The sequence below is a fragment of the Typopeltis vanoorti genome, chromosome 7, assembly GCF_054136105.1.
Source record: "Typopeltis vanoorti isolate ZY-2024b chromosome 7, IOZ_Tvanoo_1.0, whole genome shotgun sequence".
NCBI classification, from domain to species: domain Eukaryota; kingdom Metazoa; phylum Arthropoda; class Arachnida; order Uropygi; family Thelyphonidae; genus Typopeltis; species Typopeltis vanoorti.
In genome coordinates this window covers 90,872,417-91,118,407 of record NC_143555.1, presented here as the reverse complement: position 1 = coordinate 91,118,407, position 245,991 = coordinate 90,872,417, and the positions used below count along the sequence as shown (strand labels likewise).

The following is a 245,991-nucleotide window of genomic DNA, read 5'->3' as shown; positions in this document are numbered from 1 at the left end:
AAGTGCTGAGACATTTCCCATATCAATACTGTACACTCCTTTAATAACATAAATGCTCCTATCATACCTCCCGTTTTTTGCCTATCAACCAACTTTTGCACTCCACAAAGCTTTAATCTATCTTCATAGGGAGCACTCCATACACCACTCACCATCTTGGTCACTCATCTCTGGATCCTCTCCACTATTTCTTCTTCACCAAGAAACCCAGGTGACTAGACCTAAGCATAGTAATCCAGATATAGCCAATCAAGGCTTTATGAAGAGTTATGATAACGCCCACATCTCTGCTTGTTTGTGTACTGTTCTTCAATAACCCAGCAATTCTCTGGGCTACACTGGCTAGTTTAGCAATATTCCCATACACTTTAGCTCTCTTCCAACTACTCCAAAATTCCTGTCTTAATCATTATACTGGAGTACAGTTCCCTGAATATTTTACACAAATTGTAATCCGTATCAATCCCAAAATGCATAACTTTACACTTTCCAACATTAAATTGACATCTGTTATTAATATACTAATCAACTTGTTACTATTTAATACTAGTATACTAGTCATTATTAAGTATCTTTCTAATATAATAATAAAAAAAATCTGCCAATCGAAATTGGCCGACTATGGCTTAAGAACACCAAAGTCATACCAATTGGATGGAGTACTTGATGCAAGTACAAGAATTATACGGAGCGGGCATTGGTCGTAGGCGGCGCGAGCGAGTGTTCATACCGTAAGGAATAAAAATAATGGCGTTCTGCATTTTGTGAAATATCAAGGGAAGACTTTGTTTAGATGCAATTTAATTGCTATTGCTTTCTTTAGCCTGCGCTTGATATTGCTGGCAGTCCTTTGCGGCTACGGGATATACTACAAAAATTTGTGCTGGCGGTTCTTTAGACCTGCGGGATTTTTATTAACGCTCATACGCAGTTAAAACGATATGAGCGTACCTGACCTAGACGTATTCACTGATTTGCTCGATAAAGAGCCGGCTCTTGTACTTATTGATAAACTCCTAAAGAAGTTCAAGCTGACTCGGCCTACTTGCATGATCGACCCCGACATCATTATCGAGTCACTCGATAAAAGGCTAGCACTCACTTTTATTAAAAAGCTTTTCAAAACGTTTGAACGGGATTAGCCCGGCTACTTAAACTTAAATTCCTCACCTGAAGTCGACGTTGAGGAAAATTAAGACTCTCCTCAAATGGAGGAAAAACTCAATCTAGTTATCTCTACCTCTACCTCTAATCCTTCTGATCAAGGAGAAATCCACGCTCGTAGGAAGAGAAAAACTCTCGCTGCTGAGCCAACAAATGATGCTGGTATCAACGAAGATGTTCCCATTTCAGATCCCTCTGCTTCCCCCCAATGAAAAGGTGCCGCCGATTATCCTAAGGGAAAAGCAGAGATGGACAACACTAAGAACCATCATGGCTAACTTAAAAATAAGTTATAGATCTGCTAAAAATGTAGACGAAGGTATAAAATTCAGCCCACCAAGGTGGCTTATTATCGAAATCTTACAAAGGAATTGGGCGCAAGAGGAACCCAATATCACACATTTTCACTTGCCTCGGAAAAAAATCTGAAAGCAGTCCTGCGAGGAGTCTCCGAGGATATTGACACGGATGAAATAGTTACTGACCTTAACTTACAGGATCTACCTCCCATTAAGGTCACTAGAATGTTTAGATCAAATAAGACACCTATGCCTTTAGTCTTAGTAGAAATTCATAACATTTACAAAGACATCTATAATCTAAAATCAATCTGTGGACTCAAAATCACCCCAGAACCAGTGAGAAAGAAAGCATCTTCTGGGCAGTGCCACCGATGTCAAAAATTTGGCCATGCGCAGAAGCTATGCAATGCTCGGTTCATATGCCTAAAATGTGGCGAGGATCACCCCACAAACACCTACGCCAAACCAAAATCCACCCTGGCTAAGTGAGCTAATTGTGGGGGCCTCACCCTGCTAATTATAGAGGGTGTATACATCACCCCAAAAACAGATGGAATGATCCAAATCATCAATCTGCCTCGTCATCTAGTGCGAGAGTTCCTGAAGCTCAGGCTCCTCAGTTCTCCAAGATTGAGATTATGACAACAGGTGCTCGCCCATCATTAACTGAGCCCCTTAAGAAAACGAATCTTCAACATCAAGCGAGAACATATGCTGATGTGGCCCGCTCCAAATAGATAGTACAAACTCAGAACCTGAATAATCCACATTCAAATCTATCAGCTATTATCACCTCTTCTCTTGCAAACATGCTGCAAGATTTCAGCAACTAAAATCCATCCCTAAGTGTTACAAAAAGATTCTTACAGCAAACCCAATCCATATTATCTGCACTCTCTGATGCATAGGAAAAAAATCGCCCCAAATTCTCTTAGGATTATTGCTTGGAATGCCAACGGTATCAAAAATAAACTGTTAGAAATCCAGGAATTTAATAAGAGATACAACTCAGATATATTGCTAATCAATGAAACTCTCCTGAGGCCTGCTGACACCCTAAAAATGACACCCTGGAATTTCGTGTGGTGGCCAAATTTTTTTCTTTTTTTATTTAGTTAGCGACGTCCACGCGATAACGCGTGATCGGCCGCCTGGTGAGAACTCGCATAACGCGATATCGCGTGATTGGCAATGAACGTGTCAAAAACATTATTGACCTCAGATCTGGATGCCATCTTCGGAGTAAAAGGATCGGTCGTCATCGCTGGAGACTTCAATGCAAATCATCCTGTTTGGAACAGTAAATCTACCAATAAAATGATCGCATCCTTTATAGCTACACAAAATCAAACTATGCTGTTGTGGCTGGACCTACCGAACCAACTCATCTCAGTACGTCTGGCACCGCTGACATCCTGGATATAGGTATCCTGCAAGACATGAAACTACAGTATAGCCTTATATCACTAAACGATCTGTCGTCGGATCGCAACCCAATTCTACTGCAAAGAGGAGAACAAGAATGCCTGTCTCCTCCCTTTCATTCAGGCATATCGTGGGAGAGATTGTCTAAAGCACTTAGGGATCAAATCGGACCTGTCCCTCACATATGCACACCAGAAGATGAAGAATTTGCAGTGACTAGCTTCACCCAACAGATTAAGTCCGTTATAACGGTTGCAACCTTCCAGAAACATGTTCCCAAGCCTGATCGTTTGCCTCGGGACATTATAGACCTGATCAGAGAAAAGAACAGAGCTAAGAAGAGATTTCGTAACACTCGCTCTTCTCAGGACAACACAGTGCTTAACAGATTGAATGGAGCAGTAAGAGATGCACTTTAAACTCATAGAAACCAAGTTTGGTTTCTATGAGTTTTACTCATAGAAATTAAAAAAAAGATAGTTTCTATGAGTTTTACTAATAGAAACTAAATAATTTTTACTCATAGAAACCAAAAAAAAAAGATCGTTTCTATGAGTTTTACTCATAGAAACTATCTCACCTATTGATCACTCTATCTAGGGGCTACTGAGAAACATCAAAAATAAAAACAGATCCCCCCCCATAATCTCTAACCAGGGCCTAGTCCACACAGATGCAGATAAGGCAGAAGCCATACTAAAAAATCTTGAAGATCAGTGCAAACCTTTTTATAACAACTTAAATTTCAATCATTTGTACAAAATCCACAGACGGGTCAGGCATGCATTAAACCTCCCAGATACCAGTGCTGACCATATTGCATCCGCATCACCTGTTGAATTATACGATATTATTAAAAAACTTAAGAACAATAAAGTTCCTGGACCAGACAGCATCTCAAACAGGGTGATCAAGCTGCTGCCTCGAAAAGCTGTAGTGCACCTGACCAATATAATAAATGCAATCTTAAGACTTCACTATTTTCCTTCCACCTAGAAACTGCTGATGTAATTCCTATACATAAGCCAGGCAAAGACCCACACTTACCGCAGTTATCGTCCAATCAGTCTCATCTCCAATCTGGGTAAGGTTGCAAAGAAGGTCATCCTCTCACAACTCCAAACCTCACTAAATGAACTAAACATCCTCCCTAAAGAACAGTTTGGTTTTCGGCAACACCATAGTACTACCCAGCAAATCCACAGAATTGTCGAATACATCACCACCAGTTACAACTGGCGCCAGTGCACAGGAGCTGTTTTCCTAGACCTATCTAAAGCATTTGACAAAATCTGGCATTTTGGACTCCTGCACAAACTTATCTCAGCCGGTACCTCACTAAAAATGGTTCATCTAATCCATTCATATCTTCAGAATAGATCAATGCAAGTTAAAATCAACGGTTCTACATCGTCACAGCGCCATATCTTTACTGGAGTGCCGCAGGGATCTCTACTGGCTCTATTGCTGTTTTCTGTATATATGTCAGACATCCCACACAATCCGATGACTTCCATTTTGGCCCTGTATGTGGACGATATGGCAATATTAACCAGATCTCTCAGACCCCATTTCATTACCAGAAAAGCTTCAAGAAAACCTTCTAAAGCTGGAGGGTTGGTTCTCCAAGTGGAGACTGGAAGTCAACCCCCTGAAAAGCTCAGCCGTTCTTTTCTCAAAAAGGCCAATGTCTCCTGCAGAAGATGTGTTATTATTCAATACTAAAATTCCCTGGCAGACAGAAACAAATCACCTGGGTGTGATTCTCGACAAAAAGCTATCTTTCAACCAACACATCAAGTCTGTGCGCAAAAGCATCTAAAGCCATAGCTCTGATCTATCCGCTAATTAATAGAAATAGCAAGCTCAGCAACAGAATCAAATTGCAACTATACCAGATGACGATTCGTCCTATAATCACCTATACCTCTCCGGCCTAGAGCCACACCTCTAATACTAACATTATCAAAATACAGGGAGTGCAGAACAAGTGCTTGAGAATGATTCTGAACGCCCCGTGGTATGTTAGAAACAATCAACTCCACAGAGACACGAATATTCCCTATATTCTCTCTTTTCTACAATTCTTAGCATCCAAGTTTTTCCTAAAGATGTCCACACATAACGATTTGGTTCAACAATCTGCAGCATAGGCAACGGACATATTCAAATATAGAACACCAAATATATTAGCCTCCTATAACGATGCATAATCTCCATGCCCATTCAGGGCGAGCAAACTGCTTGTAAATTTTACCCTCACTGTAACCACAACAGATAGCGGGAAATATGAAAAGCATTTTGCTTCGCCCCTAAAGACATAAATGTCAATTGTCAATGATTATACATCAAAGAATTAATTACAGATGATCTAAAAAAAAATTGTATCACTTGGAACAGTCCATATTTTACGACGCTACTTGACAGACTATTCTTGGATACAATCTGAATTGCGCTGTATTACCAGTTAAATCGTTGTTTGAGGATATCTTGATTTGGCCGTGTTTTCAGTTGTGTAAAAAAAGTCAATAATAATAGCATAAGGGTAATAAATCACTATAAAATATAATTGTTGCTTTCTTTCTTTAATGTTTTAGCTTTAATAATATTTCCTGTGAAAATGTATGAAATTTTTAAAGCAAACATGCTACATCTATTTTTATACTTCGCCAGTTTTTGTGTGGTGCATGGTTTTTTGTGATGCACACGTTTCGAAATATGTTCGTTAGTTATTCACAAAACTAGTAGAAAGTTATTTCATGTCATCAGAGCTTTTAAAACTGCGGCATATGGCATAATTTGAAACCGTTTTCGTAATTTTTTTGTGTATCGATAACGTTTTAAGTTAACATTTTGCTTATTCCCCCCCCCCCCCCCCATGATTGCTGTTCGAAGCAGTTTCTTTTGGAATAGAAGATATGTTGTGAATGAAGGAAGGTAGCGGAGCTCGAGAGAACGATTGTTTTCTTCTTCGTTTTTTTTTTTTTTTTTTGAATTGAGGTTCATAGAGAAAAAAGATTGGTAATACGTGTGACAGGTTGGAGCAATAAATATTAAAGTGACGACAAATTAGAAGAATACTTAATTTTGCAGACAGAACGATGCTTAAAGCTGTGTTGCTTATAATAGCATAAGATTTTTATAATTGGCATGTAAAGAATCTGCAACCAAATTTGAGAGAATACTAGACTAATACGTCTTGCTTTCGTACTACCGTAAGTTTCTGTGAATGAACAGTTTATGTAACATATAAACTCATAATGACTAAGATTAACAATCATACCGTAGTATTGCCAGGAAAATCTTGTCACATAACTTATTTGATTAGGTTAAATGTTTGAAGTATTAAAAGTGTTATGTAACATATATACACATAGATATCGAAATTACGCCTTTTGTCGACATGTTTATGCATTTTTGCCATGGGTTTCGAGCAAAGTAAACCATTCTTAATATGACGTACTTAGTTGAAAAGATTATACAACTTCATATATCAATTTCTTATATTATTACATTAACGCGGTTGCAGTCAAAGACTCGTGGATGGAGAGAGATAAGTTTTCATATAGCATACTATATGTAAGAATTATACAAGTATTACAAAACTTCACAAAATTATCATGGAAAGTCCCACATTCCTTGAACATATATACTGTATTTTGAACCTCCAAACTCATTCACAACACATTCAGGCACAAACATTCCACTCATTCACCACTCTCCGTGTAAAAAAAAAAAAAAAAAAAAAAAAAAAAAAAAAAAAAAAAAAAACCTTGCCCACTTATTCACCATTCCCTATTCAAAAGATGCCATTTTGTTCTTTCTATTTATTTCTCCATCTGTAAAATATCCTCCTTCATATTCATCTGGTTAACACCTCTCAACTACTTAAATATGTATGCATTTTTAAATATATATTTTTTGGAAACTTGCAATATTTACATTTTCACTGAATATTTGTGCTGACATTTAAATCACCAGCTGTTTTATTTGAAAAACACATTTAACTTGGTCATAAATAAGTGGACTAACGTGATATATGCGTTGCTGTCCGTTGTTTTATAGTATTTATACACACAAGTGGCTAATCAGATGTTATCATAATCTACAGATAATCTTTCATTGCTAATTTCCAATTTCTAAATTGGTCTATTATTTGTTAGATCTTTGATTTGATTAGCTCAAGAACTCCTAAGTGCCGGCCTGGTTGGCGCCCGAGTGGTTAGCTTATCCGCTCTCCACCCAAAAGACTGCGGGTTCGAATCCCGCCAGGGACATTGATGTTTGTTTATGAAAATACTAGTGGTAGTCGGCAGTAGATGGCATTGGTGTAGATGAAGGTAGTTAAAGCTGGTGGAGTGGTGGAAACGGAGAGTTGTAGAGTAGGTAGCTCCCCTCGATGAGTTTTTGGACTCCCTGGAGGTGTTATGTAATAATAATAATTTCTTTTAGATATTTTTCTTGTCATTTTTTCTTAGATGTGGTATGCAAATTAGCTTTGCTTGCTTGAATGCTAATATGAAGTTCTTTTTCAATACTTTCAGTATTATAATCAGTATGTTTGTTATGGCTCTGCTGATGATGCCATCTGACTCTTTAAATTTTCTCAGAATTCTCATATATACATGTGGTCTCTAGTTTTTATTTTTTAAAATTTACTTAAACACTCTTTATAATGCTAACATCATCTTTTTATTTTTTATCTTTTTTTTTTTTTCATTGAAATTTATTTGATTTAGCTTTCTCCCATACCAGCATTATCTGCTCTTATTTATTTCCATATTTAATTTGCCATCTTCATTAAAACTTGTTTCACTTAATTAAATAAAATAGATACCTGCTGTACTGAACACAATTCATGATTTGTTTTAGAAAAATTTATCAGTGGGTTAAGTACATTATACTTACCAAGAAGTCATATTCTTGTTTTAATCCTTTACTCAAGTGTAAGCAGAAAATAGTTTTCATGTGAGATATCTTCAAAACTCGACTGCTTGTATATAGAGGCTGTGATTGCTTTTGACTTCATATCTCTTACCTCAGTATTCCCTGATGCAAAAAAAATTACAGCACAACCATCCAATTTTGACTTTCATTGAGGTTTCTTCAGTGGCAGCCAGACCCAGGAAGATATCCAGGTTAAATCAATGCAGAAATCATATATTTTCTGTAGTAGAATTATGTACTGTTTGACCACAGATGAGAGACCTCTTGACATTTCTATGCATGGCAGAAGGCAAATCCATTCTGATAATAGGTTATTAATCAGTCTGTTTCATATGAGTTTCTGTATTATTACACGTCAGAAAATTAGTTTTTCTTTTACGAACATTCTAGTTTTTAAAGTGGTAACTATTTTACTTGTATAACAACTAGCAAATTTTATGTATAAATCACGTGATTTCAATTGTTGGTGATGAATTAGTACATTCCTTATTCCTTTCTCCCCTTCAACATGAATTGACTCTTCATGTTGGAGGTTTAATGGAATATTTACAGCACTAGGAAAGGATTAAAAATTAATTTTATTGCTTCCAATATTTCATCTCAGTCACTAAGACATCTTCAGGGATTACAAATAACTCTTGTAACACACAAAGACAACACAATACTAAATGAAACACGCAGGTGACTCTAAAATCCTGTCTAGGTGGTGTGCCCTCTGTGGGCATTTGTAAGTGGCCTTAGGATGTAAAGTGGGACCTCTGACAATTGTTTCCCAAATTTTTTGAAGTTTTATGAAAATTTAACTTTAAATAATATGGATATATTAGTAAACTTTGACATCATTATACCGTTTACCAATATTCTCTTAAATGACACCTTAACAATCTTAAAAAACGTTTTTTCATTAATATATCTTAGATCTTGTTTCCTTTTCCACAAATTCTGGTTATTTTTCTTGAAAGAATAAAATTTACAATGGGAACTGCTATTGATTCTCACCCCCCATGCCAGTTTTTTCATGGAAAATTTAAAAAAAAAAAACATGCTATAGACTCAGCCCCCTCTCAAACCTTTTATCTGGCTAAGATGTGTTCTCTGTTTGGCCTCATGGCCCAGACACATTGGACTCCTTCCTCAGTCACCTCAATAGTCTACATTAAAGAATCCAGTTTACCGTGAAAAGGAAAATAACAATAGTTTACCCTTCCTTAGACACCTTAGTAAGATTCCTACCTAATGTTCACCTTTCCTTCACTATATAGAAAACCCACTCACACAGGCATATACATTCACAAACTTTCCCACCACCATCCCTCTCAACAATATGGTGGTGCATGGCAGAAGTATTATTAAAACTCAGACCAATAGAGCCTAAAATCTTTGTTCCAGTGGAACCTCTCTTTCAACCAAACTCAACCACATACACCTTCCTTTCCAATGGCTATAGTGATTACAAAAGTTAAAAAAAAAAAAAAAAAAAAAAAAATCCATTCCTTCCCCACTCTTCAGCCATCGCTTCGGAAGGATTTCAGAAATGTATCATCCCCTACGTTCCTGGTACTCAGAAAAAATAGCCAGATCTTTAAAAAAAAATACAACCTCTACACAGCTTTTAAGCCCCACTGGAAACTTGCTGCTCTTATCCATTCAACCAAAGATCAACTCTCCTCTCTCATTGCTTGGAATATATACAATATCCTGTTCCTGCCAGTTGGCTTACTTCGGACAGACAGGTAAATCAGCGACCATCTGTTTAGAAGAACACGAATTGTACATCTGCAATCATGATTATGGTCAATCTGGCCTTGCAGACAATGTATTGGATACAACTCACAGGATCTCCTAGAAGATAACCACCATGCCCCAACATAGTAAATTTAAAAAGGAAAGACTTTTTTTAGAATCTGCAGTGGCACTCAGAAAGCAAAAAACTTCCCAAAATTTGGGAAATAATAATTATCAGAGGTCCCACTTTACATCCTAGGCCACCTACAAATGCCCATAGAGGGTGCACTACCTAGATAGGACTTTAGAGTCACTCACATGTTCCATTTAGTATTGTCTTTGCATGTGTGTTACAAGAGTTATTTGTAATCCGTGAAGATGTCTCAGTGACTGAAACGAAATACTGGAAACATTAAAATTAGTTTTTAATCCTTACCTAGGGCTGTAAATATTTTGTTAAACCTACACCAAGATGTCCTCCCAACACTTAAGCCTGAATACATGGAATTGACTCTTCTTGGCACTCTGCCAGTTATGGTTCTCTCAATTGATTGTGGGCAGACAAGTATCACCATATTACTAAATATTCTGAATAACTGTCTTAGTTTTACTACTGAGTTACAAAGTAGTGTATATCATACATGATAAGAAATTATCATACATGATAAGAAACTATAACAACGTACAGTAATTATAGAGCAAAGAAAACTATAACAATGCACAATATAATTATTGTGCGTTGCTCTTACTGAGGGGAGCATAAAAGTTGAAACCAGCCTGATTAGTGTCCTTTCCATAATGTTTTTGCATTATGGGATACTGAGATGATTGATGTGAAGTAAGCAGCCTCGATATAATTTTTTTTTATTTTTTTTAACCCACACAGACACACACATGCTGCTTAGAAAGAAGTCAATAGACATACCTACTGACAAAGTGCATTGTGCTATATAATGAGTCGTGTTTGTAGCTGGTATAAATTGGAGGAATATGATGCTCTCAAGTCAGGACAACTGTCTCCAGGTGAAATGGCTATGAGAAGGGAACTGATGTAGTTTGAAAATAATGTTGTGATAGGATGCTATGTTGCAGGCCTTTATGTTCAGCAAATCGTTGACAAATTGGGCTAACCCAGGTCAACAATCAGTGCTACCAGATGGAGATAGAAGTCCCAGGAGTCAACTGTGAGTGTGGACAACCCACCACACTCACTGAATGTGACCATAGAGTACTATGCAAGCTATTGGCATAAATATTGGCATCACCAGTACTACCCATTATAGCATTCCTCCATAGCAGGTTTTCTTGCAACTTTTTACTCTTCCTTTGGTCTGCTTGTAGGTTTTCCTGCCAAATAACATACCTGGAGTGCGTGTAAAGTGAATAGGGTTATGATATATCATGGGGAAAGAGGAGCCTTGAATGAGTTCTATTAGTTGGCTGATTTATGGTTTGTTGATGCAAGGACAGCAAAGGTCATACTGCAAATCAGTCCCAAATCAAAGATTACATTAGTATTCAAGATAACAATAAATAGCATTAAAGAGATACATTCTAAAAGCAAATTTTAAATAAATTAATAATTCATTATCTACACATAAATAAAACTTATAATCAAATGTGTTGTATCGGTTGTTTGTAAAAAAAAAAGTTCAGTTTTATTCAGCTTGGTTGAGTGATAAGATCTGCCTGAGTGTATATGGCTCGGCCAGATGAGTAGAAATTTTATTCTTCTCTCATGTGAAGTGCTGGCACACTATCAGGATATGACAAATGGTGAGACATAGTGTTGCATTTTTCATACATGGATTGGTCATCAACCATCAGTAAATAAGAATGCATAAGATAACTGTAACCTATGTGGAGCCTAGCAAGAAAAATATCCTCTCTTTTGCTACTATTGAATAGACTGTCAGTGCTTAATCTTGAGTTTGTTTGTTTGTGCTTTCTACCATTGATAATTAACTTTGATTTTATAAACTGTCTGTATCTGGGACTATCCAACAGTATGTGAAAAAAGTATGGGCTGGTCTAGCAGCTGCAGTCTCATTTCCCTTGATTCCAATGTGGCTGGGAATCCAGCACAACTGAATATCAAAATTAAGAGTCTTCATTTGGTAAAACAGTTGTAAAACCTGCACTGGATGTGGATATTTACAAAGAGAGGAGGCAGCCTAAAAGAAACTCAGTGTATCTGTGTGTGTATGTATATATATATATATATATATATATATCATACATTTTTGTTGGCAGTTTTCTTTGCTCTATAATTACTGTAATCAAGTGGGATCTGAATTGAGATAAGGTCAAGAAAAACAGTATCACAGAGTATAGATTGGCAAGAATTCAGAGAGGGCAGCTTTGTGGATATTAAACAATTGCAGGTGGACAGATGGAGTAAGACTTGCATAGTTGACAGAGTGAGAAGTGGCAGGATGGAGTGCAAACCCATGGAGGAGTGCTATAATGTGTGGTGTTAGTGATGTCAACATTTATGCCAATAACTTACATAATATCTTCTACATACACAAGGGGCATATAGCAGTCTGATATGTGTAATATTGAGCTTCCCAACACAGAGAAAATACTAGTTCATGTAGGATGTTTTGGAAGAGACTTTATTTTTAGGGCATAGGCAAAGAGGTAACTTTTTCCGTCAGAGCAACAGAGCAGGTTCATTTTGCTTCAACACGAAGACTTGAAATGACGATGTGCAAAAAGTATCAATAGCTATTCGTATACCTGATGATGGATAGGATCTAACCATCGAAGTGTGCTCTCTCCCTTGCAGAACTGTAAACTTGAGACCTGTAATCAAGCTTTGACAGTACAAGTTCATGATAAAGGTGAATAAGAGCCTCAGTAGGTATAGACAAACCACTTTGGTCAGAAAGACCTTGGTTCGATTCCCATCTGTGACATTAGGAACCTTTATCTGGTCTCTTTTGACTAAAGGTGAGTTAGCCAGGTTCGCACGGTGGTAGAGAGTTTTATTTCACCCAGAAGTTCGAGTTTATTCGTCCTTCAGAACAGGCAAACTGACCCTGTGAACACACAGATTTACAGTCATAAAATATATATAACTAATCCCTCATTAGGAGGTCTAGTCTGCTCCCCTCCCAAAGGGATGGGGGAGAAAGGGAGGGGGGTAACGCCATATGAATAAATAAATACAGGTGGATCAAGGAATATAAGATTTCTATAAAACATGAGTCCTGAAAACTTTGCTTCTCATGCTACTGGAATAATACTTTGTGCCATTCTTAAATCAGAATCTGGGTGAAGAATACATTTTCGGAAAAAGTGTACATAGAAATGTTTTTCTGCTGAAAACCTGGGAGATTTATTTTACTTCACAATTTACTGTCACTCATATTACAAAAGTGACAGTAAATTTGTGGAGTCATCAACATAAAGAGCATTTCTTCTGTGGAAAGAAGCCGTTCAATGATTCAATTAACTTATCAAAGAGTGTTACACATAGACAGAGCCATGAGGAACACCCTCTTCTTGATAACATGGCCAAGATAATTTGCTTCCCATTTAGATTTGGAAGACTTTGCTGGATAGAAAGTTTTTAATAAAAACAGGAAGATGTCCCCTTATACCATGGTTAAAGAGGTCTTTTAATACCCACATCTCCATGCTGTGTCATAAGCTTTTTCCATATCAGAAAAGACTCAAACCAGATGTTCTGATTTCAGGAAAGCATCTCTTATACATGTTTTTAAATGGATCAAATGGTCCAATATTGAATGGTGTTTGCAAAAGCCACATTGTGTGTTAGAGAAAAGTTTGTTGCTTTCTAGGTACCAGAGTAGCATGGCATTTACCAGAGTTATAGGTCAATAATTGTTTGCTTGTGTTGGATCCTTTCCTGGTTTTGGGTTGACAGTCACAACTGTCTTATGTCAAGAATCTGAACATTTTCTCTAAGTATTCTACTGTATAGTAAGAGAAGTAGCTGGAAGATGTTTTATCATCTTGTAATAGATGTCATCAGCACTGAGATGAAAGAGTATTTTTTTATTTATTTATTTTTTTGGAAAATAAAAAGATTATCAAAACAAATTGTACACCTCCACTCCATTTGTAGAAAAGTTTAGCCATTGTTTCTCACGTTCTTTCAATATTAGAAATTGAGGAGGATATGAAGCCATTGCTAAGATTTTAGCAAATTTTTTTCCCAAAATGTCAGCCTTGGATTCAGCAACAACACATCCATTATGATTCAAGGTAGACAATGATGGATAGACAACACAGTCTGTTACATACCTGACTGCTTCATTGATAGTTGTTTGACTAAATGCTTTATATACATTATATTTTGCAAATTATTATAAATGCATTATATTTTGCAAGTTGGGGGGGGGGAATCCTTACTTCTACATGTCTGTATTTTCCACATCATTCCCATAATCCACTGTATGGTCCTCGCAGTGTTAGCAAAATGTCTATGAAATTTCATGTTCATATCCACCATTACCCCCAGATATTTCATCTCTTCCACATCCTCTAAAATATCCCCACTAATCCTATACTCTGCATCCCATCTTTGCTTCCCAAATTTTAAAACCTTACACTTTGCAACAATAGACTGACATCCCTGCCCACTCACCCATTCAGACAGTCTATTTAGGTCCTCTTTCAAAGACATGCTCTACTTCTTGTAACTCTTCCCAACTTGGCATCATCTGTAAACAGTTGTATATCACCATTTAAGCTGTTTCCATTGTTATTTACATATAAGAGACTCATTACAGGAAGTCTCACTCTCATATGCATTCACTGTACCTGCACTCACCACACTCTCAGGCAGTGCATTCCAGTGGCTCCAAAACTTCTGGGTCACACCACTAGTGACTTTCCTCTTCTAGGATATTACTCTCTCATACACAACCTGCTGATACTATCATACAGCCCATTTCCAATCCAATGCACTAATTACTATCCAACTCCATCTGTTCAAATTGAACTACTACTTTCTCATGTAACAGTCTATCGAAAGCCTTTGCAAAATCTTAATATACTCCTGTACATGCAATCCCCCCCACCCCTTGTCCAATGTATTTGTTATAATAAATAAATAGATTGCTGAAACATGATCTTTCTTTAGCAAACTCCACTCAGTTTTGAATTCTTTTCCTTACTTGCTTCTCCAACACCTTGACAACAACTGCAGACAAGCTGATTGGCCTATAATTTGAAGCCTTAGTCTTATTATCCCTTTGTTAAGTGGAACAATTTTGCCATCTTTTCACTCCTTGTGGAACTTAGGCTAATCTAAGACTCTTGTTAAAAATGTAAGCTAAAGCTGCTGTTAACTCACTGGAAAATTCCCTCAAGACTTTCAGTGATATTACCATCAAGCCCATGGTCTTGTTGACATCAAGTTTACTCAATTCCTCATATATGAGCTGCTCACTCACCTTCATCGGTTCTCTTCCCCCCCTCCTTTCCCAATGCTCTCAAGTTCTGCATTATGTTACAGTCACAAGGATGGAATAATTTAATGAACTGCTCATTAAATACCTCTACTATATCCTTCTCAGTGTTTATCATTCTCCCATTATTTAGACAAATTGGCCTTCAGAATACATGCAATTTACAGACAAAAATAACAGTGGTAGTAGTGGGCAGTAGATGATGATGGTAGTTGTGGGCATAGTCAGCGGATTAAGTGGTGGAAATGGAGAGTTGTTGAGAAGGTGTCCTCCCCTCGATGAGTCTTTGGACTCCTTGGAAGTGTCACAAAATAATAATCATCACTGACCAACATCCTAATCCTGTAGCCTCCTCTCTCTCTCTCTTTGAGAGGAGTGCAATTGATTACTAGGGAGATATGATGCAAGGTGGTTTCCCATTGCCTTCCCTGCCATAAGTATTTATGGCAGGGATTTGTAGCTGTGTGTGTATGTGTGTTCACGGGATCAGTTTGCTTGTTTTGATGGATGAAAAACCCTTTATCTAGTCAAAAGAGATGAGATAAAGGTTCCTCACATCATAGATGGGAACCGAACTCAGGTCTTTCTGATCAAAGGACTTTGTCTATACTGACTGAGCTCTGGAGGCTCTGGCCAACATCATCCTCTCATAATCATTCTTCCTTCTACTGGCTACATATTGAAAACTCCCTAGGATTTTTTTACGCCTCATTTGCTCAATGCTGCTCATACTGCTGCACTTTTGCTACTCTTACCAAGTGAGTTACTTTCCTTGCTTGCCCTTTGTACTACTCATATTACTGATTATCTCCACTCATCTTGTGCCTCCTCCACAATGCCTTTTTCTTCCAGATTGCATGATTCTCCTTTTCAATTATCCATTTTACCTACCTTATTTAATTTCCTGAGCTTTGGAGTACACTCAGTCATTGCCTCTGCCAGAACTTACTGAGCAGAGACCAAACAATGTTTCTTGGCCCCATGCAATTCTTCATTCCGTGATATAGCTGCAAGCAGTCTCCTGAGCTTACCATAATCACCTGTCCTATAGTTCCATATACAATCCTTTCTCGCAAAAGTCTCGCATATCAGGACCCAATTGATCACTTCATTGTCACCTTCACCAACTGAAGGAAGAGAAGATGTGACACTTCATGTACAACATCTTCTGATGAGCCAATCAAATCCATGACCCTTGAACTGTGTGTAGCCTCTATTATGTATTGCTTAAGGTAGTTGTCCCTGAAAAACTCAAGAAACTCATTCCCTTTGGTTCCTGATGCTGTCTCTTCATTCCATCTATGCTACTTAATAACTAATATTTAAGGAATTGACAGCGTATACTGGAAATATAGATTAAATAAACTTTAATATACACTTTCCGATATTTCGGCGAACGTTACGTTTCCATCTTCTTGGGAACTTACTAAAAGGACACGTGCACACAAGTACTAATACAACAAATGAGACTGAGGCTAGGACGCTAGCGTTTTCCTAAAGTCCACATCAGGACTTTAGGAAAACGCTAGCGTCCTAGCCTCAGTCTCATTTGTTGTATTAGTACTTGTGTGCACGTGTCCTTTTAGTAAGTTCCCAAGAAGATGGCAACGTAACGTTCGCCGAAATATCGGAAAGTGTATATTAAAGTTTATTTAATCTATATTTCCAGTATACGCTGTCAATTCCTTAAATATTAGTTATTATGTCTAACCAGCGTATAAGCCTCTCAACATCTATGCTACTGTAATTGAAATCACCCATAATGATCACTATACACACCATAATGAATTAGTCAGACCAATTTGCCTAAACATTTCCTTCTCACTGCCTTCCACATTACCAGGTCGATAACAATACCCTGCTAATTATTTTGTTCTGTCCACCTCCACTTCACACGATACTGCTTCAAAACCACTGTCAGTATTTGCTCCTTGCATCTCCACCTAGATGAACCCCAACTCCTGCCATCATCAATAACACTCCTCCTCCCATTCTGCTTTGTCTGTCTTCATGAAAAACTACATATCTCTCTCTCTATCCCTAGAATATCATCCTTTTAACCATCTCATTTATACCAACAATTTTTGAGCAAATGAAAACTCTATCAATGCAACAATTATTATGGGAGAACCACTTCAAAAAACAATTGAATAATTGATCAATGAACTTCACTGCAATTGCTTTGCTAGGATCCAAAGCAACTGCAGTGAAGTTCATTGATAAATTATGTGTAAGAATATTCCATTATGTGTAACAATTTTACAATGAAAGAATTTACTACACTTAAAAACCTAAAAGAATGGAAAATAAATATATCTGAAAAATACCTATATCTAAATCTAAACAACCCAAAATTACAGAGGAATCACATTACTTCCTACCATTGAAAATCTATAACAGGATGCTTCTAAACCAAATTGAACCACATTTCTTGAAAAATAGCACTGTTGAACACATCCACTGCTTTAGAAGTTTGATTGATAGAGAGAAAGAGATAAAAATTCCCTTAAACTTAATAAAGTTCTCAGAAGCCTTCAGTTCAATCAATAAACAAAGAATATTCAATTATTATGGTATACCCTTGAAAATTATCAAACCAGTGGCAGAACTGTACCAGAATTATCATCCAAGAACAATGGTTAATGGAGAAATGACCAAGAGAGTTCCTCAGTAAGATTCTTTGGCACCATATCTTTTTATTATTACCCTTGATTATGTATTCAGACTTGCAAGAAATAGGTATACAGAATACCAACATCCACCTTGGAGAACACCAGAAATACATCTGCCACCACAACAAAAAAAAAACAAGTCAGTTAGTCAGGTCTAGTTATCCATTTCATGGATACCCTGCACAGATCAAATGGCAAAAACTATTATGCTTCATAGCAGTAAATACAAACTTGATAAAGCTTTTTTTTAAATCGGCATTGGATTAAAAAAAAAAACTAAACCTAATCTGCATAAATATGGCTGTGTTAAGCTTCCCAATATTTGGGAAACATTAATGCTCAGTCCATAATACGCACAGATGGTGCCTCCTCATCGGACTTTAGACTTCTTGTCCAACTTCTTGCACTAACTGTTTTGTGTTTTTACAATTTAAATATCGCATCTGTGATGATGTGTCCATGACAGATGAAATATAGGAAGTTAAATCTGTGTTTAATTTATTTCTCTGTCTTCATTCCATTAAGCCTAATTATGAGAATAAGAACCCACCTTCTGTTTGGTACACTGTCTTTAACATAAAAGTTGTGCTTGTGTTGTGTGCATTTATACAGATATTTTCATGATCACATGATCAGTAATTTCCTGCTCATCTCTAAATTTGTTAAAACAGCTAGTCTTCAACCTTTTCTCACTTCAACTTGAAACTCACGAAACCAATTTTTTCCTAGGTTTATTCCCTCTGTTGTTTTGGGAACAACTACTTGTCTTATCCACTTCTTAAAGAGTACAATCTGCAGGTCTTGAAATCAAATGTTAAGAAGTTGTTTCTCCTTAACTTGCATATGTTCATGATACTAGTGTACTATAGTGTACCATTAAAAACACTCATCCATGATACCTCTGCGGTTAACATGGAAAAACCACAAGATCATTCATTTAAGGATGCTATGGTCATATGAATTAGAACTGCAGGCTATTACTAAGTACAAAACTACCTTCAAAATTCTCGCAGCGATGGAAAGAGGAGCACTCAAAAAAAGAGAATTGTTATCAGATACAAATTATCAGAATTAAGAATGATGAATGACCTCATAAGACATGGTTACATGGGCAAAGATTTTAAAAAATAAACTTAATTCTCCCCCCCCCCCTCCTCCAATCCTTACCTCTATGATGAGCCACAAAATGCACAAAGTAGGGTATCCTCTTGTTGATGGAATGAGCTTTCCTACTTAGCTCTCTAAATATTTAGTAAAATGAACACTAAAAGAAAAGAATTATTCAATAAAATGAACACTAAAAGAAAAGAATTATTCAATAAAATGAACACTAAAAGAAAAGAAATATTCAGCAAAGTCGCTAATGCCATCTATGAAAATGATAATGTAACATAAAAAATTCTGCTGTCCTAGTCAATTGGCTAAATCTTAGTCATCTGGTACTTCTTTAGTAATGTGTGCTATTCAAAATTATTAAAAAACATTTCTGCCATCGTAATGCCCTTCCAACATTGTCCTGCACTGATTTCAAGTAAAACAAAATTTATCAGCAAAATTATGGATATGATTGTTTCTTCCCCCCCCCCTCCAAATAATTTTCAAGTTGCAAAACTATATATATATATATATATATATATATACAATGATGTGAAGTCTGTTTTGGATGATGCCACCCAAAACATCAGCTACGTGTGGCATGTTGCTGAATGTATTCAAGGCAAGATGTGATAGGTACTGTGGTAGAGAGCTTAGTCTTCTTGCAGGTGAATCTTGTGACTCCATGGAGGTTTGGAAATAATACTGATATTCCATCCCAGTACATTGATTACAGCATAAGATGGCTGGAAAAATATGTTCAAGCTTTGAATCCATGATATCCAACAATAAAGTTTATCATAGAGTGTTTGAAAGAGAAGGTGCTCTGCTTATCTAGGTGTCCTAATTAAAAAAATAATAATAATAAACTTCTCTCTCTCTGTCTAGAAATATACAGAAAACCACAATGTGTGGACAGTATTTGTGTGCAACTTAGTCATGCAAAACAAAAAAAAAATGTAGATGTGATGAAAACATTATATCACATAAGGGTTATTTAAAGGTTATCTTCTGCTTTATACATAACTTAACTTTTACATAACTCTTCACCCATTCATCACATCCTGTTGCTTAAATTTTTTACTGTAAGTGTGCATATACAGTAGTGTATCAGCTTGTTTTAAAGATTATCCTGTGAATGAAACTATTCACAGGATCCACAAATTAGATTTCAGTGTGTAATTATTAATGTAAAGTGATATAACAAAGTATAAATAGCATGAAAAAATAGGGAAAAAATGTGTGGATTATTTCTTCTCTTCATAAAGCTCCTCAATAGCAAGCTAAAAGTGCTATATATTTTACTTTTAAGACCATGGTGCACTAGGATCCATCTTCCACTTGCTTTGTCTACCTTTATATTGATGTTAATATCTTTACCAGTGTTAACCAGAAATTTTAATAATGAAAACTGTTACATTACATAATCTTTGTTATGGAGGCATCACATTCAAGAGTGTTGAGTAATACCTGGCAATAGGAACTTGTGATAAAGACATTTTTAAAGCCTGCAGTGACACAAAAATAAACTTTGAAACCTTATAAATATGCAGCAGAACATGTTATGCACCTGGTACAGAATTTTTTAAAAGATACTTAATAGATAAGTACTATGAAATTACAGATGATTATATTTGACATGCCATTATTTTAACACCAAATGAACGAAACAAAAGTTTTGGTATAGGAATACTTTAGCTTGCACTACTAAAAAGATGTGGACTCTCCCCTGGAGCCCAAATAGCTGCTTTTTATTATTGCACTGATTAGGTTTCACTGGCATGACAGCTGTTTCGAGCTATTGGTTCTCATTAGATACCTGGTAGAAACCTAAGAGGGCAAAAACTCGCATATCAGTACCAGAACAGTCCCATCAGAAAGTAATATTCTTCATAAATGAACTCTTGGTGGGTGTATAAATTTAATACAAAAGAGCTTGAAAAACTTCAATTTGGTAATGGATTTAAATATAAATGAAATGATGTTTTGACATGATATTTTGAATGACAGATGTCAAATATCTTTGTTTATATTTAATATCTTACCAAATTGAAATCTTCCACAGTCTGTAATTTTTTATTAAACTATAATTTTTTTTTCTTTATAATTTTCATCTCTAAATCAGTTTTGGTGCATTTACACGAGTTCATTTTTTCCACTTCTTCCTTTTCCAGTCATGATTCTATTCCAGCACACAAACTAAATATTATGCAAGTGTATGAATATACACAGCACATCCATGGACAACTACTGTCAATGGCATGCAAGTAATGTATGTGCATTAAGTAAAATTTTTCTAACTTTTCAGGATAATTTATGTTGAGTATTGATTGTATTCTTTGTTGTAAGATGAATAAAAGCAAAAAGCTAAACTGAATCTTCCAATAGCACTTAAATCCAAATGGCTGCTATACCATGAACGGATGATCATAAAGGAAAAGACATCAATAGTGTTTGAAAGAGTTAAGAAATATAAAACAGTGATATATTTAATACAATTGTAGCGCCTCCGTAGCGCAATTGGATGAACGATGGTACATTGCGCCCTTCGATTGGAATAGGCCTAAGTTCGATTCTCGTCGCGACGGGAGGAATCTTTATCTGGTCGATTTCAATCGATGGTGAGTTAGCCGATCTCATATGGAGGTAGCAGGGTTTTTTCTCCCGGAAACTCGGGTTTTTCATCCCGCATACATACAAATCGGCCCTTCAGAACACACGCAATTTACAGACAAAAATTACTAGTTGTGGTGGTGTTGGAGGTGGGCGGTAGATGGCGTTGATTCGTAGTAGAGGTAAGGTGTAGAGACAGTTGAAGATGTCCTCCCGCGATGAGTCTTCGGACTCCTTGGAGGTATCAGGAATAATAATAATAATAATAATATTTTATACCTGAGGCATGACAGATAAATAGGTTTGGTGTAAAATGGATTGCTCCAAGATCAAATGGGAACTGCTAATCAAGAAGATTATAATAGAGGCATAAATGAGGTGTTAAAGAGCAGTTGCATGAAAAGAATAACATTCACACTCAGAATAAGTACCGTATTTGCCAGCATATAAGACGCACCCCCCTTTTTTTGTACACATTTTTTAGGAAAAAAACTTTATCACTGAATATTATAATGAATTTACAGTATTTCAAATATAAAGTAATAAGTAGGTCTACTTTCAACAAATATCTAATCTAACTAGGAAACAGTACCCACCTTTTAATCTTCTTCGTCAAAAACCCAGAAATTCATCTCCAGAGCTAAATGAAGAGACACTTGAAACCTCTTCTAAATCAGAATCTGAGCCCTCATACAACAAATTGTCCTCTATACCATCCAGTGCATTATAATGCCACACTTCTTAAATGATTTAACCACTGTCTCAATTTTCACAGCATCCCATGAAGCTTTGACCCACTCACAAACTTGCGAAATGCCAGGCTTCTTCCTGGTGGCGTAACCTCAAAATCTGAAGACTGCATCCGGCTGTTTCACTTGTCCTTCATAAATCCCTTAAATTTATTAATACAGACATCTAAAGGTTGAGGCTAACTAGTTAGACCTCCTGGAATTACAGCTAACTGAGTTTTCAATTCCTTGAGTTGATTTTTAACATCTTCTGTTCTGTGAGTATCTAAGTATCAGCGTATAAGACGCACTCTGTTTTTCAGACCTATTTCCAAAGGAAAAAAGTGCGTCATATATGCCAGCAAATATGGTAATTGGAATTTGCAAGGAGACTAGCACTGCATACTGAGAAAAATTCCAAGTAGTTCTTTGGTTACGTTGCTAGTAGGAGGAGGAGAATGATTATGGAAGAATTATCTTTGAATGGAGAAGATAATCAGGATGTACCTGATTAATCAGGTACAAATAGAACTTTTTAACTATTACTTTGAGATATTTCATTGTAGTGGACTGGTTTATTCCTAGGCAAAAGGAACAGGTTATAAGTGAAGGAAATGTAGGTGAATGAGCAGTTGAGTAAACTTGATGTGAATAAGGATTTATAGGGCTTGATGATATATCACCACATGTTTTGAGGAAATATTCCAAAGAGATAGCACAGTGTATGTGTAGTTTTCTAACACAAATCTCAGATTGGGCCAAGTTCCAAAAGAGTGGAAAAAAGTCAGAATTGTTCCACTTCGTAAGGGAGGTGATAACACTAAGATTTTGAAATATAGGCCAATTTGCATGTAAAGTATTTATTAATTAATCAGGACAAAGATTCAGAATAGGATCAATGACAGCAATATTCTCTATGATGCACTGCATGGGTTTGCTAAAGGAAGATTGTGTTTAAGCAACTTACTTTTTATAACAAGGTGAAAATATTTGTCAAGAGAAATGCATAATCAGTGGTATATTTAAATTTTGTAAGGGCCTTTGATAGATTGCCGTAAGACAAGCTGGTAATGAAACTCAATTGCTTGAAGGTTGTCTGATGGTATCACATAGTTGTAAGTTGTATATATGGAGGAGTGATATCTCATAAGAGGAAAGTCACCAGTGGTATGCTCCAGTGGTCTGTTTTGTGGTTGTTGCTGTTTAACTCATATGGTGATCAGGGAAGGCCTTGAATGGTGATATTTCAGTTGTTTTCTGATGATGCAAAATTGGAAAGAACTCTAAGTAGTTGTACTTTTGGAAGAGAACTTGAATAGACTTGCTAAATGGGCAAGTAAGTGTTGCTGCTAGTTCTGTTTGCAAAATTAAGCTTTTAAAATTTGATAAGCATAGATGGAATATTTTAGAGGAGATAGAGAAGATGAGGTATCAAGAGGTGATGGTGGACAAGGACCTAAAATTTTAAGGACACATTGTTAAAATTGTGAAGACACCACAGAGGATTATGGCAACAATGCAGAGAACACCGACCTATGAAATTAAGGAAGTTATTGTTCTACTGTACAAGGCCAGTGGTTCCAGTATCAGGTTACATAGTGGATTATTGCACACCAATTTGGTCACCTGGTTTTCAGAAGGATGAAAAGATATTAGAAAGGATCCAGAGATGATTAAGGTGTTTTTTGGAGTGGCAAGTACAAAAAATTGAGGAAATGCAGTTTGCAGAATCTATCAGGCAGGAGGGAGGGATATGTTTGAAACATAAGTTTGGTAAGAGTTATTACCAGGTAATGTGAATTCATTAATGAGAGGACAAAAGGCCATCCCTTAAAGCTGCATAGGATGGTGCAAGTAAGTGGATGAGGAGTAGGTTTTTATTTTTGTGGAGGGTGGTGCTGGATGATTGGAATATATTGCCTGAGTTGGGTTAAAGTTGCTAAAAAAACATATTCTTGTTTTTAATATTTTATCCAAGTGTAAGCTAAGCAAACAAAGTTTTCGTGTGAAATATCTTCATGACTAGGTTACTTGTATATATGTTACTGCTAAAGCTCGAAAGCCGTTAATGTGCACATTACCTAGCTAATCTGCAGATTAACTGATTTGCTCCGTTAACGTGCGGAATCGAATTTTCTGCATTTTACCTAGGTAATGTGCACATTAACAGCTTCCGTATCGTTAAAGTTCAAAAGTTTGTTTCTCTCATTTCCTTTCCCTACTCCTTCCCCCCTCTCCCTCCACTTTTAGTTTGGTTTTTTAATAAGTAAACATAATTTTATCATATATTTTGCAAATTCGTTTCCTTAATTGTAGTAATATTTTAAACCGTTTGATTCTTTGTATTATAGTTTTTTAATTGATTGATGATTGATTCTATCAACTAATTTGTTGATTGTTTGATTGTATTAACTTGATTCTTTAGATATCGAAAAATAAATAAATAACATTATGTTAATTTAAGCGTACAGAAACGTTGCTGTTGTTCCAGCAAAGATCTTATTTTCACTTTAACGAGTGCCTAGTAGGTAATGTGCAGATCATCTAGGTAATTTGAGAAATTAAACAATTTTCCGGACGTTAACGGATCACCCTAGTTAATCTGCACAATACCTAGATAATCTGCAGAATAACTGATTTCTGCACTTTAGCGGTAACATATAGACTGATGACTTCATATCAGTTATCTTAGTATCCTGCAATGCAAAGCATACTTCATTCCAGAAGTGCATACATATTGCTATTCATTATGGAAAGGATCACTACCCAGACTGGTTTCAACTTTTATTACTGCAGTACTGTTAAGCTGTAGGGAATACCCCCCCCCCCCACACACAAAAATTCTGAGTGATCTATAAGCTCACTCTAAATCTCACTGAGTGACTCAAAGGGATCACTACTGAATTACTCCATTGTAGGAAGCTCAGTGGTGGCTTCATTCATTGACAGGCCAAAACTCACAGAGCAGATACACTGAACTTTCCAGGAAGCCAGACCTAGAAGATAACACCATGATTGAATTAATGCAGAAGTCATATACTTCCCATATACAAGTAGTATAAAGATGTATCACCTTATTATTAAAATACTCTGGATCAGAGGTAGAAAGTTTTTCTACTTGATTATAAAATTAAAGCTTCCATGAAATTATATTCTTGTTTAATTGTTTAATCCTTTATCCAATTAAGTATCTTCACACTTGGATAAAAGATTAAATAAGAATATACAGTATCCCCCCCCCCCTTTATCCACGGGGAAACGTTTCAAGACACCCTGCGGATAGTCCCGAACCCTATATACACTATGCTTCTTTCTACACATACATACCTATGATAAAGTTTAATTTATAAATTAGGCACAACTTCATTTCGGTGATGTAAAATTACATAGGCAAAGTGGATATTAGATCCAACATTATTTCAAAGCTGAATATTTGTAGAAACTATAAAAATTTCGTAAGTTGACCTTGAGAGAGCTTACGAGAATACAATCCTCGGCATCCCCGAGTTGCCTTAACTTGCAATACTTGACTTAGTAGCTAAGGCGACTTGGGAATGCCGAGGATTGTATTCTTGTAAGCTCTCAGGTCAACTTACAAAGTGTTTATAGTTTCTAGAAACATTTGGCTTTGAAATAATGTGGGATCTGATATCCACCTTTTATTATTATTATTCCTGATACCTCCAAGGAGTCCGAAGACCTCATTGCAGGAGGACACCTACAACTGTCTCAACCACTACATCGAACCTCTACTACAAATCAACGCCATCTACCGCCCACTTCCACCACCACCACAACAACTAGTATTTTTTGTCTGTAAATTGCGTGTGTTCTGAAGGGCCGATTTGTCTGTATGCGGGATAAAAAACCCTGCTACCTCTGTATGAGATCGGCTAACTCACCTTCGAATGCCGAGATTTGTATTCTCGTAAGCCCTCAGGTCAACTTACAAAGTGTTTATAGTTTCTAGAAACATTTGGCTTCGAAATAATGTGGGATCTAATATCCCACCTTGCTGATGTAATTATAAATTGTTTATTTATTACTGTTTTTCCATTTAATATTTTCAGACCTGGGTGACTGCAGATAACTGAAATCACAGATGGGGGGGGGGAGGGTATGGTAACTTTAATTTCTAAACAAGTGTGAAAACTTGCTATAACTACCTCTGATCCAGAGTATTGTGTGTTTCTGTGGTGAGCATTGAGATGGTGAATGCATTTAAGGCATGGTATGATGTGCTGTATATCTGTGACAGTGGAACCTCTCATGGACTTTGGACTTCATGGAGGTCTGATAATGATAATAGTAATTTGAAACTTCATTATTGAAATCATCATCCTGTCCAGTAGTAGGCTTAGACCTGTTAGTCTCAAGCTATCTCTTGGCCTCTTCCTGGCAGTCTTCTTCCTCTTGAGATATATCAAAGAACCTGTCAAGGTATCCTGATCCTGTTTATTTTGTTGACATGCTGTAACAATTTTTCTGTGTTGCTGGATAATATTGTATTGTAGGTGTCATTTAGTTTTTTTATTTGTTTTTCATCTGGTCTAGTAGCATATATTCTTCATCATCATGAAATTCCTGAAATGTATCCTCAAGGGGTGTACAGGATACGATAGTATTACATGAAAGACTTCATCACTACTGACTTCCTATCTACAATTTTCCTCCAAATCAATCTGTTACCTGTAAAGATTCCAACATTATCAGATCTAATATTTCTGTCTTCTAAGGCACTTTTTACTGTATCAATCCACCTATATCTTGGTCTTCCTCTGGGTCTTTTTTCTGCCAACCTGGCAGAGAACACTTGTTTTGCTAATCATTCCTCTCTCCCATTCTGATTAAATGACTATACTACCTGAGATTACCTCTGCTAACACATTCCTGGATGCTAACAGTGTCAAGTTATTTCCTAATATCCTCATTTTTAATATGATATTGCCATTTATGCCATCTGTTCATGCCTGTATTTCTCAGGACTGTCATATCTGGGCATTCATGGAAGTTAAATTTATTTGCAGTCACAAAAGGGGTAAGAGCTAGGTTTTTCTCCCAGAGAACAGTGAGTGAGTGGAATAGTTTGCCTTTAGGGGGTGGTGAGTGCATGTAATGTGAATGAATTTGAGGGAAGGTATGACAGATGGTTTGGGTGATTTTTAGCCTCCCTTGATGAGTTTTTGACTCCCTGGAGGTCTCAAATAATAATAATGATAGACAGGATGGGAGATAAGAGGGAATTCTGCTAATAATACCAAATGTCTTGAATCCAGTTAGAGTTGAGACCTGTGACTGCAATACAAGTAACAGTTTATGTCGTAGTGAGTTTGAAGCGATCTGGTGTGAGGTGGAGTTTAACAAGATTAAATATGCAGTAGAGTGTTGTTAAAGACCTGGTGGATCAGTTGCTAGTGATGAAGAAATGCATCAACAAATAAATATGATGGTGGGAAAAGAGTAATCATAATGGGGGATTTTAATTATCCGAATATAGATTGGGTAGCTATGAAATTGCATGAGAAGAATGAAACTGAATTTATTCAGCTCTTGTGAGACAACTTCCTAGAGAAGCATGTAACAGAAGGAACTCGAAGTCAGAGCGTTAGATCTGATCATAGTTTCAGTTAAAGATGTAACTATTCTGCCTCCAGTTGGTGACAGTGATCATGTGGTACTCACTTGGGAAGTTGCTAAGTTTATGAACATGCCATTCAGAAAAGATTGCATGCTGAACTACAAAGCAGGAAATTATAACCACCTGAGGAGGGGGGGGGGTGGTATGCTGGGTTCTGTGCTGTGGTATCAGTTGTTGGATGAGAAGGATATCGATACTGTGTGGGAAGTGGTAAAAAAATACTTAAATGATGCGATATCAGAATGTGTCCCTAAATTTTGAAGAATAGAGTTGCAGTGAAATGGATATGAAATCTAATTAAGCAAGAGATTTGTAAGAAAAAGATGATGCGGAAGAAATATTGTGTGCATAAGTATGATGTCAGTTACGATAATTATAAGCAGAAGAGTCAAGAGTGTTGTATGGAAATCTAAATCATAGTATGAAAAGAAACTGGTTGTGCAAGTTAAAGACAACCTAAAAGAATTCTGTCGCAAGTAAAAGAAAAAATGAATTTGAAAGAATAACTACTGAATGCAGATGGTATGCAGGTGACTGATGTAGAAGTGATTGTTCAACTAATGAGCAGCCATATTGCTAAAAACTATCAACCTGGTATATGCAACATTGAGCTCACTGCTACCTCTTCACCATATGAGGAAACTCATGTGGATGAGGAGGAAGTACTAGAGTTGTTGCACAAATTGAATAAGAATTCTGCAATAGGGACTGATGGGATATCAGCACGTATGCTAAAAGAGTGTTCAGCTGAGCTGACTATTCCCTGAACCAGGTTATATAATTTGAGTCTCAGAACAGGGAAGATTCTACAGGAGCGGAAAGAATGTATGGTAATCCCATTGCACAAGGGTGGTGCAAAGACCGATGTATCCAACTGTTGACCAATCACTATCTCAGTAGTGGTGGAGAAATTTTTGGAAAAATTGGTTAGGGCTCGCATTCAGAAATGGGTTGACAGAGAATGTCTACTTTGCAATGAACAGCATGGGTTGACTAAGAGAATGTCATGTTTTAGCAACTTACTCACATTCTATAATAATGTTACCACTGACTTAGACAAGGGGAATGGATACACCATGCTACTTTTGGATTTTGCTAAGGCTTTTGACAGAATACAGCATGGAATACTGTTACATAAATCGGAAAATATGGAATTGGATTATAAACTATTGGCATGGATAAGAGGATGGCTTAGTGACAGATATCAAAAAGTGGTATATGGGGAGGGGATGAATCTTCAAGATAACCAGTGGTTGTGTCTCAAGGATCAGACCTTGGTACATTGTTATTCAATCTGTTCATTAATGACATTGGGAAGGATTTGATATGTGACATATAGCTATTTGCTGATGATGCACAGATAGGTAGAGTAATCAGGAGTGTTGCTGATATGCAGTACTTGCAGAATGATTTGAATAGGCTGGAATTGTGGGCATGTGAATTAGATATCCAATGTTGTATTATATTGGTGGGATTATGCTTGAGGAAACTGATGAGGTTAGGGATTTTGGAGTTCTAGTAGTCAGGAAGTTGAAGTTCAGGGGACCATGTAGCAACATTTACAAATATAACTTAAAAGATAATTGGAATTCTGAAATAAATTTTCACATGTAAAGATAAGGATGTCATTTTGCCTCTTTACAAGATCTTGATAAGAGACTTATTCCACTTGGATGATTGCATGCAGGTCTTGTCTCCTGGTTTCTGTGGTGATTCTGATATAGTGGAGAGAGTTCAAAGGAGTGTGTCAAAAATGATATCAGGATTGTAGAATACAGATTATGAAGACAGATTGAGAATTCGTAAGCTGCAGACATTAGCAAACAGGAGAAAGAGGAATGATGTGATTTAGACTTACAATCTTCTGAAAAGGTTATACAGAATTTTTCATTTTATGGAGAGTGGGGAAAGGACATGAGTGCATCCATGGAAGTTGAGAATGAATGCTATCAAGTGGGGGTGGGAGCGAGGACTAGATTTTTCTCTCGTAGAGTAGTGTGTGACTGGAATGAATTGTTGTGTGTGTGCGTGCGCTCGCTAGTAGGGTGAATGAATTTAAGAACAAAAAAAAAAAAAAGCTACTCCTGTTGCTGATGACAGCTGCAGAGCAAATTTGGCATTCTAATTCATCTGTAATATGTTTGATGGGATTGAGGTCTGGACTCTGAGCCAGCCAGTCCAACTTCAACATTGTTTTGTAGAAACCAGTCACAGACATGCAGTATGGCATGGATCATTGTCATAGATGTCCAGGTAGCCATCAAACCTCATGATTTTGGTCACGTTCACCAATGGACCAAGCCCTATCCAACTGAAACATCTCCATACCATTACCTAGCCTCCATCAAACTTGACAGTTGAAATGATGCAATCCTGCCAGACCTGTTCCTCAGGTAATCTCCAGATCCAAACATGACCATCAGAGTGAAATATTTGGAAACATGATTAGTCATCCACAGAACACTTTTCCAATCATATATATATGGTCCAGAGACAGTGTGAAATGCACAAGTTCATATATTGTTTGGTGTAGGTGTTGAGGTGGGGGGGGGTACGTGGGTGACTTGTTTGCAGGCAACTCTGTCATGGTAACCTAAGGCATGCAACTCTCTGTGGACAATTCTAGTGCTGACAGATGTCTGTGCAGCATTTTTCAGGTTGACTGCAAGGTCTGCTGTTGATGATATGCAGGATGCTCGAACATTCAGAGACAGAGCTCGTTGATCTCGGTCAGTGAGTGTTGGTGACCTCCTAGGGCATTTTCCTGGTGGCATCATCAACTTTCCATCTAGATTGACATAAGCAATGGTGGATTTCGATATCCTGAGACATATAGCAATGTCATGAACAGAAAGACCACTGATGTGAAAACCAATTACTATCCCATGTTGGAAGTCTTTGAGCTTAGATGAATGGGACATCTTGACATCAAGTACTATGCAAAACATGCAGTTCATCCCACTTTTTATCACCAGACTATGCAGACATTCCCTGAATATTGGCATGTGGTAGTATCCAAAATTTACATGGCATGTAAGCTGTTCAAATACTTTTGTCAACATAGTGTATATTAAAGAGTAATAGTGATGATTGTTTCCTCATGGGCTTACTTTAGTGAGTTCAGGCATGGGAAACCCAAGGTACCTGATGCTGGACCATGCCTTACTTCATGTAATATACATCTGTTATATTATCTGTAGATGTCCCTCCTCTTCTTTCTTCTCTTCTTGCTCCTTACCCCCAATGCTATTAGAGTATTTGAGGGCTAGGGGGTGAATCTTTCCTATCTTGCTATATCATTTTGCCTTATGCAGCCACCGAAGTGGGCAAGCTAGCCCCAATAGGTGCCTGTTCCAAGCCCGGATAAATGGTGAGAGTTGATGTCAGGAAGGACATCCGGTCGTAAAACTTCACTGCCAGCTCTGGCTATGATCAAATGAGTCAAAAAGAAAGTGATACAAGGACTAGGCGTATCCCTTAAGCGATGCGTAGCCACATCGCCCTACAGCTGCGAGAAGTGGACGAGGGCTACCGCATCAATGGCGGGTGCAGTTAAAGAAGCGAGCCCAGCAAATGGAGAGAATGTTGCGAGCAGGAACATTGAATATTGGAAGCATGACTGGAAGAGGAAGAGAAGTGGCAGACAGGAAGAGGAAGTTGGACATTTTATGCGTATAGGAGACAAGGGGGAAAAGGTGAAGGAACTAGGAGACTGGTATAAATCGTTCTACTCTGGCTCAAATAAAGACAAAAGAAATGGTGTCGGAATTGTGGTGTGTGGCAGAATGAAGGGGGAAGTACTGGAAGTGGGTATGAGGAACGACAGGATCATGCGAATGAAACTGGGTCTTGGAGAAGAGCAACTGGTCGTCTATGTGTATACGCCTCACAGGTTGGCCGTACAGCAGAAGAGAAAGATGAATTCTGGAACATGCTAGATGAAGAAATGAGGGAACTGGAAGAAAATGAGATGGTGATTGTCAGAGGAGACTTGAATGGACACATAGAGAAACAGAATAGGGACTGTGAAAGGGTACACGGCGGCCATGGAGTGGGAATGATGAACCAGGAAGGAGAGAGGATTTTGGACTTGCAGCAGCTTTTGATCTGACAATTGTGAACTCCTTTTACTTTAAGAGGGAAGAGCATTTGATAACATTTAGAAGTGGCAACAACAGTTCACTGATTCACTACATTTTGACTAGAAGAAAACATCTTAAGGCAGTAACAAATTGTAAGGAAATCCCAACAGATCAAGTGGCGCATCAACACCAGCTGCTGTGCACAGACTTTAAAATGAGGTCGAAGATAAGAACCTTTGGAAGCCATGGGAGGAAGACAATTAAGTGGTTTTACTTAAAAGAAAGTGTGAGGAACCGTTTTAGGGAGAAGGTGTTAGGGATGGACTAGAAAAGTGTACAAGATTGGTGGAGACATAATTCAAAAGCAATTCAAGCTGTGCAATTGAGGTTCTTGGTGAAACATCCGGAAAGATTAGAGAGCAGAAGGAGGGTTGGTGGTGGAATAATAATGTACAAGAAGCAGTGACAGCTAAGAGGAAGGCAAAGTAGAAGTGGGACGAGTTGAGAGTGGAAGAGAACAGAGAGGAAAAAGTGAGAAGCCAAGAGAGTTGTTGCACAGGTGAAGGCCATGGCATATCAAGACCTTTATGATCAGTTAGAAACAAAGGAAGGACAGAGAAAGATTTATCAATTGGCAAAATGTAGAAATAAGGCATCAAAGGACATCGTACATGTGAGGCAGATCAAAGACTCTCTGGAGGAAGGGTATTAAGGAGGGATATGGATATAAGAAACAGATGGAGAATATAATTTGAAGGGTTTTTGAATGAAGAAAATGCAAGAACTCACAGAGAAGATGGGGAGCCTTATGAAGGGATGGTGCAGAACATTAGTAGAGTAGAAGTGAAGGAGGTCATAAAGAGGATGAAGAATGGAAAATCGGTGGGCCCTGACAGGATTCCAGGAGGCATGGAAAGCACTGGGGGAAGAGGGGAATCGATCTGCTGTGGAACCTGTTAATAAAAGTTTGTCAACAGGAAAATATACCCAAGGAATGGAGGGAAAGTACTCTTGTCCCCTACAAGAGTAAAGGGGATGCACAAGACTAAGAATTACAGAGAAATAAAGTTGAAGTCCCACACAATGAAAATCCTAGAGAGGGTTCTTGATGATTGACTGAGGAAGAAGGTAGAGATAATAAAATAACCCTCTTTGGGTTATTACGGCAGATGATGGAAACGTTTCGAGAGAAGCAACGGGAGCTACATCTGGTATTTATTGATCTGGAGAAAGCGTATGATAGAGAGCCAAGGCAAGAAGCCTGGAGGTGTCTGAGGGAGAAGAAGGTACCGGAGAAATATGTCAGACTGGTGCAAGAGATGTACAGAAAAGTGAAGACGAGTTTGGACCTACCTGGGAGAGACAAAAAGTATTCCATTGACAGTTGGCTTGCATCAAGGGTCAGCATTAAGTCCGTTCCTGTTTAATATTGTGATGGAGGTGGTGACGGAGGAGGTGGGAGAAGATGCGCATTGGACTATGTTATATGCAGATGACATCGTGAGGTGTGCAGAATCAAGAGAAGAAGTGGCAGCTAAACTGGAAAGTTGGAGGAAAGTACTGGAAGAGAGAGAGAGGTATGAGACTGAGCAGTAGTAAGAGTATATGTGTTGCAAAGTGGATGGCAGCCAGGAGACGGATCTAGAGCTGGAAAGAAATGTAATCAGGAAGGTGAGAGACTTTAGATACTTAGGTTCAACAATGAAAGAGGATGGTAAGGCTGAGTAGGAAGTGGGATGCAGGATACATGCAGGCTGGAGGAATTGGAGAGAGAGAGAGAGATGGCTGAAGTCCTATGCGATAAGATGGTGCCAATCAATCTAAAAGGCAAAATCTACAGGACAGTAGTGAGACCAGCTATGACATATGCTATGGAAACTGTGACCCTGAGGAAAAATAACATCAGCACGATAGAGGTAGTGGAGATGAGAATGCTTAGGTGGATGTGCGGTGTGACTAGAAAGGATCGTCTGAGAAATGACTATGTAAGGGGAATGGTGAAAGTTTCGAACTTAGGAGCAAAGATACAGGAGACAAGGTTGAGATGGTTTGGTCATGTGATGAGGAGGGAGGAAGAGTATGTGGGAAGACAGGTCATGCAGATGGACATTGAAGGGAAGGAGGAAGTGCGGGTAGCCAAAGAGCAGATGGAGGTGGAGGACTTGAGGATGAAGAACTTGGATGTGGCTACAGCACAGCAGCAATATTGAAGCAATTGTTCCTAAAAATTTGCCAAATAGTTTAAGTAGTTGAACTGTTTTGTGTTTGTTCAGATACATCAGTATGTAAAAAAAAAAATTAAGCATAAATGGTATAAATCGGATGGATTACATTTGAATGGGTTTGGTACTGGGCATTTAGAAAGGCTATTGTTTTCTGAGAATGCACAGAATCAAGAAGTTAATTCTGCAACACATCTGTTATTTGCTTTATTGTTCTGCCAGGAAAGCATGTTTTATTCACTTCGCTAGTAATCACACCTCTAATGATCTTCTCCCGTCATCTCTTCTTCTTCTTCCTTCGCTATGCCTTATCCCATGTTAAACGAGGTCGGTGCACCGATCTTTAACCTTCCTCTTCCAAGTTCTCCGGTCCAGGGCGTCCTCCGGACTCCATCCTTTCTCTCTAAGATCCTCTGTCACCTTATACCTCCACCTGAGCTTGGGCCTGCCTCTTTTCCTCCTTCCTTCCAACTCTATATACTCCACTCGTTTACCAACATACTCCTCACCCTTCCTCTCTACATGTCCAAACCACCTCAGCCTACTTTCTTGTATCTTCTTGCCAATTGGTCCCACCTTAACTGTCCCTCTGATGTAGTCATTCCTTATCCTGTCCTTCTTTGTCACACCATTCGTCCATCTCAACATCCGCATCTCCGCTACCTCCATCTTCCTCTCCTGTGCCTTTGTTATAGGCCACGTGTCCACACTATGAAGCATCGCCAGCCTCACCACCATCTTATACAGCTTTCCTTTCCTCTTGCAACTCTCTCTTGTTGCACAGGACCCTGCTCATCTTCCTCCAGTTCATCCAGCCGCATGTTATTCGATGCTGTATTTCCTCATCCAGGTCACCATTCCTCTCGATGACCGACCCAAGGTACTTGAATTTCTTCCCTGAAATTAGCCTTTCACCCTGAAGTTGTCGTCACTCCCCGTTGACATATATTCAGTCTTCTCCCAGTTAATTTTCATGCCTCTCTCTTCCAATACCTTTCTCCACTCTTCCAGGGTATTTTCAAGCTTCTCTCAGGATGATTCGCATAGAACAATGTCGTCGGCAAACAGCATGCTCCATGGTGCCCCATTCTTGACATCCTCCACTAGTACATCCATGACCAGGTCAAAGAGGTAGGGGCTCAGAACTGACCCTTGGTGTAGCCCTACGACAATGGGGAGCCCTTCTGTCATGCCGACACTAGACCTGACCTGAGTTTCTGTTCCCTCATACATCTCCTTCACCAACCTCACGTACTTCTCCGACACCCCCTTCTTCCTCATACACCTCCATACCTCCTGCCTGGCCACTCTGTCGTATGCCTTTTCCAGGTCTATAAACACTATGTGCAGCTCCACTTGCATCTCTCTATATTTCTCCATCAATTGCCTTAGTGCAAATATCGCATCCGTTATCCCTCTTCCTGGCATAAATCCAAACTGCTCCTCACCAATTTTCATTTCCTGCCGTATCCTCCCTTCAATTACTCTTTCCCATATCTTCAATGTGTGTGACATCAGCTTGATCCTTCTATAGTTGCCACAGTCTTGAACATCTCCTCTTCCTTTGTAGATTGGGACGAGAATACTTTTTCTCCATTCCTCTGGTATCTTTTCCTGTTGAGCTATTTTCCTCATCAGATCCCATAACATATCCACACCCTCACTGCCCAAACTTTTCCACACTTCCCTAGGTATCTGGTCTGCCCCCACAGCCTTTCCATTCTTCATTTTTCTCAGTACTCAATCCACTTCCTCTCTACTTATGTCTTGCACCAGTCTCTTGTTTGCCTCTCCATCCTCACACACCTCTCTCCTCTCTCGGATTCTCCTCATTTAGTAGTTTACGGAAATATTCTTTCCATCTTCCTCTTGTAATACTACTCCCGAGGCATCCTTTATCTGCTTGACTGATGTTGTCTTTTGAGGCTTTATCTCTGGCTTTTGCTATTCTCAACAACTGAGCTTCACCACCATTTCTCTCCAGTTCTTCATAAACCTCATCAACTGCCCTCACTTTCGCCCTTGCCACAGCTCTCTTTGCATTTTTCTTCGCTAATCTATATGCCTCCTTGTTGGCTCTAGTTCCAGTCATGTCCCATTTTTTTCTTTGCCTCTTTCTTTTCCTTGATCTCCAACTGCACCTCCTCATTCCACCACCATGCCTCCTTATCTTCAGGCGGTCCCTTTCCTGATGTTATACCAAGCACCTCTTCTCCAATTTTTCTAATATTCTGACTATTAATGTCCCACCATTCTTCCACATCCTCTGATAACTTCATTTTCAATCATTTCTTCATTCATCTGTAATATTTCTAAATTAATTTTTTGGCAGTCCATGGGACTCTAAGGATTCTTCTGAGGATCCAAATTTCAAAGGGTTTCAGTTTATTTTTACAGTATTTTGATATTGTCCAGGTTTCTGCTCCATATAGCAGTGTTGACTGTGCATAGCATTTGGACAGCCTAATTGTCGTGTTTGTGTGAATTTCCCTTGAGGTCAGAATGTTATTCATGCTAATGAAGGTTGATCTAGGCAATTTGTATCCTTCTTAATATCGCCTTATTAAGAAGTTGAAATTAAGTCCGTATTTTCACTTAGTTTCAGCATTTCTTTTAGTAGGTTTTGAAGATCTTTTTTATTTTCAGCCGGCATTACTGTATCATCTGCATATCTTACGTTGTTTATATTTCTACCTCCTATGCTGACTCTTTTAAATTCTGTTAATTGCTGGAAGATATTTTCAGTATAGAAGTTAAACAATTTAGGAGAAAGAACACAGCCATTTCTGACACCCTTCTTTACTGAGAATTCCTCTGAGGTTTTATACTATTAGTATGTTATTGTGCATTCTTTCTTATTGGTGTCATTATAATTAGTACTGCAGTATGCTACCTGGGAATTTTTCTGAAAAGGCATTTCACATACTTTTTTTTTTTCTCCCCTGTCTCAGGTGAAATACTGATCATTCAGATGACAAAAAAGTGAAAACTTCATGTTGTTGAAGAATAATGGAAGATTACAAATTCCTCTTCAAAATTGTCCTGATTGGCAATGCAGGCGTTGGAAAGACTTGCTTAGTGAGGAGATTTACACAGGTAAAGAATACTGGTATATGAATGTATGCATTTTATAGTTGATAAAGAAAAACTGTTTGTCATTTTCGAAATTATGGATTCTACAACCGTGTTATAACTAACTCTTTATTATCCTGGCGTTTCGATCTTCATATCCAGATCATCACCCAGAGCATACATAAATATACATGACAAGCTGTGTTACATTATAAACCGTAAGCTGGAGAAACAATGATTTGATCACATGTTATTCTACTGGCATGACCACTAGTGAAAAAAAATAAATAAATAAAAATAATTATTTATAAATTACATCAAGCTAGATTTAATTTAAGATAACATGAATAAATATTTTTTCTTATAGTTTTCTATAATATATAGTTTTTTCTTATAGTATATAGTTTTCTTATATACTATAAGAAAAAATGTTTATTCATGTTATCTTAAATTAAATCGAGCTTGATGTAATTTATAAATTTTTTATTTATTTTTTTCAATCGAGGTCATGCCAGTAGAATAACGTGTGATCAAATCATTGTTTCTCTAGCTTACGGTTGGTAATGTAACTCAGCTTATCATGCATATTTGTGTATGCTCCAGATGATGATCTTGATATGAAGATCGAAATGTCGGGATAATAAAAAGTTAGTTATAACACGGTTGTAGAATCCATAATTTCGAAAATGAATGCTGATCACCATGTAACACTAAAAGAAAGGAAAAACTCTTTTTATATATAAAATCCAATATATCAATGAGCTTCTATATCTGTTGTTATCAGCCAACATTTCATGCATGATATTCCATCCATATTATACAAATTCTGTTTTAACAGCCAAACCTCTTAGTGCCATCTTCTTATGGTATAAATAATTAATGAATCAATAATTAACAGATTAGAACTGGATAATCAATTATTATATAGTTCTAGAATGAACAAAGTGGTATAAGTCCAAAGACCCAGCTCATAAATACCAGTTTAAAATACACTTGAGCCACAACAACAACAGTGTACTCAGTATGCAGGATTGTGCACATAACTACAGTTGATCCTTGTACAAAATGGGAAGTTAGGCCTCCTACCCCTGCAGTCGAAATTCCACGTATAACTTTTGATTCCCGAAAAACTTAACTAAATAGCCTACAGTGGAATTTCGACTGCAGGGGTAGGAGTTTTACTGTATTCTTACAATAAAGTAAGCTAGATAAAAGAAAATGTTATTAAGAAAATCATAAGGAAGAGAAAATACATTTACAGTACTGTACTGTACAGTATTTATTGATACTGTAAATTTACGTTGTCTGTACAAGATGAAGTCTCTCTGTCAGCACCTACATCAATATTGTCTTATATGATACAAAACACTGTACATGTTATGTATTACTAACACTAAACATCAAAAATGAAAAGATAATGTGAAAAAGAAATTCATATTTATTTACAAGTATAATGATTTATGCATTGGTAACGAAGCATCAATATAATTGCTTTGCCTAGCTATAAAGTTTTTATTTTATGCTAATTAATCAATAACAGTTAATTTTATGCAGTTATGATATAATACTGCATCTTTATGTTTGCCGCCACCATGTGCAGTATGTAAGTGTTTGTGCGTAAGTTTTGATAAATTTTAACTTTTTATAATAGATTTGTGTGTATTTTATGGTTGTTGTTTTCTTGTCCTTTGAAGAGTCTTAGATGTTTCCATGCACTCCTTGAACTGCTTTGGCTATGTCAATGATTTTGTTTGTATAGAGCTGTTTTCAGGATTAGGATCTATTTCTTGTAAGGCTGCTGTAATTACTGGACAGGTAAAGATGTGAGTTGTGTCATTTCAGTATTGGAGCAGTTGTTGCAGTTTCCATATGTTCTTGTATCTACTGTTCGTAGTCTTGCTATCGTGGTGGAGGTCTTTCTGTCAGCATTGATTTTGGGAATTTGATGTTGTATCACTGATTTCAGTGGAATTAGTTTAGCTTTTGCTAGTGCATTAGCATCGGCAAGAGTTATCATGTGAGTTTCTTGGTTGAGTTCTCTGGCTTCTTTTGCTAATTTATCAGCTGCTTCATTGTAATCAATGCCTACTTGAGCAGGAATCCATTGTGAAATGCAACTTTTTCCTAAACACTTTAGTTGATTTAAGAGTTTATGGGTGTCTTGTGTGAGCTTTTATTTTATGGTAGTAAATGATAAAATAGACTAGTATCCACATATATTTTATGCATGCATGACATATCCAACTTTTTCTTAATTTTTTTTTTTTATATTTCTAAGCTATGGAATTATGCAGTTAGTCTGTGAGTTTTTTTTTTTCAAATTGCTGGAAATCTCCAAAAAAATTTTCTAGTATATATATTGAAAAAAATCCATATATAATTGGAACCCTGCAGTTCAAACCCTTGTTGTTCAAGGGTCTACCACAGAGAATACTGCTATTATCAGTCCATTTCTGTATCCTACTTTTCACTAATCTCTCTAGTACCTTTATCACAACTCCAGATACAGCAGTTCATCCCCCCCCCTATCTGCAAGTTCGCTTTCCACAGTTTCAGTTACCCGCAGTCAACCCCATCCAAAAATATTAAATGGAAAATTCCAGAATTAAATAATTCATAAGTTTTAAATTGGATTTTAAAATTAAGTTTTAGAGTAGTGTGATGTAATCTCATGCCTTCTGCCCATGATGTGAATCATCCATTTGTCCAGCTTATCTACACTGTACTGTATTATTAGACACCTCCAGGGAGTTCAAAGATTCATCGAGAGAGGGTACCTGCTCTACAGCTGTCTCCGCCACTCAGTCCACCAACTGACCACAACTACACCAACGCCATCTACTGCCAATCACCACCACCACTAGTATTTCCAAAGACAATCACAAACATCCATGGCAGGATTCGAACCTGCAGCCTTTTGGCTGGAGAGCAGATACACTAACCACTCGTCCAATAAAAAGTAACCAATGGGCAGGTATATGCTACCTGCCCATTAATTACTTTGTGGACATCTCAGTTATCAGATGAACTGTTGTAGTGCAGTGCTTGTATTCAAGTAACCCTTATTTTACTTAATGTTGGCCCAAAGTGCAAGGGTCGAGTTGGAAGTGTCAACCTCCACCTCGCACCTTAGTGACTGAAAACCATTGCCATTATTTACATCTTGCATTTCCACTTTGTGCAGACATAATTCAGTTGTATTATGTCTGCACAAAGTATGGGCACCTCCATGAAGTCTTTGGACTCCATGGAGGTGCCCATACAACAGCAATAATAATTATTCACCTGCTATCATCAACATTAACTCCCCTTCCTCCCCTCTTGTCTTTTCTATCTTCACAGAAAACATCATACTTTCCATTTCTATTCCTGCCTGGATATCATCCTTATCCAATCATGTTTCACTTAGTCCAACAATTTTTGTACAAATAAGCTCAATCAAGGAAACCATTTCATTTCTCTTATTTCTGATGCCCCTGGCATTTGTAAATAAACATAGCAGTTCACTTTTAGGTTTATAACCATCCTGCCGTTCTGTCCCACACTTTGCCTTTATCATCACTTATCCTATCTATCTCTTCAGACTCAACCACACTCTCTACATCCCAGGCCATCCCATTCTCATACTGACCATTATCATACACACATTCACTACTACTTCTAACATCCAGTCTCCATATACTGTCTCCCTGCACCCTGATTGCCTCCCTGTCCATCTTGAATTCTTGTTCTATCATTATTGCTCACAATTCTACTATTCTTAGTCACTTCACTCTCACCAGTTCCTTTCCTGATCTTTTGCTTCACCTCTTACTTCCTCTGCTCTCTTGCTCACATCACTTGTTGTTTCTCTTTGCAGCAATAGTCTGCGAAACAGCGAAAGGATCCACTCTCTTCTCCTCACACATCTCTGCCATCATACATACCATCTTGCTCTCCATCTCAATTCACCATTATCATACCTAGGTAACACACCAATCATCCTTCCGCCACATTGTTATCTTTCACTCTTTTCAACAACCTCCTGATATCCATTCTTACGTACTCTTTATGTCCAACTAATTCAGTTGTTCTGACAATCGCTGCCACCTTACTTACTGGTCTGCTTCTCTTATCTGATGTATCAGTTAGATAAGAATCCTAATTCTCCCTCCAACACACCTAATGGAATTCTCATTTACCACACCTCTAATAATGAAATTTACATACATTGCTATTCTCAAATCATTTGTTACCTCTTTTTCCCTGCTTTCCTTCATCCTAATCGTTTGTACTCATCCATTCTTATCTACCAAACTTTTCCTCTCACTGTGCATATTTTTCATTTCTCATTTTGATCAATTCATTTTTCAGGTCTTACATCCTGGCAATTACACTATCTGTCAGTCTATCATTCGTTTCTTTCATTTCTTTATTCTGACTTTCCTTCATGTCTACAGTGTCACTCGCTTTTGTTTCTTCAGCTGTGATTTCTTTTACTTCCCTAGCCCCACTCACTTCTATTCTGTGATTTATACAATTGTTTGCTCCTGCAACTGCTTCCTTTCTGTGATTCATAAGGTCATTTGCTCCCACAATTACGCAGTCTTTGATTTTATCCCCAGTTTTGTATTTACCGATAATTTATAGTTTAAAAAAAATCACACCTTTAACATATCTATATCTTCTTTTGTCTCCTGTTTAGTTTCTCCACAAACACACTCTCCACATTCTGCCACATATACACATTGCATTCACGACAATTCATCATGCTTGAAAAATTTTAATTCTGCTTGTTCTTGGAGCAAATCCTCTAAAGCCCTGTTTTTTAGTGTGTTAATGACATCTAATTTTTGTGTTGGGTGGCGGTAAGAATTTGTGTATATATTGGCCACTGTGTAGACTTATGGTAAACATTGAAGGAAAGACTTCCTGAAGGAAGATGCTTGACAAGTATATCTAGAAATGGAAGTGTGTTCTGACTTTCAATTTCAGTTGTGAGTTGTATGCATTTGTGTTGTTTGTTAGTTTAGATGGCTGAGAAAGGTGTCTAGGTATCCTTTCCTTTAGTGTTACACAGTGATCAGCATTCATTTTACACAAATTGTGGACTCTACAACCTGTTATAAATATTTTAATTTCCCGATGTTTCGACCTTCATATTAAGGTTATCATCTGGAGTATACACATATGTATATACAGAGACAAGCTCAATTACATTTCACATAGTATGGTGAAGAGACAATGATTTGATCAGTGGTTATTCTATTAACTTAAAGATGAATTAAAAGTTATCAGCAATACCTTCCTAAAAAATTCCTTCCTAAACCTGATCTGAAAAAAAGCAACATAACACCTTAAATTTATTAACAATAGTAAATCTATCCTTTCTGATCTTGCCTGAATATGCCATATAGAATTGGCTGGAAAGGCACCTATTCATTACATTATTACACTAAAATGTGGTATGAGTGCAAATTTAAAGAGGCCTGTGAAATTCTAATCAACTGCGCTAATCTTAACAATAATGGTCTAAAAATCCCAAGAATATGAATGGCTCATATTCTACTGACCCACATAACCTTTTGTTCTAAGAGTTCATTATAAATTATAATTAGGACTGTAGTAATCCAGGATCTTAGACTTAACACTTGTTAAATTATTGATTAGGCCACGACTATTGCTGTATTAAAAGTATTAATATGAATTTGTTCTCTGACCATGTTATGAATAGGATATAGCTTTGATCTAGAGTTCCTCCCCCCCCCCCACTAGAGTTCAGGGCAGCAGAATTACAGTTGATCAAATTATTATCGCTTTGGTATACTGTTTGAAATGTAACATTGTATGTGTGTACACTCCAGATGATGACGACTTTAATATGAAGGTCGAAATGTCGGGAAATTAAAGTAATTATTCTTAACATGGTTGTAATCTCCATAATTTCTCAATATGAGTGCTGATCACCATGTAAAAGGATGCTCCATTTTAATATCTTATTTATGCCAGATTGAAGCCTTTCAGCACTATTTCAGTAATTGATTATTTATCTACCAACAGTTTGCTTAAAATGAATATTACTTTCTGACATATGATTGCTAAGATAATGATCAGAGTTTTTGCTCTTTTTTTGTTTCTGCCTGGTCTCTGAAAAGAAAGCCAAGCCCGTGTGCTGTGGAGTTTTGTCTGCTGCTTTGCCAAGCGAAGGGCTGACATGGTGGCAGTGCTTGCCTCTGGTTTGGTTGTGCCAGGCTGAAGTTGAGATTGGTTGTTGGATGGAGTGCAGAGAGATTCATAAGAGGTTTTGGAGCTACTTGGCAAAGAGTGGCTTTTTAGTTCACTCACAAGTTTTCGGAAGTTAGCAATTTGAACAAAGTGAATTGCCTGGTCTCTGATGAGAACCAGCAGTTCAAAACAGCTGTTTTGTTTCAAACGTTTGGTTCTTACTAGTGAAACCTGATTTAAACACTAATAAAAAGGCAAATATACAGGCTCCTTAGCTATAAAATACAGATGGATCCATAACATGCTCCATTTTACTATCTTATTTATGCCAGATTGAAGCCTTTCAGCACCATATTTCAGTATTGATTATGCAGCTACTAAGAGTTCTCTTAACACGAATGTAACTTTCTGACATAGGATTGCTATGAACGGAGAGTTTTGCTCTCTTTGGGCTTCTGCTTGGTCTCTGTTTGCTGCCTTACCAAGTGAAGGCCTGGCTCAGTGGTAGGATTTGCTTCTGGTTATACTGAGCTGAAGTTTGCATCATTGACTGGGCAGTCCAAAAAATATTCACAAGATCAAGTTTTGGAGCTACTTGAGATGTGATCCTTTAGGTTGCTGATGAGTTTTTGGAATTAGCAATTTCAACAAATTGAATTGTCTGATTAGAACAAACAGTTCGAAACCTTTCAGGCCAGTGAAATTTGATTTAAGCATTAATAAAAGGCAAGCAGGGGTGCTTAAGGGTCAAAGCTGTATAACTGAGAGAAGTCCTCCACATAGCCTTTAAAGGAATGCAGAGAACCAACCAGGGCTTTTGACCTTATGTCCAATCCTCACCTTCTCGTGGTGCACCCTGTTGGGTATCTACCTGGATACTGAACGAACAAGGATGGGTTGGTAATTTGGGATTTAGCCAACCAAATTGTATTATTGGTTTAAACCAAAATACAAAATTGATGGTACATGACAAAATTTCATACCAGCTGGGGCGTCATGAAATTTTGTCACGTACCATCTTATTTGTGCTTATGGTCCCACAGAAGGTTCTACTGAGGTTGAAGTGGAGGAATTTTTTGAGGCTTTAGAGAAAGCAGCTGACACAGTGAAAAAGGAAAAGTTGGTCCTTGTTGGGGATCTCAATAGCAAAATAAGAAATGATTGTCAGACACACAGAAATATTTTGAGAAAATTTGGAGAAAAGAGCAAAGCTAATAATAATGGCAAATACCTGTTGGATTTCTGTTCAGGCATGGACTGGTTATTACTAACACAATGTTCCAACATAAAAGTTTTCACAAATTCACATAGAAAGAGGCAAGGAATAAGAAAAGTCATCATTGACTATGTTATTGTTGATAGTGATGTTTTCCCACTGATGCAGGACACCAGAGTGTACATAGGATTTGAAATTGGAAGTGATCACTATTTAGTCTTGAGCAGGATAAAATTGAATTTCATATTGAAAGGAATGACATGTAAGAAAGTTTTAAAGCGAATAAAAGTTGAGCAGCTCTCAGATATGAACTGTAGACTAAAATACACAAAGATTATTGAAGAAAAAATGAAAGAGTTTGAGAATAGGAACCAAACCTTGGAGATTCGGTGGCAAGCCTTGAAGAAAACCCTGATTGATTCAGCCAGAGAGGCATGTAGTGAGGTTGTCTGCAAGGATAGAAAAATCAGAACTCCATGGAGGACACAGGAAGTTAAAGAGGCAGTGAAGAAAAAGAAGAAAGCATATCAAAAGTTCCTGGCAAATAAGTCAGGTTGTGCTCTTAGAGAATACAGAGACAAATGTAAGAAAGCTAAACACTGTGTGAAACTAGCTAAACAAAAGTCATGGAAGGACTTTGGCAAGAACATAGAAAATAAATATCAAGAAAGTGGCAAAATATTCTGGAGGTTGTTGAAGAAGCTTAGAAATGGAGGAAAGATGCTATAAAAGGACTTAGAGATGATAAAGGTGGCATAAAAACGGGAGAAAAAGATATCCTTGAAGTATGGAGTAATTAGAAATGAAATGAAATTGCTAAATGAAACAAGCAGTGATAGCACTGGTAAAAAACACTCAACAGGCATACAGTCAGGAATACATATCCATACTTGAAGTAGAAAAAGCTATCAACAGCTTGATATGTGGAAATGCAGCAGTAGGTGATGATATTCAACCAGAAATGCTAAAGTATGGTGGTATAAAAGTCTTACAGTGGCTGCACTGCATAGTTCAGAAGGCCTGAACAGAGGGACGAATTCCCGATGATTGGAGTCGAGTTCTCATAGTACCCATATATAAAAAAGGGAAATAAAACTGAATGTGAGAATTACAGAGGTATTTCCCTACTGAGTGTTCCTGGTAAGATTTATTCAAGTACACTTGAGAAACGGTTTTGAAGAATTGTGGAAGGAAATCTTGGTGAAGAATAAGCTGGATTCAGGCCAAATAAAGGCTGTCAGGGTCAGATCTTCACTTTACGACAAATAGTTGAGAAATTATGGGAATATAACAAAGATCTCTATTTTAGTTTTGTCGATCTGGACAAGGCATATGACAAGGTGACAAGAGAAGCTATTCAATAAGCTACAGTTATATGGTGTCAATGGGGCATTATATCAAGTAATACTTAGTCTTTATTTGAGTTGTAAGTCAGCAGTTAGAATCTGAAGGAAGTACAGGGAGATGGTTCAATGTTAAATCTGGTGTGAGACAAGGATGTACATTATCCCCTCTGTTATTCATTATCTATATGGATCACATTATGAAGGAAAGTGGTATTAAACATGATATCAAAATTGGAGATGTTAATGTCAGCTCTTTGCTTTATGTGGACGATGTTATACTTCTAAATAAATCCGCTACAAGTCTGCAAGATTCTCTGACTAAATTGAATAACTTTGTAATAGATATGGTATGAAGGTCAGCAATAAAAAGACAAAGACAATGTAAATAGGCAGAAACGTTGAAAATGTCAACTGCGTTGTGAACGGAGAACCTGTGGAACAAGTAAAACATTTCAGCTACTTAGGCACAATTTTTAGTGAAGATGGTAAATTAAATATGAAAATAGACAACAGAATCAACAAGGCTGGTATGGTAAGAAGTCAATTGAATAAATTCATATGGAATAAGAGAAATTAGTTGGAACACTAAATTAGCTGTATACATGACTGTGTTCAAACCAGTCTTAACTTATTGATCTGAATGCTGGGTCAGAAGTAAAACACTTGACCAAAGACTAGTGACTGCAGATATGAGAGTCCTGAGAAAGATTAGAGACGTGAACAGATGGCATCAATGGCAATATCATATTAAAAACGAGGATATTAGGAAAGAACTGGGCATTGTCAGCATCCAGGAATGCATTAGCAGAGCTAATCTCAGGTGGTATGGTCACTTAAACAGAATGGGCAAGGAAAGATTAGCAAAACAAGTGTTCTCTGCCAGGGTGGCAGGAAAACGACCCAGAGGAAGACCAAGATATAGGTGGATTGATACGGTACAAAGTGCCTTAGACGATAGAAATATAAGATCTGATAATGTTGGAGTCTTGACAAGTAACAGACTGAGTTGGAGGAAAATTGTAGATAGGAAGTTAGTAATGATGTAAATTTTTCATGTAGTACTATCATATCCTGTACACCTCTTGAGGGTACATGGCAGGAATTTGATGATGATAAAAGGCAAACCTATAGGCTCTTTGGCAGTGCTTGTTTTTTTTTTAAGCAGTGAATATCAAAACAACTCTAATACCAAAATTATATTCTCATAAGACTTATGGTAGATTTTGAAAACTTAAGTTTTGTTCTATATTTCACTGTTTAAAATATGGATCCATAATATATTCCATTTTAATACACATTCTTTGTGCTTATTTTGTTGGTGTCTGTTTCCGGTTCTAGTTTGCAAACTTCCATTTAAATTTTCTAACAGAAACTTACACGTTAGCTTCTTCATTTACTGCTCATCTCAATTTTTTCCATTTGTATTCTTTTTGACTTAGTCTCAAAAAGGGCATTAATGGATATGTTTGTTTGCTCTTCTGACTCAGAGAATGTCCATTGCTTCGTTCTCTCAGTTATTTATTGTTCTCCATCACTCTTAATAGTATTTTTTTTAAATTACTCTTTTTAAATCTTCATTGTCTCTATTCCTACTTTCCTAAAATTAAAGTCACTTTTCTCTTCCAATTACGCTGATCAAGCAAAAAGAGATGATGAAGCATTTGCCATAACCAGCAATCCCACTATAGTTTATCTGCATACCAACAGAATACTACACAGTCTTAATTTCTTTTCCTTCTGGTTTTTGCTTTGATCTAGATAAATGTTCTCATATAATTTTTGGCTTAAAACATTCAATGCCCTCTTTAGATTTTTTGTAGAAAGAATTGTGTCCATCAAAAGAGTTTCTTAGTTCTGAAAATTTGTGCTCCAGAGTTGGTTTTTGTTTTTTGACACTCTGCTATTCCTCTGTTGTTTATTTTGCATCTTAGCAATTAATTCTCCTATCCAACTAGCTGTTGGATATAGCATATATGCTGTTTATCTTGTAGCTTAGCAATTATCCCATGCTTTAAATAAAGAAAAAAGTGAATTGCTTACCATCAAATTTCTTTTGTTCACATTTTCATTAATTCTAAAGTAATTACAAAATGAATTAGCAAAAAGATAAAGAGAGAGAGAGAGATTGTGATTACATAGAAGTGGTGCTGCTTGATTAGTGAAGCTTTTTATCTTTGAGGATGTCATTGAATCCTAGTATCTGGATTGCTTCTCAGGTTTTTCTGGATAGTAAAACATGTTAAACATTTAAGTGTGGTATAAATTCCACATCTTCACTAGTGATGACAATCACCTATGTATTAATAACATCCCTATAGAATAGGTCGACTCCTACAATTACTTAGGACAAACAATAAAACTGAATAAAGATTTATCTCAAGAACTAGCAAAAAGAAAGCAAGCTGCATGGCTATCATTCAACAGACTAAAAGAAACACTTACTGATCCAAATCTTGACATCTCTGCAAATGTAAAACTATTTAATAGTGGCATTCTTCCATCACTCACATATGGATTAGAAACATGGAACACGACAAGAAAGAAGAGACTCTCAGAATAACTCAGCATGCAATAGAACAATAGGATTTATAACATCAGCAAAATGGAACATTTTGGAAACATGGAACTAAGAAAGAGACCAGGCATAAAAGATGTGGTAACTGCATTATATGAAAGCAAGATGAGATGGGCAGGTCACATAGCCAGACTCAGGGATAACAGATGAACATATAGAATACTCAACTGGCAACCAAGAATAAAAAGAAAACCAGAAAGACCACCTACAAAATGGGAAGATCCATTAGTGAAATCCATGGGTATAACATGGACGAGAGAGGATCGAGATCATTGGAGGCATCTTTGTGACCTGCACTCATGGAGAAATCCTGAGTGAAACACAGGTCCATCAAGGTAATAAATTCCACATGGACACTGTTTTGTTGACCAATTATTTTATTGGGTGTAAACTTTTGCTAGTTTTGCATACATTATAGTACACTTCATCAGGAGAATGAAATTAAAAGAAAAAAAAATACAGTGACTGAGTTAAATAAGAAACAAAATAATGGAAACATTTGAAAAAAAGACTAATGATGGTGAGGATATGTGATGATTTGTGTTGTATTATGATGGGTAGAAACATCATAAGAAGAAAAGCATTCAAGATTTGCTTGCATCAAGCTTTTGATTAAAGATGATCAAACCTGATCTAGAAATATACCTTGGTTATTGTTATATTTATGGATTTTTTTAACATTTCTAATGAACTCTTTGAATGCGTTTGATAAAGAAATTGTAGTCAGTGTAGTCCATTTTTGTATTCTGCCATAATACTTGATGTTTCATTTCTGTTGTATGTGCCGATGTTCCTGATTTATGTTTCTTTTTTTTTCCTTCACATCCTTTATGTGGTATGACATTTATCTTTCCCTGACAAGCCTATCTATCCTACATAGCAAATTCCATATGAACAAGTGGTCTTATATGCACCTGGATTTTTAAGTGGTCATTAGAAAAGTTTTGAATGAATGTCAAAGGAGAATTGAGATTTTGCTTATAGAGGAGAAAACTTTTATTTCTTGTTGATACAATATCCTTGCTATCTTGTGCATGACAGACCATATATAAGGGAAGGATTTTCTGTCCATCTATTTGTCTAGGAGGCTCCTTTGGAATATTCTCAATTTTTTTAAATTTAAAAAATTTTTTTTTATATTGTAATGATTTTTTGAAAGCGTGAGACAGGTATTAGAGTTCTTGGCATCTCATTTCCATAATGCTGGAAATTTTACATACCCTATCTTGAAGAGTTTTCATAGTATCAGTTTTTTGTACCTGAGTGGCGGGACTTTGCATGGAGATATGAGGTGTGATCAAAAAGTTCGGTGAATATTAGAATTCAAGAAAGTTTATTAACCTAAAGGCAAATATAAATTAATCTCCTTTCAAGTAGTCTTCTTGGCTTGCCACATACTTTCTCCCAATGTTCCAGCCCTGTTTTGAAACAGTTCTGGAAGTTATCTTTCTTTAGTTTTTTTAGACACCTTCAGTATCTTGTGCTGATGTAAAACATTTTCCCTTCATCATTGTTTTCAACTTTGGAAAGAGCCAGAAGTCACAGGGTGCTGAATTGTGCAAATATAGTGGATGTGAATACACATTAATTATTTTTTAAAATAAAAGCTGTTGAATAGCAAGATATGGAGCATTATTGTGATGCAACATGAAACCATTTGCCCACTTCTGCAGCCTTTTTTGACATATCATTCTGTAAATGTTCCAGTACCCCTTTATAATATTTAGAGTTGACCATAGTGCCTCTAGGTATGAACTCTGCCAGCACGTTCATTCCCCTCAAGATCAAAAAAGACAATCAACAGGACTTGGACATTCGATTTCATTTGGCATGCCTTCTTTGGCAGAGGCTTGAACTCTGAATCTTAATCATCTCAGTATCATAACTGTACACCCAAGTTTCATCTCCTGTTGTGATGTTTTGGTAAAAGTTTGGATCTGAAGTCATGCATTCATGCACTTCTAGCAAAATTGCCATTGTTCACGATCACTGCTTTAATTTTTGCGACAATGATGCAAAACACAGGTACACAAAAACTGTATTTACAACTTAATGAGCAAGCTGAACTGATCCAATTGTCAGTCATCATGTGACTGACAAGTAGATATGAGATATCTGATTCCTAACAGTTTTGCTCTCCCTCCTATAGATCGAGCACTGTGGCTACACTCACTTTTTTTGATCATACCTTGTATCTCGTGTGTGTGTGTGTGTGTGTGTGTGTGTGTGTGTGTGTGTGTGTGTGTGTGTGTGTGTGTGTTATAATTTATGAATTATGACTTAAACTTTGCCCTATGATATGTGGATGATGTGTTCATCATATGGCTTGGCTCTGAAAAACAGCTACAAGACTTTTAAACACTCTTGGATGTCTCAAGAATAAATTTAGCTATTGAATCTACAGAAAACAAACACATGAACAAGGAGATATTTCCATGCAAAGCCTCCACCACCATCTATCACAAAAAAAAACCTTCACGATAGTGCATATAAGATTTTAAGCAATACTGGGAAGAGAAGCTAAGAACTCAAATACCTCAGTCTCATCGTTCAAAAAAAAGAGAAAAAAAAATGGTTGAGAATATTCTAAAGGAACCTCCCAAACAAAAAGATGGATAGAAAAAAGAAGAATCTAGAGTGGGCACTATCCCTCCTTCACAGTATGGGCTATCATAGACAAGATAAGATATCAAGGATATTGTAGCGACAAGCAAAAAAAAATTGCTTTTTCCCTAGTAAACAAGATCTCAAGCATCTTTCATCCTCAATAACCTCTCCATTCATCACCAAAAAAAGCAGACAGGTATATAAGATCACTTATTCATGTCAGTTTGCTATGTGAGACAGATGGCCAATCAGGAGAGATAGGCATGTCAAAGCACATCAAGAATGTGAAGTTAAAAGAAGAAAATAAAAATCAGGACTAGTAACACATACAACATAGATAAAACATCCGGTGCTATGGTAGCATACAAAAATGCTTTGCATTGACCACAATGTTTTTGTCAGAGCATTCATAATCATCAGAAATGTTTAAAAAAATTCACATCAGTGTAACAAGAAATAGGATCATACCTATGATCCTATATCAGATTTCATCAACCCCCCCCCCAACACACACACACACACACACACACACACACACACACACACATAGATTTCAGGCTCTTTTCTCATAATGTTGCTACCTATCATAATACATGAATTGCATATACACCATTGTTAGTGTTTTTTCAAATATTCTGTATTACTCTTCCCATTAATTGGCTTGTTGTTTAACTCATTGGGTCTTTTTTTTATTTCCCTCTCATATTGAAATGCAGTATATTGTATTCAAAAGTAGTAGAGGTTTAAGCTCAATAAAATAATAGGGTCAACAGTTGCCATATGAAATTTATACTGGACTTAAATGTTTGACCTGGCATCTTGTAGTCTGTACATTATTGCTGTAAAATATTTCAAGCATTATAAAGCGTCAGTAATTCAATTTAGTGTGTGTATGTAAAAAAATAGTTGAATAGGTTTTCAAAATGAAGAGAGTTAGCTGGTCATTAGCGCTGCTGTTGGCAGCAACTTGAATATATTGGTTTGGATGGTTTGAAGAGATTCACTATCAGCAAACTAGAACATCACTCTTAGATTTATGAGAATTCTATAGATTAATTTGCACATGATACCATGCCATGGGTAAGATGATAGTTAAATAGTTTTGGTATCCTACTCTAGACAGCAGAGTTGCACATGCCATAGGCAAGATGATAGTTAACCCCTTAACATACCAATTAAAAATCAGAAAGTGGTCATTTTTCTGTCAATTTTTTGGGCGAGGGTGATTTGCTGGATCAAATTCATCATTATTTGAAAAATAATGATGAATTTGTGCAAATGCAAGCGAAATAGCCAATACACGCTGTTGGCAACTTTTCTCAGCTGAAAGGAAATAGGCACAAGATTGTCTAGCATCTATATTTGGTTGTATTTATATGTGAAACCAAAATTCAAAATCAATTTTGGTGCAATAAACAAAAGACATGTCACAGACGTCTTTGTATGTTAAGGGGTTAAATAGTTTGGGTATCCTACTCTAGACAGCAACATTTCCAGAATATCTAACTAGACAGTGGGTGTCTAACCTTTTGGCTTGCCTGGGCCATATTGAGTGAAAAGGAATAGTCTTGGGAAGCATATGAATTATATAATATAGTTAATGTAGATAAGTAGCAAAGCTTCCTTTTATATTTTTAAATTTTTTATTATATATTTTAATATATAACATTAAAAAAAAGAGGGCAGCATAGACACAAAACTAGTGAGATGTTTGGCCTTATTTACGTGAAACCAATGCATCAGTGTCTGGTTCGATGAAGTGGTTGCAATTCGTGGTGAGCTCTCAAGGTTCTCATCAGAAATTTTTGATCTGACTTTACTCTTCGTATGTTTCATTCCTGAAAATAGTTGTTGACAAATCTCCGTACTACCAAAAAGCGATACATGAATGAAGCGTGATTGTGAAGTGAAGGATATTTTACTCTGGGAAGATAGGTCTTATAAAAATCTAACAAAGAGACATGATCATATTTTTCTTTGAGTTAAATATCTGATTGCAACTCTGTACATTCCATTTGAAAATTCGAAGGTAATGTATTTATGTCGACTGAAAATGGAGTCACAAATATACAAAAAATTGATATTTTTTTCTGAAATCTTGAAACTTATTCTCAAATTCCTGTATCAAAACGGAAAGAAAGATAGCATATTTTTCATCACATAATGTTAAAAGTTTAAGATCTTATGGGGCTGCATTACTAACAACAGTCCAGGGCAGCATACCCTTGAACTAGACCATACTTGGTACCTTTTGCAACCCACCTCAGGCTTCCAGCAAGAATCTCATACCATGTGATGAAAATCAGTATCCATTACACATCTGGATTCACACCTATGGCACGTAGGCTTGAAAGTGGGAATGCTTGATTAGTATATTCTTATCCTATGGTAAATGTCCTTGATGTTTGCAGATTGAGTTCTGCTCTTTTGTGTAATTTAAACTATGACTACATTGCTTGTTGTAGTTATATTTTTATGTTGAACATATATTGCCCATTGACACTCCTGTATCAGTCAAATCACTATGAATAGTTATTGTGTAAGTTACCAATTTCTAAAACTTGTTATCTTTAGATGATTACTGATTATAAGTAAAATAGTGATTTGAATTGTTTATCCATCATGTTTCTAATGGTCCCATACTGACTTGATAAGACACTAGCAATGGTAATTGACAAAGAAAAAGAAACATCTCTTTCCAGCTCATCTCCAAATTAGTAGACAATAGGAGGAAAGAAATTTAAGCAGATTTAAGCTTTAGTGCCATAAATTTGAAAATTTGGTTGTACATTGTCATGCTCTAATTCTTTTGAGATATATTATCTGTTTAATATCTGTGTTATCAGTATTTCTGTATACAGTTTCTGGCATTTACAAAATTTACTCATCTCTAGGGCCTGTTTCCTCCAGGACAAGGAGCTACGATTGGAGTTGACTTCATGATCAAAAGTGTTGAAGTGGATGGTGAAAAAGTTAAAGTTAGTTTTTTTTTAATTGATATTTATATAAGGCATACTTCATTGATTATATATTCATTTATTTAATAAAATAATTCTTTCATATAAACAAAATTAACTTCAACTGCATTTGTATATTCATTTTAACACTGTAATTTTAAAAATAAAACTTATTTTAAAATCATCCCAAACCAAAAAATTCAAATTTGCTATGATGTGCTGATTATAGAACAATTAGCTTAACCACTATACTGGCCTTGACATGTATATATATGTCCATAATTATATGGATGCAAAGTGTCCATTTAAGTCAATATAACCTTTAGATAATATAGAAAAAATGATATGGATACATAGCATATATTTTTGATATATTTGATCTGTGTGATCAGTTGTTGGTTAATGAGCAGTACCTTGAAATTATTTCTTAGACTAATATTAAACAGATATTAGTTTAATATCTGTTTAATAAGTAAAATATTAACTGAAGAATAGTATGGATTCGGAAAAAGCACATTCAGTGCAGTGCTAAACCTAGAGTGATATTTGAAAGTTTTTTCATTCAAGAAATCAAAGAAATTTCATTCAAGAAATTAAAACATGCAGGCATTTCATTTTGGAAGAAACATAAATATCCTATAGATGCAGGTGACATATGAGGGTGTGCTGAAAAGTTCTCGAATTTCTTCAAAACCTCTGACATGTCTTCTTATATATCCTAAAAGAAAAAGAACAAATTATTACAATTTGATGAAACATAGAGATTAAAGGGTTTTAAGATATGTTCTTTCTTGTAGTTATATCATTCATTGTAATATCATTTTTATTCTAAGTATTTATCAGAACTTTTCAGCCTACCCCCTCATATCACTAATTGCTATGAATGAAGAGGATTTCAAAATATAATTAATGAACTAATAGAGAGAGAGAGAGTCATGATAAATTTAGATAAAAATAAACAGAAAACAAAAATGATGATTGCAGGAAAAGCAGCAGATTAAAAACTTAAAAGGCCACCCCATAGATTTATGTATCTGGAAGTCTGATCAATGGAAATTGTGAACAAGAAATCAAAAGAAGAATACTTACAAATACTTAATAATAGAAAAATTAATAAGTATTATTTGTTAACTTATCTATTTTCTCCATTATTGTACACCTCAGAAACATGGACTCTTGAAAAAGAAATGGGAAAAAGATAGGCTCTGGATATGTAGATTAGCTGAATTAAAAAAATATTACAAACAGATAAGTACTTGATAAGGCAAACCAAAAGAGAAGATTCTCAGGAGATTAGAAAAGGAAAATGAAATTCTTAGGAGGACATGCACTAAGAGAAGGACTGACAGATATGATCATCACAGGAAACTACAGGAAAAAAAAACAGAAGAAGCTGACCAAGACATCATTGAATGAAAGACATTGGATATACAAAAGACCATACTTCGTTAAATTCCTAATAGGTACATTCAGAGGGTGTACAGGATTACTATTATAATAGTACTACATAAAATATACCTCATTACTAACTTCCTATTGACAGTTTTCCTACAAATGAATGTTTCTCACTACAATATTATTAGATCTTATTTCTATCTTCTAAGGCACTTTTCATATAAATTTATTCACTTGAATTCTTACCATATCACTTTGTTAATTCTGTTGTATATTTCCATCTTCTTCTTCTTTCACTGCATTATTCCCACTTCCTATGCAGGGTCCGTGTGTTACTTAGATGCGACTTCTTGTTAGTACCACTCCCAACCGACCTGTCACCTAGCCTGCTGCTGGGGGGGGGGGGGGGGGGCAGGATATATTTTGACTGTAGTAGCGTATGTTCACAGGGCCAGTTTGCCTGCTTGCGGGATGAAAAACGCCAGATAAACTGGCAGAAAAAAACCTACTGCCCGCGCCCAAGACAGGCTAACTTGGCTATGGCTGAGGAAGATCCTCAAATTCCTCACGTCTTTGACAGGAATTGAACCTGGGACACTCCTTCCCCAGTCATATGGTTGCAAAGCCACTAGGCTAACCATGCGGGCGTTGTATATTTCCATATTCACTAAAATTATGCCTAAGTAGTCAAATGTTTTACTTGAAGACAAATAGTTGAGAAATCATAGGAATATGACAAGGATCTGTACTTAAGTTTTGCAGACCTGGAAAAGGCATACAACAAGGTGCTTAGAGAAAAGCTTTTCAAAACACTACAATTATATGGGGTGAATATAACATTCTACAATTACAGTCTATATTTAAGTTGTCAGTCATCATTTAGAATTGAAGGAAATATAGGAAGATGGTTTGATGTTAAAATCGGGGGTTCGACAAAGATGCACATTATCTCCACTCTTATTCATCATCATCTATATGGATCACATTATGAAAGAAAGGGGCATCAAGCCTGACATTAGAATTGGAGATGTCAAACTTAACTCTTTGCTTTATGCAGATGATGTTGTACTCCTAAACACATCTAGTGCAAGTCTCTGGGATTCAATAACAAATTTGGCATGAAAATCAGCAATAAAAATAACAAAATTATGAAAATAATTTTGAATTTAACAGCAGGCAATATCAAGTAGAGTGGTTTGGGCAAATATCAGAATGGGGAACTAGACAATGAGACTTATTTTGTGCCATGTTCCTACAGAAGGTTCTACTAAAGTAGAAGTGTTTTGAGGCTTTAGAAAAAGCAGCTGACACAGTGAAAAAGGAAAGCTGGTCCTATGGGGATCTAAATAGAAGAGTAGGAAATGATTGTCAGACATAGAGAAATATTTTGGGAAAATTTGGAGAAAAGAGCAAAGCTAATAATAATGGCAAATACTTCTTATTTCTGCTCAGGACAAGGTTATTACTAACAATGTTCCAATATAAGAATATGCATAAATTCACATGGAGAGAAGAGGCAAGGAATAAGAAAAGCCTCATTGACTATGTTATTGTTGATGTGATATTTTCTCACTGATGCAGGACACTAGAGTGTACAGAGGTTTTGAAATTGGAAGTGATCACCATTTAGTCTTGAACATGTTAAAATTGAATTTCATGTTGAAAAGAGGAACATGTAAGAAAGTTTTAAAGCAAATAGAAGTTTAGCATCTCTCAGATGTGAACTGTAGACTAAAATACACAAACATTATTCAAGAAAAAATGAGAGTTTGAGAACAGGAACCAAACCTTGGAGATTCAGTGGCAAGCACTGAAGAAAACAATGATTGATTCAGCCAGAGATGCATGTGATGAGGTTGTCTGCAAGGATAGAAAAATCAGAATTCCATGGTGGGCACAGGAAGTTAAAGAGGCAGTGAAGGAAAAGAAGAAAACATATTGAAAGTTCCTGGCAAATAAGTCAGCTTGTGCTCACAGAGTCAAATGTAAGAAGGCTAAATACTGTGTAAAATTAGCTAAACAAAAGTCGTGGGATGACTTTGACAAGAATATAGAAAATAAATATCAGGAAGGTGGCAAAATATTCTGGAGGCTGTTGAAAAGCTCAGAAATGGAGGAAAGAGTGCTATAAAAGGAATTAGAGATGATAAAGGTGACATGAAAACTGGAGAAAAAGATATCCTTGATGTATGAAGTAATTACTTCATAAACCACTCAATAGGTATGCAATCAGGAATACATATCCATACTTGAAGTAAGAAAAGCAATCCGAAGCCTAAAATGTGGAAAGGCAGCAGGAATAGATGATATTCGACCAGAAATGCTGAAGTATGGAGTATAGAAGTCTTGCATCCCTCGACAGAGAGATGAATTCCAGATGATTGGAGTAGAGCTCTCGTAGTACTAATATACAAAAAAAGGGAAATAAAACTGAATGTGAGAATTACAGAATTATTTCCTTACTGAGTGTTCCTGGTAAGATTTATGCAAGTGTACTTGAGAAATGGTTGAGAAGGATTGTGGAAGGGAAGCTTGGTGAAGAACAAGCTGGATTCATGCCAAATAGAGGCTGTCAGGATCAGATTTTCACTTTACGACAAATAGTTGAGAAATCATGAGAATATAACAAAGATCTGTATTTAAGTTTTGTAGACCTGCAAAAGGCATATGACAAGGTGCCAAGAGAAAAGCTATTCAAAATGCTACAGTTATATAATATTAATGCGGCATTATATCAAGCAATGCTTAGTCTTTGAGTTGTAAATCAGCAGTTAGAATTGAAGGATGCATATGAAGATCGTTTGATATTAAATCTGGTGTCTGACAAAGATGTACATTATCTATATGGATCACATTATGAAGAAAGCGATATTAAACCTGATATCAAATTGGAGATGTTAATCTCAGCTGTTTACTTTATGCAGGTGATGTTATACTTTTAAATAAATCAAGTACAAGTCCTGTAAGATTCCCTGACTAAATTGAATAATTGTTGTTACATTTGATATGAAAATCAGCAATAACAAGACGGAGACAATGAAAATAGGTAGAAACATTGAAATATCAACTGCATTATGAATGGAGAACCTTTAGAACAAGTAAAACATTTCAGCTATTTAGGAACAATTTTAGCGAAGACGGTGAATTAAATATGGGAATAGACAATAGAATCAACAAAGCTGGTATCGTAGGAAGTCAACTGAATAAATTTATATGGAATAAGAGAGAAATTAGTCAGAATGCTAAATTAGTTATATACAAGACAGTGTTCAAGCCAATTTTATCTTATGGATCTGAGAGCTGCATTAAAAATAGCACTTTGTAAAATATTGCGAGAAATAAGTTTTGTTTAACGAATTTTTGCTAATTATTTTACAATTAAATTTTTGGCTATTATAATAAAATATATTAGAATGTACTAAGTAGTTGCAATAATAAAAGAATTGCAAAGATGTATATGCTGCTAAAAGTGCACCTGCACTAAAGAAATGTTACTAAGAGCTTAAAAAGACAAGTCGGATTAGCGCCGAGCTCCAAAAAGATCGTAAGGTCAAACAGCCTGCGATGACATAGGTTCATTCAATGCTCGTGGCTAATCATGGAATGTTCCGAATTGAGGACAAAGAACTGTGATTTGAATAAAAGGGCAATACAGCACGTGGTTTGGGGCTTTTTTTGACCTGTGGCTGACCTTTCCTGTACTTTAGAGCAGCACCTACGAGGGCTCCATCTGGAGTAGAAGGATGGTTGTTTTTCCCGCCGCCGATGCCTAATGTACTTTTGCTGTCCACTCGATCTCAGCTGTGGATAGCCATGGCAGAACTCCAGTGCATAATTCGAAAGGAAGACTATCGAGGATTTGACCTGATAGATATGTCCATGTGTATCATTAAGGAATCGAACTTTCCTCTCGGGAAATTGTAAACAAGTAAGCCCTCGTTTTGTTTTGCAGTATGCAATACGGTTGTGTCTAGAAATTGTAAATAGAAAGAAAGAGGCTAATTGTTAACTGGCGGCTGTATGTGAACTGAATGTCTTGTTTTTTTTTTTTGAAGAACTTGTTTTGTTAATGTTATCTGATTATCGGGATGCTTGATACAATATCTGAATTAGCCTTAGTTAAGAAGTAAATGTAATGGAAGAGAATTAACTGTGTTAATGTTCTTATAACAGTTGTATTCTTATGAGCTATATGTCCCATAGAGGATATTCTGTGATAAATAAGATTGAGTAATTTTGCTAGTAAAAGTGTTATAATCTATGATGTTCAGATGGTGAGTTAATGTGTGATATATGGTACATTTTTGTTTAAGTTACTATTTACTATTTAACAGTTAAAGTTACTATTTATTCTTTCTATGCTTTGTATCATGTCTTTGAAGTCAAAATAAATATGTTTTGTTTTTACAATTGCCTGATTCTAATTCCTAAGCCAGTGCACTATCCCGAAAATAATTAACGAACCTGCAGGAGTAAAATATAATAGCGAACCACAACTTGCATTTTAGGATATTTGTGTGGAAGTGTAAGATTACATTTTGTCTTCTTCTCGCCCTGACTGTTAACATAAATTAGATCAATTAAGTGGCGCAGTCGGAAATTAAATAAATTTCTTAATTGATTTTTGTACGATTGCTCAGGGATTGCCATGCCGGATAGATCTTAAATCAAGGTCTATCTAGCAGCAGAAAGGGGGAGGGCAAGAAGTAATACTAAGTAAGGAAGTAGATAGAATAGAAGACATGTGAATATATTACAACTTGACCAGAGATATGGGAGTCCTGAGAAAGATTAAGGGGCATGAACAGATGGCATTAATGGCAATACCATATTAAAAAATGAGGATATTAGGAAAGAACTTGACACAGTTGCATCCAGTAATGTGTTAGCAGAACTAATCTAAGGTGGTATGGTCACTTAAACAGAATGGGAGAGGAAATATTAGCAAAACAAGTGTTCTTTGGCAAGAAAAAGACCCAGAAGAAGACCAAGATATAGGTGGAATGATGCAGTAAAATAAGCATTAAAATACACAGTAAAATGCAGTAAAATACACAGAAATATAAGATCTGATAATGTTGAAGTCTTGACAGATAACAGATTGATTTGGAAGAAAATTGTTGATAAGAAGTTAGTAATGATGTAAGTTCTTCATGTAACACTATCATAATATCCTGAACATCTCTTGAGGATACATGTTAGTAATTTGATGAAGAAATTATGAAAATAGGCAGGAGCATAGAAAACTTTAGATGTATTCTAAATGGAGATTCTATAGAACAAGAAAAATGTTTCAGCTATTTAGACACAATTTTTAGTGAAGATGGCAGGTTAAATAGACAACAGAATAAGCATAGCTGTTATGGTGGGCAGCCAGCTTAATAAATTTATGTGGAATAAGAAAGAAATTAGCTAAAACACCAAACTAGCAGTATACAAGACAGTGTTTAAACAAGTTTCAAGTTTATGAATGTGTCACCAGAGCTAATCTAAGGTGGTATGGCCACTTAAATAAAATGAATGAAGAAAGGTTAGCAAAACAGTTGTTTGAGGCCAATGGGAGATCTCTTTCTTGCCATCTTGGCAAGAAAGAGATCCAGAGGAAGACCAAGGTCTAGGTGGATTGATTTGGTCAGAAGTGTCTTAGAAGCATGGAATGCTAGATATGACAATATTTTAATACTCACAATAATAGATCGATTTGGAGGAAAATTGTTGATAGAAGTTTAATAGTGATGTAAATTTAATCATGTAGTGCTATCATAGTAACCTGAACACCCCTTGGGGGTACGTATCAGGAAATTAATGATAATGATGTTTTCTTTCTGTACCTGCTCCATTCAGGATGCAGTTGATGTTTTCAATATTTCTGCCTATTTTCATTGTCTTTTTATTGCTGATTTTCATACCAAAAATCTATTACAACAGTTATCTGTTACAACAGTTAATCATTAAATCTTGCAGATTTGTACTGAATTTATTTAGAAGTATAAACATCATCTGCATAAATTAATGAGCTGAGATTAACATCTCCGGTTTTGATATCAGGTTTAATACCACTTTCTTTCATAATTTGATCCGTATACGTGATGAATAACGGTCACACAAAGGAAGATGTTTAACACCAAAACATCTTCCTTTTACTTTCTTCAATTCTGACTGCTGACTTACAGCTCAAATATAGACTGAGTATTGCTTGATTCCCATTTATGCCATATAACTGTAGCATTTTGAACATCTTTTCTCTTGGTACCTTGTCATATGCCTTTTCCATATCTACAAAATTTAAATACTGATCATTCTTATGTTCCCATGATTTCTCTGTTATTTGTCTTAAAGTGAAAATCTGATCCTGACAATCTCTCTTTGGCCTGAATCGAGCTTATTCTTCTCTAGGATTCCCTTCCACAATTCTTTTAGTCATTTTTCAAGTATACTTGCATAAATCTTACCAGGAATCAGTAGGAACTATCACTGTAATTTTAATATTCAGTTTTATTTCCCTTTTTTTTATAGATGGGTACTATGAGAGCTCTACTCCAGGCTTTCTGAATAATCTGGTGCCAGCCACTGTAAAACTTTTATACCTCCATACTTGAGCATTTCTAGTTGAATATCATCTACTCCAACTGCTTTTCCACATTTCATGTTTTTGATGACTTTTTCTACTTTGAGTATTAATATGCATTCCTGACTGCATTCTTTTTGGTTATTTTCTACCACCATGGTGTTACTGCTTGTTTCATTTAACATTCTTTCAAAGTAATTATTCCAGATATCTAGAATATCTTTATCTTCAGTTTTCATACCTTTATCATCTCTGATTCTTTTTATACTACTCTTTTCTCCATTTCATAAGCTTTTTTTAATAGACTCCAGAATATTTTGTCACCATCCTGATATATATTTTCTATGTTCTTACAAAAGTCTTCCCCATGACTTTTGTTTAGCTAGTTTTATATAGTGCCTCACTTGCATACATTTTCCTCTGTATTCTCTAAGAGCACAAGCTGACTTAATTACCTGGAACTTTCGATATGCTTTCTTTATTTCCTTGAATACCTCTGTAAGAGTCTACCATTGAGTTCAGACAACCTCTCCACATGCCTGTCTAGCTGAATCAATATTTTCTTCAGGGTTTGCCATTGAATCTCCAATGTTTGGTTCTTGTTCTCAAACTCATTTTTTCTTGAATAATGTTTGTGTATTTTAGTTTACAGTTCACATCTGAGAGATGCTAAACTTCAATTCCTTTTAAAACTTTCTTGCACACATTTTCAATATGATATTCCGTTTTATCCTTCTGAAACTAAATGATCACCTCCTATTTGAAATCCTTGATATACTCTTGTGTCCTAAATCAGTACAAAGATATTGCTATTTACAGACTCAGTCAATAAGGTTTTTCTTGAAAGTTTATTTTTCACGTGGTTAGAGTATAATAAATTTAGTTTAATCCTTTATCCAAGTGTGAGCAAACAAAGTTTGCGCCTGAAAGTATCTTCAGGACTGGGGTAAGGTGGTACAACACCAGGGCACTCCTTGCAAAGGTGGAGCAAGCTACCAATACTCCTATCTTAGTATCTCCCCTAATGCAAAACACATCTCCTTGTGGATATGTCTAATGTTATGCGTTAAGGGTAAGGCCACAACCCAGACTAGTTTCGACCTTTATTGAGGTCTCTTCAGTGCGAGCCAGGCCCAAGTGGAGATACCAGGCAGAAGCATTAGCAGGTCATCTCTACCTATAGTAGTTGCCAAATGGTGTGCCACCCTTTTTTAATAAATTACTCTGGATTTAGAGAAAGAGTGTAGGTAGCTTGCTCCACCTTTGCAAGGAGTGTCCTGGTGTTGTACCACCTTACCCCAGTCCTGAAGATACTTTCAGGAGCAAACTTTGTTTGCTCACACTTGGATAAAGGATTAAACTAAATTTATTATAAGGTTTTTCTTATTTCTTGTGTCTTCTCTCCATGTGAATTTATGCATATTTTTATGTTGGAACATGGTATTAGTAATAACTAGTCCATGTTCTGAACAGAAATCCAGCAGGTATTTACCATGATTATAAGCTTTGCTCTTTTCTCCAAATTTTCCAAAATCATTTTGTATATGTCTGGTAATCATTTCATAATGTTATATCCAACTTTCCCTTTTTTTGTTGTCAGTTGCCTTCTCTAATGCCTTGAAAAATTCTTCCACTTCTTCCTTAGTAGAACCTTCTGTGGGACTATAGACAATGAATTAGACTCATTGTCCAGTTCCCAGTTTGATATTTGCTCATGTCATTCAGCTTGTTATTGCCTGCTATTCAAGAAAATTATCTTCGTATTTAGTATTAAATATAATAGCTACCCCTACTTTTTCCTGATCATTATTGCTTGCATATAACATCTGGTATTTGTTGCTTAGAAGAATCTCACCTGCTTTTGTCTTTGATTCAGTAACACATGTCAATCTAGTGTTACTGAATTCTTCTGCTAGTTTGATATCTTTTCTATTGACGCATCAACATAATTAACATCATCCATCAGTATAGCACTTTCATACTGACACCATTTTTAAACTTTGGAGCAGCATTCTTAGTACTATGAATGAAATAATAAAAAAAATTCCTTCTTTCTCTTTAATCACTTGCCTCACACTCACATGCATTTTGTCATAGTTTTTTTTTTTTCCTCTCATGTATGACATTGATAAAATTACTTCAAATATCTGGAATATTCTCACATCCCCTTTATTATCTTTGATTTCTTCTATTGTACTCTTTCCTCCATTTCAAAGTTTTTCTTAATGACTACCAAAATATTTTGTCTCCTTTGTGAGATTTGGTAAAGAATGTAAAGAAAATGACTTATTTAACTGCTTTTACACCTGTTTTAGCTCTTCTAAACTTTTCTCTATATTCTATAAGAACACAATCAGCGTTTCTTCTTTTCATAGAAGCTTCTGTATCTTTTTTTTTATATAAGTACACCACTAATTTTCTAGCATCATTGGTTCCTGAGTATCACTAGCCAGATAGTCGTGGATGGTGACTGTGGTGGCCCAGGTAGTCGTGGGAATTTCAAGCACACACACACACGCTCGTAATTTTTTTTCAAACTAAAAGAAGTGTTAGACCATTCAATGCCAGAAAATCAGTGGTATACCTGTGTGAAATGTGGCTTTCTTAGTTCTCTTTCTATGCAGACAATTTTACCATACTCTTTCCTGGCTGATTTGACCAGTATGTTTCAATTTTGCAATTCTCTCTCTAAGATTTAGTTCTCATATACAGACTCTTGTCACAATAATATTTATATATTTATCTTTAGTTCACATTTGATAGGGTTAAACTTTAATTCTTTTTAAAGGTATTACTTATTTTTATCCTGTAAGTACTATGTGATGGTTACTTCCTATTTCAGTTGCTTTTTTAGATCCTGTATGTTCCTGAATCATAGATCAGTTCAAAGACATTATGATCAACAACAAAATAACTCATAATATTTCTTTTTTGTTTCTTATTGGAACATGGTGTTAGTAATGACTAGTACATGTCTCAAGAATCCAACTGGTACTTTAGATTTCTAAGTTATTGTCAGGCCTATCTCATTTCTCCAGATTTTCCTATAACATTTGTGTATAACTCTGATTCACTTCCTATTGTGCTGTTTAGATCACCAACAAGAACCAGCTTTTCCTTTTTTTTTTTTTTTATTAACGTCGCTACCCTCTTTATTCAGATTTCTGTATTGCTTTCTACTAGAACTTTTTGTGAGATCACAGGCACAAATAAGTCTGTCGAGTTTCTAATTTTGAAATTTGCTTACATCTCTTACTTCTTGAAATTGGTTCCATTCCAGAAAGTTAGTTTCATGTTTAGTGTTGAATACTGTATCTATTTTTTCCTTTCTTTGATCACTGTTGCCTGAATCTTGTCTTCATCACCTTAAGTAACACCAGATATGTCATTGTATTTCTAAATCCTGTATTAGCTCCATTTTTTAACCCCCTTGATCTAGACTTGAAAAATGTGCTTGCCTGCTCCTCTGTGATGACTGAAAATTTTTAGTTGAGTAAAAAAATCAAGAGTTTGTTGAATCCACAGTTTTATTTATATAATGCCAATTCTGTTTTATGTTGTAAATAGTTTATTATTATTATTTATTTTATTTTTTTTTTTTACCTTACATCTCTTGGGGAATGCCAGTCATTACAAATGCCTTTTTGATTTTTTTCACTTTCGGTTATTTTCTATTATCACTGATTTTGTTGTAATGGAATATGACCAATGAGAGGATAAGATGTGCCTGCATCATTTTATGTTTAGAGTGCTCAGTTGTACTGTGAGGTAACTAATTAATTCCAACTCTGCAACCATTGTTGTCAGGCAGACTGCATAATTAGTTTATTTCTTACCTGTGATGGAATATGCAGAATTTGACTGTTACTAGAGGTTATATAAACTTGAAAAGTTGAGAAAGACCTATTTATTTTCTCAAAATATTTCTTTATATTGATTCTAACCTAAATGTTTTTCGACTGTTTTTTCTGAGTTGTCACTTCATCATATATGTGTCATATATCTATTCCTTCCTTTCCCTGATTACTGTTGCCTGAATTCTGTCTTCATCACTAAGGTGATGAAGACAGAATTCAGGCAACAGTGATCAGGGAAAGGAAGGAATAGATATATACTTTGCAGCCAATCAGAATTCAGAAACTCACTAATACAGTTATATGTAGACCTAAGGTTTTTTTTTTTTTTTTTTATCCAGAGTTTTAGTATTATAATTACTTCCATTCCTCCTTGGAGTCTAAAGACTCATCATGGGAGAACAAACATTCACACACCACAATAATTATCATACAAGAACTTAGATGCAACAACATTGAAACTTTAAAAGACTGGAAAATTGGGCAACTCTCCTTTTCTTCTAAAGCCATAGCACAGTAATCTATCATTTATCCAACCCTTCAGTTATCAGAATGGCAAGTTCTGATAAGTGAAGTAAAATTGTATGGTGCTCTACCAGAAGTCAGTTGACATGTAAGGGTCATTATTTTGGTCATATAAACAGTAAGATTACTGTACTTAAAATAATAATGCTTAGTTGCAACTAATAAATATTACAGATGTTACAGGAACTGAAGAAAAACAGTTATATAGTAAATCTGTGATGTGATGTGCAATTTTTTTACTCTATCAGATACCAGAAAGTTAAAGTTTTCAATTATCAAAGAAGCATCAAGGCTTAAGGTGTCTAGGTTTAAAGCTTAAAGTTTAAAATTTTGCTGTTTAAACAAATACAGCCTCAAAAATTAATAAAATGTTGCAGAATAATCATGCATGTGCAGACCTTCTCTGGTACTACATTTTCATCTCTCATTATTTGGAGTAATGTTCTTGTTCTTTTGTTCTTGAATACTACAGCATTCTGTGCTTAATTTTAAGACTACAACGGCGTTCTAGCACTGACATTATTTATAACCTCCTCTTCTATGAACTTCCCCAGTTGGGTACTGGCAACAACACTTTGTTTCATAACTTATTGAAGTTCCGAGTATACCCTAACATAAGGGATCTTGGTTGGAAGATTGCATATGTTCTTTCCGAGTAAACAGCTACAGATCGGAAATAGTAGAACATATGCATGTTCTACTATTACTGCCTGCTTGCCCTGTATATTTGGAGCAGATTATATAATGTGTTGAGCATTTCAGTATTTACAACAGAACAGTTTTTGTAATATTCCCCCCCCCCACACACACTCACACCTGTCAGAGGTGGGAAGAAATTGATTTTTGTAATTAATGAGTTGAATTATCATTTATGGAAGTTTGGGGAAAAACATGCCATTTCTTTACAATATTGTATTATGGATATTTTATTGTTCAGTCTGATTTTTATATTTAGAAAGAAGCAGTCTAGGAGATATACCAAATTTTGGGCTAAGTTGTGCAAGACCACCCATATTATTATTATTACCACGGGCTACTCCAGGAGTCCTTAGACTCATCGAGGGAGGCCCTAAACATCATGTTCACACAGCTGTTCAACATTCTCACAGTATCTATCATACCTTGCCTTGAACTCGCTCACTGTCATAGCACCCACAACAGACTCTGGCAGCTTATTCCACTCATTTACCACTCTAAAAGTAAAGAACCCAGCTCTAACACCCCTGCTAACCACGCTCTTGCCCAGCTTCCATGGGTGTCCCCTAGTTCTCCCACCACCAGTCCTGATCTCAAAAATATCATCTGAATTAATCCTATAGAATCCTTTTAGCAATTTGAATGTCTCAATCATATCTCCCCTTTTTCGCCTATCAACTAGTTTCTGCAACCCACAAATCTTCAACCTGTTCTCATATGGTGCATTCCATAGACCTGCTATCATCTTAGTCACTCGCCTCTGGATCCTCTCAACCTCCTCCCCATCAAGAAGGAACCGAGGTGACCAAATCTGGGCACAGTAGTCGAGATGAGGTCTTATCAGGGCTCGGTACAGAGGTACAATAACTTGTTTTTCTCTGCTCGTCAAGGTATTTTTCAACAACCAAGTGAGTTGATGAGCTGATTTAGCTACTTTCGCAATGTGCCCCCTAAACTTCATCTCCCTATCCACCAACACTCCCAAGTCCCTGGCCTTATCAATCTCTTGGAGTACAGTTCCACCAATGTGGTATACTGCTGCTAATGTTTTCACTCCGAAATGCATAACCTTACATTTTGTCACATTAAATTGACATCCATTCTCCTTAGTTCAGAACTCCAATCTATCTAAGTCATCTTGCAAGACTTTGACATCTTCTGCATTCACTATTGCCCTACCCAACTTTGCATCATCAGCGAACAAATGAACTGTCCCACTTAGACCATTCCCTATATCGTTAATGAACAGATTAAACAGCAGTGGTCCAAGAACAGAACCCTGTGGCACACCACTAGTCACAGGCCGTTTTTTGGACTCTACTCCTGAATAAACTACTCTTTGATATCTCTCCATCAACCACCCAGCTATCCATCTCACCAACCCTATATCCATTCCCATATGTTGTAGTTTACGGATTAGAATTCCATGTGGTATCCTGTCAAACGCCTTTGCCAGGTCCAGCAGTATCACTGTAAACCCATTTCCCTTATCCAGTTCAGCCATCCATGTTGCCACCTATTGGTGAGAGTGATCATAAGGTCTTGACCTGGGAGGTGGCTAAAGGTGTGAAATTTGTGATTAAGACAGGGCATATGTGGAATTACCGTGCTGGCAAGTATGACAAGCTTAGGAGATTGCTTGGATCAGTGCCATGGCATGTACAACTGCAAGGGCTGGACGTCGATAGAGCATGGGAAGTGATCAAAGAGCATTTACAAGAGGTTATGGCTGATTGTATACCTAAGGTCCGAATAGTGAAACAAGGAGGGGTTAAATGGATGAATAACACCATTAAGCTTGAGCTGCAAAAAAAAAAACAACTATGGAGGGAATTTAAAGAAAGGGGTGACCTGCAGGCACACGAACGGTATAAAGTACAGGCTAGAAGGGTAACGAGTGTGGTAAAAACAGCAAAAGCCGATTATGAAAGGAAACTAGCTATGCAAGCAAAAGAGAATCCCAAACAGTTCTTTCAATATGCTGCAAGCAAGAGAAAAACTGTACATGGCAAAATGATTTTAAGGAATGACGATTATACAGTAGGGAAGATAAAATTCTGTCTATTTTTATGATGAGAGGTTTTTCATATAGTTCCATCCTTTTAGTTCAACTGCAGGGATAACTGGAGAGCAATCCCAGGCAGGGAAGGCCAGCTCAGAGCAGTTAACTTAGGTAAGGCTAACCACCTGGGTACCAGTCATTTCTGAAATTTCATTTCAATTGCTTTTTTGTTCAGCTGCATGAGACTGGTGAAAGAAAGAAGATAGTTTTTTCTTTCTTCTAATATTATTAGGGAGTTCTTTCGATATTTAGGGAGTTCTTTCGATATGTAGCCAGCAAAAGAAAGAATGATTATGGAAGGATGACATTGATTGGAGGAAATGGTATAAAGACAGCTGTTGCAGAATGTGTGGTGGAGATACTTAATGAGCAGTTCATAAAGATCTTTCAATCTTGTGAATGTGACTTCATGGAGAGATTAAGAGCAGTTGATGATGGGGAGGAGAGACTGACTGTAAGTGAGCAAGAGGTGTTTGGGGAGTTGAGTAAACTAGATGTAAATAAGGCTGTGGGACTTGATAATATATCACCGCGTATTCTGAAGGAATGTGCCAGAGAGTTGACACCTGCCTTGACATATTTTTTTAATACGAGTCTTGCACCTGGTCAAGTCCCTAAAGAGTGGAAGGAGGGCAAGATTGTGCCACTTCATAAAGGAGGTGATCGAACTCGAGCATCAAACTATAGGCCTATCTGTGTATCAGGTGTTGTGGTTAAGTTGTTGGAGAAGCTTGTGAGAACTAGGATCCAGAGTTGGGTTGACAACAATGGTATAATCTTTGATGGACAGCATGGATTTGCTAAAGGGAGGTCGTGTTTTAGTAATCTACTTACTTATTACAATAAAGTGACTGCTTCCTTGGACAGAGGAGAAGGATACACAGTAATATACTTGGATTTCGCAAAAGCTTTTGATAGAGTACCTCATGATAAGTTGACAGTCAAACTAGAGCAGATGGGGTTGGATATTAGATTAGTGCATTGGATTGGAGACTGGCTATCTGATAGGTATCAACAAGTTGTGTATGGAGGTGCAATATCCAGGAAAAGGAAAGTCACTAGTGGAGTGCCTCAGGGATCTGTTTTAGGGCCATTACTATTTAACTTGTATATTAATGATATTGACGAAGATTTGGATGGAGATATTCAGTTGTTTGCAGATGATGCAAAGTTGGGACGAACCATAAAGAGTAGTGAAGATGTTGTGGCCTTGCAAGAAGACTTGAATAAATTGAGTGATTGGGCAAGCAAATGGGGATGTGAGTTCAATGTTGCAAAATGTAAGGTTTTAAAATTTGGAAAACAAAGATGGGATGCAGAATTTATACTTGGTGAGAATATATTGTTGGAAGTAGAGGAAATAAGAGATCTGGGAGTGATAGTGGATAAGGATCTAAAATTTAGGGGACACATCGCCAAAATTGTGAAGACAACACAAAGACTTCTGGGAATGATGAGGAGGACACTGACGTGTAGAAGTAGGGAGATTCTTGTTCCATTGTATAAGGCTTTGATTAGGCCACACATGGACTATTGTGCCCAGATTTGGTCACCTGGTTTTCAGAAGTATGAAGAGATGTTGGAAAGGGTCCAAAGGCGACTGACTAAGGTAGTTTCTGACCTCTGGAATGTCGAGTATGAGGAAAGATTGAAAAGATGTAATTTGCAGAGTCTAGTGGAGAGAAGGAAGAGGGGAGATATGATAGAGACCTACAAGTTGGTAAGGGGTTGTTATAGGATCAATGGTGGAGAAGTTCTACAGCGAATAGTGGGAGATCAGGGGAGAACCAGAGGTCATCCCTGGAAACTGTATTAAAGAGATGTGTGAGTAGGGGAGTGAGAGGCAGGTTTTTTTCGTGCAGAGTTGTGAATGATTGGAATGCCTTGCCTGAGAGTGTGGTGTCTGCAAGGAGTTTGAATGTGTTTAAGACCCGATATGATGAGATGTGAGATAAAAGGACCTCCTAGATGAGTCTTTGACTCCATGAGGTCTTGTTTAATAATAATAATAATAATAATAATAATTATGCAACCTTTTACCTAGGACTATGATGATCATCCATGTACTTTTTCATCCCAGCAAAGGTCAAAACCAGTCTGGATAGTGACCCTTCATATGTATAGAACTAGCGGGTGAACGGTCGTGCTATCGGAGAGCTCCTGAGAGATTTGTGTTTTTTGTTGATTTATTGGTGTTTTGGATTCAATTTAATGGACTTAAGTGTTTAATTTTGGTATATTATTAGAGCTTTATTAACGTGGTTAGTGTACTAAAGTGTTTTATAACATAATCTATGTCGGAAGTCGCCGCTAGATGAATTCGTAATGAGTAGTGTTCGTGCAAGCTCCAGATAAGATAAGTATCATTTTCAGTTATCGATACAAATTACTTAATATTGTGTAGTTTTGTTTTGTTTGCCTTGCGTATTTTAGTGCGTCTATTTTTGGTGTGTTATAACGTTTAATTTGACAAAAGACGTTACAGATAAATATGGCACATGTGCGTAGGAAAATGGCGGCCAGTAATGAAGGTTCGCCATCGTTATCAAAGAACGGTAGCATAAAAGAAATGAGTCAGTGTACTAGCTGTGAAATGTACGCTTTGCGGAGTGCGGTCGGAGTGTGGTTAGATGACGATAAAGGATAGAATGTGTGTAGAAAATGTAGGGAGAATGCGGAATTGAAGTGTATTTCGGATCGTGAGTGTGATATTTTTGTCAACCTTCAAAATGAAGGAAATAGGGATATGACAAGAAACGGCAAAGTTGTACATGAAAATTGTGAGAGTGTGAATGTAGAAAGTGTGAATGATAGTATAAATGGTTTCTCAGAGAACAAAAAAGATGAGATAGATGCATTGAGTGAGATCGCGTTGTTGAATAGTGCGATAGAAAGAGCAAAACAGCAGCTAGAGTGCATGAACAAAAGTAGACTGAATGAAGCAACCAATAATAAAAGGTATGACAGGAAAAATAGACGTATGAATGTGAACATGAACAAAATGAAGGATAGAGTGCTGTATGGAGACTCTTTAGTACAAGGTGTGTTAGTAGAGGATTTGACAAAATCGTACCAACCTGGTGCGACCATAAAGGACGTAACTGCGTCTATTAGAGAGCAAAAGGAAAGGGTGAAAGAAATGATTGTTGTGGCAGGTACGAATGATTTAAAAGGAGATAAAATGGAAATGATAGAAGACCTGAATGAATTGTTTGAGGTAGCAAAAGAAAAGAGTGAGAGAGTTAGAATGATTAGTCTTTTGCCACGGTATGACAGTGAAATGTTTAAAAGGAGGGCTATAATTGCAAATGACTTTATGCGTGGGTTATGTATGACGAGTGGTGTGGAATTTGTGGATGTGTGGAGTGAGTTTGATGGGCGAAAGGATCTATATAAGATGGATGGCTTGCATTTGAATGGTTACGGTGTAAGAAGACTTGAGAAAGTGTTGCTGAATGTAGTGGATGTGCAAATTCAGGGAAACTAGATTTGTTAGGGGGGGGGGAGAGATACAGTCCTTATGGAGGCAGTTGAATGTAAGAATGAATATAATATGCCAGAGCAAATAAGGACAACAAATCAGAGTGGGATAGTTAATATAAGGCATCAAGGTAGGGTTGGGGCTAATGGGGGTCTTAAATTCATGTACACTAATACTAGGAGTATTAGGAACAAGTAGGAAGAGTTTTTGGCCATGGTTGGCACTTCCAGACCACAGGTTATAGGTATTAGTGATGTATAACTAGTGGGATATAACTAGTGGGATTGAATGTGATGGGTATAGTGTGTTCAGGAATGACAGAGAGAATAAAATGGGGGGAGGAGTATTGTTGATGATAGCTGATGAGCTCCAGCCAAGGAGAATAGAAGTTGAATTGCAGGATAGAGAAAAGAGCACATTTGAGGCCATTTGGTGTGAGATTGTGGCTAGCAGAACTAAATATACAATTGGGTGCTGCTATAGACCAGGTGATGGAAAAGATGGTGGTGACAGTATGCACAAGCAAATAGAAGAAATGGGTGGAAGGAGGGTGATTATTATGGGAGATTTCAACTATGGTCGCATTGATTGGAGTGAGGAGAGGACACACAGGAGGAAGGAACTGGATTTTATGCGGTTATTAAGGGATAACTATCTGCGACAGCATGTAATGGAAAATACTAGGGGTCAGAGAGTGCTTGACCTAGTAATTACATCTGAGGATTTGGCTGTAACAAATATGACCACATTGCCACCAATCGGTGAGAGTGATCATAGGGTCTTAACTTGGGAGGTGGCTAAAGGTGTAGAATTTTCAATTAAGACAGGGTACATGTGGAATTATCGGGCGGGAAAGTATGACAAGCTTAGGAGTTTGATTGGTTCAGTGCCATGGCATGTACAACTGCAAGGACTAGAAGTTGATAGTGCATGGGAGGTAGTTAAGAAGTGCTTGCATGAAGCAATGGCTGACTGTATACCTAGAGTCCGAATAATAAATCAAGTAGGGGTTAAATGGATGAATAACACCATTAAGCTTGAGTTGCAAAAAAAGAAACAACTATGGAGGGAATTTAAGGAGAAGGGTGACCGGCAGGCACATGAACGGTATAAAGCGCAGGCCAGAAGGGTGACGAGTGTGGTAAGAAAAGCAAAAAAGGATTACGAAAGAACATTGGCCAAGGAGGCTAAAGAGAATCCTAAACAGTTTTTTAGATATGTAGCAAGTAAAAGGAAAAATGTACATGGCAGATTGATTTTAAAGAATGCCAATGGTAGGGAGGTAACTGAATCAGTTGAGATAGTTGAGTTACTGAGTGAGCACTTTGCAAAAGTATATCATCCAGGTGGTGACATTGCAGAAACGAATAAACCAGTAGATTATACGGAAATTGTGGTTAATGAAGTGGAGGTGAGTAGTCTATTGCATAACCTCAATGTCAATACATCTGTGGGATTGGATGGTATACCAGCTCGTGTTGTACGAGAAGCAGCTAAAGAATTGTCAGTACCCTTGACCATTTTGTTTAATTTGAGTCTCGGGTCTGGGTTAGTCCCGAGCGGGTGGAAAGAGGGGAAAATAGTTCCACTGCATAAAGGTGGTTCCAAGACTGCTGTTGTAAATTACCGACCGATTAGCATATTAGGAATCATTGTCAACATCTTAGAGAAAATAGTCAAGAGGAAAATACAAGATTGGATTGAAGAAAATGGGATACTGTATCGGGGACAGCATGGTTTTGTGAAGGGTAGGTCATGCCTCAGTAACTTGCTCACGTATTATAACACAGTGACGGCTGAACTGAATAAGGGTAATGGGTTTACGGTGATTCTACTGGATCTTGCCAAGGCCTTTGACAGGATTCCACATGGAATTCTAATCAGTAAATTGCAGCATATGGGAATGGACATAGGGTTGGTGAGATGGATAGGAGGGTGGTTGACGGAGAGATATCAGAGAGTGGTTTACTCGGGAGTAGAGTCCACAAGACGGCCTGTGACTAGTGGTGTGCCACAAGGATCTGTTCTTGGACCACTGCTGTTTAATTTGTTCATAAATGATATAGGAAATGATCTGAGAGGAACAGTTCATTTGTTTGCGGATGATGCGAAGTTGGGTAGGGCAATAGTGAATGCAGATGACTTCAAAATTTTGCAGGATGATTTGGATAGATTGGAGGTCTGGGCTAAGGAGAATGGATGTCAGTTTAATGTGACAAAATGTAAGGTTATGCATTTTGGGGTGAAAAGATTGGCGGCAGTTTACTGCATTGGTGGAACCCTGCTCCAGGAAATTGATGAGGCGCGAGATTTAGGAGTGTTGGTGGATAAGGAATTGAAATTTAGGGGACACATTGCAAAAGTGACCAAAACAGCTCATCAAATCACTTGGTTGCTGAAGAATACGTTGACAAGCAGGTTATTGTTCCTCTCTATCGAGCCTTGATAAGACCCCATCTAGACTACTGTGCTCAGATTTGGTCACCTAGGTTTCTTCTTGATGGGGAGGATGTGGAGAGGATCAAGAGGCGAGTGACCAAGATGATAGCAGGTCTGTGGAATGAACCGTATGAGAACAGGTTGAGGATTTGTGGGTTGCAAAAATTGGTTGATAGGCGGAGGAGGGGAGATATGATTGAGACATTCAAATTACTGAAGGGTTTCTATAAAATTAATTCAGAAGATATTTTTGAGAACAGGGCTGGTTGTGGGAGGACTAGGGGACATCCATGGAAACTGGGCAAAAGTGTGGTTAGTAAAGGTGTTAGAGCTGGGTTCTTTACTTTTAGAGTAGTGAATGAGTGGAATGCGCTCCCTGAGTCTGTAGTGGATGCTGTGACACTGAATGAATTTAAGGCGAGGTATGATAGATACTGTATGAATGTCAGATAGTTGTGATGAATATGATTTGGGGCCTCCCTCGATGAGTCTAATGACTCCCTGGAGTTGCCCGTAATAATAGTAATAATAATAATAACCACCTGGGTGCCAGTCATCTGTGGATTTTAGTTTCATTTGGTCTTTTAGTTGTTCAGCTGCATAAAACTGGTGAAAAAGGAAAATAAGATAGCCTTTGGCTACATGATATAAAGGAGCTAAGGCCTCTCTCCTTTCTACTATCCATGTCTTTTATTTTTCTTAATACTATCAGGCTCTCTTGCATCTCTAGGCCTATGATGAATCTCCCCCCCCCCCCCCCCCTCCTCCTTTTTTTTTTTCATCTCAATAAAGGTCAAAACTGGTCATATGTTTGATAAGCTTTTCTTTTTCTGGACTATCTGTTTAACTTTTTGAGTCCACTATGTAGTGCAGATTTTTCTCTTCTTGCAGATATCTTTTCTACATGCCACCTTTGATAAACCAATCATTGTTTCTTTCAGAGTCTACTGAGTCTTCCAGGTTAAGTTATTTTTATACTCTCATTTTTCTCCAAGAAGTTTTGTATAATTTTGAGTGTGGAGTCTTTTGAAATCCATTTGACTTTGATTTTTTTTTTTTTTAAGTTGAAATTGCATGTCATTCAGGGTTATCATGTTTATTCCTGATCACTGTTGTCTGAATATAACTTTCTATAGTTATTATTTAACAGAATCTTACCTATTTAGTCTTTTTCATTTTGTTAACACCAGTTATGTTGATGCAATACTTGTCTAATTCTTCTGCCAGTTCCACTTCTTTTCTGTTGATTATGCCTATCATAAATTCTGCTGATGTTGCATTTCAGTTTGTTCCAGTAGCTGACCTTTCAGCATTTTCCCTGGTTCTCTGATGAAAACAGTGGAGGGCAGCCTTGTTTAACTGGGTGACACCCCCAGCCAGCAGGGCATTTCATGATCATATACAGGGTGTTCGGGATAAATTTGACATATTTATAATTAATTATATTTTTCCGTAAGTTACATGTATTAACACACACTTCTCTTCATTTAAAAGTTTGGACCCTTCTTCATTCATATACAAGATGTCAGAAAGGATGGATAGCTGGAACCCACCTGAATCATGGAAGAGAATAACTTGTATCATGATGATTCGTGCCCGCCATCAAAATAAGGATATTACGACTGCTGCCCAATGCTCCCTGAATACAGTAAAAACAATCAGGCATGAACTAGAGACTTGCAATGGTGACTACGAGGATGTAGCAAGAAGAAAGATCCCTAGCAGACGATCTGATTGCGTTCGTACAGCAGAATTCCTCGCAAATCTGCAGGAACAGGTGTTGAAGAACCCTGGCATTGGAATTCGGGCTTTGTTCGTGGAGTTGCTAACTGTAGTCAAGCCCTGGATAACAAGGGTAGCCAATGGTAGGCCGTATGTATGGCAGCAGGATTCGGCCCCTTGCCACACCTCTGGGAAAAGTCAAAAATGGTTGTCTGAAAATTTCTACGACTTCACCAGTCCAAATGTTTGGCCTCCAAACTCCCCAGACCTTATGGATTATTTTGTATGGGGCGCAGTTGAAAAAGACACCAATCGCACTTCCAGTAATACAAAAGCCCAGTTAATGGATAAAATTAAAACAGTTTTTGCGGCCCTTCCCAGGGAGACTGTAGCATCAGCTTGTTCGAGGTTCCGAAGCAGAATTGAAGCTGTGATCGATGCTAATGGTGGTTATTTTGAGTAAATCTTGTTGATAGTATTGTAATTAACTCTGCCTGTAATGTTTTTTTGTCAATTCATTAAATTTAATAGATACAAAGAAGATTTTCTTTTTCCTTACGAAACTGTCAAATTTATCCCGAACACCCTGTATATATATATATATATATATAGTTTTATGAAGAATTAAATGACTAGAACCGAGATTTAAATAAAAAGGTTTTAATATAAACACACTACTAGTTTCGGCCTGTAACAGCCTTCTTCAGGTGACATTATAAAAGAAAAAACACTAAACATTGAGGGTTAAAAGACTATGAACAACACAGACAGTCTTTATACATAATTAGCATGAAAACGTTGTAATTGTATTTGAAGCTGTTCTTTCGTTTGTTGCATTGTTGGAAGAGTGCGTGTTTGCTGCATCACATGAACACCAGTACATGATTACAGCTGAATGACTATCTGGGAGGTTGTAGCTTAAGTTGTTATTTAGATGAACAGGATTGAAGATGATTTCTCCAGATTCCACAATTTTTCTCTCTATTTTATCACTGCAACAGAAGATGTTAGTAGATTTTTCCCAGCAGAATTTGTGACTTTGGTTATCATCATTAGGATTAGCCGAGAAAAGGATATGACTTGATAATGCACTCGCTCGCTGTCTCTTGTAAGTAATGTCTCTCATGTGTTCTTACATACGCATTTCGACAGATTTGTCTGTCTGCCCGAAATAAGGAATATCGCAGTCACATAATATTTTATATACACCAGGGTATTTGACTTGATGATGACAAGGTTTTGGGTGGCTAATTAAGGAACGGTATTTTTGGAAGTGGAGTGAACAAGGTTCTGATAATGTATTTTCTTAGAACTTTTGCTAATTTGTGTGAAACAGTACTTATGTAAGGAATAGATATATTGCCTTTGAATCTATTTGTTTCTTTTGAGTGATGTCTAGGAGGATTAATAAGGAATTTGTCAATGATTTTCTTGGAATATCCATTAACTCTGAAAGAAGTTTTCAGATGGTTTATTTCTGTAAGCAGTTCATTTGGGTCATCAAGAAGAGAACGGGCTCTATGTCCCAAGATGGAAATTATTCCAAGCTTATGAGGAGGGAAATGATGAGACTGACTGTGCAGATATCTGTTGGTATGTGTGGGCTTTCTATATATCGATATTTTTAGTTTACCAGAAGAGCGAGTCAGTTTGACATCAAAAGGCAAGGAATTATCCGTTTCAAGCTCAGCAGTAAACTTAATACTTTGATGTCAGCTATTGAGATGTTTGATGAAAACCATAAGGTTTTCCTTTATCCCATGTACTCGCAAATATTTACTTAGATGATTTTGAAACCAAGGCTATCTCTTCCTTTATTTTAACACCTAAAGTTTGGAAACGTTATGTGGATGATGTCTTCATTGTTTGGAGCCATGGACATGAATCCCTTATGGTTTTCCTCGAACATCTCAATAACCGACATCAAAGTATTAAGTTTACTGCTGAGCTTGAAACGGATAATTCCTTGCCTTTTCTTGATGTCAAACTGACTACTCGCTCTTCTGGTAAACTAAAAATATCGATATATAGAAAGCCCACACATACCAACAGATATCTGCACAGTCAGTCTCATCATTTCCCTCCTCATAAGCTTGGAATAATTTCCACCTTGGGACATAGAGTCCGTTCTCTTCTTGATGACCCAAATGAACTGCTTACAGAAATAAACCATCTGAAAACTTCTTTCAAAGTTAATGGATATTCCAAGTTCATTGACAAATTCCTTCTTAATCCTCCTAGACATCACTCAGAAGAAATAAATAGATTCAAAGGCAATATATCTATTCCTTACATAAGTACTGTTTCACACAAATTAGCAAAAGTTCTAAGAAAATACAATATCAGAACCTTGTTCACTCCACTTCCAAAAATCCGTTCCTTAATTAGCCACCCAAAACCTTGTCATCATCAACTCAAATACCCTGGTGTATTATAAAATATTATGTGACTGCGATATTCCTTATTTCGGGCAGACAGACAAATCTGTCGAAATGCGTATGTAAGAACACATGAGAGACATTACTTACAAGAGACAGCGAGCGAGTGCATTATCAAGTCATATCCTTTTCTCGGCTAATCCTAATGATGATAACCAAAGTCACAAATTCTGCTGGGAAAAATCTACTAACATCTTCCGTTGCAGTGACAAAATAGAGAGAAAAATTGTGGAATCTAGAGAAATCATCTTCAATCCTGTTCATCTAAATAACAACTTAAGCTACAACCTCCCAGATAGTCATTCAGCTGTAATCATGTACTGGCGTTCACGTAATGCAGCAAACATGCACTCTCCCAACAATGCAACAAATGAAAGAACAGCTTCAAATACAACTACAACGTTTTCATGCTAATTATGTATAAAGACTGTCTGTGTTGTTCACAGTCTTTTAACCCTCAATGTTTAGTGTTTTTTCTTTTATAATGTCACCTGAAGAAGGCTGTTACAGGCCGAAACTAGTAGTGTGTTTATATTAAAACCTTTTTACTTAAATCTCGGTTCTAGTCATTTAATTCTTCATAAAACTATGTATATTAACCGAGTCAATGATCATTCTGTCATATATATATATATATATATATTTTATGTTGAGCCCATACACAGGAGGTTGATTGGTCAACCTCTAGTACATTAGTACCGTGTATGGGTGGTGGGTTGGGAAAGGAGGAATTTGTTTACATTTGATTTGAATGACTTTAAATTGTATTCGTTGGGAGACTGTTCCACAGTGCAGCAGTTGCAGGGATGAAGGAATAGGAAAAGAAATTTGTTCTGTTTGTTTCTAGGTGTACTGTGAAGGGATGTTGTGTAGCAGCTGCACATGTTCCAGTGAGCTTAGTACTGAGCAGGAGAATTACTGATGTTATTTCGGATGAGCATTTCCCATGGAAATATTTGTAGAATAAACTTACTGCAGAGACCAAATATCTATGTGAAAGTGGGGGGAGAGAGGGTAAGGGATGGATCATTGATAAGTCTAATTGCCCTCCTCTGTATTGAGTCGAGCATTTTGAGAGAGCTTTTAGGGGCCCCACCCCATATGTAGGAGTAGTATTCAATAGTTGGGCGGATTTGTGACTTGTATAATGTTAGTAGCTGTTCAGGGGTGAAGTAACGTCTTGAGAGGAAGAGAAATCCTAGTTTTTTTGAGGCTGAGGATGCAATGTTTGAGATTTGTTTGTGCCAGGAGAGGTTTGATGTGAGGGTTATTCTGAGGAGCGAGATCTCAGGCTGTCTGGAAATTTGGGTATCGTCGAAAAGGATACTGGGAAAAAGTTGTTCTTTTTTATGGGAAATAGTACAGAACTGGTGTTTGTTGAAATTTATGATGTTATCCGAACCCCATTGTAGGATGGCTTAGAGATCAGAGTTGAGGTTGGTGGTGGTGGTTGATGTTCTGTAGGATGAGATGAGTTGTAGGGTAAGGCTTATCAAATGCAAGCAAGGAGTGTAGTGTGCTGTCATCTGCAAAACTGTGTATTGGGTTGGAGGTCAATTGCAGTAGGTCGTTGATGTACAGCAGGAACAGGGTTGGTGAGAGGACAGAACCCTGTGGGACCCCAGCATTAATTGAGTGTTGCGAGGATAGGAAGCCATCCATCATCACATACACAGTGTGCATCCAGACAGAAAACTGGCAACCCACCTACAGAAGTCCTGGGTCAGACCGAATGATGGTAGTTTGCCTAGTAGGCCTTTGTGCCAGACCCGGTCAAAGGCTTTGGAGATATCTAGTGCAACCACTTGTGATTTGCCAAACCTCTCCTATGGATTCTGCCACTGCCGATCAACAGGCGATCTACTTACATATGTCACCCATCTCTGGACAAATAGGAGGTGGGAATTGATGATTTTTTCCATTACCTTTAACAGGACTGAGGTAAGCGAGACAGCCCATTCTCAAGAAGGGTGACTTGTCACCCTTCTTGGTAATGGGCTGAATATAGGCCAATTTCCAGTTTGTGGTGATTCCAGTGGAGTAGGAGAGTATATATAGGTGACATAGGATAGGGGTCAGTTCTGGAGCACAATTTTTCAGAACAATTAGGGGAATGCCATCCGGGCCAGGAGACTTTTGTGTCTAATTGGGACAGTATTTTTCTGATTTCATCCTGGCAATAGAATATAGGGGGGCATTGTGTGTTGGGTGTCTGGAATGGTTGGGGGACATTACCATCGTCAGACCATTTTCTTTTGGTTTATGCCAGTATAGAATACACTTTAATCAGCTAAATTCCAAATTGGCAGCCTATCCTCATTCATTCGGTATCTAGGGTGGATACCTACTGAAGGGATACCATTAAAAAGCAAGATTGGAATTAGGTCACAGGTTCCTTTTCATTTTCTGCATTCCTTACAAGGACAACATGAAGTTCTCCTATGAGTTTGTTATTTATTTTCATGATATTGATGAAAGACAGAATGATAAGAAAATAATATTTATTAACTTATTTGCTGATATTATATCCACCACAAAAACAGTTTGTCACAGTATGCAAAACAACAGCAGTTTGGTATTCATTACTTATTTTTCATGGTATTAACAACGCCACAAACACTTTTAACAGCAAAGATGTTTTATTAACGATAATATTTCGCTGATTTTCAACTCAGCATCATCAGAGCACAACACACATGTAAATGCAACAGTGAGTGAGTGAAACAATATAATTGCAAAAGACAAAAAGATCTAAAGTCCTATTTTTGGCGCCCTCTAACGAAGGGAAAAAAAAAAAAAACACAGCGGCTATCCAGAAGTTTTTCTTAGGATAACCGTCTCCCAAATTTTTGGCAAATTAATGCAACCATGTTTGTTAAGGTTGGGAGAATTCTTCAAAGCTATTGCTGACTCAAAAAATAATCTTTCAGATCTATAACGACTCCTAAATAGCACATTCGTTTTTTCCTCCATCTAATCCTGTGTGAAGGAGTGCCCAAAGCATGGTCTGCCAGTCCCGACTTGCCATAGTAATAGTAGCAGATGTATCTTTCATGTTCTTCCAGGCGGATGTTCACTGATCTTCCTGTTTGCCCATAATAGGCCAAATCACAGTCACATGGAACTTCATACACTCCTGGGTGTGCTAAAGGGTGAAGTTTATCCTTAGGCCAGCAGATCAGAGTTGCCAGCTTGACATGAGGTTTGAAAGTGGTGCGAAGGCCATGTTTCAACGATACTTTGGCTATCTTTTCCGATGTACCTCTGATATAGGGAATAGAAATGGTCATGTTTTATTCTTGTGTATTAGGGGAGGGCAGAGTAATGGGCCTATGTAGTATTTTATCTATTTTGTAGGGATTGTAGCCGTTGGCTAAGAACGTATGGCGCAGGTATTGGAGTTCAGTGGTCAGAGCTGTATCGTTAGAACAAATGGCTCTGGCTCTGTGTGTAAGTGTTTTTAAAATGCCGTACTGTTGGACTGGATGATGATGTGATTGTTTATGTTGGTATCTTCCTGTGTGTGTAGGCTTTCTGTAAATAGAAAAGGATAGTGCACCATCTGAAAGGCAGGTGACTAATGTGTCAAGAAATGGTAAACAGTTATTTGATTCTTTTTCTACTGTGAAGTGAATTTTGGGGTGTTGGCTGTTTAGGTAGGTGACAAAAGCATCCAAAGTGTCTTGTCCATGGGGCCAGATGGCAAACACATCATCTACATAGCGTAACCACACTTGTGGCTTGTATGTAGCTGTGGTAAGTACTTTGTTTTCAAAGTGTTCCATGTAAAAATTTGCTAACAGGGGAGAGAGGTGGGGAACCCATAGCAGTACCATTAATCTATTTGTAGAATCCCCCCCCCCCCCCCATGTAAAGTAACCTGCATTCATGGTAAATTGAAATAATTCAAAAATATCTGGGGGAAATTTAGATTTGATTAAATCAAGAGTGTCTATAAGTGGTACATGCCCCCTACGCCCCATAGTTGATAGCATAGATAGTCCCACATATAAACTAGCCCGGCATTTAGCCAAGTTGCTTGCCCCCCTTACTGGCAACTCCTCTACTTTTGTAAAAAATTCAATCCATTTCAAAACACTGGTTAAAAATCTAATCCTAAAAGATTCAGACATAATGGTTAGTTTTGATGTCACCTCCTGATTTACCAATGTACCACTTATAGCACACCCAAGAGTGTATGAAGTTCCGTGTGACTGTGATTTGGCCTGTTATGGGCAAACAGGAAGATCAGTGAACATCCACCTGGAAGAACATGAAAGATACATCTGCTACTATTACTATGGCAAGTCGGGACTGGCAGACCACGCTTTGGACACTCCTTCACACAGGATTAGATGGAGGAAAATGAACGTGCTATTTAGGAGTCGTTATAGATCTGAAAGATTATTTTTTGAGTCAGCAATAGCTTTGAAGAATTCTCTCAACCTTAACAAATATGGTTGCATTAATTTGCCAAAAATTTGGGAGACAGTTATCCTAAGAAAAACTCCTGGATAACTGCTGTTTTTTATATTTTTTTAGAGGGCGCCAAAAATAGGACTTTAGATCTTTTGTCTTTTGCAATTATATTGTTTCACTCACTCACTGTTGCGTTTACATGTGTGTTGTGTTCTGATGATGCTGAGTTGAAAATCAGCGAAATATTAGCGTTAATAAAACATCTTTGTTGTTAAAAGTGTTTGTGGTGTAGTTAATACCGTGAAAAATAAGTCATGAATAACCATCAACCCCTAAGCTTATGTGTTAGATTATCTGTTAGCAGTTTGGTATAACAATGGGACTAGTTTAAAAAATTGTAATGGATGACGTAAAGAACTAAAGCCCTAATTAGGCACCATATATGTTGGAAAAAGAGAAAACAAATATTAATTAGATCTTAAAATGACTAGCTCTCAGATTTTTGGTAAATTTATGCAGCCATACTTGTTGAAATAATGAAAAGGATAAATTTATATAGATAACCAAAAGGTTAAATTTATCAATTAGTTTTTCTTTGCATAAATAGCCCAAATCAAAAGAAACTATGCTTCAATTTTAAACCATATTACACACACAACCTCTCTCTCTCTCTCTAACAGATTGCCGTTGGCCAAAAAAAAATAAAAAAAAAAATTTAAAAAAATCCATAAATGAATCTTGACAAACCATTGTTCAGTGTATAGGTCATCATCATCAAATTCCTGATATATACCCTCAAGGGGTGTTCAGTATATGATAGTACTACATGAAAAATGACATCATTACTAACTTCCTATTTGCAATTTTCCTCCAAATCAGTCTGTTACCTGCCAAGACTTCAACATTATCAGATCTTAATAATAAATTTAGTTTAATCCTTTACCCAAGCGTGAGCAAACAAAGTTTGCGCCTGAGCGTGTCTTCAGGACTGGGCTAAGCTGGTACAACACCAGGCAACTCATTGCAAAGGTGGAGCAAGCTAACATCACTCCTATCTCTGTATCTCCCATAATGCAAAACACATCTCCTTGCGGATATGTATAATGTTATGCATTAAGGGAAGGGCACTACCCAGACTAGTTTCGACCTCTATTGAGGTCTCTTCAGTGGCAGCCAGGCCCAAGTGGAGATACCAGGCAGAAGCATTAGCAAGGTCATCTCTCTACCTATAGGAGTTGCCAAACGGTGTGCCACCTTTTTATTAAATTACTCTGGATTTAGAAAAAGATGTTGAAAGTTTATTTTTCACTTGGTTAGATTATAATAAATTTAGTTTAATCCTTTATCCAATCGTGAGGAAACAAAGTTTGTGTCTGAGAGTATCTTCAGGACTGGGCTAAGGTTGTACAACGCTGGGCAACTTGTTGCCCGGTGTTGTACCACCTTAGCACTTTATCCAAGCGTGAGCAAACAAACTTTGTTTGCTCATGCTTGGATAAAGGATTAAACTCAATTTATTATAGTCTAACCAAGTGAAAAATAAACTTTCGTTATTATCAGATCTTATATTTCTGTCTTCTAAGGCACTTTTTACCCTATCAATCCACCGAAATGACAGAGAACACTTGTTTTGCTAATCTTTCTTCTCTCCCATTCTGTTTAAGTGACCATACCACCTGAGATTAGCTCTGATAACGCATTCCTGAATGCATTATCAGATAATGTCATCAATGATAATGTCAAGTTATCAGTGATAATGTCAAGTTCTTTCCTAGTTTCCTCACTTTTAATATGATATTGCCATTGATGTCACTGTTCATGCCCCTAATCTTTCTCAGGACATGCATATCTGCGGTTTCTAGTCTTTGATCAAGTATTTTACTTCTGACCCAGCTCTCAGATCCATAAGTTAAAATTGGCTTGAATACCATCTTGAACAGATGCATGAACAGGGGCATGAACAGATGGCATCAATGGCAATATCATATTAAAAGCAAGGAAACTACGAAAGAACTTAACATTATCAGTATTCAGGAATGCGTTATCAGAGCTAATCTCAGGTGGTATGGTCACTTAATAAAGCTAAATTAGTGTTTTGGCTAATTTCTCTCTTATTCCATATAAATTTATTCAGTTTACTTCCTACCATACCAGCTTTGCTGATTCTGTTGTCTATTTCCATATTTAATTTACCATGTTCACTAAAAATTGTGCCTAAGTAGCTGAAATGTTTTACTTGTTCTATAAGTTCTCTATTCACAATGCAGTTGATATTTTCAATGTTTCTGCCTATTTTCATTGTTTTTGTCTTTTTTTTAATGCTGACCTTCATGCCATATCTACTATAACAGTTATTCGATTTAGTCAGGGAATCTTGCAGACTTGTAGCGGATTTATTTTGAAGTACAACATCATCCGCATAAAGCAAAGAGCTGAGATTAACACCTACAATTTTGATATCAGGTTTAATACCACTTCATAATAACATGATCCATACAGATAATGAATAAGAGCAGGGATAATGTATATCCCTGTCTGACACCAGATTTAACATTAAACCATCTTTCTGTATTTCCTTCAATTCTAACTGCTGCTAACTTACAACTCAAATAAAGACTAAATATTGCTTAATATAATGCCCCATTAACAACATATAACTGTAGCATTTCGAACAGCTTCTCTCTTGGCACTTCGTCATATGCCTTTTCCAGATCTACAACATTTAAATACAAATCTTTGTTATATTCCCATGATTTCTCAACTATCTGTCATAAAGTTGAAATCTGATCCTGGCAGCCTCTATTTGGCCTTGTTCTTCACCAAGCTTCTCTTACACAATCATTCTCAACCATTTCTCAAGTATAAAAAAAAATCAACTAACACCTTTTTATTCCCATTTATAGGGAGTATGCTAGGCTGTTTTAGCCCTATCTAACTTTTGGAGACTGAGTGGGCAGATCAATCTCTACTTGGTACCTAATCAGAGATAGCTGGCCCAAGGCTATCACTAATTAAGTGGTACTCAGTGAAGAGAGATGGCTCAACAAGTGCCGCCATCTCATGGTCCCTAACATAATATATTTCATGTCTGAAATAGTGTGGATTCTACAGTTGATTTTCTTGGGTTTACAGGACAAAAAGCCCGAGTTTCCGGGAGAAAAAACCAGGTTACCCGTGTCAGAGATCGACTAAATCGGGAACCAGTCGAAAAAAGGCTTAGAAAAATTTCTTCTACTCACTGACTAGATTTGAAACCAAGAAGTCTTCCTTCGTGCTTGACCGTGGTGTGCAAATGCCACATCAACTGAACTACACAGGCTCTGTTTCTCAAATATATATACTTGCATATATTTTAACAGGAACAATCAGTAGAGAAATACCTCTGTAATTCTCACATTTAGTTTTATTTCCCTGTTTATACATGGGTACTATGAGAGCTCTACTCCAATCATCTGGAATCTGTCTCTCTGTCCAGGCATTCTGAACCATGCAGTGCAGCCACTCTAAGACTTTTATACCTCCATACTTCAGCATTTCTGATCGAATATCATCTACTCCTGATGCCTTTCAACATTTCAGGCTTTTGATGGCTTTTTCTACTTCAAGTATGGATATGTATTCCTGACTGCATGTCTGTCAGTGTTTTTTACCACTGTGCTATCATCATTGCTTGTTTCATTTAGCAAATTTTTTGAAGTAATACTCCATACTTCAAGATATCTTTTTTTCCTGTTTTCATGTCACTTTTATCATCTCTAATTCTTTTTACAGCATTCTTTCTTCCATTCCTGAGCTTCCTCAACAACCTTCAGAATATCTTACAACATTCTTGTTTAACCTTTATATCAATGACATTGCCAGTGGATTGCAAGGGGATATTCAGTTGTTTGCAGATGATGCAAAGCTGGGAAGGATTATTAGTAACAGTGCAGATGTGGTAGCTGTGCAAGAGGATTTGAATAAGCTAGATAGATGGGCAAATGAATGGGGGTGTCAGTTTAATGCAGCAAAATGTAAGGTCTTGAGGTTGGGGAAACATCGATGGGATGCTGCATACTCTATGGGAGGAGTTATACTGGAGGAAGTAGGGGAGACGAGATCTGAGGTTGATGATTGATAGAAACCTGAAGTTTAGGAGACATATTGCAAAGGTGGTGAGGGTAACACAGAGGATTGCTGCAATTATGAGAAGGACACTGACCTGCAGAGATAAGAAGGTTATCATTCCATTGTATAAGTCTCTGATCAGACCACACTTGGACTATTGTTCTTAGATTTGGTCCCCAGGATTTGAATGGGGTAAAATTAACTGTGGAAAGGATACAAAGACAGATGACAAAGATGGTTTCAGGACTGTACAAGGATAGTTATGAGGATCGGCTGAGAGAATGTGGACTGCAGAGTTTGGTGGATAGAAGAAGGAGAGGTGATATGATTGAGACTTTTAAGCTGTTGAGAGGTGGTTACAGGGTTAACACTGGGGAGTTCTTTCGCTTGGTTGAACAGCGGGAAGGAGTGATGACAAGAGACTATCCCTGGAAGTTACGAAAGGAAACTGTGAGCAAGAGGGTGAGGAGTGGTTTCTTCGTGTGGAGGGTGGTTGAACCGTGGAATGCATTGCCTGATGGAGTGGTGGGGACAAGAACCGTCATTGAGTTTAAGGAGTGGTATGATAGACTTTGTGTTTCTTAGGGGGGGACCTCCCCCTCGATGAGTCTTTACAGACTTTATATTCTTAGGAAGGACCTCCCACGATGAGTCTTTTGACTCCATGGAGGCCTGAATAATAATATAATAATTCTTGATATTTATTTTCTATGTTCTTACCAAAGTCCTCCCATGACTTTTGTTTAGCTAGTTTTACATAGTGTTTAGCTTTCCTACATTTGTCTCTGTATTCTCTAAGAGCACAAGCTGACTTATTTGCCAGGAACTTTTGATATGCTTTCTTCTTTTCCTTCACTGCCTCTTTAACTTCCTGTGTCCACCAGGGAGTTCTGATTTTTTTATCTTTGCACACAACCTCACCACATGCCTCTCTGGCAGAATCAATCAATGTTTCCTTCAGAGTTTGCCACTGGATCTCCAAGGTTTGATTCCTGTTCTCAAACTCTTTCATTTTCTTTTCAATAATATTTCTGTATTTTAGTCTACAGTTTACATCTGAGAGCTGCTCAACTTTTATTCGCTTTAAAACTTTCTTACATGTTATTCTTTTCAATATGAAATTCAATTTTATCCTGCTCAAGACTAAATAGTGATCACTTCTAATTTCAAATCCTCTGTACACTCTGGTGTCCTGCACCAGGGAGACAACATCACTATCATCAATAACATAGTCAATGAGACTTTTCTTATTCCTTGCCTCTTCTCTCCATGTGAATTTGTGCACATTTTTATGTTGGAACATGGTGTTAGTAATAACCAGTCCGTATTCTGAGCAGAAATCCAACAGATATTTGCCATTATTATTAGCTTTGCTCTTTTCTCCAAATTTTTCCAATATATTTTTGGTGATGGTTGGTATAGGTGCTGTCCTTTATCGTGTATATAAATTTTTGTATGAAATGTAAAATAATTCAGTTAGACTGAAAATAACTCCTATGGAAATAAATCTTATACTTAATACCAATACAGTAAAAAAATTGTTTATTATTTTATTTATTTATTTATTATGTCGCAGTAAGACTCAAGTATCTAGCTAGTATCTAGTAAAACTAGATATAGTCTTGTGTGTAATTTTTTCTTGACTAATTATTTATAAGATTACTACACTTTTTTTAATGTTCGTCAAGTAGCTTTATTTTATTGTCCTACATGTTTCGTCAATATTTTTCTATCGGCATCTTCCGGGAATACAAACTAGTAAGCTATATGAAGGTAACAGACTGTTACCTTCATATGATGGTTCTAATTCATACAAAAAATTAGCATTGAACGAGGCATTGTGCGTGTCTCGGGAAACACTATTTATTCATTCGTTATGGTTCCTGATGTAATTATCATGAAAGTTCATTTCTTTTGATGTTTAATGATCTGATTAAAGCTTTCCAAATTTCTGGTAAGGTTAGACCTTGATTCTTGTTTAGGTTTTCAGTTTTACGGGCGACTGTAGCTGCTTCCTTGAAGGTTCTTGAATGGTAGTTATCTTCTATATAGGGCATAAGGCTCTTATGCCTCTACTAACCATCACATTGAGTGGGATAAGAGAGGCAAAGTGGCAAGAAATGCCTGAAATGTCTTGTCTGTTGTTTCTGACATCATCATACTCAAAGCCGACAAAGGTAATAATACAGTTATATTAAATACTAAAGATTATGATGAAAAAATTAAAAATCTATTATCTGATAGGTCTGTCTATGAAGTTCTCAGTAGAGATCTGACCATAAAAAACCATAATGACACCAATGAACTATTACGTGGAATGACTAACTGGCCTATAGAAGTAATAAGAAAATTAAAATCAATGCACCCACTAACTCCTAGACTGTATGGCGTTCCTAAAATTCATAAAGAAGGTATACCATTACGTCCAATAGTTGACGGAATCTATTCTCCCACTTACCAACTGTCCAAGTACCTGGCTAAGATTTTACAACAACACATTCACGTCTCGGATACTTATATTAAAAACTCGCAACATTTTATAGATAAAATAAAAAACATCCCTATTTATGAAGAGGATATACTAGCAAGCCTAGACATTACATCTCTATTTACAAACATTCCAGTGGTTGAGGTCATCAACATCTTAGACAACTTGTTCGCAAGAAACATCACTACTTTGGTTTAACTGTTTAACTTCTAACTATTTTATTTGGCAAAAAACTGTTTACAAACAACTCACCGGATTAGCCATGGGTAGCCCTCTCTCCCCTCCTTGTGCTGACTTATTCATGGAAGATCTAGAAGAAAAAATCTTATCCCAGATCATTCCAAAACCGAAAATTTGGTACAGATATGTAGATGATATCTTTCTAATTTGGGATCATACGAAAGAAGAACTAATGGATTACCTTAACCAAATCAATACTTTCCACCAAACCATCAAATTCACATTAGAAATTGAAAAAGATGGAAAACTGCCATTCCTTGACATCCTAATAAAGAAACAAACCAATAATATTATCAACCTATCTGTGTATAGAAAACCTAGAAATACTGGACGTTACCTCCATTTCAACTCGTCTCATCATATAGCTCAGAAACTTAGCATTGTCCATATGCTCAAGAAAAGAGCTATACAGTACACAACAGACCAAGATGACCTACAAATGGAATTAACTACAATATCTAGAGAACTATCTTTAAATGGTTATCCAAAAAGACTCTACAACAAGATTCTCTTGATATACCACATAGACAACATGATGACGTCCAATACATCAGTACAATTACTATTCCATTTGTCAACAGTATTTCCAAAAAATTAGCTAACCTTCTAAAACCACATAATATCAGAGTAGCATTCAAGCCAATCAACACCATTCGGAAATTTTTAAGATCACCGAAAGATCCTCATCCATTCTACAAGTACTATGGAATATATAATATACCTTGCTCATGTGGTATTAGTTATGTAGGTCAGACCTCTAGAAGCTTTTAAAACGAGAAAGAAAGAACACATAGGATATGTCAGAAACAAGACAAGACATTTCAGGCCTTTCTTGCCACTTTGCCTCTACTAACTATCACATTGAGTGGGATAAGAGCCTTATGTCCTATATAGAAGATAACTACCATTCAAGAACCTTCAAGGAAGCAGCTACAGTCGTAAAACTGAAAACCTAAACAAGAATCAAGGTCTAACCTTACCAGAAATTTGGAAAACTTTAATCAGATCATTAAACATCAAAGAAATGAACTTTCATGACAATTACATCAGGAACCATAACAAATGAATAAATCGCGTTCCCGAGACACGCGCATTGCCTCGTTCAATACTAATTTTTTGTATGAATTAGAACCATCAGTTATAACCTAGTCTGTTACCTTCGTATTGGCGAATATGAAGAAAAATATTGGCGAAACATGTAGGACAATAAAATAAAGCTACTTGACGAACATTAAAAAAAGTGTAGTAATCTTATAGATATAATGTTATTTAAGTTGAGGGATATTACATCCCATATTGTTTCACAGCCAAATATAGAAACTATATAAAGTTTGGCGAGTCCAAGTGTAAGCAAATACCTGGATAGTGCAACAACTGACCCATTTGGGAGTGCAACACTGGGGCAACTCATAGTAAGGTTGAGCAAGCTCCGATCACTATTCTTGGTATTTACCCATAATGTGAAACCCAGCTCCTAGAAGCTGTATTACTGTTCTACGTTATGAAAGAAGCTCACTACCCAGACCGGTTTCAACCTTTATTGAGGTCTCATCAGTGAGTAGGCAGACCTAGTAATTGAAGCCTTTGGCTCTTCATATAATTAACTAGATATAATCTTCTACCAAAATTGTTTCATTAGCTAAATTAACTAATAAAAAACAGTGCACTGATCTTAACATTTCTATTCCTTTAATATATTTTTTTACTTACCAAATGCACTCCATAATTATTTTAAAAAAAATTTTTATTATTTATATATTTTTTATGTTGAACCCAGACATGAGAAGTTGGTTAATCAACCTATAGTATGGTGTATGGTAGCAGGTTGGGAAAGAAGAAACTTGTTTACATTTGATTTAAAAGCCTGTGTGTTGTAAAATACGTCAGGGGAAAGACTGTTCCACAGTACAGCAGTAGCAGGGATGAAGGCGGAGGAAATTGTGTATTGTATTCCTTGTATTGTGTTATATATGAAGGTATATTGTATTCCTTGGTAAACACATTGGGGTGGTGGGGGGGGATGACTGTTCTACAATACAGCAATAGCAGGAATTAAGGAAGAGGAAAAGAAACTTGTTCTGTGGATTTCAATGTGCACTGTGAACGGATGTTGGGTGGCAGATGCATGTGTTCATGCTACTGCTGTATTGTAGAACGGTCCCCCCCCCCTCCTCCGATGTGTTTCCCAAGGAATACAATACACAGGTTTTTAAATCAAATGTAAACAAGTTTCTCCATTCCACCCACTACCATACACCGTACTAATGTACTATAGGTTGATTAACCAACTACTTATGTCTGGGCTCAACATAAAAAAATAAATAAATAATAAAAACTGGGTTTTAATATCATTAAAATTGGTGAGGTTATTTGAATCCTATTGGAGGATTGCTTGGAGATCAGAATTGAGGGTGGCGGTTAATCACGTCACTTGTTAACATCATCGTGAAAATACAAAAGAATGGATTCCTTTTTTTTTTTTTTTTTTTTTTTTTTTTTTTTTTTTTTTTTTTTTTTTTTACAATGCCAAATAATTTTTATAACTGATGACACTTCATCAAGTTAGCAGTCTTGTAATATCCCCATCTTGTGATTACACCAGCCATATCTTGAATGCTCTAACATACCACAGTTGCGTGAACTGATTTAAACACCTCATGTTTTAACTCTAAGCTGTTCTCCATTTCCAGTACTGTAAAATCATTAAGCGTGCTTTGTCTTGATGCTTCAATACGTCATGGCTTGCAACTAGTACACTGAGAAAAAATGGATGTATCCATATTTGCAACACGATGTATATATATAAAGTACCTCTTTCTAGAATAGGCTGATGATATGTTAGGCTGATGCTGATGATACACGGAATAAATTTACTCGGTGTAATTGACTATCACCACAATATATGAATTAAAAATAATGCAACATATAACAGTAAAAACGAAATCTTGCCAACACTGCACAGATAATCATACACTTTAGCAGGGAGTTTTATGTTCCCCTGTTTATATTCTTTGTTTTTGTAAAATAGCTGCTTTGTGATTCAGGGACTCGAAGAATAACTTTGCATTAACTGCAGTGCATGCATGCGCTACAACAAATACGAGGTGTGACAATTTAATTCCTGGAATGGCCGCATGGCGATTTGGTTGGAGTCACGTGAATAAGCATGTTCGTACATCTTTTAACTAATGATAAAAGATGGAAGAAAGTAAACCTCAAGCCAATAGAGCCATTTGCTAGTTGGCTATTGCAAAAACAACAAAGATCTGCATGTAAACTCTGGCATAAAAATGTGTGATCAAAATTTGGAACAAAGTGTTAACCTCAAATTTTGTGTGAAAATTAGCAAAACTGCTATTGAAACATTGGAGCTGTTTAAAGTGGCTTATGGTGTGGATGCTCTGAAAAAGTCAAGTGTCTTTGAGTGACATAAGTGATTCAAAGTTGGGCAAGAAGATGTGAACGATGACCCCAGAAGTGGGCAGCCAAAAACAATAATGACAGATGCAAATGTGAACAGAGTGTGAGATTTGGTACGATCTGACAGACAGTTAAGCGTATGATTAATGGATGATGAATTGCAAATGAATCGAGAAACAGTCAGGGTAATTTTAACTGAAGAATTGGATATGCAAAAGATTTCTGTGAAGTTTGTGCCTGGGATCTTGATGGACGAACAGAAGCAGTGGTGGGTTCGAGTTACAAATGATCTTTCTGGAAATAAGCACACATATCCGAAAGTAATTACAGGTGAGGAAACCTGGTGCTTCCAGTATGATCCTGAAACAAAACTCCAGCGCATGCAGTGGAAAATCCTGAATTCGCCACGTCTGAAAAGAGAATGCGTCACATTCACAGTTTTAAGACCATTCTGGTGTATTTCTTTGACCACAAAGTGATAGTCCACTATGAATTCATTGAACAGGGACAAACGGTCAACCAACAATGCTATTTATAGGTGCTGAACAGATTGTGAGATTCTGTTCAGAGAAAAAGACCTGAATTGTGGCCTGACAAGTGGATCACCCATCACGACAGTGTACCAAGTCATAGTGTGCTTATTGTGAAAATTTCTGGCCAAAAAAATCGATTACCGAATTAGGTCATCCTGCTTATTCACCTGACTTAGCTCCCTGTGATTTTTGGCTATTTCCGAAATTAGACTGCACTAAAAGGACAAAGATTTTCTGACATCGCTGATATCCAGCATAATGTGGTAAAGAAACTTAAGAGTATTCTGGAAAAAGAATTCCCGGCCTGTTCCCAAAAATGGGAACGCCGTCTAAACCAGTGTATAAATGCACATAGGGGAATACTTCTAAGATAATAGAAGCCACTAATATATAGTTCCAAACCTAGGTTTTCTACAAGTGCATTCCGGGAACTAAATTGTCGCACCTGGTATATTGGTTATACATAGCTTTTAATTTTTCAGGAAATGACAATGTATACGGTACGCCCACAAATGCGAGGCCCTTCGACACTTCTGTTTATGTCAAAAGAAGGAGAATCCATTCCAATATTAGGGTAATCAATGTGTTTCGTGGGATGAGTGTTTATTTTTATATGTCAGAAAATTTGCTTTTCTTTTATGAAAATTCTAGTTCTTAAAGCGGTTTTGCTTGTAAAACAGTTGGAAAATTTACGTATAAGGCATGTGATTTCACGTGTTCGTGACCAATTCGTACATCCTTTATTTCTTTCTCCCCTTCAGCATGAATTGACTATTCTTGGCATATCGCCAGACTTGGTTCTATGAAATGTGGGCGTACAATACTAGAATATTAATTAAAAGTGCAAAACAACAGAGATAACTCCTGATCAAATGGCTAACCATTTATTGAAAACCTCCAAGATTCATCCCAGCTCTACCAGGAAAATTACTGTACAAGCTTCCATCAGACAAAACCTGAAGACAGAACCCGAGCTTCCTGAACTCATACACCCAATATTTCGGGAAGAGGTACAAATAGCCTTAAAACTTACCAAGAATGGCAAAGCTGCAGGAGTGGATGGTATACTCCCTGAGTTCCTAAAACATCTTGGTCAACATGGCCAAACATGACTGGCTGCCCTTTTCTCAGAAATCATCATGACTGGTAAATTACCAAAGCTGTGGCAGGAAGCCAAAATAATTGCCGTGCCCAAACCAGGGAAAGATCCAAATGAAGTGAAAAACCTACAACCTATCTCTTTGCTTTACACCACCTTTAAGCTCTTTGAAAGAATTCTCCTTAAAAGAATTTCACCACTCATTGAAAGAGCACTCCCGACTTAACAAGCTAGCTTCAGGCCAGGAAGAAGTTGCTGTGACCAGGTCCTCGCCCTGACAACTCAAATTGAAGCAAGCTTCCAGAAGAAACTTAAATCTGGAGCCACTTTCATTGACCTAACATCTGCTTATGACACTGTCTGGATCAGGGCCTCCTCCTAAAACTAGGAAATTTTATAAAATGTAAAAAAATTCTACAACTTTTTGAATCTGTTCTCTCCAACAGAAAGATCCGGGTCCATATTGGCAGAAAAAAAAGCAGGCCCAGATTCCTTCACAACGGTCTTCCTCAGGGCTTTGTGTTATCTCCCTATACTTTTTAACATCTGTGTGTATGATCTACCTCATACCAGATCAAGCAAGTTTATGTATGCCGATGACGTAGCAATCTTACATCAATCTGCCTCCTTTATCAACCTCGAATACAGACCTGAACACTCTGGAAGAGTACTTCAAACAGTGGTACTTGAAGCCAAATCCAACGAAAACAGCGTCCTCAGTATTTCACCTGTACAATGCAGAGGCAAATCGACAACTTAACCTTCTGTGGAAAAATGGTAGAACACGAGCCTCACCCAAAATACCTTGGAGTGAGCCTGGACAGAAGCCTAACCTATAAAAGGCACATCATGAACCTCTCCAATAAAATTAAAACCAGAAATAACATCATTTCAGGGCTTGCTGGAACAACCTGGGGTTGTGGTGCAGAAGTCCTAAGGTCATCTGCACTAGCCCTCGCATTCTCTGCAGCAGAATATTGTGCCCCTGTCTGGGAAAGAAGTACACACACTAACATTATCGACACCCAGCTGAACCCTACCATGCGCACAATTAGTGGGACAGTGAGAAGCACCCCTCTCTCCTGGTTGCCTGTTCTATCTAACATTGCTCCACACATATGGAGAAGACAAGCCTCGATTAAGGAATTTAATAATCGATAATTATTAAAGCAAAGCAATGAGCAACCCATTCCTGCCCCTACACCAGACTCTCATAAATCCACCTAGTCTTTGCCTCAAATCTAGAAAGCCTTTCTGGTCCATGGACGAACTCTCTTCAGCTGCGCTGCCATCAATATCTGACATATGGAGAGAATACTGGTCCAACAATCTCCTAACAAACAGCTTCCTGGTAGAAGATCCCTGTGCTCTGCAGCCTGGTTTTGGTCTTCCTAGGAAGATTTGGTCATCCATAAACAGGATCAGAACTAGTCAGGGCAGATGTGGCTATCTTCTACATAAATGGGGGCTGTCAGATCACCCTTATTGTGATTGTTCTCCTGTGGCTCAGACGATTACTCATATTGTGTACGACTGCCCAAGGTGCCAATTTCACGATGGTAGCCTACAGGACATCCACAAGGTGACAGATGAGGCCTTGAATTGGCTTTCCAGCCTGGACCTTACCTGTAGTTGGTATGGCGGTGGTTATGGAGGAAACAGAAGATCACGGTCCTGTCTCACCACGAAGACGTTATTCTAGTAGTCACTCTCATAGTCCTTGTCATAGTATCAGCAGAGCTCCTCATGTTAGAAGATGATGATACAGTGTGAAATGGTCCTCCTCTAATAGATCAAGTTTTCTCACACAAGACACAACTGCTCTCTACTTAAACCTCGGATAAAGCCACTTTTATGTTGTGAAGTGTTGTGAGAACATGCAGTCTTGTGATACTTGGTGCAAGAAGACGATAATTGTCCCTGGCTTAATTATGACGTTTCTTTTGCTTTATTTAAAAAAAAAAAAAAAAAAAAAAAGACTTAGTAAGCAGGTTGTGCCTTTTATGTAATAAACTTTTATATGTTAAGATTTTCATCATTTGTTTCTGGAAATTGTGATTGTATTTTTCACTTACCAATTTCATGTAGCCATAAGAATAAATAAATAAATAAATTAAAAACTTGAATCAACACCTTCCTATATTTCAACAATGTTGCATTGCATTTTCAGGGATCAACAAAACAACAATGATATGTGCACACAGGCACTAACACTAATCAAATGAGGATGAAGAAAGGCAACTGAAGTCTGTCCTGGAGTCCTAATAGTGCTCCCTAGTGGGCTAAATTGAGTTGTCTTGGCCATTAGGCTGATGTTTTTAGAATGCAAGCATCCCAATTTGAGGCAATCCCATGCACCCAAATTTTTTGAGGTTTGGGAAATTTTTCAGTGCTGAGGCTGATTCAAGGAATAATCTTTCATATTTGTACTTGCTGCAGTGTAATAAAATTGCCTTCTTCCAGCGTATTCTGTGGTGGATGTCCAATGCATGGTCATCAAGTCCTGAGTGGCTGTATTGGTGAAACTGGATGTAGTCCTTGTGTTCAGATATTCTGATATTAGCTGTCCTGTCTGTTTGGCTGTAGTAGGACAGTTTGCAACTGCAAGGGACCTGGTATACTCCAGGTAGGTCTAGGGGAAGTGGCTAGTCTTTGGGGGAGCAAATAAGACATGCCAATTTCTTATGTGGTTTGTAACTAGTAGTGAGGTCATTTTCTTAGGATTTTTGTTAGTTTATCAGATATAAGGAATAGTGATAGATTTAGAGTAATCTTTGTTATGAAGGGGGGGGGATTGTGGTTAACTGGTTTTCATATTTTTGGGGGATTGTAGCTATTGGTTAAGAAGGTGTTAAGGATGTGGTTAAGTTCAGTAAGTTAGGGCATTGTTATTTGAACTGATTAATTTTGCCCTGTTATATAGGAGTTTTATAATCTCATATTGTTGGGATGAGGGTGGGTGACTGCAGATGAATGTATCTACCTGCATGTGTAGGTTTTCTGTAAACAGAAAGCCAGGGATCCATCAGACTGGCATGTAATCAGAGTGTCTTGGAAAGGGAAACTGTTGTTGTTTTCCTTTTCCAAAGTCAACTCAATCCTGGGGTGTTGATTGTTTAAGTGTGCTGAGAAATTGTGGAGTGTATCCAGGCCCTGCAGCCAAATAACAAACATATCATCCACATAGCATAGCCAAACAGTGGGTGGTTTATGTGGAGCAGAGTTTAAGACTTTTTCTTCAAAGGTCACATAAAGAAGTTGGCCAGGGGGCCAACACAAATCTGCACAAAAACATTCAGAACCAGGCTCACAAAAGTCCAATGTAGGACTGCCATATACAAGCCCTACATTACCCAAACCAACAGGCAACATCATTTTCAGTGGCACAAAGAGCATGTACAGTGAGATGTGAAAGCTGTGTTATGAACCAGTGGCTGTCCCCTCTATCTGTTTGTAGAATTTTCCTTGCCAAATGAAATAGCCCGAGTTCATGATAAACTGAAATATGGCTGAGATATTGGGAGAAAATTTGGGTGAGGTCTAAGTTATCTTTGAGTCGGGTATTGTGTGTTACAAGTGTTAGTTGTAATCCCTGAAGATGTTTCAGTTCATTGACTGCGATAAAATATTAGAAATATTAAAATAGTATTTAATATTTTCTTAGTTTTCATTCATTTACTTATTTTGTTACTCTCTCATGTGGTTTTGTCACATGACACACTGTCATGTGATAATATCAAAGGCGAATAGTCCACCTATTAAAAAAGTGTTTTGATAGGTGGATGTACTTTGTTAATTTCAAAATACTATTTCTCTCTCTCTCTCTCAACCATGAAGCTTTTAATAGTATTTAGCTCTGAAAGATGGGAAGGGGGGGAATCTGTTTTCTTAATTTTCCAAACACTGTCTAGGCTGAAGGTAGGAAAATAACAAAAGACCAATTTTACTTGATACCTACCTATCAGGAGTATCTCTCTCATAAAAATTTCAAATTTTTATGTAAGTCAAGTGGATATTAGATCCAGCATTATTTCAAAGCCAAATGTAGGAGCTATGAAAGTTTTGTAAGGTAAGTTGACCAGAGAGCTTATGAGAATAAATTCCCTTGCATTCATGAAACTTAACTTTCGGAACTTACCTTACGAAACTTTCATAGTTTCTACATTCGGCTTTGAAATAATGCTGGATCTGATCCACTAGACTTATATAATTTTACATCACCAAACTGAAGCCGTTTGGCTATTTATTTTACTAATTTCAAATTTTTATTTGGTTCCCACATAACTTTTGGGAAGTTTCAGAATTAGCCATTTTTAATTATTTGCAAACTTTGAGTCAGTTATTTCATAGAAGAAATGTATCAATCAAAGTGATTTTGAAAACATATTCCACTTCATACATAAATGAAGCATACAAATCTGCAGGGTAGAATACAAAATGGAGAAAAAGAGCACTCTCCAAATGTAAAGCATGTGGCCAGCAATTGCACACATTGCTTGGAAAAAAATTAACGTACATCCCCAATGGGCAGGATGCCATGTAACATGTTTGTAAACAGTATAAATTTGAGGAATATGATGCTTCTAAGGTAGTACAACTGTGTCTAGGTGAACTGAATATGAGAAGGGAATGACAGAGTTTGAAAGAGATATTGTGATAGGATGCCATGTTGCAAGCTTATCTGTTTGGCAAATTGTTGACAAATTGGTCCATCTTGGATCAATAATCAGTGATACCATACAGAGATAGAAGTGCAGGGAGTCAGCTGCAAGTGCCACCTGCAGTGGACAATCCACCACACTCACCAAATGTGACCATAGGGCTACAAAGGATAATATGTAAAAACTGCAGTTAGTCAGCCAACACATTGAATATGGAGTTTCAGGCATCAACTGGAACACGAATCTGCACAGAAACATTCAGAACCAGGCTCACAACATGTGTTTCCAATGCAGGACTGCCATATATAAGCCCCACATTACCAAAACCAACATGCAGCATCATCTTCAGTGGTGTGGAAGCTTGGAATGCTATGTTATAGAACAATGAATCACATTACATCTACCAAGCAGATGGACAGGTATGGCAGATGCTAGGTGAATGTCTCTTACCAGAGTGCATAACTCCAACTATGAAATTCGGAGGTGGTAGTATGATGATATGGTCCTGTTTTTCCTGGTTTGGCCTTGGATGTCTGTTTGTAGTGCTATGAACATTAAACTCTGTGAGGTATCAGTATCTGAACATTCTGAATAATGCAACATTTTCTATTTTGTGGCATTTCTAAAGAACTCACCATTATCTCTTTCAGTAAGACAACGCACTATGTCATAAGGCTGCTGCTATAACTGCGTGGTTTGTGGACATGAAAGTCACCACACTAGACTGGTATAGAAGCAGTGAGTTAAGATTAGCTTTTAAAAAATTGGATAATTGTTAGAGTGTACAAGTTAATACATTCATGTCAGGCACCAAACAATTATGGTATCTTACTTGCCCATAGGATGGGCCACAACAAATTGTTTCATGCCTCTAGTTCGCATATCATGTGAGAAATCATTGTGTGTGTGTGTGTGTGTGTGTGTGTGTGTGCATGTGCGTGCTATAAATTAAAGATACCAAGAAATTCTGTTCTTGGTTTAATCCTTTAAGTAAATGTAAGCAAACAGTGTTTACGTGTGAAGTATCTTCGTGACTGGGCTATTTGTATGTAGAAGCTAATGTCTTCACATTGGTATCCTTAGTATCTCATGATGCAAAGTGTGCACATACACATTTTGGATGTGTATAATGCTATGCATTATGGGAAGAGCCACTACTCAGACTGGTTTTGACTTTTATCGAGGTCTCATCAGTCAGAGCCAGACCCAGAAAAGATACCAAGGTTGAAGTAATGCATTATATATTTTCCATATACAGTAGTCAAAAGGCAACACACCTTATTATTAAAATACTCTGGATTAGAGATAAGATGTTGAAAGTTTTCTTTTGTTTTTTCACTTGGCTATACTATAAATTAAAGATGCAAAAAAATTATATTCTTGGTACCCTTTAAATAAGTGTAAGCAAACGATGTTTGCACGTGAATTATCTTCACGACTTGGGCTACTTGTATGTTATTATTATAAGTATTATTTCTGGGAAATTCCCATGTTACTCCTCTAAAATAAACTATTATTTTTTATGGTTATATAGCCACTTTTGTTTAGGAGTGCCCCTTTTTTACAATGTCATTGGCTTTTTACTCAAATCTTTGGCATTACATGATGTGTTATAAAACTAATATATGAAGAATAATATAGGAGGAAAAACGGACATACCTTTTTGGATGTTGTTGGCTGTCTCCTTGTCCCAGCGATATCCATTCATCTGCTGTTAAGCTGTTAAAGAGGGTTTGTGGAAAAGTGGGGGTAAGCAATGTGAGTGAATTATTTGGAAAAATTTGAAAAAAACCGAGTATATGTATAAAATTATTATTAAGGGTGGGTAGAGAGCACTTTGATGGAGGCGAGAGAAGGATCTGAAAATAGAAAGCTTTTTTTGGAGAAGAGGAAGGATTGATGGGAAAATGTCAGGGGTGGGAGTAACTGAGTATGAGCCGTTTCGACTGTGCGTCGTCTTTGGAACTCATGGGGGAAGTGGAGGCTGTGTCATGTCTGCTTGGTGTTTCTGTGTTTGGTGCGCTTGTGTTATCTCCTATTGGTCCGAGTTATGACCTAATTTTTATGTTATGGAGCTTCCAACTCTCTCTCTCAGGTATCCCAAAGTGCTCTCTACCCACCCTTAAGAGTAATAATTTCATACATATAAAAAAACCCAGGTTTTTTTTTTCAAAATTTCCCAAATAATTCTCCCACATTGCTTTACCCCCCCCCCCCCCTACTTTTCCCCAAACCCCCTTTTAACACCGAGATAAGGAGACAGCCAACAACACCCAAAAAGGTATGTCCATTTTTCCTCCAATATTATTCTTCATATATTAGTTTTATAACACATCATGTAATGCCCTCAGATTTGAGTAAAAAGCAAATAACATTGTAAAAAAAAAGGGCACTCCTAAACGAAAGTAGGCTATATAGCCATAAAAAAAAAATTATTTTTATATACCTTCCATATAATGAAAAATTTCATCAGACAATATCCTATAACACCCATTCAAAAGTTTATAGACCTCTATCATGTCACCGCCCTTTCTCCTGTTAACCAGAGTCTGTAATCCGCATACTCACAACCTCATAATCTAAATCCCATATTCCAGTTATAATATTTGTAACTCTTCTTTGCACCCTTTCCAGAGCTTCTTTATCCCCTTGGAATCTGGGAAATCAAATCTGTGCATAATAATCCAGGTGTGGTCATATCAAAGGCTTATAAAGAGGCAAAATGACTTCCTTATCCTTACATGTCAAGGTTTGCTTCAACATTGCAATCATCTTCTGAGTTGTATTGACAACTTTTGGTATGTGACCTTTGAACTTCAAATTCCTATCCACCATTATGCCAAGATTTCATCAAGCAGGGTTATGATAAAAGAAATTTTATCATAACCCTGCTAATATAATATGCTGCAGGAAATCCCATCTAACATTAAACTGATAGCCATTTTCATTTTGTAAGTGCTGGATATCAGTACCATTCCTGATTGCGCTGACTATCTTTTCATCATTGGCAAACAATTGCATATCTTTTGTTAGACCCTTCGTAATGTCATTAATGTATAGATTGAACAACAATGGCCCAAGGACTGAACCCTGAGGTACACCACTGGTCACCTTAAATCTGGCAGATTCACACCCACTGCATACCACTTTTTGATATCTGTCTATCAACCATCCACTGATCCAAGAAAAGAGTTTATATTTAAATCCAATATTCCCCAGTTTAAGCAACAGCCTTTTGTGTGGTATAATATGAAATGCCTTAGCAAAATCCAAAAAAAAAGGGGGGGGGGGGAAGCTGTATAACTGAGTGGAGACATCCACATAGCCTTTAAAGGAATGTAGAGAATCGACCCTAATGTCCAATCCTCACCTTCCCGTGGTACATCCTGTTAGGTACCTGGATACTGCACGAACGAGGATGTGCTGGCTGGCAGTTTGGGACTTAGCTGACCAAATTGTATTCTTATTAGCTTAAAACCACAAAATCAAATGATGGAACAACATGACAGAATTTCATGTTGGCAGGGGCATCCCCTGTTAAACAAGGTGCCTGTTGTTTTCTCCAGGGAACCAGGGCAAACAATGAAAAGTCAGCTACTGGAACAAATGCTGAAACGCCAGAATTCAAGATTGGTACTATTAGCATAAGAAGTCTGAATGGCAAAGAAATGGAGCTGGCTGAGGAATATAAGTACCAGATTGACATATAATAGGGGGTGAGCAAAAAAGAAGAAAAATTGAGATCATTCTAAGCAATAAATACAGTATGTTATATTCAGGCAATAACAATCAGGGAAAAAGAAGGAGTAGCCAATGTATTCGACACTAAATACACGGCTAATCTTCTTGAATGGCAGGCAGTCTCAAGTAGAGTGATGTGGGCAAATATGAGAATGGGGACAATGAGACTTATTTGTGTCTATGGTTCCACAGAAGGTTTTACTAAGGTAGAAGTGGAGGAATTTTTTGAGACTTTAGAGAAAGCAACTGACACAATGAAAAAGTAAAAGTTGGTTTTTGTTGGGGATCTAAATAGCAAAGTAGGAAATTATTGTCAGACATACAGAAATATTTTGGGAAAATTTGGAGTAAAGAGCAACGCTAATAATAATGGCAAATACCTGTTGGATTTCTGCTCAGGCATGGACTGGTTATTACTAACACAATATTCCAACATAAAAGTTTTCACAAATTCACATAGAAGAGGCAAGAAATAAGAAAAAGTCTCATTGACTATGTTATTGTTGGTAGTGATGTTTTCCCCACTGGTGCAGGACACCAGAGTGTACAGAGGATTTGAAATTGGAAGTGATCATTATTTAGTCTTGAGCAGGATAAAATTGAATTTCATATTGAATGGAATTACATGTAAGAAAGTTTTAAAGCAAATAAAAGTTGAGCAGCTTTCAGATATGAACTGTAGACTAAAATACACAAAGATTATTGAAGAAAAAATGAGAGTTTGAGAACAGGAATCAAACCTTGGAGATTCAGTGGCAAGCCTTGAAGAAAACCCTGATTGAGGCATGTAGTGAGGTTGTCTGCAAGGATAGAAAAATCAGAACTCCATGGTGGACACAGGAAGTTAAAGAGTCAGTGAAGGAAAAGAAGAAAGCATATGGAAAGTTCCTGGCAAATTGGTCAGCTTATGCTCACAGAGACAAATGTAAGAAATGGGGTGGGGGGGGGGGGGGGTGGGGGGGGGGGGGGGTGGGGGGGGGGGGGGGTGGGGGGGGGGGGGGGTGGGGGGGGGGGGGGGTGGGGGGGGGGGGGGGTGGGGGGGGGGGGGGGTGGGGGGGGGGGGGGGTGGGGGGGGGGGGGGGTGGGGGGGGGGGGGGGTGGGGGGGGGGGGGGGTGGGGGGGGGGGGGGGTGGGGGGGGGGGGGGGTGGGGGGGGGGGGGGGTGGGGGGGGGGGGGGGTGGGGGGGGGGGGGGGTGGGGGGGGGGGGGGGTGGGGGGGGGGGGGGGTGGGGGGGGGGGGGGGTGGGGGGGGGGGGGGGTGGGGGGGGGGGGGGGTGGGGGGGGGGGGGGGTGGGGGGGGGGGGGGGTGGGGGGGGGGGGGGGTGGGGGGGGGGGGGGGTGGGGGGGGGGGGGGGTGGGGGGGGGGGGGGGTGGGGGGGGGGGGGGGTGGGGGGGGGGGGGGGTGGGGGGGGGGGGGGGTGGGGGGGGGGGGGGGCACTAAATTCTGCGAAGAATGGACTTTCTCAAATCTGTGTTGATGAAGACATGTCCACCACTTAAGACATCCTTGAGTGGTGGACATGTCTATAATGGTGAACATTATAAAAATCTGTTTGAAGGCAATAGTACTGTGGGAAATTATAACTCTTGGAACATTTTTCTGTTCATATCCAAGATGGGCTTGACAGACCTATTTACAGCATCTGAATTTACCACAGCCCGTGAAGAATGCCAGACAAGAAACTCCCCAGGACCCGATGGTATAAGGATAGATACCACAAGGCCTGGGATTTTATTCTTCCCATTCTAGTTATACTATTTAATTCTTTTCTCTTGTCAGGACACATACCTATTTGCTGGATTTGAAAACCAGTAATATGACATATAAATGATTTATAATATTGTATTGTGGAAATTTTATTGTTCAGTCAGATGATTTTTGTATTTAGAAAGAAGCATTCTAGGAGATATCAAATTTTTGGCTAGATGGTGTAGACCACCCAAATTATGCAATATTCACCAGGGGAAGATAAAATTCTTTTTATTTTTACTATGAGAGGTTTTTTTTAAATGGTTCCATTTTCTTAGTTTACCAGAATATTATAGTCAACTGCAGGGATTGACTGGAGAGCAATCTCAGGAGAAGGCCAGCTCAAGGTGGTTAACTGAGATAAGGCTAATGACCTGGTATCAGTGATCTTTTTGCTTTAGTTTCAATTGGTCTTTTAGTTGTTCATCTGCACGAGACTAGTGAAAAGGAAAACTGATAGCCTTTGGCTATATGGTAATATGAAAGAACTGAGGCCTTTTTTCTATCCTTCATACTATCTGTCTTTTTTACTCCTAATACTATCAGGCTCTCTTGCACTCCTATACTAACAACTCTAGGCCTATGATGAACACCTTTTTACTTTTTTTTTTTGCCTCAATAAAGGTTGAAACTAGTCTGGATAGTGGCCTTTACCACAATGCAAAGCATTATACACATCCCAAAGGGTGTGCTCTGCATTATGGGATACTAATGCAATTGATGTTAGTCATTAGCCTCTATACACAAGTAGCCCAGTCATGAAGATACTTCACGCTCAAACATTGTTTGCTGGATTAAACCAAGAATATAATTTCTTGGCATCTTTATTTGATAGTATATCCAAGTGAAAAAAACTTTGAACATTGTGTGTGTGCTTGTCATGTATAGTTATTTCTTTATTTTTTATTTATATTTCTCTTTTTTTGTTTTCTGAAAATAATAGTATAGTGAATGACACTATACTAATTTCTGCATTACTAATGCTAATTTCTCTACCATACTCACAGCAAAACAAAAGTAGAAACTTTATTCTAGTATTAAAAATACAACTTCTTAACAGTGTGTTTGTTTTAGTATAATTGCTAGGGGAAATTTATTCTGAGGATTTTACTGTGAGATTATCCTTCTATTCTTTTAGTCCTAGAATGAACTTTTAGTTTTTGGAGTTTATTTCCAAGGAAGGACTTAATAATTCTTTTATTTATTTTTTATTGCAAATAACCTGAATACGTCTTCTGCAGCTTATCCCACTTAAGTAGGGTCGCTGTTTCTAATAAGTCTCCTCCACATCTTCCTGTCTTGGGCTGTAACCACATCCAAATTCTTCATTCTCAGGTCCTCCTCGACCAGCTCCCCCGATCTCTTCTTTGGCTGCCCCTGCTTCTTCCTCCCCTGCACACATCCATCTCCATGACCTTTCTTTCCACATACTCATCCTCCCTCGTCACATGACCCGAACCATCTCAACCTTGCCTCCTGTATCTTCGCTCTTAAGTTCGTGACTTTCACCATTCCCCTTACATAATCATTTCTCAGACGATCCTTTCTGGTCACCACACATCCACCTAAGCATTCTCATCTCCATTACCTCCATCCTGCTGATGTTATTTTTCCTCATGTCCACAGTTTCCATACCATACATCAGTGTTTCCCAAACTGTGGGCCTTGCCCCCCCTATGGGGGCCATTAGTTTTGTTGAGGGGGGGGCTGTGAAATAATGAAAACAAATTTAAAATGTTTTTAGACTAAGTATGTGTATGTAAGATGCTAAAACCTAATATTTGCATTTGATTTTTGTGATATTCGCTGTGTTATGTTTTGTATTGAATATAAATACAATAAATATTATAATAATATATGTCTGTATTCTGATTTTTTTTTCCGATGGGAGCCATGAAATATTTAAAATAAATATTTCAGTATTTTTCTAAGGGGTTTTTTACATTCATAAGTTTGGGAAGCACTGGCATACATCATAGCTGGTCTCACCACTGTCCTGTAGATTTTTCCGTTTAGATTGACTGGCACCATCTTATCACATAGCACTCCAACCCCATCTCTCTCCAGTTCCTCCATCCGGCTTGTAGCCAGCATCCCACCTCCTTCTCAGCCTCTCCATCTTCTTTCACTGTTGAACCTAAGTACCTAAAGTCACTAACCTTCCTGATGACATTTCCGTCTAGCTCCAGATCTGTCTCTTGGCTGCCATCCACTTTGCAACACATGTACTCCGTCGTACTTTTGCTTTTTCTCCAGTACCTTCTCCAGTACCTTCTTCTTCTTCCTTAGACACCTCCAGACTTCTTGCCAATAACCTTGAATACAAAAGGTAGAAATAAGAAACAGTGTAGGTTTAGCAGAATCTGCATTTCAAAACCTGTTCATTTGCCAATGATTGTATTTGATACAGGATATAAAATTTTCTTTTGTAAATGAAATGAAAGAGTATCATAAGTTTGGGAAGCACTGGCATACATCATAGCTGGTCTCACCACTTTTCTCTTTCTCTCTCTCTTCCAGGACTCTCCTCCATCTTTCCAGTTTACATGCCACTTCTCTTGATTCTACACACATCTGCATCCATTCGCATACAACATTGTCCAAGGTATGTCTTCTCTCACCTCTTCTGTCACCATCTCCATCACAATATTAAACAAGGAACAGACTTAATGCTGACCCTTGATGCAAACCAACAGTCACTTGAAAGCTTTCTGTCTCTTCCAATCAGGTCCGAACTCGTCTTCACATTTCTGTACATCTCCTGCACCAACCTGACATTTCTCCAGTACCTTCTTCTTCTTCCTTAGACACCTCCAGACTTCTTGCCAATAACCTTGAATACAAAAGGTAGAAATAAGAAACAGTGTAGGTTTAGCAGAATCTGCATTTCAAAACCTGTTCATTTGCCAATGATTGTATTTGATACAGGATATAAAATTTTCTTTTGTAAATGAAATGAAAGAGTATCATAAGTTTGGGAAGCACTGGCATACATCATAGCTGGTCTCACCACTGTCCTGTAGATTTTTCCGTTTAGATTGACTGGCACCATCTTATCACATAGCACTCCAACCCCATCTCTCTCCAGTTCCTCCATCCGGCTTGTAGCCAGCATCCCACCTCCTTCTCAGCCTCTCCATCTTCTTTCACTGTTGAACCTAAGTACCTAAAGTCACTAACCTTCCTGATGACATTTCCGTCTAGCTCCAGATCTGTCTCTTGGCTGCCATCCACTTTGCAACACATGTACTCCGTCGTACTTTTGCTTAGCCTCATACCTTTCTCTCTCTCTTCCAGGACTCTCCTCCATCTTTCCAGTTTACATGCCACTTCTCTTGATTCTACACACCTGCATCCATTCGCATACAACATTGTCCAAGGTATGTCTTCTCTCACCTCTTCTGTCACCATCTCCATCACAATATTAAACAAGGAACAGACTTAATGCTGACCCTTGATGCAAACCAACAGTCACTTGAAAGCTTTCTGTCTCTTCCAATCAGGTCCGAACTCGTCTTCACATTTCTGTACATCTCCTGCACCAACCTGACATTTCTCCAGTACCTTCTTCTTCTTCCTTAGACACCTCCAGACTTCTTGCCAATAACCTTGAATACAAAAGGTAGAAATAAGAAACAGTGTAGGTTTAGCAGAATCTGCATTTCAAAACCTGTTCATTTGCCAATGATTGTATTTGATACAGGATATAAAATTTTCTTTTGTAAATGAAATGAAAGAAAGCATTATGATTATTTTATAAAAGTAACAGTAATTGTGTGTGTGTGTGTGTGTGTGTGTGTGTGTGTGTGTGTGTGTGTGTGTGTGTGTGTGTGTGTGTGTGTGTTCGCTTCTGTTTTCAGTGACTGTAGGGTAGATAACAACTAAAATTGTACTTAGTTGAACTTCTGCATTCACCATCTATAAATAAAATTATCACATGTTCATTGAATTGATCGATAATTAGAACACATGCAAATTTCTTTCTGTAGAGTTCACATCTGGCCTCTCCCTTCTTTGAAGCAACATTTAATTTAAAAAAAAAAAATTTTCAGTTTTAGAAAAGTTGTCGCACTGGTTCTTTATTATATGCAGTGAGACTTTGATTGCTTGAAGTAAGTGGAGAAAATTACTGATTGTAATTTTTTTTTTTTTTTTTTTTTTGCAGTTTTCATGTATAATGTAAGATAATATATACATCAGCAAAGAAACAAATCCATTTTATGTAATGTACAATGTTTTGAAAAGTTATTTTTTTAAGATAAAATGTTTCACAGCAAAAGAATGCAATTAATAACAAGGAACTTTAATTAGTCATGAAAATTTTAAAACTTAGACCTACTAGTTTCACACTACTACTAGTACTTACACCTACAAAAAAATTGGTAGCTTCATCAGGACTTTATAAACATCAAAACATATATAAATACATAACAAAATTATCCAAACACCGAAACCATTACAAGAAAAATAAATTCATGCGAACATATAAATGTAAAGTCGCATGGTACGCATTAGTTGTCTACAAACAGGTGATGCAAAACTAGTCTGGTTAAGTTTTAAATTTTGATGTCTAATTAAACTTCTTGTCATTAATTCAAGTAACTTTTTATGATTTGAAATATGATAACTACATTTGAGATTTTACATGAAAATTGAAACTAGTCTAGAATGGCATATATTGGCCAATTTATAAAAATGTGCTCACCTGATGCACATCACATGCCAGATACAGTGATCCTGTGCGAATATGTTAATTCTGAAGGTTAAAGAAAATTCTGTTCTGTGAATTTGGAGTTACCATTCAGCTGTTTTTTGATAGTGTCTATAACTTATACTTGCCAAGAAATTATATTATTGTTTAAGTGTAAGCAAACAAAATTTGTACACGAAGTATCTTCACAAGTTTCTTTGCTTACATTTGGGTAAAGGATTAAACAAGAGTATAATTTCTGCATGTTTTAACATATTGAGCAGAAAGGGGAAAAATACTGATGTTACTTCTGAAAATTGTAATAGAAACTAGAGTGAATCATTAAAATTAATGTTTCGTACAACAACAAGAATTTTTGTAGAACTTTCAGGATTATCATTCTAAATGTGGTTCTTATCCATTCTACAGATTTGAAATTTGTAAGAATTGTTCAGAAGTAACAACTGTAATAAAATTTTTAAAAAAAATTAAAAAGGTTTATATATATAGTACAGAAACATGCTGTTCATTGATTCCTCCATTAATTTAAGAATGAGAAAAATAGGATGGTAATATATACAATCAAGATTTGTTGTTCAGATTGGTATTCCTGTTAAACATGAATTCTTTGTCTACCATAGTTGCAGAAAGCTTTTTTGTTGGGTTACAAAGAAATTAAATTATATCTCAATCATGCGGAGGTTTCTGTGGTTAAGAAGTTCAATCGAATTATTTTGGTTTTGTGACTACATTTTTATTAAAAAAGACTGTTTTTTAAAACTAAACAAGTACTAAAAAAACAAACTTGACAAGTTTCATTAGTCATCAGATTAACATCTTCAGGGGTAAAGATAACTAACAGTTTAAAGCACAAATTATAAGAAATTATAAAAAAAAATAAGTTCATTTGTTGGTATTATGAACATCAAAAAAGTTCGTTAAAAAACTGAATAACAGATCTCTACAACCGTTAATACGTGTTAGCTGGAAACAACGCTATTTGATGTCGCATTCTGTGGTTCACTTTCACTCTGCCCGAGGTCTGAACTGGATAAATTTTTGATAAACGCTGACCAAACTTGATTTAAATTCAAACCTTGATTTTTGTTGCATTGTGTAGGAATTTTGATCATATTTGCTGCCTCTTTGAATTTTCTTGTGAAACAGTTTTTATCAATGTTGGACATGTTTGTTCTGTCCCAGATTACATCATGACCAGTAGAAGTTATGTGAAATGCCAAACCAGACTTATGTTCTCTCTTTTTTTGTACGTCCTTTTGATGTTCGCCTATGCAGATTTCTCCCGATCTCTCCATCTGGTCTACGTAGCAGATGCCACAGGAACAGTGAATATTGTAAACTCCTGGTTTTTTCATTGGGTGATGTTGGAGGTTTCGGAGGATGAAGAGATTTTGATATATTTTCAAGTGGTAGGAAAGTCACTTTTATGTTATACTTGTAGAGAAGTTTGGCTAATTTATCTGTGACATTCTTGATATAAGGAAGGGTGACTGTGTTCTTGAAGTCTTGTTTAAGTTTCTTGTAAGTGCTGTATTGAGAATTTTCTTAATTAGCTTAGTTTTGAAACCATTCAGTTGTAGGATCTGTGATAAGTATTGTATTTCTTCTTTCTGCTTTTCTTCTGTACTGGGGATGCTGTATGCTTTATCCCTTAAGTTTTTATGAGGCCTATTTTTTGCTTGAGGTGGTGGTGTGAGGTAGCATGAAGGAATCTTCCTGTGTTTGTCAGCTTTCTATAAATGGAAAACGATAATCTGTTTTTTATTTGATTTATTTCTATAAGGATGTCTAGGAAAGGAAGTCCTGGATAGTGACCCTTCCCGTGATGCTTTTGCATTATGAGATACTGAGGCAACTGATGTGAAATTAACAGCTGCTATACACAAGCAGACTAGTCATGAAGATACTTTGTGTAAATTTTGTTTGCTTATGCGTGGGAAGGATTAAAGAAGAATATAGTTTCAAGCATAATATAGTACCATCTGCTTTTATAAACGTTGTCCTACTAATTATAGGATACACAGTTTTTACCTTTAAATTTGATAACAATAATAATACAAATTTAAGAATCAGGAATATTAAAAAATAATCATCATTTTGATTATTGACTTATAATTGTTCAGCCAATTACTGTAGCTTTTTTAGTTATTACAAAATCAGTAGTAAAAATTCCTGTGCTACTGCTGATAGTCCTAATAAAATTCTTTATTTTCAAGTTGCAGTTATGGGACACTGCTGGTCAAGAAAGATTTCGTTCTATTGCCCAAAGCTATTATAGGAGTGCCCATGCCTTAATTCTTGTTTATGACATATCTTCTCAGTCTTCCTTTGATTCCTTACCCCTGTGGATTAAGGAGACAGAACAGTATGCAAATCCTAAAGCTCTTAAGGCTCTTGTGGGTGAGTAGTATTTTTGTTAGTAGAGTTATGTGTGTGTGCCATTTGCATAATTATACTATGCGAGGAAAGCGTTCATATTTAATATTTGAAATAAATAGTATATTAAGTTAAGGGGATAATAAATCCCTCATTATTTTAAAGCCGGATACAAAACTCGGAGATCGAAATCTAAGAGTTTCATGCCGAAGAACTATTGGCGAGTCCAAGTTAAATTTTAAATTTCATTAACTATATTATTTTTATTCATGCTTTTGTTTATTTAAAGAGGAAAATTTAGCTTAAACCTGAATAACACACATATAAGAGACATTGCTGATATGTTGGATAGGTAACATGCAAAGAAATCACAAATTAACATTGTAATTACACCAGTATTTCAGTCCTATATTAAAATGACCCATACAGTGTTTTTAGCAAAGAATACTAGAATAGTCAATGTAGTAATGAAAAAGGGCATGCTTTTGGTATTGCTAGCTCTACTGCACAGTCTGAAAGGTGTTTGCCAAAAGAAGAAAGTAGGAGACCTCCACATAGCTTTATTGGAAGGCATGTGGAAAATCAATTGGAGATTCTGACCTTCACTTTCCCCTAATGCATTGCATTAATATGTATCCACTTGAATTCTAAACAAAGAAAGATGTGCTAACAATTTGGGGCTTAGCTGACCAAATTATATTCAAACTACTTTCATCATAATGGTATACAACATAATCAGATATATCAGCTGAAAAATTACACAATTATTAGTGAAATATTTGGTTTACAGATCTAGTATTTATAAAATTTATTAACTCTACCAACTAATTTCGCTACACTTTAACTGTTGGCATCTTCAGGGCACTGACATATAGGCTTAAAACAATCTCACAATTATGAGTAACTGTAAAATTGACAAGAATAATTACAAATAAAATAGCATCGAATGTGAGTGAAACACGTATTGCGTGTACAAGGTTAGCTAGCTGTTGCTAAGGGACTTCCTGTAGTTTTTGTTAAAGTTCATTTCTTGTATTTTTAGAGATCTAATTAGGGTTTTTCTCTGAAAAACCCCAAGTAGATCTCTAAAATTTAACAGTAGAATGAGCGACTGTGGCTGCTTCTTTGAAAATTCTTGAATGGTAGTTTTCCTCTATGTAAGGGGAACAGCTTTGGTTCCACTCGATGACATGGTTAGTTGTAGAGAAATGAGACGATAGGCCATGTCTTGTCTGTTGTTTTTTTATATAGCCAATGTGCTCCTTTTGCCTGAAAATGATATGGAAAATCCTAATTAGATCTCTAAAAATACAAAAAATACTAGCTGACCTTGTACACGCGATATGTGTTTCACTCACGTTCGATGCTATTTTATTTGTGATTATTCTTGTCAGTTTTACAGTTACTCATAATTGTGAGATTGTTTTAAGCCTATATGTCAGTGCCCTGAAGAGATGCCAACAGTTAAAGTGTGGCGAAACTAGTTGGTAGAGTTAATAAATTTTATCAATACTTGATCTGTAAACCAAATATTATTTCACTAATTCATATGATCAAGAAAATAAACCTTCATTACCCAGTTATTGTCAGGGAATCAGGTTGAGCAGTAAACAAGTCAGCTACTGAAACATCCTCGATGAGATTGAAGATAAGCACTGTTGATATGCATATTATCCAATGGAAAATGTGGAGTTGCAAAGAAATTGTAGAAAAATACCACCATCATAAAATTCTTGATGTGGCCTCATAAGAGTATACAGGAGACTGGTGATTATGTTTACATTATTACTAGCTTTATATCAACAATTTTCTTCCATATTAATCTATTATTTGTCAGGTCTTCAATATGGTCACATCTGATATTTTGTTTTCTGAGGCACTCACTACTGACTGCATAAATTCACCTGGATCTTGATGAAACTTTTGGTGTTTTACCTCTTCCATTTAAGTGACCATGCCACTTTAGATTACCTCTGCTCACAATAAGTGAATCCTAACAGTGTCACATTTCTTTGATATCTTCATTTTTAATATGGTTCTGCCATTGATACTATCATCTCAATCCAATAATTTTTCTTGGACTTCTCATGTATCTTATCTCTAGCATTTGACCAACTGCTTTCTAACCCAGTTCTTATATTTCTCATATTCTTAAGTTGAAATTTGTATGAACACTTCTATGAAGCCAGTTTAGTATTTTGACTAATTTCTTTCTTATTCCATAACATAAGTTATGCTTTTTTTTTTGTACTGCAGATATTGGTATGTACTCCTGATTGCATTCTTCTTTAATAATTTCTACCACTGTTCTTTATGTTTAGTTTTTATGTCACCATTATCATCTCCATTTCTCTTTACAGTACTCTTTCCTCTATTTCTAAGTTTTTTCAATAACCTTCATTTTGCTACTTTCATGCTACTTATCTTCCATCTTCTTACCAATCTTCCCATGACTTCTTGTTTAGATACTTTTAACATAGTTGAGCTTTTTATATTTTTTTCTATATTCCTATATACTAAAAGTTTGTGGCAAGTAAGTCAGCATGATTTCTTCTTTCTCCTGGCCACCTTTTTTATCTTTTGCACCATGAAGTTCTGATTTTTTTTTTTTTTTTTTTTTTGCAGACATTTTCACCGCATGCTTTCCTGGTTTTATCAACGTTTTTTTCTGATTTTGTAACTGTAGTCCCTAACGTTTGGTTCTGGTTTTCAAACTAATTTTTTTCTGCACTAACAATTCTATATTTAAGTCTACAGTTCATCTCTTAAAGTTACTTGACTTTGTTTCTTTTTTTAAAACTTGTGTACTTATTTTTATTCTGCTTAAAACTAAATATCAATCACTTCTTATTTCAAATCTCCTGAATATAATCTTGTATCCTGACCCAGTGAAGATATCATTGTCAACAGTAACATAGTCAATAAGACACTTGGTATTTCTTGTGTGTGATTGCCATATGAATTTATGTAAATCTTTATCTTGTCATTATTATTAGCTTTGATCTTTTTCTCCAGGTTTTCCAAAGCATTTCTTTGCTTGATATTTATTTCCTACTCTGTAGGTTTCCTGAAAAGAATCCACCTTTTTTCTTTGTCATCTACTATCATCTACTTGAAAAAAAAAAGCCTCCTTACTTCTTCCTTAGTAGAGTCTTCTTTGGAACATTAGGCACAAATAAATCATCATAAATTTTTTGATATGTAGTCAAGTATATTATGATAGCATTTCATAATTAAGTTTACATTATTACTAATCTCATGTCAGCAGTTTTCTGCCAAGTTAGCCTATCCCACATCATCCATTGGATAGGCATTCCACTATCATCAGATCTTGCATTTCATTCTTCTAAGGTACTTCTTACTTTGTCAGTTTGCCTAAATCTTGGTTTTCCTTTGGGTCTTTTTTCTTCCACCCTGGCAAAAACTTCTTTTGCTAATCTTCCCTCTTCCATTCTGTTTAAGTGACCATACCACCTGATATTTTTGCTCACACATTCCTGAATGCTAATAACGTCAGATTTGAATTGTAATATCCTCATTTTTAATAGTTTTCCCATTGATGCCACCTGTTCACTCTCTTAACTTTTTTCATAACTCTCATATCTATAGTCTCCAGTCTTTGATCTGCTTTTGTTGTGTCCCAATTTATGATTAGTTTTCTGTCTAGTGAAATTCTGCTTGTCTATGTTCAACTATTATCTATGCATGAGATATCACCCAAAAATACAAATATTTAAGTTATTTCTCCCCTTAGTGTCCCTAATATGTATATTATGCTGTGCCTTTTGGGACATTTACTTTGAGATATTAAATACAAAAACAAGGAGCAATTACTAAAATATGTCTGAATGTGAAACAATATTGCAGTCGTGACACTTTATCTCGTTTCTTAACACGTTAATTTCCCGCGTGATTAGGTTCGTATGTTTTTCAAGTGGTGCATTGGGCAGCAATTTCAGACAACTGTTTTATCAGTGAACAAAGGTTTATTAAACTCATTAGCATGGTTTAATTCAATTTCTAATATAATTCAATTCAATAGTAAGAAAACATTTACAAATTAGCATTAGCTTATCACAAGTAACGGGGGTGCTTAAGGGTCAAAGCTGTATAACTGAGAGGAGGCCTCCACATAGCCTTTAAAGGAATGCGGAGAACCGACCAGGGCTTCTGACCTAATGTCCAATCCTCACCTTCTCGTGGTGCACCCTGTTGGGTATCTACTTTGATACTGAACGAACGAGGATGGGCTGGCAATTTGGGATTTAGCCGACCAAATTGTATTCTTATTGGTTAAACCAAAATAAAAAATGATGGTACAACATGACAAAATTCCATGCCGGCTGGGGCGTCGCCCGGTTAAACAAGGCCCCCGTTGTTTTCGCCAGGGAACCAGGGCGAACAGCGAAAAGTCAGCTACTGGAACAAATCTGAAAACAAACCCCAACTCAACATCACCAGAGTTAAAGATCGGTACTATCAACGTAAGAAGCCTGAATGGCAAAGAAATGGAGCTAGCTGAGGAATTAGATAAGTACCAGATCGACATAATAGGGGTGACTGAAACAAAAAAGACCAAAACTGGTGAGATCTTTCTGAGCAATAAATACAAAATGTTATATTCAGGCAATAACAATCAAGGAAAAGAAGGAGTAGCCATAGTATTCAACACAAAATACGAAGCTAATCTTCTTGAATGGCAGTCAGTCTCAAGTAGAGTAATGTGGGCAAATATGAGAATGGGGAACTGGACAATGAGACTTATTTGTGCCTATGGTCCCACAGAAGGTTCTACTAAGGTAGAAGTGGAGGAATTTTTTGAGGCTTTAGAAAAAGCAACTGACACAATGAAAAATGAAAAGTTGGTCCTTGTTGGGGATCTAAATAGTAGAGTAGGAAATGATTGTGAGACATACAAAAATATTTTGGGAAAATTTGGAGAAAAGAGCAAAGCTAATAATAATGGCAAATATCTGTTGGATTTCTGCTCAGGACATGGACTGGTTATTACTAACACCATGTTCCAACATAAAAATGTGCACAAATTCACATGGAGAGAAGAGGCTAGGAATAAGAAAAGTCTCATTGACTATGTTATTGTTGATAGTGATGTTTTCTCCCTGGTGCAGGACACCAGAGTGTACAGAGGATTTGAAATTGGAAGTGATCACTATTTAGTCTTGAGCAGGATAAAATTGAATTTCATATTGAAAAGAATAACATGTAAGAAAGTTTTAAAGCGAATAAAAGTTGAGCAGCTCTCAGATGTAAACTGTAGACTAAAATACAGAAATATTATTGAAAAGAAAATGAAAGAGTTTGAGAACAGGAATCAAACCTTGGAGATCCAGTGGCAAACTCTGAAGGAAACATTGATTGATTCTGCCAGAGAGGCATGTGGTGAGGTTGTGTGCAAAGATAAAAAAATCAGAACTCCCTGGTGGACACAGGAAGTTAAAGAGGCAGTGAAGGAAAAGAAGAAAGCATATCAAAAGTTCCTGGCAAATAAGTCAGCTTTTACTTTTACAGAATACAGAGACACATGTAAGAAAGCTAAACAGTGTGTAAAACTAGCTAAACAAAAGTCATGGGAGGACTTTGGCAAGAATATAGAAAATAAATATCAAGAAGGTGGCAAAATATTCTGGAGGTTGTTGAAGAAGCTTAGGAATGGAGGAAAGAGTGCTGTAAAAGGAATTAGAGATGATAAAGGTGACATGAAAACAGGAGAAAAAGATATCCTTGAAGTATGGAGTAATTACTTTGAAAAACTGCTAAATGAAACAAGCAGTGATGACAGCACAGTGATAAAAAACACTGACCAGGCATGCAGTCAGGAATACATATCCATACTTGAAGTAGAAAAAGCCATCAAAGGCTTGAAATGTGGAAAGGCAGCAGGAGTAGATGATATTCGACCAGAAATGCTGAAGTATGGTGGTATAAGAGTCTTACAGTGGCTGCACTGCATAGTTAAGAAAGCCTGGACAGAGGGACGAATTCCCGATGATTGGAGTAGAGCTCTCATAGTACCCATATATAAAAAGGGAAATAAAACTGAATGTGAGAATTACAGAGGTATTTCCCTACTGAGTGTTCCTGGCAAGATCTATGGAAGTATACTTGAGAAACGGTTGAGAAGAATTGTGGAAGAAAAGCTTGGTGAAGAACAAGCTGGATTCAGGCCAAATAGAGGCTGTCAGGATCAGATCTTCACTTTACGACAAATAGTCGAGAAAGCATGGGAATATAACAAACATCTGTATTTAAGTTTTGTCGATTTGGAAAAGGCATATGACAAGGTGCCAAGAGAGAAGCTATTCAATACGCTGCAGTTATATGGTGTCAATGGGGCATTATATCAAGCAATACTTAGTCTTTATTTGAGTTGTGAGTCAGCAGTTCGAATTGAAGGAAGTACAGGAAGATGGTTTAATGTTAAATCTGGTGTGAGACAAGGATGTACATTATCCCCTCTGTTATTCATTATCTATATGGATCACATTATGAAGGAAAGTGGTATTAAACATGATATCAAAATTGGAGATGTTAATGTCAGCTCTTTGCTTTATGCGGATGATGTTATACTTCTAAATAAATCCGCTACAAGTCTGCAAGATTCTCTGACTAAATTGAATAGCTGTTGTAATAGATATGGTATGAAGGTCAGCAATAAAAACACAAAGACAATGAAAATAGGCAGAATCATTGAAAATGTCAACTATGTTGTGAATGGAGAACCTGTGGAACAAGTAAAACATTTCAGCTACTTAGGCACACTTTTTACTGAAGATGGTAAACTAAATATAGAAATAGACAACAGAATCAGCAAAGCTGGTATCGTGGGAAGTCAATTGAATAAATTCATATGGAATAAGAAAGAAATTAGTCGGAACACTAAATTAGCTGTATACAAGACTGTGTTCAAACCAATTTTAACTTATGGATCTGAGAGCTGGGTCAGAAGTAAAACACTTGACCAAAGACTAGAGACCGCAGATATGAGAGTCCTGAGAAAGATTAGAGGCATGAACAGATGGCATCAATGGCAATATCATATTAAAAATGAGGATATTAGGAAAGAACTTGACATTGTCAGCATCCAGGAATGCATTAGCAGAGCTAATCTCAGATGGTATGGTCACTTAAATAGAATGGGAGAGGAAAGATTAGCAAAACAAGTGTTCTTTGCCAGGTTGGCAGGAAAACGACCCAGAGGAAGACCAAGATATAGGTGGATTGATACGGTACAAAGTGCCTTAGACGATAGAAATATAAGATCTGATAATGTTGGAGTCTTGACAAGTAACAGACTGATTTGGAGGAAAATTGTAGATAGGAGGTTAGTAATGATGTAATTTTTTCATGTAGTACTGTCATATCCTGTACACCCCTTGAGGGTACATGGCAGGAATTTGATGATGATGATGATGATGATGATGATATCACAAGTAACTTGGCTATGATCCTATATGGGTATTACGATCATGTCGCCATAACAAATTCAACACATTAGTTAACCCTATATTAGTCTGAATATGTGCTTTATGCTGTAGCACATGGACATATATGATCAACTCACTCTATTTTACTATCTAAAAATACGTAGATTAAATTATCCTTTCACTGTACTAACACATAACTTTGACATTTAAAACTTTCCTATAAATTACAATACACATGTATAATTCTCAGGACACATGAATTATTTATATAATATTAATATTAGCAAGCATACTTTCAATATAATCAGTCATGTACTAAAGTCCTAGTATAAATTTCTTTAGTCTCTTCAACAGTTCAGCAATAGAATAAAGATTACAATTACAAACGATTTTCAGTTAACACGAGATTTTACAGTACCTTTTTCTCTTGAGTTTTCTATATTGGCCTCTACCTTTTTCCGATTGAACTATCTTGGTATGATCTCTCTTATAATCTGTTACTCCTAAGTTCTTTTGGCATTAAACTGTGCTTATGCGATCTTAACTTCTCGTAATTAAGGACACACTTTGAATCATCTATATAATGGCTGTGAAACTTGCCACTTGGACACCGACTTCTTTACAGATTTCCTTTTCACTGGACGATGAAACACTCAGACAATACCTTCTTTCCTTAGCTAAATGGCATTCCTCGTTTCTTACCATAGGAAATACGGAATCGAAATCCCGCTCACTTTTGTTTCCTTGTTGTGATGACGGAGATAACTCCAATCCCACCACTCAGGAAAACCACATGAAACCTATACGAAGGAGCTCGTGAAGAAACTATCCGGGAAAAAAAAAAAAAGCCTCATTGGGGGGGGGGGGGGTTCTAACCCTTTTATACCTTGACTCCTAACGGCACCCACTTTAATTTCTTTTCTCCACCCCTTACTTGATTCGACTTCACCGACCAATTAGGGTGGCGTTTTTCTGCCAAACATCCTTTGGTCGGCGAGCCCATTATGATGTCTCAAATCCGGGAATTGACCCTGAGCGATAGTGTATTGTTTTTCTTTTGCTAGCCTCTAAATTAACCCCCCCCTTCCAAATTTACTTAATATTTTAATCTCTAGCCTCTCACGTACAATTTCTTATTACTAATCTTTTCTGTTTTACTTAGCTAATTGTTTTATATCACAACTGTAATATTTTCCTTCTTTTATTATTTAGTTCTTCAAACACTTTTTGTTATATATTTTACTTGGATGCAAGAATATTTTTCTTTCTTCTAAATAATTCATCTATTAGCTTTTATACAGGGGTTTTATTTTATTTTCTCTTCATGTTACACCATGATAACTGGGAATTCTACATTCTTAAGGTATTAGGGTGTAACACTTTCTTTCTAGCCCAACTCTCACATCCGTAAATTAAAATTGGTTTGAATATTGTCTTATATACTGATGGTTTAGTGTTTTGACTAATTTTTCTCTTATTCCATATACATTTATTCAGCCAGCTTTCCATTATACCAGTTTTGCTCATTCTGTTGTTTATTTTCATATTTTATCTGCCATTTTCACTAAAAACGATACTTAAATAGTTGAAATATTTTAGTTGTTCGTTCTCCATTGAGAATGCAAAAATTTTCCTCGTTCTTGCTTATTTTCATAATTTTGATCTTTTTATTGTTGATTTTCGTGCTAAATTTGTTACAGCCGCTATTCAATTTAGTTGAAGAATCCTGGAGACTTGCACTGTATTTGTTTAGAAGTACATTGTCTGGATAAAGACAAAGAGCTAAATTTAATATCTCCAATCCTGATATCCAGTTTAATGCCACTTTCTTTCATAATGTGATCCATATATATATATATATATATATATATATATATATATATATATGATGAATAAGAGTGGATGTATTTCTATCCTTATCTTACACCTGATTTTCCATCATCATCAAATTCCTGCCATGTACCCTCAAGGGGTGTACAGGATATGATAGTACTACATGAAAAAAAATTACATCATTATTAATTTCCTATCTACAATTTTCCTCCAAATCAGCCTGTTACTTGTCAACACTCCAACATTATCAGATCTTATATTTCTATCGTCTAAAGCACTTTGTACCGTATCAATCCACCTATATCTTGGTCTTCCTCTGGGTCGTTTTGCTGCCAACCTGGCAGAGAACACTTGTTTTGCTAATCTTTCCTCGCCCATTCTGTTTAAGTGACCACACCTGAGATTAGCTCTGCTAACGCATTCCTGGATGCTGACAATGCCAAGTTCTTTCCTAATATCCTCGTTTTTAATATGATACTGCCATTGATGCCATCTATTCATACCTATAATCTTTCTCAGGACTCTCATATCTGTGGTCTTTGGTCAAGTGTTTTACTTCTGACCCAGCTCTCAGATCCAAAAGTTAAAACTGGTTTGAACACTGTATTGTATACAGCTACATCCAGATCGACATAATACAAGTGACTGAAACAAAAAAGACAAAAACTGGTGAGATCTTTCTGAGCAATAAATACAAAATGTTATATTCAGGCAATGACAATCAAGGAAAAGAAGGAGTAGCCATAGTATTCAACACAAAATACGAGGCTAATCTTCTTGAATGGCAGTCAGCCTCAAGTAGAGTAATGTGGGCAAATATGAGAATGGGGAACTGTACAATGAGACTTATTTGTGTCTATGGTCCCACAGAAGGCTTTACTAAGGTAGAAGTTTAGGAATTTTTTGAGACTTTAGAGAAAGCAACTGACACAATGAAAAAGGAAAAGTTGGTTTTTGTTGGGGATCTAAATAGCAAAGTAGGAAATTATTGTCAGACATACAGAAATATTTTGGGAAAATTTGGAGTAAAGAGCAACGCTAATAATAATGGCAAATATCTGTTGGATTTCTGCTCAGCACATGGACTGGTTATTACTAACACCATGTTCCAACATAAAAATGTGCACAAATTCACATGGAAAGAAGAGGAAAGGAATAAGAAAAGTCTCATTGACTATGTTATTGTTGATAGTGATGTTTTCTCCCTGGTGCAGGACACCAGAGTGTACAGAGGATTTGAAATTGGAAGTGATCACTATTTAGTCTTGAGCAGGATAAAATTGAATTTATTGAAAAGAATAACACGTAAGAAAGTTTTAAAGCGAATAAAAGTTGAGCAGCTCTCAGATGTGAATTGAACTAAAATACACAAAGATTATTGAAGAAAAAATGAAAGAGTTTGAGAACAGGAATCATTGGATATTCAGTGGCAAACTCTGAAGGAAACATTGATTGATTCTGTTAGAGAGGCATGTGATGAGGTTGTCTGTAAGGATAAAAAAATCAGAACTCCCTGGTGGACACAGGAAGTTAAAGAGGCAGTGAAGGAAAAGAAGAAAGCATATCAAAAGTTCCTGTCAAATTAGTCAGCTTCTGCTCTTAGAGAATATAGAGACAAATGCAAGAATGCTAAACACTGTGTAAAACTAGCTAAACAAAAGTCATGGGAGGACTTTGGCAAGTATATAGAAAATAAATATCAAGAAGGTGGCAAAATATTCTGGAGGTTGTTGAAGAAGCTTAGGAATGCAGGAAAGTGTGCTGTAAAAGGAGTTAGAGATGATAAAGGTGACATGAAAACAGGAGAAAAAGATATCCTTGAAGTATGGAGTAATTACTTTGAAAAACTTCTAAATGAAACAAGCAGTGATGACAGCGCAGTGCTAAAAAAACACTGACCAGGCATGCAGTCAGGAATACATATCCATACTTGAAGTAGAAAAAGCCATCAAAGGCTTAAAATGTGGAAAGGCAGCAGGAGTAGATGATATACGACCAGAAATGCTGAAGTATGGTGGTATAAGAGTCTTACAGTGGCTGCACTGCATAGTTCAGAAAGCCTGGACAGAGGGACGAATTCCTGATGATTGGAGTAGAGCTCTCATAGTACCCATATATAAAAAGGGAAATAAAACTGAATGTGAGAATTATAGAGGTATTTCCCTACTGAGTGTTCCTGGCAAGATCTATGCAAGTATACTTGAGAAACGGTTGAGAAGAATTGTGGAAGAAAAGCTTGGTGAAGAACAAGCTGGATTCAGGCCAAATAGAGGCTGTCAGGATCAGATTTTCACTTTACGACAAATAGTCAAGAAAGCATGGGAATATAACAGAGATCTGTATTTAAGTTTTGTCGATTTGGAAAAGGCATATGACAAGGTGCCAAGAGAGAAGCTATTCAATACGCTACAGTTATATGGTGTCATTGGAGCATTATATCAAGCAATACTTAGTCTTTATTTGAGTTGTAAGTCAGCAGTTAGAATTGAAGGAAGTACAGGAAGATGGTTTAATGTTAAATCTGGTGTGAGACAAAGATGCACATTATCCCCTCTGTTATTCAATATCTATATGGATCACATTATGAAGGAAAGTGGTATTAAACATGATATCAAAATTGGAGATGTTAATGTCAGCTCTTTGCTTTATGCGGATGATGTTATACTTCTAAATAAATCCGCTACAAGTCTGCAAGATTCTCTGACTAAATTGAATAGCTGTTGTAATAGATATGGTATGAAGGTCAGCAATAAAAAGACAAAGACAATGAAAATAGGCAGAATCATTGAAAATCCCAGCTGTGTTGTGAATGGAGAACCTGTGGAAGAAGTGAAACATTTCAGCTACTTAGGCACGATTTTTACTGAAGATGGTAAATTAAATATAGAAATAGACAACAGAATCAGCAAAGCTGGTATGGTAGGAAGTCAATTGAATAGATTCATATGGAATGAGAGAGAAATTAGTCGGAACACTAAATTAGCTGTATACAAGACGGTGTTCAAACCATTTTTAACTTATGGATCTGAGAGCTGAGTCAGAAGTAAAACACTTGACCAAAGACTAGAGACCGCAGATATGAGAGTCCTGAGAAAGATTATAGGTGTGAACAGATGGCACCAATGGCAATATCATATTAAAAATGAGGACATTAGGAAAGAACTTGACATTGTCAACATCCAAGAATGCGTTAGCAGAGCTAATCTCAGGTTGTATGGTCACTTAAACAGAATGGGCGAAGAAAGATTAGCAAAACAAGTGTTCTCTGCCAGGTTGGCAGGAAAACGACCCAGAGGAAGACCAAGATATAGGTGGATTGATACGGTACAAAGTGCCTTAGATGATAGAAATATAAGATCTGATAATGTTGAAGCCTTGACAAGTAACAGACTGATTTGGAGGAAAATGGTAGATAGGGAGTTAGCAATGATGTAATTTTTTTCATGTTGTACTATCATATCCTGTACACCCTTGAGGGTACATGGCAGGAATTTGATGATGATAATAATAAAAAAGAATTGAAATTCAAAATTTGGAACTGAATAATAAAACTTCACTGTGCTTACTTGTGCCTCCCAGAGGAAGGATTTTTTGAATCATTCGAGAAGGCAGCTGACATTTGTGTCAAGTACTTTTCAAGCTTTTCAATTAGGAAAAGTTTGGTAGGTAGTTGACCTTCCTTGTCCATGTTGGAGATCTAAACAGAAGGGCAGGAAATAAATCCAAGCATATAGAAATGTTTTGAGAAAATTGGAGAAAAGGGCAAAGGTAATAATAATGATAAATGCCTGCTGTATTTCTGTTAAGGTCATGGACTAGTCATCACTAACATTATGTTTCAACATAATGATGTGCATTTTCTAATTTCCACTTTCAAAATTTTACATGAACTCGACATTGCCTTCCCCTTTAGAAGTGTGTCTTCCTGTTTAGTGTTGAATACTATTGCTACTCTTTCCTGATCACTTATTACTAGAATATAACCTTACTTTACCTTTTTACTCCATGAGGTTCTATCTGAACTGCAGATCTTCAGTCTCCATCTGATTCTGTTCTGTGTTTCTTTCTTCACTTGTGTCCATCTTTTTCCAGCTTCCTTCAGCTCTTGTTCTGTTTCTCTTCATCAGAATATCTTTAGTTTAGCTCTCTTTTTCTTTGTGTGCGGGATTCCATTCCAGTGCCTGTTTAACCTTGTCATGTTTTCTTACCATTTTCTTTCATTAATATCATGCATATTGGTTTTTGTTTAGGTTTTTTTGCCATAATTCTTTATTGGATATGCAAAGTTCTTCTTAAGCATTTATTTACAAATATTTATAATTTATTTTGAGTTACTTTTATTATTGCCCATATATCTGACCCATACAGTAAAACTGATTTGACATGCTGAATAGTCTGATTTTATTGTTTTAAACTTATTTCCTTTGATTTTTATAATTTTCCCAACATATTGTTTTTTTATATCTTCTTTTTCTGCTCCTCCTTGTTTATTTATTATTGATCCTAGATAAAGCTTTCTAATTTCTAGAGTTCCATCAACCAGTACTGTTTGTCTCCTTTTAGTAGTTGTTTATGTTCATTTTGCCTTTCTTTGTTTATTTTTAATCCAACTGTTGAAGCCTATTCATTTAGTTTTATCATTTTTTATTTTGTATGTTCTTGTACATGTGCTAATAGACGTATGTCATCTGCAAAATCTTAATAATGTAATTGATCTGTTAGGTTCCATTGTATTCATTTTGTATTTTACATCACATTCTTCATAACCCAGTCTACAACAAAAAAATTGATAGATATCATCCTTCTACCAGACTACAAATCCATTGCAAAAAGAATTTCCATACCAGCCTCCAAACAAATAGCACAAATTCTTTGCAAATTCATTCTATGCACTTACTTCCTTCAAACCAGCTTGGAAACTGTCTTCCTTCTTACCTACTTATCATCAATAAAGGATGCATTACCATCTCTTTCCTTACCAGGTGTCAAGTACCCTGCTCATGTCATTTCTCCTATTTTGGACAAACTGGCTATTCTGTGTTAATTAGAATTGAAGAAGATCAAGATTGTATTACTTTGTTTTGGAATCTAACAAATCTGGCCTTGCTTCTCATGTTGTTGACACTAGGCACAGAGTTCACCACCAACAGAAAAAATGGTTCATGAGTGGAGGAAACAAGAACAATTAAAATTGCTATGTAAACACAAGAAAACTTTCGGTTTGCACCTAGAAAAATGGCCAGAATTAGAAGTACAAATGAAAAATTGGGTACCAGATCACTGTCTTGGTGCTTTAGATTTATGAAAAGACATGGGTTATGCATGCGTCCAAAAAATGCCGGCTGACTATGAAGCTAAAATTATAGAATTCCATAGATTTGTTCATATCAGCGAGAAGGAAATTTAACTTTGAGCTTAATCAAATTGCAAACATGGATGAAGTGCCTCTAATTTTTGATGTTCCTTCAAATCGGACAGTAGATTCAAAAGGCACCAAATCAATGGTGATCAAAACAACAGGTCACGAAAAAACTCGCTGCACTGTAGTTTTATCTTGTTGTGTGGATGGAACAAAACTACCCCCCCCCCCCCCCATGCTAATCTTCAAGAGAAAAATGTTGCTGAGAGATGAAATTCCTCGTGGCATTATTATCCATGTTCAAAATAAAGGCTGGATGGACAAAACAGGAATGAAATTATGGATACAAAAGATATGGACAAAACGTCCAGGTGCATTGTTTAAAAAGCCTGCGATGTTAGTGTGGGATCAATTCAGAGCGCATAAAACAGAATCAACCAAGAAGCTTCTAAAAGAAATGAATACAGAATTAGTTGTCATTCCTGGAGGCCTTACAAGTCAATTACAACCCTTGGATGGATCTATTAATAAACTATTCAAAAATTTTATGCAGAAAGAGTGGAACAAATGGATGGCAAAGCCAAATCATGATATTACAGCAACAGGATGTATGAAATAGCCAACAATTTCAGAAGTATGTATGTACCTGGGTGAAAAATTCATGGGAAGCTGTGAAAGAAGGACGATTATAAAGTCGTTTAAGAAATGCGGGATAAGTAATGCGATGGATGGTACCGAAGATGACAGTTTTTGAAGGGAGTGATGACAATAGTTCAGACAAAAGTAATACGAACGGTGACATTAACGAGATGAGTGATAGTACCAAGAGTGAAGATGAACTGAATATTGCTAATACAAATGATTGTAACAATAAATAAAAATTAAGTAAGAATTTGTAAATATCTTTATATAATAAAATATTTTTTTCTAAAAATCATCTCATAAATTTGGGGTGTGTCTTATCGTCCAAAAAATGTGGTAATTATTTTATTTTATTTTTTTCTTTAATCTATGTGACTTACAATTGCTCCTTTGAACTCTAATAGTGTAATAGCATATACTTCAGCTGCGACTAAGATATGAGCAAATGATCGTCATCATGCTTGTCAAGGATTTAGGCAAAGTGGCCTGTTCCAGCCTTAGAAGTCATCGTCGAATCTCTTAAGAGGACGTCCTGGTTTTCTGTTTCCTAATGGTTTGTAATTTAAGGTTTGTTTTGGTAATATTTCTGTTTTCATTCTTTCAACATGTTCCATCCAATTCTTTCATAATTTTTTCATTTCTTTTGTGATCAAATAGATTTCACTTCCATACAATAGGACTGGGCTAATGTATTGTATACTTTTAGTCTGGTTTGTTTTTGAACTAGGTTAGGTTTAAATATAGAGTTAATTACACCTGTTATTTTTAAATATTTTGCAATTTTTAGATTGATGTCTTTTTCATTTTCATATGTAATCATACATCCTAGGTATTTAAATGAATTCACCTGTTCAAAAATCTTATCTATTACTATTTTAGTTCTTACTGGATCTTGTTCCTTAACACGTTCATTGACAATCACGCGATATCAGGTGATGCGCACCCTCACTGGTCGGCCGATCACGCGTTATCGCGTGGACGTCGCCATCAAGTAAAAAAAAAAATTGGCCACCTCACGAAATTCCAATTTTCAGCTTGGCAATGAACGTGTTAAAGGCCATCGTTTTTGATTTTTCTGTTGATGTTATCATTCCATAATCTTTGGCTGTCTACTTAAATTTAAAATATCTTTCTGTAAGTTATCTTCAGAATTTGTAATTATTTGGTCATAAGCAAAAAGAAGAGTGTTTAAGTTCACAGTCGGAGGAAGTTTAATACCTTGATGTAAATTTTTAATCCATTTTATTATTATTTCATTTAGATAAACAACAAAATGAGTTGCTGAAAGGGGACATCCCTGTCAGATTCCTTGTTTATCTCTCTCTCTCTCATACAGGATAGTTCATAATTTAATCTTATTTGTATTTGATTATTTTCATATATACTTATGATAGCTTTTAGAATATTATTTGGTATTTGTCTTTCTGTTAATATGTTAAATAAAATGATTCTTTTAGCTTTGTCAAATGCTTTTCAAAGTCGATAAATGTAATATGTGTTTCTAAATTGTATTATCTTCTTTTCTCTATTATTAAATTTAAACAAAAGGCCAGGTCTATACATGATTGTCCTTTTCTAAATCCATTGTGTACTTCTAAAACATGGGTTCCCAACCTTTTTCGGGCCACCGCCCACTTTGCAAGACATAAATTTTGTAACCCCCCCATTATAACAGTTTTCCGTGTTCAAGCCATTTGATATTTTTGATGTAAATAGCAACTAATCATAGGTTACTACTTATGCCATTAAATTTTTAAAAAGAAGTGGCCAATATGTGCTTCATCTTGAACACAGTTATTGCTATACTGATTTTGGTGAAACGTAACCCATATGTAAAGATTGTAAAATGTATGCTCGAATAACATTATGCACAGTTTCACAATAAATTTAGTTTAATCCTTCTTAATAATGCTTCTGTCTGGTATCTCTACTTGGGCCTGGCTCCCACTGAAGAGATCTCAATAAAGGTAGAAACTAGTCTGGGTAGTGGCCCTTCCCTTAATGCATAACATTATATATATCCGCAAGGAGATGTGTTTTGCATTATGGGAGATACTGAGATAGGAGTGATGTTAGCTTGCTCCACCTTTGCAATGAGTTGCGTGTTGTTGTACCACACCTTACCCCAGTCCTGAAGATACTTTCAGGCTCAAACTTTGTTTGCTCACACTTGGATAAAGGATTAAACTAAATTTATTATAGTCTAACCAAGTGAAAAATAAACTTTCAGCACAGTTTCATACAATGGTTTAAATATGAAAATGTGGAATACAATTAAGAGCTTGCATTGCATTAGTAAGAATCTGATTGTAATAATTAAAACACCATTAAATATATTACAAAATTGTTTATTTCTAACTTATAAAATAAAAATACAAAGCAAAAATAACAAATTAATGTGAAGTTTCATGTAATGGTTTAAATATGAAAACTCGGAATACATATTAAGAGATTGCATTACATTAGTAAGAATCTTATTATAATAATTAAAACACCATTAAATGTATTAGATGGTTTATTTCGAACTTACAAAGTAAAAATACAAAGAAAAAATAACAAATGAATGTGAAGGATGAGCCTGGTGCATTTTTAAAAGTTTGTTAATATCGGGTTCAACTTTCGTTAAAAACAGTCGTAAATCACCATGCTCAGTTATATGCAATCAGTTTCCTTTTCTTAGATAGTAAATTCACTACAGCACTAAACCCACGCTCAGCCAAATAAGAAGATGGAAATGCAATTAAAAATTTCTGCACTATTTCCTATAATCCTGGGTACAGTGTCGGTATTTATTTTTGAAGCCAGAACTCTTGGTATCCAATTTTGAATTTTATTTTTAGTTCTTCATTTGTTGTGAGTTCTATGAGTCCCACTTCTAAATTTGATAATCCTGCTGTTCTTACATGTGAGAAAGGATCTAGAACCCAATTTGGTATATTCATGTTTAGAATATCCTTGGATCGCTCATTGAAATCAGCATGGAAAACCTCCAAGTGTTGGCAGTATGTAAGTAAATCTTCCTTTTTGAGAGACACTGCTGATAAATTTGAAAAGTGGCTATATACCCCTTGGCCCATATTCCGCTTGAACAGAAATTTCCCTACAAAAGCGGCAGTAACGTTTTTTGTTTTAATTAAATTCAATTCATCACCTTGTAGTTGTAGATTGACTTCATTAAATATTTTATAGTGGTCTGTCAAATAAGCGATGTCATTACTTAAATTAAGGGGATATTAAATCCCACATAGTTTTAAAACCGAATAAGAAACTCAAAGATTGGAATCAGAGAGTTTCTTGCCGAATATAGTAAACTATAAAGTATCGGCGACACTAGCGTTAGCAAATGCAAGTGATCCTAGTACGTAGTACAATACTGGGCAGTTCGTTGCAAAGGTGGAAAAGTTCAGCTTGCTATTCTTAGGTATTTTCCATAATGTAAAAACACATTTCCTAGGAAATGTATGCTGTTATTACATTATGGAGGGAGGTCACTACCCAGACCGGTTTCAGCCTTTTTTGAGGCTTCATCAGTGAGTAGCTAGATCTAATAATACCAAAGTGTATAGTGAAAAGAACTTATATACTCTGCTAATAAGCTTCATTTCGGCAATGAAAACATTACTTAAATTAAGGGGATATTAAATCCCACATAGTTTTAAAACCGAATAAGAAACTCAAAGATTGGAATCAGAGAGTTTCTTGCCAAATATAGTAAACTATAAAGTATCGGCGACACTAGCGTTAGCAAATGCAAGTGATCCTAGTACATATTACAATACTGGTATGTAATACAATACGTAGTACAATTCGGTTTTAAAACTATGTGGGATTTAATATCCCCTTAATTTAAGTAATGTTTTCATTGCCGAAATGAAGCTTATTAGCTCTTTATATTTAAGTAAGCGATGTCATTTTTGGATGTAATCAGGTTGACCCGCAATTCGTCGTCTCTGTTTTCTAGGAACTCTAGTACTGAATCAAACAAATTGTAAAATTGATTCAGACAAATACCTTTTGAAAGCCAGCGAACTTCTGTGTGAAGCAGCAAACAATTGAAATCTTCATCGTTTTCATACAAAGTTGGCTAAACAATCTGTCATTCAGTGAATTGCTTCTAATCTTGTTAACTACTCTAATAACATAATGGAGAGATGTGTGTAGGTGTTCACTTAAATTTTTCGCAACCAAATGTTGACGATGAAGAACACAATGTATAGCGAGTACATTTGGTACTGCTTGTTTCAAATGCGCTATGAAACCCTTGTGGCACCCTGTCATTGCTGGAGCACCATCAGTAGCAGCAGACAAAATATTACGAATAGGAATGTCTTTCTCTTGAAAAGACTTATTCATGATATTAAACATAGATTCTCCCTTTGTATCACCTTTCAAGTTTTTAGCAAATAATAATTCTTGACAAACTTTTTCTTATTTTATGAATCGCGTATGATAAGAGTAGTGGTTCATTATTTGGGAGAGTTGATTCATCGAGTTGAATGGCAAATTGGCATGTCTTCAAATAATCGCACAATGATTTTTCAATGTCTTCAGCCATTTCATCGATTCTTCTTTGCACTGAATTATTGCTCAAAGGAATTTTCCTGGTGATATCTGACGCTGGCTTATGAAGCACAGTATTTATTACTTCTTTTACTGCTGGCAAGATTAATTCCTCACCAATTGTGTGTGGTTTTCCCGCTTTTGCGATTAATAATGACATATTATAAGAAGCTTGCAATCCATCATTATCTTATTTAGTGGACGACATAAAAAGTTTTGATATAGTTAGACGTTTAAATATTTTTCTTCTAGTACTTGAAAATAGGACAAATCTTTATCCTTTTTGTCAGCATGCATTTTAGTCAAATGCTCTTGTAGCCTAGAAGGCTTCATTTGAAAACACTTTTTGGCAAATCAAGCACGCGGTAATAATTGGTTCATAGGAGACTGAATAAAACCATATTTCAAATACTCAATACTGTACTCTCGACATTTCTTCTTATATTCAGACATAATGAAGTAATAAAATTTGCAAATATATTCATGAAATAAAAGATTTAATTTGCACTTTGTATGACTCCACTTATCTATCATACTTTCGACTGATGATTGTTGGCAAAGCACACAAAAAATAATGAAACTTATTCCTAAACCACAGGTATTTATAGATTTGAAATCTAGCCCGAACCGACTTGCATGCATTGACTTGTTTGCGATACCATCGTACTCATGCTTTGAACAAGTCACTGCAAGCATCCATATTCTTGTCAAAACATGCTGAATTGAGTGAATTACCTACGTAATAGTTGACCGACATACTACTAGTTAAGACTCGTCTGCTGCATGGATAGACTAAAGCCTGTATGGCATGATCAATTTTTATAATAGCAAAAAATGAATAAATTTTTTAAGTATATAAAAAATAGAAGTTAAAATATCCTGTGTATGACATGTTCAGTTTTTTATTTTGCACGCAAGCGCATTTTGTTCGTCCGACCACGACATTGTCCGAATAATTATAAATAATAATTAATAAATAAAATAATTACACAAGATATAAACAACAAACCTACAAAACATAACCACAGAAAACAGTATAATAAGTTTCGAATAATATTTGCTTTGTTTTTTCCCTCTAGTTAGCAATATAAGTTAGTGCTAACTAAAATTTACAATTTTATTTCTTTCTTGCCATTATTATTTTTTATCGTAATATTAAATTATATAAAATTGGGTTTATTTTTGTACAAATCAATTAGAAAAGTTGTTTTATATATTTTATATATATTTTGAAATGAAATATAACATCCCATATTGTTTCACAGCCGAATAAGAAACTCAAAGAGTTTCATGGCGAATATAGAATCTATATAAAGTTCGACGAGTCCAAGCATAAGCAATTACTTGGTAGTTACCCATAATGTGAAACCCAGCTCCTAGGAGCTGTATTACTGTTCTACATTATGAGAGAAGGTCACTACCCAGACCGGTTTCAACCTTTATTGAGGTCTCATCAGTGAATAAGTTCATGTCACTGAATTGAAGCCTTTGGCTCTTCATATAATTAATAATGAAATATAAAATATATTTGCTACTGTAAACATAACCTATTATACACACATATCCGTGCTCTATTTTCTCATTGACATAGAAAATTGACATCTATTTCTATCTGACATGGTAAATTTTCAAATGATTAAATAATTGAAATAGAAAATTGATAAAAAAATTGATCGTGTGAGACGGGCATAAGATGGATTAAAATGCAATATTTAAATTTTAAATGATTATCTAATTGCAAAATCACAAAAATAATTAATTTTTTAAATATATATTATTCATTTCTTCTATAAAGAGCCACCGACCCCTAGACCGCCTGAATGCTCCCAAATGTTTCTGATCCCACTATAGCCCCCCCCCCCCCCCAGAAGGCTTCAGCACCCACTGGGGGGAGAGCGGTACCACCCACTTTGGGAACCTATGTTCTAAAATAAAGCTTTCAGAATATTTTATTAGTTTATTTAAAATTCTGCTATATATTTTGTAACAGGAATTTAGAATACTTATATCTCTATAATTTTTAGGGTCATTTCTACTACATTTTTTAAACATAAGGATCACAATTGCTTTTTTCCATTCTATTCGTGGGTTACTTGTTGAATAGATTTTATTTAAAAATAATTGGAATCTTTATTTGAACCTTATTCCTTCATATTTATATAATTCTGAACCTAATTATCTTCTCCAGGTGATAGTTTCCATTTCTTGTTTCTTTCAGGCTGATTTCTAATTCTTCTTTAATTATTTCCTTTTCATTCTCATTAAAGGTTTGCCAGTTATCTCTTTTAAAATATTTATCTGTCCACAATTCTCTGTAGAAATTTAGAAATTCTTTTAATTTAAATTCAGTTTTAATTTTACATTTTCTTTAGTATCTGTACTTAAATGTTTCAAAATCTTATATACATTGGGTTTTATTTTATATAAATCATGTTCTAAATTAAAAACAAATTTGTTCCATGATTCTCTGTCTCTTTCTGACTTCTCTTTTAGCTATGGCTCTTATTCTTTTATAATCTATTTCATCTTCTAATCATTTATGATATGCTTCTGTTTTTCATTTTGATTATTTCTTTGATTGTATCATACCATGTCTTCAGTTTTTTTTTCTTTTTATTGAATTTTTGGTATTTTCTAAGCTTTCATTTGCTGCTGTATTTAGTATCGTTTTTATATTAAGCCATTCTATTTCTTCATTTTGTTTTATTTTATTTAAATATTGGTTAATTCTTTGTTTATATAGCCATTGTATATTTGTGTCATTTAATAATCTAGTTTTATAAACAAATGTTTTAAATTTTCTTTCTGTTCTTATTTGTAGCCATTTAGGTGCTAATCTTAATTTTATTTTAATGAGGAAGTAGTCACCACTTATTTAATATCCTCTGTGAACTCTAACATCTAAAGAGAACTTTGATGTCTTTTCATTTAAGATATAAAGTAATCTAATATATATTTCCATCCTCTTGCTGCCCAAGTATATTTATGTATGTCTTTATGTTTATAGAAAGAATTCATTATTTTAAGCTTATTATAAAATACAAAGTTGGTCAATTCTTTACCATTCTTGTTTAGAGTATGTTCTCCATATATATTATTATTAATTTTTGTGTTTCCAATTCTTGCATTTAAGTCTTCTGCTAATATTACATGATCATTTTTATTTATTTTATTATATATATTTTATAACTGATTATAAAATTCAATATTGTCATCTTCTCTACCTTCTTCTGGGGCATATAAACCAATTAAATATGTTAAATATGTTAATTAATCTCTTTCTATTTTTATTATAGCTTCATTCATTCCATATTTTATAATATTTTAACTGTTTTGAAAGGAAATTATGAATCCAAATCATAATACCTGCTTGTGCTCTTTGGTCTCTGTCAACTCCACTATATATTACATTAAAATTTTCAGTTCTCATGGTTCCTTTTAATTTCTTTCTATGGTCATTTTCCATAGATTCATTTTGATTACTTTTCTCTGTTGGTTTAAAAGTAGATTAATGTTCTCCATGTCAGGCGACTAGCCTGGCGATGGATAGTCCAATGGTAGGGCTGCTACCTTAAGGCTTCTGAACTAGCCTTCTTTCAAATTTAAACCCATACGAGGAATAGGTTTTTTTTTTGTTGTTGTTGTTGGACCCATATACGAGAGTTTGGCTGGTACCATATATGGGTAATGGGATGGGAAAGGAGAAACTTGTTGACATTCAATTTAAAAGCCTGTATATTGTATTCCTTGGAAAATACATCAGGGAGAAGTTGACGAGGTCATCTGAGCCCCATTGGAGGATGGCTTGGAAGTCTGAATTAAGGGAAGTTGTGGTTGATGTTCTGTGGGTTGAAGTGAGTTGTGTAGGGTAAGGTTTATCAAATGAAAGGGAGGAGTGCAATGCGCTGTAATCTGCAAAACTGTGTATTGGGTTGGAGGTCAACTGAAGTAGGTTTCATTAATATACAGAAGGAAGATGGGTCAGTGAGAGAACTGAACCTTGTGGAACCCCCAGCATTAGTTGGATGGTGGGAGGATAGGGAGCCATCTATCATCACACATGGTGTGCCTCCAGGCAGGCAGATAGAGAGCTGGCAATCCATCTGCAGAAGTCCTGTGACAGTCCAAACGATGTAAGTTTGCTTAGTAAGCCTTTGTGCCAGACCCAGTCAAAGGCTTTAGAGATATCAAGTAGAACTACTTTGGATTTGCCAAATTTTTCCATGGCATATGTCCAGAGATGGATGATGTATGAGAGCAGGTCATCTGTTGATCGGCGTCGACTGAATCTGTACTGGTGGTCGCTTAATAGCTGGAGACCTTCAAAGTGGAGTAGGAGTTGAGAATTGATGGTTTTCTCCATCACTTTAGATAGGATTGAGGTGAGTGAGATAGGATGGTAGTTAGATGGCAGGGTATACTGAAAGGGAAAGAGTAGATTTTAGAGGGGAACATAGATATAGGCCAGAAATGGAAAGACCCCATAGCCCTCGAGTAGTCTAATAGCATAAGGGTCATAAAATAAGAAGAGTTGGCTGATAAGGCCTTATAAGAACGACTAAAGTGAGTAGATCTTCCTTAAAGTAGAGGAAGAAGAGGATAGATCCAGCTAGGGGACCATGGGAGTACCACTTCCCTTACAATCAAGATGATTGTTCCTTATGGTCCTGTTGGTCCATGAGTCCTTATTCAGTATATTCAGACCACCATATCTGGTGGGCTCCCCCCTATCTGCCACCCAAGGGACATGCCCCGAAAGCGAGCTAATGATTTATGACTAATTTTGATTCATCTTTTGAATGTACTTAACTATTTTCCTGATGATGTCCATATATTTGGCTTGGAGTTTTTGAATAAATTCTGTATAATTTTTGTTACACGTGTAAGTTATGAAATTTACTTTAATATTTATTCATATTTCTTCGATACTCTTGGACACATGTTCTTTTTTTCAAGTTTGTATGAGAGCCCTGAAATCTATTCGTAACTTCAACTGCATGCTTCTTTTTAGTTTCCACATTTTTAAGTTCATTTACATTGTGTGTTTTACTTTTATTTTTCATTTCCTTTTATGACCATCACTCAACTTTTTACTTTTCCCACTAGTAAGTAATCCATCTGTGTGGGCATCTGCTCCTTTCATTGCTTTTACATCCAGAAAGCAGTCCTCCATTTTCAGTGTATCATATGGTCTAATTGATTGTTTTTCTATCTGGTGATATATCCATGTGACCATGTGGGCATACTTTGTTTAAATATCTCTCCTCCTATTTACTATTTCATTTATCATACAGAAGTTCAAAAGCATCTCTTCATTTTCATTTATATTTCCCATACCTTCTCTCCCCATTATCATTTACTGTGTTATCTTTTACATTTTCTTTTACTGTGTTATCACTTCTTGCTTTGGTATTTAGGTCTCCCACTACAATGATGGTATAACATGCATAACAAGATTTATTTTTTTAAGAGGATTGGTTGATAGTCTTGTGTTCAACCCTCACCATTATGTTAATAATATCATAATAATATCATGCCAGTCCCAATCTGAGCTTGGGACTAACATGATATTATTAACATCTGACCTCCATGGAATCAGACTCATCGTAGGAGGTGCACACTATTGCACAATGCTCATCCAACCATGCCTTAAACTGATTCTGTGTATCCACATTCACAACATACTCAGGAAATTCATTCCACTCGCTCTCCATGCAAAGAACCTTCTCCTCACTCCTCTGTTCACACCCTCCTTATACAGTTTCCAGCGATAGCCTCTTGTTTCCTAAAAAAATATCTTCCATGTCAATCTGATAACAATCCTTGACTAGCTTATATGTCTCAATCATATTCTCCCTCTTCCACCAATTCATGAGGCTTTGCAACTTACATTCCCTCAATCTGTCCTTTGACTCCAAAGACCACTGACCACCGTTGTGAATCTTGTTTGGACCCTTTCCAGAATATCCTCGTCACCATGAAAACTCGGCAACCAAATCTGGCATCATAACCTTTATTTCTGCCTATCAGGGTCCTCCATGTTAGTCCCAATCTGAGCTTGGGACTAACATGATATTATTAACATCTGACCTCCATGGAATCAGACTCATCGTAGGAGGTGCACACTATTGCACAATGCTCATCCAACCATGCCTTAAACTGATTCTGTGTATCCACATTCACAACATACTCAGGAAATTCATTCCACTCGCTCTCCATGCAAAGAACCTTCTCCTCACTCCTCTGTTCACACCCTCCTTATACAGTTTCCAGCGATAGCCTCTTGTTTCCTAAAAAAAATATCTTCCATGTCAATCTGATAACAATCCTTGACTAGCTTATATGTCTCAATCATATTCTCCCTCTTCCACCAATTCATGAGGCTTTGCAACTTACATTCCCTCAATCTGTCCTTTGACTCCAAAGATCACTGACCACCGTTGTGAATCTTGTTTGGACCCTTTCCAGAATATCCTCGTCACCATGAAAACTCGGCAACCAAATCTGGCATCATAACCTTTATTTCTGCCTATCAGGGTCCTCCACATCATTGCCATTATCTGATGTGATGTCTTCACAACTTATGCAAATGATGTGGTATGAGTCAAACCATGGCTGATTTGCCAGAGTATAACATTATGTAATTATCAATTAGCATTATCTCATCTGTTTCAAGTTTCATTTCAGTAACACCAGTTATGCTGACATGGTGCATTTCTAGTTCTTTTGTGAATTCCACTTCTTTTCCAGTGATGCTTTCATGTTTATTGTGCTTGTCTTGAATTCTGCTGATGGTAAGTTTGAATTTGTTCCAGTAGCTGACTTTTCATTGTTTGCTTTCATTCCTCAGTGAAAACAGTCTTGTCCACCTAGGCAGTACCCCAGCTGCTATGATATTTCATCACTGTATACCATCATTTTTGTTAGTGATTTAAGCCAGTATAGTTTGGTTGGCTAAATCATAAATTTCCTGCTCATCATCATTCATTCAATATTTGAATGTATACTTATTAACAAGATACACTATGAGAAGTAAGGATTAAACATTGGGTCTAAAGCCCTGATCAGTTAATGTGGAAGGTTCATCAAGTTATTTAGCTTTGGCACTTAGCTACCACTGAAATACCATGTTGATAAATTGGTTTTACTAGAATGAAGGTAAAAACAGGTGCAATGATTTACAAATTAATAATAATGAAATACTTATGTAAAATCTTTTATTCATAAAATTTCATCTATCGCATTATAGATATTATTACTGTGGAAATTGGAACCGAAGCGCATTAATATTGACAAAAAGGATTAATGATGCAGATCCAAAATAAAATCATATTTTAATACAATTTCATAGACTAATGACGCATTCTATGGAACCTAACATCTGCGTTATACGAGGGTTACCTGTATTTTTATATTTTTAGTCCTTTTATCATGTAAGCATAATTTGTTGTTGATGTTAAGACAGAATAAGGGAATTGCCCATGCTATAATGTATGCTTATTTATTTTTTATTATTGGAGGGAAAATGGCCATTCATACAAGAAATTGTTGCAATAATTTACTGCATGTAAATAATTTTACCTAATTATGCTTAGGTGATAGAGCTCCCCTCCCCAATCATCATCATCATCAAATTCCTGCTATGTACCCTCAGGGGGTGTACAGGATATGATAGTACTACATGAAAAATTTACATCATTATTAATTTCCTATCTACAATTTTCCTCCAAATCAGTCTGTTACTTGTCAAGACTCCAACATTATCAGATCTTATATTTCTATCGTCTAAGGCACTTTGTACCGTATCAATCCACCTATATCTTGGTCTTCCTCTGGGTCGTTTTGCTGCCAACCTGGCAGAGAACACTTGTTTTGCTAATCTTTCCTCACCCATTCTGTTTAAGTGACCATACCACCTGAGATTAGCTCTGCTAATGCATTCCTGGATGCTGACAATGTCAAGTTCTTTCCTAATATCCTCGTTTTTAATATGATATTGCCATTGATGCCATCTATCTGTTCATGCCTATAATCTTACTCAGGACGCTCATATCTGTGGTCTCTAGTCTTTGGTCAAGTGTTTTACTTCTGACTCAGCTCTCAGATCCATAAGTTAAAACTGGTTTGAACACTGTCTTGTATACAGCTAATTTAGTGTTCCGACTAATTTCTCTCTTATTCCATATGAATTTATTCAATTGACTTCCCACCATACCAGCTTTGCTGATTCTGTTGTCTATTTGTATATTTAATTTACCATCTTCAGTAAAAATCGTGCCTAAATAGCTGAAATGTTTTACTTGTTTCACAGATTCTCCATTCACAACACAGTTGACATTTTCAATGATTCTGCCTATTTTCATTGTCTTTGTCTTTTTATTGCTGACCTTCATACCATATCTATTACAACAGCTATTCAATTTAGTCAGATAATCTTGCAGACTTGTGGCGAATTTATTTAGAAGTATAACATCATCCGCATAAAGCAAAGAGCTGACATTAACATCTCCAATTTTGATATCATGTTTAATACCACTTTCCTTCATAATGTGATCCATATAGATAATGAATAACAGAGGGAATAATGTACATCCTTGTCTCACACCAGATTTAACATTAAACCATCTTCCTGTACTTCCTTCAATTCTAACTGCTGACTTACAACTCAAATAAAGACTAAGTATTGCTTGATATAATGCCCCATTGACACCATATAACTGCAGCGTATTGAATAGCTTCTCTCTTGGCACCTTGTCATATGCCTTTTCCAAATCGACAAAACTTAAATACAGATCTCTGTTATACTCCCATGCTTTCTTGACTATTTGTCGTAAAGTGAAAATCGGATCCTGACAGCCTCTATTTGCCCTGAATCCAGCTTGTTCTTCACCAAGCTTTTCTTCCACAATTCTTCTCAACCGTTTCTCAAGTATACTTGCATAGATCTTGCCAGGAACACTCAGTAGGGAAATACCTCTGTAATTCTCACATGCAGTTTTATTTCCCTTTTTATATATGGGTACTATGAGAGCTCTACTCCAATCATCGGGAATTCGTCCCTCTGTCCAGGCCTTCTGAACTATGCAGTGGAGCCACTGTAAAACTCTTATACCACCATACTTCAGCATTTCTGGTCGAATATCATCTACTCCTGCTGCCTTTCCACATTTCAAGCCTTTGATGGCTTTTTCTACTTCAAGTATGGATATGTATTCCTGACTGTATGCCTGGTCAGTGTTTTTTTAGCACTGTGCTGTCATCACTGCTTGTTTCATTTAGAAGTTTTTCAAAGTAATTACTCCATACTTCAAGGATATCTTTTTCTCCCGTTTTCATGTCACCTTTATCATCTCTAACTCCTTTTACAGCACACTTTCCTGCATTCCTAAGCTTCTTCAACAACCTCCAGAATATTTTGCCTCCTTCTTGATATTTATTTTCTATATTCTTGCCAAAGTCCTCCCATGACTTTTGTTTAGCTAGTTTTACACAGTGTTTAGCATTCTTGCATTTGTCTCAATATTCTCTAAGAGCACAAGCTGACTATTTTGACAGGAACTTTTGATATGCTTTTTTCTTTTCCTTCACTCCCTCTTTAACTTCCTGTGTCCACCAGGGAGTTCTGATTTTTTTATCCTTGCAGACAACCTCATCACATGCCTCTCTGGCAGAATCAATCAATGTTTTCTTCAGAGTTTGCCACTGAATCTCCAAGGTTTGATTCCTGTTCTCAAACTCTTTCATTTTTTCTTCAATAATCTTTGTGTATTTTAGTCTACAGTTCATATCTGAGAGCTGCTCAACTTTTATTCGCTTTAAAACTTTCTTACATGTTATTCTTTTCAATATGAAATTCAATTTTATCTTGCTCAAGACTAGATAGTGATCACTTCCAATTTCAAATCCTCTGTACACTCTGGTGTCCTGCACCAGGGAGAAAACATCACTATCAACAATAACATGGTCAATGAGACTTTTCTTATTCCTAGCCTCTTCTCTCCATGTGAATTTGTGCACATTTTTATGTTGGAACATGGTGTTAGTAATAACCAGTCCATGTGCTGAGCAGAAATCCAACAGATATTTGCCATTATTATTAGCTTTGCTCTTTTCTCCAAATTTTCCCAAAATATTTTTGTATGTCTCACAATCATTTCCTACTCTGCTATTTAGATCCCCAACAAGGACCAACTTTTCATTTTTCATTGTGTCAGTGGCTTTTTCTAAAGCCTCAAAAAATTCCTCCACTTCTACCTTAGTAGAACCTTCTGTGGGACCATAGGCACAAATAAGTCTCATTGTACAGTTCCCCATTCTCATATTTGCCCACATTACTCTACTTGAGGCTGACTGCCATTCAAGAAGATTAGCCTCGTATTTTGTGTTGAATACTATGGCTACTCCTTCTTTTCCTTGATTGTCATTGCCTGAATATAACATTTTGTATTTATTGCTCAGAAAGATCTCACCAGTTTTGGTCTTTTTTGTTTCAGTCACTCCGATTATGTCGATCTGGTATTTATCTAATTCCTCAGCTAGCTCCATTTCTTTGCCATTCAGGCTTCTTACGTTGATAGTACTGATCTTTAACTCTGGTGATGTTGAGTTGGGGTTTGTTTTCAGATTTGTTAATCCCCTCCCCAAAAGAATTGAAAATGTCAGAAGTTTTAAACAGTTTGCTGTTGGTTCTAAATTAAGTTTTTTTTATATTATTTTTTCATTCTTAGTTAGAAATCAAATCGCTTAATGGAATCAATGGTTCATTTAATTTCCATTATGAAGACTATGTGAAGATTTGCTAAACTACAGAAATATTCATGTCCATCTAGAAGCTCAGAATCAATACTTATTTTTCACACTTATGATTTTTCTTGATAGAAAGCAAAACAAATCTTTATGCATATCACAACATTTTAAGAATTCATAATGCTCTCTGTAGCACTCCAAGCTTTAGTCATTCACCCACAGAACTCATTACAAACTGAAAAACAGTTATGAAACAAATAGTTTTATATCAACTAAGCCCTCTGCATAATATGTAACAAAAGCAATATCAATGATGTCATTCCTATAATTATTTTCAATGAGGGAGGACATGAAAAAATTACTGGAAGTAGCAAAAGAAAAGAGAGAGAGAGAGTTAAGATAGTGAGACTGTTGCCACATTATGAAAGAGTAGAGTTGAGAAGGAAGGTCATAATAGCAAATGACTTGATGCATAGATTATGTTGGATTGATGTGGAGTGAGTTTGATGGGTGAAAGGACTAATACAAGAAGGATAGTTTGCATCTGAATGGATTTGGTGTTCAGTCTGGAAAAAATGTTGAATAAAGTGAAAGTGGATGTGCAAAATCAGGGAAACTAGAGTTTTTAGGGGGAACTGTTGAGTGGAATATGCAGACATCAGTGAGTGTAAGAATGTGTATAAAATGCCTAAGTTAGTACTACTGGTAACAAACCAGAATGGGATAGTTAGCTTTCCTTAAACAGTTTTTCAAACTGGAATCTATATTTGTGCTGATCTCCATAGACTTTCTGTATATGAAATTACATGGTCTTTGACAAAACGTTGAGCTAATAAAAATAGTATTTGTCATATCTGCTTTTCTGGATAAAATAGGAATTGTCACAAGAACAAAAGTATGATAAACATTTGTATAGGATAATGGATTTAATTTGTCCTTAGCAGAAGCTGTATACATATAGAACTGCTATTCCACCAAATTGAAGTTAACAATATGATCAACCCTCTAGTCCAAGGTGTTCTGGGTGGATGACCAGGATACTTAGAACTCTTAACCTTTTAGTTGCATTCATTTTATCCATAAGATTCTCTTTCTTTCTTTGTGTGTGTATGGGGGGGGGGATTACTGAAGCATAAGCTGCCTTCATTCAGATATCCTGTGTTTATAGTTTATGTTATTTTGCACCATAAATGAAATATGCAGCAGTTCATTGCAAAAGACATAAGAAAGATTTATTATTATTATTAGTTGACACCTCCAAGGAGTACAAAGTCTCATCGAGGGAGGGCAGCTGCTCTACAACTCTGTCTCCACCACTCAATCCACCGACTGACCGCAACTACACCAACACCATCTACCGGCAACCACCACCACTATTTCCACAGACAATTGCAAACACCCATGCCCATGGCAGGATCCGAACCCGCAGCCTTTTGGCTGGAGAGCGAATATGCTAACCTAATAAAGATATCAGATATTATGAGTCACAATTACCTGGGTCTGCAGATCATGCTTATTACTTATACTCATAGGGTGATTATTATTATTGCTGCTATTATTGAACATGAACCTTCATGGAGTCTAAAGATCACAAGAGATTCATACTGTATCTGTTCTCTCCTTGAATGCATTCACTAACAACAGATTGCAACCAACCCATTCCACTTGTTCACCACTCTCCATGTAAAAAATCTGATTACTTCCAAGTGAATCCTTACAGCAAGGCTGTCCAACCTTTGGTAATCCGAGGGCCACATTTAAAAAAAAAAAAAATTAACCGAGGGCTGCATCATAATGCGTATCTAGTAATTTGGTGAGCAGTAATAACGCAGCCTCGATAGCTGAACAAACAACACTGATCATGCGTTCACGTTCCCAGTGAGTGGCCAATGCATGCGCGTTGGAACAAAACAGCATAAGAATGCTTCTTTGATACATCTAATATTTGAAAAACACATGGTATATAGTGATGCAAAAACACCAAATAAAATTACCAACATCGCGATTATCAATAATATGCATTCGATTCAAATTATTTTATTTTTTTCGCTCGTGAAAATCAAAACCCACAGGTTGGCCACACAAAATCGCACCATGGGCCGTATGAGGCCCGCAGGCAGTGCTTTGGACAGCCCTGCCTTACAGGATTAACTGGAAGTTTAGTTTCTGGAGCATGGTTACTGACTTATCTAATTCCTAACTTTCTAATCATACTAACTTGCTACAGGCTTCCGATTTTTCTTTGGTGGAATTATCAAAAATAAATTCTCCGGTCCCAGTTGTTAACTGATAAAATATTTTTTTGCATTTAATTTTTTTAATTGAATGTGAATTTATTTTAATGATACAGAAATTTTATTTTAGATGATTCATTTTTCTTATGTATCTATGCATATGCTTGCTAGAACTATACAGCTAAAGAATTTTTTTAAATAGAAATGTTATATTTAAAATTAATTTGATTAAACAGTACCATTTTCATCAACTAGCTTTTCAAATTTTCTGTTTTGTTTTGTTTTTTACATAGGAAATAAAACAGACCGTGAGGACTGTGTCATTTCCCGGCATGTAGGAGAAGAATTTGCAAAGCTACACAACATGTATTTCATTGAGACATCAGCCAAGGCAGCAAAAAATGTAGATGAACTTTTTACAGAAATAGCAGTAAGGCTTTCTGAAGAGGCCAAAATGTGTAGTCAAAATCAGGACAAGCCTGTGTCAGAAGAAATACTTGTAAATAATGAGCCTAAAGTAAATTCAGATCAGAGTTGTTGCAGATTTTGATAAAAACAAAATGAAGAGAGTTCTTATAAACAGCAGTTTATATACATTTAGTCATAGTCATTATATTCAAAATATATGCACTACACTGTGATAACCTCTTTAATATCTTAGTAACTTCATTATTTGAAAAGATTTGAAGTCTTAGAATGGTGTAAAGAATCATTAGTATTTGAACTATAGCTGTGTGTGTGTGTGTGTGTGTGTGTGTGTGTGTGTGTGTGTGTGTGTGTGTGTGTGTGTGTGTGTGTGTGTGTGTGTGTGTGTGCAGTTAAAATACCTGAAAAGAACAGTAGTAGTAGCCTTTCATTTTTATCGTATACATGTTACTATCCAGTATTTTGAGACAAAATGATTTATGAATTTTAGTGATGTGATAACTTGTATAATGATAACACCAAAGTTAGTTATCTGTTTTCAAAGAAACATTTACACTTTAGAAAAAGCACATCAATCAGTTATTCATAATAATTTTGAATGCATTTTATTGGTTTTATATATATATATATATATATATATATTATACTTTAATATGGAGATTTTAGATCTTGCACTCTAGAGAACATATAATATAAAACACTGGTAATGCAACTTCATCAGTGTTTTCAGTAGGATTATCTCATGTCTTCCTTCACCCTGCCATACACATATGCTGTTGTCTTTCAGAATTGGTCAGTAGTAAAGAAGCATAGACACTAAGGATCAAAACAGCATCCTTATTAAGTTACTATTTTCATCACAGTTTCAGTGACCATATCTCAGGTGTATCATCATTTCATTGATTTTTGCTGAAACAGGAATCCACTGCATTCTTATGCTTTATATGAGGATGTTTTCTGATATATTTAAAATGTAGTAGTGGCAATTATTGAGCTATTTTCTCCGCAATTTGTTTCCTAATTAAGAAGAAAAAGAAATTCAAATTGGTAATCCTTTATGAATTTGATTAAAATTACATATTAATTTTGCTTTAACATGGAATTATTAATTTTACTCTATATTTAGTAATAAAGGACAGTGGCAATCATTACAGATGACTTCAGAGTCATCTAGGCTTTTTCTCTTTTATCTAGTCTCTTTCTCTCTACTGTACACATCTCGCTACTTGGTTTGATCAATTATTATTTTCCTGTTTCAAATAAGAAAAAAAAAATTGCATGCATTCTTGAAATTTATTTAAACTTCCCATATTTCTGTTCACTGTTATATGATGTGAAGATTAATTTTCCATCTCCTTTTTTTAAGGGTTTTAATTTTTACACACACACACACACATACATAATCACACCATATTTGCACTGTTGTTGGAACATAACCAACTGTTTATTTACATAATTTGTTGGATAGTCATATATCCTGTCTGTAGAATATTTATTTGAAGTACATAAAAAAAAAAAAAAAAAAAAACTTTGAATACTACAAGTGGGACATTAAAAAAATCAAAATTAATTCTTAATTACCTTAACTACCCAGTATTTATGGTCATTTTTTAAATAATGATTACTACTTTACAGATTAATAATTAAAACTTTTCAGTTTTAAAAATAAACAAAATATCATGTAATTCACGAAAAAGATTAGTTGGTCTAGTTAAAGTAACCCATCTGATAATTTTTGCCTAATTTGTGTTGTTTTTTATTATTACTTATTCTTTCATTTTTAAACTTAAATTTCAGTTTTTTTAACTTAAATTTTTTATTATTCAGTAGGTTAGAAATCTACAAATATTACAGTGATAAAAAGTGTATTAAAAAAAACATGAATAGGTTTATTTGGGAGAAATAGATTTCATTCAATTTTAGCTGGTAATTAGTTTACGGAATTAACAACGCATATAAAGTATATTAATTAAAGGTAACTTTAATAAATAACTTCTATATTTTGGCAACGTCACATTGCCATCTTCAGGAACATAAAGATATGGTATGTGCACGCAGGCACTAACAAAAGCAAATGAAGAAGAACACAAGAAACTAATATTGTTCCTAAAGTCCTAATGGTGCCCTCTGGTGGGCTAATTTGGGTTGACTTGGCAGTTGGGCTGAAGTTCTCAAAATGTAAGTCTCCCAAATTTGGGATAGTTTCATGCATGTAGTGCATGAAACTACCCCATGCACTACGCACATGAAACTACCCCAAATTTGGGAGACTTACATTTTGAGAACTTCAGCCCAACTGCCAAGTCAACCAAATTAGCCCACCAGAGGGCACCATTAGGACTTTAGGAACAATATTAGTTTCTTGCGTTCTTCCTCATTTGCTTTTGTTAGTGCCTGCGTGCACATACTATATCTTTATGTTCCTGAAGATGGCAATGTGACGTTGCCAAAATATAGAAGTTATTTATTAAAGTTACCTTTAATTAATATACTTTATATGCGTTGTTAATTCCATAAACTAATTACCAGTTATGTATGACCAACGTATAAGCCTTGCTACTAGAATTCAGTTTTAGGTATAACATGTTTGTCATGTAGATAAAGAAAAAAAATAATAGATAAAATATATTAGAATATTTTTATTATGAACAGAATTCATGGTAAAAATTGTTTCCATGAAAATGTACCTTTCTACATTGAGTTGCCAAAGAAAGTGAAACTATTGTACACTTATTTTTTTGTTTGTTTGCTTGATTGTTGGTTAATACTCTTGCATTTTAGTCATTTTTTAAGAATTTTTTAGTGTATAATGTTCCTTTTGGAAGTATATGAAAGTAAAATCTTGATATAATAGAACAAGACTTAAATTTCTTGTGTACTAAAATATATGGGTTTGTCTTTTGATTTTAAGATTCTAGTTTAACTTAAGTAATGTGAAATTCTATTAACTATGCAGAATTTCATTTGAGGAAATTGGCATTTGGCTAGTATTCAATTCACAAAGAAACAATTGTAGCTTAAAAACTTAGCATTCCATCCAGCTGTTCTAATTTTTTATTCAGATTGAAGCCCCCAATAAAAAAAAAAATAAAAAAAGAGGGAGAGGGAAAAAAGCAGCCTTATATGATATTTTCCATTTTGTTTGATAGTTGCATTATATATTTCCACTATTGAAAGTAATTACTGTTATTTCTATACTAAAAATATCTCCCTTTCACTTTTTAAGTTTTTCTGTGTGTGTGTGTGTGTGTGTGTGTGTGTGTGTGTGTGTGTGTGTGTGTGTGTGTGTGTGTGTGTGTGTGTGTGTGTGTGTGTGTGATCATTTAATAATATGACAGTAAAATATATATTTAATTTTTATGAACATTCAGAAAGGTAATAGAAAATTCACAAATTGGAAATCTTTCACTTTATATTTGGGAAAATACAATATGCTTGCTTAGGACAGTACATTTGCTTGTATTAATCTATCAAAATAATAAATAAAATAAATATCCTGGAACATTGCAAAAGGTGCATTCAAACAGCATTAAGGAAGTGATGATTTTTATATCACCTGCATATCTGACAGATTCCTCTTAATATTTATAACCTTTTCAGTCAAGAACAGATATCTGCATGAAACTACAGCCATAACCGTTTTTTAAAGTATTGATACAACATCATAGTTACGAGAGAAAGAGAAAAATATGCTATAGTACGCCCACAGATTCGAGACCCTTTGATACTTCTGCGCATGTCAACAGAAGGAAAATCCATTCTGATAATAGGGTAATCAATCCATATTGTGGGATGAGTTGTTTATTATTACACGTCAGAAAATTAACTTCTCTTTGGGAGAGTTAATGATCATTGCAGTTAACTATGTTGCTTGTATAACAGTTGGAAAATTTTACCTATAAAGCAAGTGATTTCACTTGTTGGTGACCAATTCATACGTCCTTCATTTCTTTCTCCCCTTCAGCATGAATCAACTATTTTTGGCAAGTGTCCAAGCGAAGATCTCTAAAGCGTGGGCATACTATATTATTTTAATTAGTGTTTATAATAAAATGATCTAGTATGATCATTTATTGGCTGAGTGGTTAGCATATCCACTCTCCAGCCAAGAGGCTGGGTTCGAATTCCACCAAGGGCATGGATGTTTGTTTCTCACCTTCATACATTCATTCATCCAAGTATATATACACTCTCCCAAGATGGACTGGGTCACCATGGGAGAAGTAGACCCAACCCTCCCACAATGAGAGGTCTTCACCCTGTAGTGGGTAGAAAAGAGAGGCTGATCATTCCATGTGAAATCATCAAAAATGTAAATTAAATTGGCTGCATAATTTTGTATTTTGTTGAAAATTTGAGTTATTTGGTACCCTAGTCTTAAATAATATATATATTCTTTTTACTGGAATCCTATTAATAAATTATGTCAGCTGTTTTTATTCAGTAGATCCACAGGATTTTTACAATTTCAGAGTTTTAATGCTCAAGGTATACATTTTGATTTTTTATTTCCTTTTTCAGACAAACATTTTTTTTTCAAGATGACAGCCACCTGTTTTAGATGTTCTGAGTGCTTTTGTACCCATTTTGTATTCTACCCTGCAGGCCCTAGGTTAATCAGATTCTGCAAATCTGATTTTTTTTAAAATAATACATGTAGTGGAATGTGCATGCCTTAAAGTCACCTTGATTGAAGTGTTTCTTCAATTTAAAAAATGTTGTCTCAAAGTTTGCAAAAAATTAAAAATGGTTAACTTGGAAGCCCAAAAAAAAAAAAAAAAAATTATGATAAACACAGGTGACTGTAAAGCAAAATTAGTCCCAAGAGTATTTTTCATAAAAATTGCAAATTTTTATTTTGGTCATTAACTTTTTTTGGGCTTCAAAGTCAGCTGATTTTAATTTTTTGCAAATTTTGAGGAAAATTTTTTCATAGAAGAAAGGTTTCAATGAAGGTGATTTTGAGTATACATATTCCACTAGATTTATACATAAAAATCTCACAGACTTGTTGATTCAACCTGTGGCCTATAAGGTAGAGTAAAAAAATGAAGAAAAGAGCATTCAGCACACCTAACATGCATATGGTTCTTCTGAAAATGTATATAAGAAATCAAAAAATATACAGTTTAGCATTAAAATGGCAGTAAAAAAAAACATCAGATATTGGACAGTTTGGAAATAAATTTATCTGCAATTAATTTTAAAGCCCTCCAAAATTCTGTAAATCTGCTGAATAAAAATGGTTGCTATAATTAATAGGATGCTGGGGGTGGGGTAACTTCCTTCTAAAGGACAGTGACAAAATAACTTGCTTTCATCAAAATGAAAATTATGCAGTTCACCCCCTGATCATCATTTGGAATGACTCAGTAATGAAACCAACATTTTGTTATTAGATAGTTATTTGTAGTATATGCAAAATTAACAATTTTTATACACAATTATAAAATCTAAAATTTTGTTAATTTTAAATGCAATGGTCTCAGCAAAATGATTTACAGATAACATTAAGACCTGTTAAACAAAGCAAAATGAATATCATCACCTCTGTTAACTTCCATGTCTAAAATTATGACTCTTGTTATTTAATATAGTTATCTTTCACAAATTTAACTTTAAAAATCATCAGTTCTGTTATATTAAATTACTTATCACAGAAGCAGATGTCTTGAATAAACATCCTTTGAATGTAACGAAGCCTTAACAGATAGCTATCTATCAGAAAGAAAGTATTTAAGAAGTGAAGCATAGTAATCCAAGAAATATAAATTGCTGTTTGATCTTGAAAGTGTACTTATTCAATCCTTTCAATTGAATTAGCGATTTTTTAAGCATGCAAAAGATAATTGCTTAAAAAAGATAGTGAAAAGTAAAACATGTGATTTTTTTTATATTAGCATAAAACAAAATTTTCTCTAGACTATAGTCAGAATTTTATTTTCTTACATTTAAAAGCTCTAACTTTGTGATAAGGCAAAAAAAGTTTCAAAATATTTTCCTGCTTTGATATACAGTATAAATGTATAGCATTTCCACTGTACGATCAGAAGTAATGATAAAGCTCTTTGATTGATGAGATCTGAAATTTGAATTCTGTTATAAGACATGAAAACATTTATAAGAACTTTTCAACTGAACTTGAGCTAGTTGCAGATGAGAGGATTTTGTTTGTAAAATAACCCCCCCCCCCATGCAAAATAGACTGATCCAGAAAAATAGTAAACTATGCAGCTAGGATTGGTTGACCTATCATTAACAAAATTAAATTTATATAAAAGTGAATGTCTGTTTATTGCTATACAAATTTTTATTATTCAACTACAACCACAAATTTTGCATGGTCTTCGCTCTTAACTATAGAAAAAATGACAATATCTGAACATCAAAATATTTGTATCTACAGCATGGTCTTTTGCCTTGAAATGGCTATAGTGCATATGATGGACATTGTTTCTGCTCTACTAGATGGATATTAGCAGTTCTGATTTGTTCAAAGTATGAAAATCTGTAGGAGCAAAGGATACTGTAGACCCCACAATGATCTAGATCAGTGCTTCCCAAACTTCTGGATGTCAGGACCCCCTTTGGAAAAATTAAAATATTTCACGGTCTCCCCCTCGAAAAACAATTGTAATATGTTTATTGTATTTATATTCAATACAAAACATACACAGCAAATATTGCAAAAATCAGATGCAAATATTACATTTTTAGCATCTTGCATACACATTTGACATGGCACATTATCTCATATTTTTATATAGATAGATATATTGTTATTGTGCATTTGCAGTACAAGCACAATGATTAGTAATTAAGAAAGAATTAAAACATAAAAGAAGTTTAATAACAATTTAATGTGATGGATGTGTTTCAATACTGCTACAAAAAAGTCAACATCAGGTGAAATATTTGAAACTGCAACCTTAGATTTCTGCTTTGAAATGAAACTTATATAAATAAGCATATACTGTATTTACTAATATTCATTAAGTGCTGAAATACGCAGGAAGCGAAATTTGTGAACCAACACCAATGTGTGATTTTTTTTTCCATTAAAATATAAAAAAATAACAAAAAAGAAATAAATAATAAAATTAAATACGTTTCTTTTAAGATAAAAAAAATCTACTTAGTCTTAAAACATTTTAAATTTATTTTCATTATTTCACAGCCCCCAAGGGGGGGGGCGTGGCCCACAGTTTGGGAAGCGCTGATCTAGATGATAGAGAGGATCTTTTGGTGAGTAGATAAGGGTAGCTGAGATGACAAATTAGCCTGGTATCTATATCACCATTGTTCCTACAAACTTACATACTTCAGACAAACCAGAAGAATTACTAGTCCTAGAAAAACAGAAAATATATCCAGCATCTGCACTACAGCCATTCCAGGATAACAGACTATGTCATGAATATTGATCACTCCATCCAATGGGAAAAAACTTCTGTCTTGTATGGAAACAATATAAATCAGATAGACTTTTTCTAGAATCCACCTGAAGATGTCTTGGTGACCAAGGTGAAATATTGGTTTTAGTAATTAAATAAGTATAGTTAATTATTATGTCTTTAGATGTGTGTTTTCTCCATTAAATATAAAAGTAATAATCAGTCTAAGCATCCATATCAGATAACATGAAGCAAATTTGGCACTTTCTGTTCAAATGGCAGTTCAGTCTAGCTTTTTTGCCAAGGCATTGGGTGCAACTTCTGACCTTCAATGCCTCCCAACTCTCATACTTTCAGATTGTACCAGTGTAACATCACCCGAAGATTAGGCAGACCTCCTGGCTTCATCCTTTTCCTCCAATTCCTGCACAGATGACTAATAAATTACCTCACTCAATAATAAGAATAGTTCACAACTATGCTTGCTCTAATCTTCTTCAGAAATAAATCAGAAGAGTCATGAATAGCTTGATAACAACAAATTTAATGCTTAAAAATTGTTCTCCAGAATGACCACCTGTCCTCTTTTTAATATTTCCTATTCTTCTGCATCTACCTTCAGCATGGAAACAGATCTGTATTTTGCCCAAGTCAGACATCAATTATCCAATTGCTGTTACTTTAGTTTTTCTATTCAAACTTAACTACAACTACTTGAAGGAGAATGCACTAGCTAATAGTGATAAGGAAAAAATGGATTCTGTCCCTCTTAATCCACAATGGATCACCTTTATACACAAGCAGTGGAATGATTAGGAGAAACTTATGTGCTTGCTTTTGACATTTCAGAGCATTTGATTGGGTCTATCGCATAAATCACTCTCCAAACTACCATCTCATGGGCTGCCTTTCATATTTCTCATGTTGTTCAATATGTATCATGGTAGATGGCTTCCTTGGTTCTCCAGAGCTTTGTACTTTTACCCACTTTCTTTCTCCTGTATATGAATGACCTCTGTTTCTTACTAATCATAAATCCTATCTTTAGCTTTGCTGATTACAGTATACTCTGTTTTTCTCTTCTTCACCTGCCAAACTCTGTAGTGATCATTCAGACTTCAAGATCCTCCATGGTGTGTATATATATATATATATATATATATATATGCTTTAAATGCTGATCTTCACTGGGAAGAGGGTATCCTGGTGAATGTCATCAATACTGAAATATAGTTCTGTCTTATTTCTTGCAATAAATGTCTCACTCTCTCTTTGCCTTTGATAATACTGATTTCCACAAAATCAGATTTCTCTTCTTGGACTGATTTAAACTTGTAGTCTTTTCTGGCACATAGATTATATCTTAGTCCTCTTCATTCTCTAGTAAACAAAATACCCATTTCTAGTCAAGACTACTTTTCGCGTTTGCAATTGCTAACACTGTATAACTAGATCTCAAATCTACCAAATTTTTAACATTGCTCTCATGTTTGAGGCTTTGTATCAAAAAATAGCATCCATAATTCTTCCCCCCCCCCTCAGTACCAAGTCTGTTGGAACACATGCAGTTGCCACCCAACATCCCTTCACAGTATACATCTTGAAACCCACAGAATGAGTTTCTTTTCCTTCTTTTTCATTCCTACTACTGCTGCTGTATTGTGGAAGAATCTTCCTCCTTATGTGCTGCCCAAGGAATACAATATTACAGGCTTTTAAATCAAATGTAAACAAGTTTCTCCTTTCCCAACCCATTACTCATACATGGTACTAATGGTTTGATTAAGCAACCTCTCATGGTCACAACATAATAAAAAAGAATAAAAAAAAACTTCTCTAAAATGCCTTGATACTATTCCAAAAGAGTGCAATCTGTTTATTTGATTATATGGATTATATGATCTCTCCTCCCCCCCCCCCCAAAAAAAAAAAAAAAAAAAACTCGTACATATTTTGTTTCTTCCTTATGCCTAGGCAATGCTCAGGCATAAGGATGGCTTATTTTCTGGACAATGCCCCATTGAATTGGCTGCCATCATAAGCAATTATTGGTTATCTGTTTGCTGCCTAGCTTCAGCCCAACTTCTCTTCCTTCCTTTAATCTTTTCCATCTGCTTTTGTTTGGAAACAGTCTCCTTATCTGTTTTCTTCTCCAGCCGTTAAGCACATCAACAAATTCCTAGTTTTCTCTTAACCTGTTGTCCACACACATACTGAAGTGTTATCTTGTTTGCAACTCTTCATGTGTATCGTTGATATTTAAAAATAATAATAATCAGTTAATTATTTTAAACAAAAATTGTCACGTCATTAAATTCCATCCATCCATTCAATTTATGATTATCAATTTGAATCATTTTTCCAATAAAAATGCACTGTTGAATGAAAATTGAACTACATGGACATATTTTATGTATCCTAAATCCCAGATTTTATTAAATTCCGTCCATCCAGAGTGAAATTAAATAAGGAAATGGGTAACACAGGGTAATATCACTAGTGTGTGTCAAAACCATCAATTCTTGATAAATATATATATACACACACACACACACACACACAGTCAAATAGTGTACAGGATACTATGGTAGCACAGTACTGCATAATTAAGATCACATTACTATCTTTCAAGCAGTAATTTTCTTCCTGATTAATTTCTTATTTGTCAGGCTTATAGTATCATTAGATCTTATATTTCAATCTTACATTCATCTTACGTGACCATACCTTCTTATATTAGCTCTGCTCACACATTTTTGAATACTAATGATAAGTTCCTATCTAATATCTTAATTTTTAATGATTCTGTCATTGTTACTATCTGTTTGCTCTCCTAATTTTTCTCAGAACTCATGTATCTGTGGTCTCCAGTCTTTGATTGCTTGTTTTATTTGTGACCTATTCTCAAACATTGTCTCATGTACTGCTAGTCAAGGTCAAGTGTTTTGGCCAGTTTCTTTACGCTATAAATTTCTCAATAACAGTGGAGATAGCATTCATCATGATTTTACTTAAGTGTGTATATTACTATGTATGATATCCCATTTATACAATATAATTGCATTATTTTGAAGAGCTTCTCTCCGACTTTTTATTATTATTATTATACACAAAACTTTAAATATAGATGTATTCCCAGAATTTTGCAAATATTTGACTTAAAGTAAAAATCTGAAGTTTCTCTTCCACAGTTTTTTCAGCAGTTTTCTCAAATATGCTTGCATAAATCTTATCTGTGATACTCAGTAAATTCTTATGTAATTTTCACACGTTTTATTTTTTGTTTTACAGATTGGGTACCTTAAGATTTCTTTCTTCTTCAGGAATTCAACATTTTTTGCCAGACTTCCTGAATTAATTAGTGTAGCAATCTGAATTCTTTTCTGATATTATCTACTCTTGATTGTCTTACAACATTTTAAGTTTCTACCCCAAGTATTGATACAGACTCCTGATTATGTTGTGTATTTTTATCACTGTTCTGTTACTACTGTCCATTTAAAAATTTTCAAGTAATTTGAAATTGAAATCTACACGGGAAATCAGGCTGGCAGCTGGTAGACTGAGTGAGTATATCTTCTGTCCAACTACTGGGTTGTGATTTTGGTAAATGAATTGCATTGCCACCATCTTATTAATTGCAGACCTGAAGTAGCTTGAAAAAGTTACATGTTTAGGTATTATTTCTGGGAAAATTCCCATGTTACTCCTCTTAAAAACTATTATTTTTATGGCTATTATAGCCTGTTTTTGTTTAGGAGTGTCCCTGATTTTAAATACATTGGCTTTTTTACTCATGAAAATTTTTAGCGCATTATAAGTGTATTTTAAAGGAAAATATAGCAGAATAATTGAGGAAGAAAATTTTGTACATACCTTGTTTAGATGCTAGGATAACTTCATTCTCCATACTTCTGCTGTTAGGCTGTTAAAAAAAGGGGGAGACGTGGGAGGAAGTGTTTGACGCAAGGCGGGAAGAATAATTTTGAAAACCCAGGTTTTTTTCTAAAATAATATATATATATATATATATATTATTATACTTAAGGGTGCTTTTTTGGAGAAGGGGAAGGGTTTTTATGGGAAAACTGGGGCAGGGGGAGAGCAGACACAACATGTGGTCGTGGCATAGCCCTACACTCATCCTGAAAATGTTCCGATGATGGTCACACAAACGGCTCACATCCCGTTAACGCTCCCCTCCCCCACCACCACCCCAGTTTTCCCATAAAACCCTTCTTCCCCAAAAAAAGCGCCCTTAAGTATAATAATATATATATATATGTATATATATTATTTTAGAAAAAACCCGGTTTTCAAAATTATTCTTCCCGTCTTGCGTCAAACACTCCCCCCCTTATTTTTTAATAGCCTAACAGCAGAAGTATGGAGAATGAAGTCATCCTAGCATCTAAACAAGGTATGTACAAAATTTTCTTCCTCAATTATTCTGCTATATTTTCCTTTAAAATACACTTATAATGAGCTAAAAATTTTCTTAAGTAAAAAAAAACCAATGTATTTAAAATAAGGGACACTCCTAAACAAAAACAGGCTATAATAGCCGTAAAAATAATAGTTCAATGTTTAGTCTCTAAAGTAAGGTTTATAAATATCTAACCCTTAGGCCATACTATTAATGCTAAATAAGATTCCATAAGTTAACCAAACTTTCATGGTGGGACAAAACATATATACACTCGGGTCTCTTTTTATGCATATCTTTTTTATGCGGTGCATAACAAACTTATGTACCTTTGTACGTAATGAACAGTATGTTGCAGCATATTCTGGCGTAAAGTGAGTAACATGTAAACAGTGAGTGTCTGTGAAGTTTAATTTTGCATGTGAGTAAGTGTTTGTCTTTTCATTATCGTATGTCTAAATTTTGCTAATTTTTATTTTAAAGATTTAATTTGGCCCAATGGAGAAAAAAAAGCACCCAAGAAAACAATTTCTTTGGAAATGAAAATTGCAATTTTAGATTGCTTAACAAAAGGAGAGGAATCTATGGTGATTGGTAAACATTTTAATTTAGGCAAATCTGCTATAAGAGCAATTAAAACAATGAAGTTGCAATAAGAAAATCTCTCATTTCTGGCACAAAACTAAGTGCCAAATTAGTTTTGGTCTCAATAGACCAAAATTTAAGATCTGTCATTATTGAAATCCTGACAAATTAATATGGATGGAAGAAAATTGTTGGTACAATGCTAGCAATAAGACTGAATTATGTAGTAACTGTCATAGTATTCTTTTCCACCCTTTGATAACACATATCAGGAATTCACAATCATATTAATTTATTTTTACTGATTAGTTTGACAGCCTCTATGGCCTGCTTCTTCAGTATGAAGATTACATAAAATTATACTTAAAAGATGTTAAATATACAGAGTATTAATTATCTCATTGAAAAGAAAAAAAAAATTAGAAGTAGCTTATGGTAAATTACTTCATATACATACAGGTACACCACCAATTTTCTGGCACCCTTGGGTTCAGAGCCTTGCTGGACCAATGAAGACTATGTAACAATTCATCAGTATGTTTGAGCCATGGACTGCTAGAAACTATATATATATATATATATATATATATATTATATGAAATCAAATTATATGAAGCAATAATTATACCAACAGTCATCTATGGAGCAGAAGCGTGGACAGTTAAAAAAAGAGAGGAGAAAAAACTGCTGGCATTTGAAATGAAATGCTTAAGAAAAATAAATAGAACAAGTTGGATAGAAAAGAAAACAAACATCACAGTGAGACAAGAACTATTGTATAAAAAGACAATAATAGAAAAAATTAGAAAACAACAACTGAGATGGTTTGGACACACTGTACGCATGGATGCAGACAGACTTCTAACGTCCTAATCAATACTTTTCCAACTGAAAAAAGAAGACCTGGAAGACCAAGAATTACCTGGCTGAAATTAATAAAGAACATCTCGGGATGCAGAACATATAAGGAACTTTTTCGAATAGCAAGGAATAGAGAAGACTGGAAGATCCTGCTCAAGAGAAGACTCAACCCGTCTTAGACAGAAGAGAAGAAGAAGAAGATATATATATATATATTCAATATAAATGGGAATTAAGAGTGATTAAATAAAATGCATTAGTATAATTTAAAAAGCAACTTAGAAACCACAGGGTTAAATGTAAGCAAAATAAGCTAAGAATCACTCAAAATCAAGAAATTGCCAAGTGCAAATGTAAATAATTAAGAGAGTGTGCACATATAAATCATCTATGGCAACCCATTGTTTTTCTTTCAAGTGTGCTGGCAGAATTTTTGTCCAGATTAAAGGTGGTGCTGGATCATCAATTGCCAGAAAATTTCTTGTGTACCTGTATATGTATCAAATTTGAACATCACTTTGTATTGCATTTCGTATAACCTCTTTGCTAAGTTAAACTGCCCTTTTTTAAGTGTGGACCACTAGTAATTGAGTCTTAAACCTTAGTTTTTATCACACTGTATGAAGCATTTTAGCTTGTGACCCCATTCATATTCCTTTTTAGTGGCTTACATATCAAATACCATAATCACGGTGTATCTTGTTAACTCCTGGTTTCTTTAATAGCAGATACATAGCTGTGTTGATTATGGTAGCCTTCACTCCTCCAAATAATCTGCCATTCTCTTAATTTCCGTATGATGATACAGCGGCTGTGAGTCCTTTTAACTGGAGGTAATGCACCATCTTAGTCCTCCCCCCCCCCAAATTTTATCTGGGCTCGAAACCAGCATAGCTGATGAATCAGGCCTATGGCTGGGTCAATATTCCTGACTGTAATCCATGTGTGTTCACAGGACTGATTTGCCTGTTTGCGGGATGAAAACACCCTGCTATCCGTGTCCAAGATCGGCTAACTTGGCTATGGCTGAGGAAGATCCCTAAGCTCCTCGCGTCATCGACGGGAATCGAACCTAAGCCCCTCCTTCCCCAGGCATATGATTGCAAAGCGCAAAGCCACTAGGCTAACCGTGCGGACTCTACCATTCTCTGATCACTTGGAAGCTGCCTCATTTATGATTAATGAAGCTAGGTGTTCACAAGATAAGCTGTGCTTATGGAATTTATGTAAATCAGATAGGCTTGAGGAAAAATCCAAAAATGGATGAACATGTTAGAAATGTACAGAAAAAAAATGGGTGGAGAGAGAGAGCACATAAATCTGATTCAACCTTCCACACACAGAGATGAATAACACTACTTGGCAGCCAAATTAAAATGCCTTATTTGTAGATAAGTTACATCTTGGAGTTTAATTATGTATCAGAAATTCTTTTAAGGTTACGCGGTGGTCGGCATTCATAGTGAAGAATTTATGGAGACACAACACATGTTAGAATAATTATATTAACATTAGGAAAGTAATATTTGACGTTTCGGCCTCTGTATTGAGGTCATCATCAAGAAAAATATATATAAGATGCAAGCTACATGATACTGCACTAAACAAAGGTAAAATGAATCTAGTTGCTTGTTAATCTTTTAACTTAGCCTGACCTCTTGTGGGAATAAAATAAATTAAAAATGGAACTACATTAAACATTTCTAAATTTCTCTCGTACTGAGATTTTTTTCCCCCTCTCTTCTGGTTGTTATAAGGGTTGCAGATGGGTCCTCCATATTCTTGGAATGATTAATCCATTTTTGTTCAGGTTTGGATAATGTTTTATCATTTCACAAAGCTTCTTTGAAATTTTCTCTCAAACCAAGTTTTGGTGCAGTGTAGGGACTTGGTGCCTTTCCAGTCGATTTTGACCTCAATACAGAGGTCAAAATGTTGAATGTTACTTTTCTAATGTTAAGTAATGTAATTATTCTAACACACGTGTTGTCTCCATAAATTCTTCACCATGTGTCAGAAATAATTCATTCACCCACAGCATAATAAGGACCAAGATTTAATACTTAGCCATTGGGGTCTTCTCTTATAAAAATGCTATATCTTAGCAGAGATAGAATATGAAAGGCAATACATCAGACAGATCAACAAAGCACTAGCTGATGTATATGATTCATATCAAACACACTCATGTCTAGTCATATATGTGATGTCTAATTATGTTTTTAACCAGCCAGCCATAGTGGATGAAATATATCAGCCATGTTACACTTTGTATCCATGGTATTTCAGTTGGATCTCAATGATATTGCAATTTTAACAGCTCACTTCACATTCATGTTTGCTTGATAGAATCTGTTATTACCAGTTGGGTTTAATGGAATAAATACAGCACATAGAAATAATAGTTGAGGGCTTAATGGAAGTTATCCATAACAGTTTTTAAATTAATAAATGATGTAATTAATACTCTGTATATTTAACCCTGTGGAGGTCGCAGCTGATCTGACAGATACAAATTGTTTAATATAAATATTCTTACACATATCCAGTGTATAGCTTGGAGATCGTGAGTAGCTGCACATGCATATATTACGAGTGATATTCCACACTGTTTATGCGGTTAGTTTTGATTTACCACGTGTTATGTAAAGGTTTATGATATTTCATAGTAAATTGTATCTGAGAGATACTGCGACCTCCGATGTCAGTGTAGTATTGGTTTAGTTGGGTTTTTTTTTTAATTACCATCGAAAATGACTGGAAAAATATATCGAATGGATAATCCATCAAATGTTGAAGAGATTCAGTGATTTTGTTACTCGAGTCCGATGATGAGAATGATAGTCGAAAGTGAAAGTGATATTTGATAGTAAATTGTATCTGAGAGATACCATGAACTCCAATGTCAGTATAGTGTTTTTTTTTGTTCAATAATTTCTAGATTGTAACTGAAAATAAATAAACCATCATGTATTATATTTGCAGTGTTTTTTTTTTTTTTTAAGTTTTGTCACATTTTAGCACATACTAGTAATGAATGTATCTCTAAGATATTCTAAGATATACACGCGACCTACACTGCAATTTTTTCGACTGTGACCTCCGCAGGGTTAACAGCTTTTAAATGTATTTTTTATGTTTATAAAAAATAAATAGATATCTAATTGATGCCATGATAAGTCATTTAATCCTACAAATATGTTGCTCCTTCTCTCAGTTGTATTTTCTGGCTTGCCTGCCTTGTGATGAAAAAAACTAGTTTCCAGGGGAGTAGGGGGGCAAAGTAACTCTGTCACCCCTGTATAGACTGTTTAACTCATATTGATTTGAAACACCCTTTATAAATTGTTAACATAAATCTAGAATGCAAAGACAATGTGTTCTTTACATTCTAGATTTATTTGGGCATAGATTTTTCCAGCCAAAGGGCATCATTATTGCTTACTAAGATATTTGAGGTGCTGCTGTTAATATGTCTATTTAAATTAATAGCCAAAGAAATTATATCATTTTCAATTATAGAACATTTATATATATATATATATATATAATGTAATGTGAAATTAAAAACTAAATTATTTAATTCTTTTGTATTGTTTAAAAAATGTGTTTGGTTTCTAAAATTGTATTATTGTTCATTAGTTCTATTTTGTTTTTTAATTTGAATAATTTTGTGGTATTTCTGTTCTAATATTTCAATCAATTTTTCTTTTTTTCTAATCAGACCATAAACTGGTCCAGTAAGCCTTTAATGACTGTCTCCTGGATAATTCATTGTATTTGCCATTAAGACATGAACAAAGGTTTCATTTCATCAGTGCCAAATATTTTATACATACATATATGCAGACATACACGTTATGCTTGGATTTATCTGTTATTCATAAAAATTCTTAAGATGATTGTGATGAAAGAAAGAAAAAATACATATTCATCTCTGAAACATACTTTATAAAGTATGTTTCAGAGATGAATATATCAAGATCCCAAATCCCCCACTAGACCAACTGTTTAGTTAGAAACTATGAATTGGTCAAGATTAACAATGGTCCTATGACAAAAGTTCAGTTTTATAATAAAATGATGACTTCCTTCCTGAACATTAAAAAACAGTATGAATTGTGGACATTTAGATTATTAGTTCTTTTATGATGCCATTGTAAGTAAACATTTATTCTCTCATTTCTTTATTGCATTCTTTGCAAATTATTTTGATAAGATATGAACATAGTATTTATAAACATATTTTATATTTCTGTATTTGTCTTATACTTGCTAAATGGCATGATTAACCTAATAATGTTCCAAAATCCTTTATTTGTTGTTAATTAGGTTGAATGCGCATTATTAAATGTTTCTTTTTTGATACCATATAAAAGTACAAAAATTACTCTGAAATATTAAATTTATATTTATTTGTTATTTTGTTTTTATTTCTATAATTTTTATCTTTTTTTTTTTAATTCTTAAATGTTTTTAGAAAAGAAATAAAACAGAAATGAGCAATTTGACCTGGATAAATGCTTTATGTATTAATTAAATGATTAAATTAATAATTTTTTATAACAATTTTTTGGTTATGTTATGCACACACACAAAAAAAATCCCTTCTAGAATACAGCCCCCCCCCCGCCCAAGATATTCGTTATCTGCTAATGAATATTTCATTCTTAATCTTCAGAATTAATGCTAAAATGTGCAAATGGCGATTAATTTTTGTTTATTTTGAATAATATGTATACATGCTCATCAATTTTATCGGTAAGTAAAAGATGCTTTTTCATTATTCTAGATGGAAATTAGGGTAAATTTAATTAATATCCCTGTTATAAATTGTTTTTGATCAATAAAAGATCAATATAAGTGATCTCTACTTGAATTTTACTATTCCAATGATGTTTCTGAAACCTTTCTTGATAATTTGATAGATTGGAAAATTTCTGTTGGTAGGCAGATAGATTTAGAAATTTATCTTAAAAAAAAAAAACATTCAATTACCATAGCAATCTAGTTATCAATGAAATTTGAACAGTTTTTCTGTTTCTTAACGATGTATGTTTTTTAAGCTATTCCTTTGTGCTTGCTGACCATACCAAACCTTTGGCCTCATTTCACACTAAAATGAATAAGCAGAAATTTTGATTAATGAAAATTGTTTATTCATGTCCTGTTTTATTCACAATATGCCAAATAGCAAATAAACAGTACGAAAAGTACTATTCATGTGTTCATTCAAGGAACAAAATTAGTTTCAACCAGTTACAATGGCTTTGAATTCTTTCTAGGACATTAACTGTTATAGAGATTTTTTTTTTTTTTTCATTAAAGATGGATTAGCCTCTCTCATACAGAGGTGGCAAAGTTTTTCCTTTGAAATTTTTTTTTTTTTTAAATTGTCCCACAAAACTGTCAAAGTAGCTAGAATAACACAAAGAGAGATTTAAAACACTGGCTTCATGGCCTTAGTTACTTCACCTGTAATTCAGATCAATTAAGGATTAGATTGTGTTTTATTTCTATATAATACTTAAAAACTTTCTCATTGGCTCCCTTTCATGTTGCAAGTTAATTTTGCTCAACTTCTGTTGCTTGTCAGGTTTTTATTGTGTTTTCTTACAGTGAAAATGACGGTAGCAGAATGCCTTTAGACTACATCTACCCATTGAAAATTTTTTTTTCACTTAGTTATAAATTGAAGAAACCAAGAAATTATTATTATTATTATTCAGGCCTCCATGGAGTCAAAAGACTCATTGTGGGAGGTCCTTCCTAAGAACATAAAGTCTGTCAAGCCTCATCGAGAGGAGGTCCCCCCCCCCTAAGAAACACAAAGTGTATCATACTACTCCTTAAACTCATTGACAATTCTCACTCTCACCACTCCATCAGGCAATGCATTCCATGGTTCAACCACCCTCCATGTGAAGAAACCACTCCTCACCCGCTTGCTCACAGTTTCCTTTCGTAGCCTCCAGGGATGGCCTCTTGTCATCACTCCTTCCCGCTGTTCAACCAAGCGAAAGAACTCCCCAGTGTCAACCCTGTAACCACCTCTCAATAGTTTAAAAGTCTCAATCATATCACCTCTCTTTCTTCTATCCACCAAACTCTGCACATTCCCTCAGCTGATCCTCATAACCAAAATTGTACAGTCCTGAAACCATCTTTGTCATTCATCTTTGTACCCTTTCCTCATTTAATTTATCCCCTTCAAATCCTGGGGACCAAATCTGAGAACAATAGTCTAAGTGTGGTCTGATCAGAGACTTATACAACAGAATGATAACATTTTTATCTCTGCAGGTCAGTGTCCTTCTCATAATTGCAGCAATCCTCTGTGTTACCTTCACCACCTTTGCAATATGTCCCCTAAACTTCAGGTTTCTATCAATCATCAACCCCCAGATCTCGTCTCCCCTACTTCCTCCAGTTTAACTCCTCCCATAGAGAATGCAGCATCCCATCAATGTTTCCCAAACCTCGAGACCTTACATTTTGCTGCATTAAACTGACACCCCCATTCATTTTCCCATCTATCTAACTTATTCAAATCCTCTTGCAGGGCCACCACATCTGCACTATTACTAATAATCCTTCCCAGCTTTGCATCATCTGCAAACTGAATTGCAATCCACTGGCAATGTCATTGATATAAAGGTTAAACAATATAGGTCCTAGTACTGAGCCCTGTGGGACCCCACTTGTAACCCTCTGCCTCCTTGAAACTGCTCCACCATACACAACTCTCTGATACCTATCAGACAGCCAATCCTGAATCCAGTTGACCAATCTGACATCCAGACCCATGTGCTGCAACTTAAATATCAGCTTATCATGTGGCACCCTATCAAATGTCTTCGCTAAGTCTAAGAAAATTGCAGTATATGTCTTTCCTTCATCTAATGTTCTTGTAACTTTATTATAAAAGGCTAGCATATTGCTAAAACAAGAGCACCCTTTCACAAATCCATGTTGACTCTCACAGATAACATTACTCTCATCTGCCCAATGCTGGGCAGATGAGGGTAATGCTATCTGTGAGAGTATACATTCCCTCACTGCTTTCTCCAAGATCTTAACAACTACTGATGACATGACACACAAACTGGCCTATAATTAGACACTTCCAGTCTGTTACCACCCTTATGCAATGGCACTATCTTACCTTCCTTCCATTCCCTGGGCACCTTTCCCACAGCCAGACTTTCATTGAAAAGCCAGGTTAAAGGCACTGTCAGTTCCCAAGCACGTTCTCTCAAAACTCATGGTGAAATACCATCCAATCCCAAAGCTTTACTGACATCCAGAGTACTCAGTATCTGATACACACTCTCCTTCTGTACCTCTAAACCTCAAATCTGCCCTATTCCTCTAGAATTATATTCTTGTTTAATCCTTTATCCAAGTTTAAGCAAACAAAGGTTATGCATTAAGTATCTTTATGACCAGGCTACTTATATATAAAGGCTAGTGACTTCACATTAATTGTTTTAGTTTCTGATAATTCAAAGCATACATTCTTTCAGATGTGTATAATGCTATGCATTATGGGAAATACACTTGATACACTTTATCAAGGTATGTTTAGGTGCAGAAATACCTCTCCAAAAAGTCTGAGTGATAATTATTATTATGTGACACCTTCAGGGAGTCCAAAGACTCATCGAGGGAGGGCACTTACTCTAAAATGTCTCCACCAACACCATCTACTGCCCACCACCACCACCACTAATATTTTCACACACCTCCATCCCCATGGCGGATTCAAAACTGCATCCTTTTGGCTGGAGAGTGGATACGCTAACCACTCGACCAACTAGACCGGCAAGATTTAGTGATCTACAAGATCACTAAATCTTGTAACATTTATCCCTCAGTTGGAAATACCTGAATTCAAATCCTGCTTGCACAAGAGACCTTTGTAAGAGTTTTTCAAGCTAGTCTCATATGGAGATAGCAGGTTTTTCCCCCCTCCAATAAAGTCACATTTTCTTCCCCCCAAAACAGTTGAACTGGCCAAAGAACACATGCAGTCAACATAATATATTAGTCATAGCTTTTCATTCATATGCACACTCAAACTCAACCAAGCCAGTCTGGTTGATTGAGTTGTTAGCAGATCTGCTCTCCAACCAACCAACAGGCTACAAAGATTTGAATTCTGCAATGTGTATGGATGTTTGTGATTATTATCTCTGGGTGGGAGATAAATTTCATTGCCTGGTGTGAGACCACCACCTTGCTTATTGGAAGCCTGTATTGGCTTGAAAAAGTTGCATGTATTTTTTGATGATATAAAATTAAACATAAAAATACAAAAAAAAATATACCTAAAAGATTAATAAAAATAGGGAAAAAAATCCTCAGCCAACCATATAGGATTAATGTTAGCAGTGGCATAGCTAGAGCTTTTGCTACCCCTCTCAATACCCACCAAAAATACTACAAAAAGTCAAAATGAACAAACATAATGTTTTAATTGAAATCAATTAAAACATGTTTATTTTAGTTATAAGTATAGTTGTTAAAAACGAATTATTAATTAATAAAAATTACTAAGTTAACATAAATAAAAGAATGTCGTCGAAAAATAAAATTGTGTCACACGTGAAAAGTACCACCCAGGGCAGACCCCCCCCCCCCAAGCTACACCACTGAATGTTAGGTTTACAGCTGTTTGTGAATGGAAGTGACTAAAAAGATAACACACAATCTTTCTCTCTCTTGGATTATCTTTTTTTATTATTATTATCATCCCAAGACCCCATGGAGTCAAAAACTCAACAGACTATTTGTGGCCTGTTGGCTTTGATGGTTCAGTGCAGGAGAAATTCAGTTGTCAGCTTTGAAGAGCAGGGGACAAGCATTAAATATAAGTGGTTCACATATCATTTTTCTCACAAGAGCAAGCTCCTTTATTTATTTATTATGACATTGAAAATGAACATGAGGTATACAGATGTGAGTTCCAAAATGTTTGGGTTTACCCTTATTCTTTTATTACTGCAAGATGTTGAAAGTTTATTTTTCACTTGGTTAGAATATAATAAATTTAGTTTAATCCTTTATCCAAGTGTGAGCAAACAAAGTTTGCGCCTGAAAGTATCTTCAGGACTGAGGTAAGGTGGTACACACCTTAAGGTGCTCCACCTTTGCAACGAGTTGCCCTGGTGTGTACCACCTTACCTCAGTCCTGAAGATACTTTCAGGCGCAAACTTTGTTTGCTCACACTTGGATAAAGGATTAAACTAAATTTATTATTATTATTATTATTTTATTACTGCAGTTTATATTATGTTATTAATTTTATTCATTTTAATTATATTTTGATTTGGCTGCTTCTGTTAAGTAAATAAATATGTTAATAAATATCTAACATCTGGAATAAAAGCATTAAATTCAAGTGTGCAAAAATTTTATTATTATTGCATCCTCCATGGAGTCAACAGACTCATTGTGGGGACTTAATTCAACAGCATATTTATCATACTGAATCTTCAAATCATTAACACTCTTTGCATTAACAACACATTCTGATATTGTGTCAGTGAATGGAATTAATTCATTCCATTCACTGACCATTCTCCATGTAAAAAAATCTACCCCCCCCTCCCTTCACCACACTCTTACATAACTTCCAGGAATGACCTCTAGTTTTTCCCCTCTTGCCTTCTACTCTTTTTATAATCCCATCTGAATTAATCCAATAAAATCCTCTCACTAACTTAGATATCTCTATCTTATCACTGCTTTTCATCTTATCCACCAACTCTGCAATCCACTTTTCTCCAATCTCTCTCCATAGCCAACATTCCAAAGTACTGATATTGTCTTAGTCACTCGTCTCTGGACCCTCTCCAATGTTTCTACATCACACTGAAAACCAGATGACCAAATTTGAGCACTGTAGTCCAAGTGTGGTTGGACCAGTGCTTTATACAGTGGCACAACCACTTCCATATCCCTACATGAGTGCTTCTTATCAGCATTGCAATGTGTAGTATTTGCTACACTTGCAATATGCCCTCTAAACTTCAGTCTAGAGGGCATATTGCAAGTCTCAAATCTCATCTACTCCCTGTAGTAAGGCATCATGAACATATTACACAGCCTTATATTTCTGCTCTCTAAAATGCAACTCCTTGCACTTATTAACATTAAAACTAACCACACTCTTTTATCCAAGTCAAAAGTCTATTCAAATCTTCCTAAAGGGAATTAATATCAGTGATGTAATTCTCACCAACTTTGCATCATCAGCAAAGCACTGAAGATCCCCAGTCAGTCCACATAACATATCATTTACAAACAAGTTAAATAGCAGGGACCCAAGAACAGAACTCTCGGGTACACTACTGGTTACCCTTCTCTTTTGAGACACTGCTCCATCATACACAACTTGCTGATATCATTCAAAGAGAGCCAATCTCCAATCAAGCTAACCAGTATACTATCTATTCCATCATCTGCAGCTTGTACACTTATTGTGTGGTAATCTATCATACTTTTTTTTTGCAAAGTCCAAGAATATCACTGTATATGATTTTCCCTTATCTCACACTCTCATTACCCTTGTAATAAAATGTAAGTTAATTGCTAAAACAAGACCTACCATACGATTCTGTGCTGAACATTGTGAAGAATGCTATGTCCATCAATCCAATCTTATATTCTATTCCTAACCAATCTCTCCAACACCTTGACTACAACTGCAATTATACAGACTGGTCTATAATTGGAAACTTCTGTCTTAGAACCATGCTTGTGGAGCAATACTATTTTGCCTTCTTTTCATTCTTTAGGAATCCTACTCTCTGCAAGACTTTCATTAAACAACTAGGTTAAAGGCATAGCTAACTGTTGTGCACATTCCTTAAGAATATGTGGTGATATGTCATCCATTCCCACAGCCTTATTAATATCTAACCAATCAATACCTGATACACCTCCAATTCTTTCATTTCTAATACTTGCCTCCCTTCTATATATTGCACATCATTTACACCAGTATGATATACACTAATAAAGTGCTCATTCAGTAATTCCAATATCCTTTGCAACTGTCATTCTGCTACCATGACTATCCACCAGTGTCAACCTGCCATAATTATTCTTTCCCTTGCTTGCCATATAGTGGAAAAATTCTTTTGACTTAACCTTGACCTGACCAGCCAATCTCCTCTCATACTGCACCTTTTCTTTCTTTACCATGCTCATCACCTTTCTAGCCTACACTTCTTTATGGATCTGACACCACCAATTGTCTTGTACCTCCTCCATAACATTTTCTTTTCCAACACAGCTTGCTAGTTGGATTTCACTGTTCATCCATTTCACTCCTACTCTATGTACTTAACATTTAGTATGCAGTTATACATTGTTTGTGTCAGATACTGCCTTGTGAATGTCCATGCACTGTCAACATCTTTTCTAACTCTAATGGAAGGATTTGATTAAGCAAAATTTAGAAAGAATTGTTCAATAAAATTGAATAATTTTCCTATTATAAGCTTGGTTTTTAACCACACACCTCAAATCTCAATTGTAGAATCTGCACTATTAAAGACTAGTTTAGAGACACAAGATGGCATCCGTTCTCTCTCTCTCTCTTTTCATTCGACCAAAAATACGTGTGTAAAGGCTTAAGTGCTGTGAGGACATCATGCTGGAGGCTTAATGGATTTTTTACAACACTCAAAAAGAATTAAAATAGAATTTAATACTTCCTATATTTCGTCCTAGTCACTAGGACATCTACGGGGATTACAAAAACAATTAATGTAACATATACACAAATAACAAACAATACTAAGCCCAACCACGTGGGTGACACTAAAGTCCTATCTAGGTAGAGCGCCCTCTAAGGGCAGTAGTAGATGGCCTGGAATGTAAGGTGGGAACTCTGGTGATGAGTGTTTCCCAAATCTTCGGAAGCTTAATGCAACCATATTTATTGAGATTTGGTTGGTTTTTGAGAGCTGCTGCTGCTTCTAAGAAAAGTCTCTCTTGAATTTGCTGTGGTGGAGCATGGTGGTTTTCTTCCATGATACCCTGTGGGTGGTGTCCAAAACATGGTCAGCCAAGCCTGAATGGCCATAGTTGTGTTTGAAGATGTAAAGGAAAATGTTTGAAGATCTAGAGGAACACAAGTCTTACATCTTCAAACACAACTATGAACATTCAGGCTTGGCTGACCATGTTTTGGACACCACCCACAGGGTATCATGGAAGAAAACCACCATGCTCCACCACAGCAAATTCAAGAAAGAGAGACTTTTCTTAGAAGCAGCAGCAGCTCTCAAAAACCAACCAAATCTCAATAAATATGGTTGCATTAAGCTTCCGAAGATTTGGGAAACACTCATCACCAGAGTTTCCACTTTACATTCCAGGCCATCTACTACTGCCCTTAGAGGGCGCTCTACCTAGATAGGACTTTAGTGTCACCCACGTGGTTGGGCTTAGTATTGTTTGTTATTTGTGTATATGTTACATTAATTGTTTTTGTAATCTCCGTAGATGTCCTAGTGACTAGTTCGAAATATAGGAAGTATTAAATTCTATTTTAATTCTTTTTGAGTGTTGTAAAAAATCCATTAAGCCTCCAACATGAGATCCGACCAAAAAGTCTTGATTCATTAGTAGTTTGAGTAACTATAATTGAAGGGTGGTCAATGGCAACTAGCTACCCACTATTTTCAAAAAGTTAATTAGAGCTGCAGGAGCTTCACATGCTCCCTTTGGGAAATAAAAAGCATTAGAGGATTTTTTACTCATAATCTGCAAATGTTGAAAGTTAATATTAACATCTTCTGTATCATGGAAGAAACATTTACCAATGAACAGTAACCTTTTGATTACTTCTGTGTGTGTGTGTGTGTGTGTGTGTGTGTGTGTGTGTGTGTGTGTGTGTGTGTGTGTGTGTGTGTGTGTGTGTGTGTGACTTCTGCAACACTTCAACCTTAGTATCTCTTCTGGGTCTGACTTCCTCTTAATTGAAGTCTTTGATGAGACCTAAATAAAGGTCGTCACCAGTCTGGATAGTGGCCATTAGGACCTTTTTGGGAGCATAAGGCTTTTTTTTTGCATATTGTGGTTACTAACCACAACTACAGCCCTCCTCCTTTCTCATCTGGGCTTGGGACTGGCGATGTCAGAGTTAATTTATAGTATAACCAAGTGAAAAAACTTTCAAAATGGATATTAATAATACAGCTCAAACTGAGCATTTTTTTCAAAACAGTAGTGAATTGGTCTTCATTTTGTTGGGAAGCATGCTTCGTCTGGCCAATGAATAGTTTCCTAAAATTAGGAACCTCTAGTAAATCACAGAATTAGATAATAACCTAATTTAAAAAATGAAATATCACTGCAATAGGAATATAAAAACATTGAATTTTTGGCAAAATTGGAGAAGAGTTCAGACACATTTCAGATCACCAAAGTCAAGTACACATTGTTTGGATATACAGGGTGTCCCTGAATTCATGGCCCAAACGTGAGGGGATGGTAGTACACACCGACACCACCAATATTCATCATACAGTATGCGACAGCAAATGCAGCCCGCTGCCAGTAGGGGACGCAGATGAGGCGGCACGGCTTAAAAGCATTGGATCGGCCAAATCCCCAGCATTCTCAGTGTCGACTGGACACGAGATGGAGCAGTTTACGAATGCAGAGAAAGCCAATATGCACCTGATGTACGGCGTAGCCAAGGGCAATGGTATTTCGCCCAGCGGTTCCTGCAGCAAAGTGTTGTACAGCCCGATTTCCCCGCTTGTGCTCTTTATGGATGAGTCAACTCTCTCATGTGAAGGCGTAGTCAATGTCCATAATGTGCATTTGTGGGCAGCCTAGAACCCCCCATTCACAGTCGAACCAGCAATGGTTCGCCCTCAATGTCTGGGAGGGAATCATTCATGACTACTTAATTGGACCCTACCTACTGCCAGACCACCTTGATGGGTGAACTTACCGTATTTTTCTGCAACAGGTTTTGCCAGAATTGCTTCAGGATGTTCAAGTCGCCATCCGCTCCCATATGTGGTTCCAGCATGATGGGGCACCAGCCCATTTCAGCATGGACATGTGTCAGCATCTTAATGCCACATTTGGAAACCGATGGATTGTGCTCAGTGGTCCCATCCCGTGGCCCCCAGATTGCCCGATCTTTCTTGTCTCGATTTCTTTTCTGTGGGGACATTTGAAGACTGTCGTGTACGAGACGTCCATGCAGTCCGTGGGGGATCTGGTAGTCTGACTGTCCATCGCAGTTGGCGATGTGCACGACAAGCCAGGTGTTTATGAGAAGGTACGCCAATCACTATCTGCCATTGTGCCGTGTGTATCAACGTTGGTGGGCGAACGTTTGAGCATTTGTTGTAATGATCTCCAATAAATGTCACTCTGGAAACCTGTGTCTGTCCTTCATTTCCGACTCCTCACTGCATTTGCAGCAGCATATTCTATGACAAATATTGGTGGTTTCGGTGTGTACTACCATCCTCTCACGTTTGGGCCATGAATTCAGGGACACCCTGTATATAATCAAAAATTGATTTCATATAGCACCACATGTTTATCATATTTCTAAACATATGACTCTGTGATAAATAAAAATAATTCCATTTGCATTCAATAAAATCTGGATTAGAGGTCTTATAGCTGTTATTGGGGGGGGGATGCAATGATATTAAGTTTTTCCTTTGCTGGGATGGACAATAGAAATTGCAGCTTTGTTGATATCTGTAGCAAATAATACATAGCTTATGTTTTGATCCCTAAACATAATTTAACTTTTGGGTAACCTGTGATCTCTAGATACATTCCAAGATTTGTAAAATATATCATGTTGTAAATGCCAAAATGAGACAAATGATTATTATTATTTAATAATAAAATATGGGCAACTCATTGAGGGAGGCCCTAAACATCATGTCAAGAACTATCCAACATTTGTGCAGTATCTATCATACTTTGCTTTTGAACTCATTCACAGTCATGGCACACATAACAGACTCTGGCAACTATTCCATTCATTCACCACTCTCCAAGTAAAAAGCCTAGTTCTAACATCCCTTCTAACAACACTTTTACTCAGTTTCCACAGATGGTCCCTAGTTCTCTCACCACTACACCTGTTCTGAAAAATTTCCTCTCAATTAATCTTGTCAAAACCCCTTAGTAATTTGTATGTCTCAATCATATCATCCCCTTTTTCACCTATCAACCAGTTTCTGTAACCCACAAATCTTCAAATCGTAAGGTTCATTCCATAGATCTGATACCATCTTGGTCACTTGCCTCTGGATCCTCTCCACCTCCTCTTCATCACCAAGAAATCCAGGTGCCCAGATCTGCATGCAGTAGTCAAGATGGGGGTCTTATCAAGGCTCAATAAAGAGGAACAATAACCTGCTTGTCTCTGCTCATCAAAGTATTCTTCAGTAACCAAGTGATCTGATGAGTTGATTTAGCCACTTTTGCTATGTGCCCCCTAAACTTTACCTCCCTATCCACTAACACTCCCACGTCTCTGGTTCGTCAATTTCCTAGAGTACAAGTTCCACCAATGTGGTATACAGCTGGTAATCTTACATCCCAAAAAGCATAACCGTACACTTTGCCACATTAAATTGACATCCATTTTCCTTTGCCCAGTCTGCCAATCTAACCAAATCATCCTGTAAAATTTTGATATTGTCTGTATTAACTATTACTCTACCCAACTTTGCATCATCGGCAAATAACTGAACGGTTCCTCTCAGATCCTTTCCTATATCACTAATGAACAAATTACACGGTAGTGGTCCAAGAACAGAACCCTGCGGCACACCACTGGTCACAGGCCTTCTTCTGGAATCTACTCCTGAATAAACTACTCTCTGATATCTCTCTATCAATCACCCTCCTATCCATCTCACCAACCCTATATCCATCCCTCATGTGCTTCAGTTGACTGATTAGAATTTCATGTGGTATCCTGTCAAAGGCCTTTGCAAAGTCCAGCAGTATCACTGTAAACCTATTACCTTTATCCAACTCAGCTGTCACTGTATTATAAAACATGAGCAAGTTACTGAGGCATGACCTACCCTTCACAAAATCATGCTGCCCCCCCCCCATATAGTATCCCATTTCCATCCATTGATTCCTGTATTTTGATCTTAACCAACTTCTCCAATACTTTGACAACAACTCCTGATATGCTGATCGGTTGGTAATTTGCTACATCAGTCTTGGAATCTCCTTGATGCAATGGAACTATTCCTCCCCCCCTCTTTTCACCCCCCCCCTGGGGGGGACTAACCCATAGCAGAGACAGATAAAACAATATGGTCAAGGACACTGGCAATTCCCTCACTGCTGCTGCATGTAAAACTCGAGCTGGTATGCCATTCAATCCCACAGCTGTATTCACATTAAGGTTCTGTAATATGCTATGCACCTCCATTTCATTTACCTCAGTTCCCATATAAGCCTTTGGCTCTCTCATTCCTGCAATATCACCACCTCTCTTGCAAAATGTTCACTTAGTAATTCTACTATTTTGACTGATTCAGTTACCTCCCTACCATCAGCATGATTTAAAATTATTCTGTCATATACATTCTTTCTTTTACTTGCAGCATATCGAAAGAACTGTTTGGGATTATCTTTAGCCTCTGTTGCTAACTTCCTTTCATAACCTGCTTTTGTCTTTCTTACCACACTAATTACCCTTCTGGCATGTGCCTTGTACTGTTCATGTACCTGCAGGTCACCTTCTTAAATTCCCTCCAGTTCGATGATGATATTCATCCATTTAACTCACACTTGATTTACTCTCCTGTTTCTAGGTATGCAGCCTGCCATTACCTCCCTCAAACACTCCTTTACCACTTCCCATGCATTATCAACATCCAGCCCTTGCAGTTTTACATGCTATAACACTGATCCAAGCAATCTCCTAAGCTTGTCATACTTACCAGCCCTGTAATTCCACACATACCCCATCTTCCATCCATTGGGAAGATGGGGTATGTGTGGAATAGGGAGATGGCCAAATGTGTGACCATATGATCACTCTCATCAATTAGTAGCAATTGATTAGAGTGATCATACGTCTATAATGAGTATGTGACCATACTCATTATAGACAAATTCTCAGATGCAGATTTATGTTTCTGTAGTGGAAATGCCCCATAATAACCTGTCCTCCACTTATTGAGTCTATTTACCAATGCATACTATCTCCATCCCCTGGTCTATAGCAGCATCCAACTATATATTTTGTTCTGCTGACCTCAATCTCACACCAGATAGCCTCAAATGTGCTATTTTCACAGGCCTGCAGTTGAACCTCTACTCTATTTGGTTACGGTTCATCAGCTAATATCAATAACACTCTTCCCCATTCTTTTCTCTCTATCCTCTCTGAACACACTAAACCCTTTATATTCTATTCCACTAATTATATCATCTTCTGTTAGCCATGTCTCACTAACCTTTTCACTAGCAAATAACCTTTGGCCAGGATGAGCCAGATTTTTGCCAGTAGGCTGGCAAAAAATATTTTCATATTGTCAGCAGTTCTCATTATCTGAATTGTACTATAAGTTTATCCTATCATACCATATCATTGGGATGTTATTTATGTCATCTGGTTATGCATTATTTTTCCACATAGATATAGTGGGTGCACCAATTTTCTTTTCATTCATTAGGTTAGATTAATTTTTTTAAAACAGACATTGATTAACAGTAGTATTCTTTAAACTGTTGAGAACCTAACCTGAGAGATAAGACAGTGACATCATTATTTTATTGAAGGAAACAAAATGTAGTTGGCACTCAACTCACAATATATATCTTACAACTACCTCGTACTTACAACAGCCATCCCATTAACACATTCACCAAATACCAATTCACTCCTATACCCCATGGACCAGGATGTTATTGCTGCCTTCAAAGAATATTAGTTTAGAAATACTTTTACTCACATTATTTCTGCTACTGAGATAAAACCCTCAGAGATATTTTGAAGGAATGTAATATCTTACAGATGTAGCATGGGGTGAGATGAAAACGAAGCGTATGAATGGTGTTTGTAAGAAGCAAATGTAAATATATGCTCATACATTCACAGGATTTGACAAAGACAAGGCCTTGCAAGAATTGGTGAAAAGACAGTACTGCTAGCTAAAGAGCGATTATCAATGAAGGTATAGAGAAGTTTGTGAAAGATGTAGAAAAAGATCTCAAATGAAGACCTTTTAGTGCTAGAAGCACAGAATGTTGCAGAATAAGAAGGAGAGAGAGAGAAAGAAAAGGAGAACAAGAAGCTATGTCACCAAAAAATTTGCAGGGAAAAAATTGGCAGACATTTGCCTTTGTTAATAAGGCAATTCCGTTGTTCATGGAAATAGATCTAGCATTCAGTAAAGTGGTAGATTTAATAAAGTGGATAAAATTATGTAAACTGCAATTGCTTGCTACAGAGGAATTTAAAATGCAGAAAAGAAAAGGTAAACCAAGCAGACTAAGTTGGGTGTACAAATTTTTTAAAAAAAGCCCATTCCTGCATCATCCTCCCAAAGATGAACTCAGATCTCCCATAAGTTATGCATTCCAGTGAAACCATCCTCAGATCACTTTGTTACAATTCCTAAATTTGAAGATTTTGCCATTGATCAAGCCTTCCCAGCCTCATCCTTGAAAGAATCATTTAATTAATAAAGCATCAGCTTTGAAGAATTACTCTTACTCTATGCATTTATTATTTTACTGGTAAGTGCAGAAGAACTGTACACTTGTATTTCATTATTAAGTACACTACTGTATACAATAATTTTATATTATAATTTATACATTGTATAATTTACTATAAACAAAGAGTAAAATTATTTTTAAAAAATACAACCAACCAAACTAACAAACCTACACATTTTAACATTCATTCATTATGGTTAACATAGTGATTCCTTACTTACAGTCATCAGAACAGAACCTCTTAAGTCAAAGAGTAACTGCATTGAGTATAAAGCAGTAATGTCATAGGTGTTTAAGTATATTTAATATACTTGTAAAATAAGCCAATATGTATTGGTTTAGTCATAGGATCAGAAAAGCTATCTGTAACCAAGGTGGCCACATTGCCACTGATTTGGGAAAGTGACATTGCAGTCTTGACTTGGTAGATTGCAAAACATGAGGAATATTATATCAAGAAAGGGTATATGTGCAACTGCAAGGCAGGTGATTATGGTGAGCTTAGGAGGAAGCTTGAAGCTGTGTCATGTCATAAAGCCCTACAAGAGAAGGATGTTAATATGCATGGGAGATAGTTAAGGGGCATCTAGAGGAAGCAGTATGGAAATCTATACCTAAGGTAAAAAGGGTGAATTGGGTAGGCATTAGATGGATGAGTAGTATCATTAAGCAAGAGCTGCCAAAAAAAGAAATTGATGTGTAGGGCATATAAGGAGAAAGGTGACCAGCAAGCTCGTGATCAGTACAAGGGTCACACAAGAAAGAAAGATGACCAGCAAGCTCATGACAGTACACGGATCACGCAAGAATGATGACTGGCATGGTGAAGAAGGCAAAATCAGATTACGAGAATAAACTAGCTGAGCAGGCCAAAGGAAATCCCAGAAGTTCTTTTGTTACATTGCAAGTAAGAGGAAGAATGACTATGGAAGAATAACTAATGAGTGCTGATGGTGATGAGGTGACTCTAGAAGCAGATAAATGAATGTTATATAAACAGATACTATTGGAAAGAATAATGTGGGAACAGAGGTTGATGAATTGGAGGCTTTTAGATATTGCAGATTAGCTGTGGAATTAGATGGGATATCAGCCTACGTTTTGCAAGAATGTGTAAGGGAACTGGATGCCTCTGACTAGACTGTTTAATTTAAGTCTTAATTCTGGTAAAGTTCCAAGTGATTGGAAAGAGGGGAAATAATTTGTTTGCATAATGGAAGTTCTAAGACTACAGTAACAAATTATAGGCCAATCAGTATCTTAGGAGTTGTGGTGGTAAAATTACTGAAAAATTGGTCAATAAGAGAATTCAAGCATGGATGGATAAGAATATTGTATTCTATGAGCGGCAACATGGCTTTGTGAAGGTTTAGTCATGCCTTAGTAATTTACCAACTTTTTATAACAGAGTTACAGCTGAGTTGGATAAAAGAAATGGTTACACAATTATTATTCTGCTGGATTTTGTAAAGGTTCTTTGACAGAATACTGCATGGAACTCTGTTACATAAATTAGAAATGCAGATAGATATGATGTTGGTTATGTGGATAAGGTTGGCTGCCAGACAATTATCAAAACATGCTATTTGGAGGAGCAGAATCTAGAAGAAACCAGGTAACTAGTGATGTGCCACAAGGTTCCATGCTACTGTTTAATTTGTATATAAATGAGATAGGAAATAATCTGAGGAAATATTTGGTTGTTTGCTGATGATGCAAAATTGAGTAGAGTAATAATTAATGAAGGTGACATGAAGAGCATGCAGGATGATTTAAACTGTCAGTATGGGTAAAAGGTGATGGGTATCACTTTAAAGTTATGCATTTTTGGATAAATTGATTACAAGCTGTGTTGTTCCACAGCTTGTAATTTCAGTATTCTAGGTATTCCAGGAAATAGTTGAAACTAGGAATTTATGAGTAGTGGTAGACAGAGTTGAAGTTTAAAGGGTATATTGCTAAGGTAACTTATAAAATTACTTAGCTGTTGAAAAACACACTAACAAGGCAGGTGTTATTATTCCTCTTTATCAAGGCCTTTATATGTCCATATCTGGATTACTGTGCTCAGGTCTGAGTTTCTTGGGGATGAGGAAGTGGTGAAGAGGATTCAGAGGCAAGCAACCAAGATGGTGAGTGGTCTGTGGAATGTTCCCTATGAAGATAGATGGAGGGTGTGTGTGGATTGCAGAAATTGGTTGATGGGTGAAAAAGAGGGGATATGATAGAAACATTTAAGTTAGAGTTTTATAGGATTGAAGTAGGAGAAAAGTTTCAGCACTTGTCTGGAGGGTGCAGAATAAGAGGTTATCCCTGAAAGTTGAGTAAAGGCAAGGTTAGTAGAAGTCTGAGGACTAGATTTTTCTTTTGGAGAGTTGTGATGAATGGAATGAGTTGTCAGTGTCGGTTGTGAGTGCTTTGTCTGTAATGGATTCAAGGAGATGGATTGTGTGGATAATTTGAGTCTCTCACGATGAGTCTTTGGACTCTGTGGAGGTGCCTGTATAATAATAATAGCAATATTTCATCCACTATTGCTCACTTCTTCCACAGTCTCTATAACACTTTCACTATCCTGCTTTACATTGTGAATATTAGTTACTTCACTCATCAGCTTTTTGCATGACTCGCATTTCTTGCACTCAGACACGAACGAAATATTTTGAAAACACTCTCTCTCTGTGCACTCTTGCTTTCATACCATAAACTATTCACTCTTGACAACAAACTTCACATTGTATGTGTGTGTGTGTGTATGTATGGAGGCATAGGGCTAACCACTTTATCCTCAATACAGTAGTGGTTAAATGTAGAAAAATTCTCGACACCGCAAGGTTAAAAAAGGAGAGAAGGAATGATAATAAGAAGAAAATGTGTGGGTGTGTGTATACCTACATGTATATATGTTCTTGTCCAAATAAAAACAGATGATTTACTTAAAATATATAATTTGCAGCAGATCTTGAAAGTTCTTTCTTATGATGCAGGCTCTTCTAAGTTAAGACTTCAAGAGTAGGATGTGAATCTCTTACATGGTCCCCCAATTTTCACAATTTCCTTAAACATTAAATATCGGGTAGAGTTCTAATTTTCTTAATTGACAATATATATATATATACACACACACACACACACAAGGATGTTCTGAAAAGTTCTCTGCCTAACAATGAAAAAACAAATTTATAATTTCAAAATTATTTTTATTTTTCAACATAATCTTAAGACTAATACATTTATTCCAGTGCCATTATCCCATCCCTGTAGTGGTTCTCAGTAAGATTTTCAAAATACAAATATCTCTCTACAGCTGCAATCACCTCTTGATTCAAAGAAAAACCACCAGCAAGGAAGAGTTTTAGTTTTGGGAAGAGATAGAAATCAGAGCGAACTAAATCTGGGGAATAGGGTGGATGTTCCAACAATTCATATTGCAGATCCATTAATTTTCCCATTGCCAAAACACCTTTGTGGGAAGGTGCATTGTCCTGATGAAAGATGATTTTTTTCTTCTGCAAACTAAGTCTTTTCAAACGAATTTTTTCTAATCTGGTTAAAAGATCAGAAGAATATTCCCTGGTTATTGTTTTACCCTTTTCAAGATAATTAATAAACAAAATGGCTTTAGCATTCCAAAGCACCAATGCCATGACCTTTCCTGCTGATGGAACCGACTTTATCTTCTTTGGCACTGAACAGCTGGCTTCTGTTCCACTGTTTTGACTGCCTTTTGGATTCTGGTGTGTAATGGTGAATCCAAGTCTTATCCATAGTAATAAATTGATGCACAAAATCAGTTTTATTCTTATTAAAAGGCTCCAAGTACTGTTCAGAGATTTTCATGCTAGTGCGTTTTTGATCTGCTGTGAGTAAGCAGAGCACCCATCTCGTGTGAAGCTTTTTCACTTGCAATTCTTTATGCAAAATATATCCTACACATTCTTTTGAAATGTCTATAATCTCAGCAATTTCACGCACTTTGACTCGCCGGTCATCCAATACCATATCGTGCACTTGATCAATGATTTCTGGTGTTTTTACACTTTTTTGGAACGTCCTTCGCATGGATCATCTTCAAGACTGGTAAGGCCATGTTTAAACTTGGCAGCCCATTTTAATTGTTAAAAATGAAGGAGAAGAGTGCCCATAAACGTTTGAACTTCGAATGAATTTCTTTTTGGCATTAAACCTTCTTTTACAAAGAATTTTATAACTGCACAATAATCAATTTTATCCATTTCAAGGGATACAGACAACTTTTGCTTCTATCAAGTAGTTTGTATAAAACAAACTACTTGATAGAATGACTTGCAATTTTACATGGATGCTTATGACAGATGTACAAACTTAGAAAAAAATATCTTGCTGATAGTGTTGACATTTATGATCAAGGCTGAGAACTTTTCAGACCACCCTTGTGTGTGTGTGTGTGTGTGTGTGTGTGTATATATATATATACACATACATACATACATACATACACTAGGGGTTCTGCCCCTGGCACCCCCTCCCCTGTGTTCCGGACTGGTAGGCCGGTTTCTCCTTGAATTCTGATGACTCGAATTTTGAAAACTCGAAAGAGGATGGGGTTCTGGCACCTAGCCCCCCTCCCGATTTCCGGACTGGCAGGCCGGTTCCCCTTGAATTCTGACAACTCAAATTTTGAAGACTCAACACTCAGGGTAGCCCCTGAGTTTCAAATAACTTGACAAAAAAACATTACATAAAAAGGCTTATCATTTTATATATATATATATATATATATATATATAGGGTAGATGTATGTGTGTGTGTTAACAAAATTGCACTTGAAAAAATATGAGTGGATGATTTACATTCACTCAGTCAATCAATGTTATCTGTTTCTCCGTAGTATAAGTTCTTCAAAAATTTGTAGCATAATAATAACCTTCAATTTGCATTTACATATAAATTACAGCTGATTAGTATTATAAATTCTAACTACTTATACTTAATAGTATAATATAAGCAGTTATGATTTATATCCTAAGTTACTCATATATATTTTTTGTTATGTATTATTCTAAATTTTTAATTTAGAATAATACAGTCTAATACACCTTCAGTATATAACTTAAAAATTTAAGTTATAGACATGTACTTACATATATATATATATGTATATATATCCACTCTGACAATGTAGTAATGTTTTAAGCACTCTTCATTACTGTATTACAATAATAATTGTATTTGATATTTAGTTTATAGAATTGCAGAGTCAGCATCCACAAACAGCTATAAATGAAATTGGTTTTGCTAAAGATATTTGACAAGCTGTTATGTGATGCATAACAGCTTGTTGAATATGTTTCCACATTTAATAAGTTTAAGCATTTAACAGTCAACTGAGAAATTTTTCATGTTTGTCTAGCTTATAAAAATATAACAAAATGGGGAGGGAAAAAAAATAAACAGCTGGTATAATATGACTTGAAGTTGAGAAGAAATTATGCCTATGTTTTAAAAGTCTTTCTTTAACTAATGCATGCATCATCAGACCTTATTTGCCATCTTTTTGTTCAGTATAACTTTCTTTTTTTTTATTTCAAAGTGAAATTGTTACTTTTAGTTTATTTTATATATGATATCTGTATTCAGAGAAAGATAATATTTTTTTTTATACATCAGATTTTTTTTAAAAAAATATTTAAAAATAGTAATCAGCTTTAAAAGGCAAATCACAGACATGGAGCAAAACAAATACTGAAAGTCTTTATCATGTGTTATGTTTTGCTATTCTCTTGCTTAAGCAAGATCTGATTAGAAAATCATTTAATAATAAATTTTACTTTTTTTTTCTTTTTTTTTTTTTTACATTGTGTTAGATAATGCATTTCCACTTGTTCAATTTTATGCATTCTTGAAGTCTTATTCTGTTTATTCTTTACAGAAAGATAAATTTCAGTGTATCAGTTTAGCTTTACATGTTTTTTAAATTATATATGACATAAAATAGTTCCAATTTAATGGTTCTCTGGCAGTATATCTTAAATTTAAGAAATTTTGAAACAGGGACTGTATAATACTGTGGAAAAAATGTACATATCAGATAATAAATCTAAAATGAAAAATGAATTGATATAAATTAAAGATATACGATTTGGGTTAATAATTTTTCCTCTATAGTTCCCTTATATAGGTCAGAATATAATCAGTTTATTTTTTTTTGCATCTTTAATTTAATAAACATATCTGTGGACTATTTTCTAAACACTGAACTAAGTTTGACTCAAAGAGAAGAAGGAAAAACTTGCCTACCTCACCCCCATCTCCTTCACTCTGAGATAGATTAATCTTAAATTATTCCTCACATCTGCAACAGAATTTTAACAAGAAACTTTTTAACAAAGTGTCATATGGTGAACCAATTATGCAACAAAATATCATGTTAGAAGAGAAAAGTATGAAAAATTAGATACTTCTTTAAAAAAAAAATCAGCATTTTATATATATATATATATATATATATATATATATCATCATTATTATCAGCCATTGTCGACCCACTGCTGGATGAAGTTTACTCCAAACTGTCTGTCCATGTCACTCCTGAAAATCTGATATCATCAATCCACCATGATTTAAGTCGGCGTCATGGTCATTTTTTCCTCTCATAGAATCCAATCCAGTACTTCTTTTGTCCATTGTTGATCTTGTCTTCGAGCAATATGTCCAACCCATTGCCATTTCACTCTTCCTATGATCTCAGAGACTTTGGTTTGGTTTCTTATCCACATATTCCTTTTGTCATCCAGTCTTGTGATACCAAGCATACTTCTTTCCATACTAAATTGCGTTGTTCTTCATTTTGGAATCCTTTGCATTTAGTGTCCTTGTTTCACAGCCATATGTCAATATAGGAAGAATACATTGGTTAAAAACTTTTCTCTTCAGGCATAATGGTAGTTGGCTTTTGAATATTGAATGTAATTTTTCAAATCCTTTCCACCCAAGCATTGTGCATGTTTTTAATTTCATCAATGAATATTTTGTTCCATTGATATCTGTTGTCCTAAGTATATGTAATGAACTACTTTTTTAATTTCCTCATTATTGATTTTTATTATTTCTGGTTGGACATACCTATTGAACATAACTTACTCTTCTTTAGGTTTATTTTTAGGCCAGCTGTTTTACTAGCAATCTGGAGTTCATGGATACAAATCTGTAATTCATGCACAGTTGAAGTAAAATAACTGTCATCTGCAAAGCATAAATGGCTTAAATATCTTCCATTTATCTTCAGACCTTTCCCTTCCCAATCAAGAAGTTTTAATATTTCTTCTAGGCATGCTGTGAATAATTTTGGAGATATTATGTCACCCTGTCTTATACCTCTTTGTATTTCCACAGTAGAGATGTTTCCATTGAAATGAATTGCCGAATGAATAACTTGAATATGGTCCATTGTACTAAAACCACTTCGAAAGCCTGCCCATTCTTTTGGTTGTGCTAGGTCTAGAGTCATACAAAGCCTATGAGCTAAAACTTTTATAAACACTTTGTAAACCACTGATAATAGACTGATGGATTGATAATTCGTCAAATCTTTTACCTCACCTTTTTTATGTATCAGAATTAGAGTAGCCTTCTTCCATGTTCTTGGTACATCGTTTTTCTTCAGGTGTTAAAGTAAATAGTTTTGCTAAGAGTTTGTAGATTATTTCTCCACCTTTTTAGAAGTTCAGCTATAACTCCATCCTCACCTGCAGCTTTTCCATTTTGCAAGCTTTGGATGGATGCTCCACATAAATTTTTCTTTTAGAATCTTGGTACTTCAGCCACTTCTTAGTTGTCTTCTTCATTTAATTCATCATCCTGATATCATACTGAGTAAAATTCTTCAATTATTTTTGCTACACCATATCCATCTCTGTTATGGTCCCATCTTGTAGTTTGTCTACAACCATCTGTTTATTGTTGTTCATCAACAGCTGTTTGGCTTTTTTCAGACTGGTTGTTTTCAATTGTTCATTGTGTATGAATTTACAATTGAATTTTCTTATTTCTTCTGTGATACATTTTCTGATAGTGTTTTGCATAATTCATTGTATTCAGTTTTATTCTGTAGGTTATTTGATTGTTTCATTTCTCTTTGTTTCTTCATACGCAGTTTTGTTTCTTCAGAAATTTTGTCTTGTTTCTGTTCTGTGGTACCAGCTATTTTGAGCATTGTAAAAGGTTTCGGGTAATAATGTCATTACTTTCTGATGGATCAGCATTGTCATCATCTATAATAAGATGTTTAAATATGTTGTTTAGTTCATGTTAACCACATGTTAATGCTAACCAGCCAAAAGGCTGCCGGTTTGAATCCCGCCTTGGCATGGATGTTTGTGATTGTCTGTGGAAATACTAGTGGTGGTGGTCAGCGGTAGGTGAAGTTGGTGTAGTTAATGGATTGAGTGGTGGAAACAGAGTTGTACAGCAGGTGCCCTCCCTTGATGAGTCTTTGAACTCCCTGGAGATGTCTAATAATAATAATAATGTTGGAATATACTTTTTTGATGTTGAGTTTATGTTTATCTGTGTTTTGCTTTGATCTTCGAAACATTTTTCTTCTTTCTTTTTTGGCAGTTTATTTGAATTTTACTGTGTGCCATACAATGATCATTTCCAATGTTGAAGGTGTTTATAACAGAGCAGTCTTCAAGGATGTTTTTCTTATTGCTGAGGATAAAGTCAGTTTCACTAGTTTTTCCATTTGGACTTTTCCATGTCCATTTCTTGTTGTCATCAATGACAACAAGGAATTCATGATGTACAGGTTTTCTTTTTCTGCAAATTTTATTAACCTTTCTCCTCTATCGTCTCTCATACCATATCCAAAATTTCCCATTGAGTTTTCATCCGATTGTTGTATACCAATTCTAGCATTAAATCTCCCATTACAATTTTGAAATGATGTTTTCCTTTATCCTAGAGTTAGGTAGAATTGCAGAGTTGTAGAGAGTATGTGTATATATATATATATATATATATATATATATCAATATTTTTGCATAAAAGGCAAAATTTTCACAAAAATCACAAAACATAATATTTTCAGTAATTTTAGCCAGAATATTAAAAAATCTGTGGAGCCATTTTTATAAATAATGATATATTTTAAAAATGGTTCACACATGTAAAGGAAATTAGAATGTATTTACAGCTTCTATTTATTTCACTCACTGTAACATGAGCATTATTCAGAGAGTAAGCAAAATAATTGGTTGTACCATTTAAAGCATTAACACAAGATTGATTCAAGCAGCATCAGTCATACTTTTACATCTCTCATTTACAGTCGTAGCTGAGTGAGCAGGAAACAATACTATTAAAGTTGCAAGGAATCTGGTCAGGTATAGTTTTATAATTTAAAAATAATAATATAATATAAAAATAAGTAATAAAAATAATGAACAGTTTATGGCTATTACTTCCCACAATTTGGAGATAGGCAAGCAGTCTGTTTGATTAAGATTAGGCTGACATCGTGTTTCACACATTTCAAGGAATAGATGATTGAATTTAAATGTACTGTAAATTAAAGATGCCAAGAAATTATATTCTTGGTCTAAACCTTTATCCAATTGTAATTGTAAATTGTAAATTATATTATAATTTACAAATTATAATATAACCAAGTGGAAAAACTTCTGTCTCTAATCCAGCCTATTTTAGTAATAAGGTGTGACACCTTTTGGCTACTTGCATATGGAAATACAACTTCTGCATTACTTCAACCTTGGTATCACTTCTCGGTCTGGCTCCCACTGATGAGACCTTAATAAAGGTCGATCCAGTCTAGGTAGTGACCTTTCCCATAATGCATAGCATTACACATGTCCCTTAAGGATATGTATTTGCATTATGGGACACTATGGCAAGTGATGCAAAATCATTAGCCTCTATATGTGAGTTTCCCAGTCGTGAAGTTACTTCACGTGCAAACTTTGTTTGCTTACACTTAGATAAAGGTTTAAAATATAATTTCTGGCATCTTTATTATTATTATTATTATTACGGGCAACTCCAAGGAGTCCATAGACTCATCGAGGTAGACCCTAAACATCATGTCAAGAACTATTCAGCATTTGCATAGTATCTATCATACTTTTGCTTTGAACTCATTCACAGTCATGGCACCCACAACAGACTTTGGCAGCTTATTCCACTCATTCACCACTCTTCAAATAAAAAACCTAATTCTTACATCCTTGCTAGCTACACTCTTGCTCAGTTTCCATGGATGCCCCCCCCCTAGTTCTCCCACCACCAGACATGTTCTGAAAAATTTCCTCTGAATTAATCTTGTAAAAGATATGATAGAGACCTACAAGTTGGTAAGGGGTTGTTATAATATCAATGGTGGAAAAGTTCTACAGAGAATAGTGGGAGATCAAGGGAGAACCAGAGGTCATCCCTGGAAACTGTATAAAGAGGGTGTGAGTAGTGGGGTGAGAGGCAGGTTTTTTTCATGCAGAGTTGTGAATAATTGGAATGCCTTGCCTGAGAGTGTGGTGTCTGCAAGAAGTTTGAGTGTGTTTAAGACACAGTATGATGAAATGTGTGTGTGATAAAAGGACCTCCCAGATGAGTCTCTGACTCCATGAGGTCTTGGGGTAATAATAATAAAAAACCCTCAGTAATTTGATTTATAATATAATCTTTAATTTATAATATAACCAAACAGCATCAGTTATATACTTTTATGTGTCTCATTTGTGGCTGAGTGAGCAGGAGACAATACTATTAAAATTCCAAAGACCCAGATCAGGTATAGTTTCGTAATTAAAAAACAATAATATAATAAAAATAATGAACAGTTATGGCTATTACTTCCGAACATTGGAGATAGCATGCACGATAATATTGTGTTTCACACATTTCAAGGAATCAGTGATTGAATTTAAATCTACTATAGTGTAACACTTTGTCTGATTGCAGTGAACTTCCTGTCTAGTGTGGATGGCATGAGAAGCAATGTCTGAAATCTCTGATTCTAGAAATCATATGTAACCTTTGGTGCTCTTCAATTCATCCTAGCAGAACAGCCATTCTATCCAAAATAGCAAAGCCGACATGAACAATATCAGACGAGGATAGTGGAAGCAATTTATTTTTAGTACATGGTAAGAAAGAAGACAATTTTTGTGCTGGTTTGTGAAAGCAGTGTACAGGTTATATTTGCAGAGAATCCTTGCTGTTTGTTCAGAAGTGTAAGGTAGGGTATGAAAATCCTCTTGACATTAGATTGTAGTCTGGCTGAAGGATGATAATTATCAATTATTCTCTGGTTCATTATATTCATTAGACAACAAAGTGATTTGTATTTTATTTAATTCCCCTGATAGAAGGGTTTTGATAATACTTGTCTTGTACGAAGGATGGTAATGTGAAACTTAGTGGATATACCTACCAGTAAATAAGAGTTGTAAATAAATGGTAATTTCCTTTACATGTGTGAATCCATTTTTTAAAATTTATCTTGTCAACCACACATTTCTATAAAATGTTTAGTAACAAATTTTTATAAATAATTAAAAATCTGTTACTTTGTAATTTTGCAGTTGATTTATTTATAACATTAATAGAGAGAGAGATTTTTTTGATTCATGATTTAGTCATAAAATTAAAACAATCCATGTAAAGGTTTTTTTTTTTTTTTCCAGATTGAAAACAGTCTTTAACACTTGATTCTTGAAATATTCCCATTGAAAAAAAAGTCACAAATTTAAATCTGTTAACACAGTTTGCTTTTCAAAACTGGTATAGTCGTGTCTGTTTAAGAGCACTGAGTTTTCAAATTTTGCCTTCATAAAACTCAAAACCACACTAGCAGTGTGAAGTATCAAAACAAGTCAAAATAGGTCAGTACTGATAAATATACATCACACTTTAACCCACTGAAGATATAAGATAATAACTTGGCTTTCTTTTTTCAATGGCACCCTGAATACATATTTCATGTTTGGCTGCAGTCTTGGTGCATTGCCTGGTATGGCAATTTGCTCATGCTCACATTTTGAAATACTTGACAGATCTGAATTGATTTTTAGCATAAAATGTAATCTTTGGAGAATAATTTAAACTGATGGAATGACTACAGAAGAATACTACAATGAATAAGTGGTAAATTGTCACAGCACTAAACAGCCCTCATTTCTTAATGCCCCTTTGTTATTCTAGCAATTATTAAAAAATTGTAATGAGAAAGCATAAACATCAACAGGATATCCCAAAGCCATGCCCTCTCTTTTTAACAGAATGAAAATGGAGAAATTAGGATGTTAAATCTCAGCAACTTCAGCACCCAGGGGACCATTGATGTAAGAGCTATCAGTAATCTCTGGATTTTATAAAGCCCCATAACAAGCATTTTAGTTATTCACAAAAGAGGGGATAATGCTGGGTATAGAAACAATGTATTCCAGGAGTATTCGGAATAAGGGAGAGGAATTGGTGGCACTGATAGCATCAGCCTGGCCAAAGATTACTGGGATCACCGAGATGTGGTTGACAGAAGAGAATATAATAACAGGAATGGAAGTAGCTGGGTACAGCATTTTTCAGCAGGAAGAATAGAAAGGTGGTGGAGTACTGCTTATGATAAGTGATGACCTATGCCCTCTAAGAGTGGAGGCTTTGGAAAGCTGTGACACTAATGATTTTGAAAGCATATGGTGTGAGGTGGAGGTGGGCAAGACAGGATACTTAGTTGATGTTGCTACAGACCAAGGAGCACAGAGGGTGGGGACCACGAGATGCTGAGACAGTTGAGCATGGCAAGTGCAAGAAGAATGATTGTTATGGGAGATTTTAACTACAGCACTATAAATTGTGGAGAGGAAGTTGCATGTAGCAATAAGGGAATGGAATTTCTAGAATTCTTGAGGAACAAATATCTTAGGCAACATGTAACAGAGGGAACAAGAGGTTCAAGAGTTTTGGATTTGGTTATAGCATCAGAAGAGTTGATAATAACTGATATGACATCTCTCCCACTAGTTGGAGAGAGTGACCATGTGGTTTTGGCTTGGAAAATGAATAAACATGCAGGAGTATCAAAGAGACGGGAACGTATGTGGAATTATAAAGCAGGTGATTGTAATAGTCTTAGACGTCAACTTGGTGTAGTTTCGTGGAGGGAGGAATTGGAAGGCCGAGATATCATTAGTGCTTGGGAAATTGTGAAGGAATATCAGCAATGGTAAGCTGTATTCCACGAGTGAAGAAGAGGACACAATTCAGAGTAAAGTGGATGACAAACAATATTAAACGGGAAATGCATGCAAAAAAGAGGCTATGGAAGAAGGAGACAGGTGAAGAGAATATGCATGAAGAATATAAGAGACAGGTCAGAAGAGTGACTAGTATGGTAAGGAAAGCAAAACTGGAATATGAGAAAAGATTGCTCTTAGATCCAAGGAAAATCCTAGGGAATTTTTTAGCTATGTGGCCAGTAGGCGGAGAAATGACATTGTGGGATAAAAATGGGAATAGAGTGACTGATGTAGAGGACATAGTGGAATTGTTCAATGAACACTTTATTGGAGTATTTCATCCTGGAGGAATCAATTTTAATACTAGAGGGATGGGGCGGGTTCAAGGTTTAGAGGTACAGGAGGCAAGTGTGTTCCACATACTGAGTACTCTGGATGTTAGTAAAGCGGTGGGACTGGATGGTATTTCACCACGAGTTTTGAGAGAATGTGCTAAGCAACTGACAGTGCCTTTGACCTGTCTTTTCCATGAAAGTCTCGCTGCAGGAAAGGTGCCCAGGGAATGGAAGGAAGGTAAGATAGTGCCATTGCATAAGGGCGGTAGCAAACTAGAAGTGTCTAATTATAAGCCAGTTTGTGTGTCATCAGTAGTTAGCAAGATCTTGGAGAAAGTAGTGAGGGACTTTTTACAGCATTGGGCAGATGAGGGTAATGTTATCTGTGAGAGTCAACATGGATTTGTGAAGGGGCACTCTTGTTTTAGCAATATGCTAGCCTTTTATGATAAAGTTACTAGAGCATTCGATGAGGGAAGGGCATATACTGCCATTTTCCTAGACTTAGCAAAAGCATTTGACAGAGTGCCACATGATAAGCTGATATTCAAGTTGCAGCACATGGGTCTGGATTTAGGATTGGCTGTCCGATAGGTATCAGAGAGTTGTGTATGGTGGAGCAGTATCAAAGAGGCAGAAGGTTACAAGGGGTGTTCCACAGGGCTCATTGCTGGGACCTATATTGTTTAACCTTTATATCAATGACATTGCCAGTTGATTGCAAGGGGATAATCAGTTGTTTGCAGATGATGCGAAGCTGGGAAGGGTTATTAGTAATAGTGCAGATGTAGTAGCCCTGCAAGAGGACTTGAATTAGCTAGACAGATGGGTAAATGAATGGGGATGTCAGTTTAATGCAGCAAAATGTAAGGTTTTGAGGTTTAGGACACATCGATGGGACTCTGCATACTCTATGGGAGGAGTTAAACTGGAGGAAGTAGGGGAGACGAGATCTGGGGTTAATGATTGATAGAGAACTGAAATTTAGGGGACATGTTGCAAAGGTAGTGAAGGTAACACAGAGGATTGCTGCAATAATGAGAAGGACACTGACCTGCAGAGATAAAATGGTTATCATTCCGTTGTATAAGACTCTAATCAGACCACACTTAGACTATTGTTCTCAGATCTGGTCCCCAGGATTCGAAAGGGATAAATTAACTGTGGAAAGGGTACAAAGGCGGATAACAAAGATGGTGTCATGACTGTACGATATTTTATGAGGATTAGCTGAGAGAGTGCGGACTGCAGAATTTGGTGGATAGAAGAAGGAGAGGTGATATGATAGAGACTTTTAAACTGTTGAGAGGTGGTTACAGGGTTGACACTGGGGAGTTCCTTCGCTTTTTTGGACAGTGGGAAGGATTCATGACAAGGGGCCATCCCTGGAAGTTACGAAAGGAAACTGTGAGAAAGAGGGTAAGGAGTGGTTTCTTTGCATGTAGGGTAGTTGAACCATGGAATGCATTGCCTGATGGAGTGGTGAGATCAAGACCGGTCAATGCGTTTAAGGAGTGGTATGATAGACTTTGTGTTTCCTAGGAGGGACCTCCCTCGATTAGTCTTGATAGACGTGTTTCTTAGAAAGGACTTCCCACGATGAGTCTTTTGTCTCCATGGAGGCCTGAATAATAATAATAATCATCATCTGAAAGAAAATGGGCTTAACTAGAACATCATATTTTGTTTAAAATGTGGGATTCACTCTAAAAAAAAAATCTGTGTTTCTTCAGTTTAATAGTCATTGAGGTAACTTTGTGACCTAAAAATAAATCTGATAAATATGAATATAATTTTTTATACCATAATATAGCTCATAATCAGTTAAGATATTCCAAGTTTTTCACAGACTTCATTTACTGATCAAGCTGGCTACATGTTTCTTCAGACTTTTCGACTAAACATCCGTTTCATAGAATTTCTTTGTATGACAATATATCTCATAACGAACACTTGTTGCTGCACACTACAGGCATTTAGTGGATATGTGTGTTCATGAGCCAGTTTGTCTGTTTTGAGGGACAAAAAACCTGAGTTTCTGAGAGAAAATACCCTCCATATGAAACCAAGCTAACTCCCTTTGATTGAAAAGCCCTAATAACGTTTTTTTTTGCATCATAGACGGGATTCAAATCGAGGTCTTTCTAACCAAAGGAATCTGTCAAAAGTAGCTGAGCTATGAAAGTCCCCCTTCCAGTATTACCAACCTAAAATATAAATATCTGCCTGAAGTCACCCAACTTTCTCAGACCTTAGCCCATGGAGTAAAAAAATGCAGGTAACTAAAATGGTTCAGTGAACAAAAAAAAAGAAAAAAAAATCAACTGTGTATTTTTATATAAATTAAAATTTAATCTACAATTTAATTTTAATAAAATATAAATCACTCACTAAGCATTGTACTACTGCACCAAAGTCAGTTTTATTAAAGAAGCAAAATTCCATGCAGATGCAGGTGAAATACTAAATCCGTGGTGAAATATATATTTCTGAATTACTTTAAGTACCTCATTAAATGAACATTAAATAAGTAAAAACCTTATATTAGGATTCCTCAATAGAAAGTCTGTTAAATTTATATACCATTCTATAATAAAATTAGTTTAATCGAGTTGCCATGGTGTTGTACCACCTTACCCCAGTCCTGAAGATACTTTCAGGCGCAAACTTTGTTTGCTCACACTTGGATAAAGGATTAAACTAATTTTATTATAAACTTTCAACATTATATACCATTCATTTGCATCAAAGTGCAAGATTTTTTGTTTTTATATATAAAATGCATATACTATATATAAAAAAGTAACCAGTGTATTTCTTTAATGTGTACCATTTTTAAAATTCAAATAATATGCAATCAAATAAAGCAATCATACACGTTTGTACTTTTGTGACTATCTTTTAGGAGGTTTTGCAATATTGTTTTTTCATGTATCAAAGAAATAAATCTAATTTTTGATTACAGTATTTTCATCATTTCATCAGAATAGAATATTTTTGTAGCAATATCATATTACCTCTTATGCAATCATAAATAATGCAAACCTCAAATAACTATTTGCATCTTTTTTTCTAGTCAAAAAACGTATGTGGCAGTTAGAGTGATAATCTCATGATAAGCGTGTGATAATAATAATTATAACTAGCTCTGAATAGTGTAGTATATTGATGCCATATAGTATGACAAAAGTGTGCTTTTAAATCTAGATTTAGATTGGAGAGTTTTATAGACTCATGTATAATACATGTTCAAAATTGAGTCAGTAGACATATAAGGAGCTCTTGATACATTATAATTACTATATTTCTTTAGTAGTTAAAGAATTTATAGTATTCAGTGTCGCATAATTCTATAACTATCATTGCAACTTGTAGCTCTTCAAGCTTGTAATTTTGAACTAATAAAAAGAACTCCAGCAGATTTTTGCACATTTCCTATTCTGTACTCTTACCAAATTGTTCTTATTGAATTGTCATTTAATATGCTAATTGTTATTAATAACCATATGTGAACATGGGCATTCAGTAAATGCTGATAAGGAAGAACAAGTTGTATGGGTTGTAGTACAATCTTGTAGATTTGGGAGAGGGGGGGGGGTATCAAAATGATCAAATCATGTGAGCAAAGTTGTGCCCTTCTTCTGCCCCAGGTAAGTTATATCTGATGTATAAACTGGACTTTTTTATCGATCCCATGCACCAAAGGCTACAGAATATGCATTACTCTGATACTGTGGGCAAGCTAAATATTGCATAGATAGAAGAAATTTATTTATTAATGTATTAACTAAACAATTATAAGATATAGCTTTTTAATTCATTTTATTTTTTTTTGAGACTCCCACTCACAAAAGGTTGAAACCTTAATGCATTAGAACTGTGGAGATAGGAATTGATTATTTTTTTTTTTATATATTTATACAGTAATCCCTCAATTATCCAATCACAATAGGAAATAGATTTGCTGGTCAGTTAATTGAAAAAATATCTACATGGTGCTCGATCAAAGTAGGGCAACACCTATTCATCCCATTCAACAATTGATTAACTGAAGGTTGGATAATTGAAAGATCACTGTATGTGTGTGTGTGCACGCATGCATCCACTTTTATTATTTTTATTTATTTTTTGCAGTCTGTCAATCATGCTGTAGAGACTAAACTTGGAACTTTTTCAAGCCACTTCAAGTCTCATACCAGGCAATGAAATTCATCTCCCACCTAAAAACATTCACAAACACCCATTCCTACAGTGGGACTCGAACCCACAGCCTATTTCTTGGAGTGTGGGGAGGTTAACCACTCAGCCAACTAGGTTTGAGAAAAATAATCTTTCTTACTGGTATTTCAAAAGGTGGCATTTGAAATATAGTAAGTTACATCTGAAATTTAGATACTAAATCTAAGTTATAGTGAATAGAAATTCCATTGATCGGGGTGTTAAGTTCATAGTTGGTCATCCCCCCCCCACGATCACAATTGCTGCATAAATATTTGATAATTATTTGCAAGATTTTGTTTTAGGATTTCAAAGGGGGTAGATGCACAGTATATTACCCTCTCAAGTAGAATAACCTAGCTCCTCCCACCAATCCAACTCACTCCTCTATGTGGTGAACCCCCCCCCCCCTAGAACCTGAGAAACCAAGTGTAGGATTCTAACTCCAGTTGAAGCTTGGCCAGGTATAAGTGAGAGAAAGGAGACCCATAGCAGGTTTGGAGGCACTAAGGTCACAACACAACTAGACTAGGTTGCAAATATCCAGTAACCAACCCAGCTGGATGTTTTTCTTACTGCAAAGTCTCAGGAAACAAGTAAGGGAACTGTCACTCTGGAAAATGACTCAGACAAGTTAACAGATATTAGCAGGAAAAGGAATAGGAAAAGAATGAAATAAACAAAAATATCTGTAATGTTGCTACTTGGAATGCGAGGAGTATTCATCACAAACACCAAGATCTAGATAGAACTCTAATAGAAAGACACATCAAGTTTAGCAGTAATAACGTAAACATGCTAAATGAAACAAGCAGTAATGACAACACAGTGGTAAAAAACACTGGCCAGGCATGCAGTCAGGAATACATATCCATACTTGAAGTAGAAAAAGCTATCAAAAGCCTGAAATGTGGAAAGGCAGCAGGAGTAGATGATATTCGACCAGAAATGCTCAAGTATAGAGGTAGAAAAATCTTACAGTGGCTGCACTGCATGGACAGAGGGACAAATTCCAGATGACTGAAGTAGAGCTGTCTTAGTATCCATATATATAAAGGGAAATAAAACAATGTAAGAATTACAGAGGCATTTCATTACTGAGTGTTCCTGGTAAGATATATGCAAGTATACTTTGAGAAACGGTTGAGAAGGATTGTGGAAGAGAAGCTTGGTGAAGAACAAGCAGGATTCTGGCAAAATAGAGGCTGTTAGAATCAGATTTCCACTTTATGACAGATAGTTGAGAATCATGGGAATATAACAGAGATCTGTCTTTAAGTTTTGTAGATCTGAAAAAGGCATATGTCGAGGTGCCAAATGGGAAGCTATTCAATATGCTACAGTTATATAGTGTCAATGGGACATTATATAGCAATACCTAGTCTTTATTTGAGTTGTAAGTGCAGTAGATTTGAAGGAAGTACAGGAAGGTGGTTTAATGCTAAATCTGGTGTCAGACAACTCTTATTCATTATCTATATGGATCACATTATGAAGGAAAGTATTAAACCTGATATCAAAATTGGAGATGTTAATCTCAGCTCTTTGCTTTATGTGGATGATGTTATACACCTAAATAAATCCGCTACAAGTGTGCAACGTTCCCTGACTAAATTGAATAACTGTTGTAATAGATATGGTATGAAGGTCAGCATTAAAAAGAAAGACAATGAAAATAGGCAAAATCGTTGAAAACATCAACTGCGTTGAGAATGGAGAACCTGTGGAACAAGTAAAACATTTCAGCTGCTTAGGCACGATTTTTAGTGAAGATGGTAAATTAAACATGGAAATAGACAACAGAATCAACAAAGCTGGTATGGTAGGAAGTCAACTGAATAAATTTATATGTGAATAAGATAGAAATTAGCCAAAACACTAAATTAGCTGTATACAAGACAGTGTTCAAACCAATTTTAACTTATGGATCTGAGAGTTGGGTTAGAAGTAAAACACTTGACGAAAGACTAGAGACCGCAGAGTCCTGAGAAAGATTAGGGGCATAAACAGATGGCATCAATGGCAATATCATATTAAAAACGAGGATATTAAAAAAGAACTTGATATTATCAGCATCTAGGAATGCATTAACAGAGCTAACTGGTAATTAGTTTACGGAATTAACAATGCATATAAAGCTTCGCTAAAAAACGTTCCTAACCTCAACAAATTTGGGTGCATGAAACTATCCCAAATTTGGGAGACTTACATTATGAGAACTTCAGCCCAACTGCCAAAACAACCAAATTAGTCCGAGAGCACCATTAGGACTTTAGGAACAATATTAGTTTCTTGCTTTCTTCCTCATTTGCTTTTGTTAGTGCCTGTGTGCACATACCATATCTTTATATTCCTGAAGATGGCAACGTGATGTTGCCGAAATATAGAAGTTATTCATTAAAGTTACCTTTAATTAATATACTTTATATGCATTGTTAATTCCGTAAACTAATTACCAGTTATGTATGACCAACGTATAAGCCTTGCTACTAGAATAACAGAGTTAATCTCAGGTGGTATGGTCACTTAACCAGAATAATAGAGGAAAGATTAGCAAAACAAGTGTTCTCTGCCAGGTTGGCAGGAAAAAGACCCAGAGGAAGAGTAAAAAGTGCCTTGGAAGATAAGACCTGATAATATTAGAGTCTTGACAAGTAACAGACTGATTTAGAGGAAAATTGTAGATAGGAAGTTACTAATGATATAAATTTTTCATGTAATACTATCATATCCTGTACACCCCCTTCTCCTCGAGGGTATATATATCAGGAATTTGATGATGAAAGAGAATAAGAAACTGGGATAAGAACATTGGCGCAGTAATGAAGGACAAGAAAGAAGCATATAAACAGTGCATAAGCACAAAATAAATAAATAAAGTATACAGGAAAAAGAATAGAGAAACATGGGATCACTTCATATTAAAAGAGGAAAAAAAGATCTTACGGTGAAGAGACCAAATACGTGCAAAATTCTCAGAAACATGATTGGGGGAGGGGTGGAGTGCAGCTTGAAATAATTAAAGAGAAAACCTGGCTGGACTTCTTCCAAAACTTATGACAAGATGGTTATGAAACTAAAACTGATATAATGCTGCCAAGTACTAAATATACAGTGAAGGAAATAACATTACAAGCAATTCAGCAAAGTGAATCAGGAAAATCCCCTTGGAGAAAATGAAATAAATATAACCATATCATATATGTAGGCATCCTGTTTGTCAGACAACTTTTAAAATTATTTAATGATGTCAGGCAGTAAGGAAAAATCCCAGAAAGTTAGAATAAGATCATTATCATCCCAATATATAAAAAAGGTGATAATTACAATTGTAAAAACTATAGAGGAATGAGTCTCTTAAATACCGGTTAGAATTATGTGCATGAATATTAACTTCCAAACTTAAAAATCATATCTAGAAGATAAACATAATGTGAAGAACAAAATGGCTTCCCAAAATGATGAACATGTATCGGCCCAACTTTTACATTAAAAATCTTGATGAATAAACATTGTGAATTCGACATAGAAACACATACACAGTATTTGTAGATTACCAGAAAACCTTTGACAGAGTCTTAAGGAATAAACTGTGGACCAGTGGCGACCCGTAAAGTTTTAAGTGGGGGTGCTGCCTATACAAAATAATTTTTAAAAAATTATTTTTTTCCTAATCAGTAACCAATTTATTAATAAATAAATCTACAGATTTATTTATTAATAAATTGGTTACTAATTAGGAGAAATATAATGATTTTTTTTTTTTAAAGTTTGTATAGGCAGTGCCGCCACCGCTGTGGACCATGCCCAAGAAGCCAAACATTCCAAATCAGCTGCTTGTACAATACCTAACATATATCAAAAAAAACAAATAACTGTAAGAATCAATGAAAAATTACAGAATGGAAATCAATAAGCAATGTAGTCCATCAAGGATGTCCAATGTCACCACTGTTTTTAATATCTGTATAGATGAAGTAGTAAAGAAATGGAAGAAAAATATAAAAACAGCATTTAATACACTTGTTTGCAGGTGACCAAATAATCATAGCAAGAAGATGAATTCCAGGGATCAATATACTCCTTAAGCATAATTACTGGAAAGTTTGGAATGCAAATATCAACAGAAAAAACTAAAATCATGGCTTAAATTAAGGGAATATTAAATCCCACATTAGCTCATGCTAAGTGTTCACCGATACTTTATAGTTTACTATATTCGGCAAGAAACTCTCTGATTCCAATCTTTGAGTTTCTTATTCGGTTTTAAAACTTTGTGGGATTTAATATTCCCTTAATTTAAGTAATGTTTTTATTGCCGAAATGAAGCTTATTAGCTCTTTATGCTTGAGTAAAATCATGGAAATTTTAACTAAATTAACTACTTCAAACACCTTGGATATGCTATATTATATACAAAAGAAGCTGACATTAATGTCAAAATTTCAAATTTCCTAAAGATAAAAGGGATGATTGGTAATATTTTCAAACCTAACCAAGTTCAAGAGCATACAAGAATAAGAGTTTATAAAGTTTTGGCAAGACCTTCTCCATTGTTGTACAGAAGTAAATTATAATTCATGAAACTGCAGAAGAAAAAAAGAATAGAAACTGGAAAAATTAAATTCCTAGAAGAGCAGGCTATACTCCCCCCCCCCCCCCCCCAGGACAAAAAAAAAGCTGCACAGTAATACATAAAAACTAAAAAAATAGACTCTGTATTGAACTTCTTCTACGCGTTATTCCTGCTTCCTATGCAGGGTCCGCGTGTTACTTTTTTTTAGATGCGACTTCTTGTTAATACTACTCCCAACCGACCCGTCGCCTGGTCTCCTGCTGGGGGGGGATATACTTTTGACTGTAGAGGCGTATGTTCACGGGGCCGGTTTGCCTGTTTGCGGGATGAAAAACGCCAGATAAACTGGTGGAAAAAACCCTACTGACCGCGCCCAAGACCGGCTAACTTGACTATGCCTGAGGAAGATCATCAAATTCCTCACGTCTACAACGGGAATCGAACCTGGGACACTCCTTCCCCAGGCATATGGTTGCGAAGCACAAAGCCACTAGGCTAACCGCACGGTACTCTGTATTGAACAAAATATACAAATACTGAAAGAATGGACAGTTCAAAATTATTCAAAAAGATACTCGGATTCCACCTTGTTGGAGAATATAGAAGTCAGGGACGACCAAAGAAAAGAATGAGACTGGAAAAAAAGCCATTGGTCCTAAATCCCTGAAAGGATGACGACGACGATGACATTGTTTTAGAACATTTTAGCATTAAAATGTTATATAATGTTGTTGTGTATTGTCAGTTGAAAAATAAAAAGCATCATCATTATTATTATTATTATTATTATCATCATCATCCCAAGACCCCATAGTGTCAAAGACCTATCTAAGAGGTCCTTTTGTCATACACACAGCTCATCATACCACATCTTAAACATACTCAAATTCTCAAATTAATAACTCATATTAATTAATTATTATTATTCAGGCCTCCATGGAGTCAAGAGACTCATCATGGGAGGTCCTTTTTAGGAAACACAGTCTATCATAGGTAAGTCTAAGTCTATCATATTCAAGGAGTGGTAACTCCTTGACCGTTTTTTCTCTCACCACTCTAACAGACAATGCATTCACAGTTCAACCACACTCCACACAAAGAAACCACTCCTCACCCTCTTGCTCACAGCTTCCTTTTGTAACTTCCAGGGATGGCTCCATGTCATCGCTTCTTCCCGCTGTTCCACCAATCGAAAGAACTCCCCAGTGTCCACCCTGTAACTGCCTCTCAATAGTTTAAAAGTCTCGATCAAATCATCTCTCCTTCTGCTATCCACCAAACTCTGTAGTCCACCACATTCCCTCAGCCAATCCTCATAACTAACATTGATGTCGTCAAAAGTAATATATTCACAATCTTCCAAAAACAAAGCTGACTTTGAAAAGGTTGTTCTGCTTTCTGTCTCCAATATAAAAAGCTTTGATCCAAATGCTGAAATCTTTTTTGCTGAAATTATATTGATGTTTTTTTCCTTGCAATTCTCTATTCAATGCATTCACATACTCAAAAATATCAGATAAATATGCGAGAAGTTTGTAAACTTATCTGTGAGAACATGCTTTTGATCAACCATAAAAATTTCAAGTTCAGTTTTAAGAGCCCACACTCGGTTCAGAACATTTCCATGTGAGAGCCACCTCACTTCTGTATGATAATGTAGGTCTGTATATTCAGCCTCGCCATCTTTATATAATTCACGAAATAGTCACGTGTTTAGTGCATGTCCTTTGACAACCTTGATAATATCATGCATGACGGCTTCCAGTGCAGGTTCCAAATGTTTCACAAGCAATGCCTGGCGATGGATCATACAGTGGTTAACTTCAATTTTTGGATTATTCTCTCTTGCCAAAGCCGAAAAATCACTTACATGACCCAACATAGCTGGAGCTCCATCAACAGACACAGCAATGCAGTCTTCCCACTTTAAATTAACATTATTAAAGTATTCATTAACTTTATTGAAGACATCAGTTCCATGAGATCGCAACTCGAGAGGAGAACAAAACAACAATTCCTCTTCAATTGCATGTAAACCTTTGTAGTGAACATACACTAGCTGTGAATTACTACTGACATCTGTAGTCTCATCAAACTGAATAGCAAAGCATTTACTCTCTTTTATTGAAGAAATAACTTGTTCCCTTACATTTTCTGCTAAAATAGAAATTCTTTCTTTCACAACTTTTGCAAACAAGGGCACTGAGTTTAGTTTCATGGCTTCTTTCCGACCATACATAATCTCTGCCATTTTCAAAGCTGCTGGTTTAACCAATTCCTCACCAATAGTATAAAGGTTCCTCACATTTCTTGTTTCGAGCAATCAACTAGGCCACTTCAAAGCTAGCCTTTCATGCTGAACGTTGATTGAATGTACCTCTCAAGTTGCTGTCCAGTCTTTTGTCTTTGGACAGACGTTTCCAAATTTACAAAATATTTCCGCAGTTTGGAAGACAAATGTGGGTGCAAATTATCCAAGTGTTTCTTCAATTGCCTCTTTTTGAAAGATTCTGCAGTCAGTACCTTCAAACAGACAACACACTGTGGTTTCATTATTCCTTTGTCTTCTATTTGTGTAAACCCATAATTGAGGAACTCTTCATGGTATATTCTTTTTCTAGTTGATGTCATCTGAAGGGTAAAAAAAAGACAGTGATTGAATTTAAGTTTTTTAAAGTTCATTTAAATTTACAATAATTTAATTGGTAAATGTGCCACTATGACATGTCCTCAAAATGAAGGCAGTATTTAATGATTTTATTGACCATCAAAAATTAATCGAGCAAGGACAAAATATATTAATCAAATTATCGAACTAACATAAAACTAAAATATGGTTAATAAATGAAAATCTTACACTTAAAATAGAACTATTGAAATAAATTAAATAACTACTTAAATCGACTTAAACAAAGCAAAAACACGTGTCAAAAAATAACGTTAATAGACAACTGAGAAATGATATCTGTTTAGCCACTTGACAACGCCTTAGCAACCAAATTGTTTGGAGTTCAACATGGTGTGACGTCTCCTAAACACGTATATTACATTGGCCAGATGCAGTGTTGCCAGAAGGAAAATTTCTGTCGTAACAAGGAATGCACTTTTATATAATTTTATTTGTCTATTGAGTCCTCATTACCTCCAAGAATTTAATTTTTACCCCACTTGGGGTAATTTACCCCAGTTCCCCAACCACTGGTCTATACTGACTGAGCTATGGAGGCTCTCCTATAAATATGATAGCATTGGTATACAACATGATATCAAATATTATGCAAGGTAGTTAAACAAGCTTACTTCAGGAAACCAATCAGTTACTGGAACAACTTCAGATTCAATGTAATTTGAGATTGGACACTGTCAATATAAGTATCAATTAAAAAGTAGTGGAGATAGCACGGAAATTACAGAAATATCATATCAACAGTTGAGTCCGTGCGGTTAGCCTAGTGGCTTTGCGCTTCACAACCATATGCCTGGGAAAGGAGTGTCCTAGGTTCGATTCCTGTCAACGATGTGAATCCGATGTTTGCTGCAAGCAGGCAAACCGGTCCGAGGATACGCATGGATTACAGTCAGGAATACTGACCCAGCGATAGGTCTGATTCATCAGCCTATGCCGATTCCAGAGCCCGGATAAAATTTGGGGGGGACTATGGTACAGTGAACTCCCATATATAGAGGGACGCTGTATCATCACATGGAATTTATTTATTTATTAAGTGAGTTATTTTTTAATATTTTATTTTATTAATATATTTTAGTAAATTTAGTAATTTTAGTAAATAGAGAGCCTGTGTAGCTCAGTAGAAGTGGCATTTGCACTCTACAATGCTTGACCGCACGAAGAAAGGATTTGGTGGTTCAAATCTAGTCGCCGACTAGAGGAAATTTTGCTAAGCCTTTTATCAACCGGTTCCTGAGTTAGTCGATCTCTGGCACGTGCTAGCAGGTTTTTTCTCCAGGAAACTCGGGTTTTTTGTCCTGTAAACTCAAGAAAATCGACCGTCGAACCCACACTATTTTCAGACATTAAAAATATTGTGTTAGGGTTAGGGACCACGAGATGGTGGCACTAGCTTGCCACCTTCTTCACTGCATACCAATGAATCAGTGATAGCCTTGGGCCAGCTATCTCTCTGATTGGCTACCAGTGGAGATTGAATTGCTCACTCAGTCTCCAAAAGTTAGATAGGGTAAACGGCCCCACCTACTCCCTATACGGGAACAAATAGGCATTAGCTGATTTTTTTATTAGTAAATATTAGTGAAATTGTTATATATATTTGGTATTTTGATTGTGTAGTTCAATTGTGTTGTTTTAGTCATCTATTATTAAGTGATATTCTTTTTCAGAATCGTTTTTCGTTATGGCACTGATGGGCTTTAGAAAATGGCAACCAAGACATCGATGTTGGCCAATATCAACGTGCGGAATTTAGTTCAATGTGGTGGTGCATCCAGAGGAGACCCAAAGGGGGTCCTCTCCCCCCCCCCCCCTTCAAAGAAAAAGGGAAAAAACACTAGAAAATTTTTCCAAAAATCTTTTCCTAATTAAAATTCATTTTTTTATTTATGTTGTGTCATGTGTTCTATTTCTATACTACTTATGAATTAGAGATCATTGCAGATGTTCAGTCGTAGGTCGTATGCGATGCGTAGTGTGTATTCTCAAACTGTCTATTCAACTCCCCCCCCAAGATTAAATCCTGAGTGCGCTACCGGTTCAATGTATTGTGTGTTTGATGTATTCCTTGTCAAGAAAGTGGTTTGTGGTATAAGTACGAGAACGGAGAAAATATTTGTTGGAAATGCTTTGTAAATGAATATAAGAAATGTGAGTTGCGAAAGAATGAAGTGACTGATAATAAGGATATAAGACAGGATTGTCAAGGTGTCATGGAGAATGCAGTAGCGGACACAGTAAATGATAATGCAAAAAATATGGCTGAGTTTGAAGAAAGTGGTTCGAAGTAATATGAGATGCTAGCGTGGAAAGAAATTGTATGCTTATGTTAACTCCTTCACAGGACAAAACGTGAGCTCGAGCAAGTGGAGAAACGATTGGCGAGTGGCAAGGAAGGACGGAGTATGAAAGAAAGAGTGAATGGGAAAAGCATAAAAGGGCGAAAGACTTGGAGAAAAGCGTATTGTATGGGGGATTTAATTATAAGAGGTGTACTTAATGAGAAAGTGACAGGTGCGATTTGGTTGATAGGAGTAAAAGAGGGGACATATGACAAATAATCAGAGAACTAGGGGCCACCTGTGGAAATTGTGCAAGAGTGTGGTTAGTAGGAGTGTGCAGACCAGATTTTTTGCATGGAGAGTGGTGAGTAAGGGGATTGCCAGAATTGGTTGTGAGTTCCCTAACAGTGAATGGATTCATTGAGAAGTATGATAGGATATCTGTGTATGATGGTCGATTCGGATCCCCTGCAATGGGTCTCTGGATTCCATGGAGATGCCATAAATAATAATAATAATGTTGTTGGGACAAAAAAAAAAAACTGGCAATAACACGCTATACTTCCAAATAAGTATAGCATGTTATATTCAGTCAAGTGATTAGAGTTAGAGGAAAGAATAACTGTAGTAATCAACTCTAAACTTGAAGATAAAATTCTTCGAGTGACAAGCCGAGTGATATAGGCATATTTCAAAATAAGGAAATGGACAATGAGACTTATCGTGACAATGGTTTCATAGAAGATTCTAGTAGTGTAGGCCATAGATGGCGAACCTACGGCACGCGTGCCAGAGGTGGCACGTCAACGATTTACATTTGATATCCTTTTATACGCTTATATATTATTCAACCTTTTTTTTTAAACTGTTACAATACGTACAAGTTAAATTTTGTTTTACATGAGAGAGCAGCTATGAAGACATGCATATGATTCATGCAGTATTAACAAAAAATCACACGACCCAAAGACAACCTACAATTGTTGAGTTGAAATGCTAATTTTCTTCAACCGAATTCCATAACATTTGAAACTGTCATCAGAACATTCACTATATATTTCTTAGTTTTAATGCATTCACGACGGGGTGTCGTTTATCGTTCTGACCAAACTTCTCATTACCGGCAGGCTCAACTGACACAAAGTTTCTACCCTTAGTTGAATTTTATTGATGCTTGTTTGCGTTTGAGCTGGCATGGGAACTCACACATGCATTATATATATAGCATATTTCAATTCATGGTGGAATTTTATTTGAAGTTAGCCTTTCTGATCTGTCATAATGACATCAAGAATTTCAAATGCAATAAAACAAACACTTATTTCATGTAATTGAAAAATTGGACAAGAGTTTTTAGTTAGATGCTATGTTTCCGGTGCAACATATGGTTTTGCTTAAGTCTATACAGCATAGTTTCTGTGAGAGGGGACATGTGATTCATTACTTAGTGCCGTTTTTATTCCTGCTGTCTGTAATTGCACTATTTGTTGAGAAATATATTACACAGAATGCAAAAGGCTCTGTACCTTATTCAGGGATACAATAAAACCACTTCTTTTTCTTGCACCTGCAGTATTATGGTTGTTTGGGAGGGCATGTTGTTAACTGCAGGGAGCGAGTTACTATCGCCTCGCGTGAACACATTTAAACATTTTTCTTGTGTGAGGCATATGCAAAACTTTTTAATGTATTTTTTCATAAAGTAAAATCAGGGGTGCAAGGGGCAGTTATATTCGGGTAAATATGGTAAGCTTTTCGCCGACAAGTTGACATCCTTCTGCTGCTTCCCCTGCTCAGCTAACTTTGATGGTGAGTTACAATGCACAAATCAATTTATACTTCCATGTGGTATCCTGTCAAATGCCTTAGCCAGGTTCAGCAGTATCACTGTAAACCCATTACCCTTATCCAGTTCAGCCGTCACTGTGTTATAAAACTTGAGCAAGTTACTGAGGCATGATCTACCCTTCACAAAGCCATGCTGTCCCCCATACAGTTTCCCATTTTCATCAATCCATTCCTGTATTTCCCTTGACTACTTTCTCCAAGACCTTGACAATGACTCCTGATATGCTGATCGGTCGGTAATTTGCAACAGTTGTCTTGGATCCACTTTTATGCAGTGGAACTATTTTCCCCTCTTTCCACACCTTCGGGACTAAACCAGACCCGAGACTCAGATTAAACAACATGGTCAAGGGCCCTGATAATTCTTTAGCCACTTCACGTAAGACTCATGCCAGTATACTATCCAATCCTACAGATGTATTCACATTAAGGTTCTGTAATAGACTATTCACCTCCACTTCATTCATCACAATTCCCATATAAACTAATGGTTCCTTCATTTTTTCAATGTCACCACCTGGATGACATACTCTTGCAAAGTGCTCGCTCAGTAATTCCATTATATCGACTGATTCAGTGACCTCCTTACCATCGGCATCCCTTAAAACCATTCTGCCGTGTACAGTTTTTTTTTTTTTTGCTTGCAGTATATTGAAAGAACTGTTTAGGATTTTCTTTAGCTTGCATAGCTAGTTTCCTTTCATAATCCGCTTTTGCATTTTTTACCACGCTCGTTACCCATCTGGCCTGCGCTTTATACCGTTCGTGTGCCTGCAGGTCACCTTTCTCTGTAAATTCCCTCCATAGTTGTTTCTTTTTTTTTGCAGCTCAAGCTTAATGGTGTTATTCGTCCATTTAACCCCTACTTGTTTTACTATTCGGACCCTAAGTATACAATCAGCCATAACCTCCTGCAAATGCTCCTTGACCACTTCCCATGCTCTATCGACATACAGCCCTTGCAGTTTTACATACCATGACACTGAACTAAGCAATCTCCTAAGCTTGTCATACTTGCCAGCATGGTAATTCCACATATACCCTGTCTTAATCGAAAATTCCACACCTTTAGCCACCTCCCAGGTCAAGACTTTATTATCACTCTCACCAATAAGTAACAACATGGTCATATTCGTTACAGTCAAATTCTCAGATGCTATTACCAGGTCAATCACTCTCAAACCCCTAGTATTTTCAATTACATGCTGTCTCAGATAGTTATGAATAGTAATTATGAATGTACAACGTACATTCATAATTACTATTCAGTCGGGCCCGTTCAGATCTTCCCGGAAACGAACAAAAATTTCCTCTAGTCTCCGACTAGACTCGAAATCAAGTCTTCCTTCGTGTGGTCAAGCACCGTGGTGTGCAAACGCCACATCCACTGAGCTACACAGGCTCATAAAACGAAATATTATTTATAAAATAATTATTCATAAAATATTATAAATAAACATATATATTATAAATTTATAAATAAATTAAGTTAGATTAATTTTTTTTATTAATTATTCCGCTATTAAAAACTGCCTGGCACGTCAGCAACTCGATTAGTAAATTTTTGGCATGCTCCGGAACGTCAGCAACTTGATTTGTAAATTTTTGGCACACGCACATACAAAGGTTCACCACCACTAGTGTAGGCTATGGTCCTTGGTAAACATATAGGGAAATGCTGTTCCAGAGAATAAAGGTGAATAGACTAAATGAGGAGGAGATGAGGCTGGTTCACTAACTTCAAAGCTGACCTGTATCTGGAAGTTGACCAGCAGCTGTTAGTTTTTACATGTTTAGAGGAAATGGGAAGGAACTGTTGGAGCTAGTTCAGTGGAGTAGATAATGCTTCTATATTATGTCTTTACTATAGCTTTGCATGAGCAACAAGAAAAAGTGTTGGGGTAAGTCTGTGAAAAAAGTGTTAACTGGAATGCTGTCTTCTAGATAGCATTCCACATTGAATGGAGAGAAACACAAATTTTTTGTTATTATTATTTTAAGGCTAAAAAGGTTATGGGTGTGACAGCGTGTTTGTGCTAGAGGTGAAAGTCAGCTCAAGAAGAGAAATCTGATATTAATTGGAGATCTGAATATTATCACAAGTGAAGAAGGAAATGGAGCAAGATCCTTCTTATAAGAAATATGATAACCATGTTATCATACTCATAACATATCATAACTCCCTGGTGGACACAGGAAGTTAAAGAGGCAGTGAAGGAAAAGAAGAAAGCATATCAAAAGTTCCTGGCAAATAAGTCAGCTTTTACTCTTACAGAATACAGAGACAAATGTAAGAAAGCTAAACAGTGTGTAAAACTAGCTAAACAAAAGTCATGGGAGGACTTTGGCAAGAATATAGAAATTAAATATCAAGAAGGTGGCAAAATATTCTGGAGGTTGTTGAAGAAGCTTAGGAATGGAGGAAAGAGTGCATGCTGTAACAGCTGTAAAAGGAGTTAGAGATGATAAAGGTGACATGAAAACAGGAGAAAAAGATATCCTTGAAGTATGGAGTAATTACTTTGAAAAACTGCTAAATGAAACAAGCAGTGATGACAGCACAGTGATAAAAAACACTGACCAGGCATGCAGTCAGGAATACATATCCATACTTGAAGTAGAAAAAGCCATCAAAGGCTTGAAATGTGGAAAAGCAGCAGGAGTAGATGATATTTGACCAGAAATGCTGAAGTATGGTGGTATAAAAGTCTTACAGTGGCTGTACTGCATAGTTCAGAAAGCCTGGACTGAGGGACGAATTCCCGATGATTGGAGTAGAGCGCTCATAGTACCCATATATAAAAAGGGAAATAAAACTGAATGTGAGAATTACAGAGGTATTTCCCTACTGAGTGTTCCTGGCAAGATCTATGCAAGTATACTTGAGAAACGGTTGAGAAGAATTGTGGAAGAAAAGCTTGGTGAAGAACAAGCTGGATTCAGGCCAAATAGAGGCTGTCAGGATCAGATCTTCACTTTACGACAAATAGTCGAGAAAGCATGGGAATATAACAAAGATCTGTATTTAAGTTTTGTTGATTTGGAAAAGGCATATGACAAGGTGCCAAGAGAGAAGCTATTCAATACGCTGCAGTTATATGGTGTCAATGGGGCATTATATCAAGCAATACTTAGTCTTTATTTGAGTTGTAAGTCAGCAGTTAGAATTGAAGGAAGTACAGGAAGATGGTTTAATGTTAAATCTGGTGTGAGACAAGGATGTGCATTATCCCCTCTGTTATTCATTATCTATATGGATCACATTATGAAGGAAAGTGGTATTAAACCTGATATCAAAATTGGAGATGTTAATGTCAGCTCTTTTCTTTATGCGGATGATGTTATACTTCTAAATAAATCCGCTGCAAGTCTGCAAGATTCTCTGACTAAATTGAATAGCTGTTGTAATAGATATGGTATGAAGGTCAGCAATAAAAAGACAAAGACAATGAAAATAGGCAGAATCATTGAAAATGTCAACTGTGTTGTGAATGGAGAACCTGTGGAACAAGTAAAACATTTCAGCTACTAAGGCACGATTTTTAGTGAAGATGGTAAATTAAATATAGAAATAGACAACAGAATCAGCAAAGCTGGTATGGTGGGAAGTCAATTGAATAAATTCATATGGAATAAGAGAGAAATTAGTCGGAACACTAAATTAGCTGTATACAAAACAGTGTTCAAACCAGTTTTAACTTATGGATCTGAGAGCTGGGTCAGAAGTAAAACACTTGACCAAAGACTAGAGACCGCAGATATGAGAGTCCTGAGAAAGATTAGAGGCATGAACAGATGGCATCAATGGCAATATCATATTAAAAATGAGGATATTAGGAAAGATCTTGACATTGTCAGCATCCAGGAATGCATTAGCAGAGCTAATCTCAGGTGGTATGGTCACTTAAATAGAATGGGAGAGGAAAGATTAGCAAAACAAGTGTTCTCTGCCAGGTTGGCAGGAAAACGACCCAGAGGAAGACCAAGATATAGGTGGATTGATACGGTACAAAGTGCCTTAGACGATAGAAATATAAGATCTGATAATGTTGGGGTCTTGACAAGTAACAGACTGATTTGGAGGAAAATTGTAGATAGGAAGTTAGTAATGATGTAATTTTTTCATGTAGTACTGTCATATCCTGTACACCCCTTGAGGGTACATGGCAGGAATTTGATGATGATGATGATATTTTAGTGGCCTTGAAGTTCACTAGATTATCCTTACCCCCACTGGGGAATGATAAGAAGATTAGTGTTTAAGATATGGTGTGAGCAGGCTCTGCTGGTGGCGTGTGCGAAGTGTGCAATATACACAGGCGCCGCAGAAGAAAAGGTGCCTAAAATATGTCAAAAAATATGAGATAAGAATTTAAACGAACAACGAATGGTACAGAATGGTACATATAATTATGAATGTACGTCGTCTTCCGTTCGGGCCCCTTCAGATCTTCCTGGAAATGAACAAATAAATTCTGAAATTGTATCCTGGACCCGATTATATCACTGTAATTTTTGATTAAAATTTACGAAAATATACCTAAAATAGAAAAAAAAAAAAAATCAGCTAACTCCTTTTATTCCCTTATAGGGAGTAGGTGAGACCTTCATACCCTAGCTAGCTTTTGGAGACTGAGTGGACAGTTTCAATCTCTACCTAAAATAGTTGTTCTTTATTTTTTGATGTATCATAAATCAACTTATGATTAATTGTGGAGTTTTGTGTAAAAAAAATTTGTATAAGCAGGACTAATCGGTAGGTAACATTATACTGTAAAGCAGTTTTCATTTGTTTTTCATTTCCTGTTCATTTTATTCACACTTTATTCAAAAAAAACTTTTTTGGAAAGGTGCATTAATCACATTAATCGCGCACACAAGAAAAATACTAGGTGTCGGCGCTGGGTGTGAGATAGAGGTGAATGGAATGGAATACTTGGTTGGATGTTCTTATAGACCAGGAAATGTGGATGGTAGTGACTATGAAATATATAATCAAATTAGACACTTCAGTTATATGTGGGTGATTTGACACTTCAATTATAAATGAAGTGTCAAATCACCCACCAATTGGTAAGAGTGACCATGAGGTGATTACCTGAGTGGTTGTCAGCAGTGTGAGGACCTCTATAAGAAAAGGGTATATGAGGAACTACAGGGGGGGGGGGATTATGAAGAGCTCAGGAGACAGCTTGCAGGTGTAGCATGGAATGAGGAGTTAGCTGGAAAAGAGATTGCAGCTTGGGGGATTTTCAAAAATTATCTAGTAGATGCAATATCTAAATGTATTCCAAGGGTGAGAAGGTTAAATAAGGTAGGTATGAAATGGATGAATAAAGAGAGTAAGCATGTGATACAGAGATAAAGGGCATTATGGAGGCAGCAAAAGAGAAGTGAAAATAACCAGTTCCATGAGGCCTACAAAGACCAGACTTGGTTGGTGAGGGTAGCTAAAAGGAGGTATGAACAGCAGTTAGCTAATGAAGCCAAAAGGAATCCTAAGGAGTTCTTTCGATATGTAGCCAACAAAAGAAAGAATGATTATGGAAGGATGACACTGGGGAAAATGGTATAAAGACAGCTGTTGCAGAAGGTGTGGTGGAGATACTTAATGAGCAGTTCATAAAAGTCTTTCAATCTTGTGAATGAAGAAATTGAGAGCAGTTGATGATGGGGAAGAAAGACTGACTGTAAATGAACAAGAGGTGTATGGGGAGTTGAGCAAACTAGATGTAAATAAGGCTGTGGGACTTGATAATATATCACCACGTATTCTGAAGGAATGTGCCAGGGAGTTGACGCTGGCCTTGACATTTTTTTAATATGAGTCTTGCACTTGGTCAAGTTCTTAAGGAGTGGAAGAAGGGCAAGATTGTGCCACTTCATAAAGGAGGTGATAGAACTCAAGCATCAAACTGTAGGCCTATCTGTGTGTCAGGTGTTGTAATTAAGTTGTTGGATAAGTTTGTGAGAACTAGGATCCAGAATTGGGTTGTAAACAATGGTATTATTTTTGATGGACAGCATGGATTTGCTAAAGGGAGGTCATGTTTTAGTAATCTGCTTACTTATTACAATAAGGTAACTGCTTCCATGGACAGAGGAGAAGAATACACACTAATATACTTAGATTTTGCTTTTGACAGATTACCATGACAGATTAAGTTGATAGTCAAACTGGAGTGGATGGGGTTGGATATTAGATTGGTGCATTGGATTGGAGATTGGCTGTCTGATAGGCATTAACAAATTGTGTAGGGGAGCGATATCCAGGAAAAGGAAGGTTACTAGTGGTGTTCCTCAGGGGTCTGTTTTAGGGCCATTACTGTTTAACTTATATATATTAATGATATTGGTGAAGATTTGGATGGAGATATTCAGTTGTTTGCAGATGATGCAAAGTTGGGAAGAACCATGAAGAGTAGAGAGGATGTTGTGGCCTTACAAGAAGACTGGAATAAATTGAGTGATTGGGCACAGAAATGGGGATGCGAGTTCAATGTTACAAAATGTAAGGTGTTAAAATTTGGAAAACAAAAATGGGATGCAGAATTTATGCTTGGTGAGGATATATTGTCAGAGGTGGAGGAAATAAGAGATCTGGGGGTGATAGTGGATAAGGATCTAAAATTTAGGGGACACCCCCAAAATTGTGAAGACAACACAAAGGCTTCAGGGAATGATGCAAAGGACACTGACTTGTAGAGAGATTCTTGTTCCATTATATAAAGCTTTGATTAGGCACACATGGACTATTGTGCCCAAATTTGGTGACCTGATGTTCAGAAGCACGAAGAGATGTTGGAGAGGGTCCAGAGGCAACTAGCTAAGGTAGTTTCTGACTTCTGGAATGTCGAGTATGAGGAAAGATTGAGAAGATGCAACTTGCAGAGTCTGGTGGACAGGAGGAGGTGGAGGGGAGATATGATAGAGACCTATAAGTTATTAAGTGGTTGTTATAGGATCAGTGCTGGAGAGGTTCTACAGAAAATAGTGGGAGATCAGGGGAGAATGAATATATCTCCATCCAAATCTTCACTTCCTTATACAGCTTCCAGGAATGACCTCTGGTCATTTCTGGAAGCTGTATAAGGAGGGTGTGAGTAGGGGAGTGAGAAGAAGTTTTTTTTCATATAGAGTTGTGAATGATTGGAATGCCTTACATGAGAGTGTGGTGTCTGCAGAGAATTTGAATGTGTTTAAAGCATGGTATGATGAGCTGTGTGTTTGATAAAAGGACCTCCTGGATGAGCCTTTGACTCCATGAGGGTCTTGGGTACTAATAATAATAATAATATTGTTTAAGGAAGATCTCAGAGCTTAAACCATTTCAGAACTCCAAGATTTGTCAGATGAAGAAGAAGAAGGGAGTGTACTGTCATCAATAAAACCAGAGATAAGATTTAAGGCAAGTGAGAGAAAGTCATTAATGTATACAGGAGGGTGTGGGTAAATGTACAAAGTTTGGGACACTGATAGAGAAATTTGAAGAGAGGAGTCGTCTACCATGACACACACATACATGCATAGTGAATGAATGCAAGAGAGGAAATTTATTCACAAAGATGGTAACTTGGTAAGGAGGCCTCTATGCCAGAGGTAATTATATGTCCTAGAAATTCTAAGAGCAACCCAAAGTCTTCCCAGATTGTTCCATGGCTTGTGTCCAAATGTGATTAAGGTTGCTTGGAATATGTGTTGCAAAACAAGAGTGGTAGAATCTGCATTGGTGATACAAATTAATTGATGGGACTCCAGGAGTGAAGATGTTGGCTGTTACTCACTTCATCATTGTTTTTGAGAGTATCGAAGGAAACCAGTATGACAATAATTTGATGATTGACTTTTATCTTCCTTTTGAGGGATGACCTGGATAAGCTTGCTTCCATTTTGTTGAATAGATATTGAATTCTGTTTTTCTGAATGGGATTTTGACAGTTTTTTTTTGGGGGGGGGTACAGATTTTTTGTGAGATTTTTTTGCTCCACAGCATCACTGTTATTTTCAGTAGTGTTTTTCAAAGTTCTTGATATCGACAACTTGGAGCAGGGCTTGAACACTATGGGTATGAAAGACTCATAAGTATTCAGCTTCACAGGGATTGTCCAGTCATGCAGAATTGACTTTTTTTTTTCTTTTTTTTTTCCCGCTAACTCAGAATGAAAAGAAAATTATGTATAAAAGAAAGCTTTGAAAAAGAATCAAAGTTGAGCAGGTTGCAGATGAAGATAGGCTTATGTGTTGATTATTTATACTAATTATTTTTTTAATAAGGATATGACAACATAGAAGAAGTATACATAAATAACAACTAACTATGAAATATAACTTACGTGAGACTTTATTTAGGAGATAGACTAATTATAACACTTTAATTAATACTTCCAGTATAATAAATTTAGTTTAATCCTTTCTATCCAAGTGTGTGCAAACAAAGTTTGCACCTGAAAGTATCTTCAGGACTGGGGTAAAGCGGTACAACACCACCGGGCAACTCCTTGCAAAGGTGGAGCAAGCTACCAACACTCCTATCTCAGTATCTCCAATAATGCAAAACACATCTCCTTGTGGATATGTATAATGTTATGCATTAAACCTTTGTTTAATGCATAATGTTATGCATTAAACCTTTGTTTAATGCATAACAAGCGTGTGCAAACTTTGTTTACACACACTTAGATAGAAAGGATTAAACTAAATTTATTTTAATACTTCCAGTATTAAAATAAATTTGACTTTTGACAAAGTCAAAATCCCATCATTGGGAAACAGTATACAGAAAGATATATGCATGCTGATACTACATTGGGGAAGTGAGACTGAAGCAGAGAGCAAAAGTGGGCCTTCAATATTCCTTAATGGTGCCAACCAGTGATCTAGATTAAAAGGTTTTGGCCATTTGGCTAACAGTCTGATGATGAGCTATTCTGATATGCGAGGCAATTTCATGCATCCAAATTTGTTGGGATTTAAATAGTTTTTCAAGAAAAAGTAGATTCAAGAAATAGTCTCTCATACTTGTATTTGCTACAGTGAAGTAAGTTTTGAAAATGCTGTATGCACTTGCTATGCAAGTCCTGTGTAACCGTAGTAGAGGAACAGTATTATACTTATGCTCAGAGATTCTTATATTGCTTTCCCCTGCCTGGCCATACTAGGACAGCTTGCAACTGCAGGATATTTATACCAGACAAGTCTACAGATGGTATGCCAATTTTTTGCATGGTCTTTAGGTAGTTAGAAGGTTGTGTTTTTTCAGGATTTTTCTCAATTTTAAGATGTGCCCTGGATATATGGGATAGTGAGAGAAGCAGTGTAGCCTTGGTTTGGTGTGTGTGTTGAGGAGAAGGGGTTAAAATTTTCTTGATCTGGTAGGGATTTGTATAATACTATCAATTAAAGATGCCAGGAAATGATATTCTTGGTTTCATCCTTTATACAAGTGTAAACAAACAAAGTTTGTACGTGAAGTAACTTCACAACTGGGCTACTTTTATATAGGCTAATGACTGCACATCACTTGCCTTAGTGTCCCATAATGCAATTCACATATCCTTATAGACAAGCATAATGCTATACATTATGGAAGGGCAGCTAACCAGACCAGTTTTGACCTTTATTGAGGTATGTTAAAGTGCAAGAATACCTCTCCAAAAACTCTGATCTGGCAATCAGTGGCAGCTCGTGGCTTGAAATCATGGGGGTGCTGCAACTTTCGAAATTTACATGCACACTGTAAGTACAGTGTATACGTATTTGGATAAAATATCAAAATTATGGTAAAAATTAAAAAAAAAAAATAAACATGAAAAAATATTTATTATCGATAAAATTATACAGTTTGGTATAATTCAAAATTACTTAAAAATAAAATCTATTATCATAACCCCAATACTGTTCTAAAATAAAAACTATAAGAAATGTAATGTCTTTCATTTAATGTCCAAATATTTAAAGAGACGGAGTAAACACGATAAGCACTACGAACACTACTACTAGCGCAAACCGAATATAAACAACTGCGGAGTGCCGCATTGCGCTAATAGCTCGCATCTCATGATGACGTACATATGCTTGCGCGCGTAGCAACATGACACTGTGGAAAACACAATGCTGCTAAGCTTCCTTCGCCCTAAGTGCTAGAAGATGGATTTTAATTATTTTTAATACAAAATAGGAGAATTGTATAATATCGATGATGATAAAATTAAATATTACAAGCCAATATAAATAAATAAATACAGTCATACCCCGACTTACACGAATCCGAAGTTACGCGGTTTCTATGTATTCCCGTCCCACTTCACGCCTCACCAGCAGGATGACCACTCACTAAAAATATTTCGTACCAACTTATGCAAGAAAAAGGTACTAAATCTGAAAAAAAAAAAGTACTAGATTTTTATTTGCTTTCGTTTCACCCTGTTTTGGACATTTTACCGTATTATCATAGATGAATTCAATGTAAAACTTCTAAATTAACACATGTAGGACAAAAATGAAAAGAACAAAGTCCAAATTCATCTCACTGTAGCCATCTATGAGTCCAAAAGCTGCAGTTGTCATTCATCATAACAGAAGTCTAAGTTGTATTAATTTAATATATAATTTTTAGTGTTTAAAATAATATAATGCATATTTTTAATGTTTAAAATAATGTAACATTAAATTTTCAGTTATTTAATATGCTATTTACATATATACAGGTGCCCATTCACAAGAAAAACACTGGACGTATTTATTCGTTATTTTTAACAGATTTTGCTAAATTAACTCTTCAGAACTAGTAAAATCTGTAGCCGATGAAAGTTTCAATTTTTCTTTTGTCAAAAGGAGTCCATTCATCAATGGAGTTTGTAGTTGAATCCTTATTTTATTCTTATTTATTTTCACTGCTGAAAATATTCTTTCAGTTGCTGCTGATGAATGAGGGAGGCACAGTACAGTTTAACTAATGTTCTTAAATTAAGAAACATTTGTTCTTCTACAGCATTTTTCATTTCAAAAACTTTATTCCAAAAAAACCTTTTTTCAAATGCTTCTACTGTCTTCAATAGTTACCATTCTCTATCAAGCTTCGTAACGCCTTTAGATTGGCAACGCCGCCTCTAAAAAGTGACCATTGTCGGCTGGATTTATCTTTTCAATTGGGTCCAATTTACGCTGTACATAAATAAAAGGTATTTACTCATATTAAAATATGTAATTTTTCCACTTGTTTTCATTGCTGTAGTGATCTTATAACGCGCGAGAGGTGTTTGAATAGCAAAGAATATATTTTCATTAGCTAATGAGTATGGGTTCGGGGGAAGAGAAGGTTAGCAAACAGTGAGAAGGGGGAGAAAAAAAGAGAGAATTCATGCTTGAGTTACCGAATGTGACATACGGGGAGGTGGGAGAAGATAAAAATATTAAACTCATATGTCTAACTGTAATGTTATTATTATTATTCGGAAGGAAGAAAGTACTAGATCTGTTGGTCAACGCGCTAGAACACTAAAAATTTATAAAAAGTACTAGATCAGTGATCACATCTAGTACTTTCGTACTAGATGTGATCGCCCTGACCACTAGTCGTATCTTTCCAGCGCCGGCTGCATTCGCCAGTGTCGCACATGCTGTGAACAAGCACTGACGTGTTTCGTGCGGTCTCCATTCATACACGATTTTTATAGTCTACAAACCATGCGATTGTTTAATGTTATGTTCTTGATAAAAATTTTATCACATAAAAAATAATGTCGTCCAAAAGAAGCAAGTCCGATTCTTCTACAGCTAGCAAGAAAAGAAAAACTCAACATCATTAAGGATTTTGAAGGCGGAATGAAATTTTGTGAGCAAGCAAAGAAGTTCGATCTACAGGAATCCACAGTAAAAACAATCATAAAAGAAAGGTTTACCGATTTTGGAGGACATAGATTCTAACGAGGAATGAATTGTAGCCACAAGGCAAGGAATAAATAAATCATTAGCTTTCTATGAAGAAATTTTGCGTGACAAGAAAAAGACATCATGCTGTCAGACGATTCTATTAGATTTTATGAAACCATCGACATCGAAATAACTTTCTTTTTTTTATGTACGAAAAACTACAATTATGGTTATATTTCTTAAAAAATATAGGTGCTTTTGTAAACCTTTGGTCCCAATTGTATGTTTGTTTATATAAATTACATGCAAAATTATACCCCGAGTTACGCGAATTCGACTTACGCGCTTTTTGTTGGTCCCACTTACCACGTAACTTAGGGGTATGACTGTATATTTATATATCGAGAAAAATTGGGGGTGCCGCAGATCCGCAGTGCCTATGCATGAGTTGCCCCTGCTGGTAATACTATAAATTAAATATGCCAAGAAATTATATTCTTGATTTCATCCTTTATCTCCAAGTATAAGGAAACAAAGTTTTGCATGTGAAGTAACTTCATGACTGGACTACTTGTATATAGAGGCTAATGACTTCACATCAATTACCTTAGTATCCCATAATACAATGCACATATCCTTACGGACTTCTGCATCATTTCAACCTTGGTATCACTTCTGGGTTTGGCTCCCACTGATGAGACCTCAATAAAGTTCAAAACCAATCTGAGTAGTGGACCTTCCCATAAAGCATAGAATTATATTTGTCTGTAATACCGACTTCTTCCAGTCCCTAGGCCATAATCCTGTTTCCCATAATCAGTCTAATGAACACTCATCTCTGCATCCCTCCTACAGCCAGTATTAACTCTGATGGGATTCCATCTGCACCTGGAGTCTTATTGTTATTAAGCTGTTTAACTGCTCTCTTTCAACCTCATGCCTAAGTGGAGGAAGTTCCAAATCGAAATTTTCCTGTTGAGTGGGGCTCCTCCAAATATTCTTTATCCACTCTGTTTTACAGTTCCTCACAGTATTATTATTATTATTATAGTTCCCATACGCCTAAAACCACTAATATACAAAGCACTATGCCAAAATATACTAAGATACGCTATAACAACGTATGCTTTCTGTGCACCCTACAAATTAAATAGATTAATGTCGCTACAGTACAAAATGACAAAACTGATCTTTTGGGAACAAAGAGAAAATCAGGACTTTATAAACATTGCAATGTCAGAACACAAAATACTGACAGCAAAACATTTATGTCACTATGCAGCCTTGCTAAAACATTATTTCGATGCCAACTACAGGACAGTCAGAAATACATACCGTATAACAAGACCTCAGACTACTAATTATATCACATATAAATACAATAATCACTACGGAAAGGCCACGCGAAACTTCTACATCCCAGACATGATAAACAAATTACCTTTTGAATGCAGAAACCTTACAAACTACAATAGCCTGAAAAGAGCTCTAAGGACATACTATGAACAAGAAACACGCACCGAAAATACCATACAAACGTAATGAAACACAATATATTCGTTCAGGCTTCCAGTTCAGCGATGCATCAATACATTCCAAGTTATTGTGTGTGTGTGTGTGTGTGAGTGCGCGCGCGCGAATTTCTCAATCATAGATTTCATAGCTTCCCAACACAGCAAAAAAAAAAAAAAAAACATAATAACCAACTGGTGTCATCCTCAGATAAGCTTACATATACGCTTCGAGGATGAAAGCAAAGAAATTAGTTCTCATCCAAGATGTATCATATGTAACCAAATGCATGTAATGTACGTATAACATGAAAACGAATGTATGTAATGTATGTATAATATGTAAACTAATGTATGTAATGTAAATATCACATGTAAACAAATGTATGTAATGTATATAATAACTGTAACAAGTGTATGCAATGTAAAAAAAAAATTCTTTTAAATGTAAATCACGAGTTTACACTGTATGTTTGTGAGAATAAGGAAATATAATATTTAGATTGCATATGTGTAAATAGTGTTGTATAATCTCACCTTTTTAAACTTGAAAAAAAAAATAGTAAACTACAACGTGTAATATTATACAACTTATGTAACTCTGAACAATATAATTGTAAATTATTATGATTGTTATATATTAAAAAAAACTGCTATCATTATTACTATTTAAATCTCATTATATGTAGCACAAAGTGCTGAACCTTGTAAAATAATATACTGAATAGATGATCATTGTACATATGTAAATATTTGAAAGAACAATTAAAAAATATATATATTATTATTTTAACGGTGTCTCCATGGAGTCAAAAGACTCATCGCGGGAGACCCGACATTGACACACTAACCATTATTTACACAATACCTGTCATACCTCTCCTTAAATTCATTCACAGTTGAAGCATTCACAACCACCTCTGGCAAAGCATTCCACCCATTCACTCACAACCCTCCAAGTAAAAAATCTAGTCCTAACGCCCTTGTTAACCACACTCTTACACAATCTCCAGGGATGGCCCCTCGTTCTCTCACATACTGCACTGGTCTTAAGAATATCATCAGTATCAATCCTGTAAAATCCCTTTAACAATTTAAATACCTCTATCATATCTCCTCTCCTACGTCTATCAGCTAGTTTTTGGAGCCCACAGATCATCAATCTATCCTCATAGGGAACATCCCACAGACCTGCAACAATCTTTGTAACCAGCCTCTGAATCCTCTCCACCACTTCCGCATCACCAAGAAATCCTGGCGACCAGATCTATGCACAATAGTCCAAATGCCTTATAGAGTGGAACAATAACTTCCATATCCCTGCTTGTTAGTGTGTTCTTCAACAACCATGTAATATGATGTGATGTTTTGGCAATCTTTGCAATATCCCCTTTAAACTTAAGTTCTCTGTCCACAATAACTCCCAAGTCTCTTGTCTCGTCAACTTCCTGCAGTTCAGTTCCGTTAATATAGTAAACAGCATGCGATGTCATCCTCCCGAAGTGCATGACCTTACACTTAGCTACGTTGAACTGACAGCCATTTACCCCAGTCAATACCGTCAGCCTATTTAAGTCATCCCGTAAAATATCCACATCATTTGAATTGATTATCGCTCTTCCCAATTTTGCATCATCAGCAAACAAGTGGATATTTCCATTCAAGGTATTTCCAATATCATTGATGTACAAATTAAATAATAGAGGACCAAGAACTGAGCCCTGAGGTACACCACTAGTCACTTGCCTCTTCCTGGACTCAGCTCCTCCGTAAACCACTCTTTGATATCTGTCTGCCAGCCATCCTTTAATCCAAATCACCATCTTCGGATCCAAACCCATTTGCTCTAATTTATGTAACAGAGTTCCATGTGGAATCTTGTCAAAAGCCTTTGGAAAGTCAAGCAGTATCACTGAGTAAGGATTTCCTTTATCCAACTCCACTGTTACTTTATTATAGAAAGTAGGCAAATTACTTAGGCAAGACCTACCCATCACAAAACCATGTTGCCCCTTATAAAGTATAATTTTGTTGTCCTCCCAGTCCTGAATTCTAATTTTAACCAATTTCTCCAAAATCTTAACCACTACTCCAGATATACTGATTGGTCTATAATTTGCAACCTCAGTCTTAGAGCCTCCCTTGTGCAATGGAACTACTTTCTCCTCTTTCCACTCTATTGGCACTTTACCAAAACTGCGGCTTAAATTAAACATTCTGGTTAGAGGAGTTGCTAATTCTCTTGCACATTCTCGTAACACATGGGCTGATATGCCATCTAACCCAATGGCAGTGTTAGCATTAAGGTTCTTTAATATATTAAGCACCTCAATTTCATCTATCTCTATACTCTCAGCAGTCAATGGCACATCTGACACTGCACTATCATTATGAAGATGGTACACTTTTGCGAAATAATCACTAAGCAACTCAACTATTTGATTAGCTTCAGTAATTTCCCTACCATCAACACTTTTTAAAGTAATCTTTCCATTGAAAAATCTTCCTTTTACTAGCCACATAGCGAAAGAACCCTTTAGGGTTTCTTTTGGATTCATCAGCTAGCTTCTTCTCATAATTAGCTTTGGCTTTCCTTACCATACAGGTTACTCTCTTTGCCTGTACCTTATATTGCTCATTGGAACGCTCATCACCTTTTTCTTTATACGCCCTATACAACCTTTTCTTTATCTGCAACTCCTGTTTAATAGTATTATTCATCCATTTTACTCCTACTTGATTTCTCCTTCTGACTCTGGGAATACAGTCTGATACAGCTTTCTTCAAATACTCCTTGAGAATCTCCCACGCACCATCAACATCTCTCCCCTTGAATTTCTCATGCCATAGTACAGCAAAAAGCTGACTTCTCAGCTTGCCATAATCACCAGCCTTGTAATTCCACATATACCCATTCTTAATAGAATATTCAGCACGTCTTTCAATCTCCCAGGTCAAGACCACATGATCGCTTTCCCCAAGTGGAGACATTGTAACTAAATTACTTATTGATATGTTCTCCGATGTTATGACCAGATCTAACACTCTAGCTAGAATCTCTTGTCCCTTCCATCACATGCTGTCTCAGGTAATTATCTCTTAACAACTGTATAAACTCCATTTCCTTTGTTCCTTGTGATCATTCCCCCCCCCAATCTATGTCCCCAAAGTTAAAATCCCCCATAATAATTACTTGACCTTCACTCATCGTGCTAATTTGCCAATACATGCTATCTACATTCTCCCTTGGATTATAGCAACAACCAATTACATATTTCGCCTTGTTAATCTCTATCTCACACCAAACTGCCTCAAATGAACTGCCCTCTACATACCTGTCACAGTGAGGTACTTCTATCTTTTTTGACTTTAATGTTTCGTCTATCATTAATAAAACTCCTCCCCCATTCTGTCATCTCTGTCCTGCGTGAAAATACTGTACCCCTTACATTCAATCCCAATAACTATATCATTCTTGGTTAACCAAGTTTCGCTAATTCCTATAATTTTTGGCCATGTTGTACTAAGTAATGACAAAAATTCTTCACACTTATTCCTAATACTTCGAGCATTAGTATACATAAACTGCAATACTCCCTTCCTCCCATAATCTTCATGTGTGCGAATTACCCCACTCTGTATACTGTTAACATTCTGCGAACAATTAATCCCAATTTCACAGCGATTAATGACCTTAGTACTATTTACAGCTGACTCTATCACCTGCCACCCTAGCAAACCCCATTTCCCTGTTTATGACCCTTTACTCTGTCCTTTATCAATAAATGTTCTAAATGCCAAGCTCCTAATCCATTTAAGTGCAAACCATCTCTCTTAAAATACTCCTTCCTTTTATCAAACTCATCCCATACATTCATAAAATTAATATTCAGTTTCATTTCTTTGCAAAACCTTTTACACAATCTTGACACCATTCCATTTACTATAATTGCTCTTCTGTTCATTTCATCACAATCAAATCGTGGTAGCACACTCATGATCTTTCCACTCTCACTCTTTGCATTCATTGCTATCATTAAATCCTTCAAATCCCGTCTTAGAGAAAATATTTCGCTACGTAGATCATTCGTCCCTATAACTGCAATAACCTCACTCACTCTATCTTTCTGCAATTTCACAGCCCCAGTTATATCCTTAATCTTTGACCCTGGATAACACGCTTTAATTACTCTACCATCCTTCACACCCTTAATTATAGAATTCCCATACAGCACAACATATTTTTTGCTTCTTCTTAACTTGACATTGTTTACTCCCACTGATACTTGTTTTTGTTCCTGAACCTCTCTCACATTCTTTAGGATATAACTCAGCAATATGTGTGCATCTATTTGTGCACTATTTATTCCATGCACATATTCACTTCTGTCATTCTCATATTTTGTCATTCTTAATTCCCCCATACTTCCTATTCCATAAAAAACATTATAATATATTGGAATTCTAAAAGATAGATTATACAATTTGGTCCGATCAAAATTATAAAATATATTACAGTCATTTACAAATGTCCATTCATTTGTTTCAGGAGAACTTGCACAACACAGTCTACTCCGCATGCTTCTATCAGATACATTGGGATATGGCTGTATAAAACATGTATGTTCCCTATGTGACTGATGGTAGCTAACTGCGAAGTCTTGATGATCACTTAAACTTGGGATATTAGTCAAACCAGATGTATCATCATATATTACATTAAAACTTCTGCAATCATACGAGTCAATTAATACAGGCAAAACATTTGATATATTAGAAGATGTGGAATGGACTGCACAATCTTTCGTTTCTACCTTGACATCAGATTCAAGAACGGATACTATAGAAACACAAGATGATAAAGATATTAAGTAATCTGGATTGATATCCCCAGCAACCACAGAAGAAATGGCTGACTCAGATGACATACCCAAGATTGTGACTGGCAGGTGAGAATCAATCGTAGCACCAGAAACCGACAACACACTGCCATGCACACTTTCTATCTGTTTTTGATTTACGGTTCTTCTGTTAATAGTGCTCCATTCCATCTTTGATGACATTAATCTTGTGCTTTAGATCACAAACTAAACGAAATATCCTTTTATAGTTGTGCCTCCTCATCTGGAACTCTATCTCTTCACAATTATTAGTATAAAACTTTTCTATGTAATCTCTTCAGTCGCTGTGTCTGATTTTCCAACCACCTTCTTTCGATTAGCTCCCATGTTGAATCTGATATCCACAGGTTTCTTGGTCTTCTTGTTGAACAAATACTTCTTGGCTGTATCCTATATTATAACCTTGACCCCTTCCCAAAGCATTTCCGGTGAGTTCTTACTAGTCTCCAAAAAATCATCCAACCAAGTTGATGTTTCTTCTGTGAAACCACTAGGACCTGAAAAGTTTCATAGTCTTAGTCTTACTTTGGCTCATACTAGCAAATGGTCTATACCACAATCTGCTCCAGGAGAAGTATGCACATCAGAGATGCTTGTCTTCCACTGTTGGAGAGAAAGGATGTACTCGTAATCCATCTGGTGCCTTGACCTATCAATGTTAGATGACCAAGTATAGGTCCATCATGGGTATTTCTGGAAGCAGGTATTGGTAATCATTAATCTGTTAGCATGGCAAATTCCAACAGTCTTTCACCACATGCCACACTCAGGTATAACTCTCATACTCTCCCAATTTTACATTAAAGTCTCCTAAGATGTAAAATACATCTCTCCATGGTAGGCAGTCCAAAACAGCGTGCATCTCATGCTGCATCAATTGCCACACAGAGTAATCAGATTCGCATTCATGGCTTAGGGAAAGGGTCTTGTTCAAGAAGTATATTGCAGTCTCCAACAAAAGTCGGTGATATTGTGAATGAGGAATACATAAGGTATAGGATTAATCTTTCTTGTTTCATAGAATTCCACCCTCTCTTCATTGGGCCTATCTGTGTGGAGTGCATAAACTACAAACTATCACGGTTGAGACATGAGTAGAATGAGCCTTGTCTGCATGGTTAGCCTAGTGGTTATGCGCTTTGCAACCATATGTCTGGGGAAGGAGTGCCCTAGGTTCGATTCCTGTCGACGACGTGAGGAGCTTAAGGATCGTTCTCAGCCATTGTCAAGTTAGCCAGTCTTGAGTGTGGACAGCAGGGTTTCCCCCTAGTTTATATGGGATTTTTCATCCCACAAGCAGTCAAACCCGACCCATCAACACACAGGTTAAAGTAATCCCTCATACCAATCCTAAGGTGCAGTTGAGGAATGGGAGAACCCCACACGAATAAAAAAATGAGCTTTATGTCTAATACAAAGTATCCTGTGGCTAATGGAGTTATAACCAAGAAGGGTTCTTGCTTGAACTGTCTTCAGTATCACAGCTACTTCATGATTCTTTGAGTCACCTCATGAATAAGCAAATAGCTCACCATCCTGTCTTTTGAAGTGACCTCCATCCATCTGGTCTCTGTAATTCCTAGGATGTCAATTTTAACCTCTCCATCTCTTTACAGGGCTAGGGATGAATCTTTACAGACAATATCAAGAATACCCATCTGTACACCCAAACGTTACATGTGCCTATATAAAATTCCCTCTCTAAGATTAATCCCATACCTTATGTATTCCTCGTTCACAATATCACTGACTTTTGTTGGAGACTCTAATATACGTTTCAAACAGGACCCTCTGTCTAATCCCTGAAGGAGGCTCTGATTATTCTGCGTGACAATCGATGCAGCATGAGATGTATTATAAGGTACAACCATATAGCATTTTGGGGTGAAGTCACTGCAAGAAAAAAAAGTGGTATGGTTGAAAGGGCCCTTTCCACATATCAGGGAAGTTTTATTCCCCAGTTCATTCCACGTTGGCCAGGTGGGTTTGGACTCCTGCTAACTAAGTGAAGCAAACTCCCACTTCTAAGACAAAATGAAATGGCAAAATAGGAAAGATTCACCCCTATCCCTAGAATACTCTAATAGCATTGGGGGGGGGGGGACCGGTCTACAGATAATAAAATGTATGTTACATGAAGTAAGGTATAGTCCAGCATCAGGTACCTCCTGAACTCATTAAAGTGAGTCCTTGAGGTAAACTCTGCTTTAGAGAATATGGAACTTTTACAAGCCACTTCCCGCTTACTGGAAGCATCAAGTGGCTTAAAATAGTTCCATATTTGGTCTCTTACACCAGACGATTGAAATCTATTTTCCACCTAGAAGATATGATGGATGTCTATAAGCTTCTGAAAAGATGTTATAGGATACTGGTTGATGAAATTTTTTGATGTGGAAGGTGGGGTGACAGGAAAGCATCCATGGAAGTTAAATTCGTGTAGAATTAAGAAATTGAGGAGAGCTAGGTTTTACTCCCACAGAACTGTAAGTGAGTGAGTACAGTAGTTTAACTCTTGAGAAGATATCTGGTGTAAGAGAAGTATGGCCTCCCTTGATGAATCTTTGTTTTCCTGGAGCTCTTTGATAACAAATTATAGTTCGACTATATATACCGGGTGATTATAAAATAATGTCAAGTGTTCAGAGCCCTCTAGCGAGTGATGTATTGGACGAAACACACGAATATTCGGTAGACGTATACAGTGGAACATGGGTATTCGATTTAACGAAAAAAGAATACTACCAAAAGTCGCCAACAGGGAAAATTTTGGCGCTGTTTACCGAATAAAATGCATTAATTTGCATTATCGCTTTTCTTGTGAGCGATCATGCGATAAAAGGAAAGCCTGTGAGATTTCTTATCATTCGTAGACGAACTGCTTTTCGATGCTTCTTACCTTACGGGAGCGTGCTTTGTTAGTCAAACTCTATTATCAGTAGAACAATAATACCAGTGCTTCTCTTCGTGATTTTCGGCGTATGAAAAATTTACGCAAAAGGACCGATTAGCATAACAAACTTACGAAACTGATTCGACGATTTGAAACTACTGGAACTCTAGCAGTGCAGGTAGGTAGGGGACACAAACCAATCAGTCACTGGCAAGTTGAACAAGTTGCAACTGCTATTGTGGAACAGGAGATGACGAATGTGCAGAGTACCAGCTGTGCACGAGCAATATCCTGGCAAACGGATATCGCATACACAACGGTGTGGAAAATCCTACATCAGATGTTGAAGTTTTACCCCTATAAAATCAGTCATGTTCAAGAATTACGCCCTGGTGATGCAACCACACGAATCGACTTATCTTTGAGATTCTTAGCACGCATGGAAGTGGATGATGCATAGCCGTGAGGGATTTTATGGAGTGACGAAGCCCACTTTTATTTGAACGGCGATATTAACGCACACAACTGTCGCATTTGAGCTGTAACTAATCCGCACATGTGTCTGCAGATGCCTATCCACTCGCCCAAAGTCACAGTGTGGTGCAGATTTACGGCGCCTTTTATCATCGGTCCATATTTTTACGAGGAAAATCACCAAAATGGACCAGTGACCCGTTCCGTGAATGCTAATAGGTATGACAATACGCTATAGAACTTTGTGGTCCACAACTGCAGCAAAGAGGATGTCTCGATTCGACCATATTCATGCAGGATGGTGCACCACCCCACATCGGACTTCAAGTACAGCGTGTTTTGTGACAACATTTCTCTGAAGAAGAATCATTAGTCCTGCATTTCCCACGCCATGGCCACCGAGATCGCCTGATCTCAATCCTTGTGACTTTTGGCTGCGGAGATTTCTTAAAAGCATTGTGTATCTAGGACATGTACCCGATATTCCAACTTTGAAAGATCGAATAACGTTACACGTGAGACAAATCAATTCCGATATCTTGCGAGCCACTATGGAAAATGTCGTGCACTGTATGCAGTTCCTGGAACATCAGAATGGTGGTCATATTGAACCTCATTTGTAATTACCAATAAACGTCATGAAATTGATGTGTGCAGTCTCTCATTTGCCATTTAGTCATTCATTAATCACACTTACTAAAATTAATTTGGCAGTGCCAAAACTTCCCCTGTTGACGACTTTTGTTTCGTCCAATACATTACTCGCTAGAGGGCTCTGAACACTTGACGTTATTTTATAATCACCCGGTATATAAAACTGATGCAGTCATGCTACTGATACCACCTAATGCGACATGCCCGTAATAAATATTTTTTGTAATTATTGTAATAAATAGTTAGTGGTATATAGTGGTGTGTATATATATATATATAATATGATATCTTTTATCTCGTTGACGTTATTGTTTCTTATCGATAATGTCGATGCTGCGACATTGTAATATCTTTATCTTTATTTTTTTAATTACTTTAATTACTTATTTACAGTTATATTGTTATATGATTACTTATCTATATATAACTCAAATGTTGTATTTTCGTTGCTCCTAATATATCCCTTTATCTCTTTACCCTATATCGACTTCTAATTCCTCATAGGGGTTTTTCTATAGACTTAATCTTACTCCCGGTTTACTCCCTTTTTGTCCTATTCTAAAGTACTCCCCCTTGTGCCTGAGATCTCTAGATATTTATTCCAATTTCAAGACTGCGCCTCAAAAGTTCCCCTTAAGACACAAGAAAGCATTAATACCCTAGTTGAACAGAGAACTTATTCATATCTTAACTTAGGCACGGTTTGCAGTCATGCCTAAATTTCTATATTGAACTCAAATAACCAATAACTTCCGGGTTCCCACCTTACAGGTCCGAATAAGCTTTATTTGGAATCAGTGCATTGCAAAAAGATTAAACTGAGACAGAATCATTATGTATTAATAAACAATCAAAATTTAATTACTACTCAGATAGTTATATACAATACATGAAATTAATAATTCATTCACATTAGAAATTCTTAGTCTTGAGTATATTCTCAGGTATGATCTTTAATAAACTCTCTCAAGCCATCTCAATTAAATCTCAATTGGTACATTTCATATCACAAATTTTTCAAAGACTTTTCACATATGACAAGTAAATCATCTGCAAATAATAATCATAATTAGCCTTTACACATGCACCATGCATACATTATATAGCTCTTAGATTCTCTCTCTCTAACTTAAGAACTTAGTTATGAGACTGGTGATCACATTAGCATAATTTCATCCTCTCTAGATTAAACATTCCTATTATTTACATCAAGCATTTTAGATTGACACATACAATTATTAAAAGAGAATTCAATTAACCCAATTACTTCCTAGGGAATTCAACTACACTTATGTTTAGCTTATCAATCATTTATACTGATCTATAATTCATGCATGTTAAACCTCTATTTTTTTCTATACCAAACAGTTTTTTAAGGGAATTGTCTTAATTCGCACACATAAAAGAAATGAACATACTTACTCACGTGAGTCTTTGACTATCTTGCACACATCTTCCCTCCTTGTTCCATTTACTTTCTACCGGTACTTCAGGGGTCTCTTCTCCGTCCCGTATTTTCTTCTTTTCCTTGATGGGAGTTTCAGGGCACTGTCGAGGGATCGCGTCCGCCAACGGGATACTGGATAGGTTTTTCCCGGCGTCTGGAACTGACCTGCGAGAAACTGCGTAGGTCGGTGGGCATGCACGTACTCAAACAGAGCAGCAAGGCTTGGACCAATACGGCAAGATTTTCCCTTAGACTGTAACCTCCGGTTTATCCTTGGCTTCGGACTGGAAACTCCCTTCGTGGACAGAATCCCGTCTCTCCCTTCCGGAACTAATCGGCACTTTTTGTGGACAATCACGCAAGATGAAAACAGGAAGCCCCTCTCAACAAAATTCCAAGCCTTATATATCTCATTGCCCCTGCACTTTTCTTCGAGGTCATCGGACCCAAAATGTTCCCGTGCATGTCTTCCGCATAGTCTTCCACAAATCTTATTCTTCCCCTTTTGTGTCCTTAATCCGTCTGTGGCCTACGGGACTTTCCGTTTGATGCCAGCCACGCCGTTTCAATACTTACCTTGAAGGTCACCTGCTACAGGACTTATAAACACTTTTCAAAAGAAACTGCCGACTTATAGACATTACCCTTGGTTTCAAACATCCTACTTCTATTTTTAAAACAATGAGTGAGTCAATTCCCTTTGGGCTTATTTTGGTGTTTATACAAAATTTAAACATAGGGAGCATAGATATATTTTATACAAGGTGTTTAAGGTGTGTTCTTACAGTAAAAGTCGATGTATTAGAGGTATTATTATTTCTTGTAACATCGAGTTTTTACAATGCTACATGCTCGAATTTTCGGCACTGCCGTTAGTGTTGTTTTAAACCGATATTTCAACTTTTGAAATAGTTTCCAGTGTCAACCAGTCTAATATTTTATCCTTACAGTCTTTTTTTCTTTTCTTTTTTTTCCCCTCAAATGTTGCATGTGTATGGTAGAAAACTGAGTCGTTTCTATAAAAAAGAACTTCAGCATAGACAACAAAAACTCCCCAGAATATGAATATGATGCTCATATTCCTGAGAACTATGATGAGAGATGATAGTGAATAGTGTCTATTTAGCAGCTCGCATACCTAGATTTGTATGATTTCAAGAGTATATTTCGTGATTCCATACGTTTATACAACTGTTTTTCAAAAGGTCTACAAGTATATTAACATTAAGGTCTGTACCATGAAAGTCGAAACGACATATTAGTTGTGTAAATAATGTTTGGCTTGTTTCAAAGTCTCTTCCAGAGACTATGAAGTGTTTAATGTTATGGCATAAACTTTCACAACTGTGAATGCCCTGAACTTGAGAGATATCACTGATGTGGAATAAGAAAGATTCACAACCACTTTTCACTCTTCAGTCTTCATTATTTTATGCGGGTCTGCCAAGTTGATTGTATGGAGGAATAGTAATCCAGGTTCCACAGGTTTTCTGGTTATCCATATCTACAATATTTTTCAATCCCTAAATCCAGATTCCATCTTTTGATAAATTCTCTGCATTCCAATATGACTCTCTCTCTCTCTCTCTCTCTCTCTCTCTCTCTCTCTCCATGCTGTATGTTCACAGTAGTTAGTTCTCCTAACTACTCTGAACTGCTAACTGATGAAGTGTCATCAGTTAGCAGTCTTGTAATATCCCCATTTTGTAATTACATCAGCTACATCTTGTATGCTCTAATATACCACAGTCGCACGAACTGATCCATGAACTGATTTAAACACCTCCCGTTTTTAACTCTAAGCTGTTTTCCATTTCCAGTACTGTAAAGTAATTAAGTGTGCTTTGCCTTGATGCTTGAATGTGCCATAGCTTGTAACTGACTGGCACACTGAGAAAAAATAGATGTATCCATTTTTGACCCAGTATATATATATAAAGTACCTCTTTCTAGAATAGGCTTATGGTCCATATTAAATTTATTCGGTGTAATTGGCTATCACCACAGTATATGAATTGAAAATAATGCAGCTATAACAGTAAGAAAGAAATCTTGCCAACGCCGCACAGATAATCATACACTTTGGCAGGAAGATTTGTTTCCCCGTTTATATTCTTTGTTTTTGTAATATAGCTGCTTTGTGATTCAAGGTCCAAAGAATAACTTTGCATTAAGTGCAGTGCATGCATTCGTTTCAACAAATACGAGGTGTGACAATTTAATTCCCGGAACGGCCGCGTAGTGTGGCCCGTGTGGCGATTTGGTTGGAGTCACGTGAGTAAATCTGATAATGTTGGAGTCTTGACAAGTAACAGACTGATTTGGAGAAAAATTGTAGATAGGAAGTTAGTAATGATGTCAATTTTTCATGTAGTACTATCATATCCTGCATATATATATTAGGAATTTGATGGTGTAAACTTTGGCATAAAAATGTGTGATCGAAATTTGGAGCAGAGCGTTAACATCGAATTTTGTGTGAAAACCGGCAAAACAGCTATTGAAACGTTGGAGCTCTTGAAAGTGGCATATGGTGTGGATGCTCTGAAAAAAAGTCAAGTGTTTTTGAGTGATATAAAAGATTCAAAGGTGGACGAGAAGATGTGAACGACGACCCGAAGATTAAATTATCCTGCTTATTCACCCGACTTAGTTCCCTGTGATTTCTGGCTGCTTTCAAAATTAAAGCCTGCGCTAAAAGGACGAAGATTTTCTGACATTGCTGATACCCAGCATAATGTGATAAAGGATAAATTATTCCGGAAGAAGAGTTCCAGACCTGTTTCCAAAAATGAGAACACCGTCTAAACCAGTGTATAAATACACAAGGAGACTACTTTGAAGACGACAGTAGCCACTAATGGATAGTTCTGAACGTACTTTTTTTACAGGTGCATTCCGGGAATTAAATTGTCCCACCTCGTATATTAAAGTGTTTGGACTAGTTCTCACCAATGGCTGTTTAAAATAATATAATGCATGGAGAAATAATCCGTTTCTGGACTGCTGTGCGCTCTCGAAAAGTTGAGGTTATTACCTTTATTAATTTCAAGACTTCAGAGTGGAAACTCTGTCCATTAAAACGATTTCCACTATTGTTTATATCACAAAGAACCTTCAGTTATCAGATTATAAAAAAAAATCCGCAATATATTATAGAGATTGTAGGATTTGGAGAAATATCTATGAATTCCTGACAGTAGGCGAAGCACCGCTTTTAGGACACCAAGAAAAAAAATTGCTTCACACTAGTTCATATGAAACAAATCCAAATCGCATCCTAGAAAATTTTTATGATAAAACAGGTGTAATTTTGAAGTTGGTGTTATTCTTTAATCACGGTTCTTTAAAGAGCCAGAGATATCAGCAAGTCATATCTGTTCTGCAAGAGAAAAAGAAAACGAAGAGTTTTGGTGGAGTACTTTTCATTGGACTCACACCATTTCAGACAATTTAAATCTGTTAGAGTTTTACTCCATGAGACAGCGGCACTTGTTTGCCCTAATCTCTCCCTGAAAGTGTTTGATTCGCTGATGGCTTGAGGTCAGAGACAAGGAAGGCACTCGTCGAATGGATGATGCTGCATTCAAAATGTTCAATGGAATTCAAATCAGGAAAATTAGGCGGCCGGGGGAGCATACGAATGCTTGAATGTACTTCTCTTCGAACCATGCTTGGACGTTGTCTGATCGGAAGAGTCTAGAACAATGTTTCTCAAACTGTGGTCTACGACGATAGGACAGGTGGTCCGCAGGCAGACTTAAATTAAATAAATAAATATATATTTTAATTATCCAAACAAAACGAATTAAATTGAATAAGTAAGTAAAAATTATTGAAATAAAATGAATACTTAAAAAAAGCCAACAAATAGCGGCAGAATGGCGAATAATAAAAGAGGGGTTAAGTGAACAACAATATGGTTTATTGCTTCTGCTTTCCCTTGCTGTTTTCTCAGATTTGAAGTATATTTCAACCAATTGTTTGTTGTTTATTGATTTTTATTATTGAAGGTTTTCCTCTTTCAATCAAGTCTCAGTATATCTTCAGAGGTGCTAAGTGATACTTGGACAAAGTGTGTCGTGAGTTAACCCCAGTATTTATATATTTTTCGGAAATGTTTTTCAATAATGGAAAAGTGGATTTGAACTAGGACTTTGAAAAGAAAAGCAAATGAAACAGGTGATGCTAACCCTAATTGTGATACATGTGTTGTAACGGCGAGTAAATCTGATACTATTAAAGTAGAAGAAACAAGCAGTTCAAAGAAAAAGTACAATAGGAAATATAACAGTTCATATTTGGAATTAGGGTTGGTGTGGAGATGAAAGTGAACAGAAACCTCAGTGTGTTTTGTGTTATGAAGTGTTTATTATTATTATTATTATTATTATTATTATTATTATTATTATTATTATTATTATTATTATTATTATTATTATTATTATTATTATTATTTGACACCTCCAGGGAGTTCAAAGACTCATCAAGGGAGAGTGTGCGAACAGCATCGAACGATGAGCCATTAGTAGCAGAGGCTCTACCAATACCAACCTTATATTTGGAATTCAGGTTGGTGTGGAGATGAAAGTGAACAGAAACCTCAATGTGTTTTGTGTTATGAAGTGTTGTCGAACGAGTGCATGAAACCTCAGAAACTCTGACGACATTTAGAAACTAAACGTTGTGATGTGAAAAATAAGCCAATTAAATTATTATAGCGACGCCTAGGGACATTAAATCATGGGACAGATATAATTTCGGCCTGGTTCGATTAATAGCAAGGCACTGAAGGCATCCTAAGTTTGCACATAGCGAAAACAGGGAGACCTCACTCTCTCGTGGAAAATTTATTACTTCCAGCTATAAAAGATGTGATAAAAACTATGTTTTGGCAATAAGTGACTAAAAGATGTTGATTTGAGTCCTCTTTCAAATGATTGTCGGTCGCAGAATTAATGATATGGCAGGTGACATAGAATCTCAGTTAATGGAAAGCGTTAAGAAGAATATGGTTTTCGCCGGGATTCGCCGCTAGAGGGACTCGTGGTCTGTAGTGTTTGTTGAGAGCTCCTGATAAGGTAAGTGTTATTTTAGTAATTATATGAAGAGCCTTAGTGTTATTTTAAGTTATCATTGACAATTTTGCTGGAATATTACGTGGTTTTGTTTGCTTTTCGTATCTTAGTGTGTCTGTTTTTGGTGTTTCAATTATTAATTTGATAAAATACAATAGAAGCGCGCAAATGGCTTCGGTAAGAAGGGAAATGGTAGCTAGTAATACTGGTTTTCGTCATCTTTGTTCCATAACGGTAACATAAAGGAGATTTCAGTGTACTACCTGCGAAAGGTATGCGTTGCGGAGAGCGGTTGGAGTATGTAGGAGTATGTCTGTAGAAAATGTAAGGAAAATGAGGAGTTAAAGTGTATTTCAGGTCGCGAGTATTTTTGTCAAATCTCAGAATGTAGAAAATAGCGATATGGTAAGAAATTGGGAGGTTGTACCAGAGAGCTCTGAGGGCGTGAATGTAGAAAGTATGAATGAAGGTATTAATACAGAGCATATTAATGGTTTAATATATAATAAAAAGATGAGATAGATGCAATGAGTTAGATCGCGCTGTTGAGTGGAGCGATAGGTAGAGCAAAGCGGCAGCTGGAGCGTATGCACAAATGTCTACAGTGTGTACCAGCCAATAAAAAAGTATGAAAGGAAAAATAAGAGTATGATTGTGAATGTAAACAAAATGAAAGATCGAGTGCTGTACGGAGATTCGTTAGCACGAGGTGTGATGGTAGAGAATTTGACAAAATCGTACCAACCTGGTGCGACCATTAAGTACGTAAGTGAGTCTATTAGGGAGCAAAAGCACGTGAAAGAAGTTATAGTGGTGGCAGGTACGAATGATTTGAAAGGAGATAAAATGGAAATGATAGAGGACCTAAATAAATTGTTTGAGGTAGCAAAAGAAAAGAGAGAGAGTTAGGATGATTAGTCTTTTTACCGTGGTATGAGAGTGAAGAGTTTAGCAGGAGGGCCATAATTGCAAATGACTTTATGCGTGGGTTATGTATGACGAGTGGTGTGGAATTTGTGGACGTGTGGAGTGAGTTCGACGGGCGAAAGGATCTATATAAGATGAATGATTTGCATTTGAATGGATTCGGTGTAAGGAGAATTGAAAAAGTGTTGTTGAATGAAGTGGATGTGCAGAATCAGGGAAACTCGATTTATTAATGGAGGGTAGATATGCAGACCTTAGGGAGGCAGTTGAGTGTATGAATGAGTATAATATGCCTGAGCGAATAAGGACAACAAATCAAAATGGGAGAGTTAGTGTAAGGCATCAAGGTAGGGATGGGGGCTAACGGGGGTCTGCAATTCATGTATACTAATGCTAGGAGTATTAGGAACAAGAAGGAAGAATTTTTGGCCTTGGTTGACACTTCCAAACCACAGGTTATTGGCATTAGTGAAACATGGCTGATTGAAGATGATATAGCTCGTGGGATTGAATGTGAAGGGTATAGTGTGTTCAGGAATGACAGAGAGAATTAAAATGGGGGGGAGTATTATTGATGATAGCTGATGAGCTGCAGCCAAGGAGAATAGAAGTTGAATTACAGGATAGAGAAAAGAGCACATTTGTGGCTAGCAGAAAACAAAATATACAATTGGGTGCTGCTAGAGACCAGGGGATGGAAAAGATGGTGGAGATAGTATGCATAAGTAAATAGAAGAAATGAGTGGAAGGAGGGTAATTATTATGGGAGATTTCAACTATGGTAGCATTGATTGGAGGAGGAGAGGACACATGTGAGGAAGGAATTGGGTTTTATGCAGTTATTAAGGGATAACTATCTGCGACAGCATGTAATGGAAAATACTAGGGGTTGGAGGGTACTTGACCTAGTAATTGCATCTGAGGATTTGGCTATAACGAATATGACCACATTGCCACCAATTGGTGAGAGTGATCATAGGGTCTTGACTTGGAGGTGGCTAAAGGTGTGGAATTTACAATTAAGAAAGGGTACATGTGGAATTATCGGACTGGTAAGTATGACAAGCTTAGGAGTTTCATTGGTTCAGTAGCATGGCATGTAAAACTGCAAGGGTAGATCTTGATAGTGCATGGGAGGTGATTAAGAAGATTTTACAGGAGGCAATAGCTGACTGTATACCTAGAGTCCGAATAATAAATCAAGTAGGGATTAAATGGATGAATAACACTATTAAGCTTGAGCTGAAAAAAAAGAAACACCTATGGAGGGAATTTAAGTAGAAAGGTGACCTGCAGGCACATGAACGGTATAAAGCCCAGGCCAGAAGGGTTGCGAGTGTGGTAAGAAAAGCAAAAGCGGATTATGAAAGAACATTAGCCATGCAGGCCAAAGAGAATCCCAAACAGTTTTTTCGATATGTGGCAAGTAAAAGAAAAAATGTATACGGCAGATTGATTTTAAAGAATGCCGATGTCAAGGAGGTAACCGAATCAGTCGATGTAGTAGAATTACTGAGTGAGCACTTTGCAAGAGTATATCATCCATGTGGTGGCATTGCAAAAATGGAAGAACAGATAGCTTATACGGGAATTGTAGTGAATGAAGTGGAGGTGAATAGTCTGTTACAAAACCTGAATGTTAACTCATCTGCGGGATTGGATGGTATACCAGCTCGTGTCGTACGAGAAGCGGCTAAAGAATTGTCAGTGCATTTGACCATTTTGTTTAATTTAAGTTTCGGGTTGGGTTAGTCCCAAAGGGGTGGAAAGAGGGGAAAAATAGTTCCACTGCATAAAGGAGGTTCCAAGACTGCTGTTGAAAATTACTGGCCGATCAGCATATCAGGAATTGTTGTCAAGAGGAAGAAAATAGTGAAGAGAAAAATACAAGATTGGATAGATGAAAATGGGATACTTTATGGGGGACAGCATGGTTTTGTGAAGGGTAGATCATGCCTCAGAAACTTGCTCACGTTCTCTAACACAGTGACGGCTGAACTGGATAAGGGTAACGGGTTTACAGTGATTCTACTGGACCTTGCTAAAGCCTTTGATAGGATACCACATGGAATTCTAATAAGTAAACTGCAGCATATGAGAATGGATATAGGGTTGGTGAGATGGATAGGAGGGTGGTTGATGGAGAGATATCAGAGAGTGGTTTATTCAGGAGTTGAGTCCAAAAGATGGTCTGCGACTAGCGGTGTGCAGCAGGGTTCTGTTCTTGGACCGCAACTGTTTCATTTGTTCATTAACGATATAGGAAAGTGTGCATCTGTTTGCAGATGATGCAAAGTTAGGTAGAGCAATAGTGAATGCTCAGGATGTCAAAATTTTGCAGGATGATTTGGATAGTTTGGAGGACTGGGCTAAGGAGAATGGATGTCAATTTAATGTGGAAAAATGTAAGGTTTTGCATTTTGGGGTGAAAATATTAGCAGCAGTATATCACATTGGTGGAGCTGTACTCCAGGAGATTTAGGCCAGGGATTTGGGAGTGTGGTGGATAGGGATTTGAAGTTTAGGGGACACATCGCAAAAGTGGCAAAATCAGCTTATCAAATCGCTTGGTTGCTAAAAAACAATTTCGCATATACTTTAACGAGCAGAGACAAACAGGTATTGTTCCTCTGTATCGAGCCTTGATAAGCCCCCCCCCCCCCTATCTAGACTACTGTGCCCAGATATGGGCGCAATGGTTTCTTCTCGATGCGGAGGAGGTGGAGAGGATCCAGAGACGAGTGACCAAGATAATAGCAGGACTATGGAATGAACCTTATGAGAACCGGTTGAAGATTTGTGGGCTGCAGAAATTGGTTGATAGGCAGAAAAGGGGTGATATGATTGAGTCATTAAAATTACTGAAGGTTTTCTATAAGATCAATTCAGAAGATATTTTGGAGAATAGGACTAGTAGTGGGAAGACTAGGGGCTATCCATGGAAGCTTGATACCAGTGTGGTTAGCAGGGGTGTTAGAGCTTGGTTTTTTTACTTGGAGAGTGGTAAATGAGTGGAATAAGCAGCCAGAATCTGTTGTGGGTGCCACGACTGTAAATGAGTTCAAGGAGAAGTATGATAGATAGTACTGTGTGAATGTTGAATAGTTGTTCTTGACATGATGTTGGGCCTCCTTCGATGAGTCTAAGGACTCCTTGGAGCTGCCCGTAATAATAATAATAATATATATATATTTTTAATTATTATTTCTCAGATAAATTACATACATTATATGAAGACAATTATGCATAACAAATACTTTCTCGTACATAAAGTTTTTTTTAATAATAATATTAATAATAACAATAACTGTTTACAACATATATTATTATAATATTCACAATGATGATTATTACAGATGTTTCTTTGCAATTTTACACTCTATATATACAATATCAATGGATATAATCACTCTATATTGCATACTTTTGTTACAGTTATTACACACATCACATACATTTGATTACATATGATACATTACTTACATTTGTTTACATATGATACTTACATTACATACATTGGTTTACATGTGATACGTACATTACATACATTTGTTTACATATAATACATACATTACATACTTTGGTTTACATATGATACATCTTGGATGAGAACTAATTTCTCTGCTTTCATCCTCGAAGCTTATATGTAAGCTTATCTGAGGATGACACCAGTTAGTTATTATTTATTGTTTTTTTTTTGCTGTGTTGGAAAGCTATGAAATCTATGATTGAGAAATTCGCGCGAACGCACGCACACCCACACACGAACGCGCACACACGCATCCCCCCTCCCCACACAATAACTTGGAATGTATTGATGCATTGCTGAACTGGAAGCCTGAACGAATATATTGTGTTTCATTACGTTTGTATGGTATTTTCAGTGCGTGTTTCTTGTTCATATTATGCCCTTAGAGCTCTTTTCAGGCTATTGTAGTTTGTAAGGTTTCTGTATTCAAAAGGTAATTTGTTTATCATGTCTGGGATGAAGAAGTTTCACGTGGCCTTTCCGTAGTGATTATTGTATTTATATGTGATATAATTAGTAGTCTGAGGTCTTGTTATACGGTATGTATTTCTAACTGTCCTGTAGTTGGCATCGAAATAATGTTTTAGCAAAGCTGCATAGTGACATAAATGTTTTGCTGTCAGTATTTTGTGTTCTGACATTGCAATGTATATAAAGTCGTTATTTTCTCTTTGTTCCCAAAAGATCAGTTTTATAATTTTGTACTGTAGCGACATTAATCTATTTAATTTGTAGGGTGCACAGAAAGCATACGTTGTTATAGCGTGTCTTAGTATATTTTGGCATTGTGCTTTGTATATTAGTATTTTTAGGCGTGTGGGAACTATGTATTTTAACCTGTAGAGTTTGCCACTTATTGTTCGGAGTTTGTTGTGTAGATCAGCGCTTCCCAAACTGTGGGCCGCTGCCCCCTTGGGGGCCGTAGTTTTTGTTGAGGGGGGGGCCATGAAATAATAAAAACAAATTTAAAAAGTTTTAAGACTAAGTAGATTTTTTTATTTTAAAAGAAAGGTATTTAACTTTTATTATTTATTATTTCTTTTTTGTTATTTTTTATATTTTAATGAAAAAATTCACACATTGGTGTTGGTTCACAAACTTTGCTTCTTGCATATTTCGGCGCTTAATGAATATTAGTAAATAGTGCTTATTCGTATGTTTCATTTCAAAGCAGTGGTTAATTGTATTTACCTTGAATGCTCTCCAGGGAAGCTATAAATCTTCCTGTCCCTTTTATCACAAGCGTTCGTAATCAGGGACTGTTGATATTGACTTTATATACATATCAAAACTCGTTTTATATTATCACTGTCATCCGAGCTAGTTTTCTGTTATCAATAAAAGTTTCGCATATACTTCACACTTGAAAAAAAAGCTTAAACAAGTTCATGTGGGGAGATAGTAATTCTCTTGCATCTTGCAGTGGTAAACAATATATCCTCTCTAACAGCCACTATACTGCAGAGGAAATAAAAACAAATACTTTTATTATGCCAGTGAATAAGGTATGAGGAGTCTGTGTAATATATTTCTCAACAAATAGTGCAATTAGAGACAACTGGGATAAAAACACACTAATAAATCAATCACATGTCCCCTCATACAGAAACTATGCTGTGTAGACTGAAACAAACCATATGTTGCATGGGCAAACACAGGATCTAACTAAAAACTATTGTTATTAATTAGATGTGTGTGAGTTCGATTTCCCAAGGCAGCAATAAAATTCAACCGAACGTGTTAAAATTCGCAAAAGTGTTAAAACTAAGTAATATATATATATATACATATATATATAATGAATGTTATGGCAGTTTCACACATGGAATTCAGTTGAAGAGAGTTAGCCTTTCAACTTAATTGTCAGCTATGCTTTTATCTTTCAGTTGCGCGATCTTTTGTTAATACCGCACCAATCATATGCACGTTTTAATAACCTGCCTTTGCTGTCTGTTTCGCGTTAGGCTTAATTACCGTAAAGGGAGAAAAGTCACAAAAGAGAAAAATGTTCTTGGTCCAGGGATTCTCTTATTCAGGTAATATTCACTAATTTCATGTTACCAGTCTGTGGTGTGCCAGTATCGGTAAGTGGTGATATTATTTGATCTATTCTACGTCAAAAAATTTAACCCTCAGATGGATAAGTGGCTGATAAAAAATATAAAAAATCCCCACGAACAATCAGAAGAAGCAGAAACAGACTCAAAAAAAAAAAAAAAAAAAAAGAACAGTATTTCATATTTTACCAGAACAGCCCGCATCGTCTTCAGAACCAAACGGTAAGAGGCAAAAAATGTAATGTATGCATTTGATTTTTGGAATATTCGCTGTGTATATTTTGTATTGAATATAAATATAATAAATATTATAATAATATATCTCTCTATTACGATTTTTTTCGAGGGGGGGGCCGTGAAATATTTTAATTTTTGCAAAGGGGTCCTGACATCCAGAAGTTTTGGAAGCATTGGTGTAGATGGTTTATGTGGCTATTCCAGTTCATATCTGCATCGAAGTAAATTCTAAGGTATCGTATTGTTTCAACCTGAGTGATTGTAGTGGTTTTGCTGTTCTGTGTGTTTTTTATGTTGGAATGTGGATGTTGGATGGTTATATATTTGTTATCAACTGGTTGCGTTAGTGGATTTCTGAATATCATCAATTTTGTCTTTTCTGAGTTTAGGTGTATGGAGTTTTTCGTGAGCCAGTCTATGATCAGATTTATGTCATGTTGCATATTTGTTTGGGCTATGCTTGTGTTATTGTGGATGGATATTATTGCTGTATCGTCTGCGTATTGGAATATCTTACCTTTGAGTGGTAGCTGATTAATGTCATGCTTGTAAATGTTGAATAGAGTTGGGTAGAGTACAGCTCCCTGTGGTACTCCACAGGTTACTGGTAGCTCTCTGCTTCGGCTTGATCCGATACGTGTGATATGCTTTCTATTTTGAAAAGGCCCGTCTATTCAACATGCCTCAACGTTTCTAACAAGGTTTGATGTGTGAGTGTATCGAATGCTTTAGTTAGATCAATAAAGACTACCATGGCAATTTTATTTTGTCTAAGGCGGTATTAATTACGTCTGCGAAGTCTTCCAAGAGAGATGTTGTTGTTCCCTTATTTTTCTGAAAACCATATTGTTTTGGGGATAATATGAAAGGTCTCTGTGTATGCTGTGAGTTTCTTCAGTATGATCCGCTCCATAATTTGATTGATAATTGGTAATGTTGCTATGGGTCTGTAATTGCTGATTAAATTTCTTTTTCCATGTTTGTATATGGGTGTGATTATGGCGGTCTTTAGCATACTTGGTATCTGTCCTGTTTTAAATATTTTTTTTTATTAATTTTAGTAGGATAGGACTTAAACTAGTTGCATGTTGCTTTATATCTTTAGGTCTTATACCATCAATTCCTGGGCCTTTGTTTGGTTTGATTTGATGTATTGCAGAGAGAAGTTCTGCTTCTTTTATGGTTAAGAACCATAATGTCTGTTTTGATTGTGGTCTAAGTGAAGGGTCACGTTTTGTGATTGGGGGAATATTTCTGTGCAGTTCTTGGATGGAGTCTGCAAAGTATTGGTTAAAGTCATTTGCTAGTTGTTGGATAGGTTTTGCGTCTTTTATGAAGCTGTGTTTTATGGTTTTGGAGGCGGTGGTGTTGGGAACACAATCTAGCATCTCATTGATCAGATGCCAGGTTTGTTTCATGTTGTTTTGTGCAGAGATTATTTTGTCTCTGTAGTAGCTTCTTTTTGCATTTCTGATTTGTGTTGTAAGACGATTCCATATTATCTTATATTCAGTTTTTAAAGCTGTGTTATTTGGATATCACTTTAATTCTTTCCATAATGCGTCCTTTCTGTGTATATCTAGGATTAAGTTTTGTGTTATCCAAGGATTTTGTGTTGTTTCTGAACGAATTCTGACTTTCTTTGTAGCTTTCTTATATATTTCCTCCAGTGTGAGTTTAATGTTGTTGTATAAGATATCTGCTGAATCTGATGACAGGTGTTCCCAGTCTGTTTTTCTTCTGTGTTTCGCTTTTCTTCTGTGGGTAATAATAATAATAATAATAATAATAATAATAAATAATTTTTTAAAAAAATAATTTTTTTTATTATTATTTCTCAGATAAATTATAGACATTATATGAAGACAATTATGCATAACAAATACTTTCTCGTACATAAAGTTTTTTTTTTAAATTATAATAATAACAATAACTGTTTACAACATATATTATTATAATATTCATAATGATGATTGTTACAGACGTTTCTTTGCAATTTTACACTCTATATATACAATATCAATGGACATAATCACTCTATTTTGCATACTTTTGTTACAGTTATTACATACATTACATACATTTGTTTACATATGATACTTACATTACATACATTGGTTTACATGTGATACGTACATTACATACATTTGTTTACATATAATACATACATTACATACTTTGGTTTACATGTGATACATCTTGGATGAGAACTAATTTCTCTGTTTTCATCCTCGAAGCTTATATGTAAGCTTATCTGAGGATGACACTAGTTAGTTATTATTTATTGTTTTTTTTTTTTTTTTGCTGTGTTGGGAAGCTACGAAATCTATGATTGAGAAATTCGTGCGCGTGCGCACACACACGCACACACACACGACAACTTGGAATGTATTGATGCGTCGCTGAACTGGAAGCCTGAACGAACATATTGTGTTCCATTAAGTTTGTATGATATTTTGGGTGCGTGTTTCTTGTTCATAGTGTGTCCTTAGAGCTATATAGTATGTCCTTAATGATGATGATGCGTTACAAATTGACGAGACTACTGATGTTACGAATGATGCGCAGTTAATTTGCTATTTAAGATATGCGCATGATAACAACAGTCATGACGATATTCTGTTTTGTAGAACTTTGTCATCCCGAACAACTGGAAAATAAATATTTAACAATCTCAATAATTACATAATACACAAAGGAATTTAGTGAAAAAAATGTATGGGCTTCTGTTCAGATGGAGCTCTTACCCTTACAGGCAAGCATAGTGGGGTTGTTTCTAAGGTCAAAGAAGTAGATCCGGATATAAATTGGGATACAAAGGAATGCCACCAGAATTTAAATCTGTGCTATACAACTGTAAAGCTAGTTAATTTTATTAAGGCTCGACCGTTAAAAAACAGGTTATTTTCCGTACTCTGCGATGCAATGGGCAGTGAATATATACAACTTTTGCTTCATTCATAAATTCGCTGGCTTTCCAGGGGCAAAGTACAAGGTTAACGTTTGTAAATGAATGTAATTCTGATTTTGCATCACGCCTTCTTGACGAAGTGTGGTTATCAACACTATCCTATCTTTCAGACATTTTTTCGAAATTAAATTTCGAAATACGCTAATCACTCGGCCATCCAGGCTGGCCGAGTGGTTAGCGTATCCGCTCTCCACCCAAAAGGCTGCGGGTTCGAATCCCTCCGTGGGCATGGATGTTT

General features: G+C 36.2%; 2 protein-coding genes across 3 annotated transcripts in view; one reads left to right on the top strand and one right to left on the bottom strand.

Annotated features, from left to right (window-relative positions):
* Positions 1–5,408: 5,408 nt before the first annotated feature.
* On the top strand, positions 5,409–146,372 carry LOC150104857 (ras-related protein Rab-30-like). 2 transcript variants are annotated; one of them, XM_090396014.1, is made up of 5 exons: positions 5,409–5,436; positions 37,009–37,153; positions 53,972–54,055; positions 112,599–112,782; positions 145,871–146,372. In XM_090396014.1, exons 2-5 carry the CDS (start codon positions 37,067–37,069, stop codon positions 146,125–146,127), a joined length of 612 nt encoding a protein of 203 aa, XP_090252140.1. In that variant the 5' UTR covers positions 5,409–5,436; positions 37,009–37,066; the 3' UTR covers positions 146,128–146,372. The 2 variants fall into 2 exon arrangements, with proteins under 2 accessions (XP_090252140.1, XP_090252139.1); XM_090396013.1 differs by lacking the exon at positions 5,409–5,436 and adding an exon at positions 5,757–6,106.
* A 55,717-nt stretch (positions 146,373–202,089) lies between these two features.
* LOC150104856 (protein ZBED8-like) overlaps positions 202,090–245,991 on the bottom strand; it is a 45,169-nt gene continuing 1,267 nt past the window's right edge. Inside the window, exon 2 of the mRNA XM_090395080.1 lies at positions 202,090–202,479. Within this exon, the coding sequence (XP_090251206.1) occupies positions 202,090–202,479 (390 nt within the window). The remainder of the gene's footprint in view (positions 202,480–245,991) is intronic.

What these genes read in the sequence shown, in the direction of transcription:
- LOC150104857 (XM_090396014.1), top strand. Translation starts at nt 37,067, where the DNA reads ATGGAAGATTACAAATTCCTCTTCAAAATTGTCCTGATTGGCAATGCA. An exon ending in TAGTGAGGAGATTTACACAG is followed by an intron (nt 37,154 to 53,971) that starts GTAAAGAATACT and finishes ACTCATCTCTAG; the next exon opens with GGCCTGTTTCCTCCAGGACA. An exon ending in AGCTCTTAAGGCTCTTGTGG is followed by an intron (nt 112,783 to 145,870) that starts GTGAGTAGTATT and finishes TTTTTTACATAG; the next exon opens with GAAATAAAACAGACCGTGAG.